The 288,358-nt window shown below is 42.5% G+C and overlaps 4 protein-coding genes across 5 annotated transcripts; 2 read left to right on the top strand and 2 right to left on the bottom strand.

Moving 5' to 3' along the window:
- Nucleotides 1-69,753: 69,753 nt before the first annotated feature.
- On the top strand, nt 69,754-233,162 carry LOC146614081 (retinoic acid receptor beta-like). 2 transcript variants are annotated; one of them, XM_085379091.1, is made up of 8 exons: nt 69,754-69,958; nt 137,953-138,101; nt 193,978-194,119; nt 210,557-210,717; nt 222,193-222,369; nt 228,307-228,511; nt 230,644-230,802; nt 232,924-233,162. In XM_085379091.1, the coding sequence occupies exons 1-8, from the start codon at nt 69,769-69,771 to the stop codon at nt 233,160-233,162; spliced, it is 1,422 nt and encodes a 473-aa protein (XP_085235217.1). In that variant the 5' UTR covers nt 69,754-69,768. The 2 variants fall into 2 exon arrangements, with proteins under 2 accessions (XP_085235217.1, XP_085235216.1); XM_085379090.1 differs by lacking the exon at nt 69,754-69,958 and adding an exon at nt 120,043-120,199.
- Nucleotides 233,163-240,057: 6,895 nt separating this feature from the next.
- top2b (DNA topoisomerase II beta) lies at nt 240,058-264,082 on the bottom strand. The gene is made up of 36 exons (XM_085377595.1): nt 263,582-264,082; nt 260,535-260,690; nt 259,723-259,813; nt 256,389-256,452; nt 255,826-255,971; nt 255,636-255,733; nt 253,553-253,765; nt 252,934-253,107; nt 252,742-252,843; nt 252,513-252,650; nt 252,268-252,406; nt 251,419-251,576; nt 251,147-251,272; nt 250,947-251,057; nt 250,643-250,748; nt 250,427-250,536; nt 250,229-250,321; nt 249,971-250,085; nt 249,667-249,788; nt 249,068-249,216; nt 248,701-248,932; nt 247,827-247,961; nt 247,529-247,729; nt 247,245-247,440; nt 247,064-247,155; nt 246,800-246,955; nt 246,609-246,692; nt 246,155-246,349; nt 245,846-245,972; nt 245,457-245,621; nt 244,693-244,912; nt 244,300-244,382; nt 243,593-243,685; nt 243,298-243,429; nt 243,136-243,221; nt 240,058-240,317 (listed from the first exon to the last, which is right to left on the bottom strand). Exons 1-36 carry the CDS (start codon nt 263,621-263,623, stop codon nt 240,159-240,161), a joined length of 4,809 nt encoding a protein of 1,602 aa, XP_085233721.1. The 5' UTR covers nt 263,624-264,082; the 3' UTR covers nt 240,058-240,158.
- A 330-nt stretch (nt 264,083-264,412) lies between these two features.
- ngly1 (N-glycanase 1) lies at nt 264,413-271,044 on the bottom strand. The gene is made up of 12 exons (XM_085377930.1): nt 270,875-271,044; nt 269,496-269,610; nt 269,150-269,359; nt 268,381-268,543; nt 268,075-268,294; nt 267,133-267,254; nt 266,695-266,840; nt 266,266-266,376; nt 266,001-266,186; nt 265,553-265,738; nt 265,027-265,204; nt 264,413-264,942 (listed from the first exon to the last, which is right to left on the bottom strand). The coding sequence occupies exons 1-12, from the start codon at nt 270,973-270,975 to the stop codon at nt 264,767-264,769; spliced, it is 1,914 nt and encodes a 637-aa protein (XP_085234056.1). The 5' UTR covers nt 270,976-271,044; the 3' UTR covers nt 264,413-264,766.
- A 229-nt stretch (nt 271,045-271,273) lies between these two features.
- On the top strand, nt 271,274-276,855 carry oxsm (3-oxoacyl-ACP synthase, mitochondrial). Its single transcript, XM_085378130.1, has 2 exons — nt 271,274-272,449; nt 275,361-276,855. The coding sequence occupies exons 1-2, from the start codon at nt 271,455-271,457 to the stop codon at nt 275,761-275,763; spliced, it is 1,398 nt and encodes a 465-aa protein (XP_085234256.1). The 5' UTR covers nt 271,274-271,454; the 3' UTR covers nt 275,764-276,855.
- Nucleotides 276,856-288,358: the final 11,503 nt, after the last annotated feature.

Raw genomic sequence — 288,358 nt, 5'->3', positions numbered from 1 at the left:
TTCAAACTATTTACAGAACAATCAGCTGTTCTGTATCAAATCTGATGCCACACAAATTATTTGTGCCGCTCCAAAAAATAATTTCTGTCCACTATGAGATGAAGGAGAACAACAGCCTGATACCTGCAGGCCTGACAGCAGCAGATGTGTCACTGCTGTAACACCTGTAACATTCAGCAGGCACCTCATTGTTCTGACACACAACAAAACTATTGACTACACCAGCGGTCTCCAACCTTTTTTGCGCCATGGACCGGTTTATGCCCGACAATATTTTCACGGACCGGCCTTTAAGGTGTCGCGGATAAAAACAACAAAATAAAACTAGTACCGGTACCGAAAAAAGAAGATTTATTCATAACACACGTGAAAAGACCCAGGAAAACCGAGTTAACGATAAAAACGATAACAAAATAACTGAAAACCGATAAAAAACCCTGAAAACCACACATTTCACACCTGAGCCTCAACAATCGTGGCCCGGTACCAAACGACTCACGGACCGGCACCGGTCCGAGGCCCGGAGGTTGGGGACCGCTGGACTACACTACACACTAACTACACAAGATTTGTGCTAAACATCGCAAATCTCTCACATCTCAAAACACCGCCGTCACTCCTAAAACTTCCCCCTCCCTAAACAACTAAAGGCCATGTTGCCATATCATTTTTTGATTGGTCCACATGGTACATTTTTTCCACCAATAGGAAAGGCTGAGGGAGGGGGTTTGTTTTTGCTCGCAGGCTTTCGAGCGTTTTCCTTATAAAACGCAGTTTTTACCGTTTCTTCCTGCAGTAAATATAAACAACGACAGTATTCAGGAAGAAAACCAAACATTGCAGATATTTTATCATAACTCTGGTTTTACGTGGCCGATCAACACAATTTAAAAACTGGTATAAAGTCCACACTTTTCCTGTCAGTTGTTCCGTCTGTCCTGCTCACATCTCCAATGGTTGTACACGTTGTCATTAATAGTGATGTGTCAGTTGCGAACGAAATGAGCTGGATCTTTGACATGAACGACGCGAGCCAACTCCTTATCTTTTTTTTTCTTTCTCTCACCCTCTCTCTCGCACTTTTTTCTGCTTCACTCTGCATGCCAGCCTTGTGCTTTGCACTGGGCAGAGGGGGGAGGGGCGGTAGTTACACTCAGTAGCACAGGAACAGAGCGGGAGGGAGAGAGAGAGAGAGAGAGCCAGGGACAACAACGTCACATTAGAAAGGTATAGTAATCATCCACAACTATTTTCAGCTGCAGATGATAAAGGATTCAGAAAGTTTATTCATGCAGGCCCATATGACAGAGAATGTGCATCTTCTTTTTGTTTTCATATTTCAACTTATATTTAATTGTGTTGTGGTTTGCAGTGTTTTGTGTTGTTTCACTTTAAATTTGTTCAAAAGGAAAAAGCTGAAAATTTAAATAGTTAAAAGTTGAACTGTGACTAGTTGGCTTTTGCATTATATGATTTATTTATTACATTTTATGTGGAGTGAATGAATAAAAGTATATTTACGGTGGCCTAAACTCCAAAACACGTACAAAACACAACAGAAGTGCTCCAGGACACTAGGGGGCAGTGTTGAGCTTTTGTTACCTGGTGGCTACACAAGCCAGGAAGTACCAGCGACCGGATTTGGTGTGTGGTAGTAACAGGTAAATGTACTTTTTTTTAAAAATTATTTGAATATATATGAGTGCTTGTGTAAAAATACACAAACAATACACACATGCTTTCGATTGTTTAATTTAAGTGATCTAGGTAGCTCTGTTTTGGAAGTTCAGTTCATGCTAGAAATGCGTTTTGGAGTTTGTACGTGCTTTGTCTCTAGGGGCCACCGCATATATTTATATATAAACATTTATAAATATAACCACTTTTTTTTACATTAGTAATTCCTTTTGTGCATAATTTTATATTGTTGTTAATAATAAATAAATTAAAGCAACAAAACAACCTGAAGAGCCGGTTCGGAGCCGAAAGAGCCGGCTCTCTAAAAAGAGCCGGAAATCCCATCACTAGTCATTAACGTGGCTTCACTCCACATCAGCCGCTTTGCTAAAACACCGGTGTCGCACATAAGGACGCTGTCATAGCCTGTCAGCGATGTTGATTAGCTGCGTATATACGAATGTGAATCCCATCATTGGCTGGACTGTGGGATAAGGTGGCGTCATTGTAATCCCATACGGGAGCAGCCAGTCACTGACTAACACTGCAAAACAGATTTGTTAAAGTTTTAATTTTAATTTCAATTCAGGTTAGATTTTTTCTGTGTGCAGAGACGTGCCAGCAGTGCACAATTGCACACGCGCGCAGCTCTGTGAGTGGATTAAAAAACAACAACAACAAAAAAAAGAGTTTGCAGTAAACAGAGTGTCAAGTCTTGGTTTTAAGTACATTTGCAAAGAATAGTTCCAAATGGCAAGAGTTCAACAGTAATTTGAGACTCGGTAACTAAATATTCCTTGGAGAACTTGGTCTTCTTTCAGTGTCACTTCATTAACAAAAGTGCTCATATGGCAGAGAGTGTGCTGTCTTTCAACATGATGAGTGAAGCGATGCAATGGAAGTGAAGGAATTAACATCCTAGTAGGAATACCTCTTCACTTCCTTCGTATGCTTGCCTCTTCTCCCTCAACACGACTGTGGATTTGGCACATTTGGCTGCTGCTGCCGCTCTCTTGATATTGACTGATCTTACAAAGACTTGATCTTTTCTCAGTTTAGTGGATAAAGGTGTAGTATAGTATAATATAGTCAGACAAGCTTGCCTTTGCTGCCTGTTGTGTTCTGTTGCCCTACCTGTTTGGCTGGTGTGTTCTGGGCCATACTTGCTGTCATCTGTCAGCATCAGCTGCAGGTTGTTTTCTGACACAACAACATCATGTGGATTCAGGTCCTGTTTGCCTCTACCTGCTCTATTTATTCAGCTTTCCATACTCGTGTCTGTCTTATCTACTATACGGTACACTCCCTTAGAATTATTCAATCTGGCTTTCCTACACCGACTTTACTGATGCACTTGGTGTTCATGTCCAAAGTATCCACTGTGGAGCCAGACGGAGCTACAACATCAACAGCAACATTGCTCTGCTAGGATATCCAGGGGACGGACTGCTGACCATAGTGTGCTAGCCAGGCTTTCCATGCTTTCCCATATGGAAAAGAAATCGTAAAAACTTATATGTGATTACTCATGAAAGTGGCCACTTTCTCATTACTTTCATACATTGTTTTAGGAAGTATCCAAAACATACAAGTTTCATTATATAATTTTTCAAGGGACCTTATATCTGTTTTCACTCTTATATGCTTTTCATACAAGTTTCACACAAGACAGATACAAACTTTATAAGATTTATATATATATTTTCCATATGGGTTCAGCCACTACAAGTGGTCGTCTAATGGATACGCCCAGTGATGCTTAGCATATCCTTTGCAAGGTATGGCCTAGCTTCACTGAGCTCCACTGAAGCTAGGGCATCTTACTATTCATCACTGTTCGAAGAAATTAAGAACAAATCCAAGTTTCTCTGAGTCAGAGCTCTGTTGAGCCAAGTTTTCATTAACCTTAACTAGTAATGAATTCATTAATTTCTTACGCATCAAAAACTTACAGAGAAAAAAAATACTCAGATGTATCATTGCTACCAATACTTTTAATACTATTCATATTTATTTAAACATTTTTCTCACCGATTGATCTCTCTATGTTAACTTTAGTAATCACTTAATCCAAACATCACAGTGTCCCCATAATTTTTTATTTTTTACAGTATATGTAGAAATCCTTAAGTGCTGTCCAGTTCTCTTCATGTTTTACTTACACGCTTGCTGAATGTATGAGCTGTATCGATGCTGAACATTAAATTAAATAAATTGTGGCCGAGCATGCAAAAACTGTAGACATTACCTTATACTGCCACATACGTGCAACACTTTTTCTTGGATGTACACTGCAGCAGGCTTCTGTTCTTGACATTTTATCCATCTCACCTTGGGCCTGATGGAATCCATCACCTCTTCTGAGCGCTCTGACCTAGTCCAGGCAGTCCACTCACGTCTGCAGGCCCTCAGAGCTGTCTTAAACACCGCACAGATCATTTTATTCTCAGTTGCTTTGATCTCACAAAGACAGCACTGACTTCTCAGAGGCACAATCCATACTAAAGCTTTTGGACTCTATGGTGCCTAAGCCATCGAGCAAATGATACTGGGATATGGGTTTTTCCTAAATAATAGATTGATTTCCACCTATTGAGACGGACTCCACAGAGACATCCAAAAAAGCAAGAAGGAAAGAAAAAAACAAAACAGAACAAATAATATTGCTGACTGTGCAGCTAACAGAATACTAATGACCACTTTTATATTTCACCCAGTATGCTACTTGTACACCAAAGGCACAGTGATGTGCACTGCACTGCAGAGAGGAGGTTCTGGCTTCAGAGACGAGGTTTACATTTTAATTTTTATCCAGCAGGATTTATTTTGTGTCCTGGGGAACAGATTAATAGACAGGTATAGTGAAGCAATCTGTGTGACATACTACTTATGTAAGTAAACTGACCACCTAATTTATTAAAAAGAATCAAAATATTTATAATAAAAACATACAGATCTAAATAGTATTTCACAGATACAGACGTATACATTTGTTGGTACCCTTATACAATAATAGCAAACAAACAAAAAATAATCTCTTAAATCATTTTAATTAACATGCCTCATTTTTTTTTCACAATAAACTCTGACTTTGCTCCTGATCACTGATTTGGTTGAATATTTTGTATAATATATGTAAATGGCGCGAACAAAAAATATGCTGCCTTACTTTAATATTTGGTCCTACGACGTTTTGCAGCAGTCAGTACTAACAGGTGGAATTTCCAATTTTCAGATATTTCCATAGATTTTCAACGGGATCAAAATCCGGGCTCACGGCCATTTAAGAAGAGTACAGTGGCTTGTTTCTCAGCCATTGTTGACTGCGTTTGGCTGTGTGCTTTAGGTAATTACCTTGTTGAGGCTGAGCTTTCTGACACTGAGGAGTATGTTTTGCTCCAAGATGCCTTAATAGTCTTGAGACTTCATTGTACTGTTCACAGATTCAAGGTTCCCGTGCCAGCCTAGCCCCTCCATGTTTCACAGTAGGTGTTTTGTTCTTTTAAAGCTTAATTTTTCCTTTTGCAAACCTACAGCTGATGTAAGTGTCTGGAAAACTCTGGACGTTCTCCCAGAAAGTTTTGAACATGTCAACAAGCAGGGATAGCTCAGTAGTGAGAGTAGGCCTCATCATCGGAAGGTCAGGTGTTCAATTACCCTGAACAGCTACCCCGAGGTAATTCTGAGCAAGGTACCTGTCATGATCCTGGGTCTGCTGACCCAGCGTTTTGTTTAGTTTATGTAGCCTTCAGGTTTCCTAAGTTTATCATTATCATGCCTAGGTGTTACTAGTTATTTTCCCCTCGTGTTTCCACTATGTTAAGTCTCCCCTGCTTTCATGTATTTTATGTCTGTGGCGTATGTTGTCAGTCCAGGTTGTCATGTTTATATCTCACTGTGTTTCCTGTTTTATTGTGAAGAGGTCTGGTGTTCTGTGTTCATCATGTTCAGTTTTACTCTCCCACTGTGACGTCATTATGTTCATGTGTGCCAGCTGTTTCCCCATGTGTTCCCACTTCCCTCATCATCCTGTGTGTATTTAGTCCGTGTGCTTTCAGTCATTTGTTGTCAGGTCGTCTGCTCATCCATGTTTCATCCCCAGGTACCCATGTCAGTTCACTATGGTTAAGCTTTTTCATGTTTTGTTATTAGTTCACCCAGTTTAGGTTATTGTTTAGTTTTCACCGATGCCCGATTATTTTTACCCTCATTGCTAGCCTCAATAAACGGCTTGTTTTGTTTATCCACACTACGTTTTGGTCTGCGTTTGAGTCCTCCTCTGCAACACATACGGTCTGCCCCAGCCAGACCGTGACAGTACCGTCCCTACACACGGTTCACCTGGTGCCCAATGGCTGCCCACTGCTTCACTAAGTGAATGCAGAGAGGAATTTCCCCACGGGGATCAATAAAGTATCCGTTATTATTAACATGCATTTTGGTTCATTCCAGTTTGGCTTTTTTGTGCTTTTCTGTTAGTAGCTGAGCTCTCCTGGGTCTTCATGGAGCCCATTACTGTTCAAAATGCGATGGATGGTAGGATCAAAAAGTGACGTACCTTGAGTCTGGAGTTTAGCACTGAATCTTTTCCGATGGTTTCCTTGGTTGTTTTTCTAACATTTGCAGTATCAACCTGGGGTTGGTAACCACATCCTGGGAGGCTGGCTACAGTCTCATGAACCATATAGTTTTTAATAATATTGGCAGTCGTGGTCACAGAAACATGAAACTGCTTGGAAATGGTCGTATGTTTAATATGGATATCTATAATCTTCTTCTGGAGAACCTCCATACGGTTACAGCAGATCGGTCTTTCCCTGAGCCTGGCTCTGCTGGAGGTTTCTTCCTGTTAAAGTTTTCCTCCCACAAAGAATGATATTGCTGACGAAAACATAGAAAACAGATGTAGGAAAGTTTAAATTGTATCATCTCAGAACAAACTAGAATGATTTGCTCATTCTTTACTAATGTGAACATAAAAATGTCATAAAATAACAAAGAACTCCATGATTTTTTGTCATTTACTGTGAAGTAAAATTTAGCGCAGGGTAGCACGGTAGCACAATGGTTAGCACTATTGCCTTTTGGCAAAAAGGTCCTGGATTTGAATCCCCCATCTGGCCATGGCCTTTCTGTGTGCAGTTTGAATGTTCTCCCTGTGTTTGCGTTGGTTCTCGCCCATTGCTCCAGCTTCCTCCCACAGTCCAAAGACATGCACTTGGCATCCAGGATATACACTGCCTCTTTGGATAGATCCTAAAAAACAACAAACTATAGTGACTTTACTGTATCTCACAAAAACAGACAAAACTCAACTGTTACTAATTTGCAAACTAAACATGTTAGTGACTAATTGGACAATTCCATTAAATTCTATTTATATAGCACAATATCAGTCTCCTCAAGATGCTTTATATCATACGGTAAAGACCTTACAATAATACGAATGACCTCCTTTGAGCTAGCACTTGTCAATATTAGGAAGGAAAAACTCCCCATTAACAGGAAGAAACCATCAGCAGAACCAGGCTCAGGGAGAGGGAGACAGCTGCTGCAGCTGGTTGGGGTGATGGGAGGGAGATTGACAGCCTAATTTGCCAAATGAGTAGCTACATAACAGCTGGATTATCTAGTATCTGAAAGGAAGTCCAACAAACACATTGACCAACATCCTGACATATTCTGTGTATTTAATGGTATAATGCATTTTTAAAGCTACACCTCAGTAAAGTGTGTGTGTTTCACTGTATATAGCAGTATCTACTTGTGAATAAGCTCTTTTGACTTTTGCTGTTGTCTCTTAGATTGCCATTGCTCACACTGACTTGAACAAATTTAGTGTGGTGAATTGATCACGTCAGGACTGAAATAGAACTCTCCTTCCACCTGTGTATCCCCATTGCTTTCTCCCATACTCACACACATGCACCAACAAGCAAACAAAAGTATTGATTAATTGTGTGATGCAGTAGATGATATATGATGACCTCTGTTTTGCCTCTGCTATTGTCATTGTTCCATAGCATGAAGGATGGGCATGAGAAAGCAAACCAATGATTTTTCCCCATCCATCCCAAAGCCTCAGAGTCTGAATAATTCAATTTGTATCCATCAAAGCCACATTTGTCATAGCTGATATTTGCTTGGGGCTCTTTACCCAGCATGCTTTGCTCTATACACTTTGATTCGACACATTTAGAGCAGGTTTGAAGAGATCAGTGAGCACACTGGCAAGCCAGGTATACTTTTATTTCACATTTAAAAAATGTTTTCCAAAGATTCACATGATGGTACAAATATGTTGCAACATATACTGCATAATCTATTTTTTTGCAGTTAGAACAGGATGCAACTTCAACAGCATTTCTACATATACTGTAGACTGTACTGTACATGTACTGAGACATGTAAAAATGTACTGAGAAATTCTTGATACAAATTTGCTGTTATCCGCCAGTATGATGAGGATGAAATGAGGATGGATGTTTAAGCAAGGCGATGATTCCAAACCATACAACCAAGAAAACTGTTAGACTGGCCCAGCCAATCGCCTGACCTAAATCCAGTGCAACTAGTTTCTCTTTACAGGAGGCACCTTGAGGGACGCATCACCAATAAAGGCTTCTATATGAAGTACTAAATAAATTTTAATGGTGTCATTTCTCATTATTATACATAACTTAATTTATAGGCATGTATGGTTGGATGTCTTTGCATGTGTGGATTGGAGGCGGTGTTACCAACATCTGGTGAGAATTCATGTCATGCCTCAATGTCAATAGCACCTTTAGAAATAAATCCCAAAAAGTTGATTCTGTTGATCTGGACGTTTTCAGTGGGAGAATTAAGAACATTAATCAAGTCGGGTGAAGTGAATATTAGGCGTCTTTTCTCTTCTTCTTCAGCCACCTGACAATTTTCCATCTCAGTTTTACTGCACTTAGCAGTGCAATATTTCTATGGCCTTTTTCAATACCAAGATTAGTAATACATAGATCAGCATTTGGCTCTAGATAATTCCACATATAGCACACTGTATGACCCCCCTTCCTCTTTCGTCTCTACTTTCACTCTCCTGACTTTTGAGGAAATATCTGGATTTATTAGGAAATCTAAACCTTCTACCTGTCGCCTCTACCCACTTCCTGCTCAGGTGGCTAAATCCTCTCTCTCACTTTACTGACATTAATTATTCTTCCCTAATCTCTGGCTGTTCAGATCTAGTCTTTTCCCTTACTAACAATGATCTATTTGTGTCATGGGGGCCAGAAGGCCAGTATGTGGGAGTGGACTCAAATGCAGATTCAAACGTGATAAGGTCTTTCACAAGTTTATTGTCAAACACAAAGGTAGGCAATGACACGAAGGGAATGCTCTCTGACGATACTGTAAACAAAGGGAGAGTGAGGTTATGAACTGAGCCAGGGAAGCTGGGACTGGTGAGGTGAAGATTACCAAATTTGTGGCTTACTTTGCAGGTAGAGAGCATGAGACTCTGGAGGGGATATTGCCAGATGAGCATCCTGAACGGTGAGCGATACAGAGGAGACGGTATCTAACAACCCTTATTATGGTATAGCACTGCTAGGGGGTGTCGTCCAATTATTGTAGTAGTTGGAGAGTCTCCTGGTGTGAGTGCAGCGGCAGCCATTACAGCTGAGGATGCTGCTCTCTGTGCATCTGTTTACAGGGTTCGTACGGGTGCTTGAAATCCTTGAAAATGCTTGAATTTTAATATTGTCTTTTTAAGGTTTGAAAAGTGCTTGAATTTCAGATGTGGTGCTTAAAAGTGCTTGAAAGCGTAACTGCATTTCATTCTCCACAAATAACTGTCTCACTTTTTTTAATAGGTAGAGAAAAAAATGTAAAAGCAAAATGTCTCTGCCTGGGCTGCCTTGCACCTCTGTGGCTCTGTTTCAATATGTGACCCCGCCCCTCCCCTAACTGTGGGGATGAGTGCGCTAACATACCTGCAGCTGCTGTTTTAATGAGTGTTTGATGGAAAACAACAATGGCGGAGTTTGCGCTCTGCAGTCACATGATAGGTGAGTCCTAGTAAATAATTTCCCAGTACGTGTACGTTACACATGCTCATTTTTAACATTATGATGATTATTTTGCTGTCAAACCTGCTGGAGAAATGATTGAAGTGCACTGAGTGTGATGCAATGCGGCAGCGCTGTTATACAGTTAGTTATGGCCTGGACATTTATGGAATATGCTGTGAACTTAGCTAACATTACTTAGCAGTAGCAGTAATATGAGTTACTCAAGTGAAAGCTTTAAACATTAGCCCGTTACACAACTAGCCAACTTCAGGCTTTCTGATGAACCCTCTGGGGTCGACGGACGCAACATGTGGCATGTGGTTGTTGAGGAAGAGGGGGATCTTTAGGAGTGACACGGGCGAGAGACAGCGAGTGAAAGAAAGAGAGAGCGAGTTTTGAAACATGATAGATTTGTGTTTGGAGTCAAGTTAGTGTGTCGTCTTGTGTAGTTAGTGTGTGTGTGGTTGTTGTTTTGTTTTGTGTGTCAGTTCTACAAGTGAACGTCACAGTTGCTGTAAAAAAGCCACCAAAGGCAGATTGCAGTGTAAACGCTGCCTCCACATGGAAAACAAGTAAACAGTACCATAAAGCTTTGTTGTTTGCAAAACTTGTGCATATTTTTAAAAATGTACAAAATGTACAATTTCTATTTGATTCTTTAAACATGTTTGTGGTTTTTACAGTCAGAAATATCACTTTTTTCTACTCATGTTTTAAATTTTGTCTGAATGTAGATAAATTGTGCCGATACAGTTTGTCAAAATGAGAAAGTAACAGATTGGCAAGATAAACCGTTTTTAAAGGTGAAATATAGAGAACAAAAACAGCCAATTATTCCCTGAACACCAGAGGGTTAGAGGCTAAAAGCAAAGCTGTCACCAAGTACTGTTTATATTTGTGTGTATTGCTGCAGCTTTTTTGAGTATTAACTTGGTGCCTTTGGGTGAAGTAATAATAATGGATTGGATTTATATAGCGCTTTTCAAGGCACCCAAAGCGCTTTACAATGCCACTATTCAGTCACTCTCACACACTGGTGGAGGCTACAGGTGTAGCTACAGCTGCCCTGGGGCAGACTGACAGAAGCGAGGCTGCCATATCGCACCATCGGCCCCTCTGGCCAACACCAGTAGGTGGCAGGGTAAAGTGTCTTGCCCAAGGACACAACGACCAGGACAGAGAGCCCAGGGATCGAACCGGCGACCTTCCGCTTACAGATACGCTTCCCAACCCCCTGAGCCACGGTCGCCCAAGTAATGGTAATATGAGTGATCCATATGGTCACAAAGAATAGCCTCTTGTTTCTGTGCTACCAAAGTTCCCCGGCTTTCATTCAAAATGTGTTTATCGTCAGCACCGACACATTAAACTACTTAAACAGTATAAATGTCTTCAAGCTCACACTCAGACAGTACACACATTTATATGTGTATTTGTATATGAATATTTCATACTTTTAAGGCTGCCTGTTTATTTAAGAGAGATGTGCAAAGTACATTAGAATTGTACATAATAATATCACAGATGATAGATTAAATAAATAGATTTTAAGTAGATGCTTGTGCATTCTTAAAGTCGTATATGTTGAATTGAACTATGTGATCTGTTCAAAGCCTCCCAGTCAGTGCTGTTCTCCATGCCTGTCTGACTGTACATGATGTTATTAGCACAAACACTTTAAAGGTGATCATTTAGGACTTCAGCAATAATACAGACAGCAATGTAGTTAGCAATAGAACAGTTTTATTGGGAATTACCTTAAAAAGCAAACAAACAAACATCTGTCTCCTATTTTTTGTGTCATACAGGAAAGAAGCATCAATATCTGATGAGAAGACTCATTTATTTTTTGTTTTTTTTTTCAACAGGAGATGAATATCTCTAACAAGTTGATTTGTTCACATTTTCATATCTTAATTTTTAAGTGAAATGTGCATTTTGAGTTTATACACAATATGCATATGAGGCTACCGTTTCCATTTGCAGTATTTTTGTGTGGTGCGTTTTTCTATGTCTTAACAAAACGGGAACAAAGGTGTTTAAGTTCACCTAGGATGATTTGTTCCAATTTTCACAGTCTTACTGCTTGAAAGTGGACCTTGAAAGTGCTTACAAAGTGCTTGAATTTGACCCTGAAAAAGGCGTATGAACCCTGAGAGGCTGTACCATTGTAATAGCCTGGCGCCGGTGTCTACCTAACCCTGGCACATGTATGTACAAATAGGGTAGAGCCGTGGAGATCTGGCTTGTATGGTCTTGTTCTGTTAATTTCAAAAAAAGGTCTTTTGTTCTATTTAACTGACTGGCCTCCAAGTTGTCCGGCTAACCTCCACACCACACACCCGCTGGACCTGCTAGCTGCTCCTTCCTCGCCAGACCACGTTACAGAGTGGCGCCTGAACAGGAACCGTTACAGGCAGGAGGCAGGAGGACAGGCTAAAGAAGCAGCCTTTTAAACCACCGCTCCCCAGCATCTTCCTGAGCAACGCACAGTCGGTCGTTAACAAAATAGATGAACTGATCCTACTTCTCGCCGCACAGCCACTTGTCCACGACTGTTGTGTCACGAAGACATGGCTACAAGAGGACATTCCTGACACTGCAGCTAGCAGGGCGCACAATGCACCGCAGCGAGAGAAAGACTACAGCGGGGAAAAGCAGAGGAGGAGGTTTGTGCATTTACACACATAACAACTGGTGCACAAACACTAAGATCATCACCACAGTCTGCTCCCCGGACATAGAGGCAATGTCTGTCATGTGCAGACCTTTCTACTTGCCTAGAGAACTGCCTAGCCTACCTGCACGACTCAATATCTGAACAGCAATGGCCATATCCAGAGGGAGTACATTGCAGGGGATTTCAACAAAGCATGCTTGTGAACTGTGCTACCTAAATTTGTTCAACATGTGAAATGCTGTATGAGAAGGAAAAACACCTTGGACCATGTTCACTTAAATATCAGGCAAGCCTACAGATCTGTTCCCCTCACCCTCACCCTGAGGCTGTCCGACCACCTCTCTCTGCTCGTTGTCCCGGCATACACACCACTCAGGAAAAGGACAAAGCCCACCATCAGAACCATTAACACCTTTTCTGAGGAAGCTCTGGCTCAGTTGCAGAAGTGTTTTGCCCTTACAGAGTGGAGTGCCTTTGAACATGATGACCTCGAGACTCACACAGTTGCAGTGCTGGGTTACATCAAACACTGCATGGACACTGCCACCACGGAAAAGCGGGTCCGGTTCTACCCCAACCATAAACCCTGGATGACAAGCAAGGTTCAGGCATTGTTAAAGGCACGCAACTCTGCATACAAATCTGGGGACCAGGATATGTACAGCAGAGCAAGAGCAGAAAAAGGCATCAGAGCAGCAAAACTGACTTTTCAAATAAGCTATCAGATCACCTCTCAGATAGCAACTCCAGATAGGTATGGGAGGGTCTGAAACAAATGACCAATTACAAAGGCAACGGGACAAATACAGATAACATGGACATCTCATTAGCAGAGGAACCTAACCACTTCTTTGTTCGTTTCAAGAGAAGTGCAGACACCTCTACTATGCACACCGCCCTGCCCACAGCCTCCTCTGAGCACAGCCCCACACATTTAGCCTCCAAGAACACCAGGTTTGCAGTGTGTTCAGAGAAGTAAATCAGAGAAAGCTGCTGGCCCTGACAGAATACCTGGGAGTGTGCTGACCAGCTGGCTCCTGTGTTCACCAGACTATTCAACCTCTCCCTGTTACATGTCACTATCCCTCACTGCCTAAAGTCAGGAACAATAGTCCCAGTCCCCAAGTCCACCACCATCAGTGGCCTCAGTGACTACAGACCCATGACTCCAGTGCAGGTGTCAGGGTCCTGGGTCGCTCCCTGAGCACTTATGGACTAATATTATAATATATATTTTGTATTGCTGTCCCTCGTTATCCCTGCTTGTGTGTGTATGTGTTTCTGCGGGCGCCTTCAGGCCTGGTGGGTGTGGCCCTGCTGGCGGACTGGCCACACCCGAAGCCACACACCTGCTGCTGATCAGGCCTCGTTGGGGGAGCTACTTAAGAGAGTCTTGGAGCTCCCACCGACACGGGATCATTTCGTGAGACTTCCCGTCAGTTCTCCAGCTGGTCTGTTTGTGAGTGTGAGCTTACCAAGTGAACTGAGGGTACTAACTACTGCCTCTATTTTCCCAGGAAGGATTGCTGGATGAGAGGGCAGCAGACACAGAGTGCACTGGCACGAGGGAGCAGACACATGGGCACAAACACTGGGAGAAGACACGGAGTGGAAGTCGGGAGCACACGGGGATGTGTTATTGTTGTGTATCAGTTCCATCACTGTAAATAAACGCACTGCTTGTACATAGAGCACCGCACCTGGGTCCCCCTTCCCCACACCCCCCACGGTCTGCCAGTCAGACCGTGACAGCAGGGGTGGCAAACTCCAGGCCTCGAGAGCCGATGTCCTGCAGGTTTTAGATCTCACCCTGGGTCAACACACCTGAATCAAATGATTAGTTCATTACCAGGCTTCTGGAGAACTTCAAGAAATGTTTGGGAGGTAATTTAGCCATTTAAATCAGCTGTGATGGATCAAGGACACATCTAAAACCTGCAGGACACCAGCTCTTGAGGCCTAGAGTTTGCCACCCCTGCTCCAGTAGTTATAAAGTGCTTTGAGAAGCTGGTCCTAAAGCACATAAAGGACTGCCTCCCACCTAGCTTCGACCCCCACCAGTTTGCCTATAAGGTAATTTCCACTGCCCTTCACTCTGCTCTGCATCACCTGGAGAATCCTGGGACTTCAGTAAGGATGCTCTTCATTGATTTCAGCTGGGCTTTTAACACCATCATCCCACCTGGTAAAACTGGACCCTACATGTGCATGGATCAGAAATGTTCTTACTGACCGAACACAATCAGTCAAGGAGATCATCCACCCTGTCACTCAGCACTGGCTCACCACAGGGATGTGTGCTGAGTCCTCTCCTATACACCATCTACACCAGTGACTGCATCCCCACGCACCCTGCAATATCATCATCAAATTTGCAGACAACACCTCTCTGATGGGGCTCATCACCAACGATGATGACACCGCCTACAGAGATGAGGTCCAGACAGTTCATCTGACAGAATGGTGTGACTACAATAACCTCACCCTCAACACCAGGAAAACCAAGGATGTGGTCATGGGCTTCCGCAAAACAAGAACTGATCCCCCTCCCCTCTCCATAAAAGGTGGAATGTGGGAAGTGTGCCCTCCTTTAAGTTCCTCGGTACCCACGTATCCGAGGCCTGATCTTGTACCACAAACACACCAGCCCTAATGAATAAATCCCAGCACCGCCTCCATTTCTTGAGGGTTCTGAGATGGAACAGGCTGCAGACTGACCTACTAGTGTCCTTCTATTGAGCCACAACTGAGAGTGTGGTGGTGCACACCATCTCTGTGTGGCATGCTGGTTGCACAACAGCCAATAAGAAGAGACTCCAGAGGGTCATCAGAATTGCAGAGAAGGTGATCGGCTGTACACGCTCCTCCCTGGACTCCATTGCTAGTTCGAGATGTCTCTCCAGAGCCAGGGCAATTATAAAAGACCACCTCCATCATAACCACCACCTCTTCAACATCCTGCCCTCTGGAAAAAGATTCAGATCCGTCAGTTGAAAAACCAACAGACTGAAAAACAGCTGTCAGAACTTTTAATGCAAACTAAGAGTGTGAGCAGACCTCTCTCATACAATCACACTGTCGCTGCTATTGCCAGTGCAATATTTTGTTCTTTCCTTGTTCTGTGCAGTATTTTCTGAGCAGTATCAAGGCTCCGCCTACTGGGCAGGTACCGGAGATAAAATAGGAAAATGGTGGAAAAACACTGGATGCTCACTCATCTTTAAAGCCAGCCTTAAAACACATTTTGTAAAGCTTGCCTATTCTGTTTGATTTTCATTTTATGATGTGATTTTATCCATACTGTGATTTTGTTATTTATTTGCGTCTATTTTGACAGATGCCTATAAATAAAACATATTAATATTATTTATTATTATTATGTTCAGGGGAATATTTATGTAAGTCATGTAGAAAGAGAGCTTAAGATTTGCTAACAGGTCTTTGGAGGTTGAACATATATCTGCTGAAATACACGTTCATTATTGTGGATAAATGTTCACCTGGAGCTGCTTGTCAAACATAAATCTTGATATAGTTTAGTGCGACTGTGTGCAAATTTGTGCAGTCCTTAACATTAAATAGCAGTGGGCAGTATGATAAAAAATACTGCATTTCTGTGTTGCTTTCTGTTTCGATCTGTTTGTTATTCGATTAAATGTTTTAGGCATTTGTTAAGCTAAATGAATATAACCTACTAAATCCCTAGACTAAACCACACATCACAAATATTTTACAATGCTATAAAGCATTTTTTGGCAGGTGAGAGAAACCAACTTCTCTTTTTTCAAAACACGGATGCAATGTCAGACATTTCAGCTCTACTGCAGTTTAATAAACGTGTACATAGAAACAAAGAAAGAGATCCAGGGAAACAGAGATTCCTGGGAGATGGAGGAAAAAGTGAGAACAAATTGTGTAAATGTGTGTTACAGAGATAAAGCTCTGCACTATTTATGGCTAAATAAAACCCACCATGCCAAAATGTAAATCGAAACGCTGTGCTTAGCTGAAAAAAATGAAAGAATGTAATTCTGGTCTTACAAAGAGATGAATGGCTGCTTGTATTAGAAATATGAAACAGAATATGAGAGTGAATGAGTGAAATGAAGTTCAATATGAGGTAAAGTACAGTTCACATAAATATTCTGCTGTTCCACAACTAGGATTTCTTTTCTGCGATCCCTCTGAGGTGTCCTTAGATATTCACACTTTGTATTAATGAGCATCTGTGCCTGAGAACATTTTCTCGCTTGACACATCGAGGACAAAATGGTTTAAAAAGAGTCAAATCCAGACCGAAGGGTTGATGCAACTGTGTGATTGTCAAATCTCACAACGCTCTGAGAAAAAATTCACTTTGGTCACGCCGCTTAATTGTCCTACAGATGGTGGAGACTTGAAATGCAAGTGACAAAAGGCATAAACATCGGGAAATACCTTGAAGCAGTATGACTGCTGTTCTAATATCTTTTGTAAAAAAGTTGTTTTTTTTTACCAAGGTTCAAATACCACAGTTTGTTAATTTGTACAAACCAGTACTGAGCAAACAGGAGTAGTTAGCTAACAGCTGCTACTTTTGCTCTTCACTCTTAAAATGTTGGATGTTTCTTGTGAAAATAATGGAAATCACCATGTGACAGTTTTTCTCCTTTTATTTGCAGCAGGACAGAAAAAGGACAGGGCTGTGGAATATTTAGTTGTGAGAAAATTTCACAACTCGACTCGATGCACAGGTGGCGTCCTGTCATGGTATCATGCAGGAATGCAGTGAGAGCAACCCATTCTTTCATAAATGTTTGCTGAAGGAGCATGCTTGATTTTGTAGACGTGTGCTTATGAAAGTGATGTGGTGGATACTTTTGGCAACATAGTTTATCTTAAGGATCTCACAGTATCGTCACTGTATTGTTTTAAAAGTAGAGCCTTCAGTTTTCAGGCCCCTCTCTTATAGAATCAGCTCCCACTTTAAATTTGGGAGACAGTAACCCTTTCTACTTTTAACATTAGCTTAAAATGCGCTTTTTTGATGAAGTTTCCAAAGTGCTTTTTGAACAGAACAAAATATTTTCAACAGAAAATTTCTAAATATGCTAGTTTTCTTGAGAAAGCATAAATTATTTCTATTTGCACACAATAACAGAAGTATTCCAGAAAAAAAAAACAATTGTCAAGTGAATGACTTAGTCAAGTTGGGATTTGTAGTTTCAAAGAAGACAATCACTACAACTAGGGCTACCACAAACGATTATTTCGATAGTCGACTAGTCACCGATTATTTTTGCGATTAGTCGACTAATCAGATCATCATCCATTGGACGTACAGGTACAGCTTATTGCACCAGCAGCATCTGCTCTTATATAACTATCATTAGCTTACAGCTTTAAGTGTTTAAGGTGCTAACTACAAATAAAGACAAGATGATAGTTTATTAAAGTTTAATGAAATCTGCAGATTGTTTCGGTGAAGTTTAATAAACTCCTTCTATCTAAAATATAACAGGACACCGGAGTAAATTCTGGAGCATCTCACACTTCTGATGATCAGCTGTCTGCTTGACATTTATTCAGCTGTGTAAAAACTTTAATCTCAGCCAAACCGATTTACTCAGGAACAAATCAAATACTAAAAAAAAGCCAAACAACAACATTTTAAGTTATCTAAGTGACTCATATATCATGTTTAACCTGAGTAGCGAAAGACGGCGGTGGGTTTGAAAACGATTTGCCAGGAGTCCGGTGTTCTCACGGCTCTAGTGAGCCTAGCCCCCGGCTCGCTATCGAGCTAGTGGGTAACAGACGTCTCCGAAAACGTCGGAGCGCTTTTGAAAATATGCGGTGTCCTGATAAACTGAGCAGATATTTGATGTTTACACAGCTACATTCTCTCCTGAAAATATGTTAAACGTTTATTTTGTGACCCAGAAAGAATAATAAGAGTAACATTAAAACTAACTAGCTGCCGCCATTGTTGGAAACTAAGCAGGGCCGCGCTATGAATTCTGGGACACTGCTTCTTCTTCTTCGGGGTTTAACGGCAGCTGGCATCCTTGTACATGCAGTGCTGCCATCTTCTGTTTCAGTCTGTTATTACACTCTTAAATCCTGCTACTTATTCCTGCGTCTTTCAGGATCTTACAAAGCTTCAAACGACGCGTCGACTATTAAATCAGTCGTCGACAATTTTGATAGTCGACGTAATTGTGACTAGTCGACTAATCGTGGCAGCCCTACCTACAACTCTGCACAATAAAGGGCAAACTCCACTAATGCAGAAGATACACAAACTAGACTGAAGGATGACCTGCAGAAAGATTATAAATACTGGAAGTTTGTCATTTGGTCAGATGAGATGAAAATAGAGCTCTTTGGAGAGATGCTGCTTATGTTTGGTGAAAGAAAGGAGAGGCATACCATCCCCACACTGAAACACAATAGTGTACGTATCATGCTGTGGGGATGCCTCAGTGTGTCCCGGGCTGGGATTCTCATCAAGGTGTGAAGAGTCATGAAGAAAGAAGAATCTGTGAAGAATCTGGAAGAAAACCTCAAGCAGTCAGCTGCAAAACTGGCACTGGGTCTGGGTCATCACTTTGTCTTCAAACATGTCAGTGACCCAAAGAGCTCCTGGTGAAGAGCTACCTCCTGAAGGCCAAAGTGAACATTACTGACTGGCTTGCACAAAGCCCTGATTTGAATCCTGCTGAAAATCTTTGGGACAAACTGAAGACAAAGGTTTTTGTGAGAAGACCATCAAATCTGGAGGAGCTGGAGAGATTTGCCAGAGAACAGGCTAGGACTACTCAGGAGATATGTGTGAGAGCAAAACAAACAACTGAAAACAAAAAGGACACATGGTTGACCAGATGACTAATAAGAAGTAGTAGTCTGGAAATAATTGCATCGCAAGTCTGTGTGTAAATTAAATGTCTCATTTAGTATTTGAAACTAAACTCTCCCAAATCCATCTGTATACAAGCTGCTGTGGGAACATGTGGATTTAAAAAAAAGTCCTTATCGACAAGATTTGAACTATTAGACCTTCTTAAGACATTTCTAGTATTACCATTCCTTCTGCAGTTTTGAACCACAGGTTTGAATTTGTGCCTCTATCTCTGGGGAAAATTGTTACTCTAACCTGGCTCTCCTCTCTGCTCAGTTATAAACAAGTCTGGGTCACTATTGGACCTTATATTCAAAAGCTCACAAACATCAACCTGACCTCAGGCAGGGTACCTGGAAGTTGTAAACATGCAGGGGTACAGCTCTGCTGAAATGCCTTTGTTGGCTCTTCAGTCTTAGACTAGTAGTGGCCTCTCAGGTGCTGTATTTTTAAACACTCACAGCATTTTTGGGTGTTTCAGTTAATTTTTAAAGCTTTCCAGAGCACAGTCTGCACTTTTGAAAGTTTGAAAGATATTTCCACCAAGCTGGCATTACAGGCACTGCCATGTTCAATTGGTACATGACTGACAAAGGGGTTTCTGTCTCTCTTGGTCATTTCTGTTCATCATGCTCCCTCCTAAGTTGAGTGGTTCAAGGTTCCATCCTTGGGCCACTTCTTAGTATTTACTTCCTTCCCATTGGGATCACTTATTTAAAAAACACAATGTCTGATTTCATTTTTGTGCGAATGACAGTAAGGTTTACGAAACACAGTGACCCTGGCGCTCTCAGGCCTGTGTTAGAATCCCTGAAAGACAGCAGAGTGGCTGGCTTTAACCTTGTTACATTGTAAAGAGAATAGCACCGAGGTTATTATATTTAGGCCTTGGACAGCTTTTACAACAGCGCAATAGCCCTAATCCATGCTAACAGCTGACCTGATTGGCTACCTCCCTGGAGTTTTGGGGGGTCTAATAACAATAATAATGATACTATGTGTAGTTTTGTGCGTAGTGCCGACGTGGGACAGTTTCCAATTTCGTTGTACTAGGTATGACTGCAATGACAATAAAGAGTTATCTCTTATCTCTATTGGTCCAGGTGTAACACCTCCCCACTTGGTGCTCTTGCATGTCAGATCAGTTGTCATCAACTTTGGGGTGAACATTTAAAAACAAAAATAAAGAAACACATAAATACAAACTGCCAAAGCTTTTTTAGCTGTTTCGTTTGTTTCTTTTAGTGGCTTGGAGAGAGGCCGTTCCAAGCATTTGTGACCACTTGTCTTCAGTACTGCAATGGACTTTATGTTGTTACTGTTAAGGCCTCACAGTCACACTTATAAATGGTCCAGATTTAAAAATGCACCTTTTCTTCTCTGCATTTCAAGACTGGTACCAGAGTTAGCATCTAGTCGGTTTTAATCATTTTTTGGTTTTTTAGTATTATTTATTGTAAATATCATTTTCAGTTTTTATGTTTACTTTTCATATTTCATTGATATGAAATATGAAACTATGTGTTTTTGTATTTTATTGCTGTCTTTCAACTATGTTGTTTTTAAAGTGCTCTCTAAGTAAAGTTACATTGGATTAGATTTGCAAGCCAGTAAGGTATGTTGAGAGGATGTCTTCCTCACCTACATCACACTGCTAATGCTTTGACTGGTTGCCACCTCGACTCTCACACTAATGACTAATGCTGTCATCAGCAACTCTATTGATGACTTCAGTCATCAGAAGTGTAGATTAGGCCACAATTTTATAAATGGGCTGAGTTGTACATTATGTGTATCAACATGCATCGTGGGGAAACTTAGCTGCCCCGGTTCTCATTTCATAAAAAGCTAATGTATTATTAATGGCATGGTTACTCTGAAAAAGGAACAGTTGTGAAAAATGGGTCTGGCATTATGGCTACCATCGCTCTCCCTCCCTCATGAAATGAAGAGTTGTTCATTGTGTGTCAATAACTTTCACAGTTCATTTGTCTAGTTTGATCAAATGAAGACTCATTTCAGACTGCGGGAGTTTCACCATTCGCTCACTGTGAGTCTCTGTCGTCTGTAATTGTGCTTAACAGGTGGGTTTTTTTATTTAACGCTGACTGATGCTCACTGCTTTTTTAAGGCCCCATGATTCCAAAGGTGCTTGATGACATGCACAAAGCTTTAACTGTAAGCATGGCTCTTAACCACGTACAGTCATGTGACGAAATTAGCGCAACCTATGAAAACATGTTGTTTAGCATATTTGGACATGTAGATATATATCTTTAATATAATTGTCACAATATTAGGGGACTCCAGTACTTACATAAATCAAAAGTGAAGAAAAGACTTTTCCGTAAAATGTAATTCTTTAAAACGTGTATTTTCTGGTAAACAGTAAATTAGGACATTCCCACTTAAAATACCTAAATTCACACAGAGGCGTTTCACATCGGGTGCAAAAGATTAGAACATTGTTACTCATTGTCACGCATTTTGGGGGAGGATTGCCTTCCATGTAGGACTGGCTAAAATCCAAAACATGGAGAGTTCTGGAAGAGCCAGAATTAAACCTTCACCAAGAACAGAAACCAGGAACCATAAATACAATACAAACAGAAAAACATAATTCAGAGTATAACTTAAACAAAGAACACAAACACTGGGTTACCAGACATTGATATGTAAACTGTGAACTTACTGTGTGTTTATGATGTTGTATCTTACTTGGCAGCAATGGTCAGCCCAGTTGTTATATGTTGCTGTATTTATTTGGGGTTTTTTTGTAAGTCTGTTTGGAACGACTTTTATATGTCAATTGGCCCGTATGTGGAAAAGTAAAATATTCTGAACTTTACTAAATGTGTTATTCAATATTCAAATGTTTCATCTTGATAATAAATGTATGAAATCAATGTTTAGTAACGCTACATCTGGGCATAACTCACCCATGTTTTGGGCTTTACTGGGAAAGTTTACTTAGAAAAAACAACAATCTGCACTGCAACAGTAAAGCTGTCTGAGGAAACTGGTTGGTGATTCGGGGACAGCCAATATCACTGAATTTGAAGTCGTGCTGCTTTTGAATTGTTTGCTTTGAAGACCGGGAGGAGATCTGTGTGAAGACGATGGAATCAGTGTGCTCTCAGTCTGTGATTGAGTGCAATCAGGTTGGCAGTTATTTGCCATCTGTTTGCAATAATAAAGCAATTAACTTAAGAATGACAATTTAACTGCTAAATGATAGAGGTCAGTGGTCTGTCCAGCGGCCTGTTTTTCTATTGAAGACCACGGCAGTGTGCATGGTGAGCCGTCTCTCTAGGTTCCTCTGTCTGCTGTTTGTTCTTATGTTGCCCTGATGGCTCTGTTTTACTCATTTTTGAACACCAAACACTTCTGAGTCTTTGTCCAGTTAAACTGCAAAAGTTTGATCTGACAAATAAGCCAGGAAGTCTTCCTCGACTAGTGGTGGACATAACACTCTGTCTTTCTTGGAACACTTTCCCTGCGCTTGTTCATTTATTAGCTCTCCCTGGATCACTGGTTAAGGTGGCTGCTTCAGTATGTTGTTGTTGGCAGCTGTCACCTGTCTTCTAAACTAGATTCAAAGTACCACCAAAATGTGTCAAGGATTTTAATCTTGATTTTGCCAACTTGCTGGGGAGTCTTAGGATATAACTGTGTTTTAATAGTTGGTGAGTTTAACATCCATGTTTGCTGTGAGTGTAATAAAAGACTTTCTCACTCTTATTGATCCAACTCATGACAAAAGAAATACACTCAATCTGACAGAAAACTAAAGACTAGGAACTATAAACACAAAACCATGAAAAACAACTAATCAAAGAACATAACTTAAACCACATTACAATAATCTTTCCTTCAAGATGGTCTAACTGCTACAAAATCCAGAGCAAAAAGACTCAATCTTGAATCTCTGGGTCTAATCCAGTTGATCCATACCCCAGTATGGGTATGGATGATTTCCATTTCCACTCAAATCATTGCTGTTTTGACTTTACTATTCAAATTTAGAATCAATTTTTAATTATTTGATTATTCCTCTTTAAAGCACAGCATTGTATTTAAACTTGATGACCATGAAGCCAATCTCCAGCAGTAAGCTGGTATCTTTGCTAAATGAATGCATCTAATTCCTGAGAGTGATGAGCTTATATTTTAGCTCTGTTGGCTCAAGCTGTGTGCCAAATGTACCAAAAGAAGCGTTCTTGCACGGTGAAATAATATGAAATTTACAAAAATATATGAATCTTTGTATGGAAATATTACAGCAATTACTCAAGCTTGTAGACATTGTAAACATAAACAAGAGTAGAAGAGAACACTGTTGAAGAGTGGATCATGCCACAGTGGACTTCTTTGGTTAGTGGAGGGAGGAAAAGGGGACAACAACCAGGATGCCACGTGAAAACTCACAACATTAAAAAAAGAAGAAAATAAAAGAGTTCATGCTGAAACTATAAAAACATACATGTGAATCAGAGATGCAGCAATAATGACACTTTATAACTATTTTCAACATACAAATGATTGTTTTTATACAAGATTAGCTCCTGCTTGTGTTGAAGCAATAATTATAATATATGATTCTGAAATGAGACACATTGTGTACTTTTAATTTAAACACTTTTTTACATTTAGGGTTTTAATTGCATGACTGTTTTTACACTGCTGAATCTGTTTCATTTATTCCTCTTTGCCTGAACCATTGCATTGATGGTAATAATGGGATTTGTAGTGTTTTCCCTTAGTGGTGTCTCTGTGAAACACAACTACACAACTCCCCTTGATTCCTTACTGACTGTCATTAGCTCGTCTGTCTTACTGTCCTGCAGTCTCACATTGCCCATATCACGGTTCTGGTTCTGTGAGCCAGTGTTTGTGTTTTGGGACTTGTTGTTTTATTGTTTTGACCTTGAAGAATTAGTTTGCTTTTCTTATGTCTATATGTTTCTGATGATATTGTTTATCTTTAGTGATTCAGGTTAATGTTGAGGTTGTTTAGTTTCCTACAGCATCTCTTGTTTCCATCTTTGTCTCTCTCTCTCCGTGTCTCATATCCCTAAACTGTTCCCATGTTTCTCTCTTTTTCTTGTTCCCATGTGTTTCTCAGTGTCAAGCCGTGTGTTTTAGTTTACGTCTCGGTGTGCTTCCTGTGTTATTTTGACAGTCCCGTGTTCAGTGTGCTCAGTTCACTTCCCCCGTCTCGTTATGTCTTTCGTTCCAGCTGTGTTCCCATGTATCTCTATTTTTCCTAATCACCCTGCTGTGTTTATATTGTGACAGTTCCCCTTTGTCTCTTGTCAGGTTATCAGTTCTTCTCCCTTTGTGTTTCAGGTGTCACGTTCGGTGTTCTTAGAGTTTAACATGAAAAAGGCAACATGGCAAGAACAGAGAGAGCTCTTTCAATCAGCAAATTTAGACATGGCACAGTGTAAAAGGAGTCACCAACAATAAAGTAAATACGTGAGAGAAAATAAAGTTAAAGCAAAGGAAGCATTGGACCAGCTATTTCACTCTCGGTTTCAGCCTTAAATTAATATTTATTTATATCAAGAATAATATTAAATCTATGTATTCTTATTCTCTAATACTTGGACAGTCTGCATTGTTAAGATCAACAACATCTAGGAGACTTCTCAAATAATAATAATAATAATACATTTTATTTGAGGGTGCCTTTCTAAAACCCAAGGTCACCTTACAAAGAGAAAAATACATCAATAAAACAGTCAAATAAAATAGATTAAAATACAGAAACCAGCAAATTACAACCACAAACAACAAATTAAAAAACAAAAAACGATTTGACAGCAAGTAAAATCTGTATTAAATCGAGTAAGCCAGTTAAAACAAGTAGGTTTTGAGGAATCTATATTTCTTAAGGCTGAAGGAAGTGAGTTTCAGAGCCGAGGAGCAGAGTGACAGAAAGCTCTGTTCCCCACAGTGATGACACGAGCAGAAGGAACAACAAGATGAGTGGCAGACGAAGATCTGTGAGAGCAGGAAACAGTGGTGATATGAAGCAGATCACAGAGATGAGGGGTAAGGTTATGGATGCACTTACATATGAGATGTAAGATTTTAAAGTTTATCCTTGCTTCTATGGGCAACCAGTGAAGCTGTTGAAGAAATGGGATAATATGGTCTCTTAAGGGAGTACGAGTTATGACCCGAGCTGCAGAATTCTGAAGAAGTTGAATTTTATGGAAGGACTTATTGGGGAGACCAAATAAGAGGGAGTTGCAATAATCGATCTGGGAAGTAATAAGACTATGGATGAGGATGGCAGCAGCATGGGGAGTAAGGAAGGGACGAAGTCGGTTAATGTTACGTAAGTGATAGTATGCAGAAAGGGTTATGTAATTGATGTGAGACTGGAATGAGAGAGTACTGTCAAATATGACACCCAAACTCTTAACCTGCGGGGAGGGAAGGATGGGGGAATTTTTAATCTTAATGGAAAAACTGTGAGATTTTGTTAAGGTAGAGGCCGTGCCAACGAGTAAGACTTCTGTTTTATTACTGTTAGGTTTGAGAAAATTGGAGGAGAACCAGGATCTGATCTCCATAAGACAGTTCGAGAGGGAAGTAGGTGGGAGGGATGAATTAGGTTTGGAGGAAATGTAGAGCTGGGTGTCATCAGCATAACAATGAAAACTGATAATATATTATATTATATATATTTTTGGAATATTCAGCCAAGGGGGAGCATGTAGATAACGAATAAAAGAGGCCCTGATACTGAACCCTGGGGCACACCAGCAGAAACAGGATAGAGACTTGAAGAGTGTGACTGAAGTTGGATAAACTGGGTGCGGTCTGAGAGATATGAGGTGAACCAGGTGTGACTAATGCCAATGGATGCTAATCTGCTCAGGAGGACATTATGAGAAATTGTGCCAAATGCCGCACGAAGATCCAGAAGGATGAGAATCAGCTGCCATCAGAAGGTCATTAGTAATCCTTAACAAAGCAGTTTCTGTACTATGATCAGGGCGGAAACCAGATGCAAATTGTTCGTAGAGATTATGGTCTTTGAGATGTGAGTGAAGCTGGGAGGCAACAACTTTCTCAAGGATCTTTAAAATAAAGGGGAGGTTTGATATAGGGTGGAGATTATTAAAATTATTGGGATCTGCATCAGGCTTTTTGAGAATCGGAGTGACAGAAGCAGTTTTAAAGGATGGAGGAAAAATCCCAGTGTTAAGGGAAGAGTGGATAATACTAGTTATGAGAGGAGCCAATGAGGGAACACAAGCTTTACTAGCACAGTGGGAAGAGGGTCGAGCTGACAAGTGGATCATTTAGATTTTTGAATACGATTTGATACATGTCTCACAGGAAGACAGTGAGGAAAACAGAAAGTCTACTTCACAGTTAGAAGCTCCTACAGAGTAATATTAAAATGGTTGTTTCAATTCCGACTGGTCAAATCCATTTGAGGCACTCGGGCCTCTCTCCACTGATAAGTTGTTTCAATGAGATGGAAGCTGAGGGGCTGTCAGCAGAACACTCACATCCACCTGTTAGCTGTGTCTGTGGGTTTCTTGCTGCAGACAGCTGAAGCATGAGCTGTATTTACAGAAAGCGATATCAGACGAGCACACACAGTAGAAGCATGAGCAGCAATGGTAGTTTCCATAATCTTACTCTGAATCTTTCATCAGACCCTGGTCACTGGGTGAGCACATGACTGGAGTTACTAAACAAACTTTGGGTGTTGTGTATATCCACCATATGGGGAAGAGAGCCAGCAGGCCTCTTTTTGGGCAGGCATGCTTCATGTTGTACATGATTTACAGTGAACCAAATATGTGTCAGATATCCAGTGACACATTTGGCTAAAGGTTAGTAGTCTTATTATCTTTGTTGCATTTAAAGTTTAACTTTAAACCCCCGCATTTCTAGAAATAATGAGTGCATACATATGACTAAGATGTGGCTTTTAAATTTTTTGCCAGGAAGTTTAAATCATGTCACATGAGTTTAAAATTTGATTGAAACAGCAGTTATTACACATTTATCCATTTTAATTTATAATGGCACAAACCTTGAGTCTGTCACTGGTATTCTAAATGAAAGATTACAGGCAAAGGAGGGTTGAATCAATTATTTAGGCTAAAATGAAAACTACAAAAGGCACAATTTCACTGCCTGCAGCAAGCCTTGAAAATTAGGTCAGTTTCATAATATTCTAGTGGGATCTAAGCTCTGCAGCTGCTGCACTAAAGGGAGCTTGGAAACAGCCATCGATAGACCTGAAGAAACTCCACTGCTGTCAATGAAAGCGTGTAGACTTCCACTATATATGTGCCCAGTCACTTTGGTTTGTTGTGAATTTCCCACAGGTAGTTACAATTTACAAGTACAGTTAAAGCTGTTTTATATAGCAGGCCAATTTAATTACATTTGTTCTAATTTGACCATAAAAATAATGATAATTCTGTGATAAGACTCAAACATCTATCAGGACTGTATTGCTTTCCAATAGTGCTGAAGAGTAATACAGTTTCACAGTCATTATATACTTTGGTTATTCACATTTCAAGTAGACATGGGATGAAATAGACGTGCAACACGTTGGATTGTTAAAGACAAACTAAAAGTGATACTTACAAGCAGTCACTTGCTAAACATATACAGTTTATCAAATTAGCTGTTTGTAGCGGGCGACCGTGGCTCAGGGGGTTGGGAAGCGCATCTGTAACTGGAAGGTCGCCGGTTCGATCCCCGTACTCTTTGTCCTGGTCGTTATGTCCTTGGGCAAGACGCTTTACCCTACTGGTGTTGGCCAGAGGGGCTGATGGTGCGATATGGCAGCCTTGCCTCTGTCAGTCTGCCCCAGGGCAGCTGTGGCTACAACTGTAGCTGCCTCCACCAGTGTGTGAATGAATAGTGGCATTGTAAAGCGCTTTGGGTGCCTTGAAAAGCGCTATATAAATCCAATCCATTATTATTATTTGTTTGCTGGTGAGTTAATAGAAGTTTTATAATAATAATGATTTAATGAATTATAAATAGAGGCTACATTCATATTGTTTCATGGGTAAATCAGCAACACCCAAAAAGGTTGATGCTGTTCATCTGGACGTTTTCAGTGGGAGAAACGTTTCATCATCATCAGGTGACTTCTTCAGTCTCAGCTGACTGCAGGTTTCTCCAACCTTATAAACAGGACATTTACACAATAACTGAAACCAGGCAGTAAAGCAGGCAGTTATTAGTCATACAAAGCATGTAAAAAATACTTTGAAACTCAAACAAGTCTTCTCAGCGGGAAAAAACAGACAAAGCACAAAATACTGAACATATTTATAATAATAAATAATAATAGATAATTTCCTTTGGGATTCATAAAGTATTCTGATTATTAGAAGATACAAATATAACTCACTTAGGTTCCCAGAATACTGAAATTTTAAACATGTTTTAATGCTGTTTGGGAAACATATATGGAAGTTCAAAATATAAACAGCAGGGCACTGTTAGCTGTTCTCTCTAACCTTAAGCTTATTCAACACTACAAACTTGCTTCATGAGTTTTAATCCCTGCTAGTCTACCTCTCAGACCTACGGTGGCTGGGAAGTGCAAATCACATTTACAACATCAACAACAAAATAACATTTCCGAAAACTTACATTAAAAAACTAAAAAAATTGACAACATGTTTGTTGTTGATGTTGTAAATGTGATTTGCACTTCCCAGCCACCGTACAGACCTCTGTATATGTACTGTGGATGAGGTTAGAAAGGATGCAATATGCCAGGATCATTCTGGACTCTCTGTTAGGCTTTTAATGAGTGCTCCTGTACCGACTCAAGGCCCTGGGGATGCAATCAAAGAGGAGAGGGATTGGAGGCTGATTATCTTGTTCTCAAGTGCTGGATCTTCCTTTGATTTCAGTTGAGTACTTTGCAGCGTCTATCAGCACAACATTCTCTGTGCCTAACCGTGCATTATTACCTTTGTTAGGAAAGTAGTAGGAAGTAGTATTTCTGACACTATACTCTGGCTGGAACCTTAATTATGTGACTTCTCACAGTTTCCCACTGGTTTACAGTATTATCAGCAACATTTTAACAGCTACTGTTAGGTTCCATTATATACACCAGTGAGGCATTTTGAACACTGACAGGTGAAGTGAATAACATTAATTATCTCTTCATCATGACGCCTGTTGGTGGGCGGGATATTGAGTTAGGTCCATAAATATTTGGAAAACGTTTTTCTAATTTTGGTTCTTTGCTTTATGACAATAAATTTTAAATGAACAGAATAGAATAGCCCTTTGTAGGTGCTCCATGCCAGTAGTGCTATTTAACAGGAATAAATAGCAAACAGAAGCGATATATACAGTGGGGCAAAAAAGTATTTAGTCAGCCACCGATTGTGCAAGTTCCCCCACTTAAAATGATGACAGAGGTCAGTAATTTGCACCAGAGGTACACTTCAACTGTGAGAGACAGAATGTGAAAAAAAAAATCCATGAATCCACATGGTAGGATTTGTAAAGAATTTATTCGTAAATCAGGGTGGAAAATAAGTATTTGGTCACCTCAAACAAGGAAAATCTCTGGCTCTCACAGACCTGTAACGTCCTCTGTAAGAAGCTTTTCTGTCCCCCACTCGTTACCTGTATGAATGGCACCTGTTTGAACCCATCATCTGTATAAAAGACACCTGTCCACAGCCTCAAACAGTCAGACTCCAAACTCTGCCATGGCCAAGACCAAAGAGCTTTCGAAGGACACCAGGAAAAGTATTGTAGACCTGCACCAGACTGGGAAGAGTGAATCTACAATAGGCAAGCAGCTTGGTGTGAAAAAATCAACTGTGGGAGCAATCATCAGAAAATGGAAGACCTCTGTTATTGCCAACAAAGGTTATGTTACAAAGTATTGAGTTGTATTTTTGTTATTGACCAAATACTTATTTTCCACCCTGATTTACCAATAAATTCTTTACAAATCCTACCATGTGGATTCATGGATTTTTTTTTCACATTCTGTCTCTCACAGTTGAAGTGTACCTCTGGTGCAAATTACTGACCTCTGTCATCATTTTAAGTGGGGGAACTTGCACAATCGGTGGCTGACTAAATACTTTTTTGCCCCACTGTAGATGCAGTCTTGTGGGACAAATACAAAACAGTAGACAGGCACACACTGGAAAACAACGTGTGAAACAACTCAGATGTAGCTGAAGTGAAGGTTGAACAAAAGGATTGCATAAAAATGAACTAATGCATTTTTAACACAATCCCTTCATTTCAATCTGTGTTATAACTAAGCAGATAAAAGGCCTGCAGTTGATTTGAGGTGTGGTGCTTACGTTTGGAAGATTCTGCTGTGAACACATGTTGTATGTGGTCAAAGGAGCTCTCCATGCAGGTGAAACAGGCCGTACTTAAACTGGAAACAGAAAAACTCATCTGAGAAATTGCTGCAATATTAGGAGTGGCAAAATCTTCAGATTGTACATCCTGAGAAAGAAAGAAAGCACTGGTGAACTCAGCAACACAAAAAGACCTGGACGTCCACAGAAGACAGCAGTGGTGGATGATCACAGAATCATTTCCACGGTGAAGAGAAACCCCATCACAACCAGGTGAACAACACTCTCCAGGAGAGGTAGCTGTATCGATGTCCAAGTCTAAATGCAGAGGGTTCACTGCAAGGTGCAGGCCGACCATAAGCCTCAAGAATAGAAAGGTTAGACTGGACTTTGATTAAACAAAAAGAACTGAAAAAGCCAGCACAGTTGTGGAAAAACATCCTTTGGACAGATGAAACCAAGATCAACCAGAACGATGGCAAGAAAACAGTATGACGAAGGTGTGGAACGGCTCGTGATCAGAAACATATCACATCATCTGTAAAACACAGTGATGGCTCGGGTGTGCATGGCTGCCAGTGGCACTGGGACACTGGTGTCTATTAACGATGTGACACAGGACAGAGGCAGCAGCGTGAACTCTGAGGTGTTCAGAGACAGCCTGTCTGCTCACATCCAGCTAAATGCAGTCAAACTGAATGTTCCATAGTTCAGATGATACAGGTATTGATCAGGCTTACTGAAATTTATTTAACACACCACCTTTGTTGATGATGACAGCTTCAAGATACATCCCGTATAGAGTACCTAGTTGCATTGTTCAGGTGTTATTTTGACCCCTTCTGTGAACTCTGAGCATTAGTCCTTTCCTTTTATTTTTCAGTTGGATTCGGGTCAGTTGATTGGCTGGGTCATGTCTCTGCAGTGTTGGGAAGGTTACTTTTAAAATGTATTCCATTACAGATTACAGATTACAACTGTAGCTGCCTCCACCAGTGTGTGAATGCGAGAGTGGATGAATAGTGGCATTGTAAAGCGCTTTGGGTGCCTTGAAAAGCGCTATATAAATCCAATCCATTATTATTATTATTATTATTATTATTATTATTATTATTACATGCCCCAAAATGTATTTTGCAACATATTCCGAATACGTTACTCAGTGACAGTAACGTATTCTGAATACTTTGGATTACCTATTATATTATCATGCTTTTTACAACTACATGAATGTACTATTGCTGTGTGATTTATTACTATTACTGAAGGTTACTCTCCATACCAATACCAGCTACATGTTTAAATCTTAATATAAATGAGTAACAGTAGGTGGACATTAGGTAAGGCTGCACTTTTTGCAGCGATCTCGTATAGAAAACTATTCCGCGCGTATATAAAACAGGTCCGCGGCTCCGAACCGTAGTAAAGGGACCTCTGGCTGATACGTCGGGTTCTTGTCGGGCTCGCAGCTGAAAACTAGCTTTGCTTTGTTGTCTGGGTCAACTTTGCTAGCGAGAGACAGAGAGAGGCGTTGAAAGGCTGCTGCAACGGAACTTATTGTTTTCGGAGGAAAACACGAACACGGTGTACAGTCGAGTCTTAACAGCTTACTTACAGCTGGACTCGTCAGGCTCTCTTTTTGGCTGCAGTGGTTATTATTATATTTACATGCTTCCAGCTCCCGTTTCTGCTCGGTGACAGCTCGTACTTTTCCTTTTTCTCCCTCTTAACCTTTTAAAAGGGTAACTGTAACGGAATACAGTTACTCATATTTTGTATTTTAAATACGTAACGGCGTAGTGGCAGTAGTCAGGCCTGCGCGTGGCTACTAAACTGAATTTCCAAAGAAAGTGATTTAAAGCAAATTCATGATTTAATTAACTATTTTTATTGTTATTAATAAATTTCAAAACTGTATTTAATATTCTTTATATTTGTAAGTTTAAGCTAGCTGTTATACCGGGGTCTAAGGGTATGGGAGCACAACATAAGGGTTAAAAAGAGACTCCTCGCTGTCCCCAAAACAAGAAGACCAGTCGCAAATTCAGAACCTAAGGTGAGGTTTACTGCTGCTCCAGTAACACCAAAAACTAAAAGCATAAACTCTAGGGTGAGCCAAGGCAATCTATTCCAACCACATGCTGCCTAAACCCTGAAAAAAAACCAAACAAAACAAAAGTGCTACCCCGAACTCCCTCTCTATATAAACCAGAGAAAACTGTGAAGAAATAAATTAGCAGTTTAACAGCTACAACATTCAAATGTGTCAACCTTCCCGCTTTACAAAATATCTGTTGTTTCCAGCTGTCGGTTTGACAGGGCGTATCATTTCAGAAGATGTCACCAATTTAGCTTTGACACTTCCTTTCCCCTTGATCCTGGCACTGCAGCTGAATGACAAAAGGACAGAAGGCACCACCTGCTCATTCCTGCTATGACTGAACAACAATAGGGAAGAAGATGGAATAAATGTCTTGATGGATTTTCATCCTGGTATCACTGCGTGGAGCAGTGAGTTGTCATGCGTCTTAACTTCTCCATTAACTGTTAATCAAAGCAGGAGGTTTTTTTTGGTTTTGATTTGGCTTTTGAAGGGGGGGGAGGCATCAAGGCTGAGGAGGAGCAGCCTTTTCAGATGCTGCTGGTTTATGAGCAGCATCTGAAAATGCACACTAGAGCAGGGCAATATGACCAACAATATTTATCATGATAACGATAAATTTGCGATAACGATATAACCGACGACATAACTAACACTAGACAAAATACTTTACAACTCCACAACTTTATTAGTGCAAAAAACCCATCAATGTATTTTCACTTAAACAAGCAGCTGTTTTTTGCATTAAAGTTATATAAACTTTAACAGTGCAAATGCAAATTCTTTGCTGACAGTTTAACCAAAAGGCATTTCCAGTGGAAAGTGGCCAAAATATCCTCAGCATAACCATGTATAATATCCACACAACTTAAAAAGAGGTTATACACACACAATACGGTAATATTATGTTGAAGCACAGTACGTATCACTCCGCGAGGCTCCGCCTACGACAGCTGTAACGCTCCCACAATCCATCAAGCAGTGCAGCTTCGTAGCTCAGCAAAGTCGCACTGAAACACTTGACAGATTTTCGAGCGCCGTGCACATAAAATCGTTTCCAGGTCAGTAAACACAACCAGAGTTCATACATAAGGCACACGGGGTTATAAGGGGCTCTGTCGACTTTCAGAAAAATCAAAGTATTGATTTTAAGTGCGCCGTATTTTCCAAACAATACGGTAATAACGACGGCCCGCTAGCATGCGCTACCAAAAATAGTGCTTTGTTGTGTATCTGACGGACGAAAGCCAAACCAGTTCCACACCAGTGAAGCTGCAGCATTTTTACAAACCAGTTCAGGTTCATCTGTTTCATTCAACGATCTGCTTTCGCCGCCATGTGTGTATGAAAACAAAGGCTCTGCACATGCGTGTTTTACCCATATTCTATCGCCATATTTCATTTTCTTATCGTTGCCCAACATTATACCGGTATTACTGTGAACGGTATAAAATGGCCCAGCCCTACTGCAGAGATCCTCTTATATTTATTACTGACTTTTAAGCTGCTACTATGTTACTAATAAACAACTATGATTTTCATTATTTGACAGTTTATTTAAAGCTAAAGTGTGTAGCACGTTTATAAAGAATTTACAAACATTCTAAATTAATAAAATAAAGAAGACCTTATCTAATTGTCAAGGAGAACGAGATCCCCCGATTCTACTCAGAAGTGGAATAAAATACTTCATATCAGCCCTTTTATGGTTCAAGTAATAGAGTGCTATAATAGAATATATCTATGTGTGATTCTGCTAGTAGTTAATTATGCATAAATCTAATCAATATATTGAATAAGGAAAAATAACCTGTGTAATGTAATGATTGACCGTTGCCCTAGTTTGTATTGTGTGTGTGTGTATTGAGATGAAACGAGGAAGTGCAGTAAAGTACTGCTGAAAGAGGTTGGGAAGTACAGGAGATACAGGAACATGTCCATGTACTGTAGGTTCTCAGTCATCCAGGTCATCGTACTCTAAGGAGCATGGAATGAAAAGCGTCTGGTCTCCTGCAAAGGTTTTCCTCAGTGTTTCACTTATAAGGATCCAGATGTTCTTGTTTTTGTTTTATGTTGAGTAATAGTTTCATTGGTTCTCTAAAGGCCTTTCAAAGGGTTTCTTTGAATATTGGCTGCACTTCCATTCATTTTCAATCCTTTCCTTGTATCTGACCATTTTCAGACAAACCTTTTTTGTTTGCTTGTTAAGCCATTTGACACTGACCTACAAATCACTCAAACATTGCATCTAACTTGTTCAGCTATCGTGTCTCTACATAACAGAAAAGGTGGCAAAGAATACATTGTATAGATTATGTCCATATGCACTTTCTTAGCAAAAGCCTCTTGTAGAACCGATCATTTGTTTGCATTTCTTTAGTTAAATATATAAAAACGTCATGCTTAAAATTACATTTTTGTACCAACAAGATGATAAAAGCATATCAACACAATAGAACAGTCAGTCATGGATTGGCCTCACCATACCCCACACCTCAAGGTCATTGAAACAGGGGTCAATTTGACAGAGAACAGAACAAAATGCATCAAACTCAATGGATCAGAAAAGCTTTGCATTGTCCTCTGAAAAGCCTGGAGAACTATTCCTGAAGACTACTAGAATAAATTAAAAAAAAAACATTTGCCTTAGAGAGTTCAGGATTTGTTGAAGAATAAAGGTGACTTTCAAGCTCGTTTGGATAAAAAACTATTTTTCTAAAAGAAATGCTAAACTTATTTCCCATTTTCCTGGCAAATATGGATGGCTGAAGAGCTAGAGGAAATGATTGTAATGTAATATAACTTGCTGATCTTTAATGATCACATTGAAAACATTGAACACACATGGAGCTCTCCTCACACAAGTCCATTAAGCCAGTTACAGCAGGGCAGGTGAGAAGGAGTCACGCGGGTGGATACAGTGGAGTCTGTAGTGCTCGCAGGAATCTGTCTGTGTGTCAGTATGAAATTTTAATGATGGTGGGTGGTTGGCCATGAGCACTGAGACATCTGTATTAGGAGCTGTACTGGCTGGCAAGCTGGAAGTCCTTGGAGAGACAAATGAGGAGCTCATCCAGGGAAGGGGAGCTTTGATCAGCTCCTCTTATTTCCATATGACAATACACCAACTGCTCGTCCCGCTAAATGAAAGACTGCATGGATTATGACTAACTGGGTTCAAGCGGCAGAACTGCATGCGCTCACTGCTTGGACAAAATTGAGAATGATGATCCATTGCACCGTTGAGTTCATCCTGTGCCACTTCAGCTTTATTTTCACAGTCCTGATCAAAGGTTTAAGACCATTTAAAAAATGTCAACAAAATCATATTTTGCATGGTTGGATCTTAACAAGGTTCCAAGTAGAGCTTCAGCATGAAACCAGAAGAAATGGGCGTGAGACAAAATTTTTTTTTGAGAATGCAATTTATTGAAAACAACTGAAACAGGCTGTTTTACAGCTGAGTATTGAACACTATTGAAGTGCTGAACAGACAATAAATTCATTTAATCCTTCATTCAAAAGCCTTTGTTGGTGATGAAAGCTTCAAGTGGAGAAACTAGTTGCATGCATTGCTCATTCTTCCACACAGTCTTCAAACCCTGAAGGTTCTGTGGGCCACTTCTATGAACTCTGATCTTTAGCTCTTCCTATAGATTTTCAGTTTGAGTCAGGTCAGATAATTGGCTGGGCCATTCTAGCATCTTACTGATGGAGTTAGATCAGTGGGAGTGTGTCTCACTCACTCCTGATATACAGCTTGACCTCATCCATCTACAGCAGGTGGCTCATGATCACTCTGCTCCTGAAGCTACATTCATAGCTGTTTTTATGAGCTGGCTTAGAGGATTGAGGCTATGCAGAACACCAGTGGGCACAATGCATTGCTTTGGTATAATAAGCAGCTGATAGTGACTTCTGCCATTGTCTTCCAGTTGTCTCCATTGTTGTCTTCCACAGTCCTACAGGGTTCCTGTTTAATGTTATCAGCATACTGTTAGTCTTGTACAGTGCCAAGCACTCCAGTATCCATGTGTGAGTCATCGGCTTTCTTGTAGCCAATCCAGGTGGTGCTAAGGTTGGTCTGTCTGGTCTTATAGTGCTGGTGTACTGTTCTATCAACCAGGACCTGGTGCTTTGACCCTTTGGTTTTATTTTCAAAGCCTTTCTGACCTGTCCTTGTGTGGATGCTTGTGTTGGTTGCTGTGATGCCCTAAAGGACCCTACATGTTGTATTGAGGCAGGGTAGTCGGCTGATAGTTTCTTGGTGTCGTACCCTTGTGGCATACTTGAGGTTGTTCTGTCCTGTCTTAGCTGGTCTCCATGAGTTTGACCACAGTCTTCATTATCAGCTCAGCAGATGCAGAATTGCAGGGCTTGAGAATTATTAAGTTCAATAGCACTCCACCTCTCTGGCAACTCTCAGGCCCTCCAAAGTATGGAGGCCTATCTCCCCTCACCACACTCCCTGCCGGTGACTGATGCCCTCAGGGGTCGGTGCGTTGGTGGTTCTTGGTGTCCGGGGATGGGCGCTCAGGTATGTACCAGCTCACTTGGCGGGGCCTGGCGCCTGATGCTCGGTCAGGCCTCTTCCGGGGCAAAGGGGGCCCTCGGGCCTCTGGGCCTGCGGCTCGGTTCACTCTGGCACAGCTGGCTGCCAGCAGAGCCGGCGGGCACGCCTGTCCGGCCCCCTCTGGCTTCTGCTCCGTAGCTACTGGGTGACCCCTCATCTGGGGCTCTCCTCAGCTCTTCCCAGGAGGGTGGCACGGATGCCCCTCCAGTGGTCCTCCTTGGGCTCTCGCACTCTGGGGCCTCTGGATGTCCTCCATGCCTGCTTCATGCCCTGGGGGACGGGGCTATGGCTCTCTACATCCTCTAGCAGACCATTACATGGGGAAACCTTTTGAATACGAGCGCGCTGATCCACACAGGTGTGCACACGGGTGTTCACTGTTCATAGACATAAACTACACCTTTATTGGCTGCTACTTCCAAGCACATTGTGCGCTGTCTGTCCTGCGTGCTACACAACAACATTCAGTATTTAGTATTTACTGCTGTTTACACTTAGCTAGATTAACGTGATGGTGTTGTGTTTAGTATGTTGCTCTCTTCTTTTTCTCTCAACAGCTGATCCAGGAGATTTTTTTTCTCTTCTTTCTCTTTTTAAGTTTCCTTTCTCACTGTCCCTCTTCCCTTCTGTTTTTCTTGTCCTTCATCTTTCTTTCACCCTTTCCTATCCCTCACTCATGTCTGTCCCGTCTGTAACAACTGAAAATAAAATAAAATAAATAATAACAACAAAGGTCGATCAAATGGACTACAGCTTTCTTGGCTGCTGCCTCAAAGCACATTGTGCGCTGTCTATCTTGCGTGCTGCACAATATCGTTTATTATTTAGTATCTACTGTTATCTACTGCTAGCTAGTTTATTGTGATGGTGCTGTTTTTCTTATTATGTTGCTCTTTGTTGTTTGCTTTCTCTTCTGTTTTTTTTTCTCCATACAGGTGACCCAGGTGTTTTGTTTTTTTGTTTGTTTGTTTTTTTTTCTTTCTTCCCCCCCTTCTCACCGTCTCTTCTCCCCTTTGGTTTTCTTTCTCTCCCTCTCTTTCTTTCATTCTTTCTCCCCGTCCTATCCCCCAGTCATGTTTGTCCCGTTTGTAGCAACTGAAAATAAAATAAATTCATAATTATAATAAAGGTCAATCAAATGGACCAATATGGCAAGGCCATGATGATCCACTTGGTAAAGTAAATCTGCTTGGCATCTTTCTTGGCCTTAAGACAACAATTCTGATGGTAAAGATCCAAACGGGACACAAAAAAAAAAAGAAAAAAAAAAAAAGAAACAACAAAACCACTTTTAACCCCTGAGTTTGGCACACGTCATCTCTTTTCATGTGACACCCACTGGTGATTATTACACAAACCTTTCATGTCAAACCAAAATGCAGTGAGCCTGTTTTAAAAATGTAAGGAATAGAAAGTACAGATATTGTACTTAAATTGAACTTAATTACAATTTTCAGATACCTGAAAATTGGTATCTGAAGGGTGGTCTTGGAAGCATGGGGACCCTCAAAAATGTAAAATGTTTACACAATTTCTGTTTAATATTCAGCATCATATTCTACAGTGGGGCAAAAAAGTATTTAGTCAGCCACCGATTGTGCAAGTTCCCCCACCTAAAATGATGACAGAGGTCAGTAATTTGCACCAGAGGTACACTTCAACTGTGAGAGACAGAATGTGAAAAAAAAATCCATGAATCCACATGGTAGGATTTGTAAAGAATTTATTCGTAAATCAGGGTGGAAAATAAGTATTTGGTCAATAACAAAAATACAACTCAATACTTTGTAACATAACCTTTGTTGGCAATAACAGAGGTCAAACGTTTACTATAGGTCTTTACCAGGTTTGCACACACAGTAGCTGGTATTTTGGCCCATTCCTCCATGCAGATCCTCTCGAGAGCAGTGATGTTTTGGGGCTGTCGCCGAGCAACACGGACTTTCAACTCCCGCCACAGATTTTCTATGGGGTTGAGGTCTGGAGACTGGCTAGGCCACTCCAGGACTTTCAAATGCTTCTTACGGAGCCACTCCTTTGTTGCCCGGGCGGTGTGTTTTGGATCATTGTCATGTTGGAAGACCCAGCCTCGTTTCATCTTCAAAGTTCTCACTGATGGAAGGAGGTTTTGGCTCAAAATCTCACGATACATGGCCCCATTCATTCTGTCCTTAACACGGATCAGTCGTCCTGTCCCCTTGGCAGAAAAACAGCCCCATAGCATGATGTTTCCACCCCCATGCTTCACAGTAGGTATGGTGTTCTTGGGATGCAACTCAGTATTCTTCTTCCTCCAAACACGACGAGTTGAGTTTATACCAAAAAGTTCTACTTTGGTTTCATCTGACCACATGACATTCTCCCAATCCTCTGCTGTATCATCCATGTGCTCTCTGGCAAACTTCAGACGGGCCTGGACATGCACTGGCTTCAGCAGCGGAACACGTCTGGCACTGCGGGATTTGATTCCCTGCCGTTGTAGTGTGTTACTGATGGTGACCTTTGTTACTTTGGTCCCAGCTCTCTGCAGGTCATTCACCAGGTCCCCCCGTGTGGTTCTGGGATCTTTGCTCACCGTTCTCATGATCATTTTGACCCCACGGGATGAGATCTTGCGTGGAGCCCCAGATCGAGGGAGATTATCAGTGGTCTTGTATGTCTTCCATTTTCTGATGATTGCTCCCACAGTTGATTTTTTCACACCAAGCTGCTTGCCTATTGTAGATTCACTCTTCCCAGTCTGGTGCAGGTCTACAATCCTGTTCCTGGTGTCCTTCGAAAGCTCTTTGGTCTTGGCCATGGCGGAGTTTGGAGTCTGACTGTTTGAGGCTGTGGACAGGTGTCTTTTATACAGATGATGAGTTCAAACAGGTGCCATTCATACAGGTAACGAGTGGGGGACAGAAAAGCTTCTTACAGAAGACGTTACAGGTCTGTGAGAGCCAGAGATTTTCCTTGTTTGAGGTGACCAAATACTTATTTTCCACCCTGATTTACGAATAAATTCTTTACAAATCCTACCATGTGGATTCATGGATTTTTTTTTCACATTCTGTCTCTCACAGTTGAAGTGTACCTCTGGTGCAAATTACTGACCTCTGTCATCATTTTAAGTGGGGGAACTTGCACAATCGGTGGCTGACTAAATACTTTTTTGCCCCACTGTATAAAGCACATGTTTGTGGTGGTTGTCCTCTGAGGACCACATATCTATAAAAAAAAGAATTGTTGTTCATGAGTTCAGTCATATAGCCCCGCACCATAACCCTCCCACCCCCTCCATCAAACTTTACACTTGGTACAGTGTAAGTCAGAGTAGTACTGCTGTCCACACCCAGACTTGTCCATTGGATTGTCAGTGAAGTTTCACTCCAGAGAACACATGTTCACTGCTCTAGAGTCCTGTGGTGGCCTTCTATCCACTCTTCTTGAGCTAATCTAAAGGCCACATAACATTTGGAGGTCTGTAGTGATCCTGTCTGTAGAAAGTTAGCAAACTGTGCCCTACGCACCAGCTGACCCTGCTCTGTGAGTTCAAGTGGCCTAACACTTTGTGGCTGAGTTGGTTTTGTTCCCAATCACTACTTTCTTTTGATACCACTGACAGTTAACTGTGAAGTATTTAGTAGCAAGGCATATTCACAGGACTATCACTATTCCTCTCACTGTACCACTGGAATTCGCTGAGCTCCTGACAGCAAATGTTTATAGAAGCAGTCTGCATGCCTGTGTGCTTGAATTATGATTCCTGTGGCTGTGGAAGTGACTGGAACACCTAAATTCAGTGATTTTGGTGGGTGAATGAATGTGTCAGAGGCAAAGAAAGAAAAAAAGATTCCTATAGAATGTAACCTATTAGTAATTACATACAGGATGAACTTTATTGATGGTAAATACGGAGAAAACAATCAAACAACCCCTTTTGAGCAAACACTTGGCCACAGCTGGAGTGTGTTGCTATGTAAGGTTATCAAGATTTCTGCCCTTTACATTTTGTGGTTGTCAGATAAAGAAACAAAAATGTAGAGTTACAGTGCTGTGAACAAGTATTCTCCTCTTTTCTGATGACACAGGATGTTGAATATGGAGCTGCCAGGCAGGAGTGAGGAAGACCACAGAGGAAATTCATGAATGGAGCTGTCCCTGTAGGAGACATTACAAGTAAGTACATTTTGTAAATTTACATTCAAATAGAGAAGATAATCAATCAATCAATCAATCAATCAATCAATCAAGGCTTTATTCACCACGTGCAGGTTGCCCTGCAGTGAAATAGGACACCCCCCCCCCCCCCCCCCCCCCCAACCTTAAACACACAACACAGACATCACATGGGGATACAGGTCGGAGATCGGTAGCGTTACAGAAAAACACTGAAATATACACTACAATGGGAAAGTACAAGAGGAAAAAAGAGACCTCTACTCATGCTGGGCTCCTGGGAGGACAACATGAGAACAGGAAACAAAAAAACTCCTCTGCACAAAAAGCACATAAATGTCCACAGCACAACATTATGGAACACGTGACAAGCCACAGGGTCGGGTGGGGGGTGAGGAGTAATCCGAAGCAAACACAGCAGCCATCCTGCCCAGCGCTACCATTCCAGCGTGCGCTCAGACCCGCCGTGTTCCCAGGAGGGAACAAGCATCGAAGGCGTTTGGAAAGGGAGGGGAGATGAGAGTGTGCATATCAGTGTATATGTATGTGTGTGCGTGTCCAGAGTTCAGCTGAGACAGTGTCCTTCGCCCTGCCAGGCTCAGTAAACAGTCTTCCAGCCAACCCAGGTGGTCTTGGATGGAACAGGAAGGAACAGACTAAACACAGTCGTTATCAGGGTGTTGTTGTTCAGCTCCAGCCTTGAGACCGCAGCTGGCGCCAAAGGGGTATCCGCATGAAGTGATGGTGCTTTTTACTTTAGTGCGAACAGCTCATATGAATTTCAAAGCAGTTCTACAGTCCAACACTGGTCTCTCAATCTCCCGTTGGAGAGCCGTGAGCTTCGCCATGATGTATCAACCTTGCGCTTGGTGATGTTGTCATTCTTGTGCTCAAAGAGCAGATTCTGAGAACTCACGACCACAGTGAGCCTCCCCAAGATGTCATCCAATTTGCACTCAGAGATGTTATTCCGAGCGAGCCCCTCCAAGATGTATCCAGTCTGCAGTCAGAGATCTTATTCTGAGTATCCACAGCAGCCGTAGCCTCTCCAAGATCTTATCCGTGCTGACTCAATGAGCCCATTTTGAGAAACTCACGCCTCTTCCCATCATTTCAATCCCAGTGGGCAGCCTTGTGGAGGTTTGAATAGCCGGTTCCGCTTTCTTAATTCTTCGATAAGTCAGAACCAAGCCAGCTCCGATCAGCCAGAACCCTGTTACCATGGTTCCGAATAAGTAGATATCTTCAGCACTCAGGCTCACCCAAGCCCAGACTTCTAGTTGAGAAAGGGTGTCAATTGCATTTAGGGACCAGTTGATCAAATCCATAATTCCTCTTTTAGGTTTTAGAGAACAGACTGTGAGAGAGTGTTCCAGGGAAAAGTAATACAAAAAACACGAGACTAGACAAGGACATAAGAGGCTAAGCAGGGAAGCTAAGGGAGAGGAGGAGAGGAGAAAAGTGCGACCGCCTTCGTCAAGAGCAAGAGCAGAAAAATAAATCTGGTAATATAAAAAAAACCTATTAATTAAAACTAAAACTAATCTCACTTAAATTAAAATGATCTGTACTGCATGGTGTGCATCTCACAAGGATACAACATTTAATGGGGTGCAGTGGTATCTGCAATAAACTAGAAGCTCCGGTTTTTGTGAATATACTAAATTAAATGTTCAGATTTGAACATTTAATTTAATTTTAATTTTCTGCATAATCAAAATGAAATAAATTCTTACTACTCTCCTTATATATCTAGACTAACACTGTTAGTTTTTATAGGAAAGTAAACAAAAGAATGAGCACTCCTTACTGAATGTACTGCAGGGTGCAGAGCGGTTCTATCAAACTGTCAATTCTCTATGCACCATCTCGCTGTTTTTAATGCTATTTTTATTCAGCTTGTGCTCGGTGGCTGTGTGGTTTCTATCCACAGCGTATGAGTTATACTTCTAAAATTAAACCTCATGAATTATTCTTGCAGTGCTTTACCCCTTCTTTCTTCCCACAATGAAGGAAGAAAGTTGTCTTGAAGGAGACTGTTAAGAAGTTGCAGGATGCCTCTGCAATAGCCAGTGACTGCTGTGTGAATAACACTAACCTGTAAAGAGTAACATTGCCAACAATGTTAGAATCCTTCCCTCGAAGTTCAGGAGACTGTCTGTGAACATGTGTAATCCAGCTTACCCTGCCTCATGTCCTGGTTTGACACACCATTTTTAGCTTTTGAGTCTAAATGAAAAACCAAGTATCTTGATGACTTCTCAAAAACATCAACAAGACTTTAACATATTGATGAGTGAATGTTATTTGGATAATTAGGTAAATAATACTAATAATATAAACCAATTCATACAAGAAAAACTGATAAAACCCCAAAGAACAGATGACTCAGCTTACCTTTTCTAAAAAAAAACACTGCATATAGTGCTTAGAAACATTTTCACCACAATGTTTACCTATGGTATGTTTTCCTATTAAAAGCTGCAAGGAAATGCCATGTCGACACAGGATAAGTAGAACCCAATTCCAAAAACGTTTGGATGCCATGTAAAATTTTAATAAACATGGAATACAATGCAGGAAGGCAGAAGCTTAACAGAAAAATAATGTTTTCAATGTTGATCAAGTTTGTGGGGTTAGGCTAACTAGTGATTCTAAACTGGTGATTTGGCTAAACTGGGATTCTAACAGGTGAGCTGTACACTTGGAAAAATTGAGAAAATGAGGAAGTGGCACAGAACAGAACAGGGGGATATGATGAAGTTGACACGAGGAGAAAACAGGCGGACATAGAGAAAAAGGTGGTACAGAAGGAGAAACAGAATGGAGCCACAAAGGGAATTAACTAAAGAGAGTAACAAAGCTAAGAACAGAAGAACAACTCAGCACATCCAAACAAAACACTGACAAACAGACAGAGGTACACAGACACTCAGTCCTAAAATATAACCTAAATTTTGTAGGACTGTAAAAATAAAAATGGAGATCTCTTGATAAACAATAATAAGCAAAACGAAGACAGTTATAATACATTTTAAGAAGGAAACAATGAACAGAATCACTTAACAAATTAACAAAAAACTCGATACTCAAACGTTTTGAGTATCGAGTATCAAAAAAAAAGAAAAAAGAATGAAATCATCATTTAAAAACAAATGGTCACAGAACTGGTTACTAGGCTGAAGAGACACACCAGACAAGCAGAGCCAAGGAGAACTAATGGCCTGCTCTCCAAGTATCCACACAGGGTGCACAGGAAACATAGAGCTTGAACAATACATGAAATACATGTATTGTTCATGAAAACCATCTGGGAGAAAGGAGTTCCATGACAACACAAAGTAACTGGTGGACATAAGAGCAGACCACAGGAAAAAAAACACCCTGAAGGGTTAGAGTCTGACCAGACATCCAATCTGGCACAGAGAGGAAGACAGTGTCAGAAACAAACGTCATTCAAGGCTTCTCTCTAAAGATACTAATGGCAGCAACTAAATGGGTCCATGGAAGGCAACAAAGGAGGCCAACTTGAAGGCAATGGCACAAGTCACTATCAAGTGCAGAAAATATTAACCGCCTAGGACCTGGGTTCACATATGTGGACATCACAGTTTGGGTTATTTGGAAAAAAAAACTTGATTTTGCTCTACAAGGGCCTGATATCCACTTACAAGGACATTATACAGCTACTGTTCTACTGAAATTTTAAATGAATATATGTGGCTCTCATTTTCTTAGAAACAAAAATCAGGTAAAAAAAGAAAAAGCCTGACGAGCCAGGAGTCAGAGCTCTGTTAGAGCCTTCCTTTAACCTGATCTAGTAATAACTGCATTTAGTTCAATTTTATTTACATAGTGCTACATCAAAACAGTCGCCTTCATTAATTTCTTTGAATAAAAATTTAACATTAAAAATAAATACTCATAACCACATCAGAGATATAAGCCGATAATAATCATTTCCTCCAAATCATCAATGTGTCTATAAGATCCCATTTCTTCAAGCCTGCTCAGACACGTCTTACCATTAATTAAGGCTCCAATCTTAAATATGATCAGTGTAGTTCTATTAATGGCTGCATACCACAGGCCTTCAAGCTGGCAGTAATTAAACCATTACTTAAAAAGATATCACTTAAGCTATTTTAGCTAATTATAGACCAATCTTCAACCTTCATTTTCTAGCTGAAATTCTTGAAAGAGTAGTTGTGCTCTGAAGAGTTTCAGTCAGGTTTCAGAACTCATCACAGTGTTAGTGACAGTGGACTCATCTCTGTGCTTGTCCTGCTAGAGCTCAGTGCAGTGTTCGATACAGCATGCCATACAAATGGAAGGTAATATACTTCAGTGGTAACCAGATGCTTACTCTAGATCTGTCAGATCTGTCAGAACCCACACGCAGGACTCTTTGAATGAAGACTGTTTGCTTACAGTGAGGTGAGTGACAAAGTGCAGAATATTTTCTTCTGGTGACGATGGCCCCGTGTCTGCGTTTCCTCTGTTCCCAAAACCTGTGCGTCAGCTCGACCCACCTGTTTCCGAGATCCTGCAGGAAACACCACAAAAGCTGTTGTTAGAAAACTGCATGTTAGCCGAGAATCACACACTTCCTGATATCTAAATCAACTGGGAAACTGACAGTTTCTCAAACAATGATCCAGCGCTGATGGATGCTCAGCCGCTCTGCTAAGACTGCTCTCGATATGAGACTGATCAGCTGCAGGTGTGATTGCGTTCCGGTGTGGCGAGTCCCATGACGGGGACACCCCTCTATGGGCCCGGACTTGGAGGAAAAACTCCCTTTTAACAGGAAGAAACCTCCAGCAGAACCAGGCTCAGGGAGGGGCGGGGCCATCTGCTGTGATTGGTTGGGGTGAGAGAAGGAAGACAGGATAAAGACATGCTGTGGAAGACAGACAGAGATTAATAACAAGTATGATTCAATGCAGAGAGGTCTGTTAACACATAGTGAGTGAGGTAGAAACACCCAGTGCATCATGGGAATCCCCCAGCAGCCTACACCTATTGCAGCATAACTACGGGAGGATTCAGGGTCACCTGGTCCAGCCCTAACTATATGCTTTAGCAAAAAGGAAAGTTTGAAGCCTAATCTTGAAAGTAGAGATAGTGTCTGTCTCCTGAATCCAAACTGGAAGCTGGTTCCACAGAAGAGGGGCCTGAAAACTGAAGGCTCTGCCTCCCATTCTACTTTTAAATACTCTAGGAACAACAAGTAGGCCTGCAGAGCGAGAGCGAAGTGCTCTAATAGGGTGATATGGTCCTACAAGGTCAATAAGATAAGATGGGGCCTGATTATTTAAGACCTTGTATGTGAGGAGCAGGATTTTGAATTCAATTCTGGATTTAACAGGAAGCCAATGAAGGGAAGCCAAAACAGGAGAAATCTGCTCTCTCTTTCTAGTCCCTGTCAGGACTCTTGCTGCAGCATTTTGGATTAGCTGAAGGCTTTTCAGGGAGTTTTTAGGACTTCCTGATAATAATAAATGACAGTCGTCCAGCCTGGAAGTAATAAATGCATGAACTAGTTTTTCAGCGTCACTCTGAGACAGGATATTTCTAATTTTAGAGATGTTGCACAAATGGAAGAACGCAGTCTTACATATTTGTTTAATATGTGCGTTGAAGGACATGTCCTGGTCAAAAATGACTCCAAGGTTCCTCACAGTGTTACTGGAGGCCAAGGTAATGCCATCCAGAGTAAGAATCTGCTTAGATGCCATATTTCTAAGCTTTTCAGGGCCGAGTACAATAACCTCAGTTTGATCTGAATTAAGAAGCAGAAAGTTAGCGGCCATCCAGGTCTTTATGTCTTTAAGACATTCCTGCAGTTTAACTCATTGGTGTGTGTTATCTGGCTTCATGGACAGATAGAGCTGGGTGTCATCAGCATAGCAGTGTAAATGTATGCTATGTCTTCTAATGATGCTGCCTAAGGGAAGCATGTATAATGTAAACAGAATTGGTCCTAGCACTGAACCCTGTGGAACTCCATAATTAACCTCAGTGTGTGAAGAGGACTCTCCATTTACATGCACAAACTGGAGTCTATTAGTTAGATGTGATACAAACCACTGCAAAAAAAGGCAAAAAAGGCACGAAGCCTTTATTATGGCTGATCACAAACATAAACCAAATGAGGGAAACAACTAGAAGGGAACGAGTGTAAAACCTGAACTGGGAAGAACTAAATGCATGAAACCTAAAATAACTGGAAATACCTGGATGTGCTGAGACATGGAGGTACAGGGAAGGTTAACAGACGACCCGACAAAGCATGAATGACGACTCACACCATAAATACAGAAGAGGGTGACGAGGTAAGAGGAAACACACGGAGAACACAGCTGGGGCGAATAAACACGACACAGGAGGATGCAAAACTAAAGACACTGAACCCAGGACGCAAGACTATCAAAATAAAACAGAAAACACGCAGACTAAGGCACACGGACTTCACACTGGGACCAAAAAAGTCCCTTTAGAACAAAAAGGGAGAAAAGATATGAACACATCTAAGAATCAAACACAGAGGACACGACAGACTTGGATAGGACACAGAGAGTGACACGGTGACAGGAAAACATGGAAACAGAATTATAACTAATGTTCCCTCTAAGCTGCGCGCTTGCGCAATTGCGCACTGCTGGCACGGTCTCTGTGCACAGAAAATCTGTGTTGCGCACACACAAAAAAATAATCTAACCTGAATTGAAATTAAAATAAATACCTTAACAATTCTGTTTTGCAGTGTTAGTCAGTGAGTGACTGGCTGCTCCCGTATGGGATTAGAGCGATGCCACCTTATCCCAAAGTCCAGCCAATGATGCGATTCACATTCGTATATACGCAGCTAATCAACGTGGTTGACAGGCTATGACAGCATCCTTATGTGCGACACCGGTGTTTTCTAAGCTTACTGCAGTAAGCTTAGAAAAGTGCTGAAAATAAAAAGTGCTGAAAACAAAATAATATTTATACACATACAGATACAGCTAATGAGGTGCTCCCATCTGAAAAGCACCAGCGGTGACATAATTTACATGTGCTGCAGATTCTTCTATATACAGTGATGGTATTTTGTGACTTTTTTGTTTCTCCAAGAAGTGTAGTATGTAGGTGCAATATTTTTGGCAATCTTATTTTTGCTTTTTCCCCCACCCGCCAATCCACAGTGCCACCCCTATTCATGGCCCAGTCCTGCCAATCATGACAGTAGACGTCAAAGACGCCATGAAGAAGGTGAAAAATGGAAAAGTACCTGGTCCCAAAGATATCCCGGCAGGAGCCTGGAAACTCCTTGGCCAGCAAAGTATCACAATTGTATTATCATGGTTGGCAAAGTGCCAGAAACCTGGACCAACAGCATCACGGTAACAATTTGGAAAGCCAGTGGCGATGCCATCAACTGGGCCAACTACCGCCTAATCCATTTTCTATGCCATACCATGAAGATATTTGTACGGATCCTGGACGCCCATCCCGGGAGTCTCACCATCAACGTGGGTGTACCCCCGGGTTCGGCCCTTTCGCCCCTCCTGTTCATCTTTTGCATGGACACTAAGATTACCGATCTCCAAACACCTCACCCATGGTCACTCCTCTACGCCGACAACGTCTTCCTGGTAAATCCATCCAGAACAGACCTGCGGCACCATATGCAGCAATGGAAGACATGCCTGGCTGACTATGGCAGGAGACTCAACACCAGGAAGACCGATTACATGGACACCCAACAAGATGTTGATGAAGATTAAGAAGACCTAAAGAAGACCAATGAATGTAAGTACCTGGGACTGATGGTCAGTAGTGATGTGGATATCCTCCCTGACATGCAGGCAAGGGCCAAAGCCGCTTGGACGAATTGGTATCAAGTAACGAGTGTCAGATTGTAGACCATCTCGAGGCAAAGATCTACAAGACCATTATCTGCCCAGTCACCCTCTATGGATCAGAATGCTGGTCAGCCACCGCAAAAACATAAACAGGCTCCACATATGATGGAAATGGAAACCTTTTGCTGCAGGTGGGGATGAAGCAACCCCTCCAGAAGAGCTTGAGGTAGTTTCTAGAGTTGGGAAAGAGCTGGTGGCGGATGATGAATGTCCTGACATCTGACTGCATTTCAGTTAGAAGTCGAGCTTTTACACAGTCAACGTTTGTCACAGAATCCCAGGTTTTTAAATCTGTTGTCCAGGAAGGTGCAGACAGCAAAATCATAAAATGTTTCAGTAGAGTTGAAACGACGGTGACAATGCCCTGACAGCTGAGCAGCTTGCTTGCTACCTTGAGACTCTGAAGCTTTAGTGGTTCTGAGAAGCAGTGAGACCAGGGGAATCACCTTGGACACAGAAACATATTTTTCAGGAGACATCTCTCTGGTTGCTTCCTCAAATGGACAGAGTACATTTATGGAGAGACGGGTGACCATTCTTCCTCATTTAAACAAAGTGAGCTCTTCCCAAGGATACAGAGGCCTGTGTTAACTGCCTCCTTTTGCTCAAGCAATCTCTCTCATATGTAGAATATAGAATATAAAAATACTCTTCCTCCTCTTCAGAGAGGTTTAAGCCTGCTGTGTCTATGTTTTGGTTACAGTTGGTTGCAGGAAGAAGACACAAATGAAGCCTGTTAAGGCAACAGAATAAAGTGAAAACTAGGGATGGATTTGCCATTTCAAACAAACAAACAAAAAAACATGCAATGCATACTTATAATTATACACACACAGTACACTAAGAGAACAATAGCCACAGTTATAAAAGTGCAAAAATATCTGTTTTTGATTGTAAAGGCAAAGAAGCAGACAAGCAAGAGCGGCATGTTCTCTATGTGCAGAAGTGGTTCAATGAACTCATCACACCCTAAGACAGCTGATTGTGAGCACACAACATACTCAACAGATTTCCATTTGTTTTATAATTTTTGGGTTCTCAAACTAGCTGCACTCTTTTAGTTTCAAAAAGACATGAGACTTAAAAGGAGTATCAAAATAAAACGGACGACTACTTAACAGACTGTGCAGATAAGTGCTTTTGAGGTGGTGACGTATATGAAGGTGTGTGTGTGTGTGTGTGTCAGTCCAGTCACTGAGTGTTGGAGTCTGACGGCTTGATCATGGGCGTAGGTGTTGATAGCCCAGATCTTGTTTTTACCATCCAGCTAACTCCTCAGGACTTGCCTGACCATCTGCAGGTACTTGGTGGTTGCAGCTTTCCTAGCGGCCTCTTCATGGTTTCCATTTGCCTGGGATGCGCAGGTACTTAGCTGTCCTCTATGTCTGCAATGTTGCCTTCCGGTAGCTCGATCCCCTCAGTTCTGACTACCTTCTCTTTGGTTACCATCTGACTACACTTCTCCTATACACCAATGGCATTAGAGTGTCATTGCTATATATCCTGGTGGCGTGGATCAGTGAACTGTTTCATTTACTCCTGGCATACATCTTGATGTCATACATGTACACAAGGTGGCTGACAGTTGCTCCATTCTGTATTCAGTATCTGTAGCCTAGTAATCTAGTAAATAATCTCTCAGATGGGGTTCAGGTCTATGCAGAACAGCAGACAGAGCATCTCTTCAATTCAATTCAATTTTATTTATTTATTTTAGAGAGACCTTACAATAATACATACAGAGAAAAACCCAACAATCATATGACCCCCTATGAGCAAACACTTTGGCAACAGTGGGAAAGAAACCCCCTCCCCCCCTTTATTTATAGAGTTTTTACATGTAATTTGACATATCAGGCCCAATAAAGCACCAACTGATACAAAGACATATCTCAATACAGATTAGGCCATTAAAATTTGGATGATACCAATAAAAAATAAAATAAAAATAAAAATAAAAGGAAAAAACCCCACACTGTCATGGTCCAGCTCCCGCATCACCTGCAGTGGCCTCCTCTTCAGCTTCAGCTGCTTTGCCTGGTCCAGCTTCAGCGTCCTCATCAGCCTCGCCTGGTCCGGCCTCCGCATCCTCATCGGCCTCGCCTGGTCCGGCCTCCGCATCCTCATCGGCCTCGCCTGGTCCGGCCTCCGCATCCTCATCGGCCTCGTCTGGTCCGGCCTCAGCATCCTCATCATCCTCATCAGCCTCGTCTGGTCCAGCCTCAGCTTCTGCCTCGTCTGGTCCAGCCTCAGCTTGCGCCTCGCCTGGGGCTGCAGGGGCCACGCAGCCTTCAGGTCCCCTACTACCACCTCCACATCGTCGGTCATCTGCCAGGCCGCTTGTTGGGCATCTCCGCCACCGTGGACGCCCTCCTGAACGCCGCCACTGCCTTCCGCGTGGCCGGCCTCCGGACTTGTTTCCACGCCGCCGTTGCCGTCCGCACGGTCGGCCCCCAGAACTGTTTCCACGCCGCCGTTGCCGTCCGCACGGTCGGCCCCCAGAACTGTTTCCACGCCACTGCCTACTGCGTGGCCGGCATCCGGACCTGCCCCGTTGCCATTCGCATGGTCGGCCTCCTGAACTTGACCATCTGGGCCTTTTTGGACTCTGTCCCTCCGTCCTGGGCCCCCTCCGCCCGCCCTGGTCGGGTTGTTTTCTGTTTAATTTTGGTCCGTTTTTTCGTTTCTGCTGGGCTGTCTGGAGCCAGCCCTTGAGGGGGGGGTACTGTCATGGTCCTGGGTCGGTGACCCAGCGCTTTTAGTTTGTTATCATTTTCTAGATGATTGTTTAGGTTCTGTGTTATATTCGGTCTGCCTCTGAGTCTGCGTCTGTATCTGTCTGTCTATGGTGTCTCCCCATCTGTTTGTGAATCTGTCTGTTTAGTTCAATGTCTTGTCTGGTTCCATGTGTCTGAGTTTCCTGTTTTATTGTGAAGGTCCGTGTCATATGTGAGTGTGATCAGTTTACGTTTCCCCTGTCCCGTCAGCCCAGATTCCTCCCAGCTGTGTTGCCCTCCTGTCTCTCATCCCCTGATTACTGGTGTGTGTATTTAAGCCCTGTGTGTTCTCCTGCCTGTTGCCGGTTCGTCTGTGTTCCTCTGTGTCAGTCTGTTACCCTGTGTTCCACGGTGTCCTGTTCCTCGTCTGCGTCTCTCTGCTATTCATCATCCGTTGTCATATGCTCCCAGGTCTGTTATTTTAGTTCTCCCAGTTTAGGTGTCTTTAGTTGTTTGTTATGCCCCACTGTTTGTTTGCCACTACACCTCTGTAAATAAAACCACCGGTATCTCATCCACTGCCTGCATCTTGGGTCCTCCTTCTAAATCCACACGGCTCGCCTCGGCAGCCGTGACACACACACAGAACCCCCCCCCAAACAAAAACCCCCCAAACAAAAACAAAAAACAACTTGTAAGTTGTACGTGTTTTCAATGAATTGAAGTAAATAATAAAAGGCTGCCACATCTGTGAGATCTTATTAACATTTCCTCTGAGTCTGAATGTTATTTTCTCAATTTTTAAAAAGAACATAACATCTTCCACTCAACGTGATTGGGCTGGAGGGTGAGGAGCTTTCCAAGACTGTAAAATTCTACACTGTGACAGCAGTGAAGTGAAAGCGATAACATCCAGCTGCTTATGACTAAGGTTTAGGGTGGCATCTTCAGAAACACCAAAAATGGCAACTAGTGGGCATGGTTTGAGTGTAACGCTCAAAACATGAGAGAGCACTTCAAAATAAAAAGTGCAGTATAACTGAAGTGTCGGGCACGTAAGAAACATATGAGTTAAATCACAGGGGGAGGTACTGCATCTGTTGCACAGGTCAGGATTGCCGGGGTATATTTTAGGTAGTCTAGATAAGAGAAGTGTAATCCGTATACCGTCTTAAACTGAATAAGGGAGAGTCTTACACATGAGGCATGAGGCTGAGGTATGAATTTTTTCAATTACTTTGTCCCAGTAACCTTCCCCAAACTTAAGACTATTAAGTCTGAGTAATTGCCCGATACCATAATTAAAGTATATATTCAAAGTTCAACGTTCAAGGTTCTTTATTTGTCACATGCATAGTTATACAAGTATAACACACAGTGAAATGTAACCTGACACGCTCCTCGGCATGTACAAAAATGGGGGGGGGGGGGGGGTAGAGGAAGAACATTATATATATACAGTGTTGGGGAGTAACGGAATACATGTACCGCCGTTACGTATTTAGAATACAAAATATGAGTAACTGTATTCCGTTACAGTTACCGTTTAAAAAGGTGGTATTCAGAATACAGTTACTTTGTTGAAATAAATGGATTACACTGGGGTACTTTCCCGTTTCATGTTGTCGCGGGTCAGGACTGTTTGGGTTTTGTTTGACAGCTACGTGCTGTTGTTCCAGGCGGCAGCGTTACGGTTGCCATGGTTACAGGGCGACGCTCTCTCTCTCTGCGACTGTGTGTTTCCTGGGTGAGAGAGCGCCTTTTCGTTGTTGTTGTTGTTGTTGTTGTGCTAAGCTAACAGGCAGAATGCTACAAGCATAGCTCTAAAGAATGTAGCATCATGTTCAGTGTAGTCCGTGCTGCTGGGAGAATGGACTGCCATACACGTTATGTGTCTGTGAGCGCTAGGAGGGAGGAAAAGGGGAGTGGAAAGGTATGAGCAGTCATCGAGCAAAAACGGGAGCTGGAAGCATGTAAATATAATAATAACCACTGCAGCCAAGAAGAGTGCCTGACGAGCCCAGTTGTAAGTAAGCTATTAAGACTCGACTGTACACAGTGTTCGTGTTTTCCTCCGAAAACAACATGTTCCATTGGAGCAGCCTTTCAACGCCTCTCTCTGTCTGTCGCAAGAAAAGTTGACCCACACAACAAAGTAGAGCTATTTTTCGGCTACGAGCTGACAGGGACCCCACCGTATTATGCTGGGCTTACACTGTGCGATTTTTTCAGTCGCGCGATTCAGCTCCTGCTCAAACTGTACGATTGACTCGCAGGGGTTAGAAGTTCATAGGTCACGATGCAGGGTCTCACACTATACGGCCCGATGCTCTGATGCGACCTGAGTGCTCACACTGTGCGTCCATAAAAATGAAGGTTATAACAGAAATTCTGTCACTCGCTCTCCCTCTCCGTCTTTCACTCACACAGACACACCACCACCATCAACTTTGCTAAATTGCTAATGAAAAACATTGGTCAGGCAGCTGTGATTGAGCAGCAGTGTCGATCCAACTATTTTCACGGTTGTTGTGGTCGTGATAATTTTGTGAGGCCACATCGAAAGGGCTCGGATGGTTCTACAGGTTGTGCCTCCATCGCTTGTGTCCAGATCACACGCTGCACTGCCGTGCTACGCCGTCTTTTTCGCTGACATTTGTGTTTGCGCGTGCGCAGTGTGGCAAACTGCGGGGACACCCTCACGACCAAGCGATTGATGATCGGGAGCTGGTCGTGAGGTGTCAATCGCTTCTCGTTACCCCACGTATACTACACGATGCACGACGCACGATGAAGGCCAAAATCGGGCCGATCGCCAAAACGATCGCACGACTCAAAAATCGGCTCAAAATGGGCCAAAAATCGCACAGTGTGAGCCCAGCATTAGTCAGAGGTCCCTTTACTACAGTTCGGAGTCGCGGACCTTCAGTAATAGTAATAAATCACACAGCAATAGTACATTCACGTTGTTGTAAAAAGCATGATAATATTGTAGCGGGTCAGGGCTGTTCGGGGTTCTGCTTGTACAGTTATGTTTTGTGTATGTTGCCATGGTGACGGGTGACGCCCTCTCGCTGCGACGGTGTGTCCTTCCGGGGTCAGAGGGCGCCCTATGTGTGTTGTGGTTGCCGCGCTGAGCAGTTAGCTAGTGGCAGTGTGTTCTTCTGCAAATGTAATAAACGGCTGTGCTCCCTGGCTAGCTCACGGGAAGCAAGACCAAACGATACCTCCGTCTCCTCCTTGTCTGAACTCGCCACAATATATTAAGTAATCCAAAGTATTCAGAATACGTTACTGTCATTGAGTAACGTAACGGAATAGGTTACAGAATACATTTTGGGGCATGTATTCTGTATTCTGTAATGGAATACATTTTAAAAGTAACCTTCCCAACACTGTATATATAGTATATATGAACTGGACATGTGTGTGCTTAATAGACTGGCAAATTACAGCAGGATTTTCCTATCCTCGGTCAGAAGGCACAGGTGACTTATATGATGAAAGAGAGGGTCCACAGCAATGATAATTAGGGTTCTTTTAATCCAAACATCTCCAGAAGTGAATTCGTGTGAGTATATGTATATGTGTGTGTGTGGTTCTGTAAAATAACAGAAATTACAATTAGCAAACAATTAAAGTCAACCAAACTGGTCTAAATAATACAGAAAGGGTTGAACAGAAATGACTAAACACCACCCCCTGGTGGACACAAATGGGCTGCTGCACAGGGATAGACTCCATCTTTACTTTGGGCAGCTCAGTTCACAAGGGTAGCGCCATTTTGGTCAAATCAGCGTGAATATACAGTGTCTCGTGGCTACACGAACAGCTGGAAAACTCTACTAAGCATCACCCAATGTACATAGCTAAGTATATGATAAGTTACAACCATAGAACAAACAAATACAAGGCACTTACTTATCATTCACGCACACGCACTACACATGTTCAGTACAACAGCCCAGCTCCACCAGCGCTATCAAGGTGGACCAGCGCAAACACAAACAAGGGATGGGAGGAATGTACCATCTTAGCAGTGGTTAGAGGGGGTCCGTGGAACAGTCTATATACACAAATCACAGGGGTTTTCTACAGCCGCCCCCTAATGTGTATAGCACATTAGTAAACATCAAAAACCCATGTGAATATAACCAAGGACGTTCAGCTGACAGTTCAGGTAACGTGATAAGTTTTGACACAGGCCGTTGGTATTTATGTTCCCCAATAGCGACTTCAGCTACTCGCACCTGTCCATCCGGGCTGGGAAATACCTGTGTTACCCGTCCTACGGACCAGGAAGCCCGTGGGAGCTGATAGTCCACCACCATGACAGTCTGTCCCACTTTCAAAGGTGGAGTAGTCAGGTTCCACTTCTGGCGAGGCTGCAGTCCAGGCAGGTAGCGCTGAATGAACTGAGTCCAGAACCGGTCCGCTATGACTTGGCTGTGACGCCATTTTCGCCTTCCAAGTTCTTCTCTGGTGCCATATACTGCCTGGGGAAGGGAAGCATCGCGCCGCCCCATGAGCAACATATTTGGCGTGATCGGGTCAACATCTGCAATATCCGAGGAAACGTATCCCAGTGGCTTGGAATTAAGTATGCCCTCTACTTCAATAAGAACAGTAAGCAACAAATCCTCTGGCACCGCTTGACCTTTGAGGGCAACTTGAAGTGCAGATTTGACTGAACGGATCTCCCGTTCCCAGGCTCCCCCAAAATGTGGAGCATGCGGAGGGTTGAAGTGGAAAGTGATGCTCTGTTCACTGAGCTTCTCCTGCAGTCGTGGCTCCATCACTTTGAATGCCTCCTGCAGCTCTCTGTCTCCTCCTCTGAAATTGGTGCCCTGATCACTCAGTATTTCAAAGGGTTTTCCTCTTCGAGCAATAAATCTGCGCAGAGCCATGAGAAAGGAGTCAGTGTCCATACCAGTGAGAAGGTCGAGGTGAATGCAGCGGGTCGTAAGGCATTTAAATATAATGCCCCACCGTTTTTCTTGTCTCCTGCCTATCTTTATAGTGAAAGGGCCAAAACAGTCAATTCCTGTGGACCAGAATGGCGGCTGATTTAATCGCAAGCGGGTAGCAGGGAGATCAGACATCTTCGGTGAAACAGGCTTGGCTCTCCACTTCTTACACTCCAAACAGCGATACTGATGCTTCCTTATGGCCTGCCTGCCTCTTAAAATCCAATACCTGTGTCTCAATTCGGCAAAGACACGTTCTGGGCCAGGATGCAGGAGACGTGTATCATAGTCTTTGATGATGAGCTGAGTAGTAGGATGGTCTGGTGACAACACGATAGGATGCAGAGTGTCAACATCCATCTGCTCTGCTCGCCGGAGGCGTCCACCTACTCGTATGAGGCCAAGCTGACTGTCATATTCGGGAGAAAGGTTGCTCAGTCTGCTGTCTTTGTACACCTCTTTCCCAGATTTAAGGGTGTGTACTTCAACAGGGAAGCTTTCTTGTTGCGCCTGTTTGAGAATTTGAACTTCTGTCTCTAGTCGTTGTGCTGCTGACATAGGGAGGCCAGCCGCCCCGTGAGAAGACAGGTGGGTGGCCTGCACCAAATCAGCCCAGGTGTTGTATGCAGGATCAGACTGTGCCAAATCTGTAGTGACACAGGCACAGAAAGCTGATTTCTTTAACTCAGTATTATCTTCAGTGTCTGTACTCACAGTAGGTCGTGCTGGCCACTGCTCAGATGCTTGTCTCAGGAAGGGGGGCCCATCCATCCACTGGCTAGGTTTTGACAGCTCACGTAATGGTTTTCCCCGGGTGATGTCATCTGCTGGGTTCAAAGCCGAGGGGACATACCTCCAGCTGGCGGCCTCAGTCAGCTCCTGTATTTCGGCAATACGAGTACCTACAAACACTTTATAGTGACAGGATTCGGACTGGATCCAGTTCAACACAGTGGTAGAATCGGTCCATAAAGTAGTCTCACTAATGGGCAGAGTAAGCTCACTGAGGAGGAGTCTAGACAGTTGTGCCCCAGCCAGTACAGCACACAGCTCTAAACGGGGAATTGACAGTTTCTTGCGGGGAGCTACACGTGATCTGGCCATGATAAAGGCAGTGTGGACCTCATGTTCTGCCGATTTAAATCTCAAATATGCCACTGCTCCGTAAGCACTCTCTGACGCATCACAGAATACATGCAGCTGGAAAGTTCCCTCTTGGGTTGCTGGGGCTATGTAGCATCTAGGCAGACAGATTTCTTGTAGATACTGTAGCTCACTCACCCACTCTTGCCACCGCTGGAGTAACTCGCCCTCGATGGGATCATCCCAGTTCCTGTCATTCTGCCACAGACGTTGAACAATAACCTTTGCCCGGGTCGTGAAGGGGATGATGAAGCCCAGTGGGTCGTATTGAGAGGCGAGGATGCTGTAGATATTTCTCATGGTTGACTCCTGAGGAACCACTGGCCGACATCTGTAGGCAATCTGGTCTGTGGAGCAGTGCCATGCCAAGCCTAAGGTTGGTTCTTGGGGATCTGGTTGGTGTTCAGTCAACCACAGCTCGCAGGTAGGGGACTTTGCTTCAGAGGGGAGATGAGCAATGGCCTCTGGGTAGTTACTTGCCCACTGTCGGATTTCGAAACCACCAGTAGATAGCAACTCTCTGATGTTATCGACAAGTGGTCGTGCCTGCAAAGCAAAGGGCAGAGATTGCAAACAGTTATCGACATAAAATGAGCGCAGCACTGAGTCTAGTACTTGTTCATTGCCATCTTTATGATCCTGCACATGGCGCTGAAGGGCATACGTGGCACAACAGGGGCTGCATGTGGTTCCAAAGGGCAGGACACACCACTCATAAATGTCCGGGCTCCGATCTCTTTCCATATCTCTCCACACGAATCTCAGCAGGGGCCGGTCATGCGGAAGAAGCCGCACCTGATGGAACATACCTCGTATGTCCCCACTCACAGCAACAGGGTGCTCCCTAAATCTCAACAGGACACCTATTAAGGATGGACCGAGAGTTGGACCTGGTAGCAGCTGATCGTTAAGACAGTCTTGCCTGTATTGGAAGGAACAGTTGAAAACTATCCTAGGCTTATTGTTATGATGCACAATATGATGGGGAATGAACCAGGATTCATCTGTGAGGTTTGCCTCTTCAGGAGTGAGTTTTCTTACATAACCTGCTTGTTCCAGTTTGTGTATTTCTGCATTGTACACAGCCGCTAGATCAGGATCTTTAATCAGGAGCTTCTCTGTGGACCGAAGGAGAGCCATCACTGCGTCATGGTCAGTTCGTAGTTTAGTGGAGTCTCTGCGGCGGAGCAGAGGAGTAGCATAACGAGCTACTCCATCCACCTGTACACGTTCTGTGGTTTTCTGCAGTAACTCCAGTGCCTCTTTGTCTTGTTTAGAGCGAGTTACCTCTTTCTCTGATCGAAAGGGGAGCACATCTAACTGCCACAGCTTCTCAACGTTCTGTCTTAACGCTTGAGAAGGAGATGGTAACAGGGATGTGTGCAGACATGAAGCTTCAGTAGGTAGATGTAGAAAGGTAGCCGGTCCCTGGATGGCCCAACCGAGGTTAGTGTTGACAGCAACAGGGCTGCCTAGTGGACCGACTTTGACAGGTGACAGAGGGGTGATGAGCTGGACATTATCTGAGCCTATAAGAAGCATAGGCTGCACATCCTTAAATGCTTTGATGGGAACGTCGGCCAGATGTGGATATCTCTGACGGAGTATGTCCACTGGGCAGGATTGTTTTGCCAGATTAAGTTCTTTAGCAGTGAAGACACGTCTGATGTGATGTTTGATTTGGGGAGAGCTGGGTGCACTCAGTTCAAAAGAAACCGATGCGCCTTGTAACTGTGACACCTCCTGCCTGATGGTTCGTAGTTTGAGGGACTCCTCTGTGATATTTAATTGCAGGTAATGAACCGCTGCAGATAAAACAATAGTCCACTCTGATCCATCGTCAAGAATGGCATAGGTGGACAGAGATCGCCCATTGTTGTGGAGGGTAACTGGGACCACTTTAAGCATGACTCTGCCTGAATGAGTGACTTGGTCCAAATACACCATGCTGGAGGCTGTACTCAATGTCAGGATACTCTTGTTTGGGCGAGAGGCAGCTTCATGAAGGATCTGCAGGTGTTGTTCTCCACAGGTGGCACAAGGTTTCTTCAGATTGCAACTGTCAGGCTGGTGACTCCGACCACATCTCCAGCATCTCTTATTGTCATTAATCCATGTAATAATCTGTGTAGTACTCAGCTTACTGAAGTCAGAACAGGAACTCAAGTAATGTTCTGTACTGCTACAGAAGGGGCAGTAGGGCTTAAATTTCTCTCTTTTCTTCCCTTTCATAGGTTCTTTACTGTCAGTAGGGGCTGAAGTGGTATTAGCCGTCGGTGTTGTAGGCTTGTCAGTGCCATAGTAGACTGATGAGGATGTCTTTAATGGTCGTGATGACTTGTCTCTACGATCTGAGCGGGGTTTATCAGATATGTAGCTTTCTGTAGCCCTTCGTGATATCTGTATGGCCTGTGACTTCCTCTCCAACCATTGTGCAAAGTCAGGGAGAGTATAGGTGTTAGCTGAGTCACTCCGCAAGATGCCCTTTGCAAGACAATATTCAGCAAAACTGTCTTGATAGGAGAAGGGGAGTTTACTCAAAAGCCTGTCCACATGGGAACCACACTCTAGTTCGCTCTTAGCAGCTCCTTCCATGGAGTTTAGTAGTCCCACCAAACTACTAACTGATAGAGCAAAGTCTTCAAACCCCTGTGCATCTCCAGCTTTCACTGTGGGAGCTCTCAAAATGTTGTTAATTTCACCTTGGACTAATTGGCGTGGTTGTCCATAGCGCTGCTGTAGAGCCTGCATTGCTTTACTGAAGGGCATAGTGTCATGCACATACCTCTTTGCAAGCTGAAACGCAGGAGGAAACTTTAGATGATCCAGAAGTACTTGGAATTTGTAATCCTCAGACAGATGTGGGTGTGGTCCCAAAACTCCATCCAGACCTTTCTTCAGTAGCAGGAAATCACTTTCTTTTCCTGTGGTGAAGCGGATCAGGTTGGGTTTTGGGATGCCATAAGAAGAGGAAATAGCCATCTCCATCAAGTTCGGTCTCTGAGAGGAAAGCAGAGATGAGGAGTGTTGTGGGATGCTCTGAATTACATCATGCTGTGAACTGACAGGTGGCGGTGCAGCTGGAGCATGATGCTGATAGGTATACTGTGAGCTAACAGCAGGTGGCAGCACTGGTGTAACGTATGGCTGACTGAGAGGTGGGCCTGAAGTCCAAGGCGGATAACCTGGAGAGGGCATGCCAGGCGGCAGCGTGACAGGGTACTGCATAGTGCCAGGGATACTAAACTGAGCAGCACTGTGTGGCACAGACCACTGTGGGGTTGATGACTGCCAATTCAGGTCTCTTTGCTGATACCAGGGAGGATGTGGCTGTTCTGTTGCTGTAGATGCAGACCGGGGTTCCACTGGTGTTGGCTGAGCAGCTGATGGCATGGAAGAGTGGACGTATAGAGGGGGCTGAGGAATAGGTCGGTTAACAGGGAGAGTAGGAGCTGTTGACTGTAATATTTGAGGGTTATCAACATGATGAGCTGTGGAAGGGGAGGTCTGCTGTACAGTATGAAACTGAGGGCTAGGTATTACTGGAGATATGGGAGGGATGTTTTCTAGTCCGCCCATAGGAGGAGCTTGTGTAGGATTATTATCCACAGTTAGTAAAGGCATACTATGGCTCCGGACCTGGGTTTGTAACTGTACTTGGGGGGTTCTTTGGCCAAAGTTCAAAGACACTTGTATAGCGCTCTGTATCTCCCTCATCTGCTCCTGTACCTGGGTAACACACTGCTCCATCCTCCTTATTCTCTCCATCTCTGGTGAGCCATCGATGCCAGCGATTTGGTGTATTGGAGTAGCTGCGTTAGTGTTCGGTGGAACTGGGTTAGTCGGCTGTGGGAGATAGGTCCAGATGAAGTCATCCAGATATCTTGGAGCCCTATGTGGTCTCCTTTGCCGGGCACCTTGTTGTTCTTCATCATATCGGGATGTCGCCATGTTAGGAAATGCTGTAATTAATCCGGCTCGAAGGACCACTTGAACTGGACATGTGTGTGCTTAATAGACTGGCAAATTACAGCAGGATTTTCCTATCCTCGGTCAGAAGGCACAGGTGACTTATATGATGAAAGAGAGGGTCCACAGCAATGATAATTAGGGTTCTTTTAATCCAAACATCTCCAGAAGTGAATTCGTGTGAGTATATGTATATGTGTGTGTGTGGTTCTGTAAAATAACAGAAATTACAATTAGCAAACAATTAAAGTCAACCAAACTGGTCTAAATAATACAGAAAGGGTTGAACAGAAATGACTAAACACCACCCCCTGGTGGACACAAATGGGCTGCTGCACAGGGATAGACTCCATCTTTACTTTGGGCAGCTCAGTTCACAAGGGTAGCGCCATTTTGGTCAAATCAGCGTGAATATACAGTGTCTCGTGGCTACACAAACAGCTGGAAAACTCTACTAAGCATCACCCAATGTACATAGCTAAGTATATGATAAGTTACAACCATAGAACAAACAAATACAAGGCACTTACTTATCATTCACGCACACGCACTACACATGTTCAGCTCCACCAGCGCTATCAAGGTGGACCAGCGCAAACACAAACAAGGGATGGGAGGAATGTACCATCTTAGCAGTGGTTAGAGGGGGTCCGTGGAACAGTCTATATACACAAATCACAGGGGTTTTCTACAATATACATTGGGTGAATGTGCAGTAGTAGCAGCAAGCAGGTGAATTCTGTACATTAATATGAATAGACAATCTGACTATTTTACAGGATAGACAATATAAACATATTTAAAATTAAAGGTATTGAAATGTACATTGTGCCTTGGTTTAGTGTCTGGAAGAGTCCTGACTCAGTCAATTATAGATGATGTGAGAGGGCGGGTGTGTGTGTTTAGGGCACGGATGGCTTGGGGATAGAAGCTCCTCTTGAGTCTCTCTGTCCTTGCCCGGAAGATGCTGAACCTTCTACCAGATTGCAGAAGTTGGAACAGTTTGTTGCCAGGATGGGACGGGTCCTTCAGTATCTGCGCTGCTCTAGTCCGGCATCTCCTGGTGTAGGTGTCCTGAAGCGGGGGGAGAGCAATCCTGCAGCAGCGTTCTGCTGTACGGATCACTCTCTGGAGAGCTTTTTGGTCCTTCACACAGCTGTTCCCAAACCATGATGTCATGTTCTGTGTGAGGATGCTCTCCACAGCGCCTGTATAGAAAATCCTGAGGATCTTTGGAGAGACCCTGAACTTCCTCAGTTGTCGTAGGTGATACAGGCGCTGCCTAGCCTTTTTGGTCTGGACCTGAATGTGGGCAGACCATGTCAGGTCTGAGGAGATGTGGACACCAAGATACTTGAAGGACTGCACCCTCTCCACTGGAGCTCCATTGATGATAATGGGCTTGTAGTCTCTGTGCTGACTCCTTCTGAAGTCCACCACCAGCTCCTTGGTCTTGCCGACGTTCAGCTGGAGGTGGTTGTCCTGGCACCATGATGCCAGATTCTTCACTTCGTCTATGTAGCCCACCTCATTGTTGTTGGAGATGGCACCCAACACCACTGTGTCGTCAGCAAACTTCACAATGGTGTTGGAGCCATGGGTGGCCACACAGTCTGAAGTGTAGAGGGAGTAGAGCAGTGGCGAGAGGACACATCCCTGAGGTGCTCCTGTGTTGATGGTGATGCTGTTGGAGAAGCACCTTCCCACCCTCACCACCTGAGTTCTGCCAGTGAGGAAGTCCAACACCCATGCACACAGACGGCTGTTAAGTCCCAGATCCCTCAGCTTTGTGAACAGTCTGCAGGGCACTATTGTGTTAAACGCTGAACTGTAATCAAAAAACAGCATTCGCACATAGTTACCCTGTTTCTTGGCCACGTGGCTGAGAGTGGTGTGTAGGACGTGGGCGATGGCATCCTCTGTGGATCTGTTGGATCTGTAGGCGAACTGCAGCGGATCTGTGGTGTCTGGGATGGAGGAGGAGATGATGTTCTTCAGCAGCCTCTCAAACACCTTCATTACTACCGAGGTCAGTGCAACTGGTCGGTAATCGTTCAGGGATGAGGGTTTGCTGTTCTTGGGCACAGGGATGATGGTGGATCTTTTGAAGCATGTGGGGACCACAGACTTCGCCAGGGACTCGTTGAAGATGGAAGTGAACACACCTGCTAGCTGGTCAGCACAGCAGCGCAGCAGACAGCCGGTGATGCCATCTGGCCCTGCCGCTTTCCTTGTGTTCACTCTCCTCAATTCTGTGCGGACGTCATGCTCCGTGATGGTGGTCACTGGTCTCTTGCTGATGATGTCACTGTCCTCGGTAGTCAGGCGGTAGATAGCATTAGCCGCCTGGCTAACCTCGAAACGGGCGTAGAACTGATTCAGCTCGTTGGTGAATGCAGAGTCGGCGTTGATCGGCACAGTGTCCCTGGCTTTGTAGTCCGTAATGGTGCGTAGTCCGGGCCACATACTCCGTGTGTCGCCCTGGTGGAAGCGGGACTCCATACGCTCCCGGTACCGGCGTTTGGCATCTCTCACCGCCACTTTGTAGGCGCTCATATCGCCAGTGGCGAGACCCGCGTTGTAGGAGGCGGTCCTGGCGTTTACTGCAGTGGGGATCGATCTGTCCATCCACGATTTCTGGTTTGGGAATGTGGTGACTCTCGCAGTGGGGATAATCTCCTCCGCTAGCATATTGACAAAGTATACTGCTACTTCCGTAAACTCGTTGATGTCGCCTGCACATGCTCTGAACATGTCCCAGTCGACGTTGTTGAGTGCGTCCTGTAGCGTAGCTTCTGATTGGGCAGACCACCGTTTCACCTCCCTCATGGTTAACTCCTCCCTCCGTATGTTTTGTTTATACTGGGGAATGGGGAAGATGGCGTTGTGGTCACACTTCCCAAAAGCCGGGTGTGAGACAGCTTTGTAGCCCTGCTTGTATGGCGTGTAGCAGTGATCCAAAATCCGATCCCCTCTCGTTGGACACGAGACATGCTGGTAAAAGTTTGGCATGACTTGTCTGAGGTTCGCTTTGTTAAAGTCTCCTGCTACAATGAGGGCTGCGCCCGGGTCCTTGTTTTGAAGCGAACTCAGCACATCATGTAATTTGGACAAAGCCATACCTGTGTCCGCTTGGGGTGGGATGTAGACCGCCGTGGCGATGACCGAGGTGAACTCACGGGGCAGATAGAAAGGGCGGCACTTAATGCTCAGGAATTCCAGATGTGGCGAGCAGCCGCTGGAGAGAGTAGAAATGCTCCTGGCATCACACCACTTTCTGTTTATCATGAAACACACTCCCCCACCTTTGGTTTTGTTCGACTCTGCCGTTCTGTCCGCGCGGAGCACAAAGAATGAATCCGACGGAGTTACGGCCTGGTCCGGCACGGTGGGGGTCAGCTATGTCTCCGTGAAGCACAGAATGTTGCAGTCCCTCATGTCACGTTGGAAGGTGACTCTTGCTCTTAGGTCATCGAGCTTGTTCTCCATGGATTGTACGTTGGCCAGTAGGATACTGGGCAGTGGTGCGCGATGCGCCTGCTGTCTCAGTCTGTTCCTAATGCTAGCCCTATATTTGTGATATTAGAGCCTTACTGTGAAGCTTCAACTGGAATAAGTCTTCCCACCAAGGCTTGAGAGGCTGACTTGGAAACTCTGGCAAGATAGAAGATGCACAGTGTCTTACTTGAAAGTAGCAGAACAAATGATACGAGGTCAAATCATACAAAGAAGAAAGGTCACTAAAGCTGAGAAAAGTGTTATCTTTAAAATATTTTTAGAGAGGCAATTACAACAGGGTTGTCTGTAAATTGTAACAGGGAAACAGGAAGGCATGAAAATAATAGTGCTGAAAGTGAGGAAGAGAAACATGATTGAGCCTCAAGGCCACACCATGTAGCCTGAGGATTATTCAACCAATAGGTATACTTTATGTTGGCTGCCCAATAGTAAAACATCAACTTGGGCAGAACAAGCCCCACACTAAGCTTACCCTGTTGTAGTGAGGTCATACTAATGCCGGGGGTCTTATTTGCCTATATAAATGATGAAATCATTTGATTCACAGATTTGAAGAAGGATTTAGGTAAAAACAGTTGGACACACTGAAAAAGATAGAGAAATTTGGGTAGAATATTCATTTTTATAATATTTATCCTGCCAAGAAGTGATACAGGAAGGTTTGCCCACCTTTGAAAAGCCAACCTTACATAGGTGAGTAAAGGGTTAAAATTTGCAGTTCGCAAAGCTTTAAATGAACTGGCAATATGCACTCCTAGATATTTAAAGCCTGAAGAAGCTAAGTGGAAATCAAAATCGGTTTGTCTAAGCTCTTGTGCAGCTGGGTTTATAGGAAAACATTCACTTTTTTGTATATTAATCTTGTACCCAGAGAAAGAGCCAAAATTTAGAAGTATTTTCATAAGTCATCTGCATATAGAGTAACCCTATGTTCCACCACAAATAACCCCTTGAAACAGAGGAGGGGTTCTTGTCACGGCTGGGGCAGCAGTCGTGTGGTGGAAAGAATGAGGACCCAAGACGCAGACAGCAGTGGAGATCCGAGTGGAGATTTATTTACAGTGAAAATAACAAAGGTGAGGGCAGAATTGAACATAAACCTAAACTAGGAAAAACTAACAAACAAACCTGAAACATAAGGACAGCGGGAGATGTACAGAGATGGCAGATGAGGAAGGCTGGGCAGAGAGATGCGGAGGAACACAGTGAATGAACACAGACGACGCGACGAGGAACACAGGCAGACACACACTATAAATACACTGAGGGACACTGGGAAATCACACACAGGTGGGAGACACAGCTGGACCTGATTAACCTGACGAGACAGGGGAACCAACAGAGGGAGCACCAACCCAGAAACCCAGTATCCAAAAACACCAAAACACAAACCATCCCAAAACAGTCCACAAATAATAATGATAATAATAATAACAACAATAAATACACCAAACACAAAATCACTGAGTCCACGGACCATGACAGTTCTGAAAGTCACAGAGAGAGGCGTCATTACTAAAGTGAAAAGTAAAGGTGAGAGTGGGACAGTTTAGCCGGGAAGAGGAGCACAGGTTTAAATCCCCGCTTATAAAGTTCAGACATCAAAGTGCGTCTTTAAACTCAGCTCAGTTTTTCACCACCTTGGGGCTGTAATCTTCATATAGCCGGATCCTATGGCCATTGTAGCTGAGCTCGCCGCAAGCTCAGCTACGAGCTTCACGGATTACCAGGTCTTTTATTTGGTACCGGTGAAATTGCAAAATAACCGGCCATGGTTTCGCCGATTTCGGAACTGGACTCCTGTGCGCCCTGTCCAGCCCGGGCGGTGAGGGAAGCACCTGCGCTCCGAAAACAGGAGCTAAGAGAAGAAAGCTGTGCGGCGTGGACCTTCAATGTCCTCAGGTAATCCCACAAGTCGTATATTCTGCCTTCTCCTGCGACCTTCCAAGTCTGCCACCTTGGATTTTAGCCAGTTGTTGTTTTTGCGAAGCGTAAAGCATTCCGACTCTAATTGATCCGGACGTTGGTCAAATTCGATGTTGACTCGAAAGAGTTAATGCGTTGACCGTGGTCCTGCACTGCAGACTGCACATTGTCTAACTTAGAGGACAAGTCCTCAAAGGATGACTTAAAGTTCACTAGCAATGCAGCTCTATGCTCCTCGAGCATTAAGCTAATCTCGGCTGCAGTTACAGGTGCCGTAGGTATCAAAGTTTCTCGGTCTCGGTCTTGTTTGCCTTTTGACTTTGACATTATTTGGATCTTGGGTAGTCGACAATGGTAAGGTAAATCCTGAACCGTGTAGCGGAGCAGACCTAAAACACGTCTACTCAGTAAACACCATTACCGGAAGTCCCTAAACTCCCTTTTAACAGGAAGAAACCTCCGGCATAACCAGGCCCAGGGAGGGGCGGGGCCATCTGCTGCAACCGTTTGGGGTGCGAGAAGGAAGACAGGACATGCTGTGGAAGAGAGCCAGCAGCCTACACTGCATAACTAAGGAAGGATTCAGGGTCACCTGATCCATCCCTAACTATATGCAACATCATCATCTCTTGCCCACTTATATACTTGATGGTGACTTGTGCTATTGCCTTGACGTTTGCCTCTAGTGTTGTTCACCACATCCCCAGTGAGTTCCTGATGAAGGCTCTTTGGGCCCTGTTGATCTTCTACAGTTCTCCAAGGCATTCCAGGATCCATGTGTTGAGTTCTTGTAGTCAAGCCTAGGGACCCTTACTGGATACATACGCCCTGGTTGGGAGTCAAACCCCCAACCTGAATTTCCAAATGTGTGTAATATTACCACAAAAAAAGGTGTACGGTTTAAGCTTTATGCCTTTATAAGAAAATGTATACCTCTGTTTGGAATTATGCAGGTCGTGTCTCTGACTTTGTTTCAGATTAGTATTGTCAAAATGAGGGAATAACCAAATTAGCTAACTGGTGTCTTTGTGGAGATGGGTAAAATGGTAAATGGCCTGTATCTGTATAGCGCTTTTACTAGTCCCTAACCCCAAAGCGCTTTACACATCCAGTCATTCACACACTGGTGATGGCAGCTACATTGTAGCCACAGCTGCCCTGACAGAGGCGAGGCTGCCGGACACTGGCACCACCGGGCCCTCTGACCACCACCAATGGGTGAAGTGTCTCGCCCAAGGACACAACAACAGAGACTGTCCAAGCCGGGGCTCGAACCGGCAACCTTCTGATTACAAGGCGAACTCCCAACTCTTGAGCCACAATCACCCCGATGGGGTGAATATTTCAGCGTTTCACAAAACCTTGCTTTGCCCCTCACTACTGAAAACTCACTTTTTTTAAACTGATGGAAAAATTAATAATCCATATAACATAGCCCATAAAAATGCAGAAATTCAGGCAGGGAAGGCACAAGAAGTGAAAACAAACATTGTGACAAGGACTGAGGGAAAGACACCACTAAATACACATAAGAGGGCACTTAGGGGATGTAAACAGCTGGGGTAAATGAGACTCAGGTGAGTAGAATCTAGGAAACAAGACAAGAAGGCAATATAATTTAAAACAAAGTACAAGTGAGAAAGGAGTGTCAAAATAAAACAGGAAGTAACAAACATGGGACAGAGACGAAGACTTAACAAGAAACACTGGGGAAACACTATGCTAAACTGAAACACAGAGAAGTAAACACAAACCAAAAGCAATTCTCAAGATAACAAAAACAAAGAATAGAAAACTAACCAGAATTAAAGACTAAAACCCCTCAAGATAACTATGTAAGCAGTAAGATCTTGATTCATTTATACCTATAGGAAACATTCAGCAAGGACACAGGAAATGATTAACAGAGAAATGCAGACTGGACAGTTCCACACCTTGTTCATATGTGTCTGTGTTACAGGGTTAGTCTCTGAGTCAACCTGGATGACACTAAACTCCACCACCATGCATCTTCGGAGTGCAGAGGTGGTACCACACCTGCTCCAGTTACATTAACTGCAACCAGGGGCTCATACGATGGTCTCCCATTTTCTCCAAACCTCTGACCATTCAGTGCTCAGCACGTCATTTGATCATCACTGTGATGAAGACGGCCAGCCGTGCCCCGGCTCGCAGCAGTTCCCCACTGACCCAGATGAAGCACTACACACCTGGGATCTACTCTTTTCTTATCCCATCAGTCATCAGCCCCCTGCCTCAGGTGCCACCACAATTAACTCAGAGACTTCAGATTCAGCACCTATCCAGCAGTGGCAGCACACCATTGCCTGTTGGTGAGTTCTCCTGATTCGCCACTTATACATGTTATAAGGATTTAAAGGTTTTCTATGTGAAACGAGTAACCAGCTAGTATGAAATAAGATTACACAGCTTGTTTGGTTCTTCCTGTCATTCCTGCCTTGAACCATATAGCACAAGTACCTACCTTAACTTGTGTCACTTGGCTGGTAGAATCATTAGTATATAAAATTCTATGATTGATGGATCATGGTGACCTAATATGGAGAATTTTGTTACTTACATATGTTAATAAAATATGCTTCAATTTTTAAAACAGCTTTTGGCTGTGGATTGATACACTTAAGACACGTTTAGATTGAGAGGTCTAGGTGCAAAAGAGTTGTGAAATCCACACTGTTGCTGAATGATAAAGCAGTGGATTTATTGGTAATGCTTGCCCCGTGTGTGTTTAGTTTTACTCTCCCCGGTCTCATACAGCTGTGTTCCAGGAGTGTCTATTCTCCCTAATTACCTGCTGTGTCTCCCATAGCCTTTGTCACGTCATTCTGTTTCTATGGTCCCTGTTATTATAGTTTCTGTTTGGTGGTCCTTGTTTAGTATTGCTTAGTTACACGTCTTCCCTAGAATTATTGCTTTCTTTCGTGGATTATTATTGGATAAAAGGCTGTTTTAGGTTTGAAGTCTGCCTATGAGCCTGCATTGAGGTCCTAGCTCTTCCTGAAATATGACAGAATGACACGACCACACACAGACTCCCAGACTTCTTGGAGGAGCAGTTGGAGCGCATCGAACAGCAGATGGAGGATCAGATGGGTAGTCTTTGAAAACCCCAGGCTTGTAGGCTTTTTTCCAATCTGCCTAAAAGTCATTTCCACCCTCAGTCCTCCGTCAGATACTGCCTTGGATTTTGCATCGCTGCATCTCACTTTGCCTGTTGTCTCCTGCCGTTCACCCGGAAGCCCCTCTCCAGTCAATATTCAGCCTCTGTTCCCCTGCACTCAAGCCCTGTTTGCCAGTGACTCCCTGTCCATCTCTTTGCCATCACAGCAACCTGCTTCCTGTTTGAGGAAGTGTGGGCCTCAGTGGTGGATGCTAGAATAATATGCCTGAGACATGCATCACCTTAGCGTTCATCCACCCTATTAGATCTTGGACACAGAAGTATACCTTGCTGTCCAGCCTCTTATCCTCGATGCAGTTGCCAATCAGTTCCCCAGGCTCAGTGCTGCCATTTCCCAGATTGTCATAGGTCAACCTCTCTGGCCCATCGGTAAAAGGCTGACTGCAAGTTCTGCTCACTCTATGTCAGGTCTAGACTTACATGAGGAAACAAGGACATTCAAAGTTCAACCCTCTTTCTTCTGAGCCTGTTCACAGCGTGAGGGTGGATAGTGCCCAATTTAACCCTGCACCCAAGGGACTGGAGTCAGGGTAGCCAGTGTCTAGCCTGCCCCTGCCCCTTACGCTGTCCCCAGGGTCAGTATAGCTAAGTACCATGTGCAGCTTCATCCACTGAAGGCTGAGGGTCCTTGCAATCAAAGGGGTTACAACAATCCTGTGGGTCTCCAATCTGGAGCCGCTGCAGTCCCCATCTCCAAATCTCCCCCTGGTCAGTTGAGTAGCCCCAGGTTTTGTGTCCCTGGGTTCCCCTCTCTCTGCACCTGAGACAGAGAGTCCTGAATCCATGGGTTCCAGGATGTCTGTATAGAATTATTTTGCTGTCAATAGTCAGGCATGAGAAAAAACATAATCCTAGCAAACAATTTCATTTCATGTGTGCAGGTATTCATTGTCACTTGTGCAATTAAATTCTTCCCATAAATTTAACAAACACATGTAGAACATTGTAGCCATGTGCACAAAAATTTTACCAGCATGTCTCGTGTCCAACGAGAGGGGATCGAATTTTGGATCACTGCTACACGCCATACAAGCAGGGCTACAAAGCTGTCTCACACCCGGCTTTTGGGAAGTCTGACCACAACGCCATCTTCCTCATCCCCCAGTATAAACAAAGCATACGGAGGGAGGACGTGACCACGAGGGAGGTAAAACGGTGGACTGCCAATCAGAAGCTACGCTACAGGACGCACTCAACGACGTCGACTGGGACATGTTCAGAGCATGCGCAGTCGACATCAACGAGTTTACGGAAGTAGCAGTATGCTTCGTCAATATGCTAGCGAGAGTCACCACATTCCCAAACCAGAAACCGTGGATGGACAGATCGATCCGCACTGCAGTAAACGCCAGGACCGCCTCCTACAACGCGGGACTCGCCACTGGCGATATTAGCGCCTACAAAGCGGCCTCATACGGCGTGCGGCGTGCGGTGAGAGATGCCAAACGCCGGTACCGGGAACGTGACCAGCTTAACAGACTTAACTTAAGACCCAACCTGACATATAGACACAGACGAACAGGCACACGCGGACACAGACGTGCATTCCCACCCCATATGCACAACCAAATACTCGGCACTCACCCAACGTGTAGACAGACACAAATAGACACTGCACAGACAGTCGCACTCCCCAAACATACTCTATATCCCAGGTCCAGGTATCCCCGCCCTCAGAGGGGCAAGCCGCACCTAGACCCAGGAGATGTAACCCTTCTCCCTGGGGTGGAGGCAAGCGGACCACCTCCTTATCTGCAGTAGCAGGGAGGCCCCGCATCCCAGACCCCAGTCTGACGGCCAGCACCTCCTCCCAGCCCCCCAGCCCGGACGGCTAACAGAACCGGGGTGAGTGAAGACCTCAAACCTCCCTACGCCCGCTCATATGTAGTGTTGCTGCGTGCTGTTCTAAAGTGCATTTAAAACTCAGGAGAGCATGGTTCCTGCTTCCTCTCAGAGAGCAGCACGGCTCCTCCCGAAAACCCTTAGTGTCTAAATGCATTTAAAATTGAGGGTAGGGCACCAGCGCCAGAGGTGGGTTGGAGTACACCGACCATCCTCTGGATGCTGTAAAACGTGCCCACCCCCAAGGCCCTATATGTATGTGTTATGTGAGAGTGTGAGTAATGTGGATGTCTAGGTTGCAGAATAGAATTGAGGCACAGGCGGCCAGAAGGGGACAGAGGGGGAGTGCCTCCCCTGCACCCTGGTGACATACCTGCACCCCAAGCCCTGCGTGTGTGGGTGGGTGTGGTAGAGCGGGAATAGGGAGGCAGCTGAGGATGGGGAGGGAAGAAAGGGAGGGGCAAGCGGCCCCTCCCTGGGGCTAGCTCCCCCGCTGACCCCAGTAGGCACCCCCACACTCTGGAACCCACCAGGGCAAGGGGGCCCAGGCCCATCCGAACCGGGGCCCGCTGCAGCAGCACCGCCCAGCACCACAGAGTCCGGGGCAGCCCACCCGACTCCACCCCAGAGAAAACTGCACCCACCCCATCATCCAATCATCTCCCAAACTACACAAGACAATAGACGCCCAGTTCATTCTCCACCTCTCCTATATCTCTCCCCCCACCTACAGAGTGAGCTCCTGTAGTGAGGAGACCACCTGCAAAGATATAAAAACCTCCCCACCAGTTAGAGAACCCTCCAGTTGGGCCGATGCACCAGAGGTCCCCTGCACTGGGGCTGAGCCCCCATGCACCCACCCGCCCACTGCTCCGGCGACACAACAGCCAGACCCCCTAGCCTCCACGCCCGTCCCGGACCCTCCCAGGGGCAGCCAGGCTACCAGGCCAGTAACCAACGTCCGCCAGCACAGACCCTGCACAGACCCTGCACAGACCCTCCCCCATCTCCGCTGTACGCAGCCACAAGGAAAACACCATCTAAGAGCCCCCAGAGCTCCTAACCAGGTCATGGCCACATCCCGCAGGTTAGGCCCTCTAGGGACTCCCCAGACGCCCTAAGGCCGTCCCTATCCCCATATCAACCACAATAGCGAAGGCAGGACCAAACCATGACCCCCCACCCCCACTAGGTGATGAAGCCGATCAAAGGAGCCCAAAGGGATTGATCAAATGTGATGGCAGGGGCTGTATCAAGACTAATGTGATCTATTAGATGGTTTTTATATTGGTTAGAATTAAGATTATTTATATTTTTCCAGTTAATGAGGACCATTTTCTTGGCAATGCATAGGGCCGTAAAAACAATGTGGGCTGTGTTTATTTCTGCAGTGACCTCATCCAAGTTGCCCAGCAAGCATACTAAAGGGGAGGCTGGAATGTTACATTTCAGACACTTTGATAAGTCTTCACATATCTCACGCCAAAATTTCTGAACTGGTGGACAGAACCAAAGAGCGTGGATGTAATTGTCCGGTGTATTTGCTGTGCAGTGTGAGCAGTTGTTGGAAGGCGTATAGCCCATCTTGAACATCCTATGACCAGTATAGTGCACTCTGTGTAATATTTTGTATTGTATTAATTGCAAACTGGGATTTCTGATCCATTGAAAGGTTTTTAAGCATATCTGAGACCAAAGGTTTGGGTCTAAGCTGATCGATAAATCTGCTTCCCATTTTGCAATAGGAAGGGATATTGATTCATCTATTGTAGAAAGTGTTCTGTATACAGGGAGTGCAGAATTGTTAGGCAAATGAGTATTTTGTCCACATCATCCTCTTCATGCATGTTGTCTTACTCCAAGCTGTATAGGCTGGAAAGCCTACTACCAATTAAGCATATTAGGTGATGTGCATCTCTGTAATGAGAAGGGGTGTGGTCTAATGACATCAACACCCTATATCAGGTGTGCATAATTATTAGGCAACTTCCTTATCTTTGGCAAAATGGGTCAAAAGAAGGACTTGACAGGCTCAGAAAAGTCAAAAATAGTGAGATATCTTGCAGAGGGATGCAGCAGTCTCAAAATTGCAAAGCTTCTGAAGCGTGATCATTGAACAATCAAGCGTTTCATTCAAAATAGTCAACAGGGTCGCAAGAAGCGTGTGGAAAAACCAAGGCGCAAAATAACTGCCCATGAACTGAGAAAAGTCAAGCGTGCAGCTGCCAAGATGCCACTTGCCACCAGTTTGGCCATATTTCAGAGCTGCAACATCACTGGAGTGCCCAAAAGCACAAGGTGTGCAATACTCAGAGACATGGCCAAGGTAAGAAAGGCTGAAAGACGACCACCACTGAACAAGACACACAAGCTGAAACGTCAAGACTGGGCCAAGAAATATCTCAAGACTGATTTTTCTAAGGTTTTATGGACTGATGAAATGAGAGTGAGTCTTGATGGGCCAGATGGATGGGCCCGTGGCTGGATTGGTAAAGGGCAGAGAGCTCCAGTCCGACTCAGACGCCAGCAAGGTGGAGGTGGAGTACTGGTTTGGGCTGGTATCATCAAAGATGAGCTTGTGGGGCCTTTTCGGGTTGAGGATGGAGTCAAGCTCAACTCCCAGTCCTACTGTCAGTTTCTGGAAGACACAATCTTCAAGCAGTGGTACAGGAAGAAGTCTGCATCCTTCAAGAAAAACGTGATTTTCATGCAGGACAATGCTCCATCACACGCGTCCAAGTACTCCACAGCGTGGCTGGCAAGAAAGGGTATAAAAGAAGACAAACTGATGACATGGCCTCCTTGTTCACCTGATCTGAACCCCATTGAGAGCCTGTGGTCCATCATCAAATGTGACATTTACAAGGAGGGAAATCAGTACACCTCTCTGAACAGTGTCTGGGAGGCTGTGGTTGCTGCTGCACGCAATGTTGATGGTGAACAGATCAAAACACTGACAGAATCCATGGATGGCAGGCTTTTGAGTGTCCTTGCAAAGAAAGGTGGCTATATTGGTCGCTGATTTGTTTTTGTTTTGTTTTTGAATGTCAGAAATGTATATTTGTGAATGTGGAGATGTTATATTGGTGTCACTGGTAAAAATAAATAATTGAAATGGGTATATATTTGTTTTTTGTTAAGTTGCCTAATAATTCTGCACAGTAATAGTCACCTGCACACAGATATCCCCCTAAAATAGCTAAAACTAAAAACAAACTAAAAACTACTTCCAAAAACATTCAGCTTTGATATTAATGAGTTTTTTGGGTTCATTGAGAACATGGTTGTTGTTCAATAATAAAATTATTCCTCAAAAATACAACTTGCCTAATAATTCCGCACTCCCTGTATTTTAGACAATAATTTGGGGGGTTTTAGACTAAAAAATTGTACCACACTTGGTGGTGTTTGTAATTCAGCTTCACTGGGATTAAATTTCTTTTTTACTATGGATTTAATTTGTTGATATTCCAAAAATCGTTTCTTGTTGATCCTATATTGTGTAACTAGTCTGTCAAACGAAATAAAGTCTGTTCCTGCCAATATATGTTCCAAGTATCTAATTCCTTTGCAACTCCAGTCTGGAAAGTTTATCATATTATTGTTTTGTAATATGTCCGAATTGCTCCAGATAGGTGTATGTTTGCATGGGATTAATGAAGACTCTGTCATTTTTAGAAACTCCCACCATGCTGTCAGAGAAGAGCTGCTGTTGATGCTTTTAAAGCATTCATGTCGTTTGATGTTTGAGCTGATAAATGGTAGGTCTGAAATTTCTAGGTTATTACATAGTGCCTGTTCTACATCTATCCAAGGTTCATCTAAGAGGGTGTGTTTGAACCATCTAGAGATGAACTTAAGCCTGTTGGCTAAAAAATAGTGATTAAAGTTAGGCAGATCTAATCCTCCTTTATCCTTGGTCTTTTGTAGTGTTTTTAAGCTGATACGCGGGGGTTTATCTTTCCAAAGAAATTTAGAAATATATGAGTCTAGAGATCTGAACCAATCTTGTGATGGCTTATTTGGGATCATTGAAAATAAATAGTTTATTTTTGGCAAGACCATCATTTTTATAGCGGCGACCCTTCCCATGAGTGATATGGGTAAAGATTTCCATCTAGCCAGGTCACCTTCTACTGTCTTTAAAAGCGGGATGTGGTTTAATTTGGTTAATTCTGAAAGTTTAGGAGAGACATTAATACCTAAATATTTTATATTTCCACATTGCAGTGGGGAAGGAGAAGAATTATGGAAGGAGCAATTAATCGGAAGAACTGTTGATTTCGACCAGTTAATTGAATAATCTGAGACACTTGAGAAAGAATTTATCAATGCGATTACCCCAGAGATATTGGTTTGTGAGTTTTGGAGAAAAAGTAACACATCATCTGCATAAAGGCTGATTTTATGTTCTATATTCTTATACATTTTATGCCCTTAATTGTTGTAGCCTGTCTAATTGCTGCTGCTAGTGGCTCAATAAAAATTGCAAACAGTGAAGGGGAGAGTGGGCATCCCTGCCTGGTGCCCCTCAGAAGAGAGAAGGTGGACGATGTTTGGTCATTTGTTCTGACACAAGCTGTTGGGGAGTTATATAATATTTTTAACCAGCTTATGAAAGCGTTTCCAAAACCAAATTTATGTAAAGTTGCAAATAGAAATTTCCAGTTAACTCTGTCAAATGCTTTTTCTGCATCTAAAGAAAATATTATGGTTTCAATGTTTTTACTGCATGAGTAGTCTATTAAATTAAGTAATCTACGTGTATTTGTTGATGAGTGCCTACCTTTTATGAAACCAGTTTGGTCAGGATGAATTAAGAGGGGGGTTATTTTCTCTAATCTTTTTGAGAGAGCTTTGCAGATTATTTTAAGGTCTACATTAATAAGGGACATTGGACGATAGCTTGAAGGAAATACAGGGTCTTTGCCTGGTTTTTGTAAGAGACTGATATTTGCAGAGTTCATATTTGGTGGTAGTCTACCATTTTCTTTTATTTCCTGCAACATTCTGTGAAAATTAGTGCCAGAATCGTCCAGAATTCTTTGTAAAAATCTGTTGGAAAACCGTCTGGACCTGGAGCCTTATTATTGGGCATACTTATCAGAGCTTCCTGGAGTTCACCTGGTGTCAGTGGCGACTCCAGTGCCATTGCTTGGGTGTCTAATAATTTTGGAAGAGTTATGTTGTCGAGAAATTGATCAATTTCGTTTTTAGATGGGTTTATTTGTGGTGTATATAAAGTTTCATAGAAATCCCTAAAAAATTTGTTTATTTTTTTAGGATCATATATTGTATTCCCAGATAAATCTTTAACAGCACATATAGTTGTTTGTTCTTTATTGATTTTTAACTGGTTAGCAAGAAATTGTCCGGATTTGTTACCGTGTTCATAATTTTGCAGGCGAAGTCTTTGTACTAAGAATTGAGTCTTTTTATTAATAATTTCATTTAATTCTAGTTTTGTCTTGCGTATTTTGTTTAATATTTCTTGATCTTGGTGGGACACATAGGCTTTCTCTAAGGATTTGATGTTTTTCTCTAGTTCCTGAATTTTTTTGTTTTCTTCTTTCTTCTTATGTGATGAGAAAGAGATTATTTTACCTCTCATCACAGCTTTCCCTGCTTCCCAGAGGACAGATGCTGATCTTCCAGGAATGTCATTAAAGCCTAAATATAGAGTCCATTCTTTTTTGAAGTATTTGATAAACTCTTCGTCTTTGAGCAGCGATGTATTAAATCTCCAGTTTTTTCTTGGTGTAGTATTATTCATCTGTATTAGTGTTAAAGATACAGGAGCATGATCACTGACAGCTATAGGGTGAATCTCAGTGTCTGAAATGTCATTCAGCAGTGAGCTGCTGACCAGAAAATAATCCAGACGAGAGAAGGAGTGATGGACATGTGAGAAGAAAGAATATTCCTTACTGTTGGGGTGAAGGGAGCGCCATGCATCGCAAAGACCAAAGTCGCTCATATACTGTTTGATTATATTTGTGGATTGCCAGTTACGCTGAGTTCCTGCTGTATTGAGCCTATCCATTTCTTCATTTAGTCCCAGGTTAAGGTCTCCCCCAAGAACAATTGTGCAGTCTAGGTGTTCGGAGAGTGTACTAAAAAAACCGTGGAAGAATGAGGGGTCATCAACATTTGGACCATATATACTTACAATACCTAGCTTTTGGTTAAGTATAGATAGTTTGACAATTAGGAATCTGCCCTCTGGATCTATAACTGTATCGAGTACTGTGAATTTAATATTTTTATGTATTAAAATTGCTACTCCACTTTGTCTAGAATTATAACAGGCTGAGAACACATTAGGAAACTCAGGTGTTTTAAGTTCATTCAAGCCTGTGACAGGCCTGTGAGTCTCTTGTAATAAAACAACGTCTGCCTGTAATTTTTTAAGTTGGTTAAGTATTTTTTAACCTTTTTTCTCTGGAGCCAGCTCCATGCACATTCCATGTGACAAATCTTAGCATGCCCATAGTTGTGTGTTTGTGGCTAATGATGTACGCTGTGTGTCTCGCTTAGACAGGTGAGGAAAATGGAAACACGTCTTTTTTTTTTTTTTTTTTTTTGTAAGTAAAGAGAAGAAAATGCGCGGCAAGAAGCTCCATAGGTCTTACTATGTGTGTGCATAATAACTAATATGAGCAAATGTGTGCATGTGTCCTATATCTGTGTGCGCTGTGTGGCTGTTGTAAATGTGTTGCCTTTAAACGCATGTGTGTGCGTGATCGTGCAGAGTAAGCATGTAGAAATAGACAGTGTCGCTTGTGGATGGATAGGGAAACAGGTGATCGACATAGTGATAGAAAAGAGAAGCAAATAAACCAAAGAGCAAGGTGAGCGACAAGAGAGAGAGAGGGAAAAAGAAATAAAAACGGAAACATTCCAATTAAAGCGGTGACGTTATACTAAATTAGCAAACTGAAATTACATATTTAAGCAAAAGTTAATACAAGAGAGTGTGAGTGAAGAGAATAGTGTAGCGGATTCTTATCTGGTGTGCGGTCAATACAGCCAAGGAGTGGTGCCAGGGTCGCGGTAGAGCTGTCCGTCCACGTAGAGCTGGTCCACGGCGATGACAGCCTGGGAGCCTTTCTGGATAAAACTACGTCGGACTGGGAAGAGGACCCTGCGTAGTTCCAGGATCTCTCTGGGGAACTGATCGTTCTCGCTGAAATCCGTTCCTTTCAGCTCTCTGCCGCGACTCTTCACCTGCTCCTTCTGCTTGAAGTGGCTGAATTTGGCTACAATAGGACGTGGTCTCCCGCTTCCTGTCTTCGGAGCCCCTATGCGATGTACTCTATCGAACCCTATGTTTTTCACCGTGTCCTCCGACAGCTTCAGGTGGATTTTAATGAAGCTTCTCACGGTCGTTTCCGGGTCCTCTCCGGCAGACTCTGGAATACCAGAAAACGCCAGATTATCTCTCATGCCAAGGGCTTGTAAATCTATAATGGTCTCTTTTATTTTTTTATTTTCTATGTTTAATTGGGTCACATTTTCGGTTAGAGATTTGACCGAGTCCCGTAGCGTGGCGTTTTCCGCAGCAAGTGTTTCCACCTGCTGCTGGCTGAACTCCAGGGATTCTTTTAGAGATTTAAATTCCCGGTGTAAAATCTCCACCAGGGACAGCCTTGCATCAAAACTGGACAATCGCTTATCGATTGACTCCAGGATGTCGACGATATCTTTGCCGGCAGGCGATGTTGTGCCGGGGGAGTCTGCCGGGCGATATCTTTTAGATGACGGCGTCTCAGCTTTGGCCGGGGAAGAAGCGTTCTGGGCCTTCTTCATTACTAAATCTTCGAAGCACCGGTCGATGTATTCTTGGAGAGCGTCTAAACTCTCCTCATTGTCCTCCAGGGTGTTAGAGATGATAGGACAGATGTTGTTAGTTATGTGACAGTTGGTTAGTTTATTTGGCAATACTGAAGTTTAAAGAAACTTTGTTAAATTCTATGCTACCATTCGCTTTTTTTTTCTCCGCCAAATCTCCAGCGTCTGACGTCACCTCCAACATGGGTCGCTTACCTTAAAAAATGTTATTAAAAAGACAACAAATTGTGTCTCTTCATTGATCTTCCTTTAGTTTGTGAAACAGACTAATAATAATAATAATGGATTGCATTTATATAGCACTTTTCTAGGCACCCAAAGCGCTTTACAATTCCACTATTCATTCACTCTCACACACACTTGGTCGACCGTGTTTCAGGGGGTTGGGAAGCTGATCTGTAACCGGAAGGTTGCCAGTTTGATCCCCCAGCTCTCTCTGTCCTGGTCATTGTGTCCTTGGGCAAGACACTTTACCCTACCACCTACTGGTGTTGGTCAGAGGGGGCGATGATGTGATATGGCAGCCTCGCTTCTGTCAGTCTGCCCCAGGACAGCTGTGGCTACAACTGTGGTTTGCCTCCACCAGTGTGTGAATGTGAGACTGAAGACTCACGACAAAGAAAAAAAGACTACATGTAAGCCTATCTGATGCTGATACTTTGTGTCTGAACACATCTGAATTCCTTCTGTTTTAAAAAATCAAAACAGAAGGAACAAACATTAAGATAATGGCCACTGCTGTTGAGTGTCATTTGTAGATCCACACAATTGATTGCTGTCACAGCATCCCCAGAGGACACACTCAAACACAAACTGTTGTGAGTCAGCCATCTGGTTGGCCCTGTCTGCTTGCACTTCCACCGTAGGATTCACAAAGGAAATTTAGTGCTACTGCATAAATCATACACCTTCTGGGAATTCCAATGGCCAAGTAAACACCTGAGTTGTATGTATGTGTGTGTGTGTGTGTGTCCATGTTTATCCATTAGAGAGACAAAAAGAAGAAATAACAACAAAAGAAAAATAATGCAATTAACTGAAGTTTATAGTCACACAGATATTTAACTAAATCAAAAGAGTTATACAGATTGGATTGTCTGAAAGCCAGCGCTGACAACTGTGTTAACATCTTATCACAGAAATACACAGTAACATTTTAACCTGGTTTTCTGTGGTTCTTTTGAAGGGATGCCCCCTAAATTGCCAATTCATAGGCTACGTTTTTAGTCAGTTGTTGTGTTCCATAAGATTTAAAACACCTGCATTCTGTCTTTTGTTATCTGGTTTGTCCAGTGTAGTTTTGGTACCATAGACTGTGGTACATAGAAAAAGAAGTACTGCCTCATTTTCAGACTTGATAGTGTCATTTTGGCAGATGACTATGTAGTGAATGTTGGTTTTTGTGAAGCATTAGAATATTCCAGATGTTAGAAATAGTTAATATGTATGGTAACCAATATAATAAAAGGAAAAAAACATTACAGCATTAAAGATCTGAAGGTATCTTTATATTATCAGATATTATCAATATCCCACATAGCAAAATTGGTATGGCCCGGACCTGGCCCACACAATGTGCTTACACATGGCCCACATACTGCAAAGAATGACAGCCATTTGGTGGCCCAGATCTGGTTTGCCAGAGGTGGCCCACACATGGGCCAGCACAAGGCCAGTTGCAGACACACTGGTGGTCCTGTGCTGGCCCATGTGTGGATTACCTCTGGCAAAACTGATCAGGGCCACCAAAGGGCCATCATTCTTTGTGGTATGTGGGCCATGTGTAAGTTGTGTGCAGCCACGGGCCTGTTGCAGACACACTGGTCCTGTGCTGGCCCAGGCAGTTTCAGCTCTGGACCCAGATGTCAGCCTAATGTGTACCTTAATCAAGCCATGTAATAACAACATGTGCTGGAACATAATAGTGCAAAAGTAACATGACGAAACTCTGTTCAGATAGTGAATGGACTGATTTTTATATAGTGTTTTTCTACTCTCCCAGATTAATCAAAGTGGTCTAGGCAACATGCTGCATTCACCCAGTCACACAATTTTTCTAAACTGAGTGTTTCCTAACTAAATCCATACATATTCATACTCTTGACAGTGGTAAACATGAGGAAAATCCAAAACCTCACTAGGTTTTGGATAAAGTGTACACTCACAAACCTGTCAAACCTGCATTTGAAACGTTGGCTACCATAGCAGTATAGTATTGCAACATAGCATTTGGGTCTTCTAACTAAAATAGGAAAATAGGAACATAAATAGTGCCATCATTGCCAGACCTGGCCCACATCTGGTTGACAGACACCCTGCCATGACACCGGTCAGTCAGAAGTGCCAGCTTGATGCCGAATCCGGGCCAGACCTGTTTTCTATGAGCCTGGGCCACATACCAAACCATTATCGGGCCAGATGTGGCATGCCATCACATAAATAGTGTCATCTACACCAGGCCTGGCCCAAAACTGGATGACATACAGCTTACCATGCCAGAAGTCAGCCAGCAGTGCGGTCTGCTATGTGGGATGACAAGTTCAGTTCAGAGTTAATATAACATAACAACATCACAATACTACAGAACTACTATTTTCAGTATGAATACATTTAAATCATTTTAAGTTCATGGCAGAGAGAAATAACAGTGACTTTATATGACACTTAAAAAAAAGATTACAAATTAATACATATTTTGAATAACATACACATTAAAATGTGAACATATCCCAAATGCTCAGTCAAAGATAGGTCTTATATGTATTCATTTATTTAAATACTTCCATACACATATTAGATGTGAACTAAAGCCAAAAAGTAATGTTGTTAAGATTAAGAAAATGTTCTGGACAGAGACCTCTGATGTTGGGGGCGATCGTGGCTCAAGAGTTGGGTGTTCGCCTTGTAATCGGAAGGTTGCCGGTTCGAGCAACAGTCTCGGTCGTTGTGTCCTTGGGCAAGACACTTTACCTGTTGCCTACTGGTGGTGGTCAGAGGGCCCGGTGGGGCCAGTGTCCGGCAGCCTCGCCTCTGTCAGTGCGCCCCAGGGTGGCTGTGGCTACAATGTAGCTGCCATCACCAGTGTCTGAATGTGTGGATGACTGGTTGTGTAAAGCGCTTTGGGGTCCTTAGGGACTAGAAAGGCGCTGTACAAATACAGGCCATTTACCATTTGTGACTGAAATCTGCTGGAGCCACTCTTCCAGTTTCAGGGTTATTACTTCTAATGCTCCTGTGACCATTGGGACCACTTTTGACTTTAGCTCTTTCTTCACTCTGGTACTTCTCTGTTTTATCAGGCTGCAGCTGTGGGCTGCTGGGTTTCCCACATTATCACAACGCTCTTTTGCTCCTTGTCAGTCACTACTATGTCTCTGACTTAAACTAAAGTCCCACAGGATCTTAGCCGTGTCATTCTCAACAACCTTTGGTGGTGTATCCTATTGAGACTTGTGGACTTGTAGTCCATATACAACACAAATACTCCTGTACACTGTCCATACCATTTCTCGGCGTATACAGTTCCAGCTTCTTACATCCTGCAACTATGTGCAGGACAACACCTTTGCACCAACTGCCACTTAGGTCTATCAGGTGTGGTAGACTCATGGATAGGTCCTGTTCCTCATCAGTATCTGTTTTCAGGTGCCCAACACACTCATCTTGTGATGGTTCCTCTTGGATTATAGCTCTCACACTCTTTAATGATCATGCTTCCTCTTTCTGTTGCTTGTAGGGCACCTACAAATGAAAATGCTTTCCCTTTCTGCAACCATTAAGCCACACTTATCCAGTTTGACTGACATTTTAATGTCCTCAATGTAGATCCCAGTGAGGTAAATGAGTGCCAGCTCACTCCTGGCATGCAGTTTGATGTCATCCATGTACAGGAGGTGGTAGATGATCATTCCACTCATCTACCAGTTTTCATAAATGTGCTTTGCAATGATCTGGTTTAGTGGGTTGAGTCCTGTTTAGAACAGCAGTGGGGAACATGAATCACCTTTGTATATGCTGCACTTTATGGTGACTTGTGCAACAGTCTTAAAGTTGGCCACCAGTTATTTCATCTCTGGCATTATTTCCAATGCCCATCTCAGCTGCAATCATGTTTTGATTAATGTCCCTACTCATCTTTGTTGCCATGATACCTGAGAAGCGCTTTAAATTTGTTTAGGGGCAGGTCATTGGCTGGTGGTCAGCCTTGTTCTGCCCTGTCAATCAATCAATCAATCAATCAATCAATCAATCAATCAATCAATCAATCAATCAAAGCTTTATTCGCCACATGCAGGTTGCCCTGCAGTGAAATAGGACCCCCCCCCCCCCCCCCCCGACCTTACACACACAACACAGACATTACATGGGGATACAAGTCGGAGATCAGTAGCGTTACAGAAAAAAACACTGAAATGTACACAACATCGGGAAAGTACAAGAGGAAAAAAAGAGACCTCTACTCATGCTGTGCTTCCATGGTAGGACAGCACGAGAACAGGAAACAAAAAAACTCCTCTGCACAAAAAGCACATAAATGTCCACAGTACAACTTTGTGAAAGACATGACAAGCCACAGGATTGGTTGGGGGGTGAGGGGTTATACGAAGCGAACACAGCAGCCGCCCTGCACAGCGCTACCATTCCAGCGTGGCACACAGACCCGCCGTGTTCCCCTGCAGGAAACAAGCATCGAAGGTGTTTGGAAAGGGAGGGGGATGAGTGTGTGCTTATCAGTGTAAGTGTATGTGTGTGCGTGTCCATAGTTCAGCTGAGACAGTGTCCTTCGCCCTGCCAGGCTAAGTAAACAGTCTTCCAGCCAACCCAGGTGGTCTTGCATGGAATGGGAAGGAACAGACTAAACACAGTTGTTATCAGGATGTTGTTTTTCGGCTCCAGCCTCGAGACCGCCGCTGCCGCCAAAGGGGTATCCGCATGAAGTGATGGTGCTTTTTACTTTAGTGCAAACAGCTCATATGAATTTCAAAGCAGTTCTAAAGTCCAACACTGTTCTCTCAATCTCCCGTTGGAGAGCCGCGAGCTTCTCCATACTTGTGTTCTGTGATGTTGTCATTTCTTGTGCTCAAGGAGCCGATTTCTGAGAACTCACGGCAGTGTGCCTCCCCAAGATGTCATCCAATTTGCGCCCAGAGATGTTATTCCGGGCTAGCCCTTCCGAGATGTATCCAGTCTGCAGTCAGAGATCTTATTCTGAGTATTCACAGCAGCCGTAGCCTCTCCAAGATCTTATCCGTGCTGACTCAATGAGCCCATTTTGAGAAACTCACGTCTCTCCCATCATTCAAATCCCAGCGGGCAGCTTTGTGGGGGTTTGAACAACTGGTTACGCTTTCTTAGTTCTTCGATAAGTCAGGGCCAAGCCAGCTCCGATCCGCCAGAACCCTGTTACCATGGTTCAGAATAGGTAGATATCTTCAGCACTCAGGCTCACCCAAGCCCAGACCTCTCGTTGAGATAGGGGTATTGTTGAGTCTTAGCTCTGAGTGGGTCTGCCCTCGTATTATTGTCCCCTTGTAACTTAGGGGAACACCCTGGATGGATCTTTGGAGAACAGGCTGTTTATTCTCTTGGGCTCAGCTTCACTGGTGTATCTCTTCACCTTAGTAATCAGAGCTGAGAGGCCTTGTTTCGCAATTTCTACAGCCTCAGTTAAGTCTGTAATCATTCTTGATCTTTCTTCCCAAATGTTTCCAGGAGTGCACATCTGAGCTCATTGATTTCAGAGAAACAGTAAGTGGAGATGTTGAGTAGAACACCCGTAGCTAGCCAGGCCCCTGTAGCTGGTGCAGCCGAAGATAGCGTAGGCCCCGCTAGCTGTTCCCCGGCAGACCCCAAGCAGCTGGGGAAAGAGGGCGGCTGGGTGATGGTGAGGAGGAAGCATAGTCCTAAACAGAAGCCCCAGGTACACCACCAACCCGTTCATGTGTCTAACCGTTTTTCCCCACTCGGCGACACACCCGCCGGGGGTCAAACTCTGGTAATTGGTGATTCTGTTCTCAGACATGTGAAGCTAGAGACACCGGCAACCATAGTCAATTGTCTTCCAGGGGCCAGAGCAGGCGACATTGAAGAAAATTTAAAACTGCTGGCTAAGGGTAAACGTAAATTCAGTAAAATCATAATTCACGTCGGCAGTAATGACACCCGGTTACGCCAATCGGAGGTCACTAAAATCAATATTGAATCGGTGTGCAACTTTGCCAAAACAATGTCGGACTCTGTAGTTTTCTCTGGTCCCCTCCCCAATCAGACCAGGAGTGGCATGTTTAGCCGCATGTTCTCCTTAAATTGCTGGCTGTCTGAGTGGTGTCCCAGAAACGATGTGGGCTTCATAGATAATTGGCAAACCTTCTGGAGGAAACCTGGTCTTGTTAGGAGAGACGGCATCCATCCCACTTTGGATGGAGCAGCTCTCATTTCTAGAAATATGGACAAATTTATTAAAACCCCAAAATATGACTATCCAGAGTTGGGACCAGGAAGCAGAGTTGCAGTCTTACACGCCTCTCTGCAGCTTCTCTCCTCCTGCTACCCCCCCCCCAAAAACCCATCTACATAGAGACTGTGTCAGCTTCCAAAAAGACAAAAAACAAACTAAAAACCAGCAACAAACAACTTAAACATAAACAATTACAAAGAAAGAACAATACAGTATCCACATCTGAACCAAAGAGTAAAACTGTCATGGTCTGGCTGGCAGACCGTGGGGAGATGGGGAAATAGGACCCAAACGCCGGACTCTTCAGTGCAACAGTGTTTATTTACAAGGTGGTGAAGTAAACAACAATAAACCCCCCGTTTCCCAGACTCCCGTGTAGTGTCTTCTTCCAAAAGTCCCCATGTAGTGCTCTCTGCCCCAGTGTCCCTGCGCTCCTTGTGCTCACTGCTCCTTCTCGTCCCACACTCCTCCTGAGGGGAAAACAATAGAGGCAGCCGTTACACACTTGTCCCAGCAGGCATACACTAACACTTGACTGTGCTAGAAGACTAACGTGTAGTCAACCGCAATAATCCCGCGTCGGTGGAAGCTCCATCGCTCATCTAAATAGCTCCCCCGACGAGCCCAGATGAGGAGCAGGTGTGCGGCCAGGACTTCGGGTGTGGCCAGCCCTCAAGTTAGGCCACGCCCCCAGGGCTGAAGGTGCCTGTAACTTGGCCCAGCAGAAAGGCAATACACACACATATACCTGCCTACATACAGATGTGCACAGGGGCAGTGCAGACAACACACCTAATAATAATAATAATAATAATAATAACAACAACAACAACAACAGTCATAGTCCCCACTGCCCACGGACCCCGAGTCCCCAGAGCCGGGTCGGTGACAAAAACAGTGAAATGTGGATTATTAAATATTAGGTCTCTCTCCTCCAAGTCTCTGTTAGTACATGACTTAATAATTGATTAACAAATTGATTTACACCCCCGAGTCATTCTAACTACCAGAAATCTCGAAGCACAGGCCGAGGGGGCGGTGTGGCAGCAATTTTTCACACCAGCCTATTAATTAATGAAAGACCAAGACAGACTTTTAATTCATTTGAAAGCCTGATGCTTAGCCTCGTCCACCCCAGCTGTGAAACTCAGAAACCAGTCTTACTTGTTATCATCTATCGTCCACCTGGGCCTTACACAGAGTTTCTGTCTGATTTCTCAGACTTTATATCTAATTTAGTTCTGAGCTCAGATAAAATAATTATTGTGGGTGATTTTAACATCCATGTAGATGCTAAAAATGACAGCCTCAACATGGCATTTAATCTGTTATTAGACTCAATTGGTTTCTCTCAAAATGTAAAAGAACCCACCCACCACTTTAATCACACTCTAGATCTTGTTTTAACACATGGCATAGAAACTGAACATTTAACAGTGTTTCCTGAAAACCCTCTGCTGTCTGATCATTTCCTAATAACATTTACATTTACAATAATTGATTACACAGCGGTGGAGAGTAGACTTTATCAAAGTAGATGTCTTTCTGAAAGCGTTGTAACTAAGTTTAAGAATATAATCCACCCACTGTTATCATCTTCAATGCCCTGTACCTGTCATGATCCTGGGTCCTTTTGACCCAGCGTTTTGTGTTTTCTCTTCGTGATTTTGGTTCTGTTCTTCCTCTGGTTAGCGTTTACTCTGTTCTGCCCGTGTGTTCCTGTATCTAGTCCGCGTTTCTTAGTTTGTGTCCTTTCATGTGTAAGTTCCTGTTTTATTGTGAAGGTCTGCGTCTTATGTGAGTGTTTTCAGTTTGCCTCCCTAGTCTCGTCATGTTAATCACTCCCAGCTGTGTTCCCACCTGTGTGTAATCTCCCTGTGTTCTCTGAGTGTATTTAAGTTGTGTCTTCTGTCATAGTAGTTGCTGGTTCGTCTGTGTTGTTTCCCCTCGGTCTCCCTGCGTCTCTTCATGTGTATTTCCCCGGATCTCCCTGCACCGTCATTCCTGGTTTGTGTTGTTAGTTTACCCAGTTTAGGTTTTCGGTTTCATGTTCACACCCCGTTGCTGTTTGTACCCACTGCTGTAAATAAGCACTCACCTGCACCAGAGCTGCCGCCTTTTGGGTCCTTTCTCCACCTCCACACGGCTTGCCCCGGCAAACCGTGACAGTACCAACATAGAGCAGAGCAGCTATCTGAATGCTACCCCAACAGAGGTCGATTATCTTGTTAATAATTTCACCTCCTCACTACGTACGACTCTGGATACTGTAGCTCCAGTGAAAACTAAGGTCTCTAATCAGAAGTACCTGACTCCGTGGTATAATTCTCAAACACGTACCCTAAAGCAGATGACTCGTAATCTGGAGAGGAAATGGCGTGTCACAAATTTAGAGGATCATCATTTAGCCTGGAGAAATAGTTTGCTGCTTTATAAGAAAGCCCTCCGCAAAGCCAGAACATCTTACTATTCATCACTGATTGAAGAAAATAAGAACAACCCCAGGTTTCTCTTCAGCACTGTAGCCAGGCTGACAAACAGTCAGAGCTCTGTTGAGCCAACCATCCCTTTAACGTTAACTAGTAATGACTTCATGAACTTCTTCACAAATAAAATTTTTATCATTAGAGAAAAAATTACCAATAATCATCCCACAGATCTAATATTATCTACAGCTACTCTTAGTACCATTGATGTTAAGTTAGACTCTTTTTCTCCAATTGATCTTTCTGAGTTAACTTCAATAATTACTTCCTCCAGACCATCAACGTGTCTTTTAGACCCCATTCCTACAAAACTGCTCAAAGAAGTCCTGCCATTAATTAATGCTTCGATCTTAAATATGATCAACCTATCTCTAATAATCAGCTATGTACCACAGGCCTTCAAGCTAGCTGTAATTAAACCTTTACTCAAAAAGCCATCTCTAGACCCAGCAGTCTTAGCTAATTATAGGCCAATCTCCAACCTTCCTTTCATATCAAACATTCTTGAAAGAGTAGTTGTCAAACAGCTAACAGATCATCTGCAGAGGAATGGTTTATTTGAAGAGTTTCAGTCAGGTTTCAGAGCTCATCACAGCACAGAAACAGCTTTAGTGAAGGTTACAAATGATCTTCTTATGGCCTCTGACAGTGGACTCATCTCTGTGCTTGTCCTGCTAGACCTCAGTGCAGCATTCGATACTGTCGACCATAATATCCTATTAGAGCGATTAGAACATGCTGTAGGTATTACAGGTACTGCACTGGTTTGTATCATATCTATCTAATAGACTCCAATTTGTGCATGTAAATGGAGAGTCCTCTTCACACACTGAGGTTAATTATGGAGTTCCACAGGGTTCAGTGCTAGGACCAATTCTGTTTACATTATACATGTTTCCCTTAGGCAGTATCATTAGAAGACATAGCATACATTTACACTGCTATGCAGATGACACCCAGCTCTATCTGTCCATGAAGCCAGATAACACACACCAATGAGTTAAACTGCAGGAATGTCTTAAAGACTTAAAGACCTGGATGGCAGCTAACTTTCTGCTTCTTAATTCAGATCAAACTGAGGTTATTGTACTCGGCCCTGAAAAGCTTAGAAATATGGTATCTAACCAGATTCTTACTCTGGATGGCATTACCTTGGCCTTCAGTAACACTGTGAGGAACCTTGGAGTCATTTTTGACCAGGATATGTCCTTCAACGCACATATTAAACAAATATGTAAGACTGCGTTCTTCCATTTGCGCAACATCTCTAAAATTAGAAATATCCTGTCTCAGAGTGACGCACTGTAATTCATTATTATCAGGATGTCCAAAAAACTCCCTGAAAAGCCTTCAGCTAATCCAAAATGCTGCAGCAAGAGTCCTGACAGGGACTAGAAAAAGAGAGCATATTTCTCCTGTTTTGGCTTCCCTTCATTGGCTTCCTGTTAAATCCAGAATTGAATTCAAAATCCTGCTCCTCACATACAAGGTCTTAAATAATCAGGCCCCATCTTATCTTAATGACCTTGTAGTACCATATCACCCTATTAGAGCACTTCGCTCTCGCTCTGCAGGCCTACTTGTTGTTCCTAGAGTATTTAAAAGTAGAATGGGAGGGAGAGCCTTCAGTTTTCAGGCCCCTCTTCTGTGGAACCAGCTTCCAGTTTGGATTCAGGAGACAGACACTATCTCTACTTTCAAGATTAGGCTTCAAACTTTCCTTTTTGCTAAAGCATATAGTTAGAGCTGGACCAGGTGACCCTGAATCCTCCCTTAGTTATGCTGCAATAGACGTAGGCTGCCGGGGGATTCCCATGATGCATTGAGTTTTTCCTTTCCAGTCACCTTTCTCACTCACTATGTATTAACAGACCTCTCTGCATTGAATCATATCTGTTATTAACCTCTGTCTCTCTTCCACAGCATGTCTTTTATCCAGTCTTCCTTCTCTCACCCCAACCGGTCGCAGCAGATGGCCCCGCCCCTCCCTGACCGTGGTTCTGCTGGAGGTTTCTTCCTGTTAAAAGGGAGTTTTTCCTTCCCACTGTCGCCAAAGTGCTTGCTCATAGGGGGTCATATGATTGTTGGGTTTTTCTCTGTATCTATGAAGCGCCTTGAGGCGACTTTTGTTGTGATTTGGCGCTATATAAATAAAATTGAATTGAATTGAATAGAACCTTGCTCACATCTACAAGCAACTTCTCTAATAGGTAGCGAGTTGAGAGTAGTGACCTTGGTTTTACGGTTACTGTCTGTCCACAGTGTTCATCCGCAGCTCAATATACGTATCTGGTTGGATATCATGTAGTTAGTTTCACTTCTGTGTAACACTGAAACACCTACACCTACACACACACACATACACACACAGAGTCACATACCACCAAAAATGAGCAAGCAAACAAATAAATAACAACAGTAAGTAAGTCAGTAACAGTAATAAGCAGCCAGTGAGCTTTGTTGTACTGAACACCGCCTGTGTGCTTTGTACTTCCTGTTGGCAGACCAAAGGTTTTTCATATTTCCTGTTTGCATCTCCGGGCCGAGCGAATCTGCTTCATAACTCGAAAGACGTGAGACTGAACCCAAATTTAGTTTTGAAAATTACACCAAACACAAACAAAAAATTCTAGCCCAATTCTGCTTTCTCAGTGAATCTGGTGTCAGACATAAATATCCAAATGTACATTATAAGATATAGCCTTGTCTGCCTGAATAGTCTTCATGTTGATAAATCAAAGAAATGGCTCCTTTTTGCATGTTCATTAACAGGCACAACATGCACTCTTACAGATCCTCAACTATTCTTTGAATGGACTTTGACTGAAAGCTGGCCTTATTTAACAATGGCATTGTTATTCTCGGCCTGTAGCAGCTTGTCTAGCTGTCTGAGCGCTTATTTTTTACCCATTGAAGATGAAACAATGAAAACGCAGTTCTCAGAGATCTCTTTGAATGTAGAGAACTGCAGCACAAAGCAGCTAGAGAGCATCTCATTGTTTGACGAGGCCAGCAGAAATCAGGCTTGCTTCTTTTTGGGTGGTGGGTGTTAAGGGAGTGGAGGAGGGGCTCTGAATCTATCACTAGGAGCAGATTTCATCAGAACAAAGAAAGGGAGGCTGTAGGAATTGTGAGGTGGGGCTGGAGATTCTCAATCAACCAATCAATCAATCAATCAATCAAGGCTTTATTCGCCACGTGCAGGTTGCCCTGCAGTGAAATAGGACACCCCCCCCGGCCTTACACAACACAGACATCACATGGGGATACAGGTCGGAGATCAGTAGCGTTACAGAAATACACTGAAATATACACTACAATGGGAAAGTACAAGAGGAAAAAAAGAGACCTCTACTCATGCTGGGCTCCTGGGAGGACAGCATGAGAACAGGAAACAAAAAAACTCCTCTGCACAAAAAGCACATAAATGTCCATAGCACAACATTATGGAGCACGTGACAAGCCACAGGGTCGGGTGGGGGATGAGGAGTAATCCGAAGCAAACACAGCAGCCATCCTGCCTGAAGTCAAATACTGGCCACTGTGAACTTTCATGTGCTAAATTTTACTCACTTCTTTGGGAGTTTTACTGCACTTAGTTTTACCGTAATCCCTCCAGAAAAGCAAGCACTTTGTTTCCTTTCAGTTCATCTAGACTCAAAAAAGGGGGTTGGGAAATTAATGTGTGAAGCCATTTAGCATGCATCCATGAGTTGTCTGTATGAACCTACAAAAACATGAGGCACAGAGCCCAGGTCTGCACTCAGAGATAAGTTGGATGAATGTACACTGTCATTCACAGAGAGCCAATGTGCTTTTTCTGCTAAATGGGCTAGGGATACATCACAAGATGAGGCTTGACTCTGAAATACACACAGGGATGATGGAAAACTATTTTTAATTTGCAGGTAAGATCTGGATAGCGTTGCTGTGTAACACGCGTAGAGTGTCACATTTGGGTACAGTTGCCACACAGCAGAAGAGTTCTGGGCTAGAGTTTTCTGATCAGCTGAGGCCTTTTTGTGCGGAGTTTGGATGGCAGGCGTAGGTTATCCACAGAGATACATATTGATTCCAGATATTATGGTTTACTGGTGGTGGAATGTAAGTATCTCTGAGTTTTCACAGTAATAGATATGTTGCCTATCTCAGGTGTTATCCTACCCGCCCTCTATTTTAAGTAGGACGGGCTCCAGCCACACTGCAAGCCCAAGCTGTGTATAATTGTGAGAGTTTTGTTCACTATTCCCATGAGATCATCAGACTTATCGAGTCTGAGAATCTGTTTGAGAATATAAACTTTGTGAATGTTACCATACAAAGCTCCTCGGCACAATGACACATTCGCTCAAATGTCTCTACAGTTATCTGACATGCTGTGGCCTAAACACTCAGTCGCTGTCTTTACAGTGTACCCGCCTCTGTTGGACCCTTTCTGTAGCCTCTGGTCACAACCTAGAGCCAAACTCCTCAGTTACATTAGAACAGGGGTGTCAAATTTATCCGGCCCGTGAGACAATTTCTTGTGTCGGTATGTAGGAACTGAATCTTGAGCCCTGCTGAGAATCCATGCAGGGTGGGAACTTTATTTTGATGGACAAACCGGGCGGCCAGTCACATGCAAAGAAAGACTAGGATCATACGATTATGTGAAAGGAGGAAAAGGCTCAGGTGTTCTGTAGACAGCAAGCATATTGTCACGGCGAGTGGGATGAGCCATGTGGAGAAAATAAAGGAGGCAGGCACTCGTGGAGGTGCAAAAGAGGTTTACTGTAAAAATAAAACACAAGTTGAAAACGGCAAACGGAACTGAAGATAATCTAAACTGGGTAAACTAAACTACTAAACATGAACAAGAACACGAAGGAGGGTGAGCTGAGGCATATGACCGTACACAGCAGGGAGAACACATGGAATGAAACACGGTAGATTTACAGACAGACCAGCAACTAGCACACAGTTAGACACGACTTAAATACACACAGGAGAACACAGGGAGATTACAAACAGGTGGGGAACACAGCTGGGAGTAATAGACAAGACGAGACAGGGGAAGAAAAACAGAATACACTGACATCAGACGTGACCCTTCAAAGTAAAACAGGAAACGAGACAATTCACAAGACACAGACTAGACACTGAACTAAGCCTACATTAAACATGAGACACAAAACCTAAGAACTAAGCTGTCACCAACAATAACTGAAACATAGATTTATAATAATAATCGACAAAACACCAGAGAATCAGAAAATACTCCACAATACAAAAATAAACCAAAACATAAGAAACTCAAAATGCTGGGTCAAAATGACCCAGAATCATGACACATATACGCAACTTTTCATTTTCTACTTGGCTGCTGGTCTTGGCCTCCTCCAGCAAATGCAACCCATAGACAGACAGGGAGGGGGTGGTTCATTAATAGAGTAAGATGGGTTCTCTGTTTCTGTTTGTTGTGCAGGCTTTGAAAGCCGCTAAGCCACACCCTCCTGGGTTCTGCAGAACACTGGCAAAACTGCAGAGCTCTAACAATTGATTATCAAACGCTGGATATTTGGCGTTGAGATAACAAGACAAACTTATAGACTGATTATAATGATGAGATTATACCAAATGAAGTTAACACTTAAACCCCCGCGAGCCATCATTTTAGGGATTCCTACCTATAAAACCCGGAGAGCAGTCAAATGGTGGAAGTGGAAGCTAAATTGGCTAGTCATTCATATGTATATTAGGCTGTTAAGTAGGAATTCTGGAGGGAGGGGAGTGGGGGTGGGGGAGTGGAGTGTTTCAGTTTGCCATCTTGGGGAGAAATCAACACACATGGGTATATGTCCTTTGTTGCTGACATTTATTGATAAAAACAGTACAAAAAACCAACCATTTGTACACATATTTACAAATAATTCAACATTGTCAGCAATCACTCACAATCCTGGCACTGCCATGGTACCTGTAGTCTGCATTTACCACATGTGTATCTTTTGCAGTGAACACATCGCACAGTGGCCTGATTGTTCTTGCATTTGTGTTTGACCTGACACGTGGCTCTTTTTCCAGGGCTAGGTGTGGAGGGTTCTGCCCGAAGCAACTGATCTTTTCTTGCCTTCTTCGCAGCTACATGAGAGTGAGCCAACTCTGTTGCAAGCGCCACCAGGAAGTCCACCCGTCTTTCCTTCGTCCCGGTGCATGCTTGATACAGCACATGTGCATTCAGTGCTGCCATGTCAATCATGTTATAAAACACGGCGACTGTTCCTTTGCGGACAGTGTACTCCCGAACCATCTGGTCCATCACATCCACGCCACACTTTGTTTTGTTGTAAAGGGTGACAGTGTTTGGCTTCCTTTTGGTGGTGTTATCAGTCTGAACCACGCTGTGCATGCTGCTAAGAATATAGACTGTCTTCTTCCGTTTGGCCGCATATGCCGTCAGCGTGGCAGCAGAGGTTGAAAACACCTAAGAAATAAGATAAATTGTTATTTTCATAGCCCTTTTACACACAATGAAACACATAAACATAGAACCACAAAAGACCTGCAACATACCTGAGTGGTGAATACATTGCGATCTGTCTGTCTAGTGGATTGAGGAATTTCCCTGCGAATCCTGTTGACTGTGCCGAGGATGGTGGTTTTCCGTCTAAGAAGTTTTTGTGCCAGTGAAAGCGATGTGAAAAAATTGTCCGTGGTAACATTTCTGCCCTTGTCTAGGAATGGTTCCATCAGCCTCATTACTACATTTTCAGACAGACAGATACATATGATACAATCAAGTCCAAATGCATAATATGAAAGAACGCTGCTCTGTGCTGTGTATTAAATAGTGGTCATAACAGCTGTTTCCAAACTGTTACACTTACTGACTCTTAAAAATAAGCAGACTGTGGTAGCGTTTTTTCTTTCCTTTCTTCTCGTCTTATCCCTTAAACCCAATAAGAAGTCAATTATATCTTTAATATATAAACAACTTATGGATTTAAATGTCCATTCAGTTGCTAAAATTAGGGGGGCTTGGGAGCGGGAGTTAGGAGTAATTTTTTCGGATCAGCAATGGGAGAAAGCAGTATCCAATGTCCGTTATAGTACGTCCTGTGCCAGGTTACAACTTATCCAGTTCAAGGTGTTGTACAGGGTTTACTATTCAAAGTCTCGTCTGTCTGAGATTTACCCACAAGTGATGGATCAGTGTGAGAGATGTCATGCCACCCCATGTGACCTAGGCCATATGTTCTTTCTGCGCCCAAGACTCCATGGCTTCTGGAGTCAGTATTCAGTTATTCTTTTGCAAGGCTCTTGGGACCCAGATCTGCATGGACCCTTTTCTAGCTGTTTTTGGGCTTCCAGTCAACACCGGTCTAACCGACCCAACACACTTCAAAATATTAGCCTTTACATCACTTTTGGCTAGACGTTGCATCTTACTCCTTTGGAAATCTTCAAAGTCACCTTCAGTTTCTTTTTGGTTTAGAGATGTGATGTCATTTCTTAAATTGCAAAAGATAGGCCTTGTGGCGAAGGGCAAATACAGATAATTTTATCGTATCTAGGGCCCCTTCATAGACTATTGCAAGCCATTAAATGCTCTACCAGCTGATTAATATCATATCCCCCCCCCCCCCCTTTTTTTTTTTGTGTGTTTTGGGGTTTGTTGTTTGTGTTTGTTTTGGGTCTCTTATTAGGTTTTCTTTTGTTCGTTTGTTTGTTTTTTCAATTTTATTTAAGCGTGTGTGGGGGTGTGCCTGTGTGTGTGTGTGTGTGTGTGTATTATCGTATCTGTTCATGTAAGAAAAACTAAAAAATATGTGAGGGGAACAGATTGTATCCGGTTGTTCAGTGATGACGCGACGAATCCTACTTCCGGGTCTAAAGTAGTCTGCGTTTAATATGGCTTTTGTGTTGTTAACATGTTTAATGTTATGTATTTTCTTCTATTTGATCTCAAAAAGCTCCTAAAACAGTCAGTGATCACTGTTGACCTCCCTCGGCTTTTATTACCACTAATCATTTATTTAAGCTCAGTTTTTAAAACCTTAGGATGTAACTACAGCCCAGCCCATGCAGCAGTATATGAATGACTAACCTCGTATTGTGGATGGATTATCAGTTGTTCTCCTGGCTGAAGTTTGGTCCTTTTACAGCATCCTGCCATGCGATTACATTTGTTCCTGACCACCGAGAGCACTCACGTTAACTTTTATCAAGTGGAAAAAAAGTTAGCTTGTTTATATTATGCTAACATAGCTGTGCCGCTAGCGGTCACGTAGCACATCATTATATACCAGCTAGCCCAACTTCAGTAACCGTACAAACGTCACTGCTGTTTAGTTTTCTGTCTTCATTTATGTTGGAAGTGATAACAGAGCTGTACGTTTGAATTTGTTTCCAAAACCCCGCAGTCAGGACATGCTATATTGTATTTAGATAGAAGCTAGCGAGCTAACTCCCTGCTAACTTCTAACTCCGTTAAATGTCATAAATTCCGTTTTCATGGATGCCTGGATGTTAAACTCAATTGTTACACCCGGTAGAGCAGAACGCTGATCATTTTATTAAAGATGAAATACTTTAGACAGTTTTTCAACTCTCAGTAATGCCACAGTGATCGTTTGATATATGGACCTGCAGCGGAGTTTAGACCCAGACATGGCTAGTGACGTCAGACTGAACAACCGGATTGTCATTGTAAACTAATGTACATTTGTCTCTCAATAAAAATATGAAAAAAAAAGAGTTCTACATGTGAACTCTTAAAATCAGGACTTTCCTTCATATTCCCTTTTTTTTTTACAAGCTCTAAACTTCACTCTGATATTCAGATGTTTTATTGTTTTAAGGCATTTTAATTTCCTGTTCTTATTAAAAATCTTTACATTTGTATCTGTACTCTGCATTTAAATGCATAGAAACTTTAAAACAATTAAAATCACAATGTCATGGTGAGCCAAAGTAAAGACAGGTGAAAAAACTGTAAGGAAGAAGAATTTTTACAAAGCAGCAAACTAGTGAGGAAAAAATGAGCACAGCAGAGGAAAGTTTCAATGTTAAAGCGGCGGTGACTGGATGTCAGGCACCATTTCGGCAAGCTTCTAGTCCATTGACCAGGAAGACCCTTTTTAATTGTTGTCCTTGGGGCGATCCCTGCTGTGCAAGACTTATTGGAGTAATCTGCCCCTTGCAGCACCTTCATTATGATGTATGAACTCCAATAAATGCGAATGAGATGTGTGATAGCAGCTGATGAGATGTAAGTTTGCTTGTATTTAAAGGAGTCCATCTGAATAACAGTTTTTAGATGTATAAAACTGTGTAAAAAGGTGTATACGAAGATTGTGTGTTTGGAAGATGTAACACATGTAGCTGATGCCATTTCAAGAAGGTGAGATCCTTTTTGAAAAAATGAGCATGAGGTGGTTCAGGCATCTCTATAGTCTGTCTAATAGACTCCAGTTTGTGCATGTAAATGGAGAGTCCTCTTCACACACTGAGGTTAATTATGGAGTTCCACAGGGTTCAGTGCTAGGACCAATTCTGTTTACATTATACATGCTTCCCTTAGGCAGCATCATTAGAAGACATAGCATACATTTACACTGCTATGCAGATGACACCCAGCTCTATCTGTCCATGAAGCCAGATAACACACACCAATGAGTTAAACTGCAGGAATGTCTTAAAGACATAAAGACCTGGATGGCCGCTAACTTTCTGCTTCTTAATTCAGATCAAACTGAGGTTATTGTACTCGGCCCTGAAAATCTTAGAAATAGAATAGAATAGAATAGCTCTTTATTTTCATTGTTACAAAAACAATGAAAGGCAGTTTGGCAGTTTGGCATCTCTCCATGTTTGTGAAGTACACAATAGCATAAGTATTTACAATAATACAGACAAAGTTACATTTACACAATAAAGATATGTACAAGTTATACATACACCCATGCATGCATATATGTATATATACATATATGCATGCGTACATATGTACACACACATATTTCCACATACACGCTCACATATATATATATATATACACACATATATACATATATACACATATAATAAATACGGTATCTAACCAGATTCTTACCCTGGATGGCATTACCTTGGCCTCCAGTAACGCTGTGAGGAACCTTGGAGTCATTTTTGACCAGGACATGTCCTTCAACGCACATATTAAAACAATTATGTAAGACTGCTTTCTTCCATTTCCGCAACATCTCTAAAGTTAGAAATATCCTGTCTCAGAGTGACGCTGAAAAACTAGTTCATGCATTTATTACTTCCAGGCTGGACGACTCTAATTCATTATTATCAGGAAGTCCTAAAAACTCCCTGAAAAGCCTTCAGCTAATCCAAAATGCTGCAGCAAGAGTCCTGACAGGGACTAGAAAGAGAGAGCAGATTTCTCCTGTTTTGGCTTCCTGTTAAATCCAGAATTCAAAATCCTGCTCCTCACATACAAGGTCTTAAATAATCAGGCCCCATCTTATCTTAATGACCTTGTAGTACCATATCACCCTATTAGAGCACTTCGCTCTCGCTCTGCAGGCCTACTTGTTGTTCCTAGAGTATTTAAAAGTAGAATGGGAGGCAGAGCCTTCAGTTTTCAGGCCCCTCTTCTCTGCTGTGGTTTTTGAGTTTTGTAGAGTTTCTACTGCCTTTTCTGTTGTATTGTTCTTGTTATTTTTATGTCTTTTATAATTTATCTCCATTTGTTATTATTCCTCCCCTGTGTCGTATTATTGTTCCATTATTGGAGTCTTGTGTTTTAGGTTTTCCTTTAGACCAGTTCATACTATATTCGTAGTAAGTTCTTGCTTTATTAGTCATAGAAATTACCATTTGTTTCTTTATCAATTAGTTTACTTCTTTCTTGTTTTTGCTGATATTTGTTTAGTACCTGTCAGCATTCTATCCCATCTTCTATTCTATTGTATTCTTATTTGAGTTATTTTATTGAAGTTTGCTTTTACGTAGTCGTTTCTCTCTTGTCTGTTGTGTTTAGTTTTACTTCCTCCTTCTGTGTCATTGATTGGATTCACCTCTACCTTGCCTTTGTCTTTGTTCTTTGTCTGAGTATCTCTTATCATCCCCTGTCTATTCCTGCCCCTGTGTTTAGTGGATTTAGTTTTGACTTTTGTTTTGGGGGTCCCAAATCACAACACGTGAAATATATGTGGAAAAAAAACAAACTCATATGATTCTGGAGAGTTTTATAAACACAACTTCCTTTCTTTGTCTGAACAACTTCATGGGCTCCTAAAATGTGGGATAAATAATAGGGATTCAGGTTTAAATATAATAAATTATTTGTACAACATTGAACATCTTTCCTTTGTGTCTCATGACTTGAATGAGCCTGTGCTATTTTCTTACTGTACCTTGATGCTTGTGAGTTCTTTTATTCAGGCACATAGAAAAAACTACCAGTGACTGAAAAGTATTGATTTTTCCTGCACTGCCCTGTGCCGTTCGTAGATTAAGAAATGCCAATACAAGTATTCCACTCCGACTCTCTGGTTCATGTCAAGTTCACTTGTCATTTTCGATAATTCTGACAAGCTCAAGATGCTTAACCATGATGTAGTTAGCAATGCTGGGTGGCCCTCAGGGTTTCTGATTGAATTAGCCGTCTGTGTTCTGCCATTTGGTACTAGTCTGAAGAATCCCCAACACTGAGATGGGAGAGACACCCCTTGAACCAAAATGTACTAATTTATAGTACTCACTGAGATGCAGTAACCAGTGTTTTCACTGCCCAGTAGTTGGATACAGTTTAAAAGTCAACTGAGCCAAAGCCAACCAAACAAATGACATGGTTATCCACAGCATATCCCTGCAGAAAAAACCCACGGTAGCATTGATGATGGTTCTTTTCCATTGAGATGTCTTTATGTTAAGTTATGGTAATTTTTATGCACAATAACTAGACCCCCAAACAAAGGAAGGTGCATGGAAAACTTTCATCATATCATTTACACCAAATGTCTGTCAAAAACAAATGTACAACAGATTTTTATGAATCTGGGATTAGTACTTTCCAGATTTGTGTATACTATTCCTTTAAGACTTTTGAGATCTGTTTTATTTAAAGATATTTGCTGGTAAGTTGTCTTCTGGAGTTACTTTTTTGCAAGTTGTTGGTTATTACGTTCTCGTGTTTGTACATAAAGGAATGTGATTGCCAGTATATGTATGCATTCATATCTGAGATAGCTATCAGTAGAAAGAGAAAGAGGAGGGAGAGATTAGGCGACTTTGTGTGCTAATCCCTGTGAAATCATTGCCCCAGGGGTATAAGGTGGGGAGATAGGAGAGTGCTCCACTGATCAGAGAGGCTGTGGCTCACTGTGTGAAGCTGTCTGTATCCTCAGTAATCTCTCCCCAAGCCACAGAGAAGACTGCCTGAATGATAGGCAGCTTCCCTGTCTGCAAAACCAGACTTCTGCCTCTAAAACTGTTCATTACAGCCAGGACTGTGAAGACTACAGCGGAGTTAGGGAGGTGAGGGCTGAGGTGACGCATTAAGGAGAAATTTGATTTGGCTGTGAAATAACCAGGGATATCAAAAATATGGTTTTGTTGGTTTCGTACAACGGTTTGGAGATATTATGACCATGCATACATGAGGCAAATAATGTTGATTGTAGTCTGCATGTCTGTGGGTCTAAAAGGGCAAATTTAAAACCAGTGTTGATGAAATCATTATTAGACTTCTTGGTTAGAAAATCTCCAGGTGAGCTGGAGTATTCCTGGTCAGCAGTGGTGAGTACCTGCCAACAGCAGTCAGAGAAGGCCTGAAACAGGAAACCTGGTCTTGGATGTTGAGGTAACTGTTGGAATAAATTTCATTCACATCAAAAATTGGTCATTTGTTAAATTCTCCAATGCCAGGGTATTCATAAAAGATAGCAAGCTGCAATTTGAAATTCAACTTGTTGTTTGACAGCTTTAGCCACTAAAAGTATTTTAATGTTCTATTTTGTAAGATTTGTAAGAACAAAATGTCAAAACAGAATAATAGTACATTTTTAAACATACTATAAAAAATAGCAACCTTGGTATGTTATTACCTTTTTATTATTAGCTTAACTTAATTTAACTTAGGTTAGCATGCAGCCATGCCGGGACCTCAGATAATTTATAACTTAACATTAAGATGCAACAGAAACAATTCTCCAAAGCTGTATTTTTAAAAGTAGAAACAGGAATATTATGTTAGCAATGCCAGATGTCCACTTTATTTGTTGTTATTCGATTAGCTATTCACAAGCTACATTGTCCAAGCTCGGGTCCTCTACAAGAGGTCTGGGAGCTTGAGGGTCCTGCAGTATCTTAGCTGTTCGCAGGACTGCGCTCTTCTGGACAGAGATCTCCGATGTTGTTCCCGGTATCTGCTGGAGCCACTCGCCTAGCTTGGGAGTCACTGCACCGAGTGCTCCAACTGGGACCACTGTTACCTTCACCCTCCACATTTTCTCGCGCTCTTCTCTGAGCCCTTGGTATTTCTCGAGCTTCTCGTGTTCCTTCTTTCTGATGTTGCTGTCGTTGGGAACCGCTACATCGATCACTACGGCCTCTAGTGTTGTCCGCCACATTCCCATTGACTTCCTGATGAAGGCTCTTAGGGTCCTGGTGCTCTTGCATAGATCTAGGAATTCCAGGATCCAGGTGTGGGGCGTTGAGTCATAGGCCTTCTTGTAATCAATCCAGGCAGTGCACAGGTTGGTCAGTCTGGTCTTGCAGTCTCGGCTGACTGCTCGGTCTGCCAGTAGCTGGTGTTTTGTGCCTTTGGTATTCTTGCCCATCCCTTTCTGTGTCCCGCTCATGTATTGACCCCTGTACCTGTTCATCTCACCCGCTATGATGCCTGACAGGAGCTTCCATGTAGTACTGAGGCAGGTTATTGGTCGGTAGTTGGATGAGACCGGTTCCTTCTGGGGGTCCTCGGTTAGCTATTCTGGGTGTCTCTTGTCAACTAGCGGCTGGTTCATGTGTGCTACCAGGAACTCGTGGAGTGCAGTCAGCTTCTTTAGCCAGTAGGCATGAACCATGTCAGGGCCTGTCCAACTGGACAGCACCAGGGGACCCTTTCTTGGATATCTGCCACTGTGATGTTTACTGGACCCTGTTCAGGGAGGTCGCTGTGGTCTGCTCCTAGATCTACTAGCCACTGAGCATTGCCGTTTTGGGTTGCGTCCTTCTCCCATATGCTCTTCCAGTATTGCTCTGTCTCCAGCCTTGGTGGTGCTGTTCTCATATTGTTCCCCTGCCACTGAGAGTACACCTTGGCTGGTTCTGTGGAGAACAGCTTATTCTCCTGCCTTCAATCCCTCTGGTGTACCTCTTAAAGTGGCACGCCAAGACTGTGAGTCTCGCCTGGCAGTTTCAGGTATGGAAAGCTTGCTGTATTTCTTAGGCACCTTCTTCATTGCACCTTTCTGCAGCTCCAATAGTTGGCTAGTAGCCAAACATCTCACTGATCACTGCTGCCGTTGTGTAGATCAGCTTGTTCGTCTTGGTAATGGTGACGGTGGGTATCGTCCATATGTAACACTAATGAAGCTCTATTGAATTAATACATGTCAGGTATTAAGCAGAATATTGGGCTATTGTTAATCAGAAGATTTAAGAACGGCCACTGGAGCTGATTGTCAGTAATTAATAAATACACATAACACAAAATGCTTTTGCAGGTACCATGTATTTCAACAAAACCAAAGGAAACTAACAAAGAAAAGGGAAAACTTAAATAATCATTCCTGCTGCAGCGGTTCGATTAATCAAAAACCCAGTTGGGGTGCACAAAGATAACTAAATAATCCTGTAGCTTATATCAAGCAATATAGATTCTCAAATTTAAAAAAATGTTCCCCATAAGTAACACACATCAACATCAAAAGCACTTGTCCACACAGAAGAGGGAAAAGTCCATGAATTTTATCTGAGTGTCCATGAGAGATGTCCAAGCGCTATTGTCCATAAACGGGGGAATGGTGTGTATGATTGTAGAAATCAGTGTAATTGAAAAATGGTTTCAGAGAAGAGCACAGAGCATCGTCTTTGATAACTTCCTACCAGACCAGTGGAAGTGGAAGCTTCAATGCAGAACGATTCCTGTTCCTAGCCGTTCGTTGGCTCGCCATCCTTTTTTATACCCAAAAAGGGTCACCTGGCCTGCATTAAATAAACAGAGCCAATAACAAATCACAAGAATATGAAAATGTCAGCCAGTTGAGCTAAATACATTAAGTTATTCTTGTTCCTGTGTACACAATTTATAAATACATAAATAAATAAATAAATAAACAAACAGTATATTTAAAGTATATTTAATCAATAAGGATTTAACTAAAACAGTTCAACTGCTATATACAGATTGTATAGCTTCAAAACATTTGTTATCCAACAAATAGACAACAATCCTTCAAATTGTTTGGACTGGCAGCAGCCAATTAGCATCAGCTGCTAGCATCACAAACAGTCAATTAAAAGTTCAAACTCACCAGTGTATGACAACACTATACAGCTCTTGCTCACAGTAGTCGGTGTCTAAGTCACATAAGGTTATAGTTGGTGTTAAAAAAAAGATGCATTAAAAAACGGAAAAAGCAAGTGTTAATTGATTTTTACCCACTATTCAGTGAATCTTGAGTGTTCTTTCTATCACTATCTTGTAACAAACTGGCTCAAAGAATGAGACTAAGAGAGAGAGTCAAAATGTCTATTAAAATAATAAAATCTAATGATTTATTTACTGGCCATTAAAAAGAATTCAGGTTTGACATTTTCATGTGTATGCACACAGCAAATAAATTTTTTTACAACTTTAAGTAAACTGCAGTAACATAATATACAGTTTTGGGAAGGTTACTTTTAAATGTATTCCATTACAGATTACAGATTACATGCCCCAAAATGTATTCTGTAACGTATTCTGTTACGTTACTCAATGACAGTAACGTATTCTGAATACTTTGGATTACTTAATATATTATCATGCTTTTTACAACAACATGAATGTACTATTGCTGTGTGATTTATTACTGTTACTGAAGGTCCGCGACTCCGAACTGTAGTAAAGGGACCTCTGACTAATACGTCGGGTTCGTGTCGGCTCGTAGCCTAAAAATAGCTTTACTTTGTTGTCTGGGTCAACTTTGCTAGTGAGAGACAGAGAGAGGCGTTGAAAGGCTGCTCCAACAGAACTTATTGTTTCAGAGGAAAACACGAACACGGTGTACAGTCGAGTCTTAATAGCTTACTTACAACTGGGCTCGTCAGGCTCTCTTCTTGGCTGCAGTGGTTATTATTATATTTACATGCTTCCAGCTCCCGTTTTTCCTTGATGACAACTCGTACTTTTCCACTCCCCTTTTTCTCCCAACTCGCGCTCATAAGAGACATAACGGGTATGGCATCCATTCTCCCTGCAGCAGGGACTACACTGCCTATGAGGCTACATTCTTTCAAGCTTATTCTCTTGCTGGTCGTGCGATCGAACATTGCAGCTGACCACACAGCAAATACGAACCATGGCTGTTGTGTGTGCCTTTGCTCCTCTTTTGCTTGCGCTTTGTTTAGACCCTCAAAATGGCGGCTCGGGCCAAAATCCTTTCCACGCCCACCCCCGTGACATCACGCTCCAAAGCCCTATACCTGTAGCATTCTGCCTATTAGCTTAGCACAACAACAAAAAGGCGCTCTCTCACCCAGGAAACACGCAGAGAGAGAGCGTCACCCTGTAACCATGGCAACCGTAACGCTGCCGCCTGGAACAACAGAACGTAGCTGTCAAACAAAACCCAAACAGTCCTGACCCGCGACAAAATGAAACAGGAAAGTACCGCAGTGTAATCCATTTATTTCAACAAAGTAACTGTATTCTGAATACCACCTTTTTAAACGGTAACTGTAACGGAATACAGTTACTCATATTTTGTATTTTAAATACGTAACGGCGGTACATGTATTCCGTTACTCCCCAACACTGATAATATGTAATATATATACTGGAAACAGAACTTTTTTCTGTGAATATCTTGGAATCCCCTTGGCAGAGCTGAAAACACAATATCAGGGCTATGGGTTTTATGGACAAATTAGTACATTTATTGATTGTTTTTCTGAAATGAGAGCTTCTTCTTTTTGAACATCTTTTAAATGTTTTTAAATCACATGCAAAGGTGATCAATGCCAAGAGAATGAATAGAGTTTATTTCTATACTATAGCACTATATCCCTTTATTTTACAAAGATAACTTTATAAAACTGTTAAAGAACCAATTGTTGACCGTAATAGATCAATTTCCACAGAAAGGTTTGGTTCTATCACAGTTTGAAATGTTGCTGCCATGATAGCTAAAACCACAGCTATCATGAGACATGAGCCAAGTAAATATGGACCTGTCAAAACAACATCTAAAACCTTTTCTTATAGGACAGTGGATGTAGCAAATGAAAAATTAATAGTGTTTTGCTCACCATTAAAATACACTAAAGTAAACTAAAAACAGATTAAAACATTAACAATTTTGTAAGAAAGCCTTTGCTGTAGGGCTAAATGAGAAAATTGTCTTAGATGGATTCGATTGCATTGTCACACAGAAAATACGCTCATACACATGCATATGGTGACAAGCAGATACACACATGCCCTCACAAATTGGAAATGAAAATGATCCATCAGCCAGTGTTTGGGAGACAGAAAAGTAAACAATTTAGGCAGTCACATTAAGACACTTAGAAGTGTAATTACTGCTCCTCCATCGACCCAGATTTCCAGCAGGGGACCCATTGCTGAATGTACTTAGGTTGTTAGGAGTAAATGAGCTCTCTTTATTGCAGTCTCGTTTCTAATGGGTCTCTCTTCTGCACCTCTGGCCAGCGGTACCCATCTTTAACCACTCACAATCAGCCCTCACAGTCATTGTTTATAACCTATTGTCTTGTACAGAGCAAACAGTAATGTGCATTTAACTTGAAATACCCTGTCAGGGGAGCCTTGTGCTTACTTTAAGTCCAGTGTGAAGGTTGAACTGTGTTTGGTTGACAAATATGGTGGAGAATGCCATAAAATATTGCAAGAAGTAATTTTTCCCAGAGGAGAGATCCTATTGGTAGTGCTATTTCCTGAGTCTCTTAGTGCTACCAACAGGTTAAGAAATTGTTCTGGAAAACACTGAAGCATTTTTTAGACGACATTTGATCATCAAAGTAATGACGTACCATCTACAAAGTAATCAATCTTTCAGTCTCCAGTTGATCTTTCTGAGTAAAGTTCAATAACTTCCTCTAAATCATCACCATCTCTATTAAACCCCATCCCTGGAAGACTACTCAAAAAAAGTCCTGCCATTAATTAATGTTTCGATATTAAATGTGATCCATCTGTTTCTATTAGTGGGCTAAATACCGTGGGCCTTTAAGTAAGTAAGTAAGTAAAATTTATTTATATAGCACATTTCACAGATAAAAATCACAAAGTGCTTTACAGTAAGATCAGACATACAAGTTAAAATGAATTAAATTAGTTAAAAGCCCGTTTGTATAAAAATGTCTTCAGCTGCTTTTTAAAGGAGTCAGTAGAGTCTAGACAGCGTAAAGAAAACGGCAGAGAGTTCCACAGCCTAGGTGCCTGAAAAGCCCGATCCCCACGTGTTTTAAATCTAGTACGTGGGACCACCAGTAGCCTCTGACCTGAAGACCTAAGTGCTCGGGATGAAGCATGAGGTTTCAACAGGTCAGAGATATACTGGGGAGCTTCACCATGCAGAGCTCTAAAAGTTACAACTAAAATTTTAAAATGAACCCTAAAATTTACAGGCAACCAATGAAGAGAAGCCAAAACTGGAGTAATGTGTGACCTCTTGTTTGTACCAGTTAAAAGTCTTGCCGCTGCATTCTGTACAGACTGAAGGCGATCCAGAGCTGATTTGTTAAGACACGTAAAAAGACCGTTACAATAATCCAAACGAGAAGAGATAAAAGCATGAATAATCATCTCAAGTTCTGCCTTTGACACCAGCAGCCTGAGTTTAGAAATGTTTCTTAGATGATAAAAACAGTTCCGGACAAGTTGTTTAGAGTGTTTCTCAAGAGACATCGAACTGTCAAATATAACACCTAAGTTTCTGAGACTCGACTGAAATGAAGAGTCTAAAAAGCTGATATGCTGCCTAATTTCTGAGAGCATGTGATCAGGTGCAATAATCAAAGTTTCTGTTTTATCTGCATTTAACTGAAGGAAATTGTCATTTAACCATTGTTTGATTTCTGACAGACAATTATTTAAACAAGACAATTTATACAACTCAGAAGCTTTGAAAGAACAGTACAACTGAATGTCATCAGCATAGAGATGATAAGAAATATTATTGTAACGTCTGATAATGTGGCCTAGAGGGAGGATATACAGCAAAAAGAGAATAGGACCTAAAACAGATCCTTGAGGTACCCCAGAAGACAGAACTGATGTTTCCGACAGCACATGATTTATACAGACAGTAAAGGATCTCTCAGATAGATATGACATAAACCATTTTAAAACAACGCCAGTAATCCCAAACAAGTCCTTCAGCCTATTTATCATGATGCTGTGATCAACAGTATCAAAAGCAGAGCTGAGATCCAACATAACCAGAACAGTGTACTCTCCAGAGTCTGCTGCCATCAGAATGTCACTAGACACTTTAAGCAAAGCGGTTTCAGTGGAGTGCAATTTGCGGAAACCAGACTGGAAAATGTCCAGAACATTGTTCTTTTCCAAAAAGTTTATAAGTTGTTCTGCAACTATTTTTTCCAAAATCTTTGACACCAATGGAAGTTTTGATATTGGCCTGTAACTGCTTGGAAGAGATGGGTCCAAATTTGGTTTCTTTAATATTGGTTCAACAATAGCTTGTTTAAAATAGCTGGGAACTGAGCCAGTATAAAGAGAAGTATTAATTATTTCCAGAATACAGGGGCCAATAGAATCAAACACACTAAAGAAAAATGATGGAGGACGTACATCAAGGTGGCTTGAAGTCAGTTTCATTCGACCAAGCAGAGCACTGATGTCCTGTAAGGTAACAGGAGTAAAAGAGGACCAGGTATCAGAGGTAAGCAACGTGTCAATGTGATACTGAGAGGATGATGGAGAAATATTAGACCTGACAGCAGCGACCTTATTAACAAAATAGTTTAAAAAGTCATTACAGTCAGATTTAGTATAGACTGGTACATGAGGAATATCAGGAGAGACAATGTTTTTAATTGTATCAAACAATACTCTGGGAATTTTCTTTTTTGAAGCTATTAGATTAGCAAAATATTCCGTTCTGGCATTTTTTATCATGTTGTTAAGTGAGAAAATTGATTCCTTGAGATGTACCCTATGGACCTCAAGCTTGGAAGCCTTCCATAAACGTTCTAATTTGCGACAATATCTCCTAAAATTTTGAATACTTTCATTTATCCAAGGACAGAAATTTGAAGAATGGACAACATTTAGTTTCAGAGGTGCCACCGTATCTAAAATAGATTTACATTGATTGTTAAAAGACAAAATAAGTGAATCCATATCATTTTGAGCCATGCGAGGGACAAACATGGCAGAAAACCTTCTAGCAGCATCCTGGTTTATAATCCGCCTTTGGATCATCAATTTAGGAGGTGAAGGATCCACGTAAAATGACAAATTAAAGAATATACAACTATGGTCACTCACATGGACATCTTCCACATATACATCATATATATTTAAACCCAGGGAGAAAACAAGATCAAGAGTGTGGCCCTTCGTATGTGTGGGGCCAGAAACATGCTGCTTAAAGTTAAAAGACTCAGTGATAGTGATGAGCTCAGCAGCAGTGTTACAGGAAGCGTCATCAATATGAAGGTTTAAGTCTCCCAATATTACAACCTTCTCCAGTTTAATGATCGATGTCAGAAGGTCGTTAAATTCAGTTAGAAAGACCCCAGCAGGTCCAGGAGGTCGATAGATTAAAATACAATAAAAGGTTTTCAGAGAACCGACCTTCATCATCTGTGACTCAAATGAAGAGAAGAAGTCCGAAGTCACCAGTTTGCATATGAGTCTGTCCTGGTAAACAGCAGCAAGTCCTCCACCACGTCCTAAAAGACGCGGAGTTCCAATGACAGAACAGCCAGACGGGCAGATTTCATTCAGGTGGACATAATCCTTATTTTGCTGCCACGTCTCAGTCAGACACATAAAACCTAGAGACTCTTTGATAAAAAGATCATTTAAAATAAATGATTTGTTCGTTATAGAGCGAACGTTAAGCAGGGCGAACCGAATTGATGACGGTTTATCTGCGGAATCTACAGCTGACTGCAGCGGTACTTGAATTAAACACCTGTGCAAACCTGTGGACCTGCCGGACAGGGCAGCGACTCCAGAGTTGGAAAAAACCTTGATCGATGAGCAGACGTAGCTGTCACCAACAAAACGGGAAATGGATGACGGACACAGAGTGAGCAAACTGCTTTCGAGCCATGGGGCTCGGGTCCCAGGCGGCAGCGTAACATCCCCAGCAAACGACAGGAGAGGAACTGGTCGCAGACACCGAGAGTCACCCCACAGCAAAGCAGCTAGCCTCCGGTACCTTCTCCGTTTCACCTGGACGCCGGCCCTCGTTCCCCTTTTTCGTCTCTTGAGGGTGGAAATGCCGCGGGTTGTGCACAGTAGCACGCAGTCAGGTGCGGAACACTCCAGAGGAGGAGAAAAAGTTTTTCTGTAGCTGTCCCAGCTGTCACAGTAGATCTCCATTGAGTCTTTGATGTTTAACAGTGTATCCCGATCATAAATTAAAGCAGCAGAAGAAACGTCAGAATACAAAAGAGCAAAAAGTATATTGCAAACGACAAGTGACGGCAGTGAAAAACTACACTGTCGTCTCCAACGAGCTGTAGCAGCAGCGGCAAAGCCAAACACAGGCGCCATTGCTTAGACCACTGTGAATTAAGTCCAGCGTTTAATGGTGGAGTTCCATGCTAGGATCATTTCTATTGATATTATACAGCGTTCTCCAAGACAGTATTATTAGATGGGATAGTATACATTTTCCTTGCTATGTCAATGATTCCAGGCTGTATCTGTCTATGAAGCCAGGTGACACATACTACTTAGTTAAACTGCAGGAATCTCTGAAAGACACAAGGACCTGGATAGGCTCTAATCTCCTGACCTAAAAGTCTTAGAAACGTAGTGTTTAACCAGATAACTACTCTGGAAGGCATTACAGTAAAAATGTGCGTAATCTTGGAGCCATTCTTGACAAGGATAGTGCACATAATCAATAAATACTGTGCAATTGTGAAGAAAAACATTCCTAAAAATCTTAAAATTACAAAATTAGAAACAGCTCAAAGCGGGAGACATGAAAAACATACTTATGTTCTGAGTTGGATAACAGAGTTGGGTGGGAGTTTCTTAGATTCTTTTTTTTTTTTTGCCGCCTGTCCCGTTTGGTTCTTTTGCCATCAGAATTATTGTCTAAAGGCCAAGAAAGATGCCCAGCCGATTTACTTTACCGAGTGCACCATCCCGGCCTTGCCGTATTGGTCCATTTGATTGACCTTTGTTTTTATTGTTTATTTATTTTATTTTCAGTTCTTACATACGGGACAGACATGACTGGGGGAAAGGAACGGGAGAAAGAAGTAGAGGGAGGGAAAGAAAAACACCTGGATCGAGCAAAAATACAAAAGGAAATGGGAAAGGTGAAAACTAAACTATAACCTAAACTGGGTGAACTAGGACTAGACACAAGAACCTGTAAAAATGAACATGGTCTGAATTTCTACGAACATTATTGCTAAGGATTGTCTTATTGCATTGGAGTCACACTGGGTTAAAAATGTACACTTGGGTTTTAAGGGGTATTTATTATTTTCTTCTTTTTTTGGGTTGTATGGAAGCCCCAAACGCAATTTCATTGTTCTTGACAATGACAATAAAATAATACTACTACTACTATGGTGTCATGGACCCAGTGTTTTGAGTTTTAGTCTATTTTGATGTTTATTGTTTGTTTAGGTTCATTAAGTTATTCTAGCTCATTTGTTATTATATTACCCTTGTGTTAAGTCTCCCTTGCCCTTCATGTGTTTATGTCTGTGTGTCTTATGTTGTCAAGTTCATGTTGTCGTTTCTGTCATCTTCCCCTGTACTCGGTCTCCCTGGTTCGTGCGCTTACCCGTTATGTGTCATGTCTGTGTGGCTCTTGTTGTCTAGTTCGTTTCATGTCTATGTCTCCGTGTTTCCTGTTTTATTTTGAAAGAGTCTGTTCTTTGTTCACTGCATTTAGTTTACTCTTTTCTGTGCATCATTATGTATATCCAAGTCAGCTGTTTCCTCATGTGTCTCCACTTCCCCTGATCGCCTCATGTGTGTATTTAAGTCCTCTGTTTTCTGAATGTCATTGTCAGGTCGTCTGTTATCCCACCATTGTCATTGTTATAGTCTTAGTCATAGAACGGCATAGTGTTTGTTTCTTAGTGTTTTTTAGTTTGCTTAGGGTTCCATGTTTAACTCCTGCTATCATCCAAATAAAGGATCGCTTTCTGTTTAAACCTGCAACTCCTCGTCCACATCTGCTTTTGGGTCCTGTTTCAAAAAACACAGCGGCGCACCCCGCCGTGACACATGGAAGAAACTGAGACTCGATTGTCTCATTATGAGCATGCCCCGACATCGTCAGGCATGCATACAAGCATGTGGGAGCCACACAAACTACCATTGTGAGTTGCTTGAAACATATTTCAGCAAAATGCTGCATCACTTTTTTCGGGGTGTCTTCAGTGGCCCGTCCAGAATGTTTCCATACAGTGGTCACTAAAAAGAATCTCCAGTTTTATTATACTGTTGTCAAATAAAGGGTTACTTGAAAAATGTGGCAAAAAAGAGAGAAGGAAAAGAATTGTCTAGTTAATTTCCTGCTATTAAAGTTGATATCACTGAAAATAGGTACATATGAAAACCAAATAAGATTTTTAAATCCGTAATAAACAGTCATGTTAGAATTATTGCATACATAGGACAGTGCTGCCAGAGGAGCCCAGAAAAATTTGGTTTCCTTGTTTTTGACTCATAATTTTGTACTTTGTTTTAGTTTAATAAAGCCATCTTTTAGTTTATCTCTTCTGTTTCCAAGTCTTGCATTTTGTTCCAACTCTGTCAGCCACACAGCCAGCTTTGGCATCTGGTGTGTTTTCAAGTGTTGCTTAAATTTTTGGAGCAGCATATACTTCCTGTTATTGGCCAAGTTTCTGCTGTAACCTCTGTGAGGCTGCATTGATACATTTTTCTGTGGCAGTTTGACATTAGTTCATTTTTGCTCTCTTTCATAAAAAAGTTTCTGATGTGTGCATCAAGAAATGTTTCGGGACTGGACCCGAGCTTCTCTGTTTTTATCAGATGAACAAAATAAACACAATCAGTCATCAGAACACAGACGTCCTGAACTTCATAGCACATGATACATGAAGTAAACTCAAACCATGTAAAAGGAAATATAAAGTATTCCAACTCTTGATTACTTCTAATAGTCATGTAACTAGAAGTCATTTTGTTGGCACATTTGCCACAACACCGCTCTTCTTGGACCGCACAAATCATCCATCCATCCGTCTTATTCCATTTATCTGGGACTGGGCCCAGGTCGCGGGGGCAGCGGCCTAAACAGAGAAGCCCTGACCTCCCCCTCCCCGGCCACCTCCTCCAGCTTGAACACCAAGGGGTTCCCAGGCCAGCCGAGAGATATAATTTCTCCAGCGTGGACAAATTATATAAAATCTATATGCAGCAGATAACACTATACTGTGTGAGATTTCATCAAAACAATTCTAAAAATTGAATTTCCAGCCCTTTCCCCATCTGTGGATCCAACCACAACCATCTTCAAATGTTTATTTTGATCCCAACTGCAGACCTGAAAAGACTACCCTGACTCTGTCTTACTTAGTCACCACACTGCAGTCTTGACAGAATCTGCACGCAGACAGGCATACCAACAGTCTATCGATTGGAAGGTCATTACATTGAGACCCGACTGTCCAGTCCACAGGCAAAAGTATCCTGGGGCAAGATGCTGAATCCCAAATTGGTTTACTTTCACTCTGTATCAGTTTGAAGCTCAAAGGTATAATTTCATGTACTGAAATCGTGCTCAGGCACGATTCATGAGTGGAAAATTACTTTCCTGCTTCATGCAGGTTCAATTAAATTAACAATAGATTAAGTGCAAATGTAACTAAATATAGCTGTGTGAACGGGTTTTGACCCATGAATGAATTGTGACTACCAAACTGACTAGTTCTCATAAGTACTTTATAAAATAAGGATTTCTTGTGGAGAAAAAATAGGATTTGAAAGTAGCTAAAAACATCAGCTGCTGTATGCATGTTCCCTTGAGGCTGTCAGACTTTACTCTTCCTTATTAAATGATCAGCTACACTGCTTATAGTCACAGTAGAGTGAGTTTTGGCAACAGCCATGAACTGCGGAGCAGTGATGCCAAAAAGTGGCTTATCTTGATGGATGGGTTCATTATCACCTTCTAATTACAGGTGGATTGTCAAATGTATTCATTACCTGTGCTGACCGGGGTTGTGTGAATGTGTGTCCAGGAGTTAGTGTTACACCTGCTGAACTCCAAGGGGTCAACTCGTGTGTGTTGGGGAGGGGCTTGGGGTGGGACTGGGTTCCAGGGGGTTTTGTTTCAGCTTTGCTGTAGGCTCTGTGCAATATTCATGAGTTATGTGGGGATCAGTGTGCTGTGTGCTGTGTACCACTCAAACTGGTTCTGCCTCTGAAACTGCCTCACTTACTCTGTGATCTATCTATCTATCTATCTATCTATCTATCTATCTATCTATCTATCTATCTATCTATCTATCTGTTTTCCTTGTAAATCAAGTAAAACTATACCAGAGAAGTGGAAAAATTGATTTTATCAGCATTTAGAACAAACGCCTTTTTTTCCAACAATCTTGACTTATAAAACTATAAAGTTTAGAGATTTGCTGTAGATAAAAACAATGTTTAGAATTGTAGGTTTTTGTATTTATTGTGGTTCCAAAAACACTAGAACATTTCCCATAATATGACTCAAAAGTATTTCTTTATAAGCACCACTGGTGACTGTTTGTTACGGCCATGCCCTGCAGAGCCACAGATAACTTTGCTTGTTTATACAGGCTTCACAGGCTGCATGGTGCCTTTCATAATGACTGTAATGATGAAGATATGTGATATGAATAGATAGAATGTCCTTGTGTCAGATCTAGTTGAAACCTTGAGACTCGTTTTCTGCTCTTCATGGTTTTCTCTGGTATAGTATGGTGTCGGGTAGCAAATTAATGGTGTTAGTTTAGATGAATGAGTATCTTCTTTTGACACTTGATTTTAATAAGGCTTAAGCATCCAAATATGTATGTAATATTTCTGCTAGACAAAGATTTAGAAATGGGACAATTCGGGAATAAACCAGTTTGGCTGGTTTATTTAAACCAGTGGAAACCAGCAACTCAAAAAATAATTTCTTGCTGTTTGGACCTTTATGTTAAGGTGCAAGCACCAAAGGTAAGTGGACTCTAAAGCATGACTAAGTTGAGACTAGAGAGTAGTGCAAATGTATTTACTTTGCACAAGAAGTAGAGAACTTGAAACACTGAATGGTTTGCACTGGGAAACTATGTGCCAGAGAATACAGGCACAAAGGGGAGAGCATAGATGGGTGAGCTTCAGAAGGCAGAACCTGAGCCTGGGATGGCGGTCCACTGGGAGAGAGGTGATGGGTGTTAAATCCCGAAAATGTACATGGGTAAAATAACAGTTCCAAGTGTTGTTAAGATTAATGTTCAGGTGTACTTGTGAATAGTGGTCCAGGAGGGGTGGACTGGTTTACTCACAGGAGATCATAGGCAGGAGGGCAAGCAGCTGGTGGAGCGGAGGGTTTTCCAGGGGCGATTTTTAATGGAGAACCAGCTCAACAAAACAGATGAAGGAATACAAAGGCAGAGATTGCTTAGGTCCACTGGGAGAGAATCTGAAACAGGGAGCAAAGAGGCCTCAGAAGACAGGAATATTTAGCACTGGGGGCCCTGACACCCAAAGTGCTTCAGACTACAAGGCACATTTTCAAACGTACATTCACACAGCACTTTTATCTACTTTACATCCATGACAAATTTCACATCACCAATTACCTTACATGTGTTTTTGGAGGAAGCCAGAGAACTTGGATGAAACCCAAGCAGGCGTTGAGAGAACATTCAAACTTTCACACAGAACCAGAACTAACCCAACCAGGAGATTTAGACATGAGACATTACTATGATGCAGTAGAACCAACCACAGCACCAGCATGAAAGATTTCCTCTGACACAACTCAAGCAAACATAACACAATATCACAATGTGCTGGTGTGGAACAGCTACAAGGCAGGAATAATACAATCACAGGAATCAATAACAAGAATGATATTGACAAAACTTATACACAAAAAAATCAAAAACTTTTTTTTACTAGAGCAACTGTAGAAACTGACATTCACTAATGTAAACCAAGAGTTCAAACCACAAAACAGAGATGATAAGAATTAGAGACATTTACAAGAAAATACAATTCTGGTTTTAGGTGATTGTTTCGGTGTTTGCCTGGTCTGTCAGTAGAACATGTAGAGCCTGGTGGCCAGCAAAGAATATCACAGTAATTTAGTCTTAATTTGAAACCAAACACAGGCACAGGGAGAGTAATTATTAGATAGAATATACTGAGCTTAGTTCAGAAAGCAGCACTTCTTGTCTAATTAGCACATGATGCTATTTAAAATAAAATATTTACAGGACTGTGTAAAAGTCTTGAGCCACTTAACTTTGATCTATAAATCATTAAAACATCAAAAGGCACCTCACTAGGTGAATAAACTAGTGTTGTACCTACACCTACACACCTACACAAAACCAAGTCTATCTTTAGTCTGGTCGCAAAAACACAAAATCTGTTCTCATTTCTTTAGTTGAATTTACAAATTTCCAAAAATGTCAAGGTTTGAGAGACATACAATTGTATCTTTGAACCAACGAGGTGATTCCCACAGAGCTATCAGCTGAAACATTTGTCAAACCTCAATGTGGTATGGGATTTGTCCTTAAAGAAATGTAAGAAAACTGCGTAAGTAAAAGAAGTGTCTATAGCATATATATGTCTATAAACAGTATCTAAAAGTCATGTCCTTAGGAAATGGGGGTAAAATCCCAGCAAAGAGTCTCAATGGAAGAGAGAATTGAAATGAAGAGAAAAGGCTGAGCTATTTCTAACCACACACGTACTGGACTGCAACTTGTTTTAATCATTCATTAATCCAAAGTGGACATTTTGGGTTCAAATTATTGTTTATATGTACGGTCTAGGTTAGGGAAGAAGTACATCAGTGAGCGGTTTTAGCCATCTGTAAAATACACCTTAGGTGTCGTCATGGTTTTTTGGGGACCTTGTAAAGTTAAAGGTATTGGAACAGCTTCATTTTTCCAAATTACAGTGATCCCAACACTGCAAGTGCAGTAAAAGCATACCTGCATAGAAAAACATACACATGGGAACACGATCAGTCATGGATTGGCCTCGTGAAAGCCTGTACCTAGACATTATTGACGTAGTGCATCTTAACAAAGATTGGAACAAAAGGCAGCCAACTCAAAAAAAAAAAAAAAAAACCTATGAAATGCCCCTCATGAAGCCCAAAGAAGTACTTCTGTTCCTTTTTAGAAGACCTACCTGCAAACCTGAACGACCTTCAGGTACCATCTCAAGCTACCAGTAAGTGGTCACGATGGTTTTTGTTTCCTAACTGAAGTTTATCTCTCTTTGTGTTTGTGATCAGCAGCTGTTCCCTTAATGTTGTTTTGAGGATTTGTATATAAGATTTCCCCCTCATGCATATTCCTAAATGTGCGAGAGGGCAAATAATTTATGTTGATTGATTCTCTTATTCATATGATTTCATGTTTGAAAACAGATAAAGATTCATCTGCCTGGAAGATCAACAGTCAGATGAATCATGTTGTTGTCAATAACAGATCATAAGAAACTAATGCTGTGTGAAAATGCTATACAAAGAACACTTTAAATAAGGAAGATTCTCGAAATAATACATTTGTTCCCTCAGCATGTAAGCCTGTAGGCTTAAATGTGTTCTACTTAATTCATTTCTTGGAATGGCAGCTGCACTGTAGCCAAAATAAATAAGAGTATTTAGAAGAACTCTCAGTAAAGTGGTTCAAATTATTATGCTAAAGTTTCTTAATTTTTTTTTTTTTTGCTTTAATCTGCTATTTTAAAATTAAGTCAAAGCAACTTAAATCTGTATTCTGGGTCTTACTGAAACTCATGTTTTAGAATGCAGCCATTTAATTATTCAGATATTAAATGCTACCAACATTGTGTATATATGTTCAGTATATCAATATAACAACAAAGTCAGCAGTTTTCTAAAATGTTGCAAATCACAGGTCACAGTTTAGTTTATAAGCCCTTTATATCTTTTACTAATGCGCACAACTGTGAATATGCTTATCGTTGTCAGTGAAAAACATGGTTTTCATGTAAAACAAGAACGCTTACTATTAACAAAATAGAGTATTGTTTTTTAATTCAAAAATAAAAGATAAATAAAATGACGATAAAGTTCTTATCACTAATCAAATAAATAATATGACCTCACGACTGATCTCATGGTCCAACATTCACCAACAGTGAGCGTCGTGCGTAAAAAGCAATATGCCCATCACAGCCAGAGAGATGTGAGTGCTGATACTGTATAATGACTAATAACAATAATAACAATAACAATAATACAATTGATAATAATAACGACAATAAAAAAAACCTCGTTTCAAATTTTAGCTGCGTGGGTCTTCTTTCCCAACTGAAGAAAGTATTATTTTCCCTGCGTTTCTTCACTTCGCCTTGTTCCGCGCTGCGGAGCTGCAGTGATGTCAGCCTGCCTGGGTGATTTGAAGGTCAGCCGCCTCGGAAGGGTTCATACAGAGTTCACCGGCATATATTAAGCATTTCAATCTTTCACTCTCTGTGGCAAAACTAGTTGGAAATGAGTTGCGCGGGGGGGTGGATAACCCATTCGTCATCGCAGAAGAAACGTGAGCTTTTAAACGCCGTCCGTGGTTCTTTTTTATTATTATTATTATTACAAGAGACAAATTCTCCTGTTCGCGCGTGTTTTACCACCGCTCCCAATGCGAGACGGGGCGATTTCCAAAAAACAGGTCGGATTATTGTTATTATTATGGAGTCTTCGGAGGTTCGCGGCAGGGCGGAGAGTAGACTCGGTGCAAGAAATGAGGATTTAGAAAAAGCGGCGGAGCGTTTCGGACTGAAATAATTAGTGATTCCAGTGCGGGACGAAGGAGAAGAAGAGGAACGAAATCCGCCGTGCCAAGGAGAGGGGGAGGGAGGGGGAGAGGAGTTCGACGGAGTTGCTTGCGCTTATGTCGGCGATTTTTATCCATCACACACAAGAGTAGTTGAACGAAGAGCCTCTTATCATGTTTGACTGCATGGACATGCTCACCGTAAGTCCCGGACAGATGCTGGATTTCTACACCTCCAGCCCGTCCTCCTGCATGTTGCAAGAGAAGGCTCTGAAAGCATGCATCAGCGGACTGGCGCATAGAGAGTGGCAGCACCGCCGGAGCGCACACTGTAGGTCCAACTTCTCCACATTCTGTCGTATTCATGCTGTCGTTCTTGTGCTTATTGTTTCGCTTTGAGTCGCAGAGGTGAGCTTGAAATAATCATACAGGCGGAGTCCGGCATCTGTTCACAACAAGTTCTAATGAAAGGGCCTGCAGGTGGCAAGAGTGACAGTGGTAAACACGATGGAAACTGCTGGGTAATTATTTGAGAGTTTTACGCTGCCGCATAATTAAATCTTCCAAAAAAAAAAGGTATTAAAGATTCAAAGGGAGACCATTTGTGGAGCATCTTTGGAGCAAAATCAAATGTTTAGATTATTAAAAACAAAGAAAAAGTCTCCGAGCGCCTCACGTGCTTCCCAGCAGAGCCGATCTACTGAATGAATGCTGATGGCTTCCAGCAGTTCAGTTCAGAGAGCAGCACCCTAGCTGGAGGAATGTAGACCGTAAACACGGGCGGTGTTTCCACACCTCCCTCCCCGGGCTGCACATGACAGGAGGGGGCGGCCTGGCAAACCGCGACTTACGTTCTCTGACACTAATGCAGATAAACGAGCGCGCGGACTTCATTGACTTTAGCGGCAGCTCGCTGCTGGAACACGAACTGACCAAAGCTAATGAATGATTTTGTGCTAGTTTTTATCCAGGAGACCAAGTGGACGCTTTAAGGGCACAGAGTGTTGCGTGTACTGTTGACATAAAGAATAAATGTAAGATTTAACAGTCCACAGTCAGGACTATATCGAGAATGAGCACTGTGTTAATTATTATTATTATATGAATTATGACTCGTTATTTGTGGATCTGTTTAGATTTTTGTTACAAAACTAGCCTGCATGTTACTGCACGACATTCGAAACAGCCGATATAATATCACACTCACAACTGAGCCTGTTGTCATGAGGCAGTTGTCAGTGTTTGTTTATGGCTGACGCCCTGTTGCTGCTCTCTGATTCATCTTAATTTGTTAACGACCTCCTCATGTGTCACTGCTCAAAGGCAAAACCCAGTGAGCAGAAAAGTTTCGGCTGAAGCCTTTAACCAGCAGCCGACTCCCACAGCGCTGTGCTGCGTGTCATTTACCTCAAATTTACATCTAGTTCTTATTTTCGTAATGACTGTATTTTCTGCTAACCTGTCAGAAACCTGTTCCTGGTGGTCAGGGCTCTTTAAATGATCAGCATGCCAAAACTCGATTGTCTTTAAGAGCTATGCTTTTTCTCCTAAAATTTATATCCAGTTGACATAAATTTGTGGTTATCTACAAATTATTGCTCTAAATAAAATAACAATAATAAAAAAACAGCGATCAGGCCGTTAAATCTGTTAAATATTTTCCCATTTAAAAATGTTTTCTATTACATTATGTGCTCAGTCAGAACTATGTAAACGTTTTAAATATGTATTTAAGATTAAATGAATTATTGTTTTTTATTTACAGGTATTCTGTATAGTTTTTCAATTATATGCTTTTTTATTTTTGTCCATTTATTTATTTAAGACACGAGCAAAACCAGAAAGCGATGATAGCATGGTGCTGTGAAAGGTTTACTCCAGCGGGTAAAGTGTCCGCATTAAGAATGTAAATGTAAAGACATTTCATTACTTGGAAAAATAATATTTTTTTTAAAAGGTAAATCTTAGTGTGTGTAGCAAGGAGCATTAGTCCCACGAGTTCTTGGATATGTCCATGTAAACTCGTCCTGTCAGCTTTGAACAAAAGGCCAACATGGACTGGATTTTATTCAGACTTCTGCCGTGTCCAAGTGTTTTTTCTTCCACTAAGTCCAAATGACTTTTTAAGCATTGGTCTATATTGATGCAGTTTTACATGATCTCTTAATTTGCAGTGAGCCTACTAATTAACAGATTGCGTAAATTTACTTTGTCTCACTGGCTTGCAGGGAGGATTTTCTCTGTCATCAGAGCAGAGGCCTGTTCCAGTGCATATTTATTTCTTTATTTCATGTATCTACTATTTCCTATTCAGTTGTTCCCTTTTTGTTTGAAACAACAGTTTTTGCACTTGATTTACTTCAAATAGAAAAGTGAATGTTTTTTGTTTGTTATATTTTGCATTTCATAATTTTTTATGGTTCTGTGATTGAGTGAATTCACTCTTATGTTCCTCATTGACGATGCAAAATGTCCTTAATCTTTTATATGAACCTTCAAAATGAACTCAGTACTTTAATTAATAAGTTAATTAAGTAAATTAAATTAAGAATCGATTGATGAAAATAGTGTAGCTTGTGAATATTTTAATATCTGTAGGGCATGTAAAACTGCTGTTGGTGACTGGGCAATGTTTCTTTTATCAATAATTCTATTCTTGATAAAAGTTTGCAGATTAATTTTTAAAGTAAGGTAGAAATAAGGAAATGACTGGGAAAGCCTCCCCTGCCCCCATTTTTTTAAATATGCCATTATTTTTGTGCAATCTCTCAATGTCAGATCTCAGTGAACTTGAAATAGCCGCAATGCTAAAAATGAGGAACTCATGAGTAACACTTTGGCCTGTGAAGCCCAGTGTGCAGGTGACAGGAGGCCTTCTAACTAACACATCCCAGTAAGCTACTGTTTAAATAAGACCTTGATTTGAAGAAGCATGTCTTGTGTTCACTGAAACATCGGTTTTATAGTTTGTTTTTCCAGGAAAATGCAAACCTCCTGAGTATTAATTAGCTGCAATGACAACAAAGCAACCATTAATGCATTTCCTCGTTCAGTTCAGATGTTAATTAAGAGTGAAAGAAACTCTTACACTGATGAAATGGACTATCGAATGGCTACACATGATGTCAATAATCTGGAAACAAGCAGCTGAAATGTTATCATGAAAAGACAAAGCCAAAGAGACAGCCTGGTATGGATTGTAGATCTGACACATGCTATGAAATAATGAGTCTTTTGTCTTTAAGCCTTAGCATCTCTGATATGGACATGAAAGGCCACGACTTGCCACCAAACTAATTGACTGTGTGAAATGACAGGTGAACGGGGGGAAATAAAACGCTGTGTACAACAGTGAAATGATTAGGGTGGCATTAAGGCTGCCCTGGGCTCTGCTGACACTGTGTGTTGATGAAAATACCTGCCTTTAAATAGATATCATATATTAGCGAGCTCATAAATGATCATAGCTGCTGATACATGCAACTTTTAGATTTCATATTATAAAGAATGACTCATTTTCACACTTTCTATAGCTGATGTTGTAGTGGTAATTAAAAAATCCTAGATGTTATTACTTTTAAAAAAGGTTTATGATGTTGAAAATTAGATTTTTTTCACAGAATTTTTTTTTAAAATAGCCTGCCCTGAGCTTCATGTCATCTTTAAATGTATAAAATGGACAGTTTTGTTTAAAACTGCAATAAAAAATAAAGAAATAGGATAAAACAACAGAGCGAACAACGGGAAACCTCAGTACAAACCAATAGATAATAATTTTATCGACTATGTTAAAAAATATGAGGAATTTTTTGTTGTGTCTTTTGCAGTCTTATTAGAGTTTTAGAGGAGTTTTCCCTGATTTGTCATTAATTACTTGACTATACATTAGAATTTCTCCTTCTGAAAGTATATTTGCAGAAGTGGAAAATATACATGTTTTAGGCTACTACAAAACACTATATTTGGACCTCTCCCATCCCAACAATGGCCTCTTCTCAATGTTGAGGTCTGGCAAATGCTTCCACTCTCTTAAGGCCAAAACAGAGAGAATGAGGACGAGCTTCTTCCCTCAGGCTATTCGGGTCTTGACCCAGGGATACTCTGAACTGTCATGCATCATGTCACTGCACACACACTGTTTATTTGCACACTTCTTATAATTTCTTTCTTAAATATTTTATTTGCATATTCTATTTTTTATCTTATAATTTAGCTTAGTTCTTAGGTTAAATTCCTAATTTATTCTTCAAATCTGTTAGACCTTTTTTTTACTGTAAACTTTTAAAATGTAAATTTTGTAAATTTCTTTACTGTAGTTTAATGGTCGGATATTGTACAGCAATAACGTTTCACTACATGTTGTACTGTGTACGACAGAATTTGAATGTACAAACCTGAAAAATACATTAAAATACATTATTGAAAATATACTGAAAGTTTTTCAGTCTGCTCTTAACACACCGTCACAGACCTTCTTATTAGGGTCCCAGTGATAGTTTCATAATTTTTCACAGTTGTGTGTTTATGTGATTTTTCATGATTTTTGATTTCCAAAAAAATAAACGTTGATTTTCTAATATAATCATACAGTTTTCTGAAGCTGACGGGCAAACAGTGAAATGTTTGGTTGTAAAGTAAAACAATTATTCTTTTATCAGAACGATTGCTGAATAACAATAACACACACACACACACACACACACACACACACACACACACACACACACACACTTCTGAGATATAGTAGCGGATATAAATCAGTTGAAGCTTGAATGAAATTAAGAACAGAACAAACATTTTCACTCTTTATCTTTTCTGTTTTTTCATTATTTTGCATTTGGCTAGGGTCAGTGACCCTACGAGCAGCGCGAGGCAATAAATGAACCCTGCAGAGGTTCCACAGGTAGTCCAACGTGTCCAGGATGGCACATTAAGGCCACCTGTGTATGTGTCTTTAACTAAACAATCAGAAACAGACTCTATGAGGGTGGTCTGGTGGTCCTAACTCCTGTAGTGGGCTTTGTGCTCACTGCCTGGCACCATAGCCCAATTGGAATTTGCCATAGGATACCAAAACTGGGAGGTGTGAGACACAGACCTGTACAGGCTAGACCAGGGATGCCCAATCCCAGTCCTCGAGAGCTACCATCCTGCAGCTTTTAGATGCATCCTTGTTCCGTCACACCTGAATCAAATGAATGGCTTGTTATCAGGCCTTTGCCAAACTTGATGGCACGCTGAAGAGGTAATCCAATCGTTTGATTCAGCTGTGTTGGAGTAGGGATGCATCTAAAAGCTGCAGGACTCTTGAGGACTGGGATTGGGCACCCCTGGGCTGCACAATGGCACCCTGACTGCCTTTAGGTACTGGGGTGAAATCCTTGGCTCTGCGGTCATATCCTACGCTTCCAAAATGGGTCCTGAAGTCTTCCTGATTCAAGACGATGCCTCATGTGGGGAGAGTATGCAGGCAGTTCCTGGAGGATGAAGGAACTGATACCACTGACCTGCCCCCACACTGACCTGACCTAAATCTGATAGAACAGATCGGAACATTATTTTTCCGTCCATTTGATGCTGCCAGGTTACACCTCAGATTGTCCAGGAGCTCAGAAATGCCCTGGTCCAGATCTGGGAAGAGATCCCCATTATCCGTCATCTCATTAGGAGCCCATGTTGTTGGGCAGACATACAAGCATGTGGAGGCCATACAAACTACTAAGTAAGAGTGGACAGAAGAGTGCAGAATGGACTAGTCTCTCACATCAGTTTTTGCCTTTGACTTTTGGTCTTTTGAATTCAGCACTCGAGGTTGATTTTTACTTCCATCAAAAGATGTGGCATTCTTTTGTTCCTAACACATTACTATGTAATGGTATCGATACCATGCTCATATTAGCACAGACATCCAGCATAATCTTTTCCCATTGAGATCTGATGTTTTAACCCCCCCCCCCCACACACACACATATATGTGTGAGTAAAATATGCAATATATTCCCTCATGCTACCAGTACTGACCAGAACTGACATCCATCCATCCTCTTCCACTTAACGTTGTCAGGGTTGCAGGAGGGCTGGAGCCAATCCCAGCTTATCATAGGGCGAGAGGCAGGGTACACCCTGGACAGGTCAACCAGTACTGACACTGACCCCTTAAATTAGCTTAAATGCTTTGAGTATTTTAAGCTCTTCTTAACCTTGCTCCCTCTGGCACACATTGTAAGGCCATGCAAAGCTGCTTCTAATGTGGTGCACACTTTGTGAAAACCTGAACAAAAACACACTCCCATACAGAGGAGTGTCAGTATTAAGAGTGAGCTTCCTTTCCACAGCCACTCAGGTTATGCCTACGTCTCCACATCAAGATCACCACAGCTTAACACAAACCAAATACAGAAACATCTCTTTGTCAGGTTTAATTAAATCCTGTGATTTATGATAGTACCACTCAATTGATTTTTACTTAGGACATACATTTTTAGCGCACCTTCCCTTCTGCAGCATAAAAGCAGCTTTGTCCTCCAAAGCTTCATTGCTGTTTGTAGCGACAGGCTTTGCTTCATATTCTTTGCCATGTGTCTGTTTTGTGGACCGTGTGGACAGAGTTTCACAGGCTACTTGTTTTCCATCCTAGAGAATTGGATATAAGGATGCAGAGAGCACAGAACGAATCTCCAGATTAAAACCTAAAAACCTTTGTGTATGGAATTGACATGCTCTCCCTGTAAATAGGTTTCCGTCCACAGTCCAAAGATAATCATGGTTAGGTGTGGTCATTCTAAACTGGCTGTAGTGTGCTGTGAAAATGAAAACACTGGAGAAAAAAATGGTTTCCTAAAAAAATAAAATGTAGCATTAAGGGTGAAATCTTTCATAAAATAAAGGATGTGCAAAGATTCTTTGAATGGCAGAGATGTAGCACAGAGCCATGGCTCAACGTCTCACAGTGAAGCCATTTATAATTCTTAACTTGTTTGATCTGCTGCTCACAACAAACAAACACAAGCAGAATTTGTAGACTTTTAACTGTATTTTCATAAACTTTACAGCTTTTCCTACTGATAAAAACCTCCCTTATGGCCGTTCATTAAACAATAAATATATGACAGAAAAGTTTTTTTTCACCTTCTGCTATAGAAATTTTAGTTTTTTCTTTTCAGTTTTTCTTTCTTTGTCACAGCAGCTTTTTCTTCATCATGTAGAAAAATAGTTTAATATATTAATATTAATATTATATAATTATATATTATGTATAAATGTATGTAAATATCCTTTACAGTGACACAAAGGGGAGTGTCACTGCTCCGGCCCACTAATATCAAAGTGTGCTGCATGTGGCCCGCCGTGTAAAATGAGTTTGACAACCCTGCCTTAAACTGTGGCAGCGTCAGCTCCAGTGGAGCTATTGTGTTATCAGTCTTTTTGTTGAAAAACTGGGGGCTGCTGGGTTTAATGTTGTCAAACTTATTATTCACACACTGTTGTGGTGCAGGTCTATTTTTAGTCACGAATGTGGGTTAAACGCTCCCGCTTACATGGTGACGACGGTGCACTATGGCACTGTGCGATAAAAAAAAAGCATTGAAGCAAAAAAATGTGAAGATTTTTTATAATTCTTTTTCAAATTACTTGGTGAATGGTTGCAGCCCTATTCTGAATTATTTTAATTTCTTTAAGGGGGAGGTATATGGTGTCAGTTCTCCATTCCAAGAGAGAAGAACTTCTCAGTCAGCATGTTCTCTTACTGGCTGGTTGTAAAAGGCAGTGTGTGTTCATATCAGCATTCTCTGGTGTCACTAACCACAGTTCTCATAGATAGCCAATCACAGTCCCTCCCCTTATTCATCTCGCAGACTCCAGCAGGGAGCCTGTGCTTTTTTACCCAACCGGCAGGTTCAGCCAGAGGGTAAGGGTTGAGGAGTCGCTCATTTTTCTCTCCCTGTTCGTAAGCCACACTAGCTGTGCCCACTTGTCTGTCAATGGCCTTTATTTCTCTGAGCTTTCTGTATATGTTAACATGCAGAGAAGCCGACTCAAAGTTTAATCACGCAGAAAATGGAAAAAGGCTCCCCCGCAACTGATGACCACACCTCCACACATACATGTAATGAGGGGTGTAATGCATCTATGTTTATACGTCCCATCTGTCTGCAGGTGGTCACACTGCCTCTTAGAAGCAGCCATGAGTTTCAAATAGGTAGCAGGGCTAAATTGTTGTGGCTGCCTCTCTTCAGTGTGTAATCGCCCAGCCATCACAAATGCACCAAAGTATTTTTCCTCTAGATGTATGTTGAAGTGTGCTGTACCGCCTGGTGAAGGCTAAGGCACATTAATTCTGTGCTTCAGTAGCCCTCACCTGATGCGAACACCTTGTTTCAGTTATTAAGTGTTTGATACAGAATATTACACTGTGGTTATTATATAGGGAACTGTTCTTGTGTAGAATGCTGCTTCCATATTTTAAGTCACAACAACAGACTGAACTATGTAAGAGTAAAACGTTATAATTCAATACAATGTGCTGAAAAAGTAAAATTACTTAAACATTTATTACTTGATGTATGTATAACATACATAATCTATCTAAGTAGGCGGTAGGTGAAGTGTCTTGCCCAAGGACACAAGAGAGTCCGAGCCGGGGCTCGAACCAGCAACCTTCCGGTTACAAGGCGAACTGCCAACTCTTTGAGCCACGACCGCCTTATGTTATGCTAACTTAGCTGTGTAGCTAGCGATCAAGTAGCACATCATTATATACCAGCTAGTCCAACTTCAGTAACCCTACAAACGTCACTGCTGTTTAGTTTTCTGTCCTCATTTATGTTGGAAGTGACAGCAGAGCTGTACGTTTGAATTTTTTCTCTCAGGGCTTTCTGTTGCTCTGCCTCCCTGTTAGGTGTGGCTGTGTGCAGGCAGGAATAGGACCCAAGGTGCAGACTCCGGAGACAGAACTTAAACCAAAACAGCTTTAATGCTGAACGCAAACATCATATAACTAGAAAAAACTCAAAATAAACTTACACCGGTGGATGAGCAAAACACACAGCAAAGTAAACGGTAGATCGCGACACGGACACAGAGAAACACAGGGCTTAAATACACAGAGGGAGCAATCAGGGAATGAGTAACAGGAGGGAAACACAGCTGGGACAAATCAGAACTGACGAGACCAAAGAAGCGTAAACTGAACACACTGAGAAAAGACAGAGACCTTCAAAGTAAAACAGGAAACACATAACACAGACTGAACAAAGACACAGCCTCACATGTAGGCACTACAGAGGGAACAGAGACGTGGGACCAGGGCAGACACAAACACTGACTGCACACGGGGATATAGGAACTAAGGATACACATAGACGCGAACTAGACAAGGGGATGCAGGTGATAGGGGAGACAGAGCAACTAAAGAAGACAGAGACATAAACCATAAGACAGAACTCAAAAAAACCAAAAACTAGAAAATATAAATAATATCATAAACTCAAAAACCCTGGGTCAACGACCCAGGCATCCTAACAGTACCCCCCCCTTAAGGGCTGGCTTCCAGACAGCCCAAACCAAAACATCAAAACCAAAAAAAAACAACAACAACCGAACCAGGGTGGGCGGCGGGGGAAACAGGATGGAGGGCTCGAAACAAAACCAAACAAGGAGCCAGAAACAAAAAAAGAACAACCAACGGAGCCCGGAAAGCAACAGAACAAAAAACAGGCTCACGACAGGCGCAGACAGCCAGGAAAAACAGTTCACAAAAAGTTCAGGGGGCCGACCCAGAGGCTGACAGCACAACAGTCCAAACCCGGGCAGTTCAGGGGGGCGGCCCGGAGGCTGATGGTCCAAGAGCCCAGAAAACAGTTCAGGAGGCCGGCCAGGCGGAAGGCACCGGTGGCGACGGAGCAGATCAGGAGGCCGGCCGGGCGGGAGGAACCGACGGCGGCGGAGCAGGTCAGGAGGCCGGCCGGGCGGGAGGAACCGACGGCGGCGTAGTTCAGGGGGCTGTCCATGACGGCAACGACGTCCAGTCATCGGCCGGACAGAACGTGCAGGACGAGCAGGCCGGACAGGATGTGCAGGCCGGACAGGACGTGCAGGCCGGGCAGGACGTGCAGGCCGGGCAGGACCAGACAGCATGGAGACCTCAGGAGCAGACGAAGCTGAACACTCGGAGACTGGACCAGGCGGAGCTGCAGAGGCTGAGGCCGGACCAGACGGAGCTGCAGACTCGGGGGCCGGACCAGGCGGAGCTGCAGACTCGGGGGCCGGACCAGGCGGAGCTGCAGACTCGGGGGCCGGACCAGGCGGAGCTGCAGACTCGGAGGCCGGACCAGACGGAACTGCAGACTCGGAGGCCGGACCAGGCGGAACTGCAGACTCGGAGGCCGGACCAGGCGGTGGAGCCGGTGGTGGCTGAACGGCCTCGCCAGAACCATCAGCAGACACTGGGACGTGCTGGCTGGGTCCTCCTGGACCCCCAGCTGACGAGGCAAGAGGCTGAACGGGCCCCTCGGATCCTCCAGCAGGAAGAGACGGCTGAAGCGATTCCTCGGACCCTCCAGCGGAGACAGGTGGCTGAAGCGATTCCTCGGACCCTCCAGCGGAGACAGGTGGCTGAACGGGCCCCTCGGACCCTCCAGCGGAGACAGGTGGCTGAACGGGCCCCTCGGACCCTCCAGCGGAGACAGGTGGCTGAACGGGCCCCTCGGACCCTCCAGCGGAGACAGGCGGCTGAACTGGCCCCTCGGATCCTCCAGCAGGAAGAGACGGCTGAAGCGATTCCTCGGACCCTCCAGCGGAGACAGGTGGCTGAAGCGGTTCCTCGGACCCTCCAGCGGAGACAGGTGGCTGAAGCGGTTCCTCGGACCCTCCAGCAGAGACAGGTGGCTGAACGGGCCCCTCGGACCCTCCAGCGGAGACAGGAAGCTGAACGGGCTCCCCGGGCCCTCCAGCTGACGTGGCGTGAGGCTGAACGGGCTCCTCGGGCCCTCCAGCTGACGTGGCGTGAGGCTGAACGGGTTCCTCGGGCCCTCCAGCTGACGAGGCGTGAGGCTGAACGGGCTCCTCGGGCCCTCCAGCTGACGTGGAGTGAGGCTGCACGGGCTCCTCGGGCCCTCCAGCTGACGAGGCGTGAGACTGAACGGGCTTCTCGGGCCCTCCAGCTGACGTGGCGTGAGACTGAACGGGCTTCTCGGGCCCTCCAGCTGACGAGGCGTGAGGCTGAACGGATGACCGAAGAGAGGAGCGACGGTGGCGTCGCTTCCTTTTAGACGAGGGAACAGGAACCGGTGGAGAAACGGAGACCTCCTCCTCATCCTCCGACCACACAGCCGCCAGAAAAAAGGCAGGCGAACGGACAGGCGAACAAGGTCCCGGCTGGCGTGAGGAAGGGGAGGAAGCCTGCAGTGGCGATGAGGCAGAGTGTGCGTTGCCCTGCGGCAGCGGTGGGGAAAATGTAGTGAGGGAGAGAGCAAGCTCACTAGCCCTGACTTGCTCTCTCCAGGCAGTTATGGTGTTCCCCAACTCAGTGTCCTTAGCAAACTGGCTAAGCCGGGGATTATGCCGAATGATGGCCTCCACCGCGCTCAGCCCCACTGCCATGGTCCTTAAATCCGGGGACTGGGCGATGCGGTCGAGCAGGCTCACCAGCCGCTCCATCTCGCCGTTGAACTCTGAGAAAAAGGAGTCTGCAGGGTCCATGTTCTGGTCGCGATCTTCTGTTAGGTGTGGCTGTGTGCAGGCAGGAATAGGACCCAAGGTGCAGACTCCGGAGACAAACTTAAACCAAAACAGCTTTAATGCTGAACGCAAACATCATATAACTAGAAAAAACTCAAAATAAACTTACACCGGTGGATGAGCAAAACACACAGCAAAGTAAACGGTAGATCGCGACACGGACACAGAGAAACACAGGGCTTAAATACACAGAGGGAGCAATCAGGGAATGAGTAACAGGAGGGAAACACAGCTGGGACAAATCAGAACTGACGAGACCAAAGAAGCGTAAACTGAACACACTGAGAAAAGACAGAGACCTTCAAAGTAAAACAGGAAACACATAACACAGACTGAACAAAGACACAGCCTCACATGTAGGCACTACAGAGGGAACAGAGACGTGGGACCAGGGCAGACACAAACACTGACTGCACACGGGGATATAGGAACTAAGGATACACATAGACGCGAACTAGACAAGGGGATGCAGGTGATAGGGGAGACAGAGCAACTAAAGAAGACAGAGACATAAACCATAAGACAGAACTCAAAAAAACCAAAAACTAGAAAATATAAATAATATCATAAACTCAAAAACCCTGGGTCAACGACCCAGGCATCCTAACACTCCCGTCTTTGGAACTCCCTTCCTCCTGAGATAAGAAACATCACTTCCTTCCCTCTTTTTAAGACTCAAAACTCACCTATTCACAATAGCCTATTTCACGGAAACTTTTCCATCCTGCTACTTTAATTTATTTTATTTATTTGCTCAATGTTTTATCCTTTTTTTTGTAAATTGTTATGTTTGTTGTTGTGATCGCTTGTGTACAGTGTCCTTGAGTGTTTTGAAAGGCGCTTTCTTAAATAAAATGTATTATTATTGTTATTATTATTATTATCATTATCATTATTATTATTATTAATCACTGCAGCAAACCCTCCTGGCACCGGGTTGCAAGTTCTTCTCACCTCGGCTTCTCTTTACAATATTTCAGCCTACATTCCTACTACCAGGTATCCAACTATATCTCCTCCTAACCCAGTTCTTTTTCCTCCTTCCGTCAGAGCAGCTCCAAGCAGCACATGGCCAAGTTTTTTAGCCCAGGACCCCTCTTTTCAAACTAATATTGCTCAGTTTTCGCTGGCCTCTTCACCTCCCTCTGCAATTCCTCTTCCCAGCCCACCAGCTCCAAAACCTTCCCCAGTATCTGCTCACCTTCGCCAACAAATCGTTGCTGGTAAATATATAGATCTAGCTGACCTCATTCTACTACCACTCAACCAGCCCACTCCACCCAGGTTGATCGACAGCCACGACGGTCCCATCATCATGTGCGGCCCCATCTCGGGCAAAGGAGCTCACTGCGCTTGAGTTTGCTTTCGCCTTTTCACTATACAGAGGTGTTCTCTGCACCGCTTTCCCCTTCCAAACACAAGAGCTCGATACGTACTTGACTATAATACTTGATCTCACCCTATGATTCGGCGGCACCGGCTTTAACTAGTACCACATCCAGTTCGCTTCTCATGCAGCAGTTTGCTTACAACAGTTTGATCAGGACACATTCAGGGGCAGTCTCAACCAGGAACTCTGGTCGCATCTTCGCTGCCCGTTTTTGTCTTTCCTGCAAGATATGCGGTGCTCCTGTATCATCCTGTATCGTTTGAGCCCAAAATAATTCACAGCCCATAAGCCGCACATCCGCTCTTAACTGCTTGGCCCCAACATGTACACCAGAAATTTCAAAACACACAGAATCCATTCCTAGCATGCCTTTGCCACAAGGTACAGATAGGAAGGGCAGACCCGTCATGCATCCAGGAGGCCGCACCATTTGCAATAATTTCAACGATTCTGGTTGCCTCAGGTGTTAGTGCCGCTATCTCCACTCCTGCTCCTGTTACAACGGCGGCAATTCCCGCTCAGCATGCCCCCCAAGCAATGACTAGCTTTACCCGTTTCGACACGCATTCAGAATCCAAGATCAAAAGAAGCCTTAAAAAATCACCCTAACCCAGACTTTGTCAACTTTTTATTCAAAGGTTTTTCAGAAGGTTTCCACCCAGGCATTGTCACCCAGCCATCAGTTTCTTGTACCTGTAGAAACCTCCAGTTGACAGCCAAAGAAGTTAGGGAGGGTTTCATGATTGGACCCTTTTCTAAACCGCCTTTTCCCCTCTTTTGCATCAGCCCACTTGACATCACAACAGAAATTATTCAGGCAAAAAGCGCAAAATCGTTGAGTTATCTGTGCTTCATGGTAGTCATATTGCGTGCATAAATAGCCTTGTTCCCAGCGATGATTATTCTCTTAAATACTCTACAGTGAACCATGCCATTTCCCTTGTTAAGATCGCTGGCAGAGGTGCATGGCTTTTAAAATGCCTGCCAATTCACCCTGACTTCAGGTGCCTGTTCGGAGTCAAGTGGAGGGATGTCTATTATTTCGCCGTCAGGCTAACCTTTGGTTGCAAAAGCAGCCCCAAGCTGTTTGACTCACTCTCTGAAGCTCTATGTTAGTTCCTTTTCTACAACCATAAGCTGCCATTTTTAGTTCATCTTCTTGACAATTTCCTAGTCATATCCCCTTCCATGTCACCGCCAGCTCATGAGTCTTCTCCGAACTTGGCGTTCCAATTTCAGAAAAAAAGAGGGCCTATTGAAAAACTCTTGAAAACTCTTGAAAATCACTTTTGTCCTTCAAAACTTTCTCCTCGTTGCCACATGTTCCAAACGACAGCTAGCCTCCCTTACTTAAACTTTGCACTATGGATAATTCCTCAAGACCGCTCTTTTATCTCTCACTTGCTTTCACTTTCAGCATCTAAACCATCACTCCGCAGCACTATCACGCTAGAAAACTCTTCCAAAGCCAAACTGCGACTCTGGCAACTTCTCCTTGCTAACTGGACTGGCATTTCTTTCTTTTATGACATTCAGCTTTACACAGATGCTGCCCCTTCTGCCAGCTTTGGGGGTTATTATGGCAGAAGATTGTTCACTTCAGCATGGCCTCCTGAGTTCTGCCACTATATCCAGGAATGGTTCCTGCCTTCCTCAGCTGTTTTCGAAATCTACCCAGTGGTCATCTCGGCCTTACTGTGGGGCCACAAATGTTCAAAAAGATCCATCCTCATTCACTCAGACAACCTCACTGTAGCTCACATAATCAACAAAGGCCAAAGCAATTCCCCTTCCATCATGCCCCTCATGCATCTGCTCATGCATGGCTGTCAGTCACCCACCTCCCTTGGGCTCTTATGCAGAGGCAGCTCTGACACTAGTTCTCCATTTTCAGCCACAAAATGCGTGATCTAAACCCTAGCATCGCAGAGCTCATCGACCTCTCCCAAGAAGCTATAATCAATAGTCTTGCCGCAAGCAACTTGGAACATGTTCCGTTTCTTCCACAATCACTTCAATCTTCCCTTCCCGTTATTTGACATTGCAATCACGTCTAGGTTTGTATCTTTTGCATTCCGATTTCTGGGCGGCATCAATTTCTTTGCCAAAACACTCACAGGTTCGCCTTGCTTGACCATTTCATCGCCTCAGCTATCGCTACTCATCCAAGGTCTCAAACGGCAGACACCCTCTGCAACCCCACGGGTGCAACTCAATTCAATTACACTATAAAAATGCAGTCGAATTGAACATATGAGTCTTATAAGTTACAAATGAAATGAAATTCTCAGCTGTTGGTAACAATCTATCCAATCCACAGATGCAATGAAATCAAAACATGGATGTCCATGGGTTAAGTTATGAGAAATGACATAGGGAAATAGTCTTTAACATGCTTACTGAAATATATTTAATACTTTGTGTTGGTGGGGACAGCTTCAAGATACGTGAAGAAACTTTGCATGCATCAGGTGTGGTTGTGGCCCAATTTTCAACTGTTCTGATAATTCTTTATACTCCTCTGTCTAAAATCTTGCGGGGGGCATCTAATTGTGGTTTATGGTGAAATGATGATCTTTCCACTTCCAGATTATGGCCCCAACAGTGCTCACAGGAGCCAGTGGCATCAGTAGTTTTTGCAACAATAAGGTTATGAAGGTCTTGAGAGAGCTCATTGTTTTTACCCATCATGAGATGTTTCTTGTGTGACATGTTGGTAATGACACGTTTTTATTGGCCATCAGTTGGGACTGAACCAGCTGATATTAATTTGCATGACTGCTTTCTAATTACTGATAGATTTCTGCTGGTGTCATGACTGTCCATGCCTTTTTGCACCTTGCCTTCTTCATGTGTTCAATAGTTTTCCCCTGTTTTATTTCTTATTAATACACAAAACTTATGGACATCTATGGTTAGATTTCTGTGCATGTGCGATTTGGATTTTTTGTTACCGAAATCTGGTAATAATGTCAATAGCACCTGTTATGGGCTGGTGATTTGTTACACAAGACACACACATTGTGCTGAACAGACAACATTATTACAATTTATTCTGTCTGATATTCTCATATCATGTAAGTACAAGTATCTAGAGATTTGGACAAAATAGACCACCTGAAAATCAGCAAAAAAATTGTTCAGCGTAGTATGACTAGTTATAACTTGTATAGACATGCTGCCACACAGTAGAATGATGTATGTAAGACAACTGCATTAATGCATTATTCCAAGTATCTATATGTATTATCTGTGGTTTGGTTATATGAGCGAATTTTGCAAAAAAATGGAGATAGAAAGTTCAAAATTCTTCCTTAAATAATTTCCAACCCAGGCTGGTCTTTAACTCATACTGTAAATATATAAGAGCATGCACAAGTGCCTGTTTTCTTGATCCTCCTTTATCAAGTGGCTTTGTGTGTCAGACCACTGGCTCATCTCCAGCAGATTGTCTCAACGAACATCTGCTTTATGTGCAAATGTTTTAACCTGCTCTCTGCCAGCTTCACAGGGAAACCATCTGGAGCATTGGAAGCAATGAAATGAAAATCAGTGCTTGTCTCTCTGTCCTTACCAAGTTGGAAGTGCATTGTACATTGGCACTATAAAAATGCAATTGAATTGAACAAAGTAATAGTAAAATGCCCAAATATAAATAGTCAAGAGTACAGCTAAATATAAATACCCCAAATTGTATAATTTGGAATAACCTTGTAATTTGTAAGTAAACGGTGAGTGTGATGGAAGATCAGATTAAATCACCAGGGAATTCCATACAGGGACAAGGGTCCAGTAATTATAAGAGCTGGTCTCTCAAGATTGGTAATTGGGTTTACCCTGATGAACTACAGAAAAATGTAATCTTATCTGCTGGATGGAATGCTTCCCATTTCTATGTAGAAAGGTTGTGTATGTGTGTGGACAGCTGCTTGGTCTCTACAATCATCATGGTTTTGGTGCATTTTTATTGATGGTGCTAAATTCTCTCTTGTAGCATTGTTAGTGGTATTTTATCTGCATGTTACATGCACATCTCCCATAAACACTGCTGTTTAATGATTAATGCTTAACATTTATTTTATAGCCATCTCTTTTCTGTGTGTGCTCAGCTAATTTACTGGACCCTCCTTCATAATTATCTGAAAATGAAATAATATTTTGGAGTAAATTAGATGGATGTTTCCAAGAAAGGCCTATGCTGTTTGTTAATTGTAATAAGAGGAATTTGTTAACAAGTGTCTGTTTGGTGGATTCAAGTTTGACTAAAATAAAATGGGAAATTTAACTTGGATTGAACCAAAAGAACTTCCTATTTTTTCACTATTCTGGTTGTAAATCCTTGTAACCCGTTTTAGTCCTGGTTTTCAGTACACAGTGAACATCATGTATCAGTTAGTAAGTTTCTGTTCACATACGCACGTTGGTTGGAAAGATATTCATGAATATGAGCTTCAGTAACTTATAAGAAATTAAGTACAAATACGAGCAGTGCCTATTTCTTATTGTAGTAGACAATTAGTTTTTTATTCTAAAACAATAGTGACTTTTACTCAGTTGTATCACCAAAATCATTTCAAATATCTTCATTTGGTTATACTTCATCAAGCAATTTGATAAATGGTTATATTTTCTAGATCAAAGACTTGGCTGAGAAGGTAATTTAAATGAAAATGAACCATCCCTGGAAATGCATTAAGCATTTTGACCAAGCAACACACACAAACTAATCATGAGAAATACTCGAAAGCAGAATGTGATGTATAAAAGTTTATATGTGGAATTTGTAGCTAATGTTTTCTCTCTGTACCCAAAGAACCTAATTGTAGTGAGACCAGTTTAGTTTCCTGTAGGTTAAAATTTAAAGTTCTTTTCTAGTTCCAAATTGTTCAATTATTTTAGTTATTTTAGCAGAACAACCTTCTTCATCTCCTTCTTTTTGTTTGCAATCCCTGCAGCCATCGAAACACAGAGCACCAGTTCTGAGGAACTTGTCCCCAGCCCACCATCCCCACCACCCCCTCCTAGGGTGTACAAGCCCTGCTTCGTCTGCCAGGACAAATCCTCTGGATACCACTATGGTGTCAGTGCCTGCGAGGGCTGCAAGGTAGGACTCTTGTACTTTGTCACACAAAGTAATGAGCTTTTTTGTTTCTCTGCCATGCTGAGACCAGGGTTGTTTTTGCTGAAGAGGATTACACACAATTGCCTTTGTTTTTGCCTTTTGAGAACCTTGTGATGGAATTTTTGTTTCTTAATTGTTAACTTTTAAACCTATTTTTTCCATTGTGGGTGCCATGTTGCCTCGTAAGTAACAGCAAGACTGAGAGACAATGATACAGTGCTATGAAAAGAAAGTATTTGCCCCCTTCCTATTTTTTTTTATTAAAATATTTATTTTCTCTTTTCTTTGTGCACATTTGTTTCAGATCATCAAACAAAGTTTCATGATAGACAAAGATAACCTGAGTAAATAAAAAATGCAATGATTTTTTTGTTAAGTGAAAAAAAACTACCCAGGACTACCTGGCCCTATGTGAAAAAGCAATGGTCCCTTAAGTGATTGTGCCACTCTTGGCAGCACGAACTGCAGTCAAGCATTTGCAGTAACTGGACATTGTTTTATTTCTGCCACATTTGAGGGTTTTCAATACAACTTGTTTAAGGTCATGTCTAGGCAACTCCAAAGCCTTTAAGAGGTGGATTCGCTGGTGTGATGTGTTCATGCTCCTGCTGTATAACCCAAGCACGCGTAAGTCTTTGAGGAGTTTCTGGTAGAGAGCAGAATTCATGGTTCCATCACTTATGGCTAGTTGTTTAGGCCCTGTCCCAAATCATCATGCTACCACCACCATGTTTGACTCTTAGTGTAATGTTCTTTTATGATATGCTATGGTCATTTTATTCCTGATAGAATGGGATTCAAACTTCCAAAAAGCTGCTGTTGTCTTTTCAGTCCACAGACAATTTTCCCAAACGTCTTAGAGATTATCAAGATTTTTTTTCTTGATTCAAATGTGCGACAGCAATGGTTTTCACCTTGGAATTCTGTCAATATCCCAGTCTCTTTCTTCTTGCTGAATCGTGAACGATGACTGTGACTGCTTAACTGAGACTGAGGCCCTTGGATGTTGTTTTGGTTCTTTTGTGAGCTCCTGGAGGAGCTGTTGATTTGCTATTTGAGCTCTTTGTTTTTAGGACAACGACTCCTGGGAAGATTCAACACTATTCCACATTTTCTCCATTGTCAGATAATAACTATCGTGCTGGTTCGCTCGAATCCCCAAACCTTCTAAATGGCATTCCAGATGTCAGTGACTTTGTTTCTCCTCTGTTCTTTCGTTTCTTTAGATCATAGCGGGATGTGTTTTGCTTTTTGTGCTTTTTGAGGGAACCACCTGACTTTGTCTGAATGTATTCCTTGATTCAACAGGTCAGGCCTGGGTTTTTCCAAATTATGGTCGCGTCCAAATTCATGGGCTGCTTCCTCCTGAGGACGCATTTGTAGACCGATTACGTCACAGCGACGCGCCGAAGGCTGTCCAAAGTCGTAGACTCCTCCGAATGCAGCCGACAAATGCATCCTTCATTTCCCCGAATTTGAAGGATGGGTCGGGTGTGTCCTTTGTGGCCCACCATATCCCAGAATTCATAGTGCGGCCCAGACAAAAAAAAGTTTCCGGCAATGGCGGCCGCTACCAAGTTTTTAAATTACTCATACTAATCTTTCTGGGTCACAAAATAAACTTTTAACATATTTTCAGGTGAGAAAGTAGTTGTGTAAACATCAAATATCTGCTCGGTTTATCAAGATATCGCATATTTGCAAAAGTGTGCCGACGTTTTCGGAGACGTCTGTTACCCACCAGCTCGATAGCTAGCCAAGAGCTCGAGGGTCACTGAAGCCGCCGAGAACGGCACAACTCCCAGCACATCATTTTCAGATCACCGCAGACTTTTGCTACTCAGGTTAAACGTAATATATAAGTCACTTAGACAACCTAAAAATGTTATTGTTGGGCTTTTTATGCACTCCATACTGTACAGTAACGCCACTGTTTTGCACATGTCTCACTCTGTATATTTTATTTTATATATTTTATTTATTGTTTACTCTATTTAATTTGTAAAATATGTGTACACACACACACACACACACACACACACACGTAGAAAAATATTTAGTATACACATCCAGAAATGCATATACTATTATATATTGTACATATATTTATTAGCTTCAGATGTAGCCATTCTTGTATTTTGCTTGTTTACATTATTGTATTTTGCACATCTCTGTTGCTTGTGAAGCTCGCACACAAGAATTTCACTCACATGTGCTGTACCAATGTACCTGCACATGTGATGTGACAATAAAAGTGATTTGATTTGATTTGATTTGATTTGATTTTTCAGTGTTTTATTTGTTCGTGAGTAAATCGGTTTGGCTGAGATTAAAGTTATTAGATTAGATTAGATAAAATAAAACTTTATTAATACATCGGGTGGGTTCCTCCTTGGTTTTCACACAGCTGACTAAACTTCAAATAGACTACTGATTAAACAGAAGTATGAGATGCTCGAGAATTTACTCCAGTGTCCTGTTATATTTTAGATAGCACGGAGCAGACGGCCGAGTTTATTAAACTCCACCGAGACAGCGGTGACCCGACCTTCTGAGGATCCGGCCCACGTAGACCGCGAAGGCCGGTTCCTCAGGAGGATGCAGCCCGTGAATTTGGACAGGACCTATGTGGTTAATCAAAGTTAATTTGTGATTTAACAAATGTGTGAAAAAAATAATTTCTGTAGTGTATAGATTTTTAGTTTTGTTTATGTTGGTTTTCAAAGCCTTAAACGCCATGAAGTAATTTTTTTATATATCTGCAGGAATAAAAAGATGTTAAGTGAGAAAATCTGATTGTTTTCCTAATTTGAGTCTACCACTCCTTTGTTACACAAGTGTATTCGTGCCCCGTCTCTGTCTGCCACTGTTCTACTTTTAGAAACTCCTCCCAACATCGGCTCTGGCAGCAGTTGTCTGTCTTCTGACACTTTCATATCTGTTGCTAGGCAACTGCTCACACCTGCATGCAGATAGACACGTATACAAACAATATTCAGTAGGCCTGTGTGGAGTTTGGTGTGCTTCTTTAACGTTTTTAATGGATTGGTGTACAGTACTGTTAGTAGGAGCAGTAACAGAGTAATATAATAATATTTTCTGAGGAATCCACATGTATTTGTTGAAGGTGGGCTGTACTATTTCTTGTCAAGTTCTGCAGTTTTCCTTTCCATGCAGTCCAACTACGTGATGACCTCTCCCCCTCCTCTCTTTGTAACTGAAGCAGTGGTATGAGAAGGATTTTTGGACTTAGAGAGGCGGTGATCCAACATGTCCTCATCCCAATGTGTAACATACCGACGACAGTGAGAAATCGTCGGTTACGCGCTGGGAATGATAATGCTCTGGGTCAAACTAAGTGCTGTGTAGGCTCCTATTACATCTATGTCTCATCATAAAGATCTGTCATGACCTCTGACCTTCTTGCTGTGACCTTGATTTAAGGAAAGCTCACATTAAGTGCGGCATCACACAAGAAGTATGGAAAACAAGAAGAAACAAAAGAAAAGAAAATCAGGAATGGAGCATATCCTTTTTCACAGTGTTACTAACTCTGATGTTAAAGATGTTAAAATCATGGCCGCATGTTTTGGGGGGTTTTTGTATTCTATTTGTTACAATGAATCTTTCTGTCTCAGTGACAAAAGCTTTTTTCCCTGCAGTGCATGGGGCAAGCCCCCTCTTATAGGCTGGTGCAACAAGCATGCAGTACAGCTGCAGGCTTCAGGCCAACAAAGAAGATGTTTTACTGCTCAGTGAATGTGCCAGTTAGAGCCACAGATACAGTCAAAAGCAGACAGTGGGAGATTCTGTGTGTAGGCCCGGTGGAGAAATGTTTGAGTAAACTTTTAAAAGTCTTCTATGAAATCTGGGAAACAGACACTATCTCTACTTTTAAGATTGGGCTTCAAACTTTTCTTTTTGATAAAGCATATAGTTAGTGCTGGATCAGGTGACCCTGAATCCTCCCTTAGCTATGCTGCAATAGACTTAGGCTGCTGGGCACTTCCCATAATCCACTGAGTATTTCTTCGCACACCTTTTTCATTCACCATGTATTGTGTATACACTAGTGGTGCAACGGATCATGGTTGATCCGATATCCGAACCGATATCGGATCAACTCCACGGTTCGGCACGCACGTGATCCGAAGAAAAAGAAAAAAAGTATCTGTATGGTGGCGTGGTGGGTCTGTCAAGCGATAGCTATGGTCAGCGCTAGAGGTCCAAGTGGAGGAGCAGAGGAGTTTGCGGCATTTAAGCAGCCCTTTGGTGCCCAGTCCGACCGGGCTAAAGCTATTACAGAAGCTACTGGGTGTTTAGCTGCAGATGGGAGGCCGTATTCTGTTGTGAAAAACAAGGGGTTTAAACTATGATGAACGTGCTTGAGCCACGCTATGATATCTCGTTGCGCGTCCGCTTCAGTGACAAGATCGTTCCAAGCATGTATGAGCAGGAGAAGTTTAAAGTTATGGCTGAACTGTCCCAGGCATCTTCTGTTGCCCAACTACGACCTCCAGGGCAACGGAAAGCCACGTGACCGTGACCGCTCGTTATATCACAGCGGAGTGGTAGATACAAAGCCCTGCACTGCCCTATAGATTACATTAGATTAGATGAAACTTTATTTATCCCTCGCGTGGGTTCCTCCAGGAAATTCAGTTTCCAGTAGCACAGCACCGACAGAAGTTACAGAATGTGAGCAGAAATATACCACATATGCATTTATAAATACAGAGAATACAAAAGGGATAAATAGAATAAATAGGAATAAGAATACAAGGGAACGGCACATTTCAAGTGAGTCTATTACACCGTTGGATATTAACAAAAACTATTGCACAGTGAAGAGGCACTACAGCTACTTGTTCCCCCTCCTTTGTCCCTGTTTCCCCTCCCTCTCCCCTCCAGAGAGGAGTTAAACAGTTTGATGGCGTGTGGGACTTTTTAAGTCTGCTGGTCCTTGACTTTGGGCGAAGCAACCTGTCACTGAACAGACTCCTCTTGTTTATGGCCGTGTGCAGAGGATGCAGAGGCTGCCCAACATGGTCCATAATGTCCATATTGCACCTTAATTTGTTTTTATATAAGTGTGTGGAATGAGTCTTCAGTTGAATGTTTTTTAATAGGCAAAAAAATACTTAAATAAGTAAATGGCGAGTTGAAATTTTGTCTTTTTTTTCTATTTTTAAGGATCTGAAAATTGATCCGATCCGTGACTTAAAACCGTGATCCGATCCGAACCGTGAGATTTTTGATCCGTTGCACCGCTAGTATACACCATTCTGAATTTATTTACTTGATCTTATTAATCGCTGACCCTCTTCCACAGTGTGTGTTTGGCCTTGTCTTCCTACCCTCACTTGAAAATTGGTTGGGCCAGATGGCCACCCATCCCTGAGGCTGGTTCTCCTGGAAATTTTTTCCTGTTAAAAGAGAGTTTTTCCTTCCCATTGTCACCAGGTGCTTACACAAAGGGAGTCTTTTGACTGTTGGGGTTTCTCTCTGTTGCTGTAGGGTCTTTACTTTACAATATAAAACCCATTGAGGCAACTTTCCTTTTGATTTTGGTGCTATGTAAATAAAGTTGAATTGTGTTGAAATTGTCACAACAGCCCTGTACATGCTCTCCTTCTCCTTTCTCCTTCCAAAGATTACAAAGTATATTTTAGGTGAATTGATTTTTGTTAGAATTATTATTATTATTATTATTAGTTGTAGTAGTAGTACAAAAACAGAATTTTATTGCATTCTGTTTTTGCTTTGCTCCTACTAAATTTCTTACAGTTAAAGTCTAAATTGTGGACATTTACTTTTTAACCCTTTGTGAAACATTAAAGGTAACAACAGAGTATTAATCCATTTTAGTGTGAATAGCTGGTCCAGGTTACTCTAGCCCATTAAAATGAACAGAGGCCTGGGGCCGATTGGCCAGGCCCCTAACTTTAACCCAGTTATTACCAGGTGCCCCGATCTAGGGGGGAGCTACGGAAACAGGTGTGGGTGATAGATACTGGGCTTGCAAGGCTACTCAGGTTCCCGGCTTTTATTAGAGCAGGCTGGGTAGACACCTGGGAGAGAGAGATAATTAGAACTGGGCGAGTCCCCTCACCCATCCATTGGCTCTATTAACTCTGCATTACCTGCTGGGTAATACTCATAGGGTCAGATTAGGGTTAGTTCAAAACAAGAGCCGATCCAGACTTGCTGCATTGGGGTGCTTGTCCCACCAGATCAGACACCACATTTCTTAATGTTGTCTGTGATCTTCCTCTTTTCCTCTTACCTGGCAGCTCCATATTCAACATCATTTTCTAACACATCCACCGTCCCTTCTCCACACATGTCCAAACCATCTCAGCCATGCAGGAAAAAGATCCAGTATTAAAACCTGAAGCAGCTTAGGTCCTCAGCTAAGACAATATCTTCATTTGACACCTGTTCACTGTTGATGTCATGTATGTGCACATGTTTCAGTGTTACTCTCAGACTAATGTTCAGTGGACAGAAAAGGTTGTTGGTGCAGGATAGGCTGCACACCCATCTCTAAGGTTTATAGAGATTGGTCAGAAAAAAGAAAAATATGCAGTGAGTAGCAGTTTTCTGGGCGGAAATGACTTGTGCATGCCAGAGGTCAGAGGGGAATGCACTGTTTATTAAAACAAATGGTTGCAAATGTCCTTGGTGATATTGGTAACATGAGATGGTGCAAGCAGTCCATTAAAGTCACGCATGTAGTCCAGTTCAATCAGGAAGTCCATAGCTACAGTTGCAAGGTTTGCTGTGTCTCTAAGCACAGTGTGGTAGAAACAGTAGGAGGCAACTACACAAGGAGAACAGGAAGAACAGGGCAGGAACGATCTTCATGTTATATGTTAGAACTTCTGATGTCTAGATTTTTAATCATACTGATTATTTCGTAGTTTACGTAACTGCAAGTTATAGTTTGAGAATATTTCTAATAACAGGTGTCAGTTAATTCGTTGTTAAAACTTTTACACTACATTTTAACACCAGACCAATGAACATGTGTGGGAAAACAACGTTAATAGATGGTGGTTGTCCTTCTTGCAGTGTGTGATTGTGTTATAACTGAGTCAGTGTGTTGCTCTGTCATGGCAGGGCTACTGTGTTAGCAGAGCTGATTTGAATTGTTAAAATCGGGTGCAGGCATATGGGCTTCCAGAAGCACATGCATATGCAAAAGATGACAATGTCTTCTGTATTGACCCAAAGTCACATTCAGTCACTCCTTACACTCCCTGCTGAGAAGGGACATGTCCTTCTGAAACTGAAGGTGAAATATCTACAACTTTCCAAGAGTGTTAAAGTGCCGACTGTCAGTTTTCCTTTACATGCAAACCCTTATGTTTAGAAATGTGAGCCCTTTTATTTATAATCAAGTACCACGTCCTTTTCATGGAACAAGAATCTTTAAAGGATGGTCACAGAAAAGGAAATAGGTGCAACACATGTTGTAATTACCGTGTCACATAGGAAAACAACAGTTTCTGTTGAAGTAGTTAAAGAACTATTTACATATGAAGAGAATATTTAGAGTTTTCAAAAGTAGAATGGGAGGCAGAGCTTTAAGCTATCAGCCCCCTCTGCTGTAGAGCAATCTCCTAGTTTAGATTTGGGAGAAAGACACCCTCTCTACTTTAGAGGCATTAAACCTTCAGGTGATCCTGAACCATCCCTTAGTGGTGGGTGCTTTTATTCTGTCTCTATTTAATATGTTTAACTTTTTTATATTTTCATACAGTGTTGAGCTAGCAAAATGTTGTTCTTTGCACACTCAGTGTAGTAAAACAGTTCTTCCACCCTTTCCTACTCAGTTTTCCCTAACGTTCCTTGGAATGCTCTTGAAGTTCTGCCTGAGGTGGGAGTTAAAGATCTCACGAACTGGGGCCTCTGTCAGGCGCCCTCAGCTCACCTTCACAATACATTTACTGAAGGTTTGCCAGGTCTGTCCAGCGTCCTCCGCTGCCACCTGATCCAACTTATCACCAGGTGGTGATCAGGTGATAGCTCGGCTCGTCTCTTCACCTGAGTGTCCAGAACATACGGCTGCAGATCAGATGAAACAATTACACAGTTGTGGACCTGGGTGTCCTGGTGGCACATGCATTTATGGAGAGTCTCATGATTTAACATAGTCTTCATTGTGGATATTAGTTCAAATTGTATTAATATTAATAATATATAGTTATTAATATTAGTTCAAATGTCAAATATGTATTTTTCATGAAATGTTATCTTGACTTTCATTGTATTAATTGTAAGAATCAAAGCCTAGATAAATAAATCCTAAGACACAAATATGACCAGTGAACACAACAGTTAAATCAGACCGGATGTATTCTCAGTTCGCCATAAAGAAAGATGGGTTGAACTTGTAAATGCGTCATGAGTGCTGACAGGTGTTTGGGGATGAAGGTCAAGGTCAAGGTAACTTTATTTATACCCAAAGGCAAGGTAAATTTGCTTTACAGAAAAATGACAGCATTTGGCATCCCTTTAAAAACACACATACCTAGTAAATATATAAAGCTCACTGTGGCACATATATAGTAATTTTAATATTTCGAATCAAAAACAGTTCTTATTTAATTCAGTGACAGCAACGGGGACAAAGCTGTTTTTATAACGCTTTGTCCTGCATCTCGGAAATAGAAACCTCCGTCCTGAGGGAAGAAGCTGAAATTCACCCCTTAGAGGATGGGAACCATTTTTAAGGATTGATAAAGCCATCCTCTGTACCTGCTCAGAGTACAGGGAGGCTAAACAAGACTGTGGCTCACCTATCGGACGACTGGACCATCTCACTATCTGATTTAGAGAGTTTTTCTCTGTGACAGAGGTCTGACCGAACCATGCCACCAAACAAAAGGACTCAATAAAAGAACGATAAAACAAAGTTAAAATTTTTTGGTCAATGTGGAAAAGAACAAGTTTCCTAAGGCAATAAAGGTGCTGGTGACCCTTTGTACAAACTGATTTGCAATTTTGATCAAAGTTCAGTTTTTCATTGATTATGGTCCCAAGATATTTATATGATTGTACTTGCTCTATTTTCTGACCTTTAATTAAAGTGACTCCGTGCCCATTGTGTTGTTTCCTAAAATCAACAACCATATCTTTTGTTTTAGATATGTTCAGCTGGAGATAAGACTCCTCACACCACTGAACAAAGTCATCAATGACTGGACCGTGAATGAAGACAAAACTTTGAGTCGTTACACTGCTCACCCCGTCCCTTCTGTTTGTTGGGTTCTGGAGAGTCGACACAATAGGATGTTTGATGGAACTGGTTTGACAAGCGAGAGACCTTAACCTCATCTCTTTATGAACTCTCTCTGCTCTGTGTTTCACCTTCAAATCCACAGAAGGGAAGAACCTCACCCACAGCTATTTTAGATTTTTAGGTTCAAAGTTAGGACTCAGCTTACTATCGATTTTACTGGATGTATGCTGACTGACATGCCAGCGTGGCAAAACCCAGGAAACCCTCCAGGCTGACGCCTAAAATCGTATTCTTTCGTAAGTATAACAGGTGTTCACATTCATCCATCCATCCATACTCTTCCACTTATCCTTATCAGGGCGTCAGGTATGAGCTGGGATGATCAAAATCAATCTGTCTTTTAATTTCTTTACGTGGTCTTGAAGAATATTTCTTCAGTCTTTATGGAGGACACTCCAGAGGTCGTCTTTGGATGCTACAGTTTGAATCTATTTTGGCATACCTCAGCCTTTTTCTCCTATTTTCCCTCAAATGGCTTCTTGACAGCCAGCTTTCCACTGAAAACACTGCTGCTGATGCCATGGCAAACAATGAGAGATGCATTTCCCAGGTCTTGTGATGGGTCGATGCTGCATTTTTTCCTGCTTCTTGAAGACATGATTTTCAAATGCTACTTATCTGCATTAGAGTTTTTTCTAGGCATTCTGTTGTCTTCCCCTTTTCCAGTTTCCTCAATTTTCTTTAAGACACACTTCATGCCGTGCTAATATATGGCAAGTTTTTGGCTAATATCTCTTTTGGGACATATCTTGTTATTGCAAAAATACAATTGTATTCCCATTAAACTGTCTTATCTTTGGGATTTTCATACATTCAGCTAAAGAAATGGGAACAAAATATATGTTTTTGCAACAACAAATTGTTTTTTTCTGCCATTAAGTCAAGTGTGTTCTTTTATCCATCCATCCATCCATTAAATAATTCATATGTCAGTGTTCAGTGGTTCAACAAATGGTCAGGTAAACACTGGACTGAAAATAAATGAAAAAGAAGTTCAAAGAAAAATGTAGAATTATTGCCCGCGACCACTGTTGCACAGTACTATGAAACATTTATTTGTGTTGTAAACGTATATCTGAGGTACTGTGAGTGACACAAAACCCTGCTCTTTTCAGAGGGTGTTTTGCATATTGGGGTGGCTGTAGCTCAGGAAGTGCAGTAGTTTATCTAAGACTGGTGCTTTGAACCCTGGCTGCTCCATGCTCAGAGTATCCTTGGCCAAGATACTGAATCCCAGGCTGCTCTCCGATTTGTTCACTGGAGTTTAAATGTCAGATAGGCAACACCTAGGTGCAAAAAAGTGTTTGTGTCAATGGGTGAATGAAGCATGTTGTGTAAGTGCTTTGAGGAGAAAAATGCTTCAGAATAACCAATCCATATTTGTGGTTTTAGATATCCTGCTGACTAACAAACACATAAACAGGAGTGATGGATGGATGGATACATGTATATAAATGTGGTAACAATACTGCATCCGTGTATTTCTTTACCGATTTCGAATCAACACTCTTAAATCTGCTTATTAGTTAACTGTACACTGCTAATCAGTTGTGTTTGCTTTGGGGTTAATGAAAATAACAGGTGCACTAGGGGAACAACAATGAGACAAACAGGAATGGCTTTACAGCTGGAGACCACTGACACACTTTCCTTTTCTGTCTGTTTTTTTCACTAGCTTTGCATTTGGTCAAGGTCAGGGTTACTACTAGTAGCTTGAGGTGATAGAATAACCACCAGTAAGCCACTTGTGTAAATGTCTCTGACCAAGCAATCAGAAATATACTCCATGAGCGTGGCTGAGGGCCTGACATCCTCTAGTGGGTCCTGTGCTTATTATCTGGGACCGTAGGGCCCAATAAAGCACCAGGTCCAACACCGGCTGAGTACACATGGCAGACGTGAAAGGGTTATGTTACCTGTAACATCGTTCGCAGTGATTGGTTTGGTGGCGGGTTAGTGATGGCCTGGGGAGGCATATCCATGGATGGAAACAAAGACCTCTACAGGCTAGGCAACAGGACCCTGACTACCCACTGCTTCACTGAGTGAATGGGTCAAATGCAGAGAGAGTAATTTCCCCACAGGGATCAATAAAATATACATTATTATTATTATTATAATCTTTGACCCACTGTCAGACCTTAGACCGGCGGGTTCCTTATGTGGCTAGAGCAGGGGTAGGCAACCTTTTTGATGACGAGTGCCATCTAAAATTTCCTCAGAAGTCAATGTGCCATATAATTGCATTAGCAATAAATTTAATTACGATCTATATTAACAGCTGCTGTGCTGAGTGGACAGCTGCTGAAGCATTTGAAGGGTCGGACTGTGGAAATTTCAACATCGTTTGAAAAAACTGACAGCTAGCAACGTCCCTCTCACCGGTAGGCTAAGTGATTTTTAGCCAATTACAAGTTGAATCTGGTAGTTTGGGGTTGTTAGCTAAGATCCCATCATTAAGAAGTGGTACAACTAATGTGTCTATGCGAGCTAATTTGCGATGTGCTCCGCTGGCCCGGCCATTTGCTTTTTAATGCACCTGCTCAGATTAATTCACTGCGTGTCGTGTCCAGGGCTGGACTGAGACATAAATGGGCATTTTGACTAGAGACCGGCCCACCAGGTATTTATAGGAAAAGCCATAAAGCCTTTGAATGAAAACAAACGCTGCTGTGACAGTGATGTACAGTCTTGTTGGTATATGTATGATTTCTATACATTTTACATCAGATAAAAACTTTGGTTGTAAGATTCAGATAATTATTTAATAAAAGCGAGACATTTTAAATGAGAATCAGAAAGAAAAGTATTTCTTTGTGCCCCGCCCCTGCACAGTTACCAGCTGTCAGCTACTTAGAAAAGGATCCTGGTGTTATTTGTCTCTCAGAAACAGTTCATAACTTCAACTCATTCCTGTCACCTAAAAGGTAAACCTGTTTCTCCATCACAGCTCTGATGATCCAGTAAGGACATCTCCTGGTTTCATCTTCATGTTTCCCTCTCACCACATATTCAAACCGACATCATGACCAGCAGCTTTCCAGCTGTGGCTCCAGCAAACATCAGCTGATATTAGAAATTAATATTAAATAAATTCTAACAACAGCTGATCAAGCTTAAACGTGCTGCTGTTGTTTAGCGCGACATCCGCTGGTTTCCTCTTTCTGGCGCAAAGTGAGTGATAAACAAACAAGAGAGCCAATCAGCTGATCACTGATCAGTTTTCATGACTGAATTAGAGATGAAGAGGCAGCTGACAGCGTAAAGGCGCAGAATAAATCCAGCTTTGTATCTTTTTTCATCGTAGCTGAAGTCCGGGACAAACTGTGTTCCTTTTCAGCTCAATAGGAATCGCGTGACATTTTCTCTGAATACGGGACGACTCCATTTTTTACGGGACGGTTGGAAACTCTACTAACTAACCTTATGAATTAAATAAAGTTCACTATCAGTAAAATCATAGCACCCACCCAGCTGTATATAAACTCCATCATGCTAGCTAGTAATATCTAATATCTAATATCAGTAGTATATCTGACCCAGATAGACTGCAGGTCATAACTTCTTACCTGAAGTTCAGTTCACCTGACACTTGGACCACCCCAGCTCCGCCATATCCGACACCAAACAACTGAGTTATTCTTACACATCTGCCAGCATCTGGCCAGTCCAACATCTTTCATTGTTTATTAAATCGTTACTAAAAAAAAAAAATCATCATCGGCCCATAAAAATGAAAGATCACCATCGATGGCCAGTCCAGCTATGGTCGTGCCATCAGTTAACCCTTCGCGTGCCAACTGTGGCACGCGTGCCCAGGGTTGCCGACCCCTGGGCTAGAGTATGCAGGCACTTCCCGGAGGATGAAGGATATTTGACCCACACTTGCCTGACCTAAATCCAATAGAACATCTCTGGGACATCATGTTTTAGTCCAACTGACGCTGCCAGGAGCTCAGTGATATCCTGGGCCAGATGTGGGTGTGTCCCACGATAACATCTGTCATCTCATCAGGATCACGTCCTGATATTGCAAAACAGACTAGCCTGCTGCATCACTTTTTCACTTTGATTGGTGAGGTGTCTTTGAATTCATCAGACACTTGGGATCCCATGTGTTCTGAAGTACTCCTTTCTTATTATGACTGCTCTGCACTGCAGCCTCTTCTTCCAATTTCCTCTTTATATCATTATTTACTCCCTGCAGTCAGCTTCTGTAGCAGAATGGAGATGAAGAGGTCAGTTGTGTCAATAGTTTACTGCAGAGCCAAAAGAGGACATGAATCTGCTCGGGCCTTTCTCTGCCTGTCACCATAATCTCTCTCTTACAGTCTCTCTCACTCTGCGCTAACACACACTCCATAATGTGATTTGTCAACGTTGTATAACATACAATAAGCCCAGGCAGTAATAGAGAGGAAGAAATAAAATGGAGAAGGTCAAAATGTCAGAGCTGTGACAGGAAATAGATGCAGTGGTGTGAAAAAATGTTTGTCCCTTTTTTTGTCACACTTAAATATTTTAGATCATCAAACAAATGTAAATATTAGACAAACACAAGTAGACACAAAATGCAGTTTATAAAAGAAGGTGTTTATTGTTAAGGGGGGAAAAACCCAAACCTGACCTCAAACATTTAAGTGTAATAAACATTTACATTTTTACAAGACCGCATGATTTATCTCTCCTCTCCTTAGTGCAGCTCACTTCTTGTCTGCTCGATCTCTGGCACTGTGTGAGTACACACACAGGCTGAGACATTTATTCTGGTAACAACATAATGACATCAGGTCAGCTTCAAGCTAACAAGTTCTATAAAACAAAGAAAGAAACAGCAATCCTCCTTATATGTGACCAGTCTACAACAGCAAACACACTGTGAAAGAAATGAACTGCTGCTGGTTAACATATTTATAACAGGATATATCAGTAAAATAATGAAGTATGCATGGACATATCCTGAAGTGAAGTTTTTTTTAGGTCTTCCAACTTTCTCCCATAGTACATAGTACATAGTTCGGTTAATTGGTGATTATGGCCATTGGTGGGTATGTGAGCTGGATAAAGTGGTTATAGATAGTATGTAGAATATTCTGTGTGTATTTATGTGTGAATATGGGTCCTTCTCTCAGTGACCAGTAAGAATGAAAAATATATAAAATGCAGGTCCGTTTCTAATTCCTTTTAATGGGCAGCACAATAATAATGCATCCATCCATCCATCATCCATCCATCCATCCATTCTCTTATAATAAATACTTGTTACTATTAATACAGAAGCTAACTGATTTCAAGGTGTAATTGCATCCTTATCAGAAAATTAAATCAAATTTACAGCGTTTAGTGGAACTGACCAAAAAACACAAGTCTTTCAAAATTAACTGCGCTTTGGTTTGCAAACAACATCTGTCAAGAAAAGAACCTAAACCATTTGATTGTACTTTCATTCCATATTCAAATATATTTTCAAGGTAAACATTTTTTTATTAATGAATTAATACAGTATTTTATATAATTTCATTTTAAATATGAAAAATATTATAATAGCCTTGAAATGGTATGGTCTAGTACACTTCGTTTCTTTGTGTTTCTCTGTGTAAAACAAACAATGCTGGAGCTGCTACAAAGTTTCAAAGATGATTCCTGCTAACTTTGTCCAAGTAAAGGTTTTAACGGTGATTAAACCCACAGACCTACAGTAATACATATGAATACATTAGATTCATATGTATAGGACTGTAGCTTTCACAGCATCTTTGATATTACTTGGATATGGTGGTTATTACTTTGGTAATTGCATAGTGATAACTTTACCACATTATTACGCTCCTGTTTTCCCCTTGTTACTGTACTATTACCCCTTTATTACTGAGCAGTAATAGAAAGTGTTACCATAATGTCTATATTTGCTAAAGTTACATGTGTCCTGGTGTCACATAATTGAGTTTGGTCATTATTTTGCGTTCATATCAATACTAATGTGGCAGAATGTTAAACCTACGATAGTCAATAATTTTCATACTAAAATACTAAAATGTCTCAAATAAGTCTATTGAGCTCAGACAGGAATTAGATCTTTGGTTGCTTTGGTTAGTGTACACTTTGTGGGTAGATTCTCATTAGGAGAGATATTTTTTTATATAAATTAATAACTAAAAGAACAAAATAAAATAAAAACTATCCTGTTCTTTACCTAACTAGAAGCGAATGGCAGACAAAGCTAAGAAATAAAATAAAAAACATATTTTTTGGAAATACATAGATTAGTTGGTTAGATGAATCTGAAAGTCTTTAAGATGTTTTATCAAAGTGGTAGGTGTGTAAAGGCATAATCTAAATTATTATCAGTTAGAATTACCTAGTAAGAAAAATTTAAATCTGTCACCACAACAAAAGTACCAAAAAGATTTGGCCTGTTATTGTAAAGAAGTACGTTGGACAGGTCGGCAATAGCTTTGAACACAAATAATCTAATCTAGTTTGAGTCTATGCAGAGTGTGTTTATGTGTAACTGAGCACAGCTGAGAGTGAGGTAGCCTAAAGATGGCTTCTGATCACTATTAGGGCCCTCGGCAGGTCCAGGCCGAAAGACAAGCCCAGAATGACCAGAACAGTAGGGCCACAGTGGGATGTCTGTGGGACCGGGTGATCTGAAACCTCTTTATTCTCTCTGTTGTCTTTTGATGGCTCACGCTTAGTCTCTGGTTCTCTGTTGCAGCTATTCAAAGCAGGCTGGGTGAGTCACACGGGTCCTCTGCCGAGGACTCCAATTAACTTTCTCTCCTTTTTCCTTCCTGCTCCTGTTCGCGTTGTATTTCTTGCTCTTTCTTTGATTTGACCCTTATTCGGTTTCCTGTCTCTACTGTATCTCCTGGTCTAATTACAGTTCTTGGATGCTCAGGTGGATAAATATGCTCTGATTGGGTTGGCAGGTGTGGTGTGGAGATAAATAGAAGAGCAGAGGCTGTGCCCTTTTTCTGTGTTAGTTAGTGACTGGTGATTTGTCTGTGCCTTATCTGTTTAAGTTTCGTGTTTTCCACACTAACAATGCAGGTCTTTGTGCTCGTGTACCTTTTCTGTCCTCTTGTTTTGTATTTTCAGTTGATATGGCTGATGAACAAAGACAATGACTTTGATGCACTGTACTTGTAATGTCAGGTTAATTTTACAGTGGCGGTAGGTGTTGATGTGATCGTGAATGGTTCTATGTAACTGATTTGAAATCCAGTCAAGGTTTACCTTGACTTCTGCCCAGTGGTAGCTGGGACAGGCTCTACAGAGTTATGATTATATGATTATAATATGATTATAATATGCCCATAACTTTAGGCAATTAGTTTGGAAGGGAATTAATTAAACTACACATTCTCAAAGCTGCAACAGTTCAAGGACCCAGTGGTTGGTGAACCCAGATGGTGTGTGTTCAGTAGAGTCTCAATATGGACCTTATGTGATCGTAAGCCTTAGATAGGCAACAACGTTTTGCATAATAGCTTTAAAGACATGAATAAAAACAAATTGCAGACTCAAATTTAGTTGAAGCTCTTCATTTTTGACCAAACATTGACCCCAGGTTAAAAACAACCACAGAAAGAACTCAAAGTGTTTAAAAGAAAACAGCTACAAAAAGGTGGCAATGCACTCTCTAGACAGCCACAGAAAAACACAACATAATTTCTTGTCTTCTTACTTTGAGCCAGCCACAGTCCGTCCCTAAAATCAGTGATGTGTGTCACCCCTACACACACACAAACCTCCCTTCTCCTCATTTTTCAGGAACCCCCTGGGTCTCCAATCCCCTCACGTTTTCTGATAGCTGTAAGATGCTGACACGATTAAACATGAATCCTAATACACTGCTGTGCCTCTAATCCCAACAACCCACCCCCACTTATCCCTACCTCTTGACTGTACTGGATGCTCAAGCAACACAAAACACCATGGCCCAGTGAGGCAAGTGAGATAAACAGCCAGCTGAAGGTAGAACCAGTAAAATAAAGAACAAAAAAGGGAGAGTAAAAGATAAAGCAAGAGTAAATGAGAGGTTGCGCATGAGTGAGAGAAGGGAGAAGGGGTAGGCCAGGTGAGCAAGGGTTGGATTCTATCTAAATATTTAATGGGCAGCACTTTCGTTTTTTAATCTGTAAATGAGAAGGCCTGAGATGTTGAGACCATGGCTGTGACACCCTATCCCTGGCCCATTAAAATAACAAGATGCTCGATACTGATCTTGGTTAAGGTGCAGTATATCAGTCCAGGGGGAAGTGGCCTTGTCTCCCAGGTGGCTGGGTCTCTGTCCCTTGTACTCAAAATTATTCATCTCTGCATGGCCTTATCTACCGAATAAAGAGAGCTCTGGTGTGAAGAGGGCCGTTATTGGCATTGCAAACACATTTACCTTTGGAGTGAGTGTTATTTATATCTGTTCAATCAAGCTTAAGGTGCAAGTTATGACATTAGAGCTAAGCTGTTTTTTACACAATAGAATTTTATGTTGCGAAGAAGCCGCTGTTAGTTTTTTGATTTATGGTTATTTCTGACACTGTGGATTCCTTCGGGTCAGTTTGGATCTTTCTGTGGTAACTTTGCATTTTGTGGAGATACTTCTTTGTGCTTTTGCAGCTATTTGTGTTCATTTTATGTTATTTGTTCTGGTTTCTTTGTATCCCCTTGTGGTAATAATACAGTTATTGTGGGGGGGGGGGGAGAGACTCTCTTTCTGTTAATTTTTCACTTTTAAAGTTGTTTTATGCCTTTTTTCGGTTGTTTTCATATGTTATAGTGCTCCTTTGGTGTATGTTTTTGATGTTTTTACAAAATTTCTATAGATGCGAACATGGCCATGGAATTTTTGAATTGTAAATGTCCTTTACAGTCTGCTGCACACGTTTCGGTGGTGCATGCAAAAAAAGATTTAAGATTATTTACTGACTCATTTTGGACGATTGCCTGAACAATATATGTAGGCGTGGGAATTTAACACGTTAATTGCGATTAATTAATTTGAAAAAATTAACGTGTTTTAAAAAATAATGCATTTAATTGCACTTTGCATTCCAAGCAAGGGGGAACATTTGTCAATGCACGATTTTTTGGTATACTGATTACACTGATGCACACATCAGAGCTACAAAGAATCATAAGAAAGCGTGTTGCTTGGACTCATCGAGGCAAATTTCATTTCAAAAGACTACCCAACAGAAGCCTTGATAAAAGCGTGGTTTGCATACCACCGAAGCATTTAGATGTTACCGTGAGCACAGAAACTGTGGGAGCTGCCCAAACTTGATCAAATGACTGCCTTGATGACCAAAATTATTAAGTCAACGTCAGACAAACTTACAAATTCTCTTGCAAAATGGATTGCTCTGGACTGTAGACCACTATCACTGGTAGAAGATTGGGGGTTAGAAAATGTGCTACAGTTAGAGTCAGGTGATCCAACTTTCTTCAACTGCTGTGCTGAAAAACTATTTCAAATATAATTCAACAGCTTTATGACACTGAAAAGAAAGCAAAATGAGATGCATTACAGACAACCCTACTAATATGGAGGAATTACACCTAGAGCAAACAAGACTGGGGCAACGCAAAGAGCCACTCATACAGGATGTTTCCACACAGTGGAACTCAACACGGGATATGGTTTCTCTCTACTAAAGAATGAAGAGGCTGTTTTTGCTGCTTTAGACAAATAAAAGCACAAACTAGTCATTTTAACTCCATCACAGCTGGTAAAACTTCAAAAGCTGGCAACTGTTCCTGAGCCATGCAGGTAAATTAAACTTTTTTTTTTTTAACTTTTTAAACTTATTGTTACTGTAACAGCCCTACAGAGCAGAATCCACCATCAGCAAGACAGACTGCCCGCTGCAGTGGTGGTCCAGTCGAGCAGGGACCCACCCACAGCTGTCTGTCCTGGCCTGCAAGTACCTGATTAGTCCTGCCACTTTCCAATGTGAGAGACTATTCTCACTTGCATGTCACATAGTAACAAAAAAGAGAGCTGCCTTGAGCTCTGAAAATGTGAGCAGGCTAGTTTGTCTAAATACATGCTGAAAGAGAGGGACAGTAAATAAGCATGAAGGTATTGTGAGTCCAATGGGTTTGTTATATTTTGCACTAAAATGTTCGATGATCACACTGTTTTAGCCTAATGTGCAAAATAATTTTGGCTAAGGTTATTTTAAAGGTTAAGCTGGTCAAATAACCTTTATGTTTCTGCCTTGTTTTTTTTAAAGAAGAAACACTGTTGAAATTTTCATTATTATTTTTATTTAAAGACAATACCATTTTGAAAATGTACTTCAAGTACTTAAAATAGCACTTTGTCTTTAAGTCTACCCAACGATCTGTGTTAACTATATATATAATATATATATCTGTATATATATAGATATACATATATATCTATATATATACATATATACACATGCTGGATAGCATAGTGGTAAGACTACATGACTTTGGAGCAGGAGAATTAAGGTCTGCGTCAGGTGTTGAGGAACCAGGGCACCCTGATGAGAAGTGGGCTACTGGAATAAGGCGGCATCGGTAGGCGAGAGATGAAAATAGGGCGGTATTGGAAAGCTACCACGCAAGTAACCCCAGCGAAAGGGGCTACATGAATATCTTCGATACCCAACATCCAAACTGACAGCTCAGTGTTCCAACATTCAGAAAAAGGGACTGCTCTCACAGCTAGACATTGACACATTCTACGGAAAGGGGGAGCCAGGACAACAGGTCGGGGAGGAGATATCATCACCCCCACCCAAGATTGGGTACCAAGCCCCAAGTGCGATGGAAGAAGGATTGTTGAGTGCGAGAGGAAATGACCTAAAAGATAGGATCATGGTGAAGCTTGAAACTTGGAGCTTGATGATGTGAAAGTAGCACTATGGACAATACCCACCACCACCATTACCGAGACTAACAAGCTGATCTACTCCACGGCAGCAATGATCAGTGAGATCCTGGGCTTCAAGTTGAACAGACACAAGGAGCAGAACACTCGATGGAGAAGGAAACTGGAGGCTAACATCTAGGTAGCACAGAGGGAGATTAGCCAGCTTTTGGAGCTGCAGAAAAGTGCGACAAAGAAGATGACTAAGAAGTATAGCAAGCTGTCTTTACCCGGCCAAGCAAAGACTCACAGCCTTGGCCAGCCACTAGAGAGATCGAAGGCAGGAGAATGAACCATCTGTTCTCCACAGAACCAGCCAAGGTGTACTCTCAGTGGCAGGGGAACAATATGAGAACAGCACCACGAAGGCTGGAGACGGAGAAATACTGGAAGAGCATATGGGAGAAGGATGCAACCCATAACACAGAAAGGAAATGGCAAGTATACCAGAGGCACAAAAACTAGCTACTGGTAGACAGAGCAGTCAGCCGAGACTGCAGGACTAGGCTGACCAACCTGTGCACTGGCTGGATTGATTACCTACCAACCTAGATTTCGGCTTAAGACCAGAGGTGACCGCGCATTCGCCTCTGTTGCACCCTACCTCTGGAATAATCTCCCTCAAGATATTGGCGCGTCTGATTCAATTAAATTTTTAAAATTATTAATATCAACACTTCACCGAGTTCTTTTGATTCCTCAGAGGCATCCGATGGAAGACAAAACACTGCTCAGTAGACCATTTAACACTTTATTTCACTTTCACAATACTTCTAGAAGGGAGATGCGTCCTGCAAGACACGTTGCCGCGGATCTCAAAATGGTGACGGGCACCTGACAGTTTTATTACCAGGCACCCTAGTCTAGTCTAAACAACAGTATTTTTCAGTAACAAGATGGTTCCCTCTTATCTACTGCTCTACAGGAAAACATGGGTGAGAGCCTACGATTGAAGGACACCTATTCTACTGCCTTTATTATTTAGGGCTGTGTCCACTTAACACCACTTCTATATGATTATATGGCAGTTTTGATTAATATGAGATTAATATAAGGCACAGTAATAAAGCACTTCAGGTACAATCATTCCAACATCCCCTCTTACTGCAAGTCATCAAACATAAGATCAGCAGATTGACCCTCCTCATCATTTTGGCTATGTTCACACGCGCATCAAATCCAATTTTTTTGACCCTATGCGACCCATATCCGATCATGGTCTGACAGTGTGAACGGCTCAAATCCGATCTGGGTCACTTTCGTATGCGGTACTGAATCCGATACATATCCGATGTTTTAGAAAGCGACTGCTGTTTGAACAGTCATGTCGCATTAAATCCGTCTTTTACGTCACTGACGCAAGACAGACGCCAATTATCAGCGCCGGAGAAGCGCCCGAGAAGACATCGCGAACGCTTCCTGGCCATCCAGTGTAGATGTCAGTGAAACTGTTGGGAAGACAACGTTGGAGAAACGTGAACATTTTATTTGTACTGTATAATCTGCAGATTCTGACAGAAATCTGCAACTAACCTTTGAAGCACCGCTCCTCTAAAACAGCAATAAGGATCATTATTAGGTTGTCTACTTTATTATGTAAATAACTAAATAACTTAAAGCAAAAATTGGGAAACGTAAAGTCCGAAGTCTTTATATTAAGGGCCATCAGTCAAACAATACTGTTTGGTCTGGGTCTAAACAGAGCGCGTTGTGTGTGACGTCTTCTTTTGTGCATGCGGCCACTTTGAGCGTTCACACTAGAGCGCGTTTGCTGTCGCATTTTATTTGTAGTGTGAACAAGCAGACAAAAAAATCGGATTTGATCAAAAAATCGGAATTGAGCATTAAGACCTGCAGTGTGAACGTAGCCTTTGTCTGCCTCGGCATCAGACCCTCCAACAGCCTGATTAATCACTCTTACCAATAATGTTCTGAGGCAAGGCACACAACAACAGCCACATGTTACCAGAATAGCTGTTAAAGTAGATAAAGAAACCAAAATAGACATAATAAAACTCTTCCATTGCCCAAAGACAGAGGTCATCCACTCTCCCAACGGATTATTGACCCCCAAATGCTCATGCATGGTATTGGACAAAGTCTTCAGGCCCAACGCTCTGGTCACAGATCCATCAGGGGCTGTATTATTAGGAATAAAAGTGCAGCACATATCGCCAAACACTGCGCAAGTGCCCCCTTTTTCCGCCAACAACATATCTAATGCCATTCGATTCTGCACAGTCATAAGAGAAGTGGGTCTTAATTGTTCCGCAAACCCTCCTACAACATCATGGGTTAAATTAGCCAATCTAAGGATATTATAATGGACGTAGTTAATACAATCCACATTCTTATTTGGAGTAATTGGGATAATTCCTGCAATCAAAGGCAAATTCTCAAACCCAGCCGCAATTGGGTTGGCCAACTTATAGTGGTCTGGCACCCCTCTGGGCGCACCAATGCAATCTATGTACGTTGGTGAACCTATAGAACGGTCAAATGAGCTTGTCGAACGCTTCTTCAAAACATGACGTCTACATCTCGCTGTTAGCTGGGCAGTGCCGGGTTTACCCAGTTGCACCCTCTTTTCACCCACCAGTATTAACGGGGCTCCCCACCGCACTAAGATGCACAAGCCAGATGTTCCCCTTGGAATTCTCACAAACAAACGATATTCCCCACAATAATAATACAAACCAGATCATGCCCATGTGTCCTTCTCCCTTGAGGCGTTCCCCCTGGCTGGCTGGAAAGATTTCTACACACCAGTCAGCAGGAATCTCGCCGGCGTCATGCTTGTGGCTGGAAGGTTCAGAAACAGTAAAGTTAATACAGGTGTAATTTGCTTTACTCGGTGTGAACGGTCCCACTACAGTTTTATTATCAATTGGGGGAAACAGACTGGCCAACAACGTGCAGTTGCCCTCCGAAACCACCTCCCTAGTGAGTCTAAGCATGCACTTAAACCCCAGTGGTCCACTGGATACAGGGGTGCCGGTTCAGTGAACAAATTTGGTCTGGCCGCCGCACAGGCCACACAATCAGACACATTTTGCTCTCGGGAGTTTTGAATTAACCAATCTAACCACACATGACTATCCCTCTAGCCAGTTGCCATAGAGATCAACTGTCTGGGCTTCAATTTAGTGTAATCCACTTCCATAATCCCTGTAAAATTTTCAAAAAGTGGTGCCGGGGTTGGGAACAAACCTTGTAATGAATTTCTATGGAGTGGTTCACCTTGACCACTCCATACGGGTCCTCGCCGACCACATCCACTCCTAAGGTAAAATAAACCACGCTATTGGCAATCCCCGTGGGTGGAGCCGTCCATTTCCCCAATGACAGAGTCACTAGATTCTGTGGGATCCTAAAATCTCGCTGTGAATAAAACCTGTCTCCCCAACCCTCTTGATTCTGGCTCTGTGGTTTCCAGTTTCCAGTATACCCCACAACCTCCGACCAGGCACATCTCCCACGCCCACTTCGTCCCGGGCACCGTCTGCTCCTGTCCTTGATCTGCGGTCACCTGTGATGCAAAACTTGAGACAAGAGCCTTGTGTGCTTTAAATTGCTTAACATATTCTAACCCAGGTCCCTCCTCCCTCAAAGCTGGGACCCCCTGCGGTGGGCCCTGGAAATTGTCTTCCTCTGAACAACTCATAAGGAATGAACCTGGTAGATTGATTGACAGAGCATCTAATGCTCATCAGGGCTATGGGGAGTGCATCAACCCAATCCATTTTTGTCTGTGCACAGATTTTTGCCAATTTGCTCTTCAAATTTTGGTTCATTCTTTCCACCCTGCCCTGAGATTGTGGATGATAAACCGTCCCAAATTTATGTTGGGGTCCCAACATAGATTCCACCTCCTGAAGGTGTTTATTTTTAAAATGAGTCCCAGTATCTGATCTGATTCTTTCGAGGAAACCATGCCAAGGAATATAATGGTTCACCAAACACTTAATCACCGTCTTAGTGTCTTCTCTCCTCGCCAGCCATGCTTCTGGCCACCCCGTCAGACTATCTACACAGCGATCTGAACCCCTTTGCGGACATAATCATGTCCGTGTAATCGATTACAATCTCCTGCCCGGGTCTTTGGAGCAGAGGAAACTTACCCATCTCTGGCTTCACTGTTACTTTGGAGTTGTACTGTCCACAGATCAGGCAAGTCCTCACATGCCCCCGCACCATTTCCTTCAAATATGGGTGCCACCAATGACAGAGATTCCTCTCCATCTGGGTCACCTCCACATGTCCTAGGCCATGAGCCTCTCTGATCTTCCTCTCTGCCAGACCCACAGTTAGAACCGGTCTCCCGTTGGGTCCTCTCCATATTTCCTCCACTTTTCTGGCCCCCCTTTCTCTCCATACTGATTTCTCTTCCAGCAGGGCCTTCTCCCGCTCTTTAACCTCCTAGGACCTGGCGTCCATATGTGGAGAGTAAAATACTCAATTTTACTCTACAAGGGCCTGATATCCACTTACGAGGACATTATACTGCTACTGTTCTATCAAAATTTTAAACGAATATCCTCATATGTGGATCTCATTTTTCTTAGAAACAAAAATTAGGTAAAAAAAAAATAAAATCTGGTAATTCTTTATTTTTACTTTCATCAGGTCCCAATCAGCCCAAATATCAAAGAGAAATTAAAAATGCATGCTGTGGAAGAGTTCGTGTCTCAGGAGGTTAAACCTCAACAGTTGTTCTTCAGGTTCCTCTAGATCATCTTTCTTTTTCTCTTTCTCCAATTTATACTTATTAAGATGGTGCACCAAGTGTGTCTCCCAGTGATGTGAATCCGCCCCCTTTAAATCAGGGTCATCCAAAATTTTCTCTCTCACCTCCTCTGGAACTCTTCCCAACACTGCTTTCCTGAATCACTCTTGATGGAGACCCCTTGTAGTTGGGTTGTGGCCAGTTTGCTGCAGCCACTTCTCCTTGCTCTTCTCTATATAGTCTCTGGAGTTCTGATCAGGTTTCCAGTCCAATTTAATAATTGCAGCAGCATTTGGGTTTGGGTACATCTGTCTAACGGCATTCCCTACTCTCTCCTGCACACAGCAGTAAGGTGTGGCATCAGGAAGATCCACCACCCTTGCTATCACCTGCACCTCTTCTAACGATGTTATAGTGATGCATCTTCCAGCTATGGCCCTGAAGTCTCCCAGAGCCAGTTGGGTGCCTGAAGTCACTTTATCCAGTTGTCTCAGCCACGCTGCTCCTCCCTCAGTTATTGGAGGCAGCATCTGTACTAACCCAGTGACATTCCCCACATTAAAAGGCTTGTACCTTCTATCCCTGCCACCCGTAGCCACAATGGGGTACTGTCCAGGACTCTTACTCTCGGTGTCCCAATGGACCTTTCCCCCTTTGGATTGGCTGCGCAGACGAATATAACAACCTTGCTCTTCCTCCTCATGTAGTTCTCTCTGTCCTCGCCTATAAAATCCTTCATACTCTTCAGGTTCTTCAGTCTCACTGAAATTCAGTCGTTTTGTAGGATTCTCATGATTCTCATCCTCTTTCACTGCAGCTTTTACCCAACCACCCCACGAATCGTCATCCAACTCTCATTTCTCGCTCCATCACTGGAGTAAACTTCTGACATTTCTCCCGACTCCCCTGCTCCGGACCTCCCTCTAAGTTCTTTACCAGTTTCTTAGGGGCCAGGAGCACAGCTGGGGTACTCCCTTTCCCTTTCAAATTCTGCAGCCGGCTCTTAAATATGTCCAAGCTCTCTTCTTCCTCCTGTGCTGGACTGCGCCCTTTGTCTTCCTTCTGTGTCTGAGCTGGAGTGGGTAGTTCTGGAAACGGAACTGGCTCTTCTCCCTCTTCACTTACCTCTCCCTGTGAGGCCTCCTCCGGGCCCCCGCCTGTGGCCATTCCCACTGTAGTGTTGTCTGGGCGAAAAGTCGTGGGTGAAATTTTAAATAACGTTTGGTTCAAAGGCCTAGGTCACTTAGTCGGCTCATAATCACAGTTGATGGTCCCCGAGTTGAGCCTCACCACTATGCCATCCTCTTTCTCCATACTTCTGTCAATAACCACGAAAGTTGGGAAATTTCCTGGACACTGTGGCAGAGCACACTCCACAGGGGGCGCAGTGGGCTGGAATGGTGGAGAGGGGAAACCCTGCTTACCTTTTTCCTCCACCGGCTCCCTCATCCAATGCTCCACCCCCTGGCACCAAACTCCCCATTTCATTAGCTTAGCTCTTCTCTCCTCCTCCTCCTCAAGTTGTTTCTTAATACCCCCTTTCTTCCACACATTTTCCCCTTTCATCTCCTTTGTCAAATTCTTTCCCTTTTCTTCAGAAGCTTTTGCAGCTTCTAACAGTACCTTGCCCAGTGGGCGGCGCGTATCATCTGTCACCTCTTGCTCATCACATATTTCTTTAATTTCTCTTCGTATTTCCAATATTTCCCCATCCTTACCTGTATTATTTTCAGAAATCATGCTCCTCAGAAATTTTCCCAGTTCTTCTCTCTGTTTTCCAATGGTTTTCCATATGTTTCTGTAAGGCAGTGACTGGAATAAGTCACAAGGTGTCGCCGTTGAGCTGCATATGTATGGTAGATCTAAGCAATTTTGACCATTTGTCCTCTGCAGGACACCGTAGTTCAGATTTCTCGTTCGCACAGGCGCCATCTTGGTTCAGTGTTTACTGTGATTTGTGAAGGTAAGCACTGTCAGTGGTGTACTGCATTGGTTTTGTTGAAAATGAAGTGTTCCACTGTGTAAAATAGTGGTTTGTCATTTAAGCCAAGCATATATTTTGTTTATTGAGAGGTTCATGTACTGTCTGATGAGAGTATGAGCAGTTTGTGTGCATGTTCCATTTTGTAATATCTGCCGCAATTTCGGGCTACATTCCCGCTTGTTAGCAGAGCACTCATTCGGGCAAAGTAATGCAAGATGAAGCATTAGCTTTTCAGCTACAGTTTGCTGGTAGTCCTGCTATGTTAGTTTTGTGTCATGCACATTCCTGAGACAGAGGAATTTTGACATGATTATTTTTGTTTAATGTGTTTTTTTATATATTTGTTGTTGGCTTTCACTATGTGTTGATAATCACGCAGTTTTTACTGTGATTTGCGAAGGGCCAGCAGCAGAGTTGGAGTGGTGTTTGCCCCAGCATCTGAATAAACGGCGCAGTCCGAGCCACAAATTGAACGCCTGTGTCCGACTGGTCAACACAAACTTACACAACGCAGAGTCCGGGGTGTAGGGAGGGCCCTGCACTGGTTGGGTTACATCTTTGGTGCCCCGACCCGGATTTGTGGCACTTCAAGACCGAAGAGAAAGCAATGCCGACACCCCCCAGCTATGCTGCTGCAGTAAGAGGTGTTGCCGTCTGATGGGGTACTGAACTAAGTTATAACTGCCTGTGCAGCTGTATTACTGGGACTTTCACCTCCCCAGGCATATCCTTTGAAAGTGAAATCTTGGGGTGGTTTTATTTGAGGGTTTTCTGTCCTTGAAAAAAAAAAAAGACTCAGAGAGTTGAATTGTAGCGAGAATGTTAAATGATGTTCCCTGTCTATAATGATAATCACTGAATACGGTTAACACTAGCATCTCCAGGCTTCTACCTTTCTACCTATAAAACCCGAGAGCAGTCAAATGGTGGAAGTGGAAGCTAAATTGGCTAGTCATTCATATGTATATTAGGTCGTTACCTAGGAATTCTGGAGGGAGGGGAGTGGGGGTGAGTGATTGAGGGGGTGGGGGAGCTGCTAAAAGCTGTGAACTTCCTTTTGTGTTTCATCTTGATGCATTCTCAATCATCCAGGGAAATAAATCTCCAAAAGTCACCAACTTGGAGTGTTTCAGTTTGCCATCTTAGGGAGAAATCAACACACATGGGTGTAGGTCCTTTGTTGCTGAGATTTATTGATAAAAACAGTACAAAAAACCAACCATTTGTACACATATTTACAAATGGCCTGCTGAGTGGTGCATGGAGCATGTTCATTGGTTCATGGACCTCCCTGAACTAATGGCATTTATTGCAATTGTCATCTTGCGGGGGGTTAACAGGGTTCCATCTCTAAATGACTGCTGGTCAGCAAACCTGGGAAACCCACAGATAATTGGAACTATGGCACGAAACCGCTTCCAAAACATCATGCAACACCTACGCTTTGATGACAAGTCCACCCGCAGTGATCGAGCAAAGACTGATAAGTTCGCTGCAATTTCCAGTGTGTGGGGATCATTTGTCACCAACTGCATCACGTGCTACAACCCTGGTCTACATATCACCGTTGATGAACAGCTTTTCCCATCAAAGACTCGGTGCTGTTTCCTGCAGTATATTGCAAGTAAACCGGACAAGTTTGGGATCAAGTTTTGGGTGGCTTGCGACCTAAAATCCAAGTACATTTGCAATGTCTTCCCATATCTTGGCAAGGACCCCAGTCGTCCCACTGGGGAGAGACTTTCTGAAAATGTAGTAATGAGGCTGATGGAACCATTCCTAGACAAGGGCAGAAATGTTACCACGGACAATTTTTTCACATCGCTTTCACTGGCACAAAAACTTCTTAGACGGAAAACCACCATCCTCGGCACAGTCAACAGGATTCGCAGGGAAATTCCTCAATCCACTAGACAGACAGATCGCAATGTATTCACCACTCAGGTATGTTGCAGGTCTTTTGTGGTTCTATGTTTATGTGTTTCATTGTGTGTAAAAGGGCTATGAAAATAACAATTTATCTTATTTCTTAGGTGTTTTCAACCTCTGCTGCCACGCTGACGGCGTATGCGGCCAAACGGAAGAAGACAGTCTATATTCTTAGCAGCATGCACAGCGTGGTTCAGACTGATAACACCACCAAAAGGAAGCCAAACACTGTCACCCTTTACAACAAAACAAAGTGTGGCGTGGATGTGATGGACCAGATGGTTCGGGAGTACACTGTCCGCAAAGGAACACGGCGCTGGCCAGTCGCCGTGTTTTATAACATGATTGACATGGCAGCACTGAATGCACATGTGCTGTATCAAGCATGCACCGGGACGAAGGAAAGACGGGTGGACTTCCTGGTGGCGCTTGCAACAGAGTTGGCTCACTCTCATGTAGCTGCGAAGAAGGCAAGAAAAGATCAGTTGCTTCGGGCAGAACCCTCCACACCGAGCCCTGGAAAAAGGGCTACGTGTCAGGTCAAACACAAATGCAAGAAAAGTCAGGCCACTGTGCGATGTGTTCACTGCTACAGGTACACATGTGGTAAATGCAGACGACAGATACCGTGGCAGTGCCAGGATTGTGAGTGATTGCTGAAAATGTTGAAATGTACTCACTCACTTTTTATCATTATTTGTAAATATGTGTACAAATGGTTGGTTTTTTGTACTGTTTTCATCAATAAATGTCAGCAACAAAGGACATACAAAGGACATGTGTTGATTTCTCCCTAAGATGGCAAACTGAAACACTCCACTCCCAAACCCCCTCAATCACTCACCCCCACTCCCCTCCCTCCAGAATTCCTAGGTAACGACCTAATATACATATGAATGACTCCAGCATTTGACTGACTGCTCTCCGGCTTTTAAAGGTAGAAACGCAAAATGATGACTCCGCGGGGGTCTAAGGTAGAAAACCAAAATGACTGCTCTCCGGGGGTCTAAGTTAAGTTAAGCAATTGCTGCTGATTTGTGTCATCCACAACCTCTGTGCTGAAGATAGTTGTTTAACTGCACTCTGAGTTTAATGCTGTTTTTTTGTGAAGTCTTTTTTGCGTTATGAGATGATAGTTGTCATACATCTGTGTTGTTCTATTTTACTAGAAATAGATTGTACTTACTCACAGTTAAGCATACTACAAGTAACCCACACACATTTTCTGGTGCAGCTAAATTAGAGATACAGGACAGTGAAAATGATGAGACAGATGATGCAGACACTCCAAAGAGGGCACAGCCTCACCTTTTGAATGAAGGGGCAACAGCTAGCGCCAGTACAGTGGACCAACAGTCATCAGTGAAGTCGAAGCTGGTCACCCAGTTCCCCAGCTTCACTGGCCAGCGGTTACAGTACCACACCCCAATCAGGGACCTCACTGACTCTGGGCTGAGCACACAACAGACCCCACCACCAACCATGCTTTCACCCCAGACTGATCTTGGTGTGGCTCCAGCTCATGCCCCACCACTGCCAGCCTATGGAGGCCAAATGCAGGTGCCCTCACACCTATCTGAAATTCGCCCAAGTTCAGTGCCAACCAATCAGACAAGCCAGTCCAATCGCAGCCCTCTAACTACAGCCCCTCCAGTGTTTCAGCCAGATGTACAGATAACTATGCCCCCTGCTTTTTCCTCTCAGGCCAGTGTCCATGGGCCCACTGCTACACCGGCACCCCATGTTGCCTCATATCCCAACTACCCAGTGGTGCAAAGTACCCAGCAGCCCACCCTGAACCAATCACTTAACACTCCTTACCCAACGATGACCGTTCCATTCAGCTCCCAAGCATACACCAGCTATCTGTATTCCACACCTGCCCCCCAAGCCGCCATGCCAAGCCCCCTAACACTGCAGGGAGTGGGCATAATGATTAATCCCTCTGCAGCCGAGCAGACCCTTGAAAGTTCAAAGCATGGGCTGACCCCCCGTTTGCCCCACATGCCACTAGTTGCTGTCCATGACTCTCGAGTTCCCCTCCACTCATCTGCTATAAGCTCGAACACTGTCATGCCCCCTATCGTGAATATGACCCATGCAGGTTTTATAGCCCCACCCGGCACCCATGCCTCAATGCACATACCAACCTCTGCTTTAGACCCCCAAGTTAGTGGACATCAAGTGAAAAATGTCCAAGCCTTCACTGGCAGTGCTGACAGCAAGGTGCTTGTAGAGGACTGGATTCGTGACATGCAGTATCTTCTTGAGGCAATAGAGCTCCCCATTCACCTCCGCTTTTCCACGGTGGTGCGTCACCTAACTGGTGAAGCCCGAAAGCTGGTGCTGAATCTACCTCTCCATGACCAAACACCTGAAAGGGCATTCGAAGAACTGAGAGCAGAGTACAGCGACACACAGAGCTCCTCAGATCTACTAGCGGACTTCTATGAGCGTGTTCAGAGGTCTGGGGAGTCTGCCTGTTCATATGCTATAGCACTGGAGGCAACACTGCAAGCTGTGGAAGAAAACCAAAGAGGAGGCAAGTCTTTCCCTCACCGTGACAGTAAACTCACCCGGCAGTTCATACGGGGGATTAATGATGAGGATGTGTATGCGAGGATTTCGCCAATGAAGCCCCAGCTTTTGAGTTTCCGTGAGCTGCAGGCTCAGCTCCGAAATTTAGCAAAAGAAACAAAGAGATTCCAGCCTCAAAACAAGTCAAAGAAAACTTATGCCCAGGTACAAGTGGCATCAGAGTGTAGTGTGAATGTTAAGGCAGAAAAGGCTAAACATTTCTCAGAGTCGTCAGAGCTAGCAGAGATGGTCAAGAAATTAGCATTGAGCCAGGAGGAGCAGATGGCCAAGTTGACCCACCTTTAATCGAGAATTGATGCTCCATCCTCTGCCACTCCACTGAGAGTCCGACCACCTCCTGAGGTGGTCTCCGGCGGTCGCCGGGGCAATCATGGGCGAGCAGCAAGTCCCCACACTGCAGGTGAACAAAGGTGACGGAGGAGAGAGCACTCCCCTAGTTGGTCCCAGGAATGAGGGGGAGGTGGAAGTCAACGGAATGAAGTGCAGGGCACTCATCGACTCTGGCTCCCAAATAACCAGTATTACGCATCAGTACTGGCGCAGCCACCCCACCCTCCATAAACAAAAGCGACAGCCTTCTACGATACCCATAGTAGGTGCAGGGGGCCAGAGTGTCACCTACCATGGTGTGCTACGCATCAACCTGAAATTGTTGGGGAGAGAGTTTAAGGGTGTGCCTGCTTTTGTTGTCACTAACACAGAGTACTGCTCCTCTGTTCCTCTGCTTGTGGGAACTAATGTCCTCCGTGCCTCCAGAAGCCACCTCCAGGCAACCTACGGCCAGCAGTTCCTTCTCCAGGTCAAGGAGACTCATCCGGAGTGGTACACCTCCCTGCTAGAGATTGGGAGCACTGAACAGTGTGATATGGATGACACAGTGTGCCCCGTTGTTTATACTGGTCGTAAGGTACACATTCAAGCAGGGAAAGAGATGGATTTAATGTGCAAAATAAAAGCTGGACCACAAAGAAAGACTTATACAGCCCTAATTGAAGGCCACCCCTCCCTGCGGCTCAGCCAAGACATCCTGGTCGCCAGAGTTCTTGCTGATGTAAAGAAAGGATGTGATGAACCTTTCCCAGCATGCTATCACTATCAAGCCTCACACGCATCTGGCCAAGGCATCTCTGGTGGAAAGTATTGTGGACTTTTCAGACAGGATGCAGGGCAGTCATCACATTCGCGGAGGCAGAGAAGCATGCCTGGGTATGGACCACATGGTGGCAAGCCAGGAAGTGGATTTAAGTGGAGCAGATGTCGAAAACAAGCACCAGCGTTCCCTTCTTAAAGAGCTTGTGGAAAGGAATGTAGGTGTGTTCTCACAGCATCCCATGGATTATGGCCATATAAAGACTGTGCAACATGAAATCCCTCTGGTTGACTCTTAGCCATTCCGACTGCCTTACCATAATATCCCCCCATCACAGTGGCAGGATGTGAGAAGGTTGCTGACAGAAATGGAGGCAGCAGGAGTTATCAGGCCCAGCAAAAGTCCATATGCTTCACCTGTCGTGATCGTAACCAAGAAAGATGGATCACTAAGGCTGTGTATTGACTACAGCAAACTGAACTCCTGTAGCACGAGAGATGCTTTTCCCCTCCCCAGAATAGAGGAAGCCCTGGAGGCTCTAGGGCAGGCAAGATACTTCTCCATCCTTGACCTCAGTTCTGGTTATTGGCAGGTAGAGGTGGCGGAGCATGACAAACACAAGACGGCATTCAGCACCTCTATGGGGCTTTTTGAAGCAAATCGTATGCCCTTTGGACTGCAGAATGCTCCCTCCACCTTTCAGAGACTCATGACCTGCTGCTTTGGCGATCTGAACTTCACCCACCTCCTAATCTATCTTGATGACCTCATCGTATTCTCTAAAACCTTTGATGAGCATCTGGAAAGACTGCAGCTGGTGTTTGATCGGCTTCGGGAGCATGGCTTGAAGTTAAAGCCTTCTAAATGCCAGCTTGTGAGAAAGGAGGTTCAGTATTTGGGTCAGAATGTCTGTGAAGGTTCTCAGTCATCCAGGTCATCGTAGTCAAAGGAGCTTGCAAAGAAAAGCGTCTGGACTTCTTTAAGTTACTTGAAGACGTTTCACCTCTCATCCGAGAAGCTTCTTCAGTTCTAAGGTCAAATGGTGGAGAGTCCCAGATATAAACCTAGTGGGAGTTTCCCCCCACAGAGGGACAAAAGGACCCCCTGATGATCCTCTAATCGCCTGAGCCAAGGTGTGAAACTGGGTGTGGGTCCCAATCAGCCAGAGTTTCGGGTGAGTTCATTGTGAAACCTGGCCCCACCTTATCATGCGAATTCCTGAGATCAGATGGCACAGGATGTGAGTGGGCGTTAAGGCGTCTGGGAAGGGATCTCAAAACTCGATTATAGATGGCAGAGAGTTGGTGTCGTAAACCACTGCCTCTGTTCAAAGATGGTCGCTCACAGTGGACATAGATGGCTTCTTTCACTCCTCTTTCAAACCAAAATGTCCAAAATGTGAACATTGGCATCCTCGAAAGAGTGTCCTTTATCCTTAAGATGCAGATGGACAGCTGAGTCTTGTCCTGTGGAGGTGGCTCTTCTATGTTGTGCCATGCGCTTGTGAAGTGGCTGTTTGGTCTCTCCAAACAACAGGAAAGACCAAACAGCCACTTCACAAGCGCATGGCACAACATAGAAGAGCCACCACTGTGAGCGACCATCTTTGAACAGAGGCGGTGGTTTACGACACCAACTCTCTGCCATCTATAATCCAGTTTTGAGATTCCTTCCCAGACGCCTTAATGCCCACTCACATCCTGGGCCATCTGATCTCAGGAATTTGCATGATAAGGTGGGGCCAGGTTTCACAATGAACTCACCCGAAACTCTGGCTGATTGGGACCCACACCCAGTTTCACACCTTGGCTCAGGCGATTAGAGGATCATCAGGGGGTCCTTTTGTCCCTCTGTGGGGGGGATACTCCCACTAGGTTTATATCTGGGACTCTCCACCATTTGACCTTAGAACTGAAGAAGCTTCTTGGATGAGAGGTGAAACGTCTTCAAGTAACTTAAAGAAGTCCAGACGCTTTTCTTTGCAAGCTCCTTTGAGTATTTGGGTCACTTGGTGTCTGCTGAGGGGATCCGGACAGACCCAGAGAAGATCAGCAGGGTGAAAAACTGGGTGAGGCCCACAAACCGCAAAGAAGTGTTGCAATTCCTGAGATTTGCTGGATAGTATAGGCGGTATGTAAGTGGGTACTCTACCCTAGCTGCTCCCCTGTACCGCCTAACTGCTGGTGACCCCAGAAAGAAAAAGAGAGGGGGAAAGAAAAGTCTGGCCACCTTTTGTGTGGACAGATGAATGCGAGAAGGCATTTCAGACCCTCAAAGAAAGGCTGACAAGCACTCCAGTGCTGGGATATCCTGATTATAGCCTGCCTTTCGTTCTGCAATCGGACGCCTCAGGGGAAGGTCTGGGCGCCGTTCTAGCTCAGGTCCAAGGGGGAGCTGAGAGGGTCATAGCCTTTGCCAGCAGAGGTTTGAGCCCAGCAGAGACAAGGTATCCTGCACACAAACTCGAGTTCCTTGCTCTCAAATGAGCAGTCACAGACAAATTCTACAACCACCTCTATGGGCGTAGGTTCTCTGTCCAGACAGACAACCCTCTCAAATATGTTATGTCCTCAGCAAAGCTGGATGCTACAGGCCAGCGGTGGGTGTCTAGGCTGGCTGCTTTCGATTTTGATGTCCAGTATCGGAGGGCGCAGAGCAACACAAACGCTTACGCCCTCTCTCGCATGTGTAACCAGGAGGTCATGTTCATCCTACAGACATGCCCTCAGTGGGTGGGTGGGTGTCGACGAACAGGGGCATGGTGTGAGACAGGCTACTCAGGATACTCAAAGCCTCGCTGACCATGGCACGTCTGCAGGGGAGGAAGTTGAATTCGGCCCCCCTACATCCACTGAGCCTTAGAGGGATGTGGGGATGGAATCCCTGCCCACCATGACCAAACAGGACATCCGTGCAGGGCAGAAAAAAGACCTTGTTATTGGCCCTGTCTTGCACTATAAGAGTATGAACCAGAAATCAAGCCGCAGTGAGCGGATCAGTGGTGGAGGGCACGTGGGCCTTCTCTTAAAGGAGTGGAGAAGGTTAGTGGTAAGGGATGGCATCCTGTACCGCTGCATGCAAGACAGCCAAAGGGGAGTAGTTGAGCAATTGGTGCTACCAGAGGATTTGCGTATATCAGTCAAGACTGCTCTCCACGATGACTCAGGCCACCTTGGTTTTGAGAGGACATTGCACATGATAAGGGAGAGATTTTATTGGCCACGGATGTTTCAGGAAATCAAGGCTTGGTGCGAGCAATGTGAGAGGTGCTGCCTTAGAAAATCTACAACCGCAGGGGTCAGGGCCCCCCTGGTCAGTATCCACAGCAGTGCCCCCTTGGAGCTAGTTTGTGTAGATTTTTTTAACTGTTGAGAAATCAAAAGGTGGTATCGAAAATGTCCTCGTTGTCACTGACCATCTCTCATGCTATGCGCAAGCACACCCCACTAAAGACCAAAGAGCCAGCACAGTGGCTAAGGTGCTGTATAGAAACTTTTTCTGTCGATTTGGCTTCCCAGCAAAATTGCATGCAGACCAAGGGCGCAATTTTGAAAGTGCTGTGGTGAAGGCACATGGTAAATGCACCGGAATCACTAAGACCCACACCACGCCCTATCACCCACAGGGCAACGGGACAACTGAATGGTTTAACCGCACCCTCATGAACATGCTGGGGACGCTAGAAGCTCACCTGAAGCCCCGGTGGCATAATATGTGGATGCAATGACATATGCCTACAACTGCACCCGCCATGATTCGACAGGGTACACACCATACTACTTAATGTTTGGCAGGCATCCCCGGCTCCTTGTCGACTTGGTTTTTGGGCTGTCAACCACTAATGGGTCGGGTGGATATAGCGAGTATGTCCAGACCCTGCATGACTGCCTGTCACAGGCTTATGCACAGGCTAATCAGGCCTCTCGCCAGGCTAAGGGTCACCAGAAAATATACTATGACCGACAAGCAAAGATTCAAAGCTTCAGCCCGGGTGACAGAGTCCTTGTTAAAGTGTGTCATGTGGAGGGGCGAAGCAAACTAGGAGATAAGTGGGAGTCACGTCCATACATTGTGGTGAAGAAACAGCCAGACATGCCGGTGTATGTGGTGCAATCGGAAAATGGTGATACGGAAAGAGTGGTCCACCGCAACTTACTCACACAGTGTATGTTTCTTCCCGTGGAGCAGGTGGGAGAGGAGACAAGGGAGGAAATGGAGCTCGACATGGAGGAGAGCTGGGAGATTGAGGACATAGAGGACAGTGGAGAGCAGGCTGGTGAAGTAATCAGACAGGGGGAAGAGTTGGACACAATCGAGGACGGGGAGGCTGATAGCCTGGAAGGCGGTGTGGAGGGAGTTTCACCTGAAACAGCAAATGGATCACTTGCCCCCACAGGACCAGAGGAAAGGGACACAGGGGCAGGACAAGAGAGTGAAGAATGGAGGGTAAATGAAATTGCCAGGGGCACCCACTCACCTCCCAGACCCAGTGAACCAAGGAGGAACTTGCCGAGGAGTCTGCATCCCCCAAGAGACTGACATGGGTCGAGAGTTAACAAACCAGTGGAGGATCAGAAGAAAATAGAAAGGGGATGGAAGCTGTGGCAGAGGGCCAAAGCAAGAAGGGCTGCAGGACACACGTAGGATGACACAGCCAATGTACCCATACTAATAGGATACACACATAGACATTTTCGCATTACACTGCACATCTTCCCACACCGTTATTCTTTTATACATAGTGAGACTGTTTTGTTTTATTTTGTTTTGTTTGATGACTGGGACGCCATCACTTAAAGGAGGGGCGGATGTAAGGTAGTGACTGGAATAAGTCACAAGGTGTCGCTGTTGAGCTCCATATGTATGGTAGATCTAAGCAATTTTCACCATTTGTCCTCTGCAGGACACCGTAGTTCAGATTTCTTGTTCGCGCGGGCGCCATCTTGGTTCAGTGTTTACTGTGATTTGCGAAGGTAAGCACTGTCAGTGGCGTACTGCATTGGTTTTGTTGAAAATGAAGTGTTCCACTGTGTAAAATAGCGGTTTGTCATTTAAGCCAAGCATATATTTTGTTTATTGAGAGGTTCATGTACTGTCTGATGAGAGTATGAGCAGTTTGTGTGCATGTTCCATTTTGTAATATCTGCCGCAATTTCGGGCTACATTCCCGCTTGTTAGCAGAGCACTGTAATGCAAGATGAAGCATTAGCTTTTCAGCTACAGTTTGCTGGTAGTCCTGCTATGTTAGTTTTGTGTCATGCGCATTCCTGAGCCCGAGGAATTTTGACATGATTATTTTTGTTTAGTGTGTTTTTTTTATATATTTGTTGTTGGCTTTCACTATGTGTTGATAATCACGCAGTTTTTACTGTGATTTGCGAAGGGCCAGCAGCAGAGTTGGAGTGGTGTTTGCCCCAGCATCTGAATAAACAGCGCGGTCCGACTGGTCTCTCTACTGTGCACCCCAATCCAACACAAACTTACACAACGCAGAGTCCGGGGTGTAGGGAGGCCCTGCACTGGTTGGGTTACATTTCCATCTCCTGTTTTAACCCTAGGCTCTCCTCTAATCATTTCTTTTAATTCTGCCATTTTTATTTCACAAATGTAATACTTACCGCCGTCCACCAGATGTCACCCTTGTTCTCTTCTGTCCTCCTCAATGCTCCTCCTCTGTTACGCCCTCACGCTCAACTCCACCCCTCTGAGTTGGGCTGCTCGCTCCTTCTTCTGTCAGTCTGCTTCACCCCGCTCTGGGAGACACTTCCTTCTCACACACCATACAGAGCATGTGTCGCGCTCTGCAAAACCCAAACACACATTTTTAGACGCAAATTCACTTTAAGCCTAATTTCTAACCCAACTTTAACCCAAACAGTCTATAGGCGCTACAGCGGCCAACGAACCCAGCTACGGAATCTAACCAGCGAAAGAACTCAGCCCCACTGTCAGGCAGACTGTCAACTGCAACAAATTATTTTAACTTTTTATACACACTCACAATCTAAAGACACTGTAGCAGGATTCCACAATCTCTTACTCGGAATCTAACCGGCTAAAGAACTTGGGCCCACACTCATACAGGCTGTAAACTGAATTTACCCACTCGATTTCAATCAAGACACGAGATGCAACCTCTCGCGCTTCACACACACAGCTTAGAAGCGCTGCTACAGAGACTCTGCCTCACTCCCCTCCGTGGCCCATACGTCCATAGCAGAGTACGTGGGGGGGCCTATTCTCATACACACTTCAGCTGTGGCAGGATCCCCAACCCTGACTGGTTCTTTAAGATGCCCTCAAGTCCAGGTTACAACCCTAGTCCTCCCGTCCCACGGGTCTCGCCCTTGCATCCGCGAGCGAGTGGGGCAGCCAAGCCCAGAGCAATTACTCTTACTCTATCACTTTCAGCCGTCATCCACAACAACCAGTTCATTTACTCAGCTTATTACACCCCAATTTAGTTGCTGTAACGCACTGAGACGGATGATGCTCACACACACCCTCTTTGTCTACTGTAGCAAATTGACACTGAGAATTCGATCAACTTAGCGAACAGACAATTTAAATAAACTCCAATATGCACACTTACAGGCGGTGACTACCTTTATTTAAGATGACCCGGGTCGCTGTTCGCTTCGCTGGTCGAACCCTCAGACCGCCCAATCCATCTTCCTTAGCCTCCTATTGGAATCCCGGACGAGCCCCCAATTATTAAGGTCAACAATTCACCGAGTTCTTTTGATTCCTCAGAGGCATCCAATGGAAGACAAAACACTGCTCAGTAGACCATTTAACACTTTATTTTACTTTCACAATACTTCTAGAAGGGAGATGTATCCTGCAAGACACACTGCCGCAGATCTCAAAATGGTGACGGGCACCTGACAGTTTTATTACCGGGCACCCTATTCTAGTCTAAACAACAGTATTTTTCAGTATTTGATCAAAAACTCATTTATTTAGCCTAGCCTTCCCGGCTTCCTAAAGTAAGTGTACTATAATTTATCTTTTTGCTCTGATTAATATTTATAATGATTTAACCTTCAGCCTTTTGGATTATGCCTACTATGCCTGGTGTATTATTGGTTAGTTATGTCTCACACCTGTCAGCTTATCAGTATTTGTATCTGCTATTGCTCTTAATTGTTTCCTTGAAACACTTTGGCATACCTCTGGTTTTTAAATGTGCTATATAAATTGTATTGTATTGTATTGTACTACAAGAAGGCTTATGACTCAATGCCCCACACCAGGATCCTGGAATGCCTAGAACTGTACAAGATCAACAGCACCCTAAGAGCCTTCATCAGGAACTCAACGGAGATGTTGGATGTGGCAGTCAACACTAGAGGCCAACTTCAAGCCCATAGCACAAGTCACCATCAAGTGTGGGATCTACCAAGGAGATGCTCTGTCCCCACTGCTGTTCTGCATAAGCCTGAACCCCCTCGGTGAGATCATTGAGAAGACTGCCTACGGAATGGAGCATTTGTCAGCCACCTCCTGTACACGGATGACATCAAGATGTATGCCAAGGGTGCATGAAAGATTGATTCACTGATCCACACCACCAGTATATACAGCAACAACATCGGAATGTTGTTTGGATTGGAGAGGGAGAGGGAAGGACAGAGGGAATCTAACTACTACAAGGCAACATAGCAGACATTGAGGACAGCTACAAGTACCTGGGGATCCCACAGGCAAACGGAAACCATGAAGAGGCTGCTAGCAAAGCTGCAACCACCAAGTACCTGCAGAGGGTCAGGAAAGTGCTGAAGAGTCAGCTGAATGGTAAGAACAAGATCTGGCTATCAACATCTACGCCTGCCCGTGATCAGGTACCCTGCTGGAATAAAAAGCTGGCCAAAGAAGGAGAAAGGTGAGCATGCATTGGGGGTTTCACCTTTAGTCCAGCACCCTGAGGCTGTACACTAAGTGGAAAGAAGGAGGCCGGGGGACTAGTGAGTGTCAGTACCACGGTCTAGGATTAGACAACGAACATCCACAAATACATCAGGAAGATGGCCACAACTGACCGCGCGCTCAGTGAATACCTCAGGCAGCAGAAACCCAAGAAAGAGGAGGAAGAGGGGGAACCATCATGGAAGGACAGGCCTCTGCACGGTATGTTCCACCAGCAGATAGCGGAGGTGGCTGACATCCGGAAGTCCTAGCAGTGGCTGGACAAAGCTGGATGGATAGACAACACAGAGGCACTAATCATGGCATAACAGGAATGAGCTCTGAGGACAAGATCCATAGAGGCTGGGGTCTATCACACCAGGCAAGACCCCAGGTACAGTCTGTGTAAAGAAGCCCTTGAGACAATCCAGCACATAACAGCAGGGTGCAAGATGCTAGCAGGCAGGCAGGCATGGAACACCATAACTGAGTGGCCAACATAGTATACAGAAACATCTGTGCCGAATATGGAAAAAAAATGGAAGACGCCCCCTAGGGTGGTGGAGAATGACAAGCTAAGATCCTGTGGGACTTCCAGATACAGATGGACAAAATGGTGATGGCTAAATAACCGGACATAGTGGTGGTAGACAAACAGAAGAAGACGGCCGTAGTTATAGATGTAGCGGTTCCCGGTGACAGCAACATCAGGAAGAAGGAAGCCAGAGAAGTACCAAGGGCTCAGAGAAGAGCTCAAGAAGATGTGGAGTGTGAAGGTAACAGGGGTCCCAGTGGTAATCGAAGTGCTTGGCACAGTTCTAGGAACAGCTAAGATACTGTGCAGGACCCTCAATCTCCCAGGTCTCTGGTAGAGGACCTGAGCTTGAAGGATCGACCGCCCACAGGGGCGTGGATATTTAATGGTAAAAAACAACAGAGAAAATTATTATCTCATTTATCAAAAGATAGAGAGCAATAACACATCAGAAAATCTCTCAAGAAATTTCAACAAATTAAATAAAGAGTAGAAAAACACTTGAAACATATTTACGTATACCACTTAAAACAGGCTTAGGATCTTATTTTCCAGTGTCATCTCATATTGATTCTACAGTAATACAGAGAAAACATCAAAATCAGACAATGGCCTATGAGCAAGCACATGCCAAGAGTAAGAATGGAAAAACTCCCTTTTAGCAGGAAGAAACCTCTGCCAGAACCAGACTCAGAGAGTCACATCTGATGGGGGTGATGGGGTTGTCACATATTGTTGGCCATTTGGGATTTGGGCCCACATTTCCAATTGCCCCTACACCTAGAAGCTCAGGTGGTTGGACAGCTTTCCCAATGTTAACTTCAAAATTTGATCCTGTTGTGATTTGGCACAAAACAAATAAAGCTGGATTGGTCCAGCAAGGACTAATATCTTGAAACCCCATTTTCTTGGTGTACTGGGTAGCTATTCTTGTCCATAAATGGCACAATTTGCTCATCCACAATTTCTCTTGCATAGAAGGAGAAATAGTCTCATCATAGTCACCCATATTGAGATTGAGCAACTGTTGTTGCTGAAATGGAGAAATTTTTAATGCCCTCTCACTGTGCAAGAAGTATCACATCAGTATCAGCATGCGAAATGTGCACAAATCAACGTCTCCTTCAATATTGCACAGCAGGGCCCTGAGGCAATGAAGAGAAAAACTGAATTGCTTAACACGCAAAATAAAAAAAACAAAAAATCATGAAAACATCTCTACAGCTTCATATGCTCACGCTTGTTTTTTATTTACAGGTTATGTCATTTTAAATATCATTACTAGGGCAAATATTCTTACTTTAGTCTCACACCATATGTTCCTCCAACCATGTGTCAGAAAAAGGTGTCCCATCTTCAAATCATGCTTGATAGTGACTCCCACATTTTTTCTATTGGACTTTTTCAAACACTGATTGGTTGGCATCATACATTCACATGTAATATAGACATGTAATAGGCATGAGGCTTAAATAAACTTTCTGTTGCCCAACAGCAATGCTGTAAAGTCTATTTAAACGTAAATGAAACTTATAGTTGGACATTTTAGGATAATTTGTCCAATTGAAAGAAAATAATAAAATAAATACATCTCTTTTTAAAAATATTTATCCTTTTTGATTTACTTAAGCTTCTTAAGTCAAAAATATTCAACGTATTATTTGTTAAAATTATTCTTTTTCTTTTTAGTTCTAAATTAGTTTTCTCCACAGAAAGTGTCTGATTCTGTTGCTACTTTATGAAGGCCAAGTACATAGTTGCTAACTTAAAAATGATAAAATCTTTATTGAAATCAGTCCACATTTATCTATTTTAACTATTTTTCAATTTTATTTAACAACAAAGACAACATACATCACATAAAACTACAAAAAAGTATTTTTGGTTGCCCAACATTTTGTAATTTTGGGTAACAAAGAGTATATTTAAGCATCATGCCTCAAATTACTTTTGTAATTTTGTTATAGCAAGTTTCAAAATAGAGATATTGTGGTATAAAAACCACACACTCATCAAGGAAGGCATGAAAAGCTGACTTCAGAAATTCATGTCCGTCTTTTATACTGTCTTTGACTTAATCAGAATTTATTTGGAACAAAGAGGAGGTATGCCAACGTGGAAGCAGAGAACGCTTGTTATTTTTCTCACAGAAGCTGTGTCTGAATTCAGCGGCTGTTAAATTCGATGGTCTAGCCTAGCAACTGTGACAGCAGCAGCTACAAAGGTTAATTCTAAATTATAATTATAATATATATGATATCTATATTTTATATTTATTTATAAGAAAGGTCAGTGGTTGAATTTAACTCGGCTGTCTCAAATATTGGATTATGTTTCAGATAAAATGAAGGGTAAACCGATGTGGCGGGTCTAACAGGAGAGAGGTTATACATGACACGTGACATTCTTACAAAATATTATGCAATGTTGTATATTAACCCAGAAATATATCAAGCATATACCAATCTACAGCAGTAATATGCAACACCCACATACAAGTAGCAGCAATATACATCCAAAAAACACCATGTTTCACTTAACTGGAGAAAGACAACACTGTTTTCCCTGACATTTATATTTTAAGTACATTTTGGTGCTAATACCCGCACAGTTTAAGTTTTTGAATTTACAACTTTTTGCTGTCCTTGAAAGACCTCAGTACTCATTCTGCTGAAACCACTACAATCCCACTTTGATAATAAAATATTGTAATATGAGCTAAAATTACTATTACTATAATATAAATTAAACCCTCATTGAAGCTGTCCACAGTTCCCTTTATTATTTCGTCTTTCTATAAACATCCTGTCCTGCAGGATAAACCTTAGTGATTCAGGTTGAGCAGAGAGGTCTTGACAGTCTCTTGGAGCTTCCCAGCAGGCACAGGGACATGGACAGGAGGGCTTTGTATGTATAGTAGCACCAGGGAGTCACTGCTCTGTTAGAAAAATAAAAGGATTCATTTTCCAAAATAAAAATTTCTTTTTCAGCTGCTCAGCTAAAATAGATTTCCAGAAAAATGAATGTGAATGCACAGGCATTTGTGGGCCGCAACTGAAGGTGCCTTTAAATGTAGACAGCCTTCATCACCTCACTGTAATGTAATCAACCTTCACATTCAACCTTGGGATTCAGAGGGTTCAGGGACATGGGAAAGATGCAAGAATATGTGGAAACTCACCCATTTAAAAGGAAATGAACTGCTTTCTCAGAGAAAAAAAGGGGTTGAACAAGAAGAGTGACAGAAGATAAAGGAGGAATTAAAACTGGATATTAGTAACAGACAGCAAGCTATTATATACTATATATTTCTACTCAGTGAGTTAAAAAAAAAAACCTCTGCATTTATAAATGCAACAGTAATTTCTTATTTTTGTTTCATGCTGCTTAGATATAGGATTGTAATTCAAATTGGCATTCTTAGGACTTTTATTTCTTGGCACAACCTTGGTGGCTACCTGTAGACATGATGAACTGTCTCCTTTGAACAACCACCAACTCTGCCGTGAGTGCAGTTTGTTTATCTTCACCGAGACGTGGCTAACCGAGCTCACGCCCCAGACTAACGTAGACCTATGTGGATTTACATCCGTGAGACGCACAGGCCAGCGGGAAAAATCAGAGGTGGGGGACTCATTGTCTACATTAACAACAGATATTGTAACCCTGGACACGTCTCCGTTAAAGTTTCGGTATGCCGTCTGGACCTGGAGCTGCTAGCTGTTAGCTTGCGGCCATATTATCTATCTCGGGAGTTCAGTCATGTGATCTGTGTGTGTGTTTACATCCCTCCGAGGGCTGACGCAACAGCTGCCTGTGAGGAAATACACACAGTTACAGCAAGACTTCAGACACAAAACCCCGAGGCTTTCATTATTATATCTGGAGACTTTAATCATGTCATACTGAATTCTACTCTGGCTGCTGTTCACTGTCCCACACGGCACAACAGGACAATTGACTTGATGTATGCTAATGTGACAGATGCATGCAGAGCTACCCCCCTCCCCCCACTAGGGAAGTCAGAACACAACCTGGTCTACTTACAGCCACAGTACACACCCCTCGTCCAAAGGCAGCCTTTGACAACGCGTTCCATTAGGAGATGGACCCCAGAAAAAGAGGAAGCTCTGAGAGACTGCTATGACACCACAGACTGGGATGTTCTTCTGAGCCCACATAGCGAGGATATAGAGGGGGCAACACACTGTCTATCTCAACTTTTGTGTGGATGTGGTCGCCCTGCTAAGACAGCATGGTGCTATCCTAATAAAAAACTGTGGGTAACACAGGAAGTCAAAGCTGTCCTCAACATGAAGAAGAAGGCCTTCAGAAGCAAAGTGAAGGAGGAGATGAAAGCAGCACAGCGAGAGGTGAAAGGCTGCCTAAGGGAAGCAGAAGACACCTACAAGAGGAAGGTGGAGCAAAAGTTGGAGAGGAGGTCTGGAATGGTGTGAAAACCATCACACAGGCCACAACATCAAGAACAGCACAGTGGGGGGGCTGTGGATAAGGCAAACGAACTCAACAACTTCTTCAACCGGCTTGACCCCCCCTTTACAGAGCCCTCTCCCTACTTTCCTATGTCCCTCAATTCTCCCCCTGACACTATGGTAAATAATAAATTGACTGATTCTTATATAGTGCTTTTCTACTCTCCCGGAGTACTCAAAGCTCTAAGCTGTATACAACATGCCACATTCACCCAGACTGGAGGAGCCAGGGATCAAACCACCAACCTTCCAATCAGTAACTGATCAGCTCTACCTCCTGAGCCACAGCCACCCCCTCCTCCAACCACTCTCTCAACAGCATGACAGCCCCCCCCCCCCCCAAAGTGTCACAGTGGACCAGGTCAGGAGACAACTGAGGAAGCTTCGCCCCAGGAAGGCAGCAGGCCCAGACAAGGTCTGTCCTAGGATGTTAAAGGTGTGTGCTGCTGAACTTGGGGAGCCGCTACAACGAGTCTTCAACCTCAGGCTGCGACTGGGGAGAGTGCCCACCCTATGGAAGACATCCTGCATCGTCCCGGTCCCCAAAAAGAACCGGCCCAATGAGCTGAAACACTTCCGACTGATGGCACTGACGTCACATCTTATGAAGACTCTAGAGCGGCTCTTCCTCAACCTCCTCCGACCACAGGTACAACATGCCCAGGACCCACTACAGTTCGCCTACAAGGCGGGTGTCGGAGTGGAGGATGCCATCCTGTACCTCCTACACAGAGCCCACTCACACCTGGACAAGGGAAAAGGCACGGTCAGGATCCTGTTTCTTGACTTATCTAGTGCCTTTAATACAATCCGGCCCCGTCTGCTTCAGGAAAAACTGAACAGGATGCAGGTGGACCCCTGGCTCGTCGCTTGGATCTCCGACTACCTCACTGACAGACCACAGTACGTCAGGCTGAAGGACATCACGTTTGACACTGTGGTAGTTTGCAGACGACACGGCCATCATGGGGTGTATCTGGGATGATCAGTAAGAGTACAGGAGACTGGTGAGGAACTTTGTCACATGGAGTCACACAAACCACCTGCAACTCAACACCTCAAAGACCAAGGGACTGGTTGTGGACTTCGGGAAGTTTAGAGCAGGGCCACTGCCAGTTCAGATAGAGGGAGAGGAGGTGGAGGTAGTCAACATGTACAAGTACCTCTGGCTGTGGGTGGACAACAAACTGGACTGGTCATGCAACATGCAGCACCTGTATAAAAAAGGCCAAAGCCGACTGTACTTCCTCAGGAGGCTGAGGTCTTTTAACATCTGCAGGAAGCTCCTGAGGATGTTTTACCAGTCGGTGGTTGTAGGAGTCCTGTTCTATGCTGTGGTGTGCTGGGGGAGCAGCACAGCAAAGAAGGACTCATCCAGGCTGGAAAAACGAATCAGGAAGGCTGGCTCTGTGGTCGGCATGAAGCCGGACACTCTGGTGACAGTGGCAGAGAAAAGGACATTAAAGAAACTGCTGGACATTATGGACAATGCTGGGCATCCTCTGCACACGGCCATAAACAATCTGAGGAGCCTATTCAGCGACAGGTTGCTTCTCCCAGAGTCCAGAACCAACAGACTTAAAAACTCCTTTGTCCCACACGCCATCAGACTGTTTATCTCCTCGTTGGAGGAGAGAGGGAGGGGAAACAGGAGGACAAATGAGGGGGGAACAACTAAGCTGAAGTGATTTTTTTCACTGTGCAATATTTGCAATATTTTTTCTTATATTCGACTGTGCAATAATCACTGGACAATAGACTCACTCAAATGTGCAATCCACTGGTATTCCCATTTATCCCTATTATATATTTTTTATTTATATATGTGTATATATCGTATATTTATGCTCATATCCTTGCTCTCATTCCCCTTGTTTTATCTTTAACATGCAACTTCTGTCGGTGCTGTGCTACTGGAAACTAAATTTCCTGGAGCAACCCACCCGAGGGATTAATAAAGTTTCATCTAATCTAATCTAAAATCTTTTTGGTCATTTATTTAAATAGCCTTCAGGGATCAAAGCTCTTCTTTGGATGTTGTCTGTTCTCTGTTGATGATACCACACTGTTTCAGTAAAACTGAGGTCTGGGCTCTTGGGAGGCATATGATAGCATGTTTGGGATCATTGCCATGCTGACAAATTTAGATTTTTCCAATCAAACGCATTCCAGATATTATTGCATCGTGTATCAAAAACTGACAGGACTTTTCTTTGTTCATAATTCCATCAGTTTTGACCTGACGTCCAATTCCGCTGGTGGAAACATAATAAACTTATAAACTTTATTTATAAAGTTTCCCCATATCCCCAAATTATCACAGAGCCTTCATCCTGTTTTACAGATAAACACTCAGGACTGAACCTGTCTCCTCACCTCCTCTGTACACAATGAGCCAAAAAGGTCAAATTTGAGTCATCACTCCATCAGCTGTGCTACCCCTGATTTTCAGTACAGTTCTTATGTACCTTGGCAGCCTTTTCTCCTAGTTTTTTTTCTTTAAGAATGGCTTCTTGATAGTCACCATTCCAGTAAATGTACTTCTAATGAGGTTCTGGTAAATACTGTATGGATCAACTGAAGGGCTAGATGCATTTCTCAGTTCTTTGCTGCATTTTTTCCCCATGCTACTTAAGGATACACTACATACCATGCTGACATATGCCAACTTTTTCCAATGGCTCTTTGCGAGTACTCCTTGTTGCAAAAACAATGTTATGCCTGTTATAATGACATATTTATCTTTAGCATTTTTTGCAGATTCAGCTAAAGAAATTAGAAAAAATTATGTGTTTTTGATACAGCCTGCTAGTAACAAAGTAACTGAAGATATAGTTCTTTGCTAGGTTGTCAGATTCATTCCTTATGTTTGGTGCCATTTTTTATCTTTGAAAGATTAAAGCTGCTTAACAGAAAAAAAAGAAAAGAAAGAAAAACAAAAAGGACTCTGAGAAGTCCAAGGACTGAAGAACTGGACTGTAAATGAGTGAAAAAGTCCATGTCCAAAGAAAACGATTGAAATACTTTTAGAAAGTCCTGATAACTATTACCACTTTAATAAATTGGTTCCTTGGAAGCAGAATATTAAAAAATGAGTGGTGGCTCAAAAGCATAATGTAAATGACAAAAGTTAAGTGAAGAACATTGCAGTCCAGGCCTTGAACTGTCAACAAGCCTCTTCCAAGTAGAGGATCCCCCAAAATCTTGAGAAACATTTTATAGGCAGTACATAAAACATCACCTTATGCAGGTCCAACTTCCAATATACTATCACATACTATCTCACATACGCATAGACTTCCAAGGTTAAAGTGATCAGGATGCGCTTAACTTTGAATGACTTAAGTACCTGGGTAGCCTTGGATTCAGAATCCAACCTGAACACACTTATGCATCAGCTGTATGCGTGTTGCTCCCATTGTTATCCATCAGACCTCACAAGTAATTTTTACCAGCTCACTCAGCTTACATCATCCAATATAAAGGCTTCTATTAGAGAAATGAATAATATCAAATGAGCAAAGGTGACCTCGGTCTGCTCACGTGCTATCATGGCTCAGACACAATTGGCTGAGCTCAGCTTGTATCCGTGCTACCAAGTGTGCTGCTTGGTACTTGACAGATGCTTGAGTCTGAAGCAAGATGGGCAACAGAGACTGCAGTTTCAATCCTGTGATCTAATTTCTAACCCATCATCATCCCACTTCCCTAATGAAAGGAAATGCAAGGTCCCATCTGTCACAGGGAGATATTGCAAATGGAACCTCTCCATAGTGAAGGAAGTTCCTGAGGCAGAAATGCCTTCAACCATGTGCAAAAGGATTTGGATGATGTATAAAAATCATTTTAAGAGTTAAATTAATATCTGCAGACTAGGATATTGAAGACTCTTACTTTCTTTAGTTGCATCCCTGCTTTTTGCCACTCTGCATCAAAACAAACGTGTTCCTAAACCTGCTGTTGTGTCCCAGATCTTTCTGAGGATATGAATCATCTTCCTTATTGCTTTCCTTTAAGGGGGCAGTCCAGTGTGCATGCAGCATCATTCAACATGATTAAAAATCGTGCTCTCTCCTTTAGTTTGTGTTTTGTCCCATCTCCCTTTGCTCTCATCTTCCTGCCTCTTGTTTTCTTTTCCCCTCACACCCAATTGGTTGCCTTCCAATTGGGTTCAAACGCTCACTTTTAAAATTTTCTGTATGGAGGTTGCATGTTCTCTTTGTGCTTGGATGGGTTGGTTAAATTTGGCACTAAAGTGTTCTGACTGATGAAGACACAGATGTTGGTCCACTTTCAAACTATCCACAGATTGTATTTATTTATTTTTCTCCATGCAAGGTAGAAGACGCTCTCAAACACACAACTTCAGAAACCAAAGTTTTTCAAAATTTCCAAATCCTACATGTTTTTAAAATTTGAGTTCCTTGCAATGGATCATGTAGACTGTAAAACAGTTTAGATTTTGACAGGTCACTAATTTGTAGTCAGTGTTGGGGAGTAACAGAGTACATGTACCGGCGTTACGTATTTAAAAAACAAAAAATGAGTAACTGCATTCCCTTACAGTTACCGTTTGAAAAGGTGGTATTCAGAATACAGTTACTTTGCTGAAATAAATGGTTTACACGGCGGTCTTTTCCTGTTTCATATGTTAGGCTAGGCCCTCTCTGTTTTTGGTAATTCCACGCTGGTGGAAACCCAAACAAAACACACATTAAGAGGCTCTAATGCCTGTGTCTCATCTCTACTTGTGGCCCGCAAAATGACGTGAAGAAATATTTTTAAAAATTATTATTCACAAAAATGATTTAATATGAAGGCAATATCAGAGTGTTACAAGCTTCACCCTAAACAATGTAGCCTCATGGGCAGTGTTGTCCGTGCTGCAGGGAGAATGGACTGCCATACCCGTGATGTGTCTGTGAGAGGGAGAGAGAAAAAGAAGAGTAGAAAAGTGCGAGTATTCACCAACCAGAAATGGGAGCTGGAAGCATGTAAATATAATAATTAGGGATTCACCGATACCGATACTGGTATCGGGTATCGGGGCCGATACTGTAAAATGTGTGTGTACTCATACTCGTAAAAGTTAACCGATACCATGAACCGATACTAACTTATTTCATTAATCAGAGGGAGGCTTGTGATTTTTGTTGTAGTTTTTTAGATTGGCCACTAGGGGGACATCCCGTGCTAAACAGGCACAGGGTTAGGCGAGTGAGACTGGCAGCTCCAGATAAAAAAAGAGAAACTGGAGGCTGCTGTAGCTAGGCTAAACAAAATGTCAGCAGTGTGGACCGGAACAGCCGACTTTAACTCAGGTTTTGGAAAAGCGATGAAAAATGTCAAGAGAAAATCCACGGGCAGTTAAAACAACAGAGGCTCTGACTCATTTTATCGCTCTGGATGACCAGCCAATGCCAGTCGTGGAAAACATAGGATTCTTCTCAGCATACTCGAGCTGCGATATGAAATTCCCAGCCGCCCACACATCAGGGAGATAATGGTGCCAAAACTTCCTAAAGAGGTAAAGACAAGCAGTGTGTGCGCGATGTCAGTCCTTGGTTTAACGGCACAGTGGACTGATGATCCACGGGCAGATGGGGAGTTCGTTCGTCAATGCCAGATACTTTCGTTATTTTGTTTGTTTGTTTACAATATGGACACTCTGCACTCTGCATTTAAAAGTTTATTTTATTCTCAAACCTAATTTGTATTTATTTTATTCCAAACAGAAGTGTTTATTTATTATTCCGAAAGCTCGAGACAGTGCCAATAGTTCAGTGATATTTTGTTAAATTACAACGTGGAGACTCTGCAATAATTTAACAGAAGTGCTTATTTTTCACTTGAAATTTTTTTGTGGTCATTTTTATTAAGATATTATTTATTATCGTCAGAGAATAAAATAAAACCTGTCTTCCAATTCATTGCATTTGTGTGTGTGTGTGTGGTAGAAGTATCGGTTTTTGTACTCTGTATCGGCAAGTACTCAGATCCAAGTATCGGTATCGTATCGGTTTGAAAAAATTGGTATCGTTGCATCCCTAATAATAATAGCCCAGTTGTAAGTAAGCTTACAACGCCTCTCTCTGTCTCTCGCTAGCAAAGTTGACCCAGACAACAAAGTAAAGCTAGTTTTCAGCTACGAGCCCAACACGAACCCGACGTATCAGCCAGAGGTCCCTTTACTACGGTTCGGAGCCGCGGACCTGTTTTATATACGCGCGGAACAGTTTTCTATACGAGATCGCTGCAAAAAGTGCAGCCTTACCTAATGTCCAGCTACTGTTACTCATTTTATATCAAGATTTAAACATCTAGCTGGTGTTGGTATGGAGTGTAACCTTCAGTAATAGTAATAAATCACACAGCAATAGTACATTCATGTAGTTGTAAAAAGCATGATCCAAAGTAATCCAAAGTGTTCAGAATCCGTTACTCTCATTGAATAACGTAACGGAATACGTTACAAAATACATTTTGGGGCATGTAATCTGTAATCTGTAGTGGAGTACATTTTAAAAGTAACCTTCCCAACACTGTATGTAGTTTGTCATATCTCTCAGCAAAAAGCATTACTACTTAGATCATCTGCTTCCATCTCACCCTGTCCCTAGGGACCTCTTCTCAGACACCAACCCTCTGCATGTCCTTGTTTACTACATCCATGAACCTCCTCTGACGTCTTGCTCTTTTTCTCCTGCCTGTCTGCTTCATCTTAAACATCATTTGTCTAATGCAGTAGCTTTGCACGTATCCAAATAAGCTTTACCTCTCTAACTTGTCTTGTCTTATAAGACAAACAGGACAAATTGTCTTATTTGTCTTGTCTATCTCAGTCATTCTCAGTGAAAAAGAATATTAACATCTGACGTTTTTCATTCCCAACATCTCCAAACCATACATCATAGCAGGTCTCACTACCATCTTGTAAACGCTCGCTCTCACTCTTACAGCTGTCCTGTCTCAAATCACCCTTGGCACTCTTCTCTCCCCTGCATTTTCTCTCTTCTGTCGTCTGTTTAAACTCATCTCTGTTTATTAGTTGTTCACTTTTCCACCTGCCTCCTTGTCATTCACATACATATTCGGTCTTGCTTCTTCTGACTTTCATTCCTCTTCTCTCTAGGGCATGCCTCCACCTCTCCAGGTCTTCCACCTGCTCCCCAATCTCACCACAGATCACAATGTCATCTGCAAACATTATAGGCCACGGAGACTCCTGCCTGACCTCATCTCATCTGTCAACCTCTCCACCATTGCAGACAAGATTTCCATCATTATTGGGGAAATTTAAAAGTCAGTGTGCACTGTAAATCAATACAGATTTAAGGTCTGAGTCTTATTACCCACTGGAGCAGAAACTGGGTTTCATCAGGACGCTACAACACAGTACAAACATCCCCACAGACACAGTGGCCAGGAAAGCAGAAGAGCATCATTTCAAGACGGCCCAGAGTAAATGTGGTTATCCCAGGAACAGCTGAGGCGCATTTTCTCAAGCCATAACATTTCAGTGGCTTTCAACGCCCCCGCCCCCCTCTCTGGTCCACAGGAAGGACTAGGTCCCCTTGCACAAAAGGGTCATGTAGTGTATCCGGTTCAGTTCCAGGTGGATTACCATGATTTATATATTGGGGAAATCAATTTATAATGTACCACCATGGTACTTTGGTCAATGGTCACAAGAGTTTGCATATTAATGATGGTGAAATTGACCTCACGACCCATTGTTAGTCAGTTGTACCAGTTGCAGTCATGTAAACCTACAGTTTATAAGGTTAGGGAGACTGAGAAAGAGACTTGGATGAGTGATGAAAAGTTTCTCCCACTGAAAATGCAATGTCCACATGAACAGAATCTACTCTCTGGGGCCTCTTGGAGCCATTTCATAATTCATTTCATCAGTTCAAACAGTTGTACGTAAGTACTATTCATATATGTCAACACTTTGCCATAACCTGTCAGAAGACTCAGTTTCCACTATCAGATGAGTAGAAATTGGTTAGGATGTTCAGGAACAATCCAGGAATCACCAAGGCTCAAACCTGCAATGAACTGAGAGCTGCTGAAACACCAGGGTCACTGTCCACAGTGAAGTGCAATTTACCTTGACATAGACTGAGAGAGTGCTGACCAAGAAGGAAGCCCCGGCTCCAATATTGACAGCTTCAAGTTTTACTGAGATTTACAGCTGCCCACATGGTAGGGCTGTTCGATATAACGATATATATCGGATGACGATATAAAAACGTCTATCGTTTCATTTTACGCTACCGTTTGTTTCGTGGTGTCGCAAAATAAACAGTTTACAGCAATATTTTTTCATTGTTTTGATGGTCACTGTAGTGGCTATATTCATTTCTTAAAGTTCTCTCTTTCTCTTATATTTAAAATAACCACACTACGGACGGACAAGCGCCTGTTTTTATGGGTTGTCGTTAGCAACAACGACGGTAAAACCATCGCATGTCCGCTTGTTTATTTTCCACATAAACCTTTCACAATAAAGCTCAAGATCCTGTTGAGACTTATGGTCAACCAAGACAAAGACTTGAGCTATTTGATTATATTAACAAGAGATATATAGGTAAATGGACTGGTTCTTATATAGCGCTTTTCTACTCTTCTGAGCACTCAAAGGGCTTTACACAACTTGTACATTCACCCAATCACACAAGCACATTTTTCTAAGTGCTTTCTAAGTAACATTCACACACACTTTCATACTCCAATGGATGCATCTGAGAGCAACTTGGCTAGTATCTTGCCCAAGGATATTTGGCATGCAGACTAGGGGAAGCCAGGAATCGAACCACCAACCTTCCGATCAGCAGATGACCCGCTCTACCACCTGAGCTACAGCAAGTGTTCATGGATTTCAAAGGTGAGGCTTTGAAATCCATAAACACTGTCAAGCATCGTGCTTTGGGGTTGTTTTGCTGCTAGTGGTATAAGCACAATGGAAAAAGTTGAGGGAATAGTGAAGAAGGGCGAGTACTTCCAGATTCTTTAAATTCACCTCATATCAATATCTTTACGATTGGGACACAACTGGGTGTGCCAACAGGACAGTGATGTCAAATGCATATCAAACTGGTTTGGGATGAATAAAGCAGGCTAATCATGAAGCTTCTGGAACTGCCTTCTAAAAGCCATGACCTCAATCCTATTGAATATTTGTGAACCATGCTTAACAGCCAGGTTAAGCATGGCCAGGAAACCAACCACTTTATATAAACTCTACCAAGCATCGTTTTCAAATATCAAACCAAATTATGCCCAAAGCTTATTGATGGCTATCAGAAGTGTAAATAACTAAAGGCTTTACAAGGAACTTTTAGAACAGCAAGATAATAATGTTTCATTTTTTTATGTTTGTTAATAACTGCATGCTGTAGAATAATATTATCACAAACTTATTTTGATGGCACCCAGCTGGGAAGGACTGTCTGTTCAGCTGCAAGTCAGAACAGTCCAAAAGCACTGAAGATGGTGGTTAGCCACTCTGTGGGAAAACTTTTAATTTAAACCAAAAATGCTCCTTAAAAACAAATTTGGCCTTTAGCTCGTTAACTTATATTTCAAACACAGCACAACACCAGTAATTTCACTGAGCATTTGAGCAGTAGTGTCCATTCTGTCCCTTCATTCAGTTTAGGAGGTCTCTTTGTTATTCACTTAAGATGCTCTAAGAGCAGCTTTTATGAAGGAACTCACTTGGAATTGTTAGTGCCATTTATGCAAGTAAATCATCTTCCTTTTAATCCAGCTCCTGTAGATCCCAAAGCAGAGTCTCTGAAATAGAAATGATCGTCTCCATCAACACACATCTTTCCACTAACCCAAGGTTTTTAGGCACTTTGTTGCCTAAAACTTTTTGGACAGACTCACAGATTGAGTTCATTTGAAATCCTCTAGTAATTAATTATTAGAACACTCATTTGGTCTTCTGCAGAAATTTAATGTTACTTTAAGTAACATTACTTTAAGTACAGATATGGCAAGTTGTTGGTTAAGTCTTTCATACTGTACGAGCAGCCTCACTTTTTGATACCATTAAATTCTTTAGTGTCTGTTCCTGCTTGTATTCAATTTCCCAGCTCAAAGCAGCATTTGAAGCTCCCAGCTGGGACACACTCTCTTTTTGCTCAGTATTAATGGCAATAAAAAAACAAAACATCCAGCACATTGTTATACACACTGTTGTGACGTTATGATATCCAGTGACCAGAGGATTTCAGTGGAGCTGTGTGGATGTTTTAGCAAAAATGCAGTTGCAGAAGATTAGAAGTGAAGTGAGGATAACTATGTGAGACGCTGCTTTTATAATGCATCCCCACCCTCCCCTGCCTTCCTATATGTATCTGTCTCTGCAGGGTTTTTTCCGCCGAAGCATCCAGAAAAACATGGTGTACACGTGTCACCGGGACAAGAACTGCATTATCAACAAGGTGACGCGGAACCGTTGTCAGTATTGCCGCCTACAGAAGTGCTTTGCAGTTGGAATGTCCAAAGAGTGTGAGTTTCTGACACAATTTACACAAAGTACTGATGTGAGCAAATTAAATACAGCTGTTGGTTTGAAATAAAGGATTTGTTGTGGTCTATATATTCCAAGCAATAGTAAAATCAGGGGTATTCAGTATTTATTTTTTCAAAAAATAAGAATTGCAACATTTAATTTGATTAACTTATGTAGAGGAGTAACTGTCTGCATTTGCATTAATATATAAAATGTCCAAAACAAGAGAAAATATGATTTTTTTAATACAGTGAAAAGATGGAATTGGAAACATTCTATCAGACACAAATTTTCAAAAGGATGTTTAGTGTCATTGTAGTTTTGTTGGTTGAACTTAACAGATTTAGTGCTGAGTAATCAAGCATTGTTTGTAAAAGATGGCTGTAAGCACTGGATCTGAGAACTGAAGTGCAATATCACTGGGAGCCGGCTATATAGTAGTTTTTCATACCTTCATAAAACATCTTGATCCAATAGTCACCCATTCCAATTTTTTTCACAAACCTCAAAATATTATGTTGAAATGAGCTAATTTGACTCCTTCTGCTCAGTGTGATGGTGGTCCTCGTGAAAATAAATTATTCCTTAATTTGATATTAGCCCTCAACCAGAAGTTTCACTCTTATGTTTCACTCTGGTTACCAAATGCAGTCACATCTTGGTTCTTAGTGCTTTTTTACTCTACCTGAGCACTCAGACTGTTTTATATAACACAACCATTCACACTAGCACTTTTTTCAACACCTAAGCACTCTCTATCTAACCTTCACACACATTCAAACTCCAGTGAACACATTATTGCCCAAGGATACTTAGGCATACAGATCAGAGCATCTGGGGCTCAAACCACCAACCTCCCGATTAGACTTATTCTACAAAGCTATAATTTATTATTTGATTTCTAAGATATAAACTAATACGTTTTAATTACAGACATGTGAAAATTGTGTTTTTCACAGGACTGTGAAAACCAGTACATACTTACTGCTTCTAGAAGTAAGAACTAAGTCCTGCTAATTTATCATCAGAACGTGTGACCATCTCTACAAAAGGTTTTGTCATGTTACTTGTCTGGAACTTATTTTCTCTAAGTTTATATAAAATCAGTGTTAGTACAAACAATGGCAGTAAGAAATATTGCTTTAAATAGCATTTTTATCACTTTGCCCATCAGAGCAGTCTAGTGATATTGAAGGAGAGGTCAGAGGTCAAATGTGATATTTTGTCAGTTTGACCATTTTTTGAATGAAATGCAATTTATAATCTTCTTTCTTCAATCCTCCAATCTACTGAACAAGACCAAACAAGGGTCAACAGCAGAATGAGCTGATTGGTGTTGACAGAGAAGAGTTGGAAAGCTTTTTATGGGCACAGCCCAAATACTCAATTCTGCTCTTTAACACACAAATGCTTTGTCCTTACAAATGCAGCTTCATTTAAAGGGATATTAACAGGCTTTCCGATGGCATAAGGTTTCTTGCAAAGAAGTATTGTTATAAAAAAGATATAATCCACCACAGACAGTGCAGTTTGTTTAAATGAAGGGATGCTGCTGCAGGGCAAGTATTGCTACTCTGGCTTTACAGAGTAATTCCATAGTGACCTGTATTTTAGCCAATTCAATTCAGTTCAATTAAAATTAATTCAGTTCAATTTTATTTATATAGCATCAGAACAGCAGGCACTTTTTATTGTAAGATAAAGACCCTACAATAATACAGAGAACACCCCAACAATCAAGAGACCACACTTGGTGACATGGGAAGGAAAAACTCCCTTTTACCAGGAAGAAACCTCGGCCAGAACCAGGCTCAGGGAGGGGCGGGGCCATCTGCTACATCCAGTTGGGGGTGAGGGAAGGAAGACAAATAGGCGCACTGTGGAGGAGAGCCAGAAGTTAATGATGAATAATGATTAAATACGGAGAGGTGTATAAACACATAATGAGTGAAAGAAAAGGTGAGTGAAGAAGAAACACATTATGGGAAGTCCCCAGCAGCCTCGGAGCAGGATTTTGAATTCTGGATTTAACAGGAAGCCAATGAAGGGAAGCCAATACAGGAGAAACCTGCTCTCTCTTTCTAGTCCCTGTCAGGACTCTTGCTGCAGCATTTTGGGTTAACTGAAGGCTTTTCAGGGAGTTTTTAGGACATCCTGATAATAATGAATCACAGTCGTCCAGCCTGGAAGTAATAAATGCATGAACTAGTTTTTCAGCATCACTTGTTTCTAATTTTAGAGACATTGTGCAAATGCAAGAAATTTCTTTAATCAAACTATCTGTACTTTATCACTTGCTGTTGTTAAGACCCTCAAGATCCTCTGCATCACAGACATTCATAGGAACAGTTTGCATTTCATAGGTTACTGGTGTCCCTTGACTGAATCAGAATTTATGGTTTAGGTCCACTTTACGTTCCATTAGTCTCAGTGGGGAGGGGGTCCATTCCCTTCTGTTATACACTCTAGTAGAAGTGGAAAATATGATATCGTGATTTCCTTAGGCTAAGCACCCCCACAGGGCCCCTGATTAAAAATAACTTACTCTATTTCCTATATTCCTGTTGTGATCCTCAGCCTCTTACCCTAACTACCCTAACTGTCTGTTTGTCAAATAAAGCTGTCTTTTTCAGCTTGGTTTGCCAATACAAACCAAAAACTACGTTCTTTGGTTTGTATTGCCAACTACTAGGAAATGATACTGGTATATGGGGATTCTAAATAACAGATGTATCCAAATATCATGTCACGTTTGAGCTCTGATGTTGCATCTGCCTTTCTTTCAAGGTGACTCCAATATGCATAATATCTTCAAAGAAGGTATTATCAAGACAAGGATAATGAGCTGCCTAGTTAGTATAATATTTTATAATAAGGTTCTAATGTCATTATTCACAAGTCAGTACCTATTATGCATTACCTACTGCTGCATAATGTTTGTGTAATCAAAGTAACCTTCTGTCTGAGTTTTGTCTGAGTTTTACTGCTTTACAAACTTCTTAAAGTATGTTTTTTTAAAGAAAGGAAAAAATGACTACATACACAACACGATTTTCTTAGAGTTAAATACTGCCCAGAGTGAGAGCTGCCTTTACAGAGGTTTGCACTCTCTGGAAGAGAGTTCTTTCTTGGTTGATGGTTTCAATTAGTCTTATGTATGTGTGAATCATCACAGTAATATATATAAAATTACTCCCAGTGTTGATCTTGTTACAGGGAATTCTTACAAAAAGTTACGACTGGCATCTGCTGGATGTGCTAGCTTGCTTAATTGTCCACAGACAGGAGTGTTAGCTAATTCCCGTCACTACTAGCTACGGTTTGCTCATCTCTCCTGAACCCAAATTTTAACCATAGATCAGCTGTCATACCAGTTACCCTCCAGTAAGGCGATCTTATCTGCAAGACTTTATTTGGATTGTACTAAGGACTTTCAGAGTAATTACCAGCTTTTTAGGCCTTACAAGGCAGGCCCTCGTAAGAGCCATAAGCAATGGCTCTGACTTTGGATTGTGGAGGTGATTGCTCTTTGGTATACTAGCCTGCAGCAGCAGGGACCAGAATGCCTGCAGGCTTACTCCACTCATGGTCTGGCAGTGTCCTGGGCCCTTTTCAGAGGAATGTGAATCCAGGTATCTGTGCAGCAGCAAGCTGGTCTTCACCTCTCACCTTTGTCCGGTTTTACAGGCTGGATGTCTCAGCTTCAAGCAGAGTCCTCACCTATCCAAGTGCGGACCCAGAGCCCAAGCAGTGCTGGGCTCTGGGTCCGCACTTGGATAGGTGAGATACTGGCTATTTCTATGACTGCTTGAGATAAGCTTGTCTAACAATACGGGAGCCTCCATTTTTCCATAGTGAGAAATGCTAGGAATGAGAACCTTAGGTTACTTTGTAACCCCGGTTCTCAGAGTAGCATAAGTGAGATGTCTCACCAGACGGCCCTTCTTGCTGGGATGAAGCAAGAGGAGGGGCTTATCTTGAATAAAGACTATGCAATATTTATATTTAACAGTGGGTGGCTTGGTCCGACATGTTCATTGCAATCACCAGCCAATCAGAACTGGCAGAATGAGATACATGATTATGAGGAATATGCAGGGAACCGCATCCCATAGTGGACCCAGAACAGTATGTGAAGAACTACTTAAACTTTGCATAGGTTCTTTTTTGGGTACTCCGGCTTCCTCCCACAGTCCAAAGACATGCACAGACAGTGTTAGTCCTGCGACAGACTAGCGACCTCTCCAGAGTGCACTTTGCCTCTCGCCCTATGGCAGCTGCAATAGGCTCGAGCCCTTCAGCGACCCTGAATTAATAAGCAGAATAGGATGGATAGTTTGACCCCCACTGGATGGGATGCAGCTAGGCACCAGGGGGCAATTGAAGCATTTCGGCTTTCTAGAAGCCACTATAACATTTTATTCACTCTTTGCTTGCAAATAGGCAAGCACACAGATCTTCCCTTCAGCAGCTGAAGTAGTCGACATGTGAAGCCCTAAAAAACACTTTTTTGAGGATGTTAGCCGGCTTTGAATTGAACTGAAGTAAGGACACAGAGAAAGGTACTTTTATCTGACAACCACATTAGCAGTGTGTTAAGTTGTAATTATAATTAAGGTATAATTAATTATGACATTAATGTGGGAGATGGGCAGCAGAAGTTATCTGATGGGTAGGCAGGGGTTGGGTTCACCAGCTGGAGTCAAATGGATCTTGGTCTTATCAGTAGCAAAGCCTGTTAACCAATAGTGAGATCATCATAGAGCAATCTTTTATTTTTTAAGTTGTGTTCGAGTTGTATTTGACTGCTGAGGTGATTTGGTTTCTCTGTATTATTGTAGGATTATTACATGACAATATAAAGTGCCTTGAAGCAACTCATGTTGTGATTTGGTGCAATATAAATAAAACTGAAATGAATCAAATTAAATTGAATTAAAAATTTGCTCCAAGGTAATATTTTAATATTAATAATTTGTTATCCTGTAAGTCTCTTATAAAACCACTCTGCTAAGTGGTTTTATAGGACTTTTTCTAGGCTATTGAGAACTTGTGACTGAGGGAGGGCACGGCATATTGAGACACTTGTAACAGATCAAGAGCCCTTTGGGCAAACATTTCCTCTAATCCTTTGTAATACTTTCATTGTTGTAAAAAGAGCGACAGATTCAGACCTTGATTGGCAAATGCCTGGCTGGTTATTCAACCAGTTAGTCGTGGATGTGAGCAGACATGAGCAGACCAAGAGTAAACATATTTGTTGACACATAGATTCAGTAACATGACTATGAAGTGTCATATAACAAACTTATCACAAAATATATTTCAGAAATAATCTGAGGGACAGAATAATACTTTTTTAATAAAAAAGTAATGTAATAAATAATATACCCAATTACTTTCTCAAGCAAGTAATTAAGTAATACACTGCATTAATCTTCTTTTTTAATAAGGAGTTCAAAACAAAAGTTGCTGGAGTCCAGGAACACAGTTCAAAACCCAAAATCCTAGGAGCAGGAGTCCTAGGACAAACCAAAAACAGTCCAGGGACTGGCCATGTGCCCAGAAAAAACAGTCTGAGACTGAACAAGGGCCGACCCAGATGCCGACGGCACAACAGTCCATAACAGGCCATTTCAGGGGCCAACCGCGTGGAAGACTGCTGCAACAGAGCAGTTCTGGTGGCTGACCGCTTGGAAGGTGGCGGCGACAGAGCAGGTCTAGAGGCTGACTGCATGGAAAGCAAAGGCAAAGCAGATGTGGTTGTAGGCAACGACCTTGAGTTATACCGCAGCAGTATACTGTGTAGTAGTATACTGTGCTCGTCCCTGTTAGTTGTGCACGTTTCCCTTACACTTTTAACTAATATACAGTCAACATTCTCACAAATGACCTTTTGTTTTTTACCCCGTTTGTTGACAATGTTGATAATTGTCATCAGGACAACTGTCAAGTCAGCCGTCCTCCTCAGGATTGTGGTTGAATGTACTGAACTAGACCAAGAAGTAGAATTGTGGAAGTCTGCTGTCTAACATGTGTGAGCCCTCATTAGAAAACAATAGTAAATAACCAAATGCTGAGTCATTTTGGTGTATTTTCAAGAAACTGGTCCTTCTGCTGAATATGATCTGCAGACAGGTGTGTGAAAGCAACACACGCATTATTACGGACAAATGTAGTTTTTGGACTTTACCAATTGTACATTGGTGACCAAGAAAGAAGCTCCTGCTCCAAAATCGACACGTCCAAGCTTGACTGAAATTTGCAGTTCATATTTGAGGTGTTCTTCTTTGTATTAATATTTAAGGAAAAGTGAATATATATGAGCCTCTGTGGGTCCTACGGTCTATACAAGTGTTTCTGAGATAGCAGTCCTCATTCGTCGTTCCAGTTGTTTGTTCATTGTGACAGAATATGAAAACATTGGAAGACGTGCATCAACAGAAAGCCTGTATATATGTGACATTGCTTATTCTAAAGGTAGCCAGATCAACGCCTACTCACACTGCTACTATATTGTAGGGATGTACAGTACTTCCAAAGATCGGACAGCAATCCTGACTTGGGACAAATACTCATTAAAGATGATTTACAGAGCAAAATATTTTTATACTTTTATGCCTTGATGAAAGCTTTGCACTTTTTGTGTTTCGTCTATGAACTGTCCCCCTTAGGGGTCACCACAACGCCTTTTTCCCTCCTGTCTGGCATCTTCCAAACTCTTTGGCCAATACGTTCACTATCCCGCCTCTGCACATGCCCGAACCACCTCAGCCTCACTTCTCTAACTTTGTCTCCAAACCACTTAACTTGATGTGCTCATTTTCCTGTCATCCCCAAATTAGCATCCTCAACTGAGCCTTGTGTCTTTTCAACTAGTGCCACTGTCTCTGCACTACTGATTATATCAGGTCTCACTACTATCTCGTAAACATTCACATTAACTCGTGCTGCTATCCTTCTTATACAAATCAGCCTGGACTCCATCTACTCCACCAAGCCATGGTTGGTGCCAGGTATTTAAATTCTCTCTACTCTTGCATGTTCAGCTTTTCACCTTCCTCACTCTCATTTACACACATATATTCTATTTTGCTTCAACTGACTTTCATTCCTCTTCTCTCCATAGAGTTCCTCCACCTCTGCAGGCTCTCAAAACAAATCACAGTGTTGTCTGCAAACATAACAGTCCATGGAGATTCGTTCCTGACATTATCTGTCAACCTGTTCATCACCACTGCACATGACACGGGGCTCAGAGCCAGTCCCTGATGTAATCCATCCCATGCTGTGAACCCATCGGTCACTCCTCACCACTGTTTCACTGTCCTCACACGTGTCCTGCACCAGCCTCACATACTCAAATAACCTCACTACTCTGCCACTCCTGCCTTCCTCATACAGTAGCACAGTTTCTCTTTTGGGACTCTGTCATAAGCTTTGGTTGGATCCACAAAGACACAGAGCAGCTCCGTCTCTGTACTTCTAAAAACAAACATTGTATCTGCTACTCACTGATCGTCACCTCTTTTCTTAACAACTCTTCTCCAAAGCTTCATGGTATGGCTCAATTCAATTTATACAGCGCCAAATCACAACAGCAGTCATCGCAAGGCACTTTATATAGTACAGTAGATCGTACAATAATAGATACAGAGGAAAAACCCAACAATCATATGACCCCCTCTGAGCAGTTTGTCATATTTGGCGACAATGGGAAGGAAAAACTTCCTTTAAACAGGAAGAAACCTCCGGCAGAACCAGGCTCAGGGAGGGGCGGGCTCATCAGTTTTATAGTTATTATACCTCTTGAATATCATTACCAGTATACTTTTCCATTCCACAGGTATCTTCTGCCTCCTTTGTTGAAAACTCAGTGCCTTTGACTCTTCATCATTTTCATAGTTGCCTTCACTTCCTCCTTACTCATCGTCTTCCTGATTTCGCTAGCTGTCCTCCATCCATCATTCTCTACATTCATCATTTCCTCAAAGGACTCTTCTCAACACACTTTCTTCACTTGTTAGCACATTTCCATCTCATCAACTTGCTGCCAGAGATGGGCAGTAACGCGTTAATGTAATCCGATTATTTTTTTCAAGTAACGAGTAAAGTGAGGGATGCAAAAACGGTAATTAGATTACCGTTACTTTCCCGTAGGAACGCTGCGTTACTGCGTTACTAAAACAGTGATTTCTTTGCAAGAATGTCTCATGACAGTGACGTAAGCAAGTGTGACAACAGCTGTGCGCAGATCAACAATGGATAATATATCGAGTGCGGGAGAGAGTATGAGCGTGCAGCGTTTAAAGCTTAGAAGTACTGACCTTACTTTGAGTTTGATTCCATAAAAAGTGATAAAAACATTTGTGTCCGCTGTGCGTGGGAAGAAAACTTTTTACAGCGAAAAAAAACATTGAACAACTTCCAAGCAAGCACCGAGTGCGCTACCACGTAATGGGAAACTCAGAGAAACTCGCGGCTTCTTCAACTGACCGCTGCAGCACACCTGCACCAGGGTAAACTTGCGCCTGCTTTACAGGTGAAAATAGAGCAACAGGACCGCTGAGTCTTTGACTTTATTTATTTTCTGCTGTGTTTCACTTGCATCTATTTGAAAGACTGAGTGCAAACACAAAAAACTATTTTATTTTATGTGCTGGAATGTGCAGAAAATACGTTTACATGTTAAACTAATTTATTCAAGTCAGAGAATGTTGCATATAATTAAATGTTTGCTTGATGCATAAAGTTAAAAGATTAAAACTGATAAAGTTAAATAAAAGAGAGTTTTCCATTTGATTACATTTTGTATGATGGATTATGCAGAAAAAGTAGAATTGGGCTGAAAGATCTATCACTTTATCACCTACTCAGGTTGTAAATCGTGTTTTTAAAAGTAACTAAGCAATTAATTACTTTTGAAAATAAGTGATCAGTAAAGTAACGGGATTACTTTTGGGGGAAGTAATCAGTAATTAGTTACTTTTTTCAAGTAACTTGACCAACGCTGCTTGCTGCACATTGTTTCCAACTCGATCTCTCTAACTATTCGATTCTGTCCTGATTCACATATAACTCATGACAAACCTGTTCCTATAGTTTTTGCCAACTCTCTCCTTTTGTTAGGTGTGGCTGTGTGCAGACAGGAATAGTTCCCAAGGTGCAGACTCCGGAGACAGAACTTAAACCAAAACAGCTTTAATGCTGAACTCAAACATAACATAACTGGGGAAAAAAGGTCAAAAATAAACTAACACCGGCGGATTGACAAAACACACAGCAAAATAAACGGTAGATCGCGACACAGACACAGAGAAACACAGGGCTTAAATACACAGAGGGAGCAATCAGGGAATGGGTAACAGGAGGGAAACACAGCTGGGGCAAATCAGGCCTAACGAGACAAGGGGAAGCAAAACCAGACACATTAACATCAGACATGGACTTTCAAAGTAAAACAGGAAACACATAACACAGACTCGCACGCACTGCAACAGAGGGAACAGAGACGTGGGACCAGGGCAGACACAAACACTGACTGGACACGGGGATATAGCCACTAAGGACACACAGAGACGCGAACTAGACAAGGGGATACAGCTGACAGGGGAGACAGAGCAGCTAGAGAAGACAGAGACATAAACTATAAGACAGAACTCAAAGAAACCAAAGACTAGAAAGTATAAATAATATAATAAACTCAAAACCCCTGGGTCAACGACCCAGGCATCCTAACAGTACCCCCCCCTTAAGGGCTGGCTTCCAGACAGCCCAAACCAAAACATCAAAACAAAAAAAAACAAAAAAAAAAACAACCCAACCAGGGTGGGCGGCGGGGGAAACAGGATGGAGGGCTCGAAACAAACCAAACAAGGAGCCAGAAACAAAAAAAAGAACAAACAACGGAGCCTGGAAAGCAACAGAACAAAACACAGGAACAACGTCCAAAACAACAGCACCAAGGCCCAGGCATAGTCCAAAAGCAAACAAACAAAAGAGCTCACGAAAGGCGCAGAGGCCCAGGCAATAGTCTCAAAAAAGTTCAGGGGGGCCGGCCCGGAGGCTAACGGCACAACAGTCCAAACCCGGGCAGGTCAGGGGGGCGGCCCGGAGGCTGATGGTCCAATAGCCCAGAAAACAGGTCAGGAGGCCGGCCAGGCGGGAGGCACCGACGGCGACCGAGCAGATCAGGAGGCCGGCCGGGCGGGAGGCACCGACGGCGACCGAGCAGATCAGGAGGCCGGCCGGGCGGGAGGCACCGGCGGCGACGTAGTTCAGGGGGCCGTCCATGACGGCAATGACGTCCAGTCATCGGCCGGACAGGACGTGCAGGACGAGCAGGCCGGACGGGACGAGCAGGACGTGCAGGACGAGCAGGCCGTGCAGGACGAGCAGGCCGTGCAGGACGAGCAGGCCGGACAAGATGTGCAGGACGTGCAGGCCGGACAAGATGTGCAGGACGTGCAGGCCGGACAAGATGTGCAGGACGTGCAGGCCGGACAAGATGTGCAGGACGTGCAGGCCGGACAGGACGTGCAGGACCAGACAGCATGGAGACCTCAGGAGCAGACGAAGCTGAACACTCGGAGGCCGGACCAGGCGGAGCTACAGAGGCTGAGGCCGGACCAGGCGGAGCTACAGAGGCTGAGGCCGGACCAGGCGGAGGAGCCGGTGGTGGCTGAACGGCCTCGCCAGAACCATCAGCAGACACTGGGATGTGCTGGCTGGGTCCTCCCGGACCCCCAGCTGACAAGGCAAGAGGCTGAACGGGCCCCTCGGACCCTCCAGCGGAGACAGGTGGCTGAACGGGCCCCTCGGACCCTCCAGCGGAGACAGGTGGCTGAACGGGCCCTTCGGATCCTCCAAGCAGGAAGAGACGGCTGAAGCGGTTCCTCGGACCCTCCAGCGGAGACAGACGGCTGAACGGGCCCCTCGGACCCTCCAGCGGGAACAGACGGCTGAGCAGCTAAGTGACCCCGTGGCTGAGCAGCTGATGCAAAAAATATAGCCCCAGAATAAATAGTCCCATGGCCCGAAGAAAAAGAAAAAGTGTCCTTATTGCTCACCACAGCCGGTTGTTTTGACATCCCGGGGTCCAGCTGTGGGGTGACACGCCGGTGGTGCGGCCGCCGCTTCCTCCTCGGTGATGGCTCCAATGGGCCGGGCAACTCCAAGTCCGGCGGGCTGGGCAGCACATCTTTCTCCGAGTTGGGTAGGTGAGCGGTAGCAACAGGGGGATGCAGATCAAGCTCATTAAGGAAAAACTCCTGTATGAGTGGGTGAAGTGAGTCCAAAAGCCAGGGGAGACCAGAAACCAGTCGCTGTAGCCGGTTCGCTACAGCACACTGAAATTCCTCCCCAGAATGATTCAGCCACAGGTCACATAATTTATCCACTGAATAAATTATATCCTCCCTGAGCTCTTCAGACGGGGCGAGTGCTGCTGGGTCCATGTACTGGTCGCGATCTTCTGTTAGGTGTGGCTGTGTGCAGACAGGAATAGGACCCAAGGTGCAGACTCCGGAGACAGAACTTAAACCAAAACAGCTTTAATGCTGAACTCAAACATAACATAACTGGGGGAAAAAGGTCAAAAATAAACTAACACCGGCAGATTGACAAAACACACAGCAAAATAAACGGTAGATCACGACACGGACACAGAGAAACACAGGGCTTAAATACATAGAGGGAGCAATCAGGGAATGGGTAACAGGAGGGAAACACAGCTGGGGCAAATCAGGCCTAACGAGACAAGGGGAAGCAAAACCAGACACATTAACATCAGACATGGACTTTCAAAGTAAAACAGGAAACACATAACACAGACTGAACAAAGACACAGACTCGCATGCACTGCAACAGAGGGAACAGAGACGTGGGACCAGGGCAGACACAAACACTGACTGGACACGGGGATATAGCCACTAAGGACACACAGAGACGCGAACTAGACAAGGGGATACAGCTGACAGGGGAGACAGAGCAGCTAGAGAAGACAGAGACATAAACTATAAGAGAGAACTCAAACAAACCAAAGACTAGAAAGTATAAATAATTAGATTAGATTAGATAGAACTTTATTAATCCCTTGGGTGGGTTCCTCTGGGAAATTCGATTTCCAAAAAGCACAGCACCGACAGAAGTTTCAGAGTTACAGAATATTATATATATATATATATATATACACACACACACACACACACACACACACACACACACACACACACATATATAAATACAGAGACAATATAAATAAAATATACGAAGGGGATAAATAGAATAAATAGGAATAAAAAATAAAAATACAAGTGAATGAATTGCACATTTCGAGTATTGAGGTCTATTGCACTGTTGACTATTTACAAAAGTATTGCACAAGGTATTGCACAGTGAGGTGAAGAGGCACTACAGCTTAGTTGTTCCCTCCTTTGTCCTCCTGTTTCCCCTCCCTCTCCCCTCCAGAGAGGAGTTAAACAGTCTGATGGCGTGTGGGACAAAGGAGTTTTTAAGTCTGTTAGTTCTTGTCTTGGGGAGAAGCAACCTGTCACTGAACAGACTCTTCTGGTTGTTAATGGCCGTGTGCAGAGGATGCCCAGCATTGTTCATAATGTCCATCAGTTTCTTTAGTGTCCTTTTCTCTGCCACTGTCACCAGAGTGTCCAGCTTCATGCCGACCACAGAGCTAGCCCTCCTGATCAGTTTCTCCAGCCTGGATGAGTCCTTCTTTGCTGTGCTGCTCCCCCAGCACACCACAGCATAGAAAAGTACTCCAGCAACCACTGACTGGTAAAACATCCTCAGGAGCTTCCTGCAGATGTTAAAAGACCTCAGCCTCCTGAGGAAGTACAGTCGGCTTTGGGCTTTTTTATACAGGTGCTCTGTGTTGCATGACCAGTCCAGTTTATTGTCCACCCACAGCCCGAGGTACTTGTACTTGTTGACCACCTCTACCTCCTCCCCCTCTATCTGAACCGGCAGTGGACCTTCTCTGGACCTCCCGAAGTCCACAACCAGTTCCTTAGTCTTTGAGGTGTTGAGTTGCAGGTGGTTTGTGTGACTCCATGCGACAAAGTTCCTCACCAGACTTCTGTACTCCTCTTCCTGATCATCCCAGATACACCCCATGATGGCTGTGTCGTCTGCAAACTTCTGAATGTGGCATAATTCAGAGTTGTAGCAGAAGTCAGAGGTGTACAGGGTGAAGAGAAGAGGGGACAGCACAGTTCCCTGTGGTGCTCCTGTGCTGCTGACCACAGTGTCAGACGTGATGTCCTTCAGCCTGACGTACTGTGGTCTGTCAGTGAGGTAGTCGGAGATCCAAGCCACCAGGCAGGGGTCCACCTCCATCCTGTTCAGTTTTTCCTGAAGCATACAGGGCCGGATGGTATTAAAGGCACTGGAAAAGTCAAGAAACAGGATCCTGACCGTGCCTTTTCCCCCATCCAGGTGTGAGTGGGCTCTGTGTAGGAGGTACAGGATGGCATCCTCCACTCCGACACCCGCCTTGTATGCAAACTGTAGTGGGTCCTGGGCATGTTGTACCTGTGGTCGGAGGAGGTTGAGGAAGAGCCGCTCTAGAGTCTTCATAAGATGTGACGTCAGTGCCACCGGTCGGAAGTCATTCAGCTCATTGGGCCGGTTCTTTTTGGGGACCGGGACGATGCAGGATGTCTTCCATAGGGCGGGCACTCTCCCCAGTCGCAGACTGAGGTTGAAGACTCGTTGTAGCGGCTCCCCAAGTTCAGCAGCACACGCCTTTAACATCCTAGGACACACCTTGTCTGGGCCTGCTGCCTTTCTGGGGCGAAGCTTCCTCAGTTGTCTCCTGACCTGATCCACTGTGACACTGGGAGATGTTTGGGAGGAGGGGAGGGGGGGAGATGTCTTGCTGCTGAGAGAGGGATTGGAGGAGGGGGGTGTCATGGTGTCAGGAAGGGGGGGAAGCGAGGGAGGGAGGTAGGAGAGTGGGGAGAGGACTCTGTAGTAAAGGTGAGGGTGGGGGGGTTGTGGGCTGGTCAAACCTGTTGAAGAAGTTGTTGAGTTCGTTTGCCTTCTCCACAGTCCCCCCCACTGTGCTTTTCTTGGTGTTGTGGCCTGTGATGGTTTTCACACCATTCCAGACCTCCCTCATATTGTTCCTCTCCAACTTCTGCTCCACCTTCCTCCTGTAGGTGTCCTTTGCTTCCCTCAGGCAGCGTTTCACCTCCCGCTGTGCTGCTTTCATCTCCTCCTTCACTTTGCTCCTGAAAGCCTTCTTCTTAATGTTGAGAACAGCTTTGACTTCCTGTGTTACCCACGGTTTGTTATTAGGATAACACCGTACCGTCTTAGCAGGGGCGACTGTGTCCACACAAAAGTTGAGGTAGTCTGTAAGACAGTGTGTCGCCCCCTCTATGTCCTCACCATGTGGGCTCAGGAGCACATCCCAGTCTGTGGTGTCATAACAGTCCCTCAGAGCATCCTCCTTTTCTGGGGTCCATCTCCGGATGGAGCGCATTGTGACCGGCTGCCTTTGGACGAGGGGTGTGTATTGTGGCTGTAGGTAAACCAGGTTGTGGTCTGACTTCCCTAGTGGGGGGAGGGGGGTGGCTCTGTATGCATCTCTCACATTAGCATACAGTAGGTCAATTGTCCTGTTGCTTCTTGTGGGACAATTCACAAACTGGTGAAAAGCAGCCAGAGTAGAGTCCAGTGTGGCATGGTTAAAGTCTCCAGATATAATAATGAAAGCCTCGGGGTTTTGTGTCTGAAGTCTTGCTGTGACTGTGTGTATTTTCTCACAGGCAGCTGTTGCGTCGGCCCTCGGAGGGATGTAAACACACACACAGATCACATGACTGAACTCCCGAGGTAGATAATATGGCCGCAAGCTAACAGCTAGCAGCTCCAGGTCCGGACAGCATACCGAAACTTTAACGGAGACGTGTCCAGGGTTACAGTATCTGTTGTTAACGTAGACAATGAGTCCCCCACCTCTGCTTTTTCCGCTGGCCTGCGTGTCCCTATCGGCTCTCACGGATGTGAAACCGCATAGGTCTACGTTAGCCTGCGGCGTTAGCTCGGTTAGCCACGTCTCCGTGAAGATAAACAAGCTGCACTCACGGTATAGTCTGTGGTTGTTCAGAGCGCACAGTTCGTCAATCTTATTCTGTAACGAGTTCACGTTGCCCATGATCACTGTCGGGATTGATGGTTTGAATCGCCTCCGGTGATCCGCTCTCCTCGCTCCAGCTTTGCAGCCTCTGTAGCTCCTCTTTAGCTCGGCCGGGATGTTGTGTCGCATGCCGGTCTGTCCCTTTGTTTTTAGTGCCAGCAGCTCCGCTCTCGAATAGATGACGGAACTGGTTCCAGAAGTTTTAAAAAGTGCATTATCCATCTTGTATCGCTATATCTAAGAGGTATAAGTAGAGGAAGGTGAAAAAAAGTTTGAAAAGCCTAGTCTAAAAAAGTTAAAGTTAACAAAAAAGGTGCGGTGTTGCAGAGCTACTTGGAAAGGCTGCCGTCACTCCAGCGCCATCTTGTAACCAATATAATATAATAAACTCAAAACCCCTGGGTCAACGACCCAGGCATCCTAACACCTTTTTGAAGATGTTTTATCTTTTATAACCTTTCTTTAATGTGGGTTTTCTGGATTTTAGTTTTTCTTTTACTGTTCCTTTGTTCTGTCTCTCACCCTTAAAATTAAGCAATCATTAAATTAGAGACTGTTCATTTCTGACTTACAAATTCACAAAGTGATCAAATAGTTATTTGCCCATTTATTCCTCCTGAGAGTTTTCATAAAGCGGGACACTATCTTTAGAATCTAAAACCTTGTTTTTGTATTAGGCTGTTAATGTGGTTTTTAATGTGCTAGAGTTGTGTATTTTACCATGGTTTACGGTGACCGACTCATTTTTGGAACCAACCTAAAGTGGCCTTAGAGGCCTTGAAGTTTCTGTTACTTCCACAATTACTTTATTTTTCACCTCATTTCTGGTCTGTCGCCTACAGTCTGAAAGGTTTTGTCCTTATATAAGGTCTGATTTGTTTGATTTGACGACTGGCTACATTTCTAAACTGTAATCAAAGAAATGCTTACTAGCAACACATTTCTACCTCTATTCAATTCAGTTCAATTCAATTTTATTTACACAGCGCCAAATCACAACAGCAGCCGCCTCAAGGCTCTTTATATTGTTAGTAGATCGTACAATAATACATACAGAGAAAAACCCAACAATCATATGACCCCCTATGAACAAGCACTTTGGCGACAGTGGGAAGGAAAAACTCCCTTCTAACAGGAAGAAACCTCCGGCAGAAACAGGCTCAGGGAGGGGCGGGGCCATCTGCTGTGATTGGTTGGGGTGCCTTATATGTTGTTTGCTTCACTAAGAGCTACATTTGTTTAGAGGATAATCCAAATTTTTGTGTTCCTCCAGCTGTTAGAAATGACCGGAACAAGAAGAAGAAGGAGAGCCCAAAGCCGGATCTGGCAGAGAGCTACGAGCTGACAACTGAGCTGGAGACAATCATTGAAAAGATCCGTAGGGCTCATCAAGAAACGTTCCCCTCCCTCTGCCAGCTTGGCAAGTACACGACGGTAAGTATGATTTAACAAGGTGCCTGAACAACGTCATTCTGCAACGAGCATTTAGTTGTATTATTTTTTTATGCAGTAAATGTTACATTGTTACTTTGACTTTATGCCCCTGTATGGCCATATCCCTGTATGGCAATGTGTTTCTGTGGTTTGATCCAGCTACTGCACCAGTACAATTCAAATTTAAGTGCATTTTATTTATAAAGCACCAAATCACAAAAAACAGTTGCCTCGGGGCACTTTGTAAATACCCTACAATAATACATGGCGAGTGAAAAGAGGTAAGAGAAGGACAAACAGAAGGAGCTCATTATCATACTTTTGTACTGTACTCTAAATCTCCCTGTAATGCAACTTGAGACCTCAGATGTATGCCTCTGATAGTCCTCACAGAACCTCAGTGACAATTGTTGTTCCCCTCTCAGCAGCCATATATTCGATATAAATTGTGACGAGTAGAATAAAAGTGCAGCAACCACATCGTGATTTTAGCCTCAGAGTTCGATGGTAATAGTGTTTGTTTACAGCAGTTTTTATAGAATGCAACAGATTGGAGAAACTAAACAAAAGCTGTAAATACTGGAAGACTTAGCCATTGTCAAAAGCAAATCCTCATCAGGGAGATTTTTGCAGACCAGCAGCTGCCCATCCGTCTGGCTGGGGCTCACTCCAACCTCCAGTTTTTGACATGTCTGAAAAGTGGAATAAATGTCATAAACCCAACTTGTGTCCTTTTATCCTCGGGTAAATTAAACCACAGATTTGTGCACTGAGTTAAGCTGGGTGCTCGCAAGGCCTTTCTCCCCCTTCTGTCATCTGCCAGTAGACATCAAGGCTGAGAGTTATTTAAAGTTATTTAAATGCCAAACTAAAAAGCAATGAAATGCCAGATAGTTGGAGACTGCTAATCCACAAAGGGCCTTGTCAATCAGAAACATCAGGACCTGGTTTGTCCAGTCTGAAAGCAGATGAGCTTTCCCACTGAGGGAAGGTTCTGCACTCAGTGTGACATGGCAAAAAAGTAAGAGGTGATAGAAATGTTTAGAAACTCTCCAAAGTACCATCTCCTACTTGACGTCAGCTAAATTCTGTGATGCTTTCACAGGCAAACAGTAGGAGCTGCATTACAGCTGATACATTCATAGCATGTTGAGACAATATTGACTTGATTGTGTTTGTTTTTAACCTAACAGAGAGCGTTTGGTGGCAGGAGATTGGGGTGTATGTTTAATGAACTAGTGGTAGTACTAGTTTTAGTCATCACATCAGATTTCATAAGTGAGTATTTTTTTTAAATCCACTGGCAGTTATAATATGCCTCTCTTTTTGGGGAAGTGATAATAAACCTCTGGGTTGGATATGAGATCTTAAAGGGGAACAAACCAGCTTATAGTACAGCAATTTTGCTCCAATGTATGCAGTTGTATACTGATTCTGTTGTCTCAGTGTAAGCAGCGCTTGCTGTTTGTTGGAGTGGTTAGTGTGGTTCGTGCTAATTATACTTGTTTATAGATTGCGAGAAATCCCTCATTATTACAATCGATTGGATCCTGATGCGCCTTTTGATTCGTGCTTGTCTGAAAAGTAGACCAGCTCCCGCTCCCCTAGATTATGTTAAAGCACCAATTATGTGGTGAAATATTCAAATCCTGGTCTGCAGTTATTTAGGAGTTCATTGCTGGGTTAGCTGAGATAGCTGTGCAATTGAGAGGGCTTAGCTCAACAATGAATAATGCTTCATTGACAGTGATGGTAATGAAAAATGAGCCTGGCAGTTTCAAAGACAAAATAAAGCACTGAGCCACACTGGCTCCAGGCACTGATGGTGGTGGTATATGCCACTGCAATACAGTGCTCAGCTTGATGATATTTGCCACCTTAGAGTTTTGCGTGCTATCACAATCCTTCACATGTGGTGGCTGCTTTTACTGCCTTTTCCATCTCTGCATCTGCACATGAGTTTTTCTGATGTACAGTTTTTCACACTACTAGTGTATTTTGTAATGTTGCAACTGTCTTTGGATAAATGTTGGTAAATTAAATCAGAATTCCCCAGCAACTGTCTTGTTTGGTCCTATTGAATTATGGGACTGGTGTAATTAACTGTGCGTGTGTGTGTGTGTGTGTGTGTGTGTGTGTGTGTGTGTGGTGGTGGGGGTGTTATTCTCCCGTCCTCTCAAGTTCCCCTTATTCTAGCCTTTCCCTTTACACCCAGAAGGAAGAGCAAGATAAGTTGTTTTAATATCGGCCATCAGCCCAACGTGCACTGAGCAAATGCACACACGTGTGTGTTGCACCGTCACATCCTCCGTCCCTATGAATCTGGATGTCAGTCAGTTTTATGTGTCTGTAATGCTGTTGTGTGGACTAGAGCTCATTGTCTGTGATTTAAGCACAGCCCTAATGTGCTGCTCACTTAACCCCAGATCATATTTAATGGTCTCTCTCTCCATTTATCTGACTCTCTCTCTTTATTGGCTTGTGAATAGATTTCTTGCTTGTGATGGTGTCCAGCATCTGTGCTAACTGCCTCTCATACAACCTCAGACGAATGAATGTGCTGTAAAGCCAGATTCCTCTGGTTGTCTGTGCCGTCTTAAACCGAACTCCACTCTTCCTTATGAGAGCTGCTCTCACTTCCTCCTCACTAATCCCCTGCAGTTCCTGATTCACTAACTGTTTTCTATTTGTCCTCCTCTTGCTCTCATTCATCAGATCTTCAGCCTTTCATCAGGTTTTCTCTGTATGTATTATTGTAGGGTGTACCTTACAATATAAAGCACCTTGAGACGACTGTTGTTGTGATTTGGCGCTGTATAAATAAAATTGAATAAAATTGAATTGAATCATCTTCTCAGTAGATTTTCTCTAATTGGTAGCACATTTTCATTTGTCCTCAATCACTCTAACCTGCTGCACATCCTTTCCAGCCTGATCTCTCTGCCTACATGTCCTTTGCTCCTTCCTTGGTGTCTTGCCTTACATACAACTCACTATACATATATAAATTATATATCACAAGTAGGGCTGGGTATCGTCGCTGATTTCTAGAATCGATTTGATTCCAATTCACAAGGTCCCGAATCGATTCAATCCAAGATTCGATTCGAATCGGGGAAATTTTGCCTCAGTCAGAAATATTATAAATCAGATCATGCATCAGTACATTCCCATATTTTTATATCTATAAAAAGAAAGCTGACACTTGTGAGCTTTTATCAAAAGTGTGAGCATCACAGCCTTTGTGTCAAAGTAACTGAGGATAAAACACAGAAAAACATGGAGGTGATTTTCCTGGCCGGGGATTTATAAAAATATTCTGCAGTAGATCAAAAACGAAAGAAAACCTTTAATCAACTTATGAACATTACCTGATGCTGCTGGAGTAATGCAGAGCAAAGTTACAGAGGTTTAATGAGAGACACAGCTGAGTGTTTTGCAATTTTGCATAATTAAAAAGTTTAAATTTGTTCAGTATTGAACAGCAGAAATGAGGTTTTCTTTTTCGGAAGTAAGTAAAAGGAAAAAACAGCGGCCGACAGCGCTGTAAACAACGGCAGACTTGTGATAGCAAGCAAGCGAATAATGCAGAAAACAGATTTTTAGACGGGAAACTGTTCTTGAAGTACAGAGAGAGAGAGAGAGAGAGCTGTGCATGAAGTGTGGTGGAAGCAAAACAGGAAAAGTCAGAGGGAATTCATGACGATGTTTATGTGAAGCGTAGTTTGTATCTTCTTTTGCTGCTGGTTCAGTCAATATTGTTTGGAGAGAGATCAAACTAACAGCTTTAGAATCAGCGCAAAAAGGACGTAAACACAAAGCGCGGACCCGCCGAAACATCAGAATCAGCGAGCTGTCGGCTTTCAGCCCCGACCGTGTCCGTGCTGTCGGGTGAGAAAGTCACATCTCACTGATCCTGATCCGTCGGCGGTCCGAGCTTTGTGTTTGTGTCTCTGTGCAGAATCTGTGTTCCTGCTCTCATTTACTGTTTAGCTGTTTGGTGGTTGTTGAAATGTTGTGAGGTTTAACCTGAGGCTCTGGCGATTTAAAAGTCGATTCAGGATTTTAATGAATCAACTTTACATTATCCAAGCTAGAATCGATTTTAATCGATAAATCAATCATCAAAGCCCACCCCTAATCACTATATATCAAACTTACATGTTTCAGATCATCAAACAAACTGTAATATTAGACAAAGATAACCAGAGTAAATAGATGTGTTTTTCAAATGATGATTTCATTATTTAAGGGAGAAAGGTTATCCAACCCTGCCTAATCCTGTGTGAAAAGTCATTGCCCCTCTTGTTAAATCATGAATTAACTGTGATTAACCACATTTTTTGGAAAGCTGTGTTCAGTTTCACTAAACACACTCAGGCCCGATTACTGGCAGACCTGTTGAGTCAAGAAATCACCTAAATAGAACCTCCCTGATGCAAGCTAAAAGATCTCAAGAGCAACAAATATTGCTAAGATCGAAGGAAACACATGAGTCACTGGCAATCATCAGTCTGAAGAGGGTTACAAAGCCATTTCTAAGGTTTTGGGAGTCCAGTGAATCATGGTGAGAGCCATTATGCACAAATGGGGAAACCTTGGAACAGTGGTGAATATTTTCCAGGAGAAGCTGGCCTACCAAAATGACTCCAAGAGCAACTGAGACTCATCCAGGAGGTCAAAAAAAGAACTGAGAACAACATTAAGGAACCACAGGCTTCACATGTCTCAGTTAAGGTCGGAGTTCATAATTCAACCACAAGAAAGAGGCTGGGCAAAAATGGCATCTATGTTCAACGAGAAAACACTTGCTGGAAAAGTAAAGAACACAAAGGCTCGTCTCACATTTGCCCAAAACATCGAGACAATGCTGAAGACATTTGGGAAAATATTCTGAAGAGACAAAAGCCGAACTCTTTGGAAGGTTTGAGTTCCATTAAATCTGGCATTAAGCTAACACAGCAAAGGGAACATCGAACCAACAGTAAAATATGTTGGTGGTAGTGTGATGGTCTGGGGCTGTTTTGCTGCTTCAGGACCTGAAAGACTTGCTGTGGTCGATGGAACCATGAATTCTGCTGTCTTTCTCCTGTCCAGAGGATACACCTTCTTGGCAGTTTCTCTCTTATTATGACAGTAATCATTTGAATAAGAGAAGCGGTAATATTAAAACCATTAACTTCTGCAACTACAAGGCCAGCGTAAATTATTGTGACCTGTCCAAAAATGGCATCCTGGGATCGAGCTCGGTTTTAACCACCCTTACCCTTCCACCCACTGTTCTTCAGTTAATCTGTGGGCCCCCATAAACAGACAAACAAAAACTATCACTATTTAACAATTTAACAAGATAAACAACATCAGATTAATTTATACAATCTGATCTTTGTCTGCACAATACATGGACATGTAGCATGCAGACATGTTTCTGCATTCCTTGCTGGCTTAAGATTGTAAAATATAAATGCCAATGTAGTTAAATACATATCTGTTGTTATTATTACATGAGTATGACCAATGGTGGAGTCATTTTGAAAAATATTCCCTTAGGAAAAGAAGCAAGAAAACATCATGAAAAGACCACAGTACACATAAAAGTCTACTATTTGAAATGTGCATAAAACATCAAAACTAAGAATTATTATTCTGTACAAAAATGTCCTCCAACAGCGTCAAATGGATTAATATTACTGCAGGAGCTCACTTTAAATACTTTCTTCATTTCTGTTTAATGTTCAGCAAAATATTCCTTACATGAGTGTGTGCGGTGACAGCGAGGACCAAGTAACACTGAAACTAAATCAGCTAAAAACACATAAAAATATTAGTTAAAAAATCAACTGAATTAAAAGACTGAACAGTGTGTGACATAGTTAACTGTCAATAAAGATGAAGGTGGGGTGTTGGCAAACAGGTAGGTAGACTTATTTCTGTCATGGACAATCTCCAAAAAGCCCTGAACAACAGCATTTCAAACCATTAATCGCTTTCTTTAATAAAATGTCACACTTTAAAAGCCGCTTAACTGTGGGCCACATCAATTCGCACATTATGAACATTACACAAAAAGACAACGAACACAAGGCGGAAAAATAAAATAAGCTGACTTTCATGTGCTTTGTGAAAATGCAGTACTGCAAACGATGTTCACGTAAAACTTGAAAAACAAATCAACTGCGACTAATAGTGTGTCACAGTGCACTAAATCTAACAGCAACACAACCATGAATCATCATCCCTCAAAATGAGTAACAACAGAAAACCCATTAAAAACAATCAGGCTTAGATTAAGAGGGTTTTTGTATGTTTGTTTGTTTTATACAAAAATCAGCAATCAGCTAACGACATCATAAGTGTACTCCCTCAGCTGAAGTAACATTTTTGTTCAGGTCAAAATGTCAACATGAATGATGAGATCTCAGTTTATTTCAAATAAGTCCAGCAGCAGAAGTAAAATCTTTCAGCTGGAACAGATGTAGCAGGGATGGAGAGATCCCAAGCTGACGTAACCGTGGGAAGCACTACATCTGCCATAGTCGCCGCACGAAGCAGCAACTGCTCACCTTTCGCCACTGAAGTGGGTCTTCATTAGGTGAAAGACCAGTCGAGTATCACTCCAGCTCGTCTATGGGCTCTTTATAGACATCCCCAAAAGAGGAAGTTAAGCAAGTGACTGCACATTTCTCTGTTTAGTTCATTTCCTGCTATTCTTGGTAGATACAGAAGGAGAAATAATTATTCGATCCCTGATAAATTTGTTTGCTCACTTACAAAGAAATGAGCAGTCTCTATTTTTACAGTAGTTTAATTTTAACAGCGAGAGACAGAGTATCAACCAAAAACCCAGAAACAGCACGTTACATAAAAGCTCTGAACTGATTTGAATGTTGCTTCGTGTATATGTGTGCATTGGATTGGTAATAAAGAAGGTACCTAGAATTCATGAAGTTATGGTGTGCACCCCGAGCAGTTCATCGCATGGTTTAACCTGGTGACTGTCTAGTTCAATAGTATTCTTCTATTGTACGGTAGGTTGCTGTTGTTAAATATATTATCATACGTAATATAATGTTCATTTTTCCTTCTTCGAGCACAACAAAACCTGAAAGTAGGTTTTATTTTTCAAACAAACATTTTAAATATCACCTCTGTCACTGACATGAAAAATACACAATAATGAGTCTCTCTGGTTAGTCTGTAAATCTAATGTGAACTCAGATGCTTTCTGCTCTTGACTTTATAATAGTTATTTATGGAGAATAAACAAGCTAATTGTCCAAGGAGTTTGCTTGGTGAGACAAAGCCCTCTGTCAGCATCTCTGAGCAGTTGCATTTGTGATTGGAACAGCAACAGTCAATTACAGTAACACAAAGGCTTTGTGCCCATATCTCCTGAGGTCTGTGAGTCACACTGTGTGCACTCCTGCCACATCACAGTGCTTCTGTAGGCCAGGGCAACTACACAGACATCTTTAACGTGTCATTTTTAACACAGTTGTGCGAGCTGTTGTGTGAAGCAAAAATCCAGATAGATGGATAGCCACTCATTCTTTCTTGACTGTCAAACTCCCATGTCCCATTTTTGCTGTCAGTTAGTGTTTCCTAGTACAGCCTACTAGTCGATACTGTTATACTTCTTTGAAGTCTACCAGCTGGAGCGCATGCGTATTGGTGCGTTGAGATTTAAATTCTCCATGGATGAATTTACAACAGAAAACAAGCAAACAGAATGCAAAGAAAACAGACGAGGCTCTATGTGGATGTCTGCACGCCTGTCTTATGGTGGGTACCCTGCTGGACTTGCAGACGTGGAAAGTATAATGGCTTGTGGCCCATTAATGATCACCACGTTAGTTCCTTCACGGGCAAACAGTGACATTGCCACAATCCCATACCATTTACACCAGTCCTCATAGTATGATTGTTTGATTAATATGCATGTTGTTGTGAGGCTGGACCTCGGTCTGTGGGACAAGTTCAGCGAGGTGGCCACGAAGTGCATTATCAAGATTGTGGAGTTTGACGAACGAGTGCCTGGCTTCATGATTGTTTTATAATCATGCACGTTGTTTTTCCTTGTTATTTTTGCTTTCGCTCTTTGTTTCAGCGCCCGTCATTTGCGATTACTGCTCCAGGTTGCATCACTTTGCTTTCAGTCTGCCAACCAGTTCACACTTTGCTGGTATCCTGCCGTTTCCATTTGTATGTCTTCTGTTTTCTGGTCTGCTCCTCGCCTGATTGGTTTGCCACACAGTTTGCCTATCCATGTAAAAGTTGTGATCCAAAAATTCTGAAACCAATCAACAGCCATTCATGATTTACACTCAACAAAAATATAAACGCAACACCTGTGTTACTGCTCCCATTCCCCATGGGATGGACGTAGAGACCTAAAATTCATTCCAGATACACAATATAACCATCCCTCCCAAACAGTGGTCACAAATCAGTCCAAATGTGTGGTAGTGGGCACATCTGCTATATTGAGATAATCCATCCCACCTCACAGGTGTGCCACATCAGGATGCTGATCTGACATCATGAGTAGTGCACAGGTGTACCTCAGACTGCCCACAACAAAAGGCCACCCTGGAATGTGCAGTTTTTTGCGCTATTGGGGGTCTGGGGACCCAGAACCGGTCAGTATCTGGTGTGACCACCATTTGCCTCATGCAGTGCAACACATCGTCGCATGGAGTCTATCAGATTGTCAATTGTGGCCTGTGGAATGTTGGTCCACTCCACTTCAATGGCTGTGCGAGGTTGTTGGATATTCGTGGGAACTGGTACACGCTGTCGTATACGCCGGTCAAGCACATCCCGAACATGCTCAATGGGTGACATGTCCGGTGAGTATGCTGGCCATGCAAGAACTGGGACATTCTCAGCTGCCATCTGCCCTGAACAATGTGAACCATGATTCATCCGTGAAGCGCACACCTCTCCAACGTGCCAGACGCCATCGAATGTGAGCATTTGCCCACACAAGTCTGTTACGGCGACGAGCTGGAGTCAGGTCAAGACCCCGATGAGGACGACGGGCATGCAGTTGAGCGTCCCTGAGACGGTTTCTGACAGTTTGTGCAGAAATTGTTTGGTTGTGCAAACCAATTGTTCCAGCAGCTGTCTGGGTGGCTGGTCTCAGACGATCTTGGAGGTGAACCTGCTGGATGTGGAGGTCCTGGGCTGGTGTGGTTACACGATCAGCATCCTGATGTGGCACACCTGTGAGGTGGGATGGATTATCTCAATATAGCAGATGTGCCCACTACCACACATTTGGACTGATTTGTGACCACTGTTTGGGAGGGATGGTTATATTGTGTATCTGGAATGAATTTTAGGCCTCTACGTCCATCCCATGGGGAATGGGAGCAGTAACAAAGGTGTTGCGTTTATATTTTTGTTGAGTGTACATTCAATCATCTTCCATTCAATGCCACCTGCTCAGGTACAATCTGTGCAAAGGTCTTTAGTTGCCTTTCATTTCTTTTTCCATTTTGCTGAAATGGGAATTATGTAACCAGTCTGTAAAAAAAACCCTCATTCTTTAACACAGACTGAACTCTCTTTCTTTAGTCATTATTATTCAGGCATAGTTCTTCAAGGACCGTTCTTAAAGGACAATCCAGAGCTCTTCTTTCGATGCTCACTGTCTTTTGTCCTTTCTCTGTCACAGTAATCTCACACTGCTTCAGTAATGTTAAGGTCTGGGGCACAACTCCTCATAGTGTTTCATTGTGTGTGTTTTCTATCCAGGTGTCCTTTTACTGCACTGGCAGTGTATTTGGGTTGATTGTCATACTGGCGAATAACATTTTCCAACATAGCAAATTGGTATGGTCCGGATCTGGCCCACACAATGTGCTTACACATGGCCCACATACCGCAAAGAACAATGGCCCTTTGGTGGCCCAGACCTGGTTTGCCAGAGGTGGCCCATACATGGGCCAGCACAAGCCTGTTGCAGACACAATGGTGGCCCTGTGCTGGCCCAGAACAGTTTCAACTCTGGCCCCAGATGTCAGCCTAATGTGTACCTTAATCAAGCCATGTAATAACAACATGTGCTGGAACACAATAGTACAAAAGTAACATGACAAATCTCTGTTCACACAGTGAATGGACTGATTCTTATATAGTGTTTTTCTGCTCTCCCGGATTACTAAAAGTGCTCTATACAGCACACCACATTCACACACTTTCTCTAAACTGAGTGCTTCCTAACTACATTGACACTCTTGACATGCAGACTGGAGGAGCCAGGGATCGAACCACTAACCTTCCGATCAGTAGGTGACCTGCTCTACCTTCTGAGCTTCAGCCACCTGGTGGTAAACATGAATAAACTGTCACTAGGTTTTGGATAACGTGTACACTCACAAACCTGTAAAACCTGCATTTGAAACATTGGCCACCATAGCAGTATAGTACTGCAACATGGCATTTGGGTCTTCTAACTAAAATAGGAACATAAATAGTGCCATCATTGCCAGACCTGGCCCACATCTGGTTGACAGACACCCTGCCATGACACCGGTCAGTCAGAAGTGCCAGCTTGATGCCGGATCCAGGCCAGACCTGTCTGCTATGTGGGTTTGTATATTACACAGTGGATCAAAATCTGATAGTGGACGTTATGTGAATAAACATTCTCTGTCATGATATTTAACAAACACACATGATCTCTGAGAGACAATCACTCGTTCACATTTTCATCTCAAATATTAAACCTGACTTGACTGCATTTAAGCCCTAAACAGAGTTCTGCTACTGAACAAGAAAAAATAAAATCATAAAATAATTAAAGAAAAATAGAAAAACAATGAGTCTAGGATTCATCTTGGCCAATAACTCAAGAAATAATCAGAACAAATCACAGCAGAGGTGAAAGTCACAGACTATGTTATGATTTGAAGTTAAATTCCACAAGTCAACAATCTGTTGTAATGATTCTCACTTTAACGCACTGGTCCATGAGACATTATCTCAGGATTGCCTTTCCCTCTTACAGTTCCCGACTTTAGCCCTTCATTTGCCATTACTTTTCTTTCTTTCCTCCCCTGAATCACTTTTACTCTTTCCTGTTTTTATTGCTCTATGGATTCCAACCATCCTTGCCTCCCTGTCATCTTTGGATAGATTCTGCACCATATAGCTGTATTAATGATACCCTGGCTTCAAACTGCTCTGCACTATCTGTCACTGCTCCATTGCTGCATCCCGTCATTGCCAAAGCATCCCTCTGACACTGTTAGGCTCATTATCGCAGGGCCTAGCCACCAGGCTCAGTACAGCATATTCACAACAACAATCTTTGTGTTTTTGAGAGCTTGGGTTTTATGGTGAATATATTCTATATGCACGTCTGAGACATGTGGAGCAGAGTGAAGAGATCATTAGCAGCAATGACGACAGTAGCTGTCTCTTGGCCTGACACTGCTCTCTGTGTATGCGTATATATGTGTGATGCAGAACTCGAGTGCAGACCACCGTGTGAGGTTGGACCTAGGACTGTGGGACAAGTTCAGCGAGCTGGCCACTAAGTGCATTATCAAGATTGTGGAGTTTGCCAAACGAGTGCCTGGCTTCACGGGGCTGACCATTGCAGACCAGATCACACTACTGAAAGCTGCCTGTCTCGACATTCTGGTGGGTGCTTTTATTTTGAAGAAGCAACGTTATTATTTAGTGATTGGACGATGCTTTCTTTTGTACTGGCCTAACATTGATGCGTCTTTTGTCAAGGTGGAAAAGACTTGGATACATCTCAGCCAATCATAATTTTCTTAATATACGAGGCATTGTTCGATGCCAACAATGTATAGCCAAGATCAGCTTTATTGTCAATACTACCATATCATCTCCTGTCTCACAATGTGCAAAACAAATATGTAAATTATAAATGGGGAAAAAAGAGAATAAAAATATGGGATACAAATTCAAAAATATGAATATTGATAAAGAAATATAAAAATGTATTAAACCCTATTATTATTGCAGTCTATATATAAAAATATGATGCATGCTAGGATGAGTATACCCTATACACAATACTGCAGTTTCTGTATTAAATCATATGCAGAATATAGGCACTGTGTCCCTGTCCAGGAGATACTTCTCATTTCCTAATGTGGAAAATTCTTCTGAATACTTTTGTAGGGCTGAGGCAGCTGAAGCAAGCACTAAACATAGAGCACTGGCATTTCCTTTAATGTAGGACAAATTGTGTTCTGGTTTGTGAACCTGAATCATAGCGAGGTGCTTTATATTGTAAGATAAAGAACCTACAATAAAAGAGAGGAAACCCCAACAAACATCCCCTTTGAGCAAGCGCTTGGCAACAATGGGAAGGAAAAACTCCCTTTAAATGGAACCTTGGCAGAACCAGACCTAGGTATGGGGCAGTCATGAGGAGAGGGAGGAAAAAGAAGAAACTATATAGGAGAGACAGACATTAATAATATGTAATGATTACATGCAGAGAGCTGTATAAACACAATGTGAAAAAGGTGAGTGAAGAAGAAATACTCTTTCTTACATGGGAATCCCCGGCAGCCTACACCTATTGCAGCATAACTAAGGGAGGATTCAGGGTCACCTGGTCCAGCCCTAACTATATGCTTTAGCAAAAAGGAAAGTTTGAAGCCTAATCTTGAAAGTAGAGATAGTGTCTGTCTCCTGAATCCAAACTGGAAGCTGGTTCCACAGAAGAGGGGCCTGAAAACTGAAGGCTCTGCCTCCCATTCTACTTTTAAATACTCTAGGAACAACAAGTAGGCCTGCAGAGCGAGAGCAAAGTGCTCTAATAGGGTGATATGGTACTACAAGGTCATTAAGATAAGATGGGGCCTGATTATTTAAGACCTTGTATGTGAGGAGCAGGATTTTGAATTCTGGATTTAACAGGAAGCCAACAGGAGAAATCTGCTCTCTCTTTCTAGTCCCCGTCAGGACTCTTGCTGCAGCATTTTGGATTAACTGAAGGCTTTTCAGGGAGTTTTTAGGACTTCCTGATAATAATGAATTACAGTCGTCCAGCCTGGAAGTAATAAATGCATGAACTAGTTTTTCAGCGTCACTCTGAGACAGGATATTTCTAACTTTAGAGATGTTGCACAAATGGAAGAAAGCAGTCTTACATATTTGTTTAATATGTGCTTTGAAGGACATGTCCTGGTCAAAAATGACTCCAAGGTTCCTCACAGTGTTACTGGAGGCCAAGGTAATGCCATCCAGAGTAAGAATCTGGTTAGATACCATATTTCTAAGGTTTTCAGGGCCGAGTACAATAACCTCAGTTTTATCTGAATTAAGAAGCAGAAAGTTAGCGGCCATCCAGGTCTTTATGTCTTTAAGACATTCCTGCAGTTTAACTCATTGGTGTGTGTTATCTGGCTTCATGGACAAATAGAGCTGGGTGTCATCTGCATAGCAGTGTAAATGTATGCTATGTCTTCTAATGATGCTGCCTAAGGGAAGCATGTATAATGTAAACAGAATTGGTCCTAGCACTGAACCCTGTGGAACTCCATAGTTAACCTCAGTGTGTGAAGAGGACTCTCCATTTACATGCACAAACTGGAGTCTATTAGATAGATATGATACAAACCAGTGCAGTGCAGTACCTGTAATACCTACAGCATGTTCTAATCGCTCTAATAGGATATTATGGTCGACAGTATCGAACGCTGTATAAATAAAATTGAATTGAATTGAATACAAATGATTGTGATGTCACAATCGCAGAATAATACAATAACAATGTGCTGTAATTTCTTTATGTGAAGGGTTCGAAGGATTAGGATTCAGGATTTAACCAGAGACTATAAACCTGAAATCTGTGTAGGACAGCTGATCTGGACAAATGCATTATTTATTTCCTATAAGAGATCACAAGCTGTTCCAGTTCCTGTGTTACTGAGCAGATCCACGTTTCACTCTTTTTAAATAGCACATTGCAACATTTAACACTTTTATTTGTTACAGATTCAGCAGAGGGACGTCACTCACGGTGTGTTCCCTGCTGAGAAAAAGGCAGCTTGTTTCAGTTCGTTGCTACTGTTTGATGAAAATACCGGCGTTATTGAAGAATGATAGTTGTGGCTCACCTCTAGGCACAGGCTCTAAGTCATACAGTTTTGGCTCTGTGATAACAGTTTGAACCATCCAGTGCTGATTATGCATTCATAAACTCTTCTAGTAGCAACTTTCACAACCATAGTAGGCATACGGCATGTATGTAAAAGCAAACAGCACAGTAAATTGTGTGCCACAGACATTGCATTTCTCATTGACTCATTTATATAGTCTCCTCCTGAAAGTGAAACTCTTACAAATACAGGTACCATGAGGCCAGCAGCAAAAATACTCCAAAAATACTAGTTGTGACACTGAGCCTCTTTAAAGCGAGGTAGCTTTTTACTGCTTAAAGAAGGTTTTTGGGTGCCTCAGTAAATCTTGACCTAATTGTTCCTTTAAAATTCCAACCTTATTTTTTCACAGGCCGGCCTGTGTTTATATGACCTCTGTAGAACAACAAGGTTCAAACATGTGGCGAAGTCAGATGTGAGTTTTGTGGTCCATCTTCTGCACATTGTAATTTCAACAAGGCGGATATCCAGCATCACATTGTTAAGGAGACAAGTGTAAGGTAGTTCCAATTCTCAGTGCTCCGCTCTTCTCTTTCCTAAGCCCTTATCGATTTTCCTACCCATCAGAATTTGGGTAAGAGGTTAGGAAAGATAGGAGGTGTTTTTGGAGCAATGATCAATTCCAGCTGTGCCTGGAAGCTGTCAATCAAAGAGGTCAGACATCTTCCACCAGGATCTATTTGGATGAGTTATCAGAAAATTCGCCAGCTGAGACTTACGAAGGGAGAAACAATCAATGTGTCTTTTTTTATTTCTATTTGTAAAATAAATATGCTTGTCGATTATGTAAAGTTAGCAATTTCATCATGAGTCTGCAGTGACTGATTTGCTTTTAGCCTCAGGTGGCCAGTGGACAAACTGCACTTCAGCGCTGCCTTCATTTTTCTCTATAGAGGTTTCCATGTAGTCACAAGTGTAAACAAACGTAAAAGACAAACCAGCCACTGGAATCTGAGAGCAGCAAGCTGCCACACTGTCACGTGACTCCGCCAAGTGAGAGCAAGAATGTATGATCTTAACTGATACAAATACATCTGCTATAGTCTTTATTAACCACTAATAAACCCAACTAACATTATAGTATAAACATAAACGTGGTAAATTAAACTGAGAATGTAAAATCCACCATTGATGGCTATTGATGTAGTTGCAACAGAGCTAAATCACACAGGATTTCAGGACTTGTTGGTCGCTACCACATTATTTATTATTCTTTATATGTATTTGTTAACAGGTTAGTTTTGGGGCTATTGCTGTAGTTGAGTTTGAGACTTTGTACTGGCCTGTCGTACTTGTCAGGTGTGACAAAGCAGTGTAATGAACTCACAGGGACACACGCGAGGTGAGAAGTTGAAGGCCGACCACGATGAGTTTCTGGCTCTGACTCAACCATCAACATCCGCTCACCCGCACGTTTTTATGGTGAAGGGCGTAGATATTATGCACAAGGACTGGGTGAGGGAGTGTCAGTAGAAAGATCAAACACTTTGTGGGTAGATGTGTGTATGTGTGTATCTAAGCGCAGGCCTGGCCAGCCGGTGCGAGTCACCGCCAGTAGCCATGTTTTATTCTTTTTCATGTTGCAGACATGCCTGCCACTCAGTGTCAGAGTCAACCCACTCAAATAGCTTCAAAGGCTACTGTAAGCTTCACATCCACCATCAGTTGCTTCATTAGGTGAACACACACACACACACACACACACACACAAACACAAACATGCAGTGCAACAGGGAGATCCAAAGGTTACTCTCTTCGGGTCTTTGGAAGGTCACTGTTTTTCTGGTGTATTGTGTCTGCTGGTTTATGTAAAATGTGTTAGACCTCATAGAGTCAGCTGACTTCTATTAAAATCAAACAGAGCAACATGTCAAGGTAAATAATGGTCTGTAAATAAGAACAGCAGCCAGGTGTTAGGTAGATGAATGTGCATTTAACTCCTTGTTTTAGGTTGAACATGTCAGCAAATCACTGGCTCGTTCAGCAGCAACAATACACAGAACAACTATAACATTTCAAGTGTCTTTAGGATCTCGTCTGCATTTAGCCCTCTCTGTGGTCTCTAATTTATATATAAATGACATTTGTGATGTGTCAGAAATGTTACATTTTGTTTTGTTTGCAGATGATACAAATTTTTATTGTGAAAGAATTGGCTAAAATTATGGTTGTTGAAATGAAAAAAATTAAAAAATGGTTTGATGTAAATGAGTTATCGCTGAATTTGGAAAAAACAAAGTTTATGATATTCGGAAACCGTGTAAAGGAGGAAGAGATAGTATTATCTATAGAGGGAGTATTCATTGAAAGAGTGACAGAATTCAGTTTTCTGGGTGTAATAGTGGACAAGTTACCATGGAAACCTCATACTGAACATGTTAAAAAAAAGATGGCTAAAAGTATTTATATCCTGGGTAATGTTAGATATATATTAGATTACAAGACAATGAGAATATTATATTTTTCATTGTTTCTACCCTATCTGAGCTATTGTGTTGAAGTATGGGGGAATACATACGTGACTAATATGAAACCATTATATTTATTACAGAAGAGAGCGCTTCGAATGATGCATAATGTTAAATATAGAGAACACACTAATAGTTTGTTTATAAAAATCGAAATTATTAAAACTAGAAGACAGTGAAATTACAGACTTTAACTATTATGTTTAGGGCGAAAAATAAAACACTACCTCTCAAGTTACAAAGTTTATTTGTATTGTGTTCAGAAAATGGGGACGGCAGAAGGAAGTTTTATTTTGAGCTCGAACCACACAAAGGCAAATGTGTCCAACAGTCACAGGCATAAGAAACTGGAGTTCTCTCAGTGTTGTACAAATGTTTCTCAATTTAAAATCTGCTATAAGAATAAAATGATAAACCAATATGAAGAAGTTGAAAATAATAGAATTTAATTGTAGAAAAATGATCCTTTTAGTTTGATATTTAGTGGTATTGCTCATTGTTGAGTATATTGTTCTGTTTGCTTTGTTTTGTTATGTGCAGAAAATTGTCATAGTGTAATTTTGGTTGCCTACTTGTATTATCACAGATAGGGGGCAGGTGTCAGTAAGAATTTATTCTTCTTCCTGCTCCTTTTCATGCATGGAAACAGTGCTACTTTAATTGAAAGGAAGGTTGTGTATGGGAATGCATTACTGCTGTACCATGTGTGAAACAAAAAATAAATAAATAAATAAATACTAACTGCAAGGAGAAACATCCTTCTCTCTGGTAGTAAACTACACTACACTGCACTCCACTACAGTTTATATTATTGGACAAATTGTGATATAAAGCTAATCACGTGGAGTCTCAGAATAAAGATGCAGTCTGAAAGTGAGCAGAATAGGTCCCCTTTAAACTTGCATTTCATTAAAAACCTGCCAGCTGTGAATCTCTCACAGTTTCTGCCTTGTTTGCTTCTCTGTCAGATCCTGCGCATCTGTACAAGATACACCCCTGACCAGGACACCATGACCTTTTCAGATGGGCTGACCCTCAACCGGACGCAGATGCACAATGCTGGCTTCGGCCCGCTTACTGACTTGGTGTTCACTTTTGCCAACCAGCTCCTGCCCATTGAGATGGATGACACAGAAACAGGCCTCCTCAGCGCTATCTGTCTCATCTCTGGAGGTGAATAAAGGACAGAGCATCAGGCGTTTAGTGAGAATGGGAACCGTTGGTGTTGATTAGTGTTGGTACCAAAGAATGACGAGAAACTGACAACGTGTACCTCAAAAAATAAGGACACGAGGACACAAATTTTGAGCAGACCTCATCACATTTCTGTCGGTCCTCAGAGGGATTGTATGGTTACACCTGCTTGTGCTTGCTCAAAAGAAGGAATTACCCACAAATGTTATCTAAGCAATCAGATCTTGGCTGTAGTCACAACTATACTTAGATCGTTTTAGTCAAAAACCACGTGGTGATTGAGTGGATCCAGATGCAGGACTCAAACAGACTAGAACTCAAATCACAGCTTTATTTGCTAAATACAAATACAACTGAGCACATGAAGCGAAGTGAAACATTACAGGCTGCCAGACCAACAGGACCACACATAACATGCTGTTTGCAGCCTGATTGCATCATAGTCTAAAGACATACACTAAGCAGTTTATGGTGAAATGTTGGAGTACGTAAAGAAAATGATTCAGTCCACATTTAAACTCTGCCTGACTCGTATTCGTTCAGCACAGTTAGCCCGTATTGACTCCAGCTGAATGTAGTCTGAAAGGCAGCCACAGGTTTCTTTGAGTAAGGCAGCAACGATCAGACTGTCAAACACATGAAGGAAATTAGAGAGTAATAATGTTTCATTTACTGTGTCCACCAAAAATCATGCTTCAGTTGTCTTAATCACTCCCACCCGCCATCAGCACTCAGATTTCATCACTGCTGGGTTTTCATTCAGAGCTCTATACGTATATACTCAACCCACAAGGTCTCGCTACATATTACAGGCTCTTGCATAACCCATGAAAGGCACAAGACACCTCTGATCGCATTTGTAATCACATATCTTGACTACAGTTTCCCCAGGTCTAGATCTGAGTGTAAACACTGCCACCTTATGACTGGTTTGTGAAGTACACATTACACCATCAGGTCATCAACATCCGTTCACATTTTTATTTACATACCACGTAATCTCATCTTGTTTGCTCGCTAATGTTTCAGGTAACTGTAAATATTTCAAATGAGTTCCATCACATTACTCAAACACACAGAACCAAACAGCAACAAAATATCAACTAAAATCACTTTTGTTCAAACTAACAAACCTATTATAGAAGGTTAAAGGTTAAAGGTTAAAGATTCCTTGGCTGCACTGCAGGCACAGCGGCATCGTTAACTTACAGTGTCAGTAGAATACTGCACATGTTATACTTTAGTTTTTTCTCTTTAATGAATTTGCAAGAATTGCAACACAGTGAGCAAACAAACAGTTCCACTGTTATTATGGGATTTTGAGGTGGAAATGAATTTAACCTATTTTGAAATAAGGCTGTAACATGACAAGAGGTGGAACAGGTGAAGCTCTCTGAATACTTTCCAGATACACTGTATCAACCAAACAAACAACAACAACAAAATATTATTATTGTTGAGTCAAACAAGTATTTGAACCCTCAAACAGAATACGATTGAGTACTTGGTGAGGCATTTCTTGTAGTTGTTCACCAGGTTTGCACTCATCTCAGGAGCGAGGAGTCGGTGAACTCTAAATCCTTTCTTGGCTGCCACTGGGCAACTTGAAGCTTCAATGACCAACACAGATTTTCTGTAGGACTGAGGTCTACAGACTGGTTGGGCCTCTCTAGACCTGCAAATAATTATTTCCCCCGCTGTATAGTGGAGGTAGGTGCACACATATGGACTACATCATATGCAGACGGTGTAATCTGAAAGACAGGAGACTGCAAGGTGATATGAAGAGTCAGCATCGAACAGTAGTCTGCAGGATAACTTTGGATGTCCGGAAAAGGACGCAAGTGAGAGCAAATGCTGAGTTGTTCTCTTTTATATTAAAGGGTTTTTTAACTTTGCAATTTAAGGTACACTGAGATCATTGCTGCTATTGAAAGACAACACTGAACCCGACTGAACAGCTCTGTTTGCAATGCTTTTCTTCTAAATCAAACCAAACTTCATCACATATAATCGCCTCAGTTTTGTCTATATCATATAAAACCAATATATGAATTTGTCCTAATTGAGCCTCAAGTCTGACGTGTTTTGTGCATCTGTCTGCGTATCAGATCGTCAGGATCTCGAGGAGCCCTCTAAAGTGGACCAGCTGCAGGAGCCACTGCTTGAAGCTCTCAAGATCTATGTGAGAAAGCGTCGGCCAAGTAAACCACACATGTTCCCCAAAACCCTGATGAAGATCACCGACCTGCGCAGTATCAGTGCTAAAGGTAGGGTGGACATTAGCGTACCGTGTGGTGATGATTGAGCTTACAATCAGCAAAGTGATGTTTTTAAAGTGCTGTGTGGTGACAGCTACAGGAAGGCATTATTAGTACCACTGTAGTTAAATAAATATCTGCTATATCCCCAAAGATCATTTATTATTAGCTGAAAATTAGCTGGAAATAAAAGTGGTTTTAAATAAAACATCATGAAAACACTTCAGGACACATAAAACTCTGAAAAGTAAAAAGAATAGAAGATTCCCCATATTACTGCTGCACATGTTTAAGGTTGAGCTGCTTTACTTTCATATAAATTTATTTGAATATGAAGTATTTGCTGAATAATGCATATGCTGTTTCATGTCCAGCCTACATCTTATGTATATTAAAATATAATAATAATAAAACAAATTCAACCTAATTAAAAGGCTTGAGCCGAAATGGTTAACGGTCCAAAGGTAGGTTATTAACTGATTGCTCACTCTCCATCTCTTCATCACTAAGGTGGTTCAGGCTTTGTTGTTGTTTTGGAGACAATGATGATTAAAGCTGGGTTGAGGTGCTGTTACACGACACAGCTTTGATAGTAGCTCTTTGGAAAGTTTTGAAATCCTTTGGTGGAAAGATATAAAGATATATACAGCTTACAGTAGGGGAAATAATTATTTGATCCCATGCTGATTTTTCTAAAAGACTGAGGTCTGGACACTGGGTAGGCCTCTCCACACCTCCAAATAATTATTTCGCCCACTGTGCAAGAGTGGAGGAATGTGCACACATGTGAAGCATCGGCTAGTCGTCTCCAGGATCACGTTGGACGTCGAAGAGGAAGCAGAGGATTGTCTAATATTGTGATGTCTTTATCTTTCAGTATAAACTGCACTGAGATGAGCTTTTGTGAATTGCTGCCATTTAAAAATAAAATTGAACTGAATTAAACATAATGATGAAATGCTGCAAATAACTATATTTTAGGAAATTGTAAACATGTTTGTGAACATCTTTTTATTTTGCATATACACGACAAAAATAACAGATTTCTTCTATATTGGCTTTTCTTCCTGTTAAATCCAGGATCTAATTTAAAATCCTCCTCAACAATCTGGCCCCATCTTATGATGCTCGTAGTACCATAGCGTCCCAATAGAGCACTTTATTCTCTTCTGCTGGCTTACTTGTAGACTATAGGGTCTTTAATCAGGAATTGTGGGAATGGGACACTTAATACTGACATTTTTAATGTGTTGAGCTTCTGAAGTGCTGATATTTCGAAACACTGTGTCACGTGACCATGGCTAAGTAAGGTTTAGTGCACAAGCATTTACAGTTAACACTCACCTTTTCACTGAGCTTAGTGATTGTTTAGTAGCCCATTCCAACTTTGTGCAGGTTTCCTTGTCCCTGATTGATTGATTGATTGATTGATTGATTGATTGATTGATTGATTGATTGATTGATTGATTGATTCCATAAGATTGGGGCATCAATCAGTCTTGGTTTCAATTGGATTATTTATTTATCAGTCAATTACATGCAAGTCAATTTATAACTTTTATGCAGCGTGACCCAGATGGGATCTGCGGGTCTTACCTGGGGTCTACTTCCTGTAGGACATGCCTGGCTAGTAGAGGCCAGGAGGCAACCACCTCAGCTGGCTCCTTTCTATGTGGAGGCTCAGCAGCTATACTCTGAACCCCCCACACGACTGAACTCCTCACACTATTAATAAGGGAGAGCCCATCCACCCATTGGAGAAAGCTAATTTCAGCTGCTTATATCAGCGATCTCATTCTTTCACCTTTAGAGAACGATAGCAGTGTTAACATGATGTTCAGGCCTGGATTAATAGATTTATGGCGTTTCCTAACATAGATGCTCTATCTGGTAGCAAATGGCTGCATAACATTTATGAAACAACAATCTACCAGCATCGGCATCAGTTACAATGTAAAACCATCAGATTAAACGACTCGTACATAACAGCAACAATCAGTCGACTACTTGTGCACATCCCTACTGCTAGTATTTTAGGTATTATATGGTTTATATTGAGAAAAGGACTATAGATGTTAAGGATTTATATTCCAGTTTCAAAACTGTTTTTCTCCTACCGTGGTCTTGCAGGAGCAGAGCGAGTCATCTCTCTAAAAATGGAGATCCCAGGTTCCATGCCACCGCTAATCCAGGAGATGCTGGAGAACTCAGAGGGCCAAGATAGCCAGAGCAGCAGCAGTACTTCAGCTGAGGTGGGGCCCAGACTCAACAGCAAGGGAAGTCGCAGCAAGGATGCTGCTACTGTGGAATCCCCTAATTCCTCAGACAACGAGGAGGGTGCTGCCACACCACCCAGAATCGAGCCCTAGGAGGCACCCCGGGAAACTCTCTGGCATTACTTTGCTCAAAAACATGGGCAAGATGTACATCCCTTAAAATCTACCTAACCTGACTCCTAAGCTTGATATTCCATTTTCCGTCCATTTTGTCCCTATTTTTCTCTCCAATTTCCCCAAAATTCTTTCATTGAAAAGAATATAACACAGAGGTCTCAAAGGATCCCTGCTTTGTGTACATTTCTGAATCGAGCTCTTATTTGACATGCCTCTGGGACTGTGACAGGAAGGGCATCGCTCTCACAAACCAGCAGAGATAATACTCCTCAGGTCTCCTGTGTAAATTCGTATCTGCATGACGGGAGTTTGATAAGTGTTTTCTCTGGTTCGCTCGGTCTTTCTCTGTCATCTGTTTTCTTCTCTTGTATCGTTGTCACATATGCATTGTACATATCATTGAATGGTTAGGTCTCTGTTTCTAAGATGAATTTTGTGGTGCTTTATTCATTGTCTCTGAGGTGACACATCGAGGATTAAAGCGGGGCTCATTTTAAGTCCTTCAAAAGGTTATCTAGAAGGTTACAGCATATAGACATCATGGAAGTCTAATATTTTATATTTCTTATTATATTTAAAACGTTTTATCTTTTATAACCGTTTTGGGTTCACATTTCTCCGTGAATAAGTGTACATCCAGACGTCGAGTTTGTTCGTTTGTTTCCTCGAAGGAGGAAAGCACAAGAGCAGAAGCCTGGAGATACACGCTGATCAGATCGGTCATGTCTCTTCTGCTTCAACCTTCCAGGTAAACTGCTGAGACCTAATGTAGAAGGTTAGATTGAGAATGCACCAGTCTATGAAATCAACTCATTTTGTGGCTCTTGTCAGAACTGATTGGGGAAATTAGGCTGATGACAGATACCAGAGGTTTGATCACATAAGATCATTTTCCCTGTTACAGTATACTTCAGGTTTACCAAGATTCTCTTTTATTGTTTGCACTTTGGAACTGCAGGCAGCACGGTGGCACGGTGGTTAGCACTGTTGCCGCACAGCAAGAAGGTCCTGAGTTCAATTCCACCATCAGGCCGGGGTCTTTCTGTGTGGAGTTTGCATGTTCTCCCCGTGTTTGCGTGGGTTCCCTCCGGGTACTCCGGCTTCCTCCCACCGTCCAAAGACATGCAACTTGTGGGGATAGGTTAATTGGATAATCCAAATTGCCACTAGGTGTGAATGTGTGAGTGAATGTGAGTGCGAATGGTTGTCTGTCCCTGTGTGTTGGCCCTGCGACAGACTGGCGACCTGTCCAGGGTGTACCCTGCCTCTCGCCCTATGACAGCTGGGATAGGCTCCAGCGCCCCCCGCGACCCTGAAAAGGATAAGCGGAAGCGAATGGATGGATGGACTTTGGAACTGGGAGAGAATAACTGGAAAACGTGGAAAAAGATTCCATGTGTTCTCGCCATCTGTTTCCACAGTGTCAGATTAGCCTTCTGTGTAGAACAGAGAGGTAGTTCCTGGCTTTAACTGAGTCTATGGCTGCAGTTCCACCTCAGATACTTCAACAAGATACCAGGAACATTTGAAGAAAGTCAGTCCGGGCAGAATCTATCACAGATTATTTTATTTTGGTGTTAACTTGTACTCACTGATGAAATCTGAGAATACAAAGAATTACTGTCATTAAGTTATGCTTTAAATAACTAGCTTTGTTGCTAACTTTATTTGGAGCTAAAGCTGAAAGTTAGCACAGTCGAAATGTTGGCAGTGACCTTTCATTGCATAGGAAAGCTACACAAACTACTTGCTTAACTGGACTTTAGTTGTGGATGATAATGTTACTTCTAATTTTAATGTAATTCCTGCGTCTGACCACTTATTTTAAGTCAGGTGTTAGCAGGTAACTTGGTGATTGAAATAGGATAGAATACCTACTTTATTGTCATAAAATAAGCTAATAAGAACCACAGTGCAAAACAAGCTAATAAGACTTCCAATGTCTCTTGCCAGTCCCTGTTTTCCCCGTCAGCAAGCTGTGCTAACATTTGTGCTTAACCCTCCTGTTTGATTCCAGCCTACATTAGCTTAGCAGCGATGAATGATTGAATGTCAGCCTAATCAGTGACTCCAGTGCTAGCAACATGCACTGCCAAGTGTGCGTGCATCTATTATGGCCTTATGAGAAGAGCTCCATAACCTCTTTTTCTGTCCCTTGCTTGAATCAGTGACACACGGGGGTAATGCTATACACACGACAACTGTACACTAATGTAAAAAGCACACAGTGGGGTGTGTTGTGGAAAGACCCCAAACACTGACCGAGCTCTTTACATTGATAGACTTTCATCCCTCTTAAGTCAGCAGAGTAAAGACAATTGATCCAATATTAATCTCACTGACTGTGAACATAAACATGGTGAAGCTTTGATGAGTAGCTGTAACTATATAACTAAACAAAACGACGATTAAATGGCCTGTATTTATATAGCGCTTTACTAGTCCCTAAGGACACCAAAGTGCTTTACACATCCACACATTCACACACTGGTGATGAAGCTACATTGTAGCCACAGCTATCCTGGGGCGCACTGACAGAGGCGAGGCTGCCGGAAACTGGCGCCACCGGGCCCTCTGACCACCACCAGTAGGCAACGGGTGTCTTGCCCAAGGACACAACGACCGAGACTGTCGGAGCCGGGGCTCGAACCGGCAACCTTCCGATTACAAGGAAAACTCCCAACTCTTGAGCCACGATCGCCCCACAAACACAAACACAGCACAATGTTCAACTTTAAAACAATTAAGTACAAAAAGTATATAACAATTTTTTAAAGAAAAAGATGTGTTTCTTCATTTCAAAGAGGATGCAGTAAAGATGGAAAGACATTTTTGTTTTAGTTTCAGCAGTAAATACAGTTTACAGGCAGAGTTTTGTGCTAGCAGGCAAAATTCATGCAGAAAATCAAGTTTCAGGTTTGATTTAAACAACTCTGCATTGATCATTTTGAAACCAGATTTTACATCTAGACTGTAATTAAATATTATTATTATTATTAATAATAAATTATTTCAAGTCAAACAGGTTTAAATAAAGCTTTAAGTTTGCATTGAGCTGAGCAGTTAATTTGTCACATTCTGAATAAAAGCACGCAGAGCTTCACAGTTCTTGCTTTGACACGCGACATGAAGTTTTTCCTGATCAGCGCACAGACGCTGCACACGCTGCATCTTATCTAACATGGGTTCGATAACGTGGAACCTTTGGGGCTAACTTTTCAGTTTGGGGCAATAGCAGTTTCTGCTTTCTTGTTGATAGCAAAGTGAGAGCAGCAATACCATCCTTGTGTCTTTTCGTTAATGAAACTAGAGCCTTAAGTACAATAACTGAGTTTACCATGAAGACAGAAGTGTGTCTTACAACAAACCTCATTCATTATAACATTAAATTTGCCTTCTTTAGACAGACTGAATCTTGAGAGACACCAGTTAGTTCATTATAGCCGGGCTCCTTTCACACAGCATGGACTAAGTGCCGCCTGTTTCAGTTGGAAACATTATTCGAGCAACAAGTGTAAGAATTCTATAAAAAGTATAACAGTCATAACAAATAAGACGTTAAAATGATTACACTGTGAAAATGATGGTAAATGTGTTCAGTACAGGTTACTCAGTCTGTTCAAGTCTCATACGATTCTGCAGTCCGGTGAAGAAGACCTGCAGTCACATGATTTGTCAGACGATATGTGGACAGCTCTCTGTGATCTGTTTTCTATTACATTGAGACAAAAATGAAAATAATACTTCTTCATTTTCTGTATTACCAACTGAATTCTTGATTCCTTTGGTAAAGTGACTCAAAGGTATGAAAGTGTAGCACAGCAGGTTACACTGTGAAAGTGTGTGACAGCTATGCTGGTCCACAGAGCAACATTTATCTTGTATTCATAATCAATACTGTCAGATTGTAACATTCTTGTGTTTGGAGGAGCAAACTTTGGTAGTTCGTGTCCCTGCTGTCAGCACGCCAACTCATTCCAGGTGCAGTTTGAAGCATGAATCCTTTTTCATGTCACTGCATCCTGTGAAATTACATTTCAAATGCATAGCACATGAAACATGCTTAAAATGGTGTGTGTGTGTGTGTGTGTGTGTGTGTGTGTGTGTGTGATGACAGATTACTACGCGAGCAAACACAAAACAAAGTCCCCAAAAAACACTCACACAAGGCTAAAGTGATGTCCACTGTGGGCGAGTACAGCTGTTGCATGCGTTGTCATTGCTCTTATTGAAGCGTCAGCTGACAATGACATTTAAAAAGATCGACTCAACATCAGCTGTCATGTGTTTTTGGTACTGCACAACAAAAGGACTCAAAATCACTCCCTATTGTACATTTTACACTCCCACAGTTTATTGAAGGCTCACATCAGATTAAAATAATGAATTCTCAGTGGACTGATTTGGATTAGGTGAACTGTGACGCCACACTCTCGCTCAGCATACATGGATGACATTTGTCCCAAAAAAAGGCTCCAAAGTTCAGAACAGGTTTCCACGTGTGGAACATGCGGCAGCACATCTGGAACTCTTAATGTGTGACTTTGATCGGAAACAGAAAAAGCAGCACTTAAGGGGACAGGTTCTAAAAATCTAGATTCTATCACTGCAAATACATATCATACCTGAGCTGTTTAACTTTTTGTTTGTATGCTTGGATGTGAGTGACGTGTTGGCGTCTGACAGAAGAATGATGTGCAGTATTAGGGAATTTTATCTTAATGTAACATAGGACTTGTTCTCCTGTGGTTCTCTCTCTGACGTGCTCTCCTGGTGAGAGACTTTTTTTATTTTGACATGAAAAGTCCTCACAGCTGAAGAATGTCCACATCCTGTCCCGAAGCATCGACGAGCCCTCGGGCTCCTGGATGCAGCAGGGACTGTTCTCTGTTCCTTTTAGGAAAGAACCTCACCGTGCTGAATTACTTATTAGTCTCCACTGAATGTCGTACCGATGTAACTGTACTCTACTATCTAGCTCACTGCAGAGATGTTATATAAATGCTGTGTGCTTTGCATTCCAGTCGGCAGCTCTGTGGAAACGACGCTCTGTGTTTGTGCTTGGAAATGTAAACTCCCACTGAGACAGGAGGAAAATGCAACACGCGTGTCATTTAGGACAAATGGGACAAATGCCAACCGAGTCACCTCAACTCTCGATGTTTGATGTCTGTTTGTGTTCATGTCAAACAGCAGAGCTCCATCTGCCATTCCTCAGCCAGGGAGCCAGCTAGCTGTCATCAATCAATCGAATCAATCATCTGACAGCTACTTGGTTCACAGGTGAGGTACGAACTTGAGTTCGACTGATATGGGAAGACTAATCAGCACTGGCCAGTATTCTGTACCAACAATCAGTTCAAGTTCAAACGGACCTTTACAGACACTCAACGATGATCTGTCCCCTGCTAGGAAGTTAACCCTGTACATACTCCAGGTCACCGTGACGTAGTGAGGCTTAGGGGCGGGATCTCTCTCTCTGTGCTTAATTTCATCTAATTTATTTATTTTAACTTATTGTTTTTTGTTTCCTCTTTGACTTTATTTGGAAGATAGGTTTCTGAAAATGTACTTGGTTTGCATGAGGTTAGAATACAATCCAACCTGTACACTGACCATGAGAGGGCCACTGGTGATCTGATAGATCACGATTGGTTAGTCACGAGGAGCTGATTTACAGATGTACAGAGTACATTTACAGATTTACTTTCTTGTTGTGAATAAAACCCAGACAGGAGTCTAAAAACTCCACGAGTGCCCGAGTATCAGTCTAACCCAAGATGAAGCTAATCAGGAGCCAGAAATCATGACTGTGAACTTCACCATCAGCCATATAACAGTAGGTCTGTCGTGTTTGTCTGCCAGGAACCCCTCCAGGACAGACGAGTTCACCACCTTTTCCATCAGACAATAGACGATATGCAGTCTTGTATATTTGTGTTAATATGAGACGATATGCTCACAGTTTACTGTGGGATGTGTTGTACATTTATCCAGCCTGTGCTGCAGGCTGAAGGCGACCATGGAAAGTTTTGAGATTTAAGCTTTGATTGGTTTCCATTTCCCATCATAAATATTGTCTTTGTACATTAACATATACTTTTTATGTTCATATACTGTTTAACTTTACCATGAACTGTCCTGGCAAAGTAATAAAATATATTTATTTTAAACACTGGTGTGTGCAGATGCTTGAAGGACAAAGATGAAGCAAGCCTCGTATTACTCATTTAAAACATTATTTAATACTTTTCCTGTTCTGAGTCCCTCTCATTGTCGTATAAACCAGTCCACACTGAACTGTGTGCACTGGAGACAAGGCAGATAGGCAGGGATAGCTCAGTAGGTAAAGTGGTCGCCCCATGATCGGAAGGTCAGCGGTTCGAATCCACTTAACGGCTACCCTGAGGTACCCCTGAGCAAGGTACCGTCCCTACACACTGCTCCCCGGGCGCCTGCTTAGTGGGCTGCCCACTGCTTCACTGAGTGAATGGGTCAAATGCAGAGAAAAACAAGTAATTTCCCCATGGGGATCAATAAAGTATCCATTAAAATGAGCAGGCACTGAGATGTGTTAGCGTCAGTGTAAACTGACATCAGCAGTTTGTCTTCTTACGCAGCGGCTCAGTAATAAAAGAATGAAACCAGCAGACTCGGGGACATTTCAGCATTTACTTTCAACTTCATGTTCCAAAAGGTACATATTATTTTAACAATTAAAATGTGCTAAAGCACTGCATTCTAAACTTCTAAAAGCTGCTTCAGACAAATACAGAACGTTTCAATGAGCATAAAAAAGAAACCTGTATATGTATAATAATAACAAGTGTAAAACATCTACACGTTAAAAATCATTGAACATCACCATTAATGAAAAGAAAATGTAACAGGAAATGTACAAAAGTCTGTTTGGAAGAGGAGGAGGAAGGGCAGATTTCTATACAGGTGGCGTTTGTGTGACGGCGGGCTACTTTAATCAAACATGTCGTCGTCGTCTTCTTCCTCGTTCTCCGACTCGTTGAAGTACTTCACCTCCTTTTTGGCGCGGCCTGGCCGGTCGCGGGTCAGAGCGCTCAGGCCGCTCATGCTGTTGCTGTCGTCCTCGTCGTCTGACGGAGGTTTCTGAGGCTTCTGCACAGAATCAAACCCTCGTGTTAATCGTTCACGTCACCACGAGACTCGGACGCTTTATTAAAGAAGCAAAACCGTAACACGACTACATGATACTTGTTATGAATGAAGAGAGGAAACATAATAAAATTCACTCAAATGACAGTTCTCATTTATTCCACCCTGGCTGCATTATAGGGCTGAACGATATATCGCATTTGCGATAATATCGCGACATGATCAAGTGCAATTTTCTAACCGCAAAGGCTGCGATTATACTCTGGACATGTCCAAATTCATGGGCTGCATCCTCCTGAGGCCGCATTTGTAGACAGATTACGTCACAGCGACGCGCCGAAGGCTGTCCAAATTACTACCATATCCCAGAATTCATAGCGCGGCCCAGCCAAACTCCAGTTTCCAGCAATGGCGGCCGCTACTAAGTTTTAAAATTACTCATACTAATCTTTCTGGGTCACAAAATAAACTTTTAACATATTTTCAGGCGAGAAAGTAGTTGTGTAAACATCAAATATCTGCTCGGTTTATCAAGATATCCCATATTTGCAAAAGTGCTTCGACGTTTTCAGAGGCGTCTGCTACCCACCAGCTCGACAGCTAGCCGGGAGCTCGAGGGTTACTGATGCGGCCGAGAACGGCACAACTCCCGGCACATCATTTTCAGATCACCGCGGAGTTTCGCTGCTCGGGTTAAACGTAATATATAAGTCACTTAGACAACCTAAAAATGTTATTGTTGGGCTTTTTTCAGTGTTTTGTTTGTTCGTGAGTAAATCGGTTTGGCTGAGATTAAAGTTATTAGATTAGATAAAATAAAACTTTATTAATCCCCCGGGTGGGTTCCTCCTTGGTTTTCACACAGCTGACTAAACGTCAAACAGAAAACTTATTAAACAGAAGTATGAGACAGTCGAGAATTTACACCAGTGTCTGGTTATATTTTAGATAGCAAGAAGCAGACGGCCGAGTTTATTAAACTCCACCGAGACAGCGGTGACGCTAATCAGAACTAGACCGTCCAATTTCACGCCTTTAAATTTTAAAGGCGTGTTTGTGTGTGTGTTTATACAATTGCTATTATGTTTGCACTTTATGTGTAATGTTACTGACTGCAGAGATCAGTAAGATGTGTGTATTTTTTATTTATTAGTTTTATTTATTTAATATTATTTTTTAATTGAATGACTGTCTAGTAGTTCACAGATGTTGAAAAACTGAGTGTGGTAAAGCCACTGATTTTGTTTATGTATATTTCTGCAATCTGCACATTGTACTGACTTTCATTTTAATGTTTACACCAGGGTTCCTTGTCAGCACTTTATGCTCAGATGTTTGTAAGCTAAAAATAAACTATTGTGTATGTTCAAATATACTGTTGTGATTGAAGAAGTTAAATAAAAATGTCAGTCATCAATTCATGCATCACCTCATGTCATCATAACAGAGGTCTGTCTTCCAGGAAAGAACAGTTTAAAATTAATGTAATATAGTATTGGCCATACTATAAGATGTATTGCTTGTCTTTGTTTAATAATACAGAAGACAAAGACCTTAAAAAATAATCGCATATCGCATCGCAATCGCAATATTGGGGCGAAAAATCGCAATTAGATTATTTTCCATAATCGTTCAGCCCTACTGCATTATGTGTGTTAACTTCAGACAGATGTGTCCAAAGGTGGACGCACATAAAACAGCCTCCCACAGTATATCAGCGAAGCACTTCAGGCCTCTGTGCTTGGATGACTTTAGCACTGAGGATACTAAAATCCCTTCTAGGGTTTTTCTCTATATAAATACTGGCGGTGGCCAGCAGTCCCTCTCATGCACCTGTGGTATCGACATCTTACATCACCTTCTTCTCAAGTAATCAAATTCACGAGACTGAGAAACCACGACCTCTGACCTTGACATCACTTGTCTGATTTCTTTGGTAGAAACACGTGTGGTGTCAGTTTGAGGCTACGTCCACACGTACCCGGGTATTTTTGAAAACGCAGATTTTTCTATGCGTTTGCACCTTTCGTCCACACGTAAACGGCGTTTTCGGTCACTGAAAACGGAGATTTTTAAAAACTCCGGGCAGGGTGGATATTTTCTAAAACTCCGTTTTTGCATTTAAGTGTGGACGAGAAAAACGGAAAAAAATGCAGAAAACGCAGCGTCAAAGGTGTGCGCCTTTTTTGACGTCACACTGTGCGCCACGTTATTGTTTCGGTGAAATGAATTTCTACAATACTGTTAATTCTACTCTCTGCAGTGTTTAAATGCTTACATATACACACAGTTACTGTCCCTCCACACATACGACTCGGTTCTGCTTCTATGCCCCATCCTTGTTTACTATTTCCCACCGAGGCTTCTAGACTTCTGATTGGCCAACATTTCTGCACGGTTAGGACTCTAGCGCCACCTGCTGCTTTGGCATGTTCATAGCAGCGTTTTCCTTCATTTCTGCCTTTACGTGTGGACGGGATTATTTTTTAAAACGAAAACGGAAAATCTGTTTTCAAAAATACCCGTGTACGTGTGGACGTAGCCTGAAATTCCGATGCTACCTCTTCTTCAAGTTATCAGCAAACATGATCTCTGACCTTGAGGTTGAGATCACCCAGATTCACACTCGCCTGATATTTTACGTAATGAATTTGAACTGCTACAGTCACAAACTTGGTAGTCCATTTTGGCTGATGGTGTAAAAAACACAAGTGGGGTGACCTGTCCAGGTCAAAGTCAACCATGACCTGGACAGGTCACCAGTTCAGCCTGGCCCCGCCTGCCAGAATCACACAGTAAAATGTCGTCTCTATGCACTTACTCTCCCCGGAGGCTTTGACATTTTCTTCATGGGGCTGTACTCGTCCTCAGAGCCAGAGCCCTTCCTCTTCCTCCCCCGGCCTTTACCTGCAACAAGGTAACAAAAGCTCACAACCTGCACTGTGACTTTTTTACATTTCTTCTTCTTCTTTTTGTGCCTTACCTTTAAGAGCTGGTGCTGGTTTCTTAGAGCCAGTATCAGAGTCAGAGTCCCAAATGGATTTATCGGGTTTTTTTGCTTTTGGTGCTGGTGGTTTCTTAGGTTTAGGAGCTGCATCAGATGGCTTCTTAGCTGCTACAGAAAACAAACACCTGGTTTTCAAATGCTGCACGTGCATGAGTGAGTAACTGTGGCACATTTGAGCCTTTGCTTTGACGCATCAGCAGCATCTTGACACAACATAACAGACTGTCACTGTGTGGTAAGGAGTGCACTGCTCTCTCCTGGACATACTGACCTTTCTTTGCTGGAGATGCTTTGTCAAATGCAGAGCTGCTGGAGTAAGTGAACACTGGGCTGTTGTCATTGTCGCTGTCAGACTTTGCTTCGTCTACAACAAAAACATGAGCATTCAGCTGCTGTTGTGTCTGCAGGTCACTGAGAGATCAGGCCGTTTGTATATCATCCAAATCTGCTCCAGACTTCTTTTAGTCAAACCTCCCAACAGGAGCTCTACTAGACAGAGATCGGGGGACTACAGAGGACATTTGAGTACAGTGAACTCGTCGTCCTGAAATGACTGCAGCTTTGTAACAGCATGCTATCCTGCTGAAAGCATCCACCAGAAGATAATGGGATAAACTGGTCAGAAACATGCTCAGTTGGTCTGTGTTGATCCTCAAATCATAGTAAGAGACCCAAAGAAAACATATTGTGACACCGTAACACCAACACCCTGAACCACTGTTGTTGAGTTGTTTACATCAAATTCTGACCCTGCAGTTCAAATTGTGTCGAAGAAATCGAGGCTCATCAGACCTGGCAGTGTTTCGTTCCCCCCTACAAGCTTCTATTGTCCAATTATGGTGAGCTTGTGTTAACTGAAGCCTGTTTCCTGTTCTTCACTGACAACAATAGCACAGGCGTGATCATCTGAAGCTGTAGCCCCCCATCTGTTTCAGTCTGGAGTGTTCTCAAAGACACAGACTCCCAAGTGATACTCACCGCTTTCATTGCTCTTTTCAGACGCAGCTACCTTGGATGAGAAGATGCTGGCTGCGTCTTTCTTTTTAGCTGCAGTCGCTGAACTGCAGAGAGGGAGGAGAAACATATTCAACAGTAAAATACTGCCCAAGTCAGAAGGGAGAGATTGTGTGTGTGTGTTCATATCTTCGTGGGGACCAACAACCCTTTGAAGGCATTTTTGAGACTCAAAATGTGGTTTTAGTGACAGGGTTAGCTTTAGGGTAAGGGGCTAGGGAAAGCATCACGTCAATTAAATCTCCCCACAAGATATGAATCACAGACGTGTGTGTGTGGTGGGTGCAAGAACACGAATGGTGGAAATCCAGGTGCTGAAAGTAGCATTGAACGTAGTGAACTATTCCTAAACCTTACACGGCTTTTTGTTTGGGTGACGTGTATGCTTCATCGTTGTCATCGTCTTCATTGTCATCATTATGGTCATTATAGCGGTCCTTAGCGCCAGGGAAAGCAAAGTCGTCTTTGAACGACCTCGCTGGAGAAGAAGGAGGCTCGTCGTCTGCGTTCTCCTCTTCATCTGCCTCTTCCTCATCCTCCTCCTCCGAGAAATCAAATGTGTATTTTGGTTTGGAAGCTGAAAGATGAGAGCAGGGTCTGTGTGAAACCACATTCTAACTGCCGGGGATTCTGATGCCACTCTGATGTACAATAATTAGCTGAGTTACATCAGACTCCTGTCAGAAGCTGAGTGATATTTTTAGCCCCGGGTGGTTTGAAATCAAGGAGCTGGCTTCGGATTGAAATGAAACGCTAACCAGTCACACTAAGCAACCACCTGATGCAGACGGGGGAATAAAGCAAAGACTGAGTGGATTTAAAAGAGAAACAAAAGGAAATAAATGCATGATGCACAGTGTGAGAATTTTCATTTTGCACATTTGGTGCAGTGAAATGCACATTTAATAAATACTTTCTTTCTGTGTCTGACTCAAACAAATCCCATCAACCACCCAGAGGCTGCTTTAGACTTTCTTGGTGTCTAAACCGTTTCCTTCGCTAATGACAGAAAGACAAATAAATGACATCATTAACAATGCATTTATGCTCTGCACTGAACACGAAATGAACACGATGATCGGAGGGATGACAGTGAATGTTCACAGTGACTGTAACCGTACCCGATGCTCTCTGGGACTTGGTCTCTCTGGGAATGATGGGCTCGCTGTCCTCTAGGTCGCTCTCTGACTTGGACTCGTCGTCAGACCATGGGTTCCTCTTCTTTACCTTTTTAGCAGGAGCACCTGTACCTTTAGGTGCAGGAGGTTTTCTCACTTTAGGAGCTCCTGTATAAGAGTGAACAAGATTACCAGCCTGTCTGTTGGAGTGTTCACATAATACAGTGAAGCTCCTCGATGTGCTTTTTAAACTGCAGTAAATCATCAACCAGGGATGAAACCTGTAGTGTTAAACAGCATCCATGCATGGCCAGATCACACAGCATGATTTGTCATTTTCACTGCAGCACACTGACTTAACCGCTGTGTAACTGAATGATTTCTGCACTGACCGGGCTCCTTCTTCTCCTTCTTCACTCGTGGCGCTTTCGGTTTGGCTGCCATGTTTTCTCCACCTCCGCCTTCACCACCCAAACCATCCTCATCAAACTCCAGTTTCAGTGCTGGGTCTGAGTCACCCTGAGAGGAGAATGCAACAAACCTTTATTCCCTTTATTTGGACATGAAAGTGTTTTAGTCTCATATTTGTTTTTCTCAGGAAGTATTTTAGGTTTTATAAGAGAACGACACCTGTGTAACTGTGTTCTAGTAATGCTGTCATGAAATCTACGTCAACTTTGAAGCCGAAACACAAAGGTTACCTTCTTCTTTTTGATCAGTTTTTTGGCTGCGTCAGATTTAATTGCTTGCGTTGGAGGCTCCACCCTTCGGCCAAACGGTGAAGGCATAGTTTCCTCCAGGTTCATCTTCTTCACTTTGGGCTTGCCCACTTTACCCTTCACCAGTTTGATGGCCTTGCCTATGCTCTGCTCCTCTCGTTCCTGGGCTTCCACATTCTGAGAGGCAGAACAAAAAGATGAGTCATGGTTTAAATGTAGCAGATTACCAGATAAAATAACTCTGGACAAAAGTAGCCTGCACAAAAAAAACAAAGGACAGTTGCTGCAAGAGTTCAAACTCTATGGATCTACTGACCTAAACAACACAAGACAAACACATTTCAGGTGAATGCTTTCTCCTCTGTATTGTTCGGCTCTGCACCTGCCCGTACGATGTGCGTCTTTAGAAAACAATAAATGGCAACAACAAACTTACATCCAGCTCCTCGATGAACACCGTCAAGTCCTCCTTCCACAGATCCTCTGGAGACTTTTTCTGCAGGTCATTCAGCTCTCCTCTCTGCACACAAACACGCACATTCACTCTGTTAATCAACACGTTATAGTCTACATATTCTTACATGTGAGGATGACAGATGTCAGTCTGTGAAGAGATCTATAGAATACCTTTTGGTCCCTCTGCTTAAGCAGTTCGTCCACCTTCTCTTTGGTCAGGCACCACAGAGGCATGTTGAGGATATAGTTGAAGTTTGGGCCTGATGTGGACCCTGAGTCCACTGAACCGTCACTCTCGTTCCCGTCCTTGTAATCCTCTTCTTGAGACTGGCGGATAAAAGCATGAAAAATAAATAGTGTGTTGTAGAGATTCTCCCTGCAGTGTTTGTGTTCAGTACCAATCATGTGTGAATATTTCTAGAAGCTCTGCGATACCTTTTCCTGAGCCTTGGTCCAGGCAGCAACTGGATCAGATTCAAAGCCTTTCTGCACCAGCATGCGGATGAGTTCACGCTTGGACTTGTTTTCTGGTTGGGTTAAAAACAAACGGTGAGATAGAAAAAAGGAATCCGTACTGTGTGCCACGTGGGTGTTGGAGGATTTTCTGCGTTCCTACCGATTACAATTTTCCCTTCGATTTTCTCGAGTACAAAGCGAGCTTGATTGGATAGTTTGGCGGCTTCAGCGCCCAGGTTGCCCAGTAACCAGTCCTTCCTCAGTTTGTAATAGTGCAGGCGGAGCTCAAAGAACTCCTTCAGGATGTCCTGGACTGAATCGTACCTCTTCAGACAGCCCATGTGGTCAAACAACACCTGAGAATGGTGTAGTTAAAAAAATGAAACAGTTCTAAGACAACAGCTGTGGTTAAAGCAGAGCAAGATAAACCAGGGGAATATCTACCATCGAGTTACAGGTGAGACTAGACTGCAGTTTAAAGACTTTGTGAAGGCCAGCTGCCTCTGCTTGGGCCAGCTTCTCCTCAGACATGCGAACCACAAACTTCACTGTAGCATCTGTATGGTATTCCTTGTAATCGTTGATGAGAGCTGGCGTCTTGTCAGTGCCCTGCAACATGGGCTCCAGCACAGACTCCTTGTACGCCTGCATACAAAACGGTTAAACATACAGACAGACATAAAAATATATTCCAGATCATTTGTGACTCTTTACACTCTCGAGAAAACAACCTGGACTGTACCTGTGTCCAAGTCCGAACAGGAAGCTCTGTGATCTCAATGGTGTTCTTGTCTATGACTGACACCTCTCCACTGACCAGATACTGGTTCTGACCCAGTTCATGGATTATCCCTTTGAAGTTTTTGTAGCTAGGAAGCTGTGGGTAGAAGGAAATCAGGACAGGGAGGTTAAAGCCTTTATCTACACTTCAAGCAACAAACCACAGCAGTTTGTGGAAATCAGAAGCACAGCGCGCTGATGAGGACTGTTTGTTCACATCTCTGACTCTCTGCACCCATCCTATAATTTGATGCCCTCTCATGGCCCACAACGACCAGGACAGAGAGCTGGGGGAACGAACCAGCAACCTCCCTGTTACAGATGAGCTTCCCAACCCCCTGAACCACGGTCGCCCTCTAGACACAGAATGAGCATGTGCGTGTGCCCCGCTGACAACCGTGAACAAGCTGGGGGGTGGACTCTGTGGCACTTCCTGCACGTGCCCTGTGGACACTCCTGTGATCCTGTTTGGGAGGCTGACAGAACCATAGAAACATCAAGCTGCTTTCGACCTACCTTCAACCACTACAATCAGTTAAGATATGGCAAGTTTCACTGTATAGGTAAACAGCTAAGAGGTAGAGCGAACAAGCAGTTTACACTATGACTTATCTACTTGTCAATTTCTTTTACTAAGATTTGTGATATAAAGTAAGTGTGTGGTACAAATCAGCTCCAGCCATCTCCAGATTCCACAAGACATTTTAAACTCTGCACATATGGAAATATGCTTGATATATAGCTGATGTGCTAATCTGAACCAGCAGTTTCATCTTTAAAATATACTTTCATCTGTCTCCGTACTTGGCGTGCTTTTATTTGTTCACAATGTTTACCATTGGCAGTGGGTCCTGATGCTTGAGCATTCTGTTTATATTGTTGACAATCTCTCGGGGGTCATAGTTGGGAATCTTGCAGGCCCAGCCTGTCCCGATGCCCTCGGCACCATTCACTAGCACCATTGGAATGATGGGAATGTACCATTCTGGCTCCACCTTCTGGTTATCATCATACAGAAACTTTAGTAGGTTGGAATCCACTGCTGGAAACAACAGCTTGGCAAGAGGACTGTGGGAAATTGGACAACATTTATGAAAATTATGCAGTGGAAGCCAAAAATGTTTACTCTGTCTAAAGGTGTCAGATGAGAAACCTTTTAGAAAAATACATTTGAATTAAAAGACATGCAGGACTCATTTGTACCTGAGCATGGTGAAGATGTAACGAGGACTGGCTGCATCTTTTCCTCCATTGATGCGAGTACCAAACTGACCCAGCGGCTGCAGGATGTTCACGTTGTTGCTGCCCACAAAGTTCTGTGCCAGGTTCACTATGGTCATCATGAGAGCTTGCTAGAAGCACGAACGAAAGAAAAAGACATGAATTTGGGTAGTCGCAGTGTTAAAGTCTCAGGGTAAATATCTAAAGGTTAAAAAGTTTCAGTTGTTATTAATATGCTTTCAGATATTCCCGTGTATCCTTTGTTTGTTTGTAGGTTTGAAAATATATTTTACTATATTGTATCTGTGTAATCTGTACAATAAATAAAACATCAAGACTAAAAAAAAAACCCATCTTCCATTAAAATTCTATTAAGAATGAGAAGTTTGTTGAAAGTGAACACGTTTTCTTCTCAGCCATTTTTTAGGATGGGGTCAATATCCTCTCTGTGGTGTTGAAAAGGAGCAGCGAGTATTTTCCCGGGTATCAGTTTATAGTTAGAAACTCAGAGATGCGTGGACAGAAATGTCACGCTGTGCTGCGTACGATGGTTCATAACGTTCTTAATGATTTGACTGCACCTCTCCATGATGGTAGGCAGACATCTCTGCTACTGAACCAGCCAGCTGAGCGACCTTCACTTCCCTCTTGTCATTCCTCTTCAAGCAGGTAAACAACACTTTTCTCTGACCCGGCTTCAAACCTAAAAGCAACACAAACACCAACATTTACAAAGCTGAAATATCCAGGGCTGATTATACCTCGCATACATTTATAAAATACTGACGTTATGTGTTTGTTGGTATGTTAGGGATGCTTTCACTGTGAAAAAGAAAACTCGGCTAAAAAACCCAAACAGTTAAAAGATGGAGGAAGTGTACAAACCATCAACCAAAGACGGGATCGATCTCTCATTGTCAGAATTGGAGAACAAAATCAGCTCTTTGTTGATGAAGTCATTGTAGGAGAGGTGTCGGGCATGAGTTCCATACAGGTATTGCTGGGTGGTGGGGAAGATGAGGGGAGGGGGAGAAAAGAGCAATAACTCATCTATGTTTTCTCCATTTCACCCAAATCAAATATTGCTGAGTTAGCAGGATTCTGTGAGAGGAGCACGCAAATGAAAGCTTCTTCCATACAAACCTCTGGCAGGCCGTGCATCCTTCTCTGACGTCTGTCCTCCATGAAGTTAGTGAGCCACTCCTTCCTGTCGTCCGTCTTCTTCTTACTGAAGGCCTGAATCAAAGTAGCACATTGAACAGACCCTGAGCACAAATGTATGCTATAATTACTGGCTGCTTTCATAGTCTGTTTGTCCTAGCAGCAGTACGGCGTGCTCACCAGAGTGATGGCAGCGTCGTCCTCAGCACCAGTGTATCTGAATGTGATCCGGTGTTTCTCCATGTCAGCAAAGTATTCCTTTGCTTCTTTGCTTGTACTTGTTCCCAAACCTGCAACAAAAAATTGATCTTTTTATAATGAACAATTTTTCAGACAAAAACGTGTGATTTCAAAAGTCGCTCTAAAATCGTTTCTGAAATGATTCAAACGCCAAACCTTTGTAGTACTTTATATGCCAGGTTTTATAATTTTCCGTGTGTTTCTTCCACTCGTCAAACTCTGGAATGCTGTAGAAGGCCAGCTCTTGTTTGTTCTTAGTAGCCTGGAAATAAATGATGAGGAGGAATCTTTATCACAATGTGTTGCAAGTCGCTCTATTCGCCGCTGTCACGACACGCAAAACAAGACACGTGATTGACTGAATGATCTGAGTCCAACACACAAATATCACCCTGCATATTTTTCAAGTTTCAGGCTGCTTGATCGGTTTAATAAAATGGTAATGGTGTGCCTCCCTTACTTTGACAATGGGTGTGATGAACTCCTCCAAGAAGGTGTGTTTCAGCAGGGAAGGCCAGTTGTGATGGAAGAAGTTGATGAGCAGACCTTTGATATGGGAGCCGTCTTGATCCTGGTGCACAAGGAGAAGAGTTACTGCTATTTTCTGAGCAGCTGTGAGTCCTACCAGAACTGTGAGCGAGTGTCCGTGAGGCCGCTCACCTGATCTGTCATGATCATGATCTTGCCGTAGCGCAGGGACCTCAGCGACTCTGGGTCGTCGTAACTCTTCTTGTATTGGAGCCCGACGATCTTAATGATGTTGTTAATCTCGGCGTTTTCCATGATCTGTTGACAACATGGATGAAACGATGAGCAAATGGACGAAAACACAGAACAGAGTCAATGTCCTGTTATCACGTGAACTGGCATTTGTCTGTTTCACCTGCTTTTGTTTCCTACATGTGAAATGTCATTATTGCTCAGGCTCGTACCTGCTTGTGTGTTGCCTCTCGCACATTCAGGATCTTGCCTCTCAGCGGGAATACTCCATAACGATCCCGACCAATGACTCCCAGTCCAGAGACGGCCAGAGACTTTGCCGAGTCCCCCTCAGTGAGGATAAGTGTGCATTCAGAGGAGTGTTTGCCACCTAAGATGGAGATATGAAGAGGATTACTAAGTTAGCTGCAGTGAGGAGCTTCGTGTTGAGTTTTTCCTGCAGCTATAACAAATGAGTGGCTCCACAGCATAATGTGCAAAAGCACCCGGTCCCAGACTAAGAGGAAACTCAGAAAAACACAAACGTAATTCAGAAGGCTAACATTTTATATTTACTCCACATCTGACACACTTTTCATTTTGATGATTATGATGCTGTAAACAGGTGTTGATTTCTTTTTCCAGGACTTGGCACCTTTCCACAGCTACCATCACATGGTTTTCAATTCAATTTGTTTTTTTTTAATTTAGTTGTTACTGCGTGAACGCAAACTGGGTCTGAATAACACATCAGCAGAGCCACAAGCCTCCACGCCGCACAGTCGGACATGGCAAATTCTTTTTAACTGAGAATTCGTCTAATAATAGACTAATATTTTTAAAATATATTTTCATGCATTATTGTTTTTCTCTCTGCTTGTAGTCCACCTGAAGTGCATATTTTTAGCAGGTTTACTGCATAGTGTAGAGTCTCAGGAAAACTGTGAAAATGACATCGCTATGACCCAATCAGACCCAACAGTGCACCATGCAACTCTCTTCTGTAAGATTTCATTAAGAGGTAGTTGCTTGTGGACATTCCTCATTTTAGACTTGAATAAAGAATGAAACTAGTTACATACCGGCATCATTGGCATCATCTAGCTTCGGGATGCCTTTGATCTTGCTGTGCTTCACAGATGAACACTTTTTATTCAGCTGTGTCTGAGCTTTGAACTTTACCCAGTTGAGTATACTCTCCACAATCCCACAGTTGGTTGCCTGTAGGTGACAAACGTTTTTTCTTTGAAGTCCAGCTACTTTACATGAGAAAAGATTAAGTACAAACAATGGTGACGGCTTGAAAAGAAGTGAGAAATGTCCTTACAGCCCTGATAAACTTGTCTGACAGAAGGCACTTGGACCCAAAGCTCTTGGTCTGGAGTGTCATGTTCTCCTTTGTCTGGGAGTCAAACGATGGATTCTCAATCAGTGCGTTCACAAACACCCAGATGTGGTTTTTCACCTGAAGTACAAATGACAGAAAGATTAAATGTTTTTCAGCATGAAGCTGTGAATTGAAACCAATGTATAAATAAGAACCCCAGTGACGTCACCTGGAAGGGTTTAACTGACACTCCTGCCTTGTTCTTCTTTTTCACCACCTCAATAAGTTTGGCTACAATCTGGTCCACCACATAGTCAATGTGCCTGCCACCCTAAAACGTACATGTCTCAGCGTTAAAAGAACTTTCTTTACTTCTGACAGCCATTTACACTTCTGCAGCTTACTACTCATATGCAGATACCTTTGTGGTGGCAATGCTGTTAACAAAGCTGATTTGTTGGAATCCTTTCTCGCTCATGGTGAGGCAAACCTCCCAGCGATCGTTCACCGTTTCATGCACCACCTTCAGGGCCACGCCTGTCTCATCTAGTTTGTCCTTCACATACAGGTCCACATAGCTGCGGAACCCGTTAACCTTCAGTGAAAGAGAGAAGGGTTATTGAACATATAATGTGATATTCAACATGGCAATTAAGTTCTCTTTATTTTGCTTCAAGCAAACTTTGGTAGAAGTAGCCACGACACAAGAACCACGTACTGAGGAGGCTATAAAGTCCTTATACTCCAAAAATTACACTTCTCATTTAAACAATCCAAACTGGCGTGATGTGAAGATCAGAGTCTGATACATCCATGTTCTTTAAAATTAAACATTCACACCCATTATCATCCCGTTAACTCAAAACACATACTAATTTCACCTTCAGTGCTCAGCATTGATGTTTACACTCAATGGTACAGTTTTTGCTATATTTATGCAAACATATACAGTGACAAATCTTTACACACGAACACAACAAATGACTACTTTATGGTTAGCTAGTGTGGCACGATAAGGGAAGACATAGAATGAGACTTACAGGTAATTTTTTGCCGTTCAGAGACACTTTAACTCCCCTGCAGGAGCCAGCTACATCATATGCTCTGCGGGTAAGAAGTGCTACAATATCTTTGTCCAGTTTCTCCATCTTAAACTTGGACAGGTCCGGCTGGAATGTCACAGAGGTGAAGTCATCTCCATCAAAAAACTTAATCTTGGGCTCGGAGGTTTTGGTCATGTTGTTCTGCCACGTCTGAGGAGGATGAAGCAAATGATAACATACACATACCTGGTATTTAGACATGGTCATGTGCAGGAGTCTTAAACTTGGACCCCCTTTGCTGTATTGAGTGAACCTGAAAATCTTAATGTGAAAACATTTGGTGTCTTAATAACTGTGCTTGTAAAACCCAGACAAGTGGACTTCTTTATGTTTGTAAAGATGTTTCACCTCTCACCCGAATCACTTCATATGATGATCATATGAAAACAGCTCTGATTTCAGTGGGCAAGATTTCAGATATTAGTCTATAAACAAGGAAGACTGTGACTGTGACCTTGCGGCAAATAAATAAATATATATATATATATATATATATATATATATATATATATTAGTGCTACTGAAATGAAAATTCTCACTAGACGTCTGTAACGACCCATCCAATCCACACATGTGACCACAGATGTCCTTAAATTAAGTTGTATGTAATAATGAGAAATGAAACACAGAAAACGGTGTTGAACACATGAAGAAAGGGAGGTGTAAAAAGGCATGGACAGTCATGGCACCAGCAGAAATCTGTCACTAATTAGACAGCAGTCCTGCAAATTACTATCAGCTGGTTCAGTCCCAACTGATGGCCAATAAAAACACGTCTCATTGCCAACATGTAACACAAGAAACATCTCATGATGGGTAAAATTAACACCTTCACAACCTTATTGTTGCAAAACCTGTTCATGGCATTGGTTACAGAAGAGTTTTTAAACTACTGAAAGTTCCAGGGAGCACTGTTGGGGCCATAATCTGGAAGTGGAAAGATCCTCATTTCACCATAAACTGTCCACAGCCAGGTGCTCCCCACAAGGTTTCAGACAGAGGAATATAAAGAATTATCAGAAGCGTTGTCCAAGAGCTGAGGAGCACCTGTGGAGAGCTACAGGAAGACTTGGGAGTCAGCAGATACAATCGTTTCCAGTGACGAGGCCAACTGAAACTTTCTGAAGCTTGTGTTAAAGACGGGGTTCACTATTCAAAGCTTTTTAATACGGCCCTCTTTGGTGGCATCTGGTGGCCAAAAACATGAAGAACAAGTTGAACTAAAGTTGAACTTTCATTGTGAAATAGTGAATAGTGTTATGTCAGATTGATTAATGCTTTTGATAAATAAACGTCCTTGTTTTAAACACCTCACAGTTCTTTGTCCCTTTGCTTCTGATGTTTGTAAACATTATGTGCTTTTATCTTTACACCTTTAGTGTATTTCTAATCTATCTTAGCTCAATTTTATTTCCACAAATGCAAATACACTAGCCTCATTTTAAACACTACTATAATGATACTCTATCTTACGTAAAATTGATTATTGGACCACTTAATAAAAAGGCTATAAAAACAATTACTATTTGTACTAATTCTAAATTATTTGAATGTAACTTTTTATATTTCACCCCTGGCATATGTTAATTATGTTCCAGTTTTGGCACGTGAACAGGAAAGAGAACTGACTCAGTGCTTCTGAACCACTGTGAATAGTACCTTCAGAAATATACAGGTTTATAAAATTGGGGCCGTGTTCAGCACTTGCAGCTTTGATGGAAAAATACTGACGGCCGCCAATATTACCTCTCAGCCTCCTAACAGATACAAATGTGGTGTCAAAGTCTATATGTTGCTAAATTATCAAATTCTTTTGATCGTCAGAAAAGTTGACGTGTTAAAAAAATAAATAAATCAGAAATCTGCAAAACCAACTTGTGAAGTTTTGCCAAAAGAATGAGAAATGATAATATAATGAAACATGCAACAGGGTTACTATGAAACCCCAGAAACCGGATATACATTAGTAATATATATGTGTGGTAATAAAGCATGAAAGGTACTGCTGTAGTTATCTCACCTGTTTGAAACTGTGTCTGTACTCCTTACATGCTGTTTCCACTGTGAACTTGGTGCTAAAGATATTGCAGAGTTTAGCACCATAGCCATTCCTTCCACCTGAAACCAATCAAACAGTCAGCAACGCTGCTTTCAGTAACTTTTCTGCATTCACAATAACAACTGAGTGATGTCAGACTGTCTGCATTCACCTGTGACCTTCTTTTCCTCGTCGTCATAGTTGCTGGAGGTGAGCAGGTGGCCAAAAATGAGAGCTGGGACGTACATCTTCTCGTCTTTATGCTCCACCACAGGTATTCCTTTACCATTGTTCCAAATGGAAATGGTGTTGGATTCACTAAAACCAGTATAAAAAGTTTAAATACAGGATAAATGTTGACCTCATCATCAGGGAAATGTATTACACTTTTCACTGTACGTCATAACCCTGTGGTATTTCTTTCTTGTAATGGCTGCAAAAATATTGTTTCAACATTGACACTAAAGGAGTGTGAATCCTTTTATCTTTTATAAGTGAAATGTATTATTCCACACTTATATGTAACCTTTCCAGAGTGTTTTATACAAAAAAAAACATTTTCAGCTTCCCCAGTTCGACAAAGTGACCCATAACCAGTTCCTCTGCCTCAGATATAAATTTCAGGAGGACACAGGAGGCAGCTTGTTTAAACTGGCTCAAAGAAAAATACATGCTTCCTAAGATCAGCTGCATTATTTTTAATGTAATGAGGTAAATATAAAATGATGTACTCACGGGTCAATGGTGATCTTGATGGCAGTCATGTTCTTGTCCCTTTGTTTGTTGTCAGCTGCATTGACTGTCAACAAGCAAAACATCAAAACACAAAGTTGAAAGAACAAAAGTATCCCAGCAGCCGTCCATTACCACGGCTTATGATCTGTAGTTTACTTTATTTCGGCAAGATTTACGCTTGTGTTCAGAATTTATCTCAAAAACCTATTTTGGGATATTTTTAGTAATCGGACATGGTCAAAACCTTTGACAGAGGCATTATAAATATCAATTTCCACACATTTATTCCTGGGAGTCCACTACAGCAGTTTTGCATAAATCACAGTTCACTTTACTTTGACTTAGTTCCCCCCACACCGGATGGCGCATTGGGCAGCAAGGGATTGCCAACGAGCTCGGTTTGCAGCCACATCTTCAGCCTCGTCCCATGAAAGATCGACCGCTTTCAGGTCCTCAATGAATGACCGCCCCCACGTCTGTTTTAGTCGTCCACGGCTCCGTGACCCCCGGGCGGGTCTCCATGACATGGCTATCTTTGGTAGTCTTTCCCGATGTTGGCGAAGAACGTGACCGGCGAAACGAAATCATCGCTCCAATACCACGTCCTCTAGCAGTCGTGAGGCAGTGCACTGAAGGACCTCCTTGTTGGTAACACGATCTTGATATGAAATCTTGAGAATCCGTCGAAGGCCGCGCTGTTGGAAAACATTTATCGTCGGGTGATTGTTGCCGTCGACTTCCATGTTTCACTCGCATAGATAGCCACTGTTACGACTATCGTATTGAACAAACAGACTTTGGATGATATTGAGTTGGTGGTCGATCTCCAAACCGGATTCAAGTTACGCATGGCCGATGCTGCCTTTCTGAGCCGACAGGCAATGTCCTTGTCCGAGCCACCGTCCGGTGTTATCACACTGCCCAGATACATGAACTGATCGACTTCATCAAGCGGGCGGTGGCCAACAAGTACCGGAGTATTCGCTCTGGCATAACCGAACTGCATGACTTTGTTTTTGGCAGTGCTGATCTGCAGTCCGATCATTTTCCAGTATGGCGGTCAAATTGCGAATGAAGCGTTGAGTAGATCCGAGCAGCGCAATGTCGTCCGCGAAATCAAGATCTGCAGTTCGTCATCCGTCATTTCCTTGGACTCCGTGCTCACCGACTTACAGTTCACATCAATAATTATTTATCTTACGTAGGGGCATGGTTTAATCTTCACTTTATCTTTAAGACCACCCTCTCTTACAGTAACAGTCTTCAGACTGTCTGCTAACCACAGACACAAAGTTTGTGGTTAGCAGACACATTTCAGATAGAGCTGAAAGGAAGAGAAAAATGTCACTTGGACAATGTTGTACATTTTTTAATGGAGAGCACCAACTACCTGATGCTTTCACATCCAGTATAGTTAGACACAGCACAGACTACAAACCCAGAACAGTGTTTCTGTGTGGAGCACATTTTCACATTGTTTTTAGTTGTTTGTAGTGGAAGCCTCTGTCCACTGTCACACCCAGTTTGGGATGAACAAAACCCTCCATTATGAAAATTATTTGATTTGATTTGATATACCTTTATTAGTCCCACAAGGGGAAATTTCATAAGGCTGCCGACCTATTGCACGCAATGGCGGCGCCATCTTACCCTCCGACCATACATACATTACACAAAGCATCACATGGGGAAGACAGGTCAGAGAGGTATAACAATGGAAAAATGCACCACACGAGGAAAGATAAGGAGAAAAAATAACTCCTCCCAGACTGAGCTCCAACAGGGAGATCAGTTTGACAACAGAAAAAAACACCTCTGCACAAAGCACATGAAAAAACTCTTAATACACCAAAGAAACACATGAGTTGTTTCTTTGGTGTATGGTGAGTTCAGGTTTAGCCTCTCTCATTTAGCAGTTTTTAATTCAAGAGATATATCACAAGTTTAATCAGTTTAATCTCTTTTGCAGTACAATATTTCATACAAGAGTTACAGACCTTACAAAATCTGAAAAACACGCTGTGTAAGCACACCTCTGGAGTGGTTATCTTGGAATTTTGGAAGCCTTTGCACTGTTCTACATAGTCTGTGAGCCTAAATGTATCCCCTCCCTGAACTGATGTGATTGTCGCACATTTTATTATTAAGTCTTTATCACTGTCCGTTGACCTGTGAATACGGATGGGTAGTGATATCGGTTCTGACATAAACGGTAGTAACCAGACCGAAAAGCAGTGCACATTTCGGTGTTTTTTTTTCCTGAGATGTCACACACTTTGGATTCTAGCCAATCATTTTACCTTTCCAAGGATAGTAGGCGGGCCCAGGTACGTACGTTCTTTTAGAGCAGCGCTAAAATTTCATTAAAATCAATTGTTTGACCAAGATCTTCTGGACCTGGTTGTTTGTACTCTCCTTCCTCAATTATGTGAACCTTAACAATGCCCAAGGCGAAGCGGTCAAAAGTCTGGCTGTACTTCACAGCAAAAGATGCAAACTCAGCAGCAACAAGTGCTTTAAGGTGATACTGTGATACTGTGCAAAGGAAGTAACACCAAGAATCCGATGAAACAGCTGGCGACGCATAGCGCTTTTTTTAAAAGCCGGGAAATGCACCGTATTTGATAGCTTGCTGCGAGACCTCACACCGAGCGCATCTACTGCGGGTGTGGTGCCTGTTATTGGACCCGGAGTTAGCAACATCCCCCAAAAACCCAAAGAGGAGAGTCCTGGCCCCTAGCCCTGCCAGTGTAGCAGAAATGATGAGGATGATGATGCAGCAGCAGCCGTTCTTCTCTGCGTGAGGAGCTTAATGTTGTTCGTGTGTAATTTACGTTGAGTAGGCTAACCATGTTATTACATTAATGCATGTAAGGTGAACTAGCAAACATCATCATCAAAAAGTTAAGGCCGCAGCTATGACTGCGTGCTACCTCAAACACATTTGACTTTGAATAGGTCATAAATAGGCTCACATAGAAATACTGTACACATCAAGTCCAGTGCTAACGGTGCTAACAGAACAGTGCTAACAACAGCCTGACTCAGTGAATAATACCAACATTATAATGATAATGCCTCATATAGTGTGTAAAAGACAAATGTTGAAATGTTTCATACACATATTCGGGATTTACTCATGTTTTCTTAAACTGAACAACAGATCTTCTATGTGCCCAGATGACGACGGCCCAGCTGCACACACATCTTTAAACTAAATAATCCAAATTTCTAATCACACATTAACAAGTTTTCTTAAACAATTTGAATCTTTAATCGAGGGGCAGAAACATTTTTCCACACACTTATTAGAGAACAGTTTGGAATCACTCACCAAGAATTTCATCAAAGATTTTGTACAGTCCAGGAACATAGGTGATTTCTCTCTGGTTCATCCCGATCTCTTCATCAAAAACCCACATTTGCTGGAAGAGTTGCAAAATACAAAACACATTAAAAATAATGACAATAATCAAATTCTAATAGTAAGTTTAAGGAATGTTGAGGTTATATTCATCAGAACAGTCTCAGGAAGTAACAGAAGGAATAGGATTCTGAATTTAAATTTGGCCATTAAAACAGGTTTTCAATTATAGATTCAGTTACTGATTATTCCTTTAATTAAAATGTGAATGGTTTAAACTATAGCTATACTGGTGGACAGACGTTTGTATGTATTATTTCACTGGGCACCAGGACTGTCTTGGAAGATCCTGAGAGGGGACTTGTGTTAACTTGTCAATTAACTCTTCTGAACTGGGCAAACATTTTGGTACATAATCTGCAAAAGACAGATAATTTGTCCCACATTTCCTAAATGACACAGCCAAAGGACAATGGGCTCTGTACTACACACAACAGCAAAGATGGGAGACAGTTCAAAACCAAAGGACTTTTACTGTGAGCAGAGATCCTTACGACACACTTACAGGCAACCATTAATGTGCTACTCTAGCCAAACAGATTTTCACCTGAAGACAGAATCATTTTAGCAGATAATTTTCAGAAAAAAATTAAAATAAAGATCGTTATTCTATAAACTCCTGACACAAAAATAAGCTTGAAGCCCTCTTTGTAAAATGCCAGTGAAGTTGTACTGCAAGTACTTCTGTAGCCACCAGCAGAAGGCAGTCTCCTGGGACCCACCTGGGTGATTGGCTCAACAGAACCAATGTACGTGTCTGGACGGAGGAGGATGTGCTCTAGCTGGGTCTTCTTCTGGTACACTCGCTCCACAGATAACTTGGATCCTTTCTTGGCCCCTTCCATTTTTCCAGCATCCCCTCTGCCGTTCGCAGCCTCCTGTTAGACAGAATGGTTTTGGTTGTGAGTTCATTTATTGCTGTATGAGACACACAGGATATACACAGAACTTAATTTCATTGTTACTGGAGGGCAGGGGTCTAATCCACCATCTTTATTCCAAACGACATGTTTTATTTTTAGTTTGAAAGTTGTGAAAAATACCAGCTTTAAGTTTTACTGAACATACATTACTGTCGAAACGTCTTGAGTCACATTTCATCTCTTTATGTTTTACTAGGCAGATGGAAAATAGGTGCAGCAAAAGTACTGAAACATCTGGAAACATAGATGGGATAGCACAGCGTAATCAGGCAATTCTACTTTTTTTTATTCTAACAAGTTAGAAATATTTGGCATGATCTCCTTTATCCTTCAACACAGCCTTAAGTCTCTTAAGTTTTCTTTTAATTTCTTGAAGCATTCCTCAGGAATTCTCCAGGGTTCTTGAAGGACATTACAAACCTCTTCTTTGGGATCAATACGCTCTTCGTAGGTAAATACCAACACAAGCAGGCACAATGAAAGCATCAGCACGTAAAAAGAGAGCGACTTCAACAGCCTCCAGCAAAGCATGACACTTTTCAAAATATGCAAGAAAATCGTTCTCTGTGATCGAGGAACCAACAGACATGTTCCACCCCTGGAGCCAAAAACACATCTTTGACTACAACCAGGCTATAAAAGAGGAGATATTAGCAGCTGGTGATGTGTGACTCCAATGTAAACAAATGACTCTGCCTAGTATTGGTGTGTAATCGCTAGTTGCACTGCGTATGACAAGATAAGTAAATAGTGGATGGAAATTACTGATGCAGTTATATAGTGGAAAAAGCAGCTTTAAGCTGCTGGTTAAAAAGCTCCAACCTTGACATCAGCTTCAGGGTGGCTGTAGCTCACGAAGCAGAGCAGGTCATCTGCTTATTGAAAGGTTGGTGGTTTGATTCCTGGCTGCTCCAGTATGCACGCCAAATATCCTTGGGCAAGTTACTAACCCAAGTTGCTCTCTGATGCATCCATGGGAGAATGTAAGTTAGATAGAAAGTAATTATAGTAGAACTAGTGCTCTTGTGAATGAGGCAAGTTGTGTAAAGTGCTTTTTATTATGTGACGATTTATGCAGATTCCTGATGATTTCTGAAGTTATTTCAGTTACTGTTAAACCAAAGTGTTAAATTGTTATTTTGTACTCTCACTTAAACATTTCTGGGGAAAACGATACTCAAACTACCTAATGTGTGCTTATATTTGAATTATGCTTCATCAGTTCTAGTGCTCTATAATTTCGCTCATCGCCGCACACTTGTGTTTCTTTTTGCAAACTCCAAACATCAATAAAACAACTTCAGTATATTTTTCCATAGCATCAGCAATATTATTTCTAATTTTCTTGAAATAATATGATATAATCTTAACCTCTACTTAACAACCACCATTGCACTGAGAGCATTTCTGACGAGGCTTCCAGAAACATTTATTTTCTCCACCAATTTGCTAAACTTTTTAAGCTGACCCTGCACAATGTACCGAGACATGCAAAATGTTTTGTTAAAATCTCGATGCTAAACACCTTGTTGGTGCAAGCACACTAAGAACAGATGCTTTAGTGACAGACTGTTAGTAACAGATAAAATGAAAATAACAATTAGCCAAGTTTTAATTGTAAGTTGTCTGTTACAACTTTTTCATAGTAGTGGTGAATTAATGACAATAAACAACAAAAGGACAAAAGTTTAATTTCTGTCTGTAGTTCATAATCATATGTTTTGGTCATGAAGTGATAAATATAACTATGCTCATAGTATTATATACGCTTTAATATATATTAATTGATGATATTCTAATAAATATATTCTCATACACTAACAAGCAGGAAATCCCAACAACAAGGGGGTGGGGGTTGGTCTCAGAAAAAAATATTCACCTTGTTTTAACAAATTAATAAATTCAACAGGCTTAAACAACAGATAATAACCACCGATCACTTTCATAAATGCTAAGATTCAAGTTCAGCCTATTAGTAAAATATACTCATACAGTAAGTCTAATGGTACGGAATGTAAACAGTGTGTCACACAGACCTGGATTTGAAAAGCATTAATTACAGTCACCTCGTCAATGCAGTGCTTGAAGTAACTAATTATTCGTATCAACAGCAGGTAACTGCTATGTTACAAGATTTTTGAAGCGCATGTAAACATCTGCATTTTTAAATACTTTAGTTCAAATCTGTTACTACAGTATTACTTACAGTAGTACTCATACAGCAAAAGTCGGATATTAAAACAATGTTAATGCTGCAGAGAAGTTTAAATGTAGCTGCACACCAGACGGTCGGTGTGAACAGGTCAGACTGAGGGAGGGCAGAGAGCGGTCTGAATCACCGTACAACTGTAGTGTGAAGTGCTGTGCTGGCTCGCACTTGTGATCATTTTCAATACATCTCCTACTGCATTTTTCATCACGTATTAGCCGTACATGTAGTGGTACAAACAGTCATGTAAACCAGTCTCGATGAGACGCTTCTTCCAACTTTCGCTTGAAGACATAAACAAGGAACCATCAGGGCACAAAAAGAAAAGGATGAATGTCGCGTTTGACCTCCCAGCCCTTCACGTCTACAAGACTCAACCCAGTTCACTGCTTTGTACCCGAGTTAGAATTTAAAAACAGACTGTAGATGCCTCATCCTTAACAACTGTATGAATAGCCAGCAGAACAAATACACCGGCTGGCGATGAAATTTAAATGCCATCGAGAGGCAATAGTCGAGGTTCGCGCTGCCCTTGGGTTGAAACAACATTGTAAAGTATTGCGATAGCGCTATTACTTAAAAAAAAAATATTATTTTTTTAAGCCAAGTTCGTTACTCGTGTGCCAAACAAACTTACCATCCAAGCCAGATCCCCGCTTCCTGTAGCGCCGTTGGACATCTTCCTTTGTGATTGTTATTTTTTTTCTAGCTCGCAAAAGGTCTTAGTTCCCGTCCAAGTCAAAGTCCGTCTACATAACAAAATGTCTTACTTGCTAAAACACACCCAGACCAGTCTATATCCCATGTCTTTTTTGGGTCGTTTAAAAGATAACTCTTAAAAATGCAACGAAACAGGCAGACGATTATTGCGTATCGCAGCTATTGTTAAAATCGACAAGCGCTGGCACAGTAGGCCTAAACTTCCAACAAAGATGCTAACCGGCTACAGGCTTTCAAATAAATACTGTACAAAAGTCACGCATTAAATAGGTTTACAATTTCACGTGAAAATGAAACATAATAAAAGCGCAGTTTATCTGAAACGCTCTGAAAATTGATTTAATTAAACACTTTGCATTTACACATAAAGCCTGTATTAGCTAACCGCAGCTACCGCTGTCCGGCTCCGCCATCTGCAAGATATACGCCGAACCGTCTCGTAGATATGCTGACCAATCAGGTGTAAGCTTTTCAAACGCACCGGCGTTTCAACCAATAGGACAGGTCCATTTATAGTAACCCTTCCTCCTTTTTTCAACACAAGATGGCGGTAAAAGTCCGTTCGAGCTTCGTCACAGCAGGCAGCGTAATATTATTAGTGCTACGAATACGTTGTTTTACCTTTACTCCAGGGTTACCACGCGCCCTCACGTGTTTTCGTTAATTCAAATCTTACCACGAGAGCAACACAGCATTATTAAATGTACTATCTGACACATAACTGAATATTGTAGGTAAACAGCCCATTTTTAATTTGCAGATTTAACATCAAACAGTTTATTAGTAACAACAGACCTGCAGTACTCGGACCCTAACAGAACAGAGTGTGAAACGTCTCCACGCACTACAAATTGCAAACACATTTACAGTGGAGGGAAACATTGCAAAACTATATGGCTTTATGGTTAAAACTGTGCAAGTCTCATGTTAAATGGCCTTCAGTCAAAGTAAGAGATTAAATTGTGTGACAGGAATGAAAGTCATATCTTAATGAGTCCATCATTAGGCCATGCATGTCCAATCATCCTGAGGAATTCTATATTGCACTGAAACTACAACCCAAACAGCTCTGCATGTCAGAGTGATCAAGTATTTTTAAGTGTTAAGCATCTTGAAGATGAACGATGACTTCAAACGTAGACTCCTCCGTCTCCTTCAAGCTCTGTCTGAACAGCTGAGAATGCTGCCATGCCGTTTCCCCCGTGCCCCCGCTGACTTCTGCTGCAACGATGAACTCTGAAGAGCCACACAGACTGGAAAAGGACTGCGCACTGCCATCTAAGAGTTCAAAGGTGGGGGAGGAAGTCAGGTGGTTTCATGGCAACACAAAACAGGATGCTGAATATATGTAAATGCCGATACCTCCGGAGAACTCTGCAGTAAACGGGCCCGAGCGCAAATGCCAGCAGGCTTTCCCAGAGTGGTAGGTCTGGCTACTGGCCATGATAGAGACAGACTTTATCTTCATTCCTGCTGGAGCAAAGTCAAACTTCCAGCTGATTCCTCCTGCAGGAGAGCCTTCTGTCCGAGCCAGGTACACCTAAAGAAATGCAATCACATCCACTCCGTGGAAATCCAGATTTTCTTGCCACGTTCACTCAATGAATTTTCTCTATTTTGCATTAAGAGACATTTCCACACCTACTGTTATTAAACATTTTCTAACCTGATAATCGTATTTTAGTTTTAAACTGCTGCTCAGAAAAAATAATTGTATTTTTCTATGCTGTTTAAAACAAACTCAGTAGAATGAGCTCTAACAGAGGTTTGGCACTGTCCATCTAGAACAGGAGACCAGCATTTGTTCACTTAGTGCTTGACAATTATACATATACAGAGAATAAAGGTAAAAGATAACGACACTGCTATAAAACAAAAACAAACATACCATCTGCCAATCATGTTCCACCTTTCTGAAAATTGACTCCGTGCTCCACGCGCACTGAGACCAGCTCTGGATCAGTTCAGAGCCATTGGACACTCGGCAGTACTGGTCTTTGGAGGCGCTGTAGCGTATATGGAGCATCCTGTCACTCTTCTCTTTGTCAGTCGGAGTGAACACAAAACCTACAGCCTGGAAAGAAAACGCATACTTTTTCAGTAAAATGTACACTTCCAAACGGTGAATCTACTCAACAACTGAAGAGAGGCCGCATCATCAAAATGTGTTACTGAGAAAGCTGTGTGTTTATTGCATTGTTGTGTCATTTTCTGTACATGTTGATGCCATAGCTACAGCAGAATCAAAAGGATATTTAGTATATTGCTGATAACAAGAAGCCTGTTTAAATGTCTGCTCAAACCGATGCCAGAGGCCATATTTTGTTGTACCGTACCTCTGTGGAGGTTTCTTCATTGCTCGCTCTGGTCTCTCCCCGAGCTGTTCTCCAGGCCAGAGAGCCAGAGTTGCGCCCGCCTAGCTCTCCTGCTTTAGGTTTCTTCGGAGAGATGAACTCCACCAACTCGACAAGCAGCCTCTCTGTCAGTTCTTTCTTCCTCTCTGGACTCAGGAACTGCTGCCGCTTTAATGACAGAGCAGCAGGTGAGTGCTTTACACCAGAGACACCACAGTAATTAGTCTGTTAAGTGAGTTAGTCTTACCACTGCAGAGAGCCTATTAATGGTGTGCAGCAGCCAGGCCTCCTGAACCCTGGTCCTTCTCAACACAACCTCTGGATGATTGCAGGAATACCTCCATGTCACATCAACCACCTACAGCACAAATCCACACACACCCACAACTGTTCAAACAACCAGCTGTAATTATCTGAGCTGTTCTTAAGCTAGTGAGGGCTATCCCCCCCCCAAAGATATAAACATGAAAGAGGCCGTGTCAAAGACAGCAATATAATCTCATATATACACTTAACTCAACTTTGACTTTGAGGGGGAGTCGATATCTAAACACAGAAACATCTATACCTCAACACAAAGTGAGAAAGTACAGTGCAGATAACAGCATTCGTATTAAATAATAATACAATAGTAGTACAAGTTACAACAGTACTAGCATGTGTCCATTTCTTGTACCTGGTCCTTGGAGAAGCCCAGAACATAGGCCAATTTTTTCCCCCAACCGACCTCATACAGAAGAGGCTTATCACAGATATTCTCACATGGATCACAGTGTAGCCAGCGGCGCTGAGAGACAGAGTAAATCTCTGTCCACACATGGTCTGAAACACACAGGGAACACGACTCATTTACACACGTGTGCACCAGCACATCACGCAGGAATCTTAGGAGATGTGATAACGTTTTCTTAATGTACAAGCAGGTTTGAGCCTGTCCTGTCAACATATACACTGAAGCTCATCTTTTATGTTACTTAAAATGATACAAACTCAAGTTAAACAGTCTGTATGATCCAGTGACGCTGAGAAATGTAAGAGCACGACAGAGCAGAGTAAACTGACATCTTTCCTCTTTGAGCAGAGAAGCAGAAAAGGTGTCCAATGACGTATATACCTGTGCTGTCCCAGATGTACCTGGCCTCAAGGCCAACAGCCCTGCAGCACAGGGTGAAACAGTTGGCCCATTCCCCACAGCGCCCTCTCCTGGTTTCCAGCAGCTTCTCAGGACTGTTATACCTGGTGTTAACAAGAACAGACGAGGCATCCAAAATATGCCAGCCACACACACACACACACACACAGACACACACACACACACACACACACCTCATTTTGTTATGAACTTCACTGATGTGAATGTTACAGATTCTGAGATCCTTCTGTGACGCTCTTTACAGTTGTATCTCTATCACTACAATCAGTGGCTTTACTGTATTTACACGTGTTTCTATCTGGCTTTGATCCCAGTCTTCAGATGGCAGGAGCTCAGGACAGATTTGATCCAGCGTTTACAAACTAACTGTTAAAACTACGTCAGCACCATCATCCTTTATGATGTAGTTATCAGTAAGATATTGAACTCCTTGTGCTGTTCACAACTATTTTTTAATAATGCTGTTTAATATATCCCATATTCTCTGAAATTTGTGTTTATTAATTTTCAGTATTTCTTTCTACACACATTCCAACATTTGTTGTTTTTAGGTTTTAGAGTTATTTTCTGCCTCTGTAGGTCTTTGATTTCTACAGTGAACATCTGAATATTTCTTTTCTTTTTCTTGCATTTTGTAAACTTTTTGTGATCCAAGAACAATGTGAAACAGAATTCTGCTTCTCTTAACAGTTTTTAGTTAAAACATGTTTTGTTTTTTGTTGTTTTATGTTTCGCTGCCCATATCTTTGTTAACTACATACCTTCATATGCTACATTCTGCTGATGTCTTCGTTTTGTTCTCTACATAGAAAATTGTTCAGCGAGCAGTGGAAAGCAACATATCCCTGCCTAACTCGCCGTACTTGTTTTGCAACCAAATGCAAACGTATAACCTACACTCACCTGGGGAATCTGGTGGAAACCCGGCAGCTCTGACAATAGTGGTTTTCCACTCGCTGGGCTCCCCAGTGGAGGTCATCGGTGCTAGGACTGAGGGAGGGAGCGTTCTGAGTCTGTCCTCCACAGAGGTGGCAGGGCAAACGGTCCACCCAGGTGAAGAAGTCATTTTTGAACCACCTGAGCAATTCCAGCACCAAGAAGTCTTCTATTCCAATTTTACATTCTGAAAACAGGACAGCAAGTCAAAAACTTCACCACACACACACACACGTTACATATCCAAGTTTTCTGTGGGTGAAATTTTCTTACTTGGGTCAGACTCATTAGCCTCCTTCAGCTTCTGTTGAGCAGCAGAGTACAGCTCCTGGTGAGGGATCAAACTCCGGGCTTTCTGCTGCAGCTCAGGGTTTTCATAAAGCAGCACATGTTGGAAGTTTGTTTGAAGAGTCACAAAGAAGCTCATGCTGCTCTCCTGACACAGAGGCAAATAAACAGACAGGTCTCCAATGTGTCATTCAAGGAAGTGAATGTTGTTCAGGCGTTGTACAGGCATTTGGCGGAAGCTTAAAATAGTGCTATTAATAATTTCTTCACTAACTACTGAAACTATGATGTCCTATAACTTGAAAGCATAACTGATATAAAGTCACACTGCTTTATTTTTTCAGTTCTCTGTCCACGTTGTAGAGAAAATATCCTCTGTACAGATCAGGAAACTGAAGATCCTTTCAAAATAAAAGTAACAAAAAGAAGATCCTTTGTGTTTTTGGCTTATAGAGTGAGTCTTGTTATCCATAATTAATAACTGTATCACATGACTTCAGCTAAATCATTGTAAGATGTCCCAGCCCTGGAATGCCAGGTGGTTTGGTCAGCTGTCCAATATCCTTGGATGAAAATCCACAACACAGTTACAAACTAATGTTCAAAGTGGCTAATTTCTGTGTTATATTCTTTATTTGTCACAAATCTGTCCAAGGAGGTCTCTATGCTATGTAAAAAGAGGATAGAGTTGGCATGACCAAATTTAATCAGGGTTTCTCTACTCTCTGATTCATCAGTGAGTGTCTTTATTTACCACGGACGGTGGCTGCTGTGCTGGTGATGCTGCCGATAGGTTAGCCGCAGCAGTAGAGCTCGCTGCTGCTGAAGCTGCAGCAGGCACAGGAGCTGGTTGGACAGGACATCCCTCACGCAGCCTCTGGTCCCTTTCTGTGGCAATAGATTCCCTGATGAGCTTCAGCTTTTCCACTGATGCAGACTTGGGGAAGACTAAGTGAGTCTCAGCCTGGCAAGAGGTAGTTTGCTCACAGTCAAGCAAGTGAGAAATGTCCAATGGATTTCTAGGCAAGTTCTACACAGCAAAAACACCAGCTTGCTTCTAAAATAGAAGCCACCTGGTACAGTAGAAATGAATAAATTACCTCCTCAAATCCCATCTCAAAGAGACATTCTACAGCACCTTTGACAGGCAACAGCTTTGTGGAGAAAGTTGGATTCCCAATGCGTATTGATCTGTATTTCTCTTCATTGGGATACCTGTTAGAGATGACATAATAGTAATCATCAGGAATACTGACTGATACTAACCAATCGCACATTTTCAGTGTTGGCATTTAAGTTGTCCAGTATCTGCCAGCAGATATAATGTGCCTTGAATCCACTGTTTTTCTACACAAGTATCATCACAGCTAAGCAGACAACATATATGGATTACTCTATTGCAAATTATCGTGGGCCCTCTGCTTCACTAACTGTCAATTTACCCCCAAAAAATCATGGTTCAAAGTTTACACATGTACACTGATCACTATAAAATGTTAGCTTCATATATAAAGTACTTTTCCGGATATCTGAGGCAATGTTTGAACATGAACATCTCAGAAACTATTACAGATATTTCAGAATGCTACGAGGTTGCATTTTACAATTACGCAAAACAAAACATGAAGAATGCTAATTAGAAAATGTGAAATTCATAGTCACAAAAACTAGAAAGTTTTATTTTTATTCATTTAAATTTCACGATACAGTGACAGTTGTGACGTGTTGTACAACAAAAACAAAATAGTAATAGGTATATAGATATACCATTCAGAAACTGCTGCTCGTTGTCTTCTGCAGTGTTAAGTTGGTTTCAGTGTGCTCAAACACGGGGCAGTTCATATTTTGAGAAGCCAATACTCAGACATTTTTTGATCCGCCTCAATTTACAGATCCTGATTTCACTTTTACAGTAAGAGAGAGTTTGTGTGGGGGCGGGTTTCTCGTGTACCTTCTTCCTGACGTTGCTATCACTTGGTATCCCTACATCTATCATTACAGCTGACTTCCTTTTCTTGTCCACCGCCACTATATCTCTGGTTGGTTAGCCATAAGCAGATGGTCAAGCAGAAAAATAAAACGAACAAACAAACAACAAACAAACCCCCAAAACATAATTTTCAGATGAAACGACCCACGTGCAAACCAAAGACACCTATGGTTATGACACATACTTCTGTGGTCGTTTAGAGTAGACTAGCATTCACCTTTATTGACACCTGCACTGACATATTTAGCGTTACTGTCCTTGTAGCAATAAATCGCTTAATCAACGTGTAAATATATAAATGTATTTTACATAACCAAAAACTGTTTTCTGTTAAGTCATTTAAACCCATTTCAATAGTTATGCCCTGATCTTCTAGGATTCGGCGAGTGACATAAAAGCTAAAGGGCATTACATTAACGGCTACAAGCGTACAAAACACCGAGGCTCGACTGCAGCTGGGTAAGCTTTCCTAGCGTTTCGTTGCCTTACCTTATAATGTTGTCCGCGTATGTAAGTAACAACTTTGTGACATCTAAGAAGACTTCATTTGGATTCTCACACAACGTCGTGACCGCTGGTGAAACAGCCATGTTGATATTTCTTGTAAAAAAAATGGAAAAGTCTTGTAAGTTTTCAATGCGCTAACGCTAAGTAGCTACTTTAGGGTCCTAAAGGAAGCTGCCCCATCACAGCCTGAATAAATGTTTGATTCGTCTGAAGGACTTAAAAAAATGTGTTTGAATATTTTTGCCATAATTATCCACAATTAAACACTTTTATATGTTTTCTTCCTGTGGTATTGAGTTGGTTGATTTTTGTTGGCCATTTAAATGGATCTGGCCTTTACTAATACTACCTAAATACAGCTGAAGACAAACACAAGGAAGGCATGGACACGGACATCATAAATAACCGCTAACTCTAGTCTGGTCTGTTCTGTAATTAGTTTATGTAAGTCCGTAATTTATATATTTTTTTCTAAATTATATTTCCTTTTTCCTCTGATATTTACAGTAAAAACTCCAATCCAACTAAGCCTGAAGCTGTCAAAGCTTACACAGACAGCAGGATGTCTGTTTTTTCACTGTTTTGTTGGAATAAACTACGGTTGAGACCACAGAACATAAGGACGCTTCTGCACAAGAATGCCGGTGTTTGTCCGAATCAGGAGTCTAGGCACCACAGCTCTGGACGGCAACAAAGAAGGAGGGTTGTTATCACAGGAATAGGGTTAGTTTGTCCTCTGGGCACAGGCACTGCTCTGTCCTGGGACCGTCTGATCAAAGGTCAGAGTGGGGTAGTTTCCCTGGACTCAGAAGAGTACAGGACTCTCCCCTGTAGAGTGGCAGCTCTGGTGCCCAGAGGAACCAAGGAGGGTCAGTTTGAAGAGGAAACATTTGCTTCTCGTAAGGAGATCAGTAGCATGTCATCAGCAACCGTAATGGCCCTTGGAGCTACTCAGCTGGCCCTGGAGGATGCAGGCTGGTGTCCCAAAAGCCCAGAGCAGCAGCTCAGCACAGGGGTGGCTGTTGGGATGGGCATGGTGTCGCTGGACGAAATCGCTCGTACCGCCTCCCTCTTCCAAGAGAAGGGCTACAACAAAGTGAGTCCATTCTTTGTGCCACGCATCCTTGTCAACATGGCTGCTGGACACATAAGCATCAAACACAAGCTAAAGGGTCCCAATCATGCCGTGTCCACCGCTTGCACCACAGGTGCACATGCCGTAGGTGATGCAGCCAGGTTCATCGTTCACGGGGATGCAGTTGCTATGGTTGCAGGGGGCACAGAATCCTGTGTGGGGCCACTTTCATTAGCTGGCTTTGCTAGGGCCCGTGCCCTCGCGACCAAATGGAATAACAACCCTACACTTGCTTCAAGGCCTTTTCATCCAGAAAGAGAAGGTTTTGTAATGGGAGAAGGCGCAGCTGTGCTGCTGCTGGAGGATCTGAACCATGCAGTGAGTAGAGGAGCCCGGATTTACGCAGAGGTCCTGGGTTATGGGCTCTCAGGGGACGCTACTCACATAACTGCTCCTACTGTGGATGGTGATGGGGCATTCAGGTGACTCATTTCAAAGTTTTCTCACTTGATGATGCTGTTTCTTATTTGTTTGGTTTTTTTATTTATATATTTTTCAAATATACTGATAATCAGTAAAGTAGGGTAAGAACAAATATAGTTACTTCATGCAGAAATATATGCCCAAAATTTCATAAGTGGTGTTTATGAAACTGTGAATTTATAAAACTGGATCCCAGATAGAAGGACCAAAAAAATGGATGGGATGCAACAGGTACATATCAACCATGCAGTTCCATGTAATGTTTGTAGTCTTACTGATGGGTGGCAGATGATGTGGTGGTTAGTACTCTTGTTTCTAGTTTCTAGTTTTGCCTAGGACATTTCTGTGTGGAGTTTGCAGGTTCTCCCTGTGTCTCCACGGGTTCTCTCCAGGTACTCCAACTTACTCCCACAGTCTAAAGACATGCATAGGGTTAGGTCAATTTGTAAATCTAAATTCACCATGCTGTGAATGTGAATGGTTGTCTGTTCCTATGTGGGTTGGGTAAGTGGAAGAAAATGAGTGCACATTAGACTATATGTCAGAGTTTAAGCCACATTTTTCGAAAATAAATACAATTCAATTTTATTTTATTTATATAGCACCAAATCACAACAGCAGTCGCCTCAAGGCACTTTATATTGTACAGTAGACCCTACAATAATAGATACAGAGAAAAACCCAACAATCATATCACCCCCCGTGAGCAAGCACTTTGGCAACAGTGGGAAGGAAAATCTCCCTTTTAACAGGAAGAAACCTCCAACACAACCAGGCTCAGGGAGGGGTGGGACCATACTTGCCAACCTTGAGACCTCAGAATTAAGGACACATTCAAAAGGGCTGTTGTGGGGGGTGGCTGGAAACAGCGGTGGTGTCCAAATTCAGAGGCTGCATCCACCTGAGGACCTGTCCTTCGTGGTCTAAGTGGGCCGGGTCCTCCGAAGGCCGGGTAGGCTGGAAGTGAGCGACTGTGAAATTGGACGGTCTAGCCTTCAGAATTACGTCACGAGCTCTCTCGGTGTATTTAATCTAATCTAATAACTTTAACCTCAGCCAAACCAATTTACTCACGAACAAATAAAACACTGAAAAAAGCCAAACAATAAAAGTTATCTGAGTGACTCATATATCATGTTTAACCTGAGTAGCGAAAGACCGCGGGGGTTTGAAAACGATGTGCCGGGAGTTGGCTGTTCTCGCCGGCTCAGATATTTGAAGTTTACACAGCTACATTCTTGTCTTAAAATATGTTAAAAGTTTATTTTGTGACCCAGAAAGAGAAATAAGAGTAATATTAAAACTTATTAGCTGCCGCCATTGTTGGAAATTTGAATTGGCTGGGCCGCACTATGAATTCTGGGATATGGTTTTTCAGTTTTGTTGTTCAGGTGGAAAATCAGGAGATATTCGGGAGAATGGTGGCTCCGGGAGATTTTCGGGAGGGGCACTGAAATTCGGGATTCTCCCAGAAAAATCGTGAGGGTTGGCATGTATGGGCGGGGCCATCTGCTGCGACCGGTTGGAGTGAGAGAAGACAGGATAACAGACATGTTATTTTAGATTCATACAGCACTCTATTCTATTCTATGCAATTTAACACTTTATCTAACTCACTCTCATCTCAGCCATGTTAGAGTCACAAATTACATGGACACATGTCTTTGGACTGGACCACTAATTGTAGGTAGGCTATGGTAGAGAACGAGATGAATATAGGCTGCTATGTAATTGTATCCATACCTTGTATTACCGTTACCAAGTTAAAGTACCTGTGCTTTAGAAAGAGTTTTGAAATATCATTTTTCAGTTGATTATGAAAATATTATTCTGGAAACAACCTCGGGTTTACAACATCATTGATCAGCTGTGTTGTATGCTGATATAAGGCACAAACACTAATGTGCTGTTATTTCTCATGTTCAAATTGTGTGTGCTGCTTTTTTTATGTTAGTCACAAACACACGAGTGTAAGATTAGTTACAATTTATATTTTCCATTTTTTAGACTACTGACATTTTGTTGCATCCACCTGGTAGCAGCATCGTAAAGGATGGATGAAGGGGCAGGAGAAGGGTACCGCCTGAGTGAGAGCCAGCGAGCATGTTATTTTGCTGGCCTAATTAGTTATACAGGAAGCTTGTTGCTTTGTGCTTGGTGGTAAGAGTGTTTTACCAGGTTGAAATGTTGAAGATGAGTAAAGATTTACTTGTCTTCCTATAAAAAAATCTTAAAATGCCTGTGATGCTTTAAAAACACCAACAAGCCTGGACTGGTCTCTCTGTTCTGTATGTTAATTGAGTTTTCTATCAGAGGTTTGGGGTTGTTGAGGGATTCTGTCCCCTTAGCACAGCTTCTCTGTCTTAGTGATATTATGTCCAGGCTGTTTATTTCCTGGAAGTATTCACATAAAGCATTTGTGACAAACTAGGGTCAATACGCTGGCATGCTTTTATCTCTTAAAAGTCTCAATCCTTTCATTGTAGCAGATACTGGTGTAAACCACACAGTATAAAACATGGATGTAGCCATCATAACAACATCTGTTAGTTTTGGACCTCACATTTTATAACTTGAACATTAGAAATCTGGCCTATACCATGATTTCACCTTATATGGATACAACGGGGGGGCAAAGCAACACTAAGGCTTCTTTCACAATTTGAATATAAAGAGAACCAAGTCCTCTTTATAGCGGTTACAGTTTCAGTCAATTGTTATGGGTATGTTTTCCTTTTACAGAGAAGTCTATATGACAACATCCTGAAAAAAATGACTTGAAATCTGTGCTGACATGTAAACATTCATGTCTTTGTTTAAATGGAGCAATAAGAATCTGTAGGGTAGCAAAAACAACACAACCAAGAAACAAGTTATCCTTAAACTTCCTCTTTCGTACCCTCTCCACAGGTGCATGTCCGCAGCCTTAAAAGATGCAGATGTCTCTCTGGCTGATGTCACATATATAAATGCTCACGCCACATCGACACCTTTGGGAGACGCAGCAGAAAATGCAGCCATCAAGAGACTTTTCCAGCAAAGTGCTAGCATCCTGGCTGTGTCCTCTACCAAGGGGGCCACAGGACATCTGCTCGGGGCTGCTGGGGCTCTGGAGGCAGCTTTCACCGCTCTGGCCTGTTACCACAAAGTCCTGCCCCCAACCCTTAACCTGGACCGAACAGAGCCCGAGTTCGACTTGAATTACGTTCCCTGCACAGCGCAGCAATGGCAGACTCGGGGTCGACGGGTAGCCCTCACAAATTCATTCGGCTTCGGCGGCACCAATGCCTCACTGTGTCTTGGCAGCATCTGAGGACACACTGGGAGCGACTGGGAAGTTCTCCTCATTGACCAGATCCCATCCAGGCATGACACATTTACTGAGAGTAGTGATGTTGGCTGTTTGCAACAATCTGCCCTGGATTTTTATGGAAAAACATCGTTTGGAATTTGTTCCTTCAGTCCATGTGCGTGTGTGTGTGTGTCTGCATCAGCTCCATTTCTGTTTGAGGGATTCAATTCAGTTCATATCTGGCAAACTTAACGACTCTCTGGATTCTTTAAATGTGCAAAACCCAATCATTTCTACAATTTACCATATTTATACTAACATAATCATGTCCAGACAACACATGAATGTCATTTTAAAAAAGAATCAGTTGTCACCATAGTGAGCTGCTTGGAAACAGGAAAACATTTCAGCATCTAAGTTTGTACCTCGGGTTTAAATACTAGTGTCAAATCTTGTAATAAAACACAAAGGCTTAAAATTGTTTTAGCCATTGTATTAATCTTTTATTTGCACTGCATAGACATAAAAATGGTCCTCAAAGTACTCACAAATATGTAGACTCATTAATTGACTGAATGACTTCACTAAACAACTCTTCCCATGGTCTCCATAACTGAGTAATGAGTTTGCTGTTAATGTTTTGATGGTGGCGGGATGGAGGCTTAGAGTGGGACTTGGTTGGTGTTTCTCAGCTGTAGCAGCGTGGGTAAAGGGAACGGTCAGAAATAAGTCTCATAACATGTTGTTGTTGTTGATACAAGGAGTGAATTGATCCTATTTACGTAAAAGTCCAGAGCCTCTATAGACGATGATCTGAGTACTTGTAACACTGCACAAAGGTCACGATTACACTGTTCATGAAGTGCTGGGTTTGTCCATCTTCAGGGGCTGAAGACTGCGAGTCCTGCTTGATTCCTGCGATTAGCATGTATGTAGACACACACACACACACACACACACACACACACTATATATATGCCTCTCTCAGTGGGTCAACAGAACATCTGACACAGCACAGCTGTAATGAAAGAATGGGAGGGTATTTCTCCAAGAGGAAACCTAGCTTGACGCTAACGTCCACTGTGAATGTAGCTGTTGAAAATAATGTGGACTCCTGGCTATCCTGTTATTACATAAAATAACTAATTACACTTTTATTAAACTTCCTGCTGTTGTGTTTTTTAGTCTAACATTTTATTTAAAGTTTCCATGTTACCAGGCTGTAGAGCGCTCTGTGAAACTTTAAATTTAATTTCCAGATAATTCTGATATGAAGTGTAAATGTGGGCCTCTGTGGAGCGTACAGTTGATGTCATCTCTGTGAATATAGGGTAACAGAATTAGTGTATGCTAACAGCTAATCTAGCTAACAAACTAACAGAATGCTACAGAGTGATGTTGGACGCTGTGCAGAACTATAAGATGCTAAGCTATGTGTCATTTTAATTGTAGTGACATGGTTGTATTTAGCTTAATTTAGTCATCAGCATAGATGGGCAGTAACGCGTTACTTGTAACGCGTTACTGTAATCTCATTACTTTTTTCAAGTAATGAGTAAAGTAAGGGATTACTATTGCAAAAACGGTAATTAGATTACCGTTACTTTCCCATAGGAACGCTGCGTTACTGCGTTACTAAAACCGTGATTTTTTTGCGAGAATGTCTCATGACAGTGACGTAAGCGAGTGCGCCGTTCGTGACAACAGCTGTGTGCAGATCAACAATGGATAATATATCGAGTGCGGGAGAGAGTATGAGCGTGCAGCGTTTAAAGCGTGGAAGTACTGACCTTACTTTGAGTTTGATTCCATAAAAAGTGACAAAAACATTAGTGTCCGCTGTGCGTGGGAAGAAAACTTCTTTTTACAGCGAAAAAACCCTAAACTTCCAAACAAGCACCGAGTAGCTACGACGTAATGGGAAACTCACAGAGAAACTCGCGGATTCTTCCACTGACCGCGGCACACCTGCACCAGGGTAAACCTCCGCCTGCCCCACTCCTGCTTTACAGGTGAAAATAGAGCAACAGGACTGCTGAGTCTTTGACTTTATTTATTTTCTGCTGTGTTTTACTTGCATCTATTTGAAAGACTGAGTGTAAACACACAAAATATTTTATTTTATGTGCTGGAATGTGCAGAAAATAGGTTTAAATGTTAAACTAATTTCTTCCAGTCAGAGAATGTTGCAGATAATTAAATTTTTGCTTGATGCATAAAGTTAAAAGATTAAAACTAATAAAACAAGTTTTAAAAAGAGACTTTTCCATTTGATTACATTTTGTATGATGGATTATGCAGAAAAAGTAGAATTGGGCTGAAAGATCTATCACTTTATCACCTCTTCAGGTTGTAAATCGTGTTTTTAAAAAGTAACTAAGTAACTAAGTAATTAATTACTTTTGAAAATAAGTAATCAGTAAAGTAATGGGATTCCTTTTTTGGGGAAGTAATCAATAATTAGTTACTGATTACTTTTTTCAAGTAAGTTGACCAACACTGGTCATCAGTAGCAGTAAAAGCAGCAGAGACGATCAGAACTGGAGCAGCCAGGCTATGTAACAAGTGTTCGTGGTCACATCCAGCAGGTGTGTGTTTTTGTGCAGTGGGGTTATATCTTTTATAGTCACTGATGCTGCTCGATCTAGCAAACAATACACTCTAATATCAAAGCATAAAACCTGTGAAATGAAAAGTAAAATGGCTGCTTGGAAACAGGGCTGCAGACAGCAGAGTTTCTTGCAGTTTTAGTGGATTTTTTTTCTGTGGATTTATCACTTCTCTGCTGCTCAGAGATGTGAACTCCACTGCCACACGTCTCATCATCTACCTGAAAATTGAGGTATTTATTATTTTGTCTGCACCCTGATATCTTGCTTTGCTCAGCTACAGCTATAGAAAGGGACAGATGTCTGGCTGATCTTAATGAGCGGTCGTTGATCTCTCTGGAAGTTGCTGCACGGAGGTTGTGACGTCTGTGCAAAGCGCTGAAGTTTGTCTCCTTGTCAGGATTAAGCCGTGCCTCAGCTTCCAGGCTTGTAAAAGTTATTCATATACATCTCTCCCAGATGACAGGATGTGCAGTTAAATGTTTGTTTATATTCAAAAATCTAAGCTCACATTTTGTCGAGTGTACTGGTGTAATTAAAACAAATGAATTTAAAGCAATAGTGTCATCTCTACTCTTTGCCTTGACAGGGCAGCAACACTAGGTGTGACAGCTACCGCTGTAATCGTCCTGTTTCAGTTCTTTTTTCAATTCTCGGTTCTCATCATTTACTCAAATGGACTCAGCAGCATCTAAATTTCCTGCACCTGATGAGGAGAGCACACCTCACCCCTCCCATCCTCACCACTTTCTACCGAGGCACCAGTGAGAGCGTGCTGAGCAGCTGTATCTCCGTCTGGTTTGGCAGCTCCAGGGCCTCGGAGAAGAAATCGCTGCAGAGTGGTGAGGACTGCAGAGAAGATCACAGGGACTTCTCTTCCATCCTTCCATGACGTTGTTCACAGACGCTGTCACGGCAGAGCCAGCATCATCATCACAGACTCCACCCACCTCCACCATGCGCTGTTCTCCTGCTGCCAGGTCCAGGATTGCCAGGTTCTGCAACAGTTTAGTTTCCCATCCAATTAGACTCTTGTATATTAATAAAACAGCGTCTTCTCCAAACTGCAGCCCCCAACTCCATAAATATGCACACGGCACATTATGACTGTATATGTAGGGCAGTGAAGTTTCATACATGGACTGGTGATTGTGCACTTTTCTTCTGCTGCTATTTCTGCTGTGCAGCATATTTAGATTTCCTAAAATTCTGTGGACAAATTTCCCTCATAATCTTACGGGTACACATCCTTTTTTTATTCAGATTTACATTTATTTAATTGTCCAATGATGAGTAAATGCACTAAAATTTCGTTCTGTTTTTCCGAATGACAAAAACTAGTTATTCTGTTCTACGTATCAGAAAGTTATGTGGTAACATTTGCACTGGTGTGTTTACAGACAGCAGTTTAATCTTGATTTTCATGGGTGTAGGGTGCAGTCATTGTTATAACACTGTGTGTAAATGTAAAAGGACCCATTTACAGTCTGAGGTGCTTCAAGCTTTATTTCTGAAGAGCACTTTAGCATATTAAAAACAGTAGCTAGCTAGTACTGCTGGGAAGCTAAGATGATCTTCAAAGAGCGGGGCTACATGCACTGACCAGTGACTGACACACGTTACCTAACAGGTGGTCAGGCTGTAAACAGGTGCACACCCAGAGTGTAAATACTGAGGCTGAAAGCCCTTTGGACGAGCACACACACTTCTTAGTGGTTGGGATGGAGAAGAGCTTTTCTTTTAGACTCTGGAGACAATGGAATCTACCATTAGCTCCTGGTTAAATCCAGCATAGGGAAAAAACAAGCAGTGCCTAACTGGTCCAGGACAGCCTGGGATAAGTGTCAAATTGTGGGTCCTTGTTCACCTTGCGGTAGTCAACACAGAATGGTATAGACCCATCCTTCTTCACCACAAGAACTACGGGGCTACACCACGCACTGTGTGACTCTATTACACCCATCTTCAGCATTTCCATCAGTTCCCATTAAATAATTTGTCTTTGTGTTCAGGTAACCGATAGGGCCGTGAGTGCACCATCACACCTGGGCATGTTTTGAACTAGAGCTCTTTGAGAGTGGTATGATTGGGCAGAGGAGAGAACACATCTGCAAAACGCTCTGCTCTCGGGGTCTGTGTGAGATGGTTGGCACAATGGAGGGAGGCGAGAATGGTGGAATTTGGCACCTGCAGCCACTTAAAGCTGCAGGTGTCACTTAAAGTCACTTAAAGCCAAGTTCACTCATAAAATGTGTCCGTCACAATAACGTTAGGCTATGCTAGAGGAGCAGGCCTGTGTTTGGCTGCTTCACATAGTGGACATTGAGTTGTTGTGTGGGGCATGTAGTCCATATCTGTTGCTGTAACAGTAGCTCATGTTGAGAATAAAAAATCCCAGCTCACTGACCTGATCGGGGCAATAGTGCCTAAAATGTTGCATAATGTTGCTGAGAGATCTTTTACTCTGTGGTCATCTTAGATGAGTAGTTTTATGGACAGAAACCAGCAGGTCACTCAGTGTTCCCTTAGTGCTAATGTGTCAGAGATGTTGGTGTAACTGAAGTAATGTTAAGTCCTTAAAGTCATATTCTTTTATTGTCATGACTCTATTTGCACTATAAAGCACAAAGTGCTGGCGAAACGATCAGACCTCAGGTTGTTTTGTGGTTTTCCAGACAGAAACAAACTAAATGTGGAAAAAATTCTTTCTTTCAAATGACTTTGTTGTATTTTTTCAGCATGTGTTTACCACTAAGTCCCCATTGGTCCAGATAAACCAGTACAACTGCACTTGGTCTGAGATCCAGTGTTTTGAGTTTGGTCTCTTGTCAGTATCTCCTGACGTTTCTGTATATTTTTGTTTCCAGGGTTTGGTTTTCTATCTACTTTGTCACTGATTTCAGTTTTTGCGTCTTGTCTCCAGCTCTGCCTCGATTTTTTTGTATTGTAATTTTTTCCCAGAGAATTACAGCAAAAAGTCTGTTTTTGAGTTTAGTCCTGTTTCCACGTTGGGTCCACGCTCTGCCTGCTACACGGTGGTTTTACAACAGCAGGCAGTCTGTCTCGCCTGTTTCCTCCAGTTTGTCATCCTCGCCACTTCAGCCTAATTGCTTTTCATTCACCAGCTCCTCAGCGCTACAGTTCTGCACTTGCGCCCCATTCACCCAAGTCACCACCAGCCAGGGATTCACTGCAGCCTGTGCCTACATCCCAACCCGAGTCAGCTGTTGAGCAACCATGAGAACCCACTGTCATCCTCAGAGGCTGTGAGCCATGCATAGTCCCAGCCCGAGTATCCTGCGAATCTTACCCGTCTGATGTGATTGGTCCTTTCTGTCAGACCAGTGTCCTGGTCAACCTGAAGACTCTTGTCTGGTCCTACCCTGCCCAAGTTGCTGCCTGCAGGCCCTGCTGAACCCAGGCATCCTGGGGCCGAGTGTCAATATGAGGACCACACTTACTGAATTAGTTTATACAGTCACTGTGTTTAGATATATAACTTAACTGTATTAATAACACAATTTGTATGCCTGTATATTGACACATTGATGTGCTGGAAATGAACACATATGTTTTAAGAATGCAGGAAGCACAAACCCACAGTCCTTACACTACATAACTAAGTTACATATGCAAACCCAGTTCTTAAAATACTGGGATGCAATGGTTTCTCATAAACCCATATTTTATTCACAGTGCAACACAGAAATGTTGAAACTGAGACATTTTAATGTTTTATGAAAAACATTAGCTGCATTTGGATTTGAATACTTTGTGCAGCTTTGTAACTTTGAGAGAAACCTTGCTATCGACTTATTTTATACAGTTACAAAAATATCCGATTGCAGAAAAGCTAACTATTAATATTATTATTGGACAATTTAATGCTGTGCCTGGCCTGTGGTAGCTAGTATAGGCTCAAGCCCTCTAACAGAAGAGGCTGGATGGAGATTTCATGCTATGAGATCTAAATAGTCACAGCTGAATGTGTGTTACAGGCCAATATTCATCTGCAGTACATCAATCAGCATTAAACTGCTGTTTAGTCCTCCTGCATTCTGTCATCACAGCTACATCACTTCCTCTTTTATTATTATTTGCAGTTTTCTAGTTTTACATTTTTTTAATGATCATTTTCCTTCCAGCTTCCTCCCACAGTCCAAACACATGCAGCTTGTGGGGATAGGTTAATTGAAAAATCTAAATTGCCCACAGGTGTGAATGTGAGTGTGAATGGTTGTCTGTCCCTGTGTGTTGGCCCTGCGACAGACTGGCGACCTGTCCAGGGTGTACCCCGCCTCTCGCCCTATGACAGCTGGGATAGGCTCCAGCAACACCCGTGACCCTGAAAAGGAGAAGCAGATGTGAATGGATGGATGGATTTTCCTTCCATAGTTTTTTTTGTGCACTATATTTGTCACCATTTGTGTCATTTCATGCAAACAATTCTCTGTATTGTCTTTAAATGTCCTCTAGTTTATCCTCGGTGAACATGGAACATAATATTTTACATTAACGTCTATCTATCATCTTTATGTTACATTTTGAATAAGCAGATGTGCATATCTTTAAAATGAACAATAAAATGTAAATAGGGGAAATTACACAAGATGAACTCGCATCACAGACAGCCACAGTTTCCTTTACAGTGACTGTTGAAAAGAAGAAGTCAGTATTATTGTTGCTACAACAGAAATAAACACTGTCTACATATACAGTACATGTTACCAGGTTTTAGGATTGTAGTGCGTTCTTGGTTTCACATGGACGTGTTAACCTGAGAGCTTTTATTGTCTTCAGAGCGATAGGCACAGAACAATCCCTTGTTGCCATGGTTACTCACTGTGACGCATGCCTGTGCGCACAGTTTGAGAGGAGAAAGACCGACACTGTGCATACCTCCAACAAATAATTCAGGACATGAGCACCTGGCAGCCGAGAGGAGACAGTCACACTGAAATCTCAGTGGATAAAAAAGATAATATAGCTGAGCGGGTGAGACCAACGCGAGCTTAAGGACAAATCATTTGATATGCGAAAAATAAACCAGAGACGAGTTGTGTTAGTGGAATTCAGCGACCTCCAAATCTGTCCGTGTACTATTTAAACCACCTGATGGAATAGGTTCAGAGTACACTGGCTTAGACTGTCCCACAGCTGGAAACTGAGACATTCATCTACAAGATCCCTTTGTTTGCATTACATTGTGAAATTGCCTTTGGCAGCCTTGCCTGGACTAACCTACCTCTCCTCAATGAGCTCGAGCAAGTTTTTTTCTTAATGGATTGGATTTATATAGCGCTTTTCAAGGCACCCAAAGCGCTTTACAATACCACTATTCATTCCCTCTCACATTCACACACTGGTGGAGGCAGCTACAGTTGTAGCCACAGCTGCCCTGGGGCAGACTGACAGAGGCGAGGCTGCCATATCGCGCCATCGGCCCCTCACCAGTAGGCGGTAGGTGAAGTGTCTTGCCCAAGGACACAATGACCATGACAGAGAGCCCGGGGATCGAACCGGCGACCTTCCGGTTACAGATACGCTTCCCAACCCCCTGAGCCACAGTCTTGTGTTTAAAGAAAAAAATGTGAAACTACCTCAAAAACTACCGCTTTTGTTTCAGAGTCAGAACTAAGAATAAATGTTCAAGATGATTCACGCCATTAATTAGAGACTATCCTTCCTCCACAGGAGGAAAAATGCCTCTACGCAGGAACCTGGATGAACAATCAAGAGGGAGATTCCTGCAGAGAGCTGATTCTGTGTGTCTGTGTTTGAGCTTTGGGTCTTTTTCCTTAACCTTTCCCTTGACTTTTTTGTAAATAAACATGTTAACTTTTCTTATCTGCACCACCAATTATGACAGAAAAATCAGGCCAAACAAAGATCAGTGACTTGCTGACTTTATTGCCACATTCACGCAGCTGTTCCCAAAGAAGATGTATGTTGGAGAAAAAGTGTGATGCAAATGAAGATAAGCCATTGGAACAGCTAAGCATGTCCATCTCCACTAGAGAGATGCCAAAGAATTTCTGTGGGTGAGTGTTTATACTGTGGACAGAAGGGAAAATTGAAACCTGCCCAAAGCTGCCAAGAAATGATGCCCAACAGTATAGGTTGGGATATTGGCAGGCAAAGTAAATAATACAGTAATTCCCTACCAAGATTTTTGCTTCCACCCAAGACAACATGCCTATCTGTAACCCATTCTCTCCGAACTCTTGACTCGGATCACAGCCTGGCTGTAAAACTGGACATCCCAGAGTTACCCAAACCTTTGCAGGTGTCAGCTTTGGATGGGAGTCATCCTCCGGACATCACCCACAGAAGCCAGCCTGCCACTCTCTCCCTATATGGTAAACACCCACTCTGAGCAAATTCAGTTGTACCTGTTGAAACTCCTGGGTCATCCCTGTAAGCACAATACCGTATGTGGACTGATAACATTATTTCTCATTGGAGTTGTTGTCATCAGCACTGTCTAAGATCTGTGTCAGTCTCTTCCCCTGTGCCATCAGATGCACTTAATTTGTTATAAATGGCCTTCAGTGTCCATCTGAGCCACTTAGAATATTTGGTTATTTTTCAGGCTTTAGATAATGATGTCCTCCATGATTACCTGAACCATTTGGTTTTTGTGTTCTTTGATGATAGTCTAATTTTTTCCAGGAACTTATCTGAACACCAGACCCACAGCCACAATGTGCTGCACCACCTGTGAAAAAACAAACTCTATGTCAAAGGTGAGAAATGTGAATTTCATGTTGACGCAGTGTCGTTCCAGGGAGCTTTATCACACAGAAAGGCTGAAGCAGCAAGAGTCCAGGTAGTATTGGATTAGTCCAAACAAACAACCCTGAAGCACCTCCAGCATTTCCTTGGCTGTGGTGCAGCGGGTTCAGAGGGCAGTGCTAGGAGTGTCTGGATGGCACAGCTGACAGCGAGTAAACTAATCAGATCTCTTCTGTCGTTGATGCACTGGGACAGGGAGTCAGTGGAGAGACAGCAATCAGTGCTACAGCCTTGTAATTAACCGCTCTCACTTCTCCAAAGCTTCAGAACCCAAATTCAACCTGATCCATCACAACGGTTTATTGTTGTGCCTTGCGGCGACTGTCATTTTGATTTGGTACTATATAAATACTTTTTTTGAATTGTGGGAGTCACAGCAAAGAGAAGGTAAAATACATCCTTGTGCCGCCTTCTCCCATCTCTCGGGTACAACTGACACCTCAGACAGCGGTTAAGGTCAAAGGTTGCACAACTTCAGTTCATGCCAGCCATTGCAAGACGATTCCAGAACCACAATAATAATCCAAAGGGTTAAACAGATTTCCACACTGAAGCTGAGGAAGACAACAAGTGTACAGTGTGCCCGTTCAGCATGTTGTTTTGTAGTTACAGTAGCTATTGGTGTGATAAACACTCACATGATTTAGAGAGGTTTTAAAGGAAAACAGCGATCCATAGTGTTCTCATCATGGTCACAGAAACAGGAAGTGATAACGGTTTTAAAAATAAAACTTCACTATTCTCCCTTATGAAGGGATTCTTTGTAGCTTTGGTCCTCCTAACACTGTGTGGATGCTGTGTTATCCTCTCTGTTAGACGCCTCATTGTTATAACATTTGATAAATCTAGCTCACAGGAAACGACGACTGAACAATAACTTCTGATGAAAAAAAACAACAACCTGATTTCAATTAGTTAAAAATAATAACAATGTTTTATAAACCTTTAAATCTCTTTATAATTTGTAACCACTGGCATGTTCTACTGATCAGCGATGGCTACTTCATGAGTTACTTAAACATCAGATGTGTAAAACACTGTTTTTTAATTACTACTACGTTTTAGACTCAAATGTGATGTTATGAGTGATTGCATATAATTAAAAGGATTGTAGTGGAGAATTTGTATTTCACATCATTTAAATGTTCTGTGCTTTTGGTGTGTGACTGATTTTTGATTGCTGTATTGCTCCCTTTGCAAACCAAAAAACCCAAAACAAACAAACAAAAATCCTCAATAGTGACAAGTGCTATTCTACCATTTCAAACACCGTGGTTTTTAATTAATTAATTAAGTTCTTGCCTTTTCCTTCAGGAACCATGTGTCCCCGTTCTACCTCTCTATATCAGCAGTGTGTCAGCAGGGCAGACTGTGATGATGATGACTTTAGCTCCTCGTATGTCTTCTATTTCTTTACCATCCATGCTCTCTTAATTAGAAGACATCCAATTGTGGTTGCCATGGAAACAGTTAGCATGCATTCCTTTTGATATCACCGTGTCTAACGGGGAGCACAGCTCATCACTAGTTTCTAAAATTAGAAGTCTCTCACTCTGTGGCACATGCTGGATGTTCACCATTTCTCTACCACGAGCATTTTTTGTCTGACTGTAAAATGACTGAATTTTAACAATTTCTGATTTGGTAAAGTTGCCAGAGTTGGAAGCTCACATTTTGGAAGTTTTAACTCTCAAACGACTGATGCTGATGTGCTGGTCTGTTAATATGCTTTTTGACTCTTTAAAATTAATAATAATCATAATTTTGATTTTGGTCATTTATTGTTAGATTTGGTTTATGTTTGTTTGTTTGTTTGTTTTCAGAAAATAACAACAGAAACCAAACAATACACAAAAAATAGTAATTGAAAGACAGCAAATAATTAATTGAGAAAAAAAACAAAACCAAATCACTGACCAAAAAGTGAAGACTGAAGCTTTTGGTTAATTATTTATACTCTTCACACAGCACCTTCGGTCACATTCTGTAAATTTTACCAAAACAAAGACCAAAGAAATTTGGAATTTAAAAAAATAAAATAGTGACGTACACACTATTACATTGCTCTACACTTATGTGGTACATTTTTGACTTTTGCTGCCATGATGCCAGGTGTCTCTTGGAAATGAGATTTGTTTTTAATCTCAAGGAGATTTTTTCCTGGATAAATAAAGGACTAATAATTAAATTTGCCTCTGTCACAGATCTGTGACTTAAAAAAAGTCCGAGCCTTTAACTGCATAAGTGATGGTTAAGGGTAATCTGGTTCAGCTATAAATTAAATTAAAGCTGCAAGCAGCGTTATGAGGGCCCTCGCACCCCCAGCACGTCGAGCCACGCCCAACACCTAAAACCAGCACCTCCGATCTGATGTCACATTGATGGAATTCATGCATTTAACCACCAGCTAACAATTCATCTCATTCAATCATGATTATAGTTGTCCCACTAGGTGGCGCTCTAACTATTACCGACAAATGGCATAACAAACATTTCCTAGCTCGAGTCTCATCACGCCTGTGACCTTTGGGAGAGATTGAACATTTTGATTTTGAGTGACAGCAGATTACTGCTTTTTGGCGAGTGATTGAAACTCCACGTGCCGCCATGACCACCCCATTTCCCTTAATGTAAAAAGCTTCGCAATTTAACATCACAAAGGTCTTTAGATTCCACACACAGGAGATTGCATCAATCTGATGAAATCCCTTGGAGGAGTACGTCAAAGAACGGTGCCTGAAAAGAGGGGAAAATGTTGCCAAAATTGCACATTAATTTTAAAATGGCTGACTTCCTGTTGGATTTGGGATATTGCTCCAAGAGACTTTTTTGTACATCTTGATATCTCCTATAAGCCTACCAGGTTTCAGATTCATACATAAAACACAGAGCTGGGGCTGTGATTTTGAAATTTTGTAGGGGGCGCTGTGGAGCCATTTTGGGATATTCAATGAAAATGATCACATGACAACAAAGCCTTCATCACATTGGAGGTGTGTGCCAAATTTCAAGCCTCTATAAACTTGCCAAGACCCTCAAAAGCCACTTCATCTTTCATGGTGAACAGCATTGCCACCAGGGTGCGCCGTTCAGTTTAAAGTCACAATGTTTGCACTGAAGCATCACGAGGGACTGATGATGATATTCACCGCTTTTGAGGTGGCCACGATGAGCCTGTGAAAATCAGTACAACAAAATTAAAGCCATGACAT

Source organism: Diplotaxodon limnothrissa, linkage group LG18, assembly GCF_057381915.1.
Source record: "Diplotaxodon limnothrissa isolate DT_005_m linkage group LG18, D_limnothrissa_male_GT1.1, whole genome shotgun sequence".
In the NCBI taxonomy this organism is placed as follows: Eukaryota; Metazoa; Chordata; class Actinopteri; order Cichliformes; family Cichlidae; genus Diplotaxodon; species Diplotaxodon limnothrissa.
The sequence above is the reverse complement of the archived record's forward strand: the minus strand, read 5'-3'. Positions and strand labels throughout refer to the sequence as shown.

Coding starts and splice junctions, on each gene's coding strand:
- LOC146614081 (XM_085379091.1), top strand. CDS start 69,769: ATGAAGACGGCCAGCCGTGCCCCGGCTCGCAGCAGTTCCCCACTGACC. Junction 194,120..210,556: donor AGTTGGAATGTCCAAAGAGT/GTGAGTTTCTGA, acceptor GTGTTCCTCCAG/CTGTTAGAAATGACCGGAAC. Junction 210,718..222,192: donor AGCTTGGCAAGTACACGACG/GTAAGTATGATT, acceptor TGTGTGATGCAG/AACTCGAGTGCAGACCACCG.
- top2b (XM_085377595.1), bottom strand. CDS start 263,623: ATGTCCAACGGCGCTACAGGAAGCGGGGATCTGGCTTGGATG. Junction 260,691..263,581: donor GCGGGGATCTGGCTTGGATG/GTAAGTTTGTTT, acceptor TCTGTCTAACAG/GAGGCTGCGAACGGCAGAGG. Junction 245,973..246,154: donor AACTGATCAAAAAGAAGAAG/GTAACCTTTGTG, acceptor TTCTCCTCTCAG/GGTGACTCAGACCCAGCACT.
- oxsm (XM_085378130.1), top strand. CDS start 271,455: ATGTCTGTTTTTTCACTGTTTTGTTGGAATAAACTACGGTTGAGACCA. Junction 272,450..275,360: donor GATGGTGATGGGGCATTCAG/GTGACTCATTTC, acceptor CCCTCTCCACAG/GTGCATGTCCGCAGCCTTAA.
- ngly1 (XM_085377930.1), bottom strand. CDS start 270,975: ATGGCTGTTTCACCAGCGGTCACGACGTTGTGTGAGAATCCAAATGAA. Junction 266,377..266,694: donor TGGGCTTCTCCAAGGACCAG/GTACAAGAAATG, acceptor TTTGTGCTGTAG/GTGGTTGATGTGACATGGAG. Junction 265,739..266,000: donor ATGAAGAAACCTCCACAGAG/GTACGGTACAAC, acceptor TTTTCTTTCCAG/GCTGTAGGTTTTGTGTTCAC.